At 40.4% G+C, this 288,358-nt stretch overlaps 6 protein-coding genes, 1 long non-coding RNA gene and 1 other non-coding gene across 17 annotated transcripts; 5 read left to right on the top strand and 3 right to left on the bottom strand.

The window, feature by feature from the left end:
• The first annotated feature begins 7,687 nt into the window (after nt 1-7,687).
• RXYLT1 (ribitol xylosyltransferase 1) lies at nt 7,688-18,481 on the top strand. 2 transcript variants are annotated; one of them, XM_059846997.1, is made up of 6 exons: nt 7,688-7,873; nt 8,279-8,458; nt 9,420-9,522; nt 14,339-14,653; nt 16,291-16,461; nt 17,486-18,481. In XM_059846997.1, exons 1-6 carry the CDS (start codon nt 7,732-7,734, stop codon nt 17,901-17,903), a joined length of 1,329 nt encoding a protein of 442 aa, XP_059702980.1. In that variant the 5' UTR covers nt 7,688-7,731; the 3' UTR covers nt 17,904-18,481. The 2 variants fall into 2 exon arrangements, with proteins under 2 accessions (XP_059702980.1, XP_059702981.1); XM_059846998.1 differs by lacking the exons at nt 7,688-7,873; nt 8,279-8,458 and adding an exon at nt 11,511-11,578.
• Nucleotides 18,482-51,450: 32,969 nt separating this feature from the next.
• Nucleotides 51,451-191,176, top strand: SRGAP1 (SLIT-ROBO Rho GTPase activating protein 1). 6 transcript variants are annotated; one of them, XM_059846983.1, is made up of 22 exons: nt 51,453-52,111; nt 119,383-119,578; nt 121,995-122,157; nt 130,176-130,238; nt 140,239-140,421; nt 140,811-140,939; nt 147,848-148,069; nt 148,846-148,947; nt 150,445-150,642; nt 150,762-150,846; nt 154,648-154,675; nt 157,643-157,676; nt 160,775-160,835; nt 161,006-161,083; nt 162,586-162,720; nt 172,615-172,720; nt 175,964-176,188; nt 177,241-177,320; nt 185,020-185,200; nt 185,749-185,883; nt 186,010-186,355; nt 188,085-191,176. In XM_059846983.1, exons 1-22 carry the CDS (start codon nt 52,045-52,047, stop codon nt 188,460-188,462), a joined length of 3,195 nt encoding a protein of 1,064 aa, XP_059702966.1. In that variant the 5' UTR covers nt 51,453-52,044; the 3' UTR covers nt 188,463-191,176. The 6 variants fall into 6 exon arrangements, 4 of the variants coding, with proteins under 4 accessions (XP_059702967.1, XP_059702965.1, XP_059702966.1 ...); XM_059846981.1 differs by lacking the exon at nt 157,643-157,676 and adding an exon at nt 157,036-157,138; XM_059846982.1 differs by lacking the exons at nt 130,176-130,238; nt 157,643-157,676 and adding an exon at nt 157,036-157,138 and having other exon boundaries at nt 51,452-52,111.
• A 19,485-nt stretch (nt 191,177-210,661) lies between these two features.
• On the bottom strand, nt 210,662-220,407 carry KICS2 (KICSTOR subunit 2). 2 transcript variants are annotated; one of them, XM_059846994.1, is made up of 4 exons: nt 220,112-220,407; nt 217,973-218,046; nt 217,758-217,894; nt 210,662-213,413 (listed from the first exon to the last, which is right to left on the bottom strand). In XM_059846994.1, exons 1-4 carry the CDS (start codon nt 220,344-220,346, stop codon nt 212,597-212,599), a joined length of 1,263 nt encoding a protein of 420 aa, XP_059702977.1. In that variant the 5' UTR covers nt 220,347-220,407; the 3' UTR covers nt 210,662-212,596. The 2 variants fall into 2 exon arrangements, with proteins under 2 accessions (XP_059702977.1, XP_059702976.1); XM_059846993.1 differs by having other exon boundaries at nt 217,758-218,046.
• A 127-nt stretch (nt 220,408-220,534) lies between these two features.
• LOC132327632 (uncharacterized) lies at nt 220,535-222,541 on the top strand. Its single transcript, XR_009486567.1, has 2 exons — nt 220,535-220,624; nt 220,789-222,541. It is a non-coding gene; the product is annotated as an uncharacterized LOC132327632 (long non-coding RNA).
• RPL18A (ribosomal protein L18a) lies at nt 221,824-225,422 on the bottom strand. The gene is made up of 5 exons (XM_059846980.1): nt 225,263-225,422; nt 224,698-224,877; nt 224,012-224,141; nt 222,393-222,502; nt 221,824-221,973 (listed from the first exon to the last, which is right to left on the bottom strand). The coding sequence occupies exons 1-5, from the start codon at nt 225,278-225,280 to the stop codon at nt 221,881-221,883; spliced, it is 531 nt and encodes a 176-aa protein (XP_059702963.1). The 5' UTR covers nt 225,281-225,422; the 3' UTR covers nt 221,824-221,880.
• Nucleotides 223,277-223,408, bottom strand: LOC132328267 (small nucleolar RNA SNORA68). The gene has a single exon (XR_009486730.1). It is a non-coding gene; the product is annotated as a small nucleolar RNA SNORA68 (small nucleolar RNA).
• A 1,443-nt stretch (nt 225,423-226,865) lies between the features above and the next one.
• On the top strand, nt 226,866-253,230 carry XPOT (exportin for tRNA). 2 transcript variants are annotated; one of them, XM_059846976.1, is made up of 26 exons: nt 226,872-227,028; nt 229,432-229,540; nt 230,469-230,602; nt 232,395-232,477; nt 233,559-233,615; nt 235,078-235,147; nt 236,310-236,528; nt 237,098-237,282; nt 237,631-237,799; nt 239,051-239,287; nt 239,596-239,634; nt 242,125-242,187; nt 243,130-243,254; nt 244,134-244,278; nt 244,431-244,550; nt 244,733-244,827; nt 245,606-245,675; nt 245,970-246,208; nt 246,691-246,976; nt 248,187-248,376; nt 249,582-249,698; nt 249,783-249,898; nt 250,406-250,453; nt 251,358-251,429; nt 252,014-252,070; nt 252,599-253,230. In XM_059846976.1, the coding sequence occupies exons 3-26, from the start codon at nt 230,543-230,545 to the stop codon at nt 252,623-252,625; spliced, it is 2,889 nt and encodes a 962-aa protein (XP_059702959.1). In that variant the 5' UTR covers nt 226,872-227,028; nt 229,432-229,540; nt 230,469-230,542; the 3' UTR covers nt 252,626-253,230. The 2 variants fall into 2 exon arrangements, with proteins under 2 accessions (XP_059702958.1, XP_059702959.1); XM_059846975.1 differs by lacking the exon at nt 229,432-229,540 and having other exon boundaries at nt 226,866-227,028.
• Nucleotides 253,231-256,932: 3,702 nt separating this feature from the next.
• TBK1 (TANK binding kinase 1) lies at nt 256,933-285,028 on the top strand. 2 transcript variants are annotated; one of them, XM_059846977.1, is made up of 21 exons: nt 256,933-256,998; nt 260,935-261,049; nt 262,738-262,878; nt 263,727-263,856; nt 264,411-264,592; nt 265,400-265,560; nt 267,397-267,507; nt 269,261-269,440; nt 270,768-270,964; nt 272,150-272,208; nt 273,313-273,404; nt 273,847-273,948; nt 275,933-276,011; nt 276,896-277,017; nt 277,134-277,210; nt 277,553-277,592; nt 279,897-279,998; nt 280,087-280,183; nt 281,232-281,338; nt 281,644-281,715; nt 282,525-285,028. In XM_059846977.1, the coding sequence occupies exons 2-21, from the start codon at nt 260,963-260,965 to the stop codon at nt 282,574-282,576; spliced, it is 2,190 nt and encodes a 729-aa protein (XP_059702960.1). In that variant the 5' UTR covers nt 256,933-256,998; nt 260,935-260,962; the 3' UTR covers nt 282,577-285,028. The 2 variants fall into 2 exon arrangements, with proteins under 2 accessions (XP_059702960.1, XP_059702962.1); XM_059846979.1 differs by lacking the exon at nt 256,933-256,998 and adding an exon at nt 257,354-257,491.
• The last annotated feature ends 3,330 nt before the right edge of the window (nt 285,029-288,358 follow it).

Below are 288,358 nucleotides of genomic sequence, written 5' to 3'. Positions count from 1 at the left end.
CCCTAAATGTATCAGATTCATCTGAGTGTCCCTTGAAAGCGTTGTTGGTCCTGTGTCTCCTCTCTAGACCATTTCCCTCTTGAGGCCCCAGACTAGAGGAACTGACATCAGGAACCTGACAGCATGTAATCTCATTCTCCTTAAATATTTCCTCAAGCCAGCAGAGATACTGGATATTCCCACCAAGAATGTCACAGTCTCCAACCAAATAATCTCCCAGAAAATGGCAAATGTCCTTTATGAATTAGTGCAAGCACTGCTAATGTCTGCTATTAGGACACAGCAACCCCCATACACAGCTGAAATCAAATTCTGTAACCAATATTTATAAATCTGTATTCAAATGTGGGTATTTCAATATGTATCAGGTTCATAACATCCACAGGCAAATCCTTGTCTTAACAACATACTTCCCCACACAGTGAGCTGTCAACATGTCCATCTGAAAACATTTTAGAATGGAGCAAATATATACAGGTGGATCAAATACGGACCATCAGAAACACAAAATAAGTATATCAAATATATGTTAAAGTTTGCAGCATTGACACATAAACTCCTTTCAGTGGATTAGAAATCAGTGCACAAACACTCACTCATCCTGTTCTGTCCTGGTGGGTGCTACATGCTGTCTGTGCAAGTCATTGCCTGTAGAAAGTGAAATGGCTCTACTGGAATATCTGAGCTGTCTTCACCTGAGAATGGTATGACCCAAGACTGCCCTTCCTCAGGTCCAATACTCTGGGTTCAATTTTACCTTCTCATGGCAGTTGGTGTTGGATTAGAATTTAACTCTGGAGCATACACAGAGCATTCTCAGAGGACCAAAACTGGACTCCAGCTTTAGAAAAACTGAAATCATTAACGTGTGGATACTTCAATTTAACTCCTTCCTGAAGCTGGTAAAAATGCTCTCACTAAGATGTAGCAAAAAGTCCTCCAACTGCTAGAAATGTGGCAGCTGACTTCATTCAATCAGATCTTCTTGTCAATGAAACTTGAGTGACAAGTCTCACAGCAGCACCCATGAGACACTTGAGGAAAGAGATCCTAGTACCTCAGGCCAGTACAAAAGATGAAGTGTTAGGAAATCACTACCTCCATCGTGCCAGGACATCTAAACAGCTTCAACAGGAGAACAGATTTGTTCTTCTGTTTAAGAGCATCCCCACCTGATGGACAGGCAGAGCTCCCATATTAAAAGAGAAACATTCTGTTCTGATTTAAATAGTTTCACTTAATCATTAGGAAACTGTGAGATTGAATAAACAGATGCCATGTGGAATATAAATGTTGGAGTCACTTTATTTGTTCCCTTGTGGCAGAGTACATCTGAAAGGATGATAAGCAAAGATAACATATCTTGAAATTCCATCCTAATAAGCAATAAATTCCCATGCTGCAAGCAGGCTTTCAAAGTACAATTCACACAATTTCTCAGTTCAGCACACAGCCAGATGCCTTGAAGGCCAAGTAAGCCACTTTAGAAGCAACAGTATATGGCAGGCCATAAATGGCCAGTAATGAGAGAATCACATGAATCTCTGAAAGTAAGAGTAAATTAATTTTAGAACAGTGGAAGTTCTGAAGCTAAAAACCATTTTTAATAGTCTTCTACTGTCGATCCAAAGACTAAAAAAGTTTGCCACATAAATAAAACCTTACAGTGGGATGAAAGAGCTAAACAGGAAAAATCATATGCTCAAAAATAAAAAGGTGGCTTCAAAATATAAAATCATACTACTTGCTACAGCTTTAATGGTTAGCTTCGTTTTTCAGTTCTCTCAACTCATTTCCTACTGGGATATATTCAGAAAGCCTGGGGCTTCCATTATTTCCATGTCTAGTAGGAAAAAAAAATACAAAAATTAGGAGGATAAAATAGCCACAAAGGATTTGATTGAGACTGCATACACAAGAAGGGCACAGCTGCATTTCCTTAGGTAATTCTGGTATAAATAGCTGAGTATAAATGCTCACAATCACAAAAAAAAAGATGTATTTGTGTTTCAAAAAATTATCTTTGCTGAAATTAGCTGCTTCTCAGCTATGAAGCAGTAAGTAACTGATTTTGTGTGTCTTCTTAAGACTTAGTTGGAAGTAACCTGGAATCTCTTAAAGTGCCTTCAGCTTGACAACTAACATGAAACACAAACAGAGCATGGAGGAGTGAAGATATCATGCTTAAGGAAGAAAAGAAGGTTCTTTTTGATTCATCTCAGAGCATTTCATTCTGTTCTATCACAATAGATCAAAAAAAAAAAAAACAAAAAAACCCCAACACCATGATATCCAGCCTATAAACCTTTGAGCCTGAAGATCTTTCACACGTACCTGTTCTGTCTACTGATAAATCCCCAGACAGACGCAGTAAATGAACTGCAGCTCACATGAACTGTTCAGATAGGTCACTCACTGCTGCACTTGTCCAGTGCCTTCCTTATTAACCATGTAACTGCCATTTAAATGAGGCCTATACTCAAATATCACAGAAAATAGTTGGATCAAGGCCAAAAGCAGAGCTATTTCTGCACCAGAGGGAACCAGAAACTACAGCACTAGAATTCCTCCATGAGAGATTATGTTACTTGCCTTCCAGAAATTATTTTTTAAAGCATTTCAATGTCAAGTGATTATTAAATGGCACTGTAAACACCTCAATTAGCACTGCAGATTTTAGATAATCCTTTCTTCCCCATGACACAGAAACTTAGATGAGTCACACCAGAGTGAGAAGTGTTAATATAGTTTTATTTTTAAATATAGCCCAAAATCCTGCTAGTATAAGACCTGCAGTTTATAATACTATATAATACCGTATAATACTGTATTAATACTGCAGTTCCTCCTGTAAGAATAAATTATTTCCCTTTGAATCTGCTAGATGACAGTGACATAAAAATATGTCTGTAGGTTACTCAGAAAGAATGGGATGAGGAGATACTATAATCCCATCTATCCACAATAAAATCATATATATGAAAACATTGAAGATCTATGCAAAAGGCTAATGTAACAATTTTGGGTTTATAAATGTTTAACACATTTATCTGTCTTAGATTTGTACAAGAGATTGTAAAAGATTGTGAAAACAATGGCTTTTAAAAGGCTATATTTAACCTATTGAAATAGCAAATGAACCATAAAGTTTTTATCTGGGTGGGAAGATCCAAAGAAATGGTAAAGGAGCAGACTTTACTGCCTTCCTTCACAATATACCAACTTAGAAAAATAGTGGAGATGTGACAGTTCAGGGAACAAGAGGGAGCATGGTTAATAGTTTGGTATAGTTGGCTAGGCATGGCTTATGTTAGGCATGGCTTATGTTAAACCCATTTTGGTTGTTGGAAAGGTCTAAGCCAGTCCTGACACAGATAAAAAATGTGTAGGAGGTGAAACAGTTTAGGAAACAGCACCTAGGAGTCCTTTCTTTTGTGTCTCAGGAAGAGACACTGTTCTGAGAGACCTTATGCTTTGACAGAATAGAATATAATGGAATAGTTACCAGTAAAGATATCTAAAAATGTCTTCAGATAGATATGTCTTGAATGTGAGAGTGATATAGAACTAAGAATGGCAGTTGGTTTTGTGACTTCATTGAGCAGAAAAATTACTTTATTCTGATGCTCCTGCAGTATTACCTTTTCAGGAAGACTGTCCTCACCTAAACTATGAACTTAGGCCTTACAGAAGGCCACAGGTGGACACTGTCTTATTGATCCATCTGTACCAAAACACAAGAGCTTACTGCCTTTAATTTTTTACCACCATCAGAAGTTCCTTACCTTGCTGCCTCAAGCAAAATCCTGTTGAAGGGACAGTTCAGCCACTGTAATTAGTTTCAGGTAAAAATGAAATCAACCTGAGCCTTGTTCTGCCTGAAGGATGATGTCAGGGTGCACTCCTACAAACCTGAGTCAGTAGAAAAGAGCACTTCTATTAATCAAGCTGTTAGCTTGATTAATAGACTGTTACCTCTCATGACAAGAGCACCTCTGCCAAAGGCTAGGAACTGGCACTGTGATCTGCAGCCTCGCCAGCCTCTTCCCAGCTTTAATTGTCCACTGCAGACTTCGCATTTTCATTCAGCTTTGTATGGTGCAGCCTTAAGAAGAGATTCAGGCTTTTGTAGACAAATTCTAACAGTGGCTGCCTACAACACTGTGCAGGTGGCAGAAGAAACCCCTGCAAACTTCTTAATTAATGAGGACAGGACCAATAGAGCGGTAACTGAAACTCAATACTTTTCTGCAGGGATTCTGGCAACAACTGTCTTCATTCCCTGTTCCAGTTAAATGTCTAACTGATGCTTTCTCTGATTCCTAACTCTGCTTTAAAACCTTGCTCAGATCTGCCTGTTGCACATGTGGATCAATACAGCTTTCTAACACTTCCCAGTGACATCTGCAATTCTAACCCAATAGACAACAAACAGGGACCAAGATAAGACAAGAAGTTCTACAAGAATTTTGTTGGGAAAAACAGAGACTGAAGAGTAGTACATTGTAGGCAGTCATGAGTAGTAAAAACAAGGAAATTTTCCTTTTATCATAATATGTAGAGAAAAAGAATACTTTACATAAGAAAAAACCCTTCCTTTCTCAGTTGCTTACTCAAACTACAGCAGAATGTATTTTGATTTAGGATTTCAGCAGCACTCAGTCTTAATTTTGAAACTCCAGGTTAATTTTCATTTGTTGTAATGAATTCTTGAACAGAATAGACACTTGTTGAAGGTACTTGACACCTCTGTGTTCTTGTTTATTTTTCCTGTCTCTAAACTGTTATTGAACCTGATGATTAATTTTTAAACTGTCTCCTAATTTACGATAAAAAGAACTTGTAAAGCTTAATTTATTGAGTAACTTTCATTCAAAGAAAACTTCAATTATTTTATATCAGCGAGGATTCCCAACAGCCCAATAAGCTCAGTTTTGTACATTTTACAAGGGGTCAGTTGGAGCCCCATGAGACAAGATAATCTGCCAAAAGATCCTACAGCAAGCTGTCAGAGCTAAGAAGGAATCTAAGCCTCCTGATTTATCAGATCTGGGTTTAGGATTTTTCCAAGTCTCATTAGCCATGGCTGTTGGACTTTTCACCCTCTCCTACACTGCAGGGCATGTCTGCTTCTTAATGCCATCTAGACACACAATGATCTTTTGTTTGACACAGGTCCGAGACATCACTGATCCTTTTGATCTCTCTTCCCTTCTTGTGACATAGCACTTGGCTGCTGGTCTTCTACAACAAATCAGAGATTTGTTATAGAGTGCTAGGAAGGAGTACTTGCTAGGCTTTGCAGGCCCCTACGGGCACTGTGCATGAAATTCAGGCATTTCCTAAATTTGGTATCTGCTGCACGTTTTTCCAGGATTTCAGGGAATACCATGGTTAAGGTGCTTTTCTGATTTAAGGTTTCTCTAAGTTTTACACCCATAATGCCTAAACAAAGCTTCTACTCCAAGATCTTAATTCATGTGGGCATTAAGTCCAGCCCCTCACACATACACACACTCCCCCTTAGTACATTATTTACATTATATTCTTGATTCCCAATTGCTTCTATGTGATTTAAGTTTGCATTACAGGAAAACCATTTATTTGAGTCTGTCCTGAACTGGCTGGAAAATACAATCTTTTATAAAATTAGTATCTTTTTTTACATTATGTAGAGCTTTTTACATCATGTTTTGCCCATGAAATGAGCCAATGAAGCTTGCAAAATGTACAATGAGTTGGTAAGGGTAGGAAATATATGATAAAGATGCTATGCTCGAAAGTATCTGCTCTTCCTTCTCACACATTTTCAATTCTGGATTTGGATTTCTTTCCAAATGATCAGGCATTGCCATCTACTACAGTTGTTCTAAGACTGATTGATATTGCCTGTTTACCTCACTTTGATTAGTATACCTTTCTTCTCTGCTATAAATAAGACTACATTATCATCAGTATGGTGAAAGACTGCTCAGCAATAATCACTGTTTCAAATCACATTCACTTTTTCATTTTTTATTGAAATGCTCACAATCAAATGTAGACTTTTAAGACACTATTTTTGAGACAGTCTATAATTCAAACTCTTCTTAGATTAATCCTTCTTGACCTTTTCAAGTCTCTTCTGTCATTTTTATAAGAAATAAAACTGCTTCTGTGTGGGAAGGAGACCTTTCTAACTATCATCCAAAGCACTGATGGTGTGCAATAGGCAGCCTGTGTTTCCAAATTATTAACATTTTTCAATCTTCTTTGCCCTTTGTAATTAATTTCTATTACCATCTTATTTCCCTTTGGTTCTATGTTTATCACACTTTCATTATCATATTCTGTTTTAAAGTTTTCATACAAACATTTTCCTTAAATTTTAGCAACTCGGCACACAGATATAGTTACTGATATAGTGTAGAAAACATACTGCAGTTAAAACTGATAATAGTTTATTTTAATATTGACTATGACAGATATCGTGTTGCTGGTCTCCCAAAATTTATGGCTGCACCACTTCATTGCAGATGCACTAAGCTAGAAAGGCAAGAAAACCTCAGTCTTAATTTTGAAAGCATTTTTGAGGGGCACTTCTTTCCTAAAATTATAAATCACTATAGGCAAAGTGGCCATGAAGCCTAACAGGAATAAGTGTATTAACCTGCAATTTTGCAACAGATTACCTGTAATATTGACAACTGTTATTTGCATTATATGTAAGGTTTTAACATATAGTTTCAATAAATAAAAGCAGCTTAAAAGAAAGAGGGAATAAACCTTTTTACCAGGGCTAGTAGTGACATGACACAGAGCAGTGTTCATTATGAGCGTGGTAAGACAGAGAAGTCGTGAATGTCCTATCCTTGGAAGCGACCCAAGGCTTTGAGCAACCTGCTCTGGTGGGAAGTAGCAGTATTGTTCCTCACAGCAGGGGGGATTGGAACTCAGTGATCTTGAAGGTCCCTTCCCACCCCAACCATTCTGTGATTGCTGCCACTGTGCGTCATCAGGCTACACTCATAGTTCAGCAAGTGTACAAGCAATCGAATCAGAGTAAGGATCTGGCAGTAGGCTAACTCTAAGCCTGTTTCAGAAGGCATTCTAAGATTTCACTTGGAAACAAGCAGTGGTCCATTGAGTTAATTTTAGGTCAGGGTCAGAGCAAGGTTTTATGTTCATAAGGGTAAAAAATTGATCAAGAAAAAACCCACTCAGACCCAGAAGAGGCTGCAGGGTTGTGCAGTGCATTACAATCTCGACTGTTCTAGACTCTTTCTCCTTTGGGTAGGTGAATTGCAATCTCTACTGTTCTAGACTCTTTTTCCTTCGTGTAGGTGAAGGGCACTATGCTTTTGACTACAATTAGCGTCATGGTGTTTGCCTACAGGCTGCTAGAGGCTTTACAGAGCTGTAGCATCTAGAGCCTTAAGAAGAACTCGTGGATAGTCTTTCTATCTCTCTATGGAACGTGAGTAACTGGTCTATCCAAGCTTTGCCCATTATAATAAAATTCCCATAACCTGATTGTGCTGCTCATCTATCCCTTTACAACCTGGTTACCCGCCATCGCACAGCTGTGCCGGCAGCGCCCGTGGGCGCTGCAGCCACGGGCAGGCCATGGCCCCGGCGGCTCCGAGCCTGCCCGGCGCCCCGCGACCCAGCCCAGGCCGGCGGGCGGAGTCTGCTCTCGCCGCCGCCGCCTCCCGGCACCGCCCGCCGGGCCTTCCGCCCGCGCCGGGCGGGATGCGGGGCGCTCGCAGGCGGCTCTGCTCCGCCCTGATCGTCGCGTACGGCCTCTTCTCCCTCTACGCGGCCTACAGCGTGTTCCTGCGCCCGCGCCGCCCGGCCGCCCCTCGCTCGCACCGGGACCGCCGCGGCCCGCGAGGTGAGCGCGGCGGCGGGGCCGCTCCGAGCCGCCCTGCCCGGCCTGTCCGCGGCCGGCGGCGCAGCGGCGGGTCCGGGCCGGGGGTTTGGTGCGGGGCCGGCCCGACAGGCGGGGCCTGGTGGCGGCCTCTGAGGGGGAGCGGGGCCGGCGCCTCATCGCTCCCCGCTGGGCCTGCGCTGGCTGCGGCCCGTTCCGCTGGGCCTCGGCGGGCACCGCGCGGCACGGCTGGGGAGGCGGCGGCGGTGGTGGTTGTGGTGATGGTTGTGGTGACGATGGTGATGTGCACGACCCAGGGCTGTCAGGTGCAGGGTGAAATTACGAATTTGAGAAAATTAATGAATTTTTCTCAAGTTGAGAGTTCGATGTTCTTTTTAATTATTTTTTTAATGTAAATCACCCTTTTAGGTTTCACAGATCATGTTGCCTTGGGAAATGAAGAGTGGAATCCGTGGGATGCAGATGAGAAAAACGAGCTGGCTGCTTCTCAGCAGAGATATGAAGCTAATCTTAAAATGATAAAATATGCGAGGTCCCACCTAGAACAAACCAGTCTTAGAGTACAGATTTGGGGCAAAGCAGCAATTGGTAAGCAGATGTAGTCAATGTCTTGGTTATTTAACCTTCCTGGTATAGCACTTTTCTGTGTTTCCTGATGACTAAAATTTGTTTCTATGATTCAATAATATGTGTATCTGAATATGAGGAGTATTAACGAAATGTTACCTGTTACTCAAATTCATAGCAATATAAGAGTAGTTGAACTCCCTTTTTAGGCTGTTTTCTGCATCTGTCAAGGAAAATGTCTCAAATGGCAAAGAAACGCAGTTACTTTTTTAATCCAGTCTAATTTACAGTATGGCACAAGGAGAAGCCTCTTACTTGCCTAAGCAGATTATTTATTTTTGTCACATTTACCCTTTGTGAAATAAAGCCTCACAACGTGAGAAATAAAGCTTTTCTGTATTGCAGTGTACTGTAGTACTACTGCCACTGATGAACTTGGAAGTTCTTTTGTGGAAGATGCTGAGTTTCCCCTCTACACAAGCTGGGAGCTAAGGTCTTCTCAACCTCTAACTACTGCTGAAGACATATAACTGTTCTTAGTTTGGCTTTCTTGTAAATCCCAGGCTTACAGTTGAACTTTCATGTAGCGTTGTAGAGCACATGGGTATATTGCTTGGTATATTGCCATCATAAAACTTGGTGCATTTCACAAAACCTTAAGGGAGGTATGCTTGTCCTTAAAGTGCCAATTAATATTTGCTCATTTTTAGTGGTCTGTGTGCTGGAAAGAGCTGCTAACAGAAGCAGTAGTGTATGTGTTCATCTGCTGATATATTGTCAGCCAAAGAATCTTTTTAAATGCCAGTGTGGGAAAAATTAATCTTAACTAATTCTAATTCATATTATGCAAGAATCTCTGACATTTTTTTCACAAGTTCTTGTGTTGTGATGCTTTTCATTTTCCAGAAATATTTTTTTTTAGGAGCGTAGAGTAGGCAAGATCTGTACATTCAAATTCTCCATCATGTCTTCATTTATGTAGGTCTTTACCTTTGGCAACATATTTTTGGAGGGCACCTTGAGCCAGCTGATGTGATTGCACAGTGGAGAGAAGGAAGCCAAAATGCAGGAAAAACATACTTCAGGTATTGTTCATGATGTTGATTTCAATTGCGTAAACTTTAACAAATAATGCATTGGAAAGGTAAACTAAATGATGCACTGCTCAGGCATTATTTTGCCCATCTCAAAGTTTTTATTTTAATACAGTTGCAAGTACTTTAATTTTGTGATGTTTTTATAACTATGGAATATGCACACAGCTTCTCATTCAAAATTATAATTTTTACACTAAAACACATACTTGATAAATCTAACTAATTCTAGACCAAACATGTCACTGTTTAAAAATAGAAAACTAGGGAGCAATTTAATCTGGGTTATGATGGTTTGTGTTATTAAAAAATATATGAAAAAACTTACCAATGCTGAGAGAGCAGCCAAGAGACCTCAGTGGCAGGGTCGGGATACAAGAACAGGATAAAGAGCTGGGGCCTGGGGGCTCATAGTTGGTGAGATCAAGCATGCATGTGTGAGGCAGGAAGATGCCTCCTGCTCTATGGTTTCTACTGTAATCAGGGGAAAGGGACTTGGCTCATTCGTTCATAAATAGCAATGTGTCACAACCATAATTTGTGTATAATAAATGCTACCTGTGAGACCTAGCTTCTGGTTAGCTACTTGATTTGCAAACCAACATTTTGTATGGAAAGGAAAATTATGCTTAAAGCACTTATTGCTTTAACAGTGGTGTTTGATCTATGATCATGCATGGTTTAAGACTGTTGTCAAATGTTTTATATTATTTAGGGAATGATATAGAGCTTTTCTCTGAGTCCCTATTTAATACCATTGTAATGTTTTCTGTGAAGATGCAGTGAAATCTGAAGGATTTTTTGTCTCTTTGGCCATTTAGCCAGACTGCAGAAGTAGGTCTTCTGCAACATTTAGTCACTTGCACCAAAACCTGCCTGTTAAAAAAGTTTTCTTTTAAGGTATAAATTGCACAGTTAAGTGAGCTTAGCTTCTGAAACATGTTGCTTCAGAAGGCCATTTTTTCCTTGCACAAGATGTGGTTCTAGCTGAAATATTTGAAGGTAGTGTTTGAAATACACATGGTGATTGTGAATTGAAAGGAGGTTTTAAGTGATCGCAAAACTTTTTAAAATCATTTTGAATTATCAAAGTATCTAACAGTAAACATGGTACAGGCCATAGAGTCTTTCCAGAAGAAACAGATTAATTTATGTACTCTTTAACAGAAAAAGCTATATTCCTTGTCTTCAAGTAAAAGATGAGCCTACAAGTTTAGAGAATCAACTATGAATGATGCTTCTGCATCTTGGTAGTCTCCTTGACAAGAGCAATAGAGTTTTCAATTCAGAAATATAGAGAAAGGATACAGTCTTTTCTCTGAATATTGGACCAGTGCCTACAGTGTAGTTTTAGTGGCAAAAGACTTTGTTGTTTCCAGAGTTAAAATCTTAGAAGCTATAGATATCCATGATACTGTGGCATGATAGGTTATCTTCCTGGTATTGACATAAGAATTTCTTTAAGCTCTTGCTTTCCACATTTATAACATGAAAATAATTTGCTGTACTTAATTAGTCTGTCACTTGACTGATTATGGTTATTTTCTTTCTAGTGTGCCTCTTTCAGATGATTAATAACCTCACATGTTTCCTTAGGGTATGCATCTCTCAAAGAAAGACTTCTATGCCTGCATTTAAATATCTTCTTATGTCTAGATGAGCCAGGGATAATTGAGTCCCTATTGTAGTTTCAACTTGGATGCTAGATCCTATAAAAATACAAAGCTTAAGATTAGTACCAACATAACAAACGTTAACTTTTGAGAGGCTGGCAGAAACTTGTTGTGCAAAGTATAGAAAATATGCAATATAACTGTTGTTTTAACAACTAGGCTTCTGAAGTAGCCACTTTTTACTCTATTTGGAAATACTAGTTCATGTTGTGGAGAAGAATTATGTGATTTTGGCTTCTCACTAGTTATAAGATTTTCTAGAATTGTTTACTGCTTGGCTGAGGTAAATTATCTTTTGATTACTAGATGAGGCTAGAGGGAACTAGCTGAGGTGACATATTTGGAGAATATGTGCTGTTCTGCAGTTCTCTGTGGTAAGTCTAATGATTGTTAAAAAATAGATGTCTGGTGAATGTTTTTAAAGATACCAAATCTAAAGACACAAAAATGCCAAAATACCACTTGAACACAGTTGCATGAGTAAGCCCATTCTGTATATTTATTATGGAGAATACACGTCTCTAATATAGATTTTGATGGGTACATATTTTCATCAAAGAAGTTGCCTAAAAAAATACATAAAGTATCAGCTTCTCCATAAAGTGCAGTGACGTTTATTTAAAAACAGGAGTGGTGAAGGAACTTCATCGCTGTGGATTTTAGTACCATCTTGGCACATTCATACAAAAAGCAAGAGAGCAGGATTTAACACTTTCTTTGCCTTGAAAAAATTCACACCCTTCTCTCCTGTCATCTAGAAAGGTGTTGTAGAGCACAGAGTGCCAAACTTCTTACCTCTTATTTGGCAAAAGCTTTCCTAAATTTCTATTTCCTCCAAGTCACACCCTCTCTATTTTATAAACATTCAGTGCTGCCTTGCCTCAGTCAACTAGGAGAGGTTTCTGTGTATCAGAGGATTCCACCTGGGATAGCTTCTGGCAATTTAGTTTTAATAAAAGCCTGTAGTGAAGCTTTTTGAAAATCCAAAACCACTAGATCCATTGGATCCTCTTTATCTGTGTTCTTATTGACATGCTCATAGATCTTCATCAGATTAGTGAAACGGGATTAACTCATTCACAGCAGTGCTTATCTGTATATGTGATCAGTGATCTTAACTATTGATAAGATTCAGTGATCTTACTGTTTATTATAGACTCTTCCAGAGAGGGAATTAATACTGACTGTTCTCCAGAGTCCTCTCAAGTTGTTTTTGTAGATGGGAGTCACTTCCTGTGATTTGGACTGCCCCTTCCCAAGTTATTTTCTTGATTTTCTCATTTTTATGTAATTACTTTTTTGCATATGGGATATGTTTATGCTGTATGTATTTATTATTATTTCTCTTACTGCAAGTGTTAAATTTAATCGTTCCTGTTACAGAATGGCTGTCTCAACACCTTCAGAATGGGCACTGTAAGACCCAGTCTAAAATAGCATCTTTTTGTATGACTATCTACCACTAGTAAGGAAAAACAAGGACTTTGTAGAAAGCAAATCTCGTATTTAGTCATAAGGACTACTCCCTCAATTTTGCAGCTTCTGTAGTGTCGCCTCCATTTCCCAATCCCCGTTGCATTCTGATTGGAAGTTAATAGCACAACCCTAGCATGGTGTTTTGATTATTAAAGTATGCATTTAGGAGACTTGCACTGTGTTACTTTTTTCCCCCACTGTAATTTTATGCTGTTCAACTACATATATTCCTACACACAGGTCATTGTTTCCTAACCTGTACATCTTGTTATTGCTGTAAAGCTGTTACCCTCAAAGTGCTGTGTTACAGGAAAAACTCTTTCCCCAAGTCTCTTTGCAAGGTGATCACTGGACCATGTACATATTTAGTCTCTATTTGAGTCATTCCAAAGCTCAAGGTATTCTCTCTTAGGTATCTCAGTGATTCTGTTCTCATTTTCTGTTAAACCTTAGATTTAAGTCTTGATCTGACTTAACATTTAATGTTAGAAGTTTTTATTCCAAGTCATAAGTCTTACGAATCTCGTCTCCAAAATACATCACTTCCACCAAGCCAGCAGCATGTCAGCTTAACTCAGGTTTAAAATACACTTGTCTAAGGTCAGTCTGCTTCAGATAACTTCACTGGAGTAATTTTTACAGTTTTTCTTGTGAGAGCTTTTTTCCTCAGTAAGTCTATTTGAACTGAAACTAGCTGTCAGTCTCAGCACTTCATGAGTTAAAACTCATGCTCACTCTAAATTAAGTTTTGCTGGTAGCTGAAAAACTAGTAATGCAGCAGACCTAGAAAATTATCACTTAACTGACTCATATTAAAAAAGAATACTGTTTTCCCCCTTCTACTTTTTCCCAGTCTGTGTAAGTGCATTCAGTCAATATCTGTTAACACACCAGGTAACTGAAGAGCAGGGGCTGGCAAATACTGGTTTGTTTCATTGCAGTTCATAAATGGCTTTTGTCACATACATTTTGCTACATGACTGAAATTCTTCTGTTAAATACATCGTTCAGGATCTAGAAATGCCATTTTATAACTAAAATGTTTGTGCTTACTACCTTGTATCAGAGCCTCAAGTTTGACCTGGGTCATACAGCCAACCTAAGTTTACATTTAGATAGATGTTTCTTGTGTTATCAATTCTACTCAGAAGAAACTTAACCAAAATACTGAGAAAAGTACTATGCAAGACTAGCTAACTGTCACTCTTAATGATACCAGATTGTGTATAGTCTTCAGGTTTTTGGGAGGGCCTCTCTCTTGTTCTAATACAGCATTCATTGGTTATCACTGGAATTAAGAAAATGTTTAACCTGTAGTGAGCATCAAGGTGCACTCTTTTTTGAAAGGTGGCTGATTTACACACATTTTGAGGTTTGAATATTGTATGAGTTCTGATTTATTGACAAAATACCTTATTTAAGTCAATCACCCTTTTCCTAAATAAAAATGAAAGCAGCTTTGCTCCTGTGCTAAGCAGTACATCCTAAGAGCAGAAGTGGTTGTAGTTGCACATTAATTTTGCAGTATATTGTATTTACTTTCCTGAAGAAAAAATCATCTCTGGAGTGCAGTGTAGTAAGACTAGCTAGAGGACTGAGGTCAAAAATTTGTCTTACAAAGTCTTACTTTGTCTGATGTTGTATTTTGGTTTTCTCAGCTTCCTCACTGGCCCGTCTGTAGTTCCCGGCTACTTCTCGGTGGAAGCGGAGCATGTGGTGCTGGTGCTGAACGGGAGGGAGCCGGCGAAGATCGCCTACGCCACGCAGTGGCTGCACTACGCACAGACACTGATGGAGACCCGCAAAATCCAGCACGTGGCAGTGGTGCTGCTCGGGAACGAGCAGTGCAACAACGCCTGGATTCAGCCATACCTGAAACGAAACGGGGGATTTGTAAATCTGCTCTTTGTTACGTATGACTGTGCGTTCGTAAATGAAGAAGATATTTTCCAGTGGCCTTTAGGAGTAGCTACGTAAGTGCTATAGACAGATGTTGATTAATTAATTGTTGTGCATGAGGTATGGAAAATATGACTCTTACTGCTTTTGCCCAAAACAATTTTAATAAGTAAATTGAAGAACATGATCCTATCAGTCATTTTCTAAATCAGGCATTGGAGTCTCTGAAAGTTGCATTTAGCAATAAAAATGATAACAGGAAAAGGGTACTAGCATTTAGGAAACTTTAGGAAAATGAACCTGTGTCTCCTGAGCTTTTCTGTTCATTCTTTCTTCAGTAGATTTGCTCTTGAGATTTATCATAACTGCTGATGTAATACATACCAGTGATCTGGAGATTCAGAAGATACTTATGTAATGCAGGTACTATTTATTCAGAAAAGGAAAGTACTTTTTTTTAACCTTCATTATGGCTCAAAAGGCTTCCCTCATTTGGAGTAGTTATACTCCAGTATCACAGTAGTGTAAGCTGGCTTAACTGCTTGTTTAAAAAAACCCATTTTTGTTATACTTAAGTGTTCAAACTATTTGAACATATTTACTATGTGAAGTAAATAAAGGTTTGGTTCAGCTAGTTGCATTTTTACTTCTTATTAACAGAGTCGATAGTGGTCTATCTACTTACCAGGGTAATAGAAGCTGAAAGGAATACAAGATTATTTTCATACCTTGTGTTGAATTTGAATTCAATATCCTGTATTGATCCAATTTACTCAACAAGCTGGAAAACTGTATAGAGCTTTTTATATACAGTTTGAACTTGTTCACAGTGTCTCTGACATATGCTAAATTTGGATTATTGATGATGTCAAAGAATTGATGGTATTGGAAGTTCCTAAGTGGAAAGAAGTTGAGTTTTGAGATGCAGAGATTAAGGTGACAGTTAAGAGAAAGCAGCAACACTTAGAACAATAAACTAGGGTGCAAAGCTGGGTGGAGGAAGGTAAATTTGGTATCAAAATGGGGTTTCCAGCCCTTGCATACAACGGCTGTAAAAAACAGGTTAAAGGCATGAAAATTTGCTGGATTTTCCAAGTAAAGAGGGAAAATGAAGATGTGGAATGATGCAAAAATATTTGTCATGAAGGAACAAATGCTTATTAGAAACTAAGCGAATTAATATTCATCATTCAGGAGAAGAATGAGGAAAGGACTGCTCCATCAAATAATGTACAACAAGCTATTTAGTAGCCAAAAGATTAGATTATTGAGTTCACTCAGATCAAAGTGAGATTTTCCTTTGAGAGGTTACCAGTGATATTTTCAGTGGAGGAGCATATCTAGAGATTAAGGTAGGTGAGACTTACATTCCATAGTTACCATTAAACTGGCCATTTTAGTCAAAACTTGTGGTTGCATCAGAACAGCTTCTTTGGAAAAGCATGTAAGTCAAGGACATTCTGTAAGATGCACATTTAGTATTTCTGATGTTGAAAGAAGATGTAAGTATTCTGGACTGGTGGGGGTAAAGGGAATAAAGACATACTTTTAGGACAGGATGTGAATTGGTTTTACTTGTGGGTCTGTCTGTAGAGATGCGGATTGGCAACAGTTAGGTGGTTTTAGTTGTAAAATATGATGCACTGAAAATGAAATGCTGCAAAATGTTTTCCTTTGATATGGTTGTCTAACTTACGCATTGTTTTTACAGCTACAGAAATTTTCCAGTTGTGGAACCCAGCTGGTCAATGCTACATGATCCAAGATCATATCTGTGTAATTTCTTAGGAACAATTTATAAGAATTCTTCTAGAGAAACCCTGATCGAAATTCTAAAACAGGATGGGCTTGACAAACTTTGCTGGATTGCAGCCAGAGAACAGTAAGACTTTAATTTACTTCATGAAAATATTCAGAGTTTTTTGCCTGGTTCATTATTACTAGTCTTGAGTATTAAAAACTAATACAAATAAAGGTAATTAGTCGTTAAGTCAGGGAATAGTGAAGAGACTCTTTTGTTTAGGTCATCATAACGTAACTGCTATATATTACATGAGGCATATTTTTAAATGTAGTATAGAAAAGTCTCCTCTGTATATAACTATCAAAGACCATCTGGTTTTTTTCTTACAAATATTTGATTATGAGGAGAAACACTTGTCTTGTATTTTGTGGAGTTTAATGTCTTTAGCAAAAGAAAGAAGACAGCCATATTTTTTGTGTTCCACATGGGAGTGGATTTAATCTGTACAGCTGTCTTTTGACTAACAGGAGTAGGGTTCTGATTGTATTTCTTAACTTTGAAAAGCAGCACCTATAAAATGTTGGATAGCAGGCACAGTGGTGCTTAGGTAGACCTTAGCTGCCCTGATGAAGAGTCTCAGGAGATGGATTGTATCTATGACGTAAACTCTTATCTCCCAGACGTCTTGAGGCACTTCAAGTAGATGAATTCAGGTCAAACCAATTGCTCTGCATCCTGGCTTTTGAAGAGCAAACCTCTTTTGAGGCCAAAAAAGTCATTAAAAAGTCCATTGAGTGTCTCCCTTTTTGTCTGTTTCTGAACTGTGCTGTGAAGTAAATTGACATACGCATCATCCCAGTCATGCATAAGATTTGGAGTGGCATTTCAATTTGTTTCTTACACTTTTAAGTATTAATAATTTCCAGAAAGGGCCACATAATATGATCTATTTTTAACAGTGACATTTTCCATAAATTTTTAGAAGACTTTTAAAAGCAGTTAAGACTAAAAGTAGAAGTTAATTGACTGTGTGTGTAATATAAAATTTTTACACTAATAGCATTTTCCATTTTATAACTAATAGAAATTAAAGCATATCTCTGTTTTTTCATTGCAGTGCCTGTGAGGAAAATATTAATTTTCACTCTTTTTACTTTCCTAGGTGGCAGCCTCAAGAAACAAATGAAAGTTTCAAGAACTACCAAGATGCCTTGCTGCAGAGTGATTTGACATTGTGCCCAGTGGGAATAAATACAGAATGTTACAGAATTTATGAAGCTTGTTCGTATGGATCTCTGCCCGTTATAGAAGATGTAATGACACCGGGTGATTGCGGAAATTCATCAGTCTACCACAGTGCTCCATTGCAATTATTAAAAACCATGGGGGCTCCGTTTATCTTTATTAAAAACTGGAAAGAGCTTCCTGCTATTCTAGAGAAAGAAAAGAAAATGAGCTTACAAGAAAAGATTCAAAGGAGAAAAAAGCTTTTAGAATGGTATCGAAACTTCAAAGCACGGATGAGACAAAAATTCATTAATACTTTGGAAAATTCATTTTTGCCAAGTGATAAAGGATAAATTGTCCCTTTTGAAAATCCAGAATAGATGACAGCTTAATTCCCATTAACCTGAGGCAGCTTTTATTTAAAAGTAACCTCACATGACAGGTGCATTCCTTTTAAAGTCAGTGGAATTGCTCTAAGCTTGGCCAAGAACTACATTTGGCCCTGCATCTTCAATGATTTTCAGAGAGGCTGTTGACATAATAGGATGGTACAAGGATGACAACAGTTTCGTTACTATTTTCACAATAGTAACAAAACATTTTTATGTTGCTGTGTGACCTGGTAAAAAATTTTAAGGATAATATCTTTGAGCATGTGAATTTGGTAAAATCCAACGTAAGAAAATAAGTTGTGTTTGAAGAAAAAATAATGGAGGCTGTATGGTACAGGGTAATTTATTAGGGAAAGTAAAAAAGAAAAGTATTATTACAAAATCGCCAGGTTTAGCATATTCTGGTAAGTGCTTGTTTTGAAAATGTGAACTGTTTACTTGGTTGACATTTCATTTCCAACAAAGTGACCATAAAGCTAAAGACTGTGGAATAAAAATGTGTATTTCAAGGTAAAAATAGAGAACTCTTCTTGAAAATATTTGATAGCAATATATTTCATCTTTAACCTGAGATATCAAAATTACTTTCTTTCATTTGTTTTTAGTCTTGGGCCATACCTTTCTGTGTTCCTGCTCTTTCATTACCTGTAGTTACAGCTGCATGTTCAGAACACTGGGCCTTAGACATGAACGTGCCTGTAGCTTATCTCATTCCTCAAAAACTGCTGAAACTCGTCAATGCCAAAAGATGGCAGGAGTGTAATACTGCATGGTTATGGTACTATGTGTACTATAAACAGTTTCAATGCTTTTTTGTTAAATGTGGCCAAAGGAATCTCTTTTCTTGTGTGTGTGCAGTTCCTTCCAGCATGTTCTGCTGAGCAGTAGCACTGCACACACACCACTGCCCTACCAAAGGGTTGTAGTAGCCACTTCTGTCTGACCACAGCATGACAGCAATTCAAAGGCTGTACAGCTAAGTAGTAGTCATTTGTGTAATGATAGTGTCTAGTTCTGGAGCATATGTCACAAAAGGGCACTTCTGTGGGTAACTGAATTGTGAATTGTCTGTCTAACATGAACTGCTGTTATCATCCACCCATTTCATCTGAAGTGTCCTGCAGTTGCAGTACAATGCAAACATACTCCGTTCAGCTGAGACTGGAAGTACAGCAGTGAGTTGATGAGCACTGCTTACAGGTGGACATTGTTAGACCAAAGCCACAACAAGTGTCCACACTAAGGATCTGAAGCCCATCACCAGTACACAGTACTTGAGGGTTAGAGGAAGCTAGCTTGAGTATCTGCAGTAACCATAGAAACATGGAATGCTTTAGGTTGGAAGATCATGAGCCCCCCTGCCAGGGGCAAGGACATCTCCCACTATCTCCCAGGTTGCTCAGAGCACCATCTAGCCTGGCCTTGGAATAATTCCAGGGATGAGGCATCCACATCGTTTCTGGACAACATGTTCCCATGTCTCACTACTGTAATAATGTAATCTCAGTGCTGTATTTTTCCTCTAGTAGAATCTTTATCTCTAAACAAGCTACAAAACTGCAGAACAATCATTTGGAGCAGCATTTCTCAGCTTGTCAGCAAGAGATACCTTGGCACTCCTGCAGGATTTCAAGAAACTGCAGAAAACAACTCTCAGAAGTCTTTACCAGTCAGCTGAAGTTCTTATAAAAGAGGCTGCAGCTCTTAGAAAACGGTAGTGGTGTGCAGGTTGAAGTCTGAAAAACAGCTGAGTGAGTAACTTCGGTCATCAGCAAAAGAAAGATGCTGCTATTGATGTGCTCAGTTCTAATGTGAGAGTTTTTCCAAACTCACGGCCATTGTGTGTTAAGAGAGGCTGAGACATATACCGAAATTTTAGTAGAATTTCACTTTGCAGCTGCTTGCCTGCTTTGGGAGTTCAAGGGAATTACTTTATCTATTGAACCAATTCTTGATGCTTCAAATTCACCTTTATCCAGCAGGAGTTGGCACCAAGAGTTTTTTTCTTGTATACTATTTCTAGTGCTAATGGAGCAAAACATTTTGAAGTCAAGGGAGGGATTCCTAACACATTAGGCAAGTTGCTAGTTTTTAATTGTTCTCTCGTTCCATTGTCCAACATGTGGAAGAAATTGTCAGCTCTGCTATATTTAGATCCAGAGCTGAGCAAGACCACAAAAAGGACCTTGGTAAAGAAAGGATGAGACTCATGTAGGAAAGACAGTGGGGATTGCAAGAAATCAGAGAGGATGTCTTACAGTGGTAGAGAATGGTTAAAACAAGGGAAGTTGTTAAGCCACTGGCAAAAAAAGATGGCATGCCACATCCGTAGAGGAGTAGCTAGTATCTACTGTCAGTGAGAAGATGATTAATCAATTCAGTTATTTAATACTGAGAGGTGAATGCAATCTCTGGTTTTGTGCTTAGCCCTCAGGTTTTAGACTGGGATCATGAAACATTGCTTTCCAGGCACAGAACAATGCCTCTTGTAAATATGCCTGGTGTTTCTTGGAGAGATGCACAGAATGAGCCTGTCTGGAGTTGGAATGCCAACTGTAGCTCCAAATGTTAGACAGATTGCTAATTATGTGGTGTTTTACATCACAGTTAGATTGGTGTGTGGAGTATATAACTCTACCAGTTTCATTATCAGAAGCATTTCCTGCTGATGAAGACTTTACAAATTAAGCTGAATTGCCTTGTTATAAGAAGAAACAGATCCAGCTTCTCCCAACCTTAGTGTAACTCTCTCTCCTACATTGTTCTGAGCCCATTGAGTGGCTCTGAACATATGGCATAAATGGTTTAGAAAATCAGTTTCTAGAGAGCAATATGATTCCAAAGAAACATAACCAGTCTTCATAACTGCAGTCCTGTAGATAAGGATGTGGCTTGCAAATGACCCATCTGGCATTTGCTTACTATTCTTGGATATTTAAGTTGTGATAGTGTATTTCAGTTGTTAGGTTTACCGTCTTTCCATGGCTGAAACTTACACAAGGAGTGATACAATGGAGAGTTTTCTAGAAGCCTTTCTCACAGAAATTACTAAGTCTGAATTAGGATCACTGTGTGCTGGAGCACCAGTTTCTCTCTTGGCTTACTGCCCTCAGCAAAACACTTGGAAAGCCACAGAAATAAATCCTGTTTCTTCTTGGCAAATGCTGCATGTTAGTAATAGCCACTAAGAACTGGGCAAACTCAGGAGCAGCTTCCATGCTACTGATTCCTAAAATAGTTCCAAGAATTCTTCCTGCTGTGATCAAAAAAATGAAGGATGATTGAACAAGATTATGCTTATTTTGGCCTGTTCATAAAGACTGATGTTGGGAGAGGCAAAAAGTATTTCAAATGCAGTTCCAACTGTGCCGTAAGAAACTGTTGCTTCCAAGAAAACTGCTAGCATAAGGCATGTTGGGACTGCCATTTCCCAATAGCTAAAAAGGGCTTTAATGTTTATGTAGTGCTGTGAATGCTACACAAAGGGTTTGATGAGTAAGATGAAAAGAAGAGCTGACCTGATGAAAATGTGCCTGAAAGGATGATGTGCAGTTTGCATTGTATCCCAGGACTCCATGTTGGTTGGGTTTTTTTGCTTTTTGAGTCCACAAAGTAAAGTTAAATAGTTTGTACTATAAACCCTTGAGGGATCACTCCAAAGTGATCCTATAAAAACCATGCTCTGCAGCAGAGGTGACAGTGGATATAAAATCTCATTCCATCAGTTTATGCAGTTACAAAGAATTACATGGAATTCTTATTCCTCACCAGTCCACAAATCATAATGATAATCCTCTTGATAAAGAAACAGCTGCAAAAGGTCACATTATCAGTCAATAATTAAACTGTTTGCGTGGGTCAAATATCAGGATTTCTTCAGTGTCTCCTGAACAATAAAACCAGTAAATGGTTTTCAGTATATCTTAGCAGTGTAAATTCCTTTTACTACTAATCTGAGTATGGATAACTGCTTTGAGTGTTAAAATGTCTCCACATGACTCTAGTTTTAAAGAATGTGAAAGCTGAAAAGGCACTAGAGGTAAAATCTGAGAACCAAGAGGAATGCTAAAGAGAAGAAGGTTAGTGCCTATATACATTTAGATTTTGTATTTATTTAATTCAAGGATTTAGAGAAAATCCATGTTAGACTGGAACTACATGGCAGTAAGATAGTAAAGCAAAGATTTTCAAAACAGGCTATGTGTACCATTCACCCCCTAGGGTATGGTGGTTCAATTTGGCTAAAAAAAGTGTCTCGATTCAAGGTCCCATAAAGAGGCCTCTGTCTTCAGAGGAAAGTGCTACACATGTTGAGAGTCAAGAACCTGTTCAAATTGCTGTAGATCAGTACCCAAAAGCCAGTGCCTGGTGTTGAGAAGCTGGCCACCCAGCCAGGTGGTGGTACAGTACCATGTCTTACCTCCTGAGTGCCCCGGCAGCACAGGCATTGGAATTCACGTTTTCTTCCCTGAGCACTCTTGGATCCTGAGTGCAACTCCATGAATGCTGCTGTAGTAGAATGAAAGATATTTCTGATCCACAGTCACACAACACAGATGTGTTTTGTCAAGCATGCCATGAAATAGCATGACTCATTCTCTTAGCCAGTCTTACAGCAGCTTAATCACACAAGGATTGCCTGAGGTAAGAATCCTCAAATTGTTTCCTGTATTCAGCAGGCCCATTTGACAGTGCAAAATTTCTGGATTTCACATGACAGCATTCACCATTCCTATAGTCTTAATTTTTTTCATCTTCAGGAATATATCATTTGTAGCTTGGGCTGCATTTTAAAATAAACAGAACTGAAGGTATTACACACAGTTTCATTAAATACATGCTTTCAGAAGATATGACATGCAAAGCGAATGCCTCAAACAGAAATGAGTCATTCACAAAGATCCAGATGAAGACACAGCCCATTGAAAAACAGCAAGTTGTGCAGGTGGCCACAAATGAAGAAAAATAAATCTCTGAATGACTGAAATTAGCCTGATTCTTTCAGATTAAGTTACTCAAACAGCACCAAACTGTTAAACGTTATATTTTGAGTTTGCTATATCAAAGGGGTTTTGTTCGAGGCTCAAAATGTAAGGTTTCTACATAAGTGATTATTTTCATGGGTTTTTTTTTTTGCTCTGCAATGGAGTTCTTTTCTGAAAAATAAAGGTAGTCTGTGGTCATGAGTGGAGATCCGCTCTAAGTAATATATTCATAGCAGATGCTGAAACATCTTCCTCTGTGGCTGCTTATTTAACACATGAAGGTATTTGTGACAGCCCTTGTCAGCAGTGGGGCTACCATGGTGCTGTATCTTACTGCAGGGACTTCTCTGGGTGTGAAATAACCTTGGTTCAGGCCTTCCATCCAGCCTGGACACTGCCACTGCCCAGCTCCCATTTCAGAAACACAACCACAGGGAACTTCTGTGTTGAATCTCATTGCTCCTGCTATTGACAGGGGGCTGGGGAAGGGTGGGATGGGATGGTAATGGGCTCCTGGGGAGAATGAGGCTACCCTCATTCTCACTGAATATGGAAATGGAGAATTAAGGGCAGCTCTGTTTCCTCCAGGGGAAATGGAGTGTACTGATTAATTGCTGTAGGAATTTAAATGGTGCTTCACACTTCCTTCAAATGCTAGCATTGCTTTAAGACAGCCAGTGATGTGTGTTAGGTGGTATGCAGTCTTTAATTGCATATCCCTTTTTGCTGGAGGGTTCAATTTATTAATTTAATAGTGTTATATCAATCTCTGTCTCTTTGCTGATGATTGTGGCATATCATGACTGTTTTACAGTGAAAACGAAATAGTTTTACTAATGCTAAAATTGAAGACAATGTTTCATCTGATGAGTACACAAGCAGAGATTTGTACATTGTGCCATGTGGCACCAATTTTGCTTCCTTCCCCTCTCTAATCAGGCTCTGACTGTTTCTTCTTCTGTGTCTCTTCTTTTGCTGACCCTCTTTTCACTTTGTTATTTTCAGATTAGAGAAAATTACTTTCTGTCTGGTAGGGATATAATTTCCCTGTACCCATGGAGAATTTCACTGGGTACCCAGTCTCAGAGTAGATGTAATTAGGCTTTTGCTGAATTCCTACTGTAGCAAAACTCATGCTATTTCACAGCATGCTGCCAAAATATCTCTCCATAGGATATTTTGTCTTCTGAGTGCATGTTTCTTAAACATTTGGTCTGTTGTTTAAGCTTTTTGACTGTCTGTATTAAGAGTTCAGTAAAAAGGATTATGTTTGTAAGAGAAAAAAGAGGACTAACTTGAAACATCTCTTTGGTTTCCATCTTACAGCAGAGAATACTCCTCATTCCCTGAAGAAACTTCATATGCAACTATAGATACCTGAACACAGCTTATGGCATTTGACACCAAAATCTCAGACACTGGCTCATGACTTCTGGAATCTGAATTTGGCTCCCCACAACATAAATTACCAAGGGCCAAATCCACCAGAGATATTCTTATCCAGGGTAAAGTCTAGGGCAGGGCAGCTCTGCTTAGACTGACTGTCCAAAGGACCAGTGCTTTCAATACTGCTTGACAGCCTGTGGTGCTTGGCCTGCTGGTGAGCTATGCAACACCATGAAGTGGTGCTTAAAACTGTTGCTTTTTTTGTTTCTCAACTGCAAATGCACATTCCTCATATGCAGGTAAACAAGAAGTTCCCCAATCCTTGTGTTGGACAACAATACATTTAGAAACTTGGGGAGTTTGAGTGTGCTTTGCTCCACTATCCCAGCCATTTCTACACTTGGTTAGTATTTTCTGATTGTGATTTTTTATATTGTTTAAAAAAGCCTTTAAAATATTTTCTTCTTAAACAGCTGACAAGTGGATATAATACTTTTCTGTTTAATACTTAAAAGCAAGCACTTAACCACCTTCTGGGTATATAATCAACCAGACATTTCTACCGTGTATAGCAACTACCAACCTCCCCCTGTTTTCCTGTTGACTTTAATGGGAGTATTTCAGTTATTAACTAAACCTCCTCCTTTGAACATTAAATTGTTTTATCAAAGGAGCATAGCTTTAACACCACCACCCTCTAGCATCTTGATTGCTCTGATATTTTGTTAGAGGAGGCTCTTCTCCTTCAGGGTTTTGACTAACTTTGGTTCCTCAGACTGCAAGACCAGTCATGATCATGGCTATCCTTCTCTATCTTCTGCTACAAATAGGGGTTACAGATGATCCTGAAGAGAGAAATTATTTTGTTAAGATCTGACATCTTGGAATGATCACACATCCCTGTAATATACCTAGTCTCAATATGAGAGGTATAAATCTTTCAAAAACTTTGTAACAATTTGTCAGCTGCTTAATGTAGCAAGAGTAACATTCATGTGAAGTGTGTGCTAAATGGCTGACTTAAAACTGTTCAGGAGGCAGAGCAGCACTCACTGCATATTATATGAACTTGCAACTACACTTGACCGAGAAACATATAAGTTGCTAAGAAATAAATATTACTGCACCAAATTAAATATGATGTTTTGAAATCGCCCACAATCAAATAGCAGTCTGAGTTTTGGTGACCCTTTTTATAGTGTTTTGTAGCTTGCATTTTACATGGATGGGTCAAGGGGACAAGACTGGAGGAGCAAAAGGGGAGAAACCTGAGGCTGCAAGAGCTTGGGCAAAACGAGGTCTGGGGACAGCAGTAGCAACCTCTGCTTCAAATATCTTCAAGCATTGCCCAAGGCAGTAGCTTCACTCCCTGCTGTAAGAACCTCTGTGCTGTGTGTGATACTTGTACTGCCCCCACTGAGTGTACTTCCTGGAGAGCATTGTTTCAACAGTCACCTGTGAATGACTCAATAATGTGGTGTAGTTGCACTCTTGCTAGAGACAAAACGCTGCCATAGTTTGAGTAGATTTTACCTGGCTTTATCCCAGACTTGCTTGACCCCCTGTGTTGTGCCGGCTGAAAGCTGGGTATGTAGGCTCTGAAAGGAGCTCTGCAAACTTCTAGAGGCAAAACCATTTCTCAGATAAGCACTCATCAGCTGTCCTTGATACATCTGCATGAGAGTTACTGTGCTGACCATGGCGTGCAGCTAAGCTCCCACACATCCTCTCATCAGGACAAGGGAGCAATGCCAAGGTAGTCTCAGAGCAACAACTGATTTGGAAGAACCCACCCCCAGCTGTTGGTGCTGAACATGGCATCATCTCACAGGAAATACCCTTGTGGCCAGTTTGGGTCAGGCACAGGGTCAGATTTCTTACCCAATCCCATCCTACTCACTGGGGGAAGGGGGCAGTGTGGGAAAGAGAGACAGCAACAACACGGCCAGCACTGCTCAGTAATGGACATAATATTGGTGGTGCCAACTGTTTCAGTCACAAACTCAAACCACATCAGAGGGGCTGCTATGGTGAACATTTAGTCTATCCCAGCCACAGCCAATACATCTTGTGCTGCCTACCTTTCCCAGGCATCCTCCCTTCCTCTAATGGTCAGTGGCTGCTTTTCATGGCAGACTGCTATTAGTGTAATTTCAGGTAGAGAAAGTTAGAGAGCTTTTGTTTCAATGCAGTTGAATTATGTGAGTTTCACCTCTGCCAGCTGTGATTTCCAAGAGATTCTGGGGAAAAGCCATACTGGAATAATTCTAAAAGTGTTTCTCTTCATCAAAGTAGCAAAAGACTAGTCTTACCACGTCATCCCTTGCTGTTCAGTGAAAGCTGAATCCACTGAGGCTGCAGTGAACACAAAGGCATTAGAGAAAGCCAGTGATCCAGAATTGGCATTACTAACTTATCATGGCACCCTCTGTGCAAGAGATTTTGACTCAATTAATAAAGAAGTTCTGCCCCACAAGTCCAGTAGCAGGTCTGTTACAATTTAAACATCCTTGGTAGGCACGAGAAGGTCAAACTATACTTGGAACAACAAAGGAAAAGTGAGACATTTCACAACATAAGATCTTTGTGGTTTACATTAATCAGTCCCAATTATCTGTAGGTACATCAGACAGATGGACAGTTTGTCACATGGGCAGCTCTGTAGATACCACAGGCTTGTATGTCCTTCACAGCAAGTCTCTGAGGGAGAAGTGTGACCTCAGAGAAGATGCCAGCTGTGCTCCTACATCCATTCCCTGTTCATCATCCAAGATTCATGTTCCTGTTGTGCTTATGGCTCGTAATTTTGGTCCATGTTTCAGCTGATAAAAGCGGAATCACAAATGAGGAAAAAGTTCTTAGAGGTTTCTTGTTTAAAATCACATTTAATTTCTTTCATTGAAAGTAGATGAATGGCTCCTTTCTTACCCTCTCCTGCTGAGTTTTCACTGAAAGAACTGCTTTGCTGGAGAAATAAAATAAAAACAAACTGCAGAGAGCAGAGCTGTAACTATTTTTTATTTAAGCAATAAAAAAAGCAATACTCCAATCCTTAATTAAAGCAAGTTGAGACAACTATGTGGTTTGATGATCTGGTAGAACACTTTTTATTTCAAGAAGAGCTACATTTGTCAAGATAGGGAAAATCAGGGAAATAGATCTTGTTTATCTCACAGAAGGACTATTATCTCCTAAAAATAGCAAAGTTCTCCATTTTAGGAAGTGCAGTTAGAGTTGGCTTCCCAGTCCCCTCTTTGTGCCTCTGAGTAAATGCATGTGGGAATTTTTACACAGGAGTACTCTCAGAAGACATGGAGCTGGCATCACTGCTTGGTAGCATCTATTCTCCTTCATCACCCCATCCCAAAAAGTTGGCCATGCCAGATAATGAATTGCAGCACTCTTAAAGGAATATTGCAAAGGGCACTTGGCAATTCTGGACTACTGTTCTGAGTAGTTACAGGACTACCTCTCAACCCCTCCTTTTCTCAGCTCTCTTCAGCTCCTTATCTCCCAGGCCATCCATGTATGATTTGCTTCTACTCAGCAAGGCATCCTCTGTCTCCACACTGGTAATATATTCTCTATCTCAGGTCCATGATCTTTCTTCAACAGCAGCTTGCCATGGGAATGGGAATGGGAAGGGACTTGCAGAAAAGCACCCATGTCCTGCTTTGTCCAGAGGTGTTCCCCTGAGATGTCCTGAGCAGCTGTGACAAGTCAGAGCAGTATTATGCTCAGTGAAGATCATGCATGGGTTGGTAACAACAGAAGCAACATCTTGTGTCCTTAAATGCTGATTTGTCCTAAAAGATATTTGAATTTGTCTCTTTATTAAGCACAATGACCTCCTCAAAGCAGCAGGTGGCTGGAGCCACTGAGTCAGGTTTGTAATTTTCCTCTGATGATCACATTTACCAGTGTTTAGCTCCTGGGAAGCTGGTGAGACACATGCCCATGGGATCAAGAGCACTCTGCCAGACGCTGGGAGCTATGTTCTCTGCCTTCATGCTTTTAACAAACACAAACACATGCCAACCCTGCCAGCTGGGTCAGACAGGATAAGGAAAGGCTTATTGCTGGAACCACTCTAGTTCATGAAGAGGATCTTTGTGAATAGGATGTAAAAATTTGAAAATACATATCAGGAGAGGATTTTCTTTGTACTAATCTTGTCCTTTTGGGAATTCCCATAACTGCTAGGATATTGGACTACAGGTTTTCTGTATGGGATGAGTAGGAAGGATATTTTCAGTGGTTACAAACTGATATCAACTAGTAATATTGAAGTTGATCTGGGTTTCTTTTTAGATTTTCAAATAGAGCATTTCCATGATGAATATTTAGAAAAAAAGGTGTGTAGCCAGGCCACATATGGCACCTCTTCACCAGCGGGAAATAGCACTTTATGATAAGGTGCTATGAAAAGGAAAATTTTTATGTGTCTTTTTCTGGAAAGCCTCTGTGCATATTTTGCTGTAAACCTTGTTTGTCTAATACATATCTACATAATAAATTCAAGCCTTTTATTTCAAAAGGCTTTTGCAGATATAGACTCATCCATACAGTGGAATAAAAAGACTTGACCAGATCAACTGTAGCAGATCTGATGGGTCTGCTCAATAAGGCCTGAGATTAACCTTCATGTCTGAAAACTAACAGTCAAATTAAACTAAACAGGAGTAAGGCTGAGCAGTGGCTGCACTGCTGACCTGATGTGCTCATGAGATGGGACCTGATCAGCCATGGGGAGAGGAGAGCAGAGCATCTGCCTTGCCAGATGCACACAGAGTGCCCAGCACAGACAGTGCAGCTGGACACTGTGTGGGGCTTGACTGAGGACACTGCTGCCAGTCAAGCAGAAGAGATCTTCTGGGCTATGTGTTCTGCTAGAAAGAGCAAAGCAAATCCTGCCATATGAGGTGACCAGATAGCAGGAAGGTGCTCAGGGGCTCCCAGGGCTGGCTGAGGTAGGGCTGAGAGCATTTTGAGCTGACAAAAGAGGCTGTGCTGGTGGCTGTGTGCCATGGCCCTCCTGCACAGCCCGTGCCCTCGGAGGAGTGTGGGAAGCAGGGGAATATCGAGTGCACTCTGAAGCTTCCTCTGTGCCTCTGTATCAGAGAAAGATTAAACCCATTCACAGTAAGTCCCCGTGGGATGTAAATTGTTGGCACAGCACAGCCAGTGCTGGGGCCACTCCTAACCCTTTACTCCCCTGTCCCAGTTTCCACTGCATCCTGGCAAAAAGGTAAAAATTAGCACAAATTTCACCTGAACTCAGGATGTCAAGAACAATAACTGACCCAGATGCCAAGGAATATAAACAAAACAAAGAAATAATTTGCAAGAGGAATTAAAGATTTAAGAACATTAATTCTAGCCCCTTGGTGCTATTCAGACATGTAGGATGATTTGGATGGTAAGACTAAGAGTGTCCCATAGCCTGCTGAAGAAATATAGAGAAGGCAAAAAGGAAAATTATGTAGGTCTCTGTGTCAAACATCAAATCACAGAACCACAGTATTGGAAGTGACCCGCGGGGTCATCAAGTCCAACTCTCAACCCTGCACAGAACATCCCCAAGAGTCACACCATGTGCCTGAGAACATGAGACCATTTCTCTCCAAGTCGCTAACAGCTTGAAAATAAATATCCATGGTTACATCTGCTCTCTGAAGGCAGAAAGAGCCTTGCATGTTGATATTTGCCACAGACCAGTATATCACTTTGGTACACATGACCACCATAACATAAACAGCTATTGGTAACATGCAGGGAGAAAATTCAGGATCACTGTGAGGAATTTCAACGTCAGTAACTCAAACAAAAGACTCATAAAGCCAGAATGAAATATCCTTGAAATTCTTCAGCATTGTAAATGATGATTTGCTAATATTAGCAAAATACTGCATCCAGTATTGTAGTCTTGTCAAAACTTCATCTTGCAAAGGAGAGGAAAAAAGTCTGTGCAATAAAAAAGCAATAGTTGTTTAGGTTACACTGACTGTTTTGCCCACAAACAGCCTGTTTGCTGTGGAGCAGAATCTCAATCAGCTCTGCAGACCTTGGTGACTGCCCCCAGAAAAAACTGTCTGGGTTTGGGGGTGGTTCTAGCACTACAAGTATTTAAATCAAGATTGGGTCTTTTTCTGAAAAACGCATTCTGTTTCATTTTGAGCTATGAGATCTGAAGCAAGCATTCCTGAAATCTCTGCTCTGTTTAATGCAGCAGGTCACCCCAGGAGATCCAGTGACTTCTTAGTAACTCAATAACTATGACAATTAATGTAGGCAAGTGTCATAATTTAATGGTGATGCCATATGCCCAAGCACTTGATGTTCTCAGTGGAAACACTATAAGCTAAACTTCAGAAATGCTGTGTAATTGTAATGCTCAAAATTCTTTATGTACATTTGCCTCTAGAAGAAGGTGCTCAGTTTACATTTTGCTGTATATGCTCCATTTTACTTAGAGAAGAGCAATCTTTTCTAACACCCACATGATGTGACATATCATGGCAAAAAAAAAAAAAAAAAAGAATTGTTTTCATATAAGTAAGACTAATGAAAGGAATAAGGCAGGGAGTCAATACTCTATTGACAAGTAATCCCAGGGACCATGAGCCAGCATATTTACAAAAATAAAGGAGGAGCTGGCACGGTGTCAAGCTGCTCTAGAACCTATACTCATCTGTCACTTGCTTTTCATTGTCTTCTTTTGACAGCTCTTATTTCTTCATTCCTGTTCAAGATAGAATGTCAGGCCCCCAGAGATTTAAGCAAACATTTAGAAACTATGTGCTCTGTTAAGGAAAAACAAACAACTTTTGTCTGATACTGTAGGTTCAGCATTGTGACAATGAGCTAGTTATCATCCTGGTTGGGCACTGAGATGTCTAGATTTTATAGAATTTCATTAAATCAACAATATGTGATCTTTACTGTTACAGATGAATATCAAAAGAAGCTTGAAATGTTAGTAGAGTTGGTGGTTTTGTTCTGCTGGCAAAACAGGTTCCTGTATCTATCAATCAACTAGGTCAGGTAGTCATAAATCCAAATGCTCTTTTATTTGTAACTTTTGAACCATTGTTTTAGAAGATACTATTGTGCTACTCAGTGCAGTCAGAAATACTGCCTTGACTCTTGTACAAACACCACATATATTGCTCATCAATTCTACTTCCTGAGGCACTTTTATTTTAATCCAGTCTCAGAAAAAAAAAAAAAATTTTTCTATGAAACACTCAGTTTGAGCTGATTGAAAGAAGCAGGACCATATTGATAATGGTATAAAGAAAGTGAGCTTTAAGCTTTTGTATTCAGATTCAATTCTTGCTCAGCAGGGTCTCTTAAATGACATTTATGGGAGGAAAAGTCAAGTCACCCTGAAATGGAAGAAAAAATATTATGTCCTTTCTGGGAGAAACTTTTCAGAAGCATTTCTTGTATCTTAGCAACAGTATATGTAACAGTGCACTGATTTTTTAAAATTTATTTTTATTTTTAAATCTTGTTTTCTGCTGGTTTACTAACTGGGCCTAATGGATGAGATCAGACTGTGCATAGGCAGCTGGAGGAAAAGGATGCTTGTGTTAGCATCTCCAGCCCAGCCATGGTGCTCACAGCATCTTACTCTCAGCCACTAAGGAACCACCACCACACCTTGCTGTTGTATCTCTAGAGAGGAAAAGCTGGCTGAAAAGTCTGTTTATCATTACTATTTTTCAGCTGTATGTGATGATTTTAAAAACATGTTTTATTTATATGATATAAACAGAGAAATTCAGTAGATTTCCTTGTTTTACAAATATTCCTCATGCTGTGTATTCTTTGGAGATTAATGCTCTAAACCTGCTGTATATTATGACAGGATATGTGTAATCTACCAGTGACACACTTCAATGCTTAAAAGTCTTTGGCCTCCAGCCTTGGCCATATCAAGGACCAAGCATGTTCTCTCTTAGATCATCCTGTTCACTCCCTCATGGCTCACTGCTTGAGAGCCCAAATCTGCCCCCATTGAAGTGGAAGGCAAAGCTCCAGCTTTAATCACTGCAAAAAAACCCTTAAGCCTTCTGGCCATGGAGATATTTTGTTTCACAAACAAGGTCAAATTAAGCACGGGGGAGAGTCTTATAGCTGTTTGTGAGAAAGACTGGGATGATGGTGAGAGACCCAGATTTGGCAACAGTTTGGAGTTCTGCCAAAGGATCTCCATAATTTACACATTCCAAGTATAGCTGTACTACTAATCCAAGGCTGGGCTGTCTTGTAGCTGTTCCATTGTGCCAGCTCTCTCAGCTTCTGTCATCAAGAGAGCTAAATCTGCATTTATGTTATAGATGTTGATCCACAGCACAACTTTCCACATGGCAGGTGGTTTTCTAGTGAGATGACATTTTGTTCCTAATTAAGGTATGCAGTTCTTTGCTCAGGATAGGTGATCAAAACAAGCCATGCCAAGACGAAAGAAAAAACAATTCACAGCATGAACACTGGGCCAGCTTTCTAAACTATTTCAGACAATTAATTCTGAAGCTGATGTAAAATGTATCCTTCCTTTCTGTTCCTCTTACATCTGCTAGATTATGATTATATTGCCTTCCTCAAGACTGTGGGCAAGGTGAGACCACTGGAGAGCAAGCTGCTCTGGGTGACTCAATAGGCAAGGAATCCTCCCTGTTCTTCCTTTTCTTCCTCAATGAATTTTCATTCTTGTATCATGAATATTAATGTTGAGCTGCTGTATATCATCAGAGAACTTACAAGTCCATCCGTGGAAAGGAGATTTTGAAAGAGGCTAACCTTTCCAAGTTCATGATTCCTCTTGGATGATGGGAACTAGAAGATAGTAGGTGGCAATAGATGCTGGCTAAATCAGCAGAGCTCTGGAAAGCCACTGGAAACAAGCTCTGCATCATTTAGAAGCCAGGAAAGTAGAACTGGTGTAACATTTTGCTTACCAAATCCTGGCTTCCAACTCTGACTTTCAGATGACCACTGCATGGCTGGGTGATGCTTCTTAGCACCACTCCTGCACAGCCCAGTGCAGGTTGCTCATCATAAGCAATAGCTAATTTTCTCTCCAGGAGCTCAAGGTCCACAAAGCAAGCTAGAAGTGGCTATATGCAGACATATGTTCTGGTATATTTTGAAATTGGGCTGCATGTGTGTAAACAAAGCTATTATTCACATGCAAGCAGGAAACGTGACTCTGGTACAGCCTCCCCCCGAGTTTGTCAGGAAGGAAACACAAAACACCAGCACAGGAGCAGGGTATCTTCATGCAGCGTGAATGCAGCCAGCCCCAGCTGTGCCAGGTACAGTGCAGGCCAGTGAATCATCTGACCCATCTTTAGATTTCAGTAGCACAAACATGATACAGCCAGGATGATAGGTCCTGGTCCAGCCCAAAAGGACACAGTGACAGCTTGCTGTCCTCCTGAGGCCAAAGCACTAACGAACTGAAGACAGGATTTCTGTGCCTCTGACTGCTGTTCCTAAATAGAGCATTGAAGAATTTGTCTCTTGTCACCAGGGCTCAGCAAGGACCGCCACTTAAAGAGCTTCAGAAGTTCCAGAGGTGCTCTGGTAAGGGTTGTGTAAATACCACAGACAAAAAGTATCTCCATTGCTCCTTATGTTCAAAGGTTTGTTGCTTCCTCTGAACTGTTTCTCAAATGTGGAGTTTGCATTAAACAACTGGTTAGTGCCATCACTTCTCAGTAAAGACAGAAGGCCATGTGCCCCCTGCCCTGTCCTCTGATAAACAAAGTCTTTGCCACTCTGCCTCAATGCTTGTAATTCCTAGCCAGACAGCTGGAGGACACTTTGGGTACACCTGCGTTGTCACCTTAACTCAGAGCGTCAGCCTGCAGCTAGCCTAAACTCCCTGCTCCATATCATGCTCTGCCTCACTCTGTGCCATAGACCAGAGAGAGGGGACTGCTGTGACCTTCCCTGCAACTAAGGCAGCCCAGCAGAGAGTGACACTGGCCCTGGTTTTCAACAATTCAGTAACACTGGTGTTCAACACCCCTGGGTTGGTGGATGCTCTGGTTCTGCAGATTTGTACCTGGCAGAGCTGGCTGAGCCTCTGCACACCCGACTAGCCAGGCCAGCAGAGCAGCACAGACATGTTGCCCTACTCGTGGCTCCTGCACTGTTGAGGCAGGAATGGCAGCTGCTGCAGTGATGGATTCTACTCAGTGCAATCAGCAGGAAACCTCACTTACCCCTACGAAGTGGAACACGCTTCCTTTCCTCCTGGGGGAGGACGGTCCTTTGTAGTACACAGTGAATGCAGAGGACAAGGTAGGTGTATGGAGGGACAGATGTGGGCCAGAAAGAGTCAGAAGAGGGACTGAACTGACTTTACAGGCCTGGTGACTTGGGCTTACCCCAAACCTGGAGAGGTCAAATAGCAGATGAGTGCCCGTGGAGGTGCAAATGCCATGAAAAAGGGAAAATACACAGAGGGGAGGGAAGAACAGGAGAAAAGTGAAGGGGAACTGTTATTTGTTTGATGCTGCAGCCTCTCCTCAAAGGGATTTTTTTTTTTCTTTAATTCCTCACACTACAGAAGGAAGTTATTAAAACATGAAAAGATGCTGGAATAAAGCATATACATCACTGTATGCTCAGTTTTAAAAATCTACACCAATATCCTAATGAACTTTTAGCTAAGGCACCCCAGTCTCTTCTTCTTACCTAGTACTGTGAGGGCAATTATCTTATTTATGCTCAAAGAATGAGTCATCAACAAAAGGGGAGATTATTGTGTGTGTTTGCCATAATTAATGACACCCACAGAGAATGAGACTTTTGCCCCCTCTGTGAGCTGAAGCTTAACTTTCAGAAGGATCCTTTTGAACACAGTGGTGCTAAACTTATCAGTGACTGAGCACAAAGCATTTTATCTAGCTTTGAAGCCATTTATGAGGTTCTTGCAGAAAGAGAGAATAAAGTTACCTTTCTCTCCTACATGCTCTTTCATTACAAGCTCCCCAAGGATCATGGACAAGCAAGAAACATAATGAATATTCATTTCCAAAAGTTCAGTTAATACTTGTGCATGAAGACTTTCAGCAGGCTTATGAAAAAGAACACTGGAGACTTTGCTGTGTGTCTGTACATAAAGCCAAAAATATCATGAACTCAGAAGCAGTCATGGCTCTCTCTTTCTATAAATTGAATTGCAAGACTTTATTCCTCATCTACTTCATGTTTTTATCATCAGACAACTTTCATCTTGAGAACATTACAGGGTACAGTGGACTGAATATAACATGCAATAAGCTTAAAAAACTTTGCCATAGGACTATGGGTGGAATTGCCTCTCTTTAATTATTTTTTATACCTTGATAATTTCCTTCTTTAAAGCATTTGTGTTGTCTTCTCCATTAAACTTAGTAACCATGCTTAATCACTTTTTTTTTTTTTTTTGTCATCTATTATGCAGAATAGACTTTTTAAAATGTGGATTCTTATTTAAGCTCTTCACCCACCTGGCTGGGTTCAGTCCAAGTGTCTGAGCAGCACAACTTTAATTCTTTGCTTTCTTCTCAAAGTCAACTCTAGTTTCTTCTTTTTGAGTACTAAAAAAAAAGGAAGAAAATTACAGATTCTGGTATTTTTACATTTTTTATTACTTTCAGTAAACAAGAAATTTCAATTTTCATCATCTAAGCCACTTGTCATGGCACTGCAAAATTTCAGACAAGGCAGCATTTTGAGCTGGGTTTCCATGACATGCCTACTACCACCACCACCTCCTTCAATCTTTCCATGAGATGGCTGCTCAGGCAATGGAGCTTCCTGAAGTCCCCAGCTGGAATCCAACCACTTGGCCTCCAGTCCTTTGCTCTTCCAGCTCCCAAACAGGCAGGAGTCCTGCTCCTGGCTGAATTGAGGGAAGAGAGGCCTGTGGATATCTTGTGTCAGTGTGACAGACCCAAGCTACAGGCAGGAATCCAGAAGGATGGCAAGATTTACTTAGGCTTGGTGCTGGGGTAATTTCTTGGGGCACAGTGTGACAGGAAGGTTTAAGGGTAGTGTGTCATTTGCAGAGGTGCAGTAGGGTGGGCATGGAGCACTCTCTCTCCATGGGCCAGAATGCTACAGCCAAGAGTGATGGAAATACCACCCCTGGGCTCTGCCCCTCAACAGGGTGGTGTGAGGGGGAAGGAAGGGAGATGGATCAGAGTTACAGGAGCTACCTCCTGCCTTCTTTTCCTGGCCCAGGAGCTACACAGCTTTACCTCCAGTGAGGCAGTGTGCTGCTGGGAAGAACTGAACCCATGTCCCTGTTCTTATTTTGTTTCACTCACCAGGAATTCATCTTGAAAAACAAGAATTAAAAATTAATCTGATTTTAGATGAATGGAAAGATATTTTCTGGCTGGTATGTAAGAGTAAGACTTTGAAAATATTTGAACAATTATGAAGAGCAAGATGAGCATTTTAGTATTGTGGCAGGACAGAGTGATTGAGAATGAAGCAAGGTCTCAGGTAACTGAGCTGAAGTTAAATGCAACAAGGGCCCTGATCCAGCAAAGACACTTCACACAGGCACAGCAGCTTCTGTGATCTGTTCTGAAAATAAGCTGAAAATGGCTCAGATGTTGTGATACCATTTATTGTCTGGTTTAATATCTCAGTGAATGAGTTACTGACGCCAGAGCTGAAGAGGAGATATGTGCTTTTCTTAGCAAAAAGAACACAGAATATTGACAAGTAGAGAGCTGCTCTCACCAGAGCTTAATTTTCTCTCCTTTGAGAGCCAGCTTTCTGTAAATGGCATTAGCTTCATACTGCCTTGGCAGAATCTACCACAATAAACATCCCCAGTTTGAGTTGTGCAATAGAGGAACTCTGAAATGTTCATTTTCAGAATAGAATACTCACATTATTATTTCAGTTGCCATGTTAAGAAGGTTAATAAGATTTCTGGTGGTGAGAGGAACATCAAGATAAAATGTTTCCTAAACATTAGATATAGACTATTGTATCCTTTCTAAATAGGAACATCAAGCCCTTTCTTCCCAGTTCAAGATAAGTTGTAGCCACACACTCAGTGAGTTCCTGGGTTGACTCAAGATAAGTTAACATAGAAACTCCTAAAAAGAAAAGTGACAGAGGATTTTTTTCACTGTGTCTGTTTTTTTTGAAAGACATAAAGGAAAACAAGCTGGTTGAGATTCTGTTTGCCTGAGGTAACCAGTTTTTTGATGTGTGAGTAAGGTATGGTTTTTTTTTCATCATAGTAAACACAGGGTGAGTAGGACTGTGAGCCTAGACTTGCAAATTTTCATGACAGCTTTGCATACTGAAATGATTCACATAGTGAAATAATGCTGGAAGTCAATAAAAGAAACACAGCTTCTCCTGTCATCCAGATACTCTCCAAGATACAGAATCCTACAGACTCCTGAAGTCAATTATTTTATATCAAATGAGTTCAGCAGTTTCGAACACACATAAAGACCAATTCAAATTCTCCTTCCATGTTGGTATCTGCTTTACATGATTACTTACCCAGGGCATTGTTCTAGCAGAAGGTAAGTAAAATACTTGTTTAACACTAAAGATAAACGAATAATTCCTTTGTTTCTTTAGCAAAGTAATGAAAATGCAGGAAAAGACAGAGTCTAACTCTAAATACCAGTCTGGACACAGGCCTGCCCTAGAAGAGGACTAAACCATTGGCCAGCTTGCTGCATACACACTTGTCTGCTTGATGGTCCTCTCCACTCCTGCTTTTGTACATGAGTGGTTTGGGCCTGTAATCAAACATGTCCAGAAAACAGAAGCTACACACTCAAAAAAAGAAGAGGAAACAGAGGGTTTAATGTCTAAAATTTACACAATGAGCTTGAACTTATGCACTGCAGGGATTAATGTTGGATGTCTGGGCCCCAAAAGAGAGTCCAGGAGCCTCCTACAGCTTCATATTGACTGCCCAGAGTGGGTAATGTATTCCACGTTGGCCTGCTCACACATCAGTTTTATAGCTCTCCAGCCTGATATAATTCATTCTCCACAGGCACAGCACAGCTTCTTACCTGAGTTTGTACAAACTTGGGAGAGGCTTGTCACAAGCCTTGGGACTCTGTTTTGCATCCCAAGTACTTCAAGGCCAGTATATTATCTGACTCAGCAGCACTCAAGTCCTCTCTTGAATCCTGCCAAGGGAAGTAGCAGCTTAATTCCATCAAAAAGAAAACTGGGCCTAAGAAGAAAAGGAAAATTTTAACTGCGTGGATAGATGTCAATATGCTGTGGGGCCTTTGGGGAAGGTGCAGCTGCAGTGGCTTGATGTTCTTGAGGAGTTGTCAAAAGCTGCTGCTCTGCACAGTGAACCTGATTTAACTTGTTCCCTGTGGCTCCCAGAACTGAGTCATCCTCTTCAGTATGTACTGCTTTGATACAAAACCTGTTCATTACATCACCTCCAGATCAACCATGCGAGTAAAATGGATCTGACACACATTTTTAAGTTGCAATGATTGTTTTTGCCAACTTTTCCTAATTAGTGCAGATTCTCTCTGTGACCTATTTCAGGAACTGACCACTTTAGTCAAGCCTGGATGGTAAGAGCCTGTGGTTTTACTTCTACAAAATAACATAGAGCTCATTTGTGACTTCAAGTTTCCCTTTAGCTGCTGCTATTGCAAAAAAGTTAGAGGTACGAGACAGAACACTTATTTTCAAGGTTAAACCTTGAAAGTCCTCAGCACTGAAGACATTTTTAACCAGAGAATCTCTGCTCTACTTCATCTCCACATTCTATCTATAAAGCAGATGTGACTCTCCCACCTCATTCCTCACCAGTCTTGCTGCAGAGTAAGACTTGCTCTCAGTTTCTCTCTTGTGGTCCTGCCTGTTTGTTCTTCAGTGAATCTTATTATCCTGTCTGAGCAGCCACACAAATTTAATGACTGGGGCAGAGACTACTTCCCTGGCTGGCTGTTGCCTAGGGTCTGGTGCTTCTAGTTATGTTCTTGGGCACTGAGAGATGTGGCTGTGAATTGCCCAGGCTATGGCAGGTGTGCTTTCTCCAAGACACCCACATTGGAGAGCTGAGGAGGGATCCCAGGCTCATTCCCATTCCCGTGTCTCCTGGCCCACACAAGGCAGCTCCCACAGAGCACACTGGATTTCCTGGGTAGTCACTTCTCCCCAGGCACTATGAAAGGCAAATGGACAGCTAGGACTGCCTTTGGCATTAGGCACTGCAGTGCTTGGGTTGTAGGGACTAAAATCTTACACTGGACCAATTTGACAAATACAAAAGACAGCCTCTGAAGTGCATGGATAATCTCCTATCTATTCTTCACCGTTTCCTTCAGGGAAAGCAATATAAAGTCCTCCCAGTCTAACAGAATTTCAAACCAAAGCAATAAACTCTCAACAAACAAAAAAATCTTTTGCTAGATGGTTCTATCTTGCTCTGGCCTGACTGGCCAGGTGGGATGCTGGTCCCCCAGCTCAGTGTGACTGCTTGCAAACTGCCCATCAGGCTCTGGATTTAAGGATGGGCTTTTTTATTCTGCTCCACAGGCTGAACTTGCCAGCTTCTGAGTTGTGTCCTATTGCCATGGATTTGGATTTTGAGACTGATTTTCTTTCTCTGTGGGTGCTTTCAAGTTAGCTAAGAAGGTCTGGGGGAAGGGAAAGGAAGAGACAGTAATTGGGTCTTCTGATCAGACTCCCTTCACTGTATGTTTCACAGAATCATAGAATGGCTGAGGTTGTAAGGGACCTCTGGAAGTCATCTGGTCCAACCCCCCTGCTCAAGCAGGACCACCTGTAGCTGGTTGCTTGGGACCATGTTCAAATATCTTATTATCCCTAAGGATGGAGACTCCACAACCTCACTGAGCAACCTGTGCCAGTGCTGAGTTTGATAAAGTATATGTTCATATGTTTAATAAAGAATATGTTCATATTCATATTAGGTGCATTTCTTACATTTTATAAAATTAGGTAAGGACTCCATACACAAAAGAAAAAAAAGCCAGAAAGTGTAATATAAAATTATTATATTCTGATTTTCTGAGTCTGAAGCAATAGTACCTGAGGAAATCTTTGGTCCTATGTAACCATACAGTGAAAAAGCTGTACAGAACTGAGAATGATTTGAGGGACTACTCTTAATGCCATCCTCTCTTAGATGATCTGCTAGGGCTATTTTTTTAGAAGGAGTCATCTCAGTTATTTCTTGAAGCTTTCTTAATGGACAATGAGATGTTAAAACACAAAAAGAGCACAATCTAAATAGGGACTTGGGATCATTTAAAAAATAAATCAATAAAATAAAATTTGGTTTGATAAAATATACAAATAAGGTAGAATTGAATACCTATGTACAAGAATTCAATTCAAAGAACTCTGCAGCAGGTGGTTAGTAATGCTGGAGGCACCCTGACTCACTAGAAATTTATCCATGCCACTTAAAAATATTTGTTTGGTGTAGCTCAATTTCCCCATGCATCTGGGATTTATTGCCTATGAGCAACTAAGCATCTCTTTAAGTCTCTTCAGAGGTTCAGTCCAAACAGCTGTATCAGAGTTTATTTAAGGCCCCACAGAGCTGTGAAATTGTGACACCTTTTCTATAATCCACCTTCTGGCTGGAGTATTCACCCCTATAATAGAAGAGCTATTCCTAATCCACTCCATCAAAGGGGGTTTGAATAGAGAGGTGACTCCTACGCTGCAGGGTGTTCCAGGCAGAGTGCTCCAGGGGATTATTCATTCCTCTCCTACCGAGGCTGAACCTGCAAAGATGGATGATAGTTACAATTCCCTCTCTAGGTGTGTTCTTCGCAGAGGATAGTACACTGAAAGCTGTGCATCAGCTCCATGACTTTGCAAAGTGATTTACTAATGTGGTCCACTCTTAATAGTGCAGTTTACAGTTTACAGAAACCTGGAATATAGTATATATATAGAATCTAGCTTTTCAGGTGTACTTAGCTTACCTAAATCCAGCTGAAGGATGTTGTAAACTACTGATATGTGCCAAGTTGGTCTGCATATTAGTGCCTTTCCTTACACAAGATAAAGTCCAAGCCACAGGTCAGCCAAACAGCCCGAATTTCTTGTCTCTGTGAGCTGAGAGATGTAAGCACATTCTTACAGAGAAAAAAAAAGAAGAGCAATAGGCCCTGACTACGTGAAGGATGCTTCATAAATTCTATAAATCCTGAACTATTCAGGGAAAAGAAAACATATTCTGCATAATTATCCTTGGAGTGCAATCCTGTGTAGTATGCTTAGGAAAAACACCAGAAGCACAGAATGCTTGATTGAGGCAAGCCACATTGATGATTCAAAAAAGGAGCATAATTTTTAATAAGTGCCATTTTTAAAGCACCCAGGCAGATTCAGTTCTTAATTCTGTGGTCATACAGCATCACAGGGACATAATTAAAAACAGTTACTTTTCCAAGCTGAGAGACATGCAGTTGCCAGGCAACACATTATATACTTGAGAACATATAACACTGCACATGATTTATGTAGTGCTGTTGTTGTGTCTCCAGATGCTGATACCATTGTATCTAATGCAGATTCTTACAGGCTCACCACCACCTATCTATAACCATCATGCTGAATCCATTCTTTGGCTTGCCAGCACTACCCATCAGCTGCAAGCCCGTTTTTAAACCTACAGCTTGAATCACTACTGAGGAGTCAGTAATGTGAACAGAAGTTGATTGGAAAGGAGTAGTAATGAACTGCATTAAACGCCTTTCATTACTTTTGTTTTAATATTAAATAATAATATTAAAACATCAATCTAAATATTATTAATATAGATGTTGCAGTTTATGGTGTTTGTGAAAATTGAAAGATTTATAAAGTGCTTCAGTCACAAGACACCATCTCCCAAGAAAAATGACACTAAGAATTAGAATTATGGGAAATCTCCCAAAATAACTGCTCTGTGTTTTCAGGTTCTTGGAAAGAAAAAACACATTTCCATTCTGTATCCTTTCCTTAGCTTGGACTAGACTTTGTCATTTCCATGGACATGGCTTCATCCACTGCCATACTTGAAAACTCATAAAAGAAGGCATCAGCTCCTGTGAAGGTTCATAAGTATCACTAATCCATGGTATGAAAACAAACCTTCATGGAGTCACATATGTTCAGGTGAATGCCATGTTATTTGTGTTGGAGTAGTTTGTTGCAGTAGTTTGATGTTAGAGAATGATGACTTGGAGAATATAAACATAGGAAACCTTCCTTATCCTACTACATCTCACATGTTGTGGTTTCACAGGCCATGCCACCCTACTCCAAATGAAAAACTGTATTTACACGGCAGTCAACAGGAAATAATTGGTTTGAGTCTATATGAAAATCTGGTCCATGTACGTTAATTTTCTCAGATTTTATCCAAGTCTTTGCTTCAAATATTATTATTTTGTGAGAAGGGAGAATCAGATACTACATTCAGGGGAAAAAAATGCTAAAAAAGGTGGTTTGAATATTTTCTGTTTGAGGTTTGGAAGCTTTGGGTTGGTGCCTGCAGAATCCTCCTCTTGGAAGTAGCCCGCTGGAGGGAGCTGTGACATCTCAAATACATCAACAGCCTCGACTGGAAACTGCCCTGGAGGCCCCCAGGAAGGATTTTCTACACATCTTCAGTTTTATGCGCTTTCGAAAACTATGAATCACCTTAAACGGATATTATCTTTGGTCAAAATGAATTTTTGAAGCAGTGGATGTTAACAGAAAGCTTTTGATTTTGTATGTCTGAGATACTGACTCTATAAAAATAACTTCATTTGGAGACAGACAAGTGCCTAGGTGCAGTCTGCAATATTTGCACACCCAATTATTGTGACACTGGGCAGTGTCACAGAACAGAAATAACAAGAGGGAATTATGACTAAGGAATTTTCTTAGTCATGGCAAACATGAAAGGAAAAAATTGCTCTGGAAGTCCTTACTGATTTTCTTCCATGTGGGACGCATCTTCTTGGACACTGGCATAAAAGCTTAAAAGCTTTACCTTGAAGCCACAGTTTTGAGGCTAAGATCATTATATTTTACCTTTGAGCTACTGTGTGTCTCCTGTTGATGAGAGCCAGCAGCCCAGGTGTGCAGAAAGGGTCAGCTGCAACCTGAGGATGTGACAGAAAGCCAGGTTTAACAAAGGACATGGGTACCTTCAAGCACCCAGTGATTCCACACCTCTGCAGCAGGGACTTGGGCGTTGCCTGAGGAATCATTGGCACCTCAAAACTCACTCAGAGATGGAGACTGCAGCAAGGAGCACCTTCCCTGTACAAAGTGACACTAGTATCAAATGCTTAAAAGAACAATTTTCAGGTTAATCCTTGCCTTTTAAAATCCAGTGGCAGAAGAAGGACATCCTGATGTCTTTTAATACAGGGGAACAGCAGCCCTGGAAGCCGGTCTGGATTCAATTCCTTCTGCAGCCTGAAACCATTCCAAGTGACACCACCCAACTTGCCCTGGAGTGCTCTCGGGCCATGCTAGCAGCTGGTATTTTGAGTGAAGTTAAAGTGGTGTTAAGCAAAATGTAGAGATTCTGGGTCTCCTCAGACCCAGCTTGGAGCTGTATCCCTTCCTACTTCTATTTCACAGTCTAAGATTCATTTATGTTGGCACTAGCATTTCCATATAGGATCACAGAATATTTTGAGTTGGAAGGGACCCACAAGGATCACTGAGCCCCAGGTATCACCACCCTTCCTGCATGAGTCTGGTTTGCCTTGTCCAACTGTGAAGGCAAAAGTAGCTAAGAGAAAAAAAACTCAGGAAAGCAGCATCATGCTATCAACAATCAAAAGAGAAGATGCTACAGAGCTAGCCTTCTTTTTCCACTTTTGCCTCTCTCTACATATGCCTTTTGCTCAGGCAAGGGCTCAGCCAGAGGGTAGACCAAGGGGCTTAATCAGAGAAATGACAGCACGCTGCGTAGACCATTAATAGCCAGGCACTTTTTCAGGCGGATAGACTGCAGCTGTTCCCACCCAGCCAGCCATATTAATGAATAAGCAGACTAGCTGGATGCTTCTGGGAAAATGAACAAGGCTGACATTTGAAGTGTCATTGCTGGGCTTCAATATTAATGGCCTTTTGAGATTAGTGAAGGCAATTCGCAACCTTTAAACTACTGGCACAGACAGGAGCAGCCCAGAAAGCTGAGATTCCTGGATGGCCCATGAAGGCCATATAAGGATAGCAAGACTGGCAGTTGTGTTCCCCTAAGTCCTGAGGGTACAATCCAGCAGCCTTATTCATAGAAGCATTCCAGTTAAAGTCAGATAACAGCAGCATGATGAAGTAGGTAGGACTGATTTTTTAAAACGTGATGTTCTTAATTATCTGATGCTGCTTCAAGCAGCTCCTTCTCCTTTTATACATAACGCAGCTTCTAATGTTCTCCACTCAAAACCATTAGTATGAGAAGGTCAGGAGTAATAAAGCAGCAGAAGCATTTCATTTTTAGATGAGAATGGATAGAACAAACACAAACAATGCAAGTAGAAAATTTAAACCCAAAAGCTGTTTATCAGAGTTGCAATTATCTGCTCATCAAAGACTTTAAATACCACTAACACAGCCTCTTATGCTCACTTGGAAAAGTTCTTTCAAAATACACTGATGTTCCCTTACCAGCCTTGGAAAGAAAAGCCAAACCGAAAACAACCTTCCTGCTTCTCTGGACAATGTAGTCTTAAATCTAAGAAGATAAAGACACAGAAAAATGCTACTGTATGTTAGCTGGCAGGTATAAGGTGTGTAAAGCTTACAAATTAAGCATTCAGCTCATTATGTTCAGAAGTGGAACACTAGAGTCTCAAAGGCTACCAAGAGAACAAAAGTAGCCCCACAGAGAACACAAACCCTGCAGTGAGGATGCAATTATTTCTATATTTCTTCTCCTTCCAAAAGGCAAAACTGCCTCAGTCTCTTCTCATTAAGTGAGAAAGTTATTACTTGGAATTCATTCTTTCTCGTAATTACTAGTTGGGAAGTGAATAGCAATACCATATAAAAAAGGATAATATTCTTAACAACAGTAGAAGCCATAAAGTAGCCTCATCACTTTCTGTATGTTAGTTATGTCATTAGTCCTATTAGCATTGCTCAAAACGAACAAGTTAACAAGGAAACATTAAGATACACTTCAGAATTGTAAAACCAAAGAACTAAATATTGACTTATCAATCACTTATCAAGCTTAGGTCTCATTAATTTCTTCAAACAAAATAGCAATGAAACTAATGTGAGAAGGTTTGGGTTTGGTGCAGTACTTCTTGTTTTAGAAGAAACACAAGGCTTGTTCAGGTCCCAGACTCTCTCAGTCCTCTAAGACTGAAATCTTATCTTATTGAACCAGAAGCATCTCTTAACATTTCAAGTCAGTGATTTCACTTGGAAGATTTTTTTTTTCTGCAATGTGAACAATTCTCCACTGGATTCAGATGTATTTCATGCTGAGAGAGTATTGCACACATTTGAACATGGCAAATTGGCTGTATACACACATGCAGGCATACACATTTATAGAAAAAGTTACCTAGTGGCTGTTTTCCTGAATCCTCCTTCAGATGGCTGGCCAACAGGATTACTTTCCAATGTGACTGCAATTAGGAAATGAGCAAATGCAGTCTGCATACCCTTAGCTGTGCATTTTACTCAGCAGCAAATGACTATAAATATTCCTAATTGTTGTTAAGATTCAGCATATCACTTTCAGGTTTTATGAAGAGGATATCATTACTGTCTTACATGACCTCTGGTTATGACACTAAGGAAAATGGGAACAAAATCTATACTAAATTAAGTGTCTAAAACAAGTGAATTTCAGATGCCCACCTCTTTTGCTTGACTTTTGAAGGAGGTAAAATGACAGTTCAATTACAGAATCACAGAATGGGTACAACTGGAAGAGACCACTGGAGAGCTTCTAGTCATACCTCCCTATTCAGACAGGGTCCCTAGAACATGTTACTGAGGACTGTGTTCAGACAGCTTTTGAATATCTCCAGAGAAGGAGACTCCATAACCTCTCTGGACAATCTGTTCCAGGGCACCCTTACAGTAAAAGAAGTTCTTCCTCATGTTCAGGTGGGACTTCCCGAGTGTCAGTTTCTGCCTGCTGCCTCTTGTCCTATTGCTCAGCACCACTAAGAGCCTGGGTCCATCATCTTGGTGCCCTCCCTTCAGATATTTACAGACACTGATGAAGTCCCCCCTCAGTCATCTCTTCTTGAGGCTGAACAGGTCCAACCCTATCAGCCTGTCCTCGTAACAGAGATGCCTTAATCATCTTTGTAGTCCACCACTGGACTTTCTCCCAGAGCTCTGTATGTCTTTTATACTGAGGAGCCCTCATTTGAATCAGATATATGACTTCAGTTGCCTAAATCAGGGTGTGTGAAGCCCACAAAATGGACATTCTGATTATTAGATTCTAAAGAAACTCAGCATAATGGACAAAAAAAAATAACCTGAGGGGATGTATAGTAAAGCCTAGGGCTTGGAAATGGTCATGGACCTGGTACAGCATGAACTTACAGCATTACCAATTCTACATATTCCACCTGTAGACACTCACTTTGGAACAAGAATACCCTTCCTTCCTGTGTCTGGAAGAAATTGTGTACACCTGTCCTTACAATCAATATACCCATGCCAATGGTCAGAGTACAATTCCTGGCAATGAAAGCTGAGTGACAGCTCAGGCTCACAGAGAAACTCAGGTAAGGGAAATATCTCTCCTGAACTACTAAAGTTTGGGCAGCTCACAGTCTTCATTTCATTGTTGCGAAGGTGCAGCTGATCGGCTTTGGATCTGCTTTCAGGTCAGCCAGGGTGAAGTCCGGGCTCTTCTGCAGCCTATGACAAACCCCATAAGCCCAGACTTCATCTCCATGTTTCAGGAATTCATAAGCACGGAGCAGCATTAAGCGCTGCAGTGGTTGGGGGCAGGGGAGAGAAAAAAAAGCCTCACTGATTTTACATCTTAGATAAGCAACTGTATTTGCTAAAATAATCTCATTCCAAAGCAAATAGATTTGATTCTTTAGAAATGTGCATCTTATCAGCGGCAAACATTTGAACAAGCTCTTTGAATGATGCCTCTTACTGATTTTTCAGTAACAATCAAATGTTTCATTGTTTCAATTAAAGCTGGTCTTTCATTTAGAGACTTGCTGTCCAATTGTAAAATGACTGATTGACTGCAATTATAAAGCAAGATGAATTATTTGTCTTATTTTCAGACTAAAAAAAATTAGTGTAGGGTTTTATTGTTTAAGGGGGTCAATGTGTTTCATTATGTACTCACAGAGAATAGCTCAATGATATTCCAGCAATCAGTTATATGTACTGTTTTTATTAGCAGCTGAAGAAACCAAATACTGCACAGCTCATCAGGCTGTGCAAATGAAATGCAATAATGAAGTTCTCAAGCAAGCAGAATCAAACATGCCTGTGTTATTCCCTTTTTGCACTAAGTGTATGAAGTATTGCAGGAACTGCTCTCTGAATAAACACGTTCTATCATACATAATTCAGGTTTTCCAATTCCCCTGTGGAGTAGATTATCTAACTCCATACACTGAGGTACAGTCCACAAACCCTGCAACAGAACTGTACCACAACAGTACTGTACTACACTGCATTATTGATACAACTCTGTCTCTTGCAACAACATACATGCTCTCCATCAGCTTTATCCTAATACTTTTTAAATGTCTATAGCATTCTCCCTGAGAAGACGTGGATATGCTCTGCAAGCAGTAAGTTAGAGCACAAATAACACTGGATAAATATGATTTCTTGAGCATCATTCAAGAGTGCACAGGGATTTATATATAACAAGACTGTTCCACAGCTCTAGCACTTGCTGCTCTCAAAATTCATGGGAACTCTGTGGGGATCTTTGGGAACAGGTCTCAAATGACAGGCATGTCTGTAATAATCTTCTGTGTCCTGCAAGTCACCTCAAATGTGGCATTGCAGAGCCCAGGCAGGGTCTGTTCCTGTGCAATCACCACCCTCACAACGGGATTGCAGGCTGTGTAAATCAGTGCAGAATTGAGTCTGGAGCCTTGAGCTGCCATGAACATCTTAAAAGAAGATTACACCCATGTAATAACGCACAATCCTTTGCCAATCCCTAAAGAAGAGCGGGGCGGGGACGGGGGGAGGGGGGCCCGGTAAGCAGGGGGAGAACAGGGACAGGGGGCCAGAATCAGATTTCTCAGCCAGCTCAATCCTGGTTGTCCTGGAGTCCAACCCTAACTCAGGGATCCAGAATCTGTGCAGCTCTAAGCGTGGCACACAAAAGCCTGCTGGGTCCCTGGCCCATCCTTCCTCAGTAGTCTTGCTATGGACACACAGCCCTGAGCTGAGTGGCTGAACACAGGGAGGTCAGTCTCCAGAGCCCAAAGATGGTTTCTTCATCTTGTCAAGCAGGAACATAATCTGTCTGCAGCTTCTGCTTTGGCTCTGTGGAGCCAGGCTGATCCTCTGGATGCAGGATCTAGTGCAGAGGGAATGGATGGTGTCAGCATGGGCATTCAGCCTGTCTCTGCACCCTTCTCCTCACAGTCTTTCCAGCACAGGCTCAGTGGTAGGAGAAGGCTGCATCCTTCAGGACTCAGGAGAGGACACACAGAACATTTCTACACCTTCAACCACATTTGGACAGGATTTGTATGCCCAAGTCCTAGGTAAGGGAGAAAGGGACTGGCCTGGCTGGAGGTGCTAGCCTGCATAACTTCACACAGGGCAGAAGGGGACTTGTTTGTAAAACAAGTCCCTGTCCTGTTTGTAAAAACACAGTGCTCTGAAAGACCAGAGAAGACTTACAGCTAATCTCCAGCTAGTGACTCCTATCCCCAGGGAACACAGCCCACTGTCTTGTAAATCAGCCAGTCCCCAGCCAAACAGATGGACTCAAACAGCCAGGAAGCAAGATGCTGGCATCAAAGGGTGAGATGAAAATCAAAGTGGTTGGGATTACAGAGATGATTGCTCTTTTGAGGCTGGGCTTCTTATTCAAGGGATGTAATTTGACTATCCAACCTAAATTTTTAAATTGGTTTTAGACAATAACCTCCTGTACTAAGACAGTGTTAGGTGATCTGGATTGGGATCAGAGTGGAAAAAGATTGCACTGGGAGGGCAAGAGGAAGACATATAACAAAATTACAGAGAACAAAACGTGAAGATGGAAAAGGGAACAGGAATCCTGTTACCCTGATCCCCTAACAGGAAGAACATGGTACTTAATGAAAGATGAACTGCAAAGGACAGAAGTAGACTTACTGCTGAAATGCAGAGGTGTGGAAGCAACTGTAACACCAAGGCTTATAAGAATTAAATATAAACACAAGCAAGAATGTCTGCATGAGTAAAGTTAACTGTGCCATTGCTCTCTGAGCACCAGGTCCCCCCAGCACTCAAGCTCAAATCCCTTGAACCTTTCCAATTGCAGATGATCCCACAATTCACTTGTTTGTCCCAAAGAGTCAGGTCCTGGCAGCACCAGAGCTAGCTATCCAGGACAGGATCTTTGGGAACTTCCACCACACAAATTATACAGCCACTATCTTTGGAAATTCATTGTAAATAGTGTGCATCTTTGCTCAATCACTCCCAGACAATACCTGACATCAATGGAGCCCTCTGTCTCCAGAATGTCCCCTGCCTGTTTTTAACCTCCTTAGAGCTGACCTCCCTGCAGCTCAAAGTCTGAAGCTGTGCCCTGGTTTGACCTTTGGCTTTGACCCATGAATGACAGCCACATTCTTTGCTCATCACAAAGCAGCAGTGCCCATCATTCTGCTTTTAAAATGTTGGGGTGGGATTTTTTTGTTTGTTTGTTTGTTTGTTTTCCAGAAAGCTCTTCTCTGGCAAAAGCAAAGTTTCAGAGCAGCCAGGGGAAAAAGAAAAATGGGTTGTACAACCTGAGCCACACCTGAACCCTTGTACATCCCCAACCTTTCAGCCAGGGACCTTGGAGAAGTGTGGCTACCAGCTCTGTGAACCACTGTGCTTGACTGCTGGCAGGCATGGTCTCAGTGCCTGCAGAGCTGGCCGCCAGCTCTCATCCTCCACGATTTGCAAGGACTGAACCAAGTTCCAGCTCTTCAGGCAGAGGAGGCTGTCCCTACCGCAGCTGGAGGCACCCCAGACCAAGGGTATGCCAGGGTCACTTACGCCCTTTTGACAACTTGCCCCATGCTCCAAATGTCAGCTATTCCTGCCCTCCTGCATCATTTTTCCCATTTTCCCAGCTACAGCTTTTCGGGGAGGGCTGCGCACCACTGCTTGCTGGGCTGGAATCCCTCCTTCTAAGGCCGACATTGAACAAGACTGTCAGACATAAGGGCCAGCCCCGATGTGTGCCAGGCACAGCAGCTCAAGGGAGCATTTTGAGCGGCCTCCCGCCCAGCTTTGCTTGTCTCCCGCAGGAGATGCGGGGAATGCCCCACACAGGCGCTCCTGCCCTCGAGAACAAGCTGTCTCCCGCACGGGAGCACCGGGCGGACAAGGGCGGTGGAAGCAAGACCGGCCGTGCTGAGGGTGCAGCTCTTCCCTTGGATGCTGCCAAGCTCTGGCCCCCTGGGTCCGGGCCCCTACGCATACCGGGGCAGCCGTGCCCTGTCTTCGGAGACACTGGGGAGGCACATGGTGTCCCCAAAGGCCACTTGTCCCCTCCAGTCTCCCCTCCCCGGGCAGCTCGGCGCTGACGGCAGCACGGGGCTTTAACTTTGCCCGCCGGATCAAGGGCCTTCTGCAACCGTACCGCCGCCTCACACCCCTGTCCCCCGAGAGCATCCGGCCACCATGTGCTCGATGGGGGAGGCGGGGCGGGGGTCTCCCTCCTCCCACCCCCGCCCGAGCCCGAGCCCCCCAGGCCTGCTGGGCCTCCGGCTGGGGCCGGCCGGGCAAACGGGCGTTGCACCCACGGGTCCGGCCCCGGGCGGCGAGCAGCTGCCAGCGGGGCGACGGGGAGGAGGAGCGGGCCGACAAGGCGAGCAAGGACCGGAGGCGGGCGGGCAGGCAGGAAGGGAGGAGACAGCGGCGGGAGGGCGGGGAGAAGTTTATTCCCGGAGACACCTCTCCAGGGCGCGGCGGGGGAGCCGCCCGGAGCCGGCGACTGCTCGCCCCGCGAGGTTGGGACATGCGCCGCGGCGCTGCTGCCCGGGGTTAGTCACGGCGGGGCGCCGGCCCCGAGTGCTCAGCTAGGCGAGCGCGGCGGTAGCACTGACCAGTGTCTCTCGCGTACGGACCGAGCGCGGCCGCCTGCCTCCCGCCCACCGCTCTCTCCCTGCTTCCCTTCCCCTCTCCCGGGTGCTTGCGGACAGATAACAATGGTGGGGCGCAGCCGCCGGGCCCCCGCCCTCGCCTAGTGGAAGCGAGTGCCCCGCGGCCGCTGCTCCGCCGCCCCGCCCTGCGGCGGCCCCGGGCCGCGGACCGCGTTGCTGCCGGCGGCGGTGCCGGGAGGCGATGGTGCCTGCGCCGGGGTTAGTCTGATCGCCGCTCCCCGCCTCGCCGCCTCCGGTGCCGGCGGCGCTCCCGCGGGGCCAGCGCCCGCCGCCTCCCCGGCTCGCTCGGGCTTGCGGCCGCCTGACACAACTTGGGAGCTCCTCCAGATAAACAAGAATAATTAGTGATAATAATTTAGAACAAGGCGGAGAAGCAGAAGAAGCGAGTGGATAATGTCAACCCCGAGCAGATTCAAAAAGGACAAAGAGATTATAGCGGAGTATGAAAGTCAAGTGAAAGGTAAGCGCGGGGAGGCAGCGGGAAAACCGCCGCGGGGGCCGGGCGTCCTGCCGGTCCCTTTCCCCGGCTGCCGGCCGAGCCGCCACAGCCGGCGGGGCGGCCGGTCCCAGTTGCCCGAAGTTCGGGGCGGGAGGGAGCGGCGAGAGGGCGGCGGAGGCTTTCTCCTCCGCAGCGCTCCGAGCGGCGCCGGTGGGTCCGAGGGGCTGGGCCGGACGGCAGCTGCGGCGGCTCTTCCACAGCCCGGCCGCGGCCGGGCACCTTCCCTTCCTCCACCGGCTTCGGTAACGCCCGGAGGGGGGGAGGGAAGGGGAAAGGGAGGACAAAAAAAAAAGCTTGTCAATTACTGGGGCGAGAGACAATGCTAAGCCATACCCCTTTCTTGAGGCACATGGCTGGTGTCTCCCACCCTCGCCTCAGGGCTGTAGTTTCTGTGCTGGGCTGTAGAAGATGGCTAATAAAGAATTACCCTTGACTATTGAATGAGCCCATTCAGCCATCCCAGGAAGTATTTCAGCCTCGCATCGCCCGGCTGTATCGCATCCAAGTATTGTGCCAAGGACAGCGCCGGCAGATCCTGGCTTGAGCCACCGGCGCTTCCAGACCCTCGAGTTTCCTCGCCTAGCGTTTTCCTTCTGGCAGTGTCTTGGGTGGAACAGAGATTGGGAAAGTAGCAACATGGCAGTGGGGTGTGGGTCTCTTGGTGCGCATCCTTCTGGATTCTGTCGGGGAAAATATTGCATAATATGTAAATTGCAATAAATCCAGGGATCGATGTGAACGTGAAACACGGCATTTAAAAAACTATGCAACATCTGAACTCTGCTTTTTAAAATTATGCTGGTGTGCTCTTCACATAGGTAGGGGTGTTCCCTCCTTGATGCTGCCCACAGTCTGTGATGTGCAGAGATGGAGCATCTCCTCATGCAGGTCCGTGGGCTTCAGGAACAGCCTTCCTGCTCCACGCAGGCATGGGCTGGGGACCTTCTATATGAGGCATCTGGAGCAGGGTGGGAGGGACCACTCCTCAGCTGTTGAAAGATTTATTGACTTTGTGTACTTGCACAATATATTTCCCTCCCACTTGATCCTATGACATCAATTTTTCAAGGCAATGCTTGTCGTTTTGTTGGGGTCTTTCCTCTTAAAAGTAAAGAGATAGTTTTTGAGTTTTTTCCTTCTTAAGCTTAACTTTTTGTGAAAAATACTTGGCACTCTCAAAAGTCATTCTGTTTTCAAGAAAGGATCTATGCTTAAAATCAGGGATCTGCCAAATAGGTGGGCAGTGAGGGGTCTGAGCTGGCAGGTGGGCCATGCTTCAAGTGTCTGTCTGACATGGGCAGGGCCAAGACAGTTCTCACATAGCTGGTAGATTCACTGCCATTGAGCCCTTAAAGGATTGGCGCTTTCTCCTCTCTGTGGACACGGTGCAGATTTATCTTGGTCACTGAGCATAAAAAATGTTTGAGATCTTAAGCTCATTGCACTGTGTGCAGACTGTTCTTTGCCTCCTCCTAACTCGATTGTTAAAGGCTCAGCCTTTATTATCTACAGCTAGTTGCTATATATGCCAGTCTTTTCTTTTGAATAATGAAGAAAAAATGCCATGCCCTTCAGCTACATCTATTGTATCATTTCAAAAGACACTAAAGACGAAGACATGAAGTTCTCTTGATAACCTGGCTGTCCTTTGGTGTCATGGTTCTCCATCATAATTGCAGAGGGAGGTGGCATTTGTAAATATAGCTTAATAGGAATTTTAACTTGCTTTGCTTCTTTGTGGTGGTCTGGGGTGTGTGCAGTCTGGTCCCACCCTACTGTCTTGCTGGAATTGTTGATCAGCAGCTGTTTGAAAAGGTATGCTGGGCTAGATGCTTTTTCTTTAACCAGCATCACTACAGTTGTATTTCAGATGTCAAGAACTGTCTGTGCTAAGATATAATTCTGCTTGACACCAGCTGTGATAGTATAAAAAAGCAGCGATACTGCTGTGTGATACCTTGAAAATCTTTTTGATATTGAGGGTTCAATAAGAAATCAGCCCTAATTAGCCAGCAAGATAGCTTTAAGGGAATGTAAATTCAGGAAAGTCAGATCCCTATATACTGCTTGGAATTTCTTATATTAGGTTAGGAGAAAGGGTGTGGCCAAATTGCTTTTGCTGCCTGTGATTCTGGTGTTTGCAATGGCTAGCTGATTTCTCACTGCTGATGTGTTTAGTGCTGAAGGACGTGGACAGCTGGGCAGCAGACTGGCCCTTTGAGGTCCTGTGGACAGGCGTGTGCACAGGAGTGCAGCAGCACCAATGTCCCGTACCTTGGGGTGAGATTGCAGTGAGCCCGGCTTGCTGAGCATCAGCGTCAGCGCTTCGGAAACCGCGCTGCTGATGGGTGCAGTTGGAAATCCTGCCCTAAGATGTCTGAATATTAATACTGAAGGAAGAGGGGCCTGCAATGTACATGCCCTGTAGGGTATGTATATGGTGCCATATTTGGAAATGAGGATTTGGTAGTGCCATTCTTCACATAGCTTTTCTACTCCTAACTCTCAAATAGGAAGCAGTCACAGATGTTAATTGTCAGGCCTGGTTCCTGGGTGGTGTAAACTGGCATCTTCTCCTTGGATTTTTAGCAGTATTACTAGATTGTCTATTGCTTTAGTAGAGGTCATGCAGGAACAGCAGAAAGTCTGTAAATGTTACCTGTTTGTCAAGCTGAAGTAAACAAGGTACTTCTGACTTGTTGGGTAGAGCATTTTATTGCACCTTTTTTTGCAACATCCTTGTTCTTCAGTCTACCTTCTGTCAAGAACTGTCCCTATTGAGTCAGTAAGGTAAGAGTGTTTACTTCCCTGCACATTGTATAGAAAACAGAAGAATATTTCTTAAGGATGTTTTAATACTGAAGTTAGATCTGTCTAGGTGGATATATATCAGTATATATGTAGCTGGATAGCTCTGCCTGTTGTTTTGGGGGATGTGAAAATATTATGATGGCATGGGTACCTTACTTTGTAGACATGATGGCACCTGGAAAGTAACATAACTAATAAAAAAAATATTCCTGGTCATCCACAGTATAAGTTGTATCTGTGTTCTTCCGAAGAATGTGGTAATTTTATTTGCACTCTCTAGTCATTAGAGGTAGTTTTACCAACCTTGAAGCTAGAGCTAGAAAATGGAAGGAATACTTCTTAGATTAGCAACAGACTGGTGGTATAGTTATGAGCCAAGTATTAACTTTCTGCTGTTTGACCCTATTAAATTTGTAGTCGGCATGCTTTAACTCAAGGCTCAGTTGACTATAGTAGCCTATTTTACATTTTGTATTCTGAGGACCAGCGTTCCTTGGTACTGCTGATAATGTCAAGTAGTGTCTGTTGATAAAGTTACAATTCACACTAATGAAGAAATACTAGAGCATCCTCTGGTGTCTGTGAGTGGGTGTCTTGAGTATGGTAAAAGGTGAGCTGGTAAGATCTTGAATACCTGGCTCCCTTCAGAAATTTATCCTTCAGAAAAATAAGTCTCTCGGAGGAGCAAGAGGACTAGGGATATACTGCTCCAGAACTTTTTGATCATTCATGTTAAACTGGCATGTTTGCCTTCTTAGGACTTGTAACTGGCCTTCTATGGACAGGAGAAATGTGCTTTGACTAGGTAAGCATTGTACTGACTAATTATCAGGCTTGTCTCTTCAGAGAGATCCTTCCTATGGTGTGAACTGTTTAGAATCATTGCAGTTTAAGTCTCAGCCTTCTTACACAACTGCATCTCCAACTGAAATGGGCTGAGGGAAGAGCTGCTTAGATCCCTCCTTTTTTCCACCTAAATTTTTCAGTTGGAATTGACCTAGTGGAAATGCAAGCCCAAAAGCAGTTTGCGGAGGAAGACACTTCCCCAAGATCAATATTTGCATGGCCTTCTTCAGAACAAAATACTCCTATTTTTCATCAGAAAGAACTTGGTAGCAGTCTGTATTACATTGCCTAACTAATTTTTGTGGAAAATGAAAATTCTGAATTATGAACCTGAATATCAGCTTCACATTAAAACAGCAACAGAAGCCTCTCTGCGAAAAGTCTGAGTTCTGAAGTACAAATTGGGCTGTTGTTTTAGTAAACTGATAGCTATTTTGAATAAAGTCTTTGTAATGAAACATTTGGTACCTTGGATGATGCCAGAATTCTTGAGGTTTATTCAAAAAAATCTGATGAATAGATGCCAGTTTTCAAAGTTCAAGTTTATCAAGTGTGGTTTAGCAGAAATTTTTCTGGTCAAAGAAGTTGACCACACACAGGACTTTGTCTGATACAGAAAGGATATTGTTCGCCATGTTATTTTCCAGTTGGGGTTACGTTGTCTAATGAGGTTCCTTATTTTTCCCCCACCATTTTCTCCCAGCTCCCTGATCCTTCCTTTCAGAGTACAAACTCCAGTTGTCCAGGTAAATGTTAATGAGTTTGTCCAGGTAAACGTTATTGAGTTTGTAGTTGACTATGCAGCTGAAAGGGGTATCTGCAAATTAAGACAGTTCAGTCATAAACTGTTTTTTGGTTGGTTTTGGGTTTGGTTGGTTTTAGGTTTTGTCTTGTTCTGGGTTTTTTTTTTGTTTTGTTTTGTTTTTGGTTAACCAACATATTCCGTATTCTTACGCTTCCACAGCTTTCTGGGAATGAAAACTAAGGAACTGGGTTTATTACTATGCTGTGTACCAAAGTATTTGGGTTATGGGGGAACCCTACAAAATGCCTACTTCTCAAAGGTCATGACTCAGGAACGTCAGAGATTTTGGCTTCTTAGTCTTTCTTTATAATTAAAGAAAACCCACCTTTTATTCATGCCTTTTTGAAAATACGATGAAGAGTCAGGAAAGTACACTTTTTTTTTTCCTGGTTTGACCACACACTGTAGCTGCTGTGTTCCAGCAGCACAGTGAAACTACATTATTTTTCTTGAATTTAAAGGTGAATAAAGTCTTGATTACTATAGCACACATTAAAAAGTTAGGTAGCAAATGGATTGTCTGAACAGTGTTTCTTTTTGGCAATATGGCACTCATAATGCATATTTGATGCATATGTTTTGTAGATACACATTTTTGTTAGTCTCTAGCATGAAGTTTTAACTTGCCTCTGTCTCTGAAGCAATTTGGAAACTTTTTATGATCACTTCTTTGGGGCTTTTTTTTTTCCTTTTCCAAGCATATTTTCTGTGCAGTTTTGCTGTTGCAGAGCGATGCTCTAAATCATGCTAAGATCACTTAATTTCCTGCCATTATCTTTTATTGGTCACTTTTTTATGAACTGGAGTTCTAGTTGCTAATAAAATTAAACATAGCTTTGAAGTGGCTGCAGTAAGACAGAATGGGATCCGCAGTAAGAATGGGATATGAATTTCTTTCCATTTTCTGCTTCAGACTTCGCTTGTGGTAGGTTTTGCCTTTTGTTAAAACTGGACTCCTTGTCAGTCAGAGGTGATGGATGGTAGTGCTGGAAGAAAGTGGGTCAGTGCTGTTGAGATTGGATAAGAAATCCGCTCCTGACCATTACACAGCCTGTTAGAAATCACTGACCATGACTTGACAGTGCAGCGTGTCTTATCTCTGCTTTGGACAGGGATGGACACAGGGGAGAGCAAAAATGGAGCCAGGCAGGTATCAATGCAAGTTCCTGTGTTACTTGTTCTTCCCTTTACCTTTTTTCCCCCCACCCCTTCCTACATCTACCTGTCATGCTATCCCATCTAACCTTTCTGGTCTCCCTAGTGGAAATCGCTGCTACCTTAACTTGTATTAATCCCTATTAGAGTCTAATCTACTCTTACTGCTTGGCTTTCACAGGGCAAAGTAGGCTTTGGAGTGTGGGGGTTTGTTTGTGTGTGAATGATTAGGCTAAATGTGCAGCAGGGCTGCCTGTGCTCAGGGTGCTGCCGCCTCTGCTTCCTGCAGGGTTTAGTCTTAGGCAGCATTTCCTCTGTGAGTGCTTCTCCCAGCTTGCCATGTACAGACCCAACCATTCCAGGGACCTGCCCCGTACTCTGCTGTGAGCTGTGTGGGCTGATGTGACCGAGTGCTGGCCATCTCTGGGACAAGGCTGGCTGACCTTGTGCTGTGCTGGTCAGTCTGGGAGCTGCGAGTCATGAATGGCCTCTTGTTCCTGAAGTTATTTCGTCTTTTCTGTCCCCACTTTTTTGTCTCTTGGGCGCTGTGCCACACACCCTGAGGTTCAGGAGATTGTGGGAGCATGTGTGTAGGTACATACATTGGATGTGAAAGAGCAACAGCTGAAAATTGGAGGCAGTGGTTGAAGGTGCAATGACTGGCATCACTGCTTGTGTGCCAGTAACAGGGATGAGGCTGGTGGGCTCTGCAGTAGCAGATACTTGGGATGAAGCACAGAAGGCCATTGCTGAGAGCATGGGTCCATGTCCTGAGTAAGAGACAGAGCTGTCTGCACAGGAAGACTGCTTGCTGTGTATCTTTTACATTACGAAGGCTATATCTGGCACCACAACTAAAGGAGGTGGTTATCACTGCTTTTTCCTTTGTTTCCAAGACTTAAACAACTGCAGGCTGTTTTGGCAGTTTGTGTGGTGGCTTGGTCCTGTGGGAGTGCTCTAACACAAACAATTCACTTTGATCTGTTGTAATGGAGCCATAATCCTGAGGCACTACTTCCACTGGAATCTACTGTTTTCTCCAACTTCTGGAAGTCATCTTCTTGTAGACATTGAAGTGTGTCACACGTGAGTTACAGCCACCTGGTAGGCTAAAGGTGGGTTACCTATGCTCTGCCCACTAAGCCATCTTGTCCAGGCAAAGCACTCATATTCTCAAGCCATTTTCAGTTAATTTCAGTTTTGTAACTGATCAAGGAAGATCTCTTTAAGAACTCCTTCCCTTTCATTTTTTCTCTTTTGTCACTATTTCTCAGGCATATACCTGTATGAATTTCAAGATGCAATATTCAGTCTTGCATCGTACAACCTCCTGGAAACCTGAATTTTACCTGGAGGTGACTGATAAGTCCTGAGATTGAGATGTAATGTCATTATGAAGAATGAAGAGCATTTTGGAAATAACCCCAAGCAAATCTAATGTCCTATTTTCTGTATGTGGGCATGGCCGTGACTTCATGTTATTCTTATGTCTTCTCTGGAAGGTGTAAATGCTTGGTTTAGTTCATGCTTGGCACAATAAACGAATCCCAGCTTTAGATGCATGTTAATGAGGTAGATGTTGCAGGTAGGAAGGGAAAACCCACTAAATGCTCCAAGAAAATGTTGTGGAGAAAATGCATGCCTTATGATTTGACTCTTAAATTTATTTCACAGATATGATTATTAAAGATGGTCTGTGTTATTTACTCCAAACTCTGTCCAGTGCAGGACAGTGCTGTTGATCTGTCTTTAATGAAGTCTCTCCTAAGGTCCATGGGTTCTTTATCTGTGTTGACCTTGATCATAGCTTCTGGGGGGGTTGGTTTTAATTAAGGTCATGAGAAGGAAAAAACACTTTCTTTGTCTATTTTTCTCAAAAAAGATTCAGTAGACCTTGCTGAGAAGTGTGATCATGGATTCACCAGTTAGAATATTCCTGTTAACTTTGTTTTGTTATCTATTATTGACCAATAAAACATGCTTTAGTTTCAGTTGCAGCCTCCTGAGAGTTTCCTTTATAGATGCAGAAGTGCTGACAAGCAGGCAAGGGAGTTGTATTAGCATATTAACCAAAACATTCTCGAAATATACTAGACCTAAATGTTTTTTTTTTATTGTAAAGTAGGAGTTACAAAAAGTATAATTAGAACACTTATGGTGCAGTATTTCTTGTTAGCTATATTGGGAATAAAAAGCAAACGCAGCTGGTTAACCGGATGATGACTTCCAGGAAGTAATGATTGTAACCCTTTACATAATTAGCTGTTGTGGGAAACAAAACTGACTAGAGATTCATGTAAACTATCCAGACTCCTTAACTGACTCAGTGCTTACTCATCCGAATTACTTTGCATGTAAAATCTTCTAGCAGTTTGTTGGTGCTGTCTTTTGTAGGGAGTCTTTGAGATGCTGCGTGTTTCTTCCACGGTGTCACAAACGGAGTGGTGCACACTTTTGGATTTGCTCAGAGTGTAAAACTAAATAAGGAGACAGGCTGATCCCCTTTCACTTTGCAGTGTACGTTCTTTCACATGGGAAAAGAAAGCAGTCTCTGCTGTTTTAGCCAGTTCCAGAGTATCTGCTTCCTGACAATCAGAGGAGTCTGTTCATGTTTACAGAGTACACCAGAAGTCTAATAAGATTCAGTGATAGCTCTTGTATGACTCTGTTCTTTCGACAACGTGTCTTTTTTCAAACCTCGATGTTCTCTGCTTTTCCCCTCTGATTCTTTTTTAAGTGGAGAGAGGATAAACAATCTAAAGCATCAGGTCAGAGGCAAGATAAAATACACGTTCATTCAGTACCAAGATGAGCAGGCATCTCAACTGAAACGTTCTAACTCAACAAGCAAGTTACTATTTTACACAATAATGAAGAAATTGAAATGATTGCAAGTTACTTAATTGAATTTTTAAAATGTAGATTAGGATGATATGTTATTCTGCTTGTGTTACTAAAACCAAGAAAAAAACACCCCAAAAAAGGGGTGCTGGCTTTTGTCATATACTTCAATAGTGATCTTTCTGACTAGTTGCTGTGACTAACTTGCTAGGCATAAAGTAATTTTATTTCTTTGAGAGTATTTCTGCAGGCATTCAAAAGGCATGCAAAAAGAAAACGTTCTTAACCCTTATCATAGGATTCTTACTACACCAAGGTTGCTATAAGTGGTTAGACAGCACAGCAGGCTCTACCTCTTGCAAATCACTGATTTGCCAATGAGTAGAAATGAAAGCGTATAAGCTCTTGTCCATAGGTGCCTTCTGTATTTTGCAAATTGGTGTCTGCATTCTTGGCTTAAATAATACCAATTTCTTGAGGAACCAGCTGTGTAGCAGAAAGCTAGCTTTTTTGTGTGTTGGCATATGGATAACTGGTATGTTTAAGAACTTGACAACTATACTGTGCTTGCTACCTAGCAGACTACTTGAGGTTAAGACCAGTGTAAGACGGTTCTTTGTATTATGTACCTTTTTTAGGGGCTGTCTTTATTTGTACCTTCCTAATTTCCAAGTAACAGTGTGTAAAATTAGTGAGATTCTTAATGTAATGACAGAAAATAGAATCCAAGTGTTAATCTGCTCAGATACTTCAGCATTAAAATCACAACCGTGTGCAGAGTGGGAGAAGATTCCCCTGTGCAGAAGAGATGAGGGAGCTGAGTGCAGGGAGCAAGTCCCCACCTGCTAGGTGCTCCTCTCCTCCTGGGGTGCCGTGGAGGAGCCTGGTGGCAGCAAGCGCTGTCATGCACGACCGGCATCACTTCTTCCCTGGCAGCCTGTGATGAGCAGTCTATTGCATCTGCAGCTGAGCTCATCGGATTATTGTGGACTGTATTGTAATCCTATAATTGCCAGCCACTTCTGATGCCATGGTAATGTAGTTGTGGGGCAAATTCTGTGCTTCATAAACATTATTCCCACTTTACCTGTGGGATGGTGCATAGACTATACCTTGTGAACTTTATCTTGTGGCCTTAATGAGAAAAAAAAGGCCTCACCACTTAAGAGTGATAGATTTTCTTCCTTATATCTAATCTAAAGCTACTTTCTTTCAGTTCAAAGCTATTACCCATTCTTCTGTGACTACATGCCTTTGTAAAAATTCTCTATCCAGCTCTCTTGTTCCCTTTAGGTACTGGAAGGCTGCTCTGAGGTCTCCCCTGAGCCTTCTATTCTTCAGGCTGACCAGCACCAATTCTCTCAGCCTGTCCTCTTAGGAGAGGTATTCCAGATCCCTGATCATATTCAGCGCCTGCTCCAGCAGGTCCCCATGCTTCTTATGTTGGTGCCCCAGAGCGGGATGCAGCCTTCCAGGTGGAGTCTCACCAGAGCAGAGTATAGGGGAAGCATCACCTCCCTTGGCTCACTGGCCATGTTCCTTTTGACGCAGCCCAGGATGTGTTTGGTGTTTTGGGCTGCAAACACACATTGCCAGAACATGTTGAGCTTCTCGTCAACCATCGTGCCCAAGTCCTTCTCAGGGTTGCTCTCAGTCCTTTTTCTGCTCAACCTGTATTTGTCCTTGGGATTATTATCCTGACCTACATGCAAGACCTTACACTTGGCCTTGTTAAACTTCATGAGGTTTGCAGGCGCCCACCTTTCAGGCCAATCTAGGTGACTCTAGATGCCATCACTTTCACCATGTCAACCACACCAGACAGCTTGGTGTCATTCGCAAACTTGCTGAGAGTGCATTCAGTCCCATTTTCTGTGTCATCAGTAAAGATGTCAAAAAGCCCTGTTCCCAATAGCAACCCCTGAGGAGCACCATTCAACACCACTGATTTCCATTTGGATGTCAAGCTGTTGGCTGCAACTCTTTGAGTGAGACTATCCAGCCAATTCCTTATTGACCAAGTGGTCCATCTGTCAAATCCATGTGGCTCCCAGTTAGAGCCAAGGATGTCATGTGGGATAGCATCAAGTGCTTTACACGAGCCAAAGTACATGACATGCTGCTTTTCCCTTATCTCTAGTGCTGCAACCTGCATTATAGAAGACCACCAAGTTTCTCAGGCGCAGTTTGCCCTTATAAAGTCATGTTCACCCACCACAGCATTTTCCACCTGTCTTAGCATAACTTCAAGGAGGATCTACTGCATGATCTGGCTAAGCACTGAGGAGAGACTCACATCTCTGGGAAACCTTTCTGGACAACCATACTGTTGAGCAAGAAGAATCCTCTTTTACATACCAAAAGGGAAAAAATCAATGGAAATAAGAGCCAAAGTGTAATTCCTCCAATATATATTCCCAGAGAAGCCAACTAGTGGGTTGCTGGTGAGAGGGTATGGGTGTTAAGAGGGATTGTTCAATGAGATTGCAAGCAAATGCCTTGATAGTGACTTGCTTGGTGGTTCAGTATAGCTCTGTGTTGTCCCTGGTGGTTCCAGGATGGCCTCTGTAATTGTGGGTGGGCAGGATACTGAAGTCTCTGCTCAGGCCTAAGAGGACAGACTTTCAGGCTGCAGTAGTGATTTTCAGTCTTCCAGGGCGGCTCAAAGAGGCTTAGGGTGAAAAATATCCCATGGGATGAAATTCATAAAAGAGCTCTAGCTTTTGTTGGCCTTTCAGATGCTACACTCAGTTTGGTTGCTGCCTTGCTTCTGAGGTGTCAGTATGTTTGTGTGACTGCACATACTGGCCTACATGTTTATTCTGTAGTATAGTTTGAAATGCAGCATCTCTAATATTTATAGACCAGAAACTGCCTTGCTTGCAGCTGGCAGAGACAAAGTGCCAGCCTCATCCATGCTGATGTCATCTGAGTTGCCACCAGAGTAGACCTAAAAATGTTGCTTTTTCTGCTGAGCCATGTGAGAATATGTATGAAATTGTGGCAACAGGAATCTCATCAGTGCATCCTTCCTAGGGATCAGAGCATTTGCGTGAGGAGTTCAGTTCCATATTTTGCTGCCTGTATCTTATTCAAAATTGAGTCTTGAGTACAGATCTCCCACCTTGCAAATGATTGCTCTGAGAACTAAGGAGCTGAGTATTCTTGGACAAGTCTCTCTGGTTTCTTGTTTGTTGAAGCTCTCAAGCTCTTTCCCAGACTTAATGAATATTTAATTATTTACAGGGTCATTATGAATCCATTGCCTGGTAGTTAGAGCAGGCACCAGAGAGATAGGGTTCTCTATGAATTCCAGCAAGAGTGTGTTCCTGTTCTGCTTTTTTATAGAAATGGAAAAAAAGGAGGATTGTAGTATTGAGATAATTATGTGACCATTCTAAATTAAGAATACTTCCTTTATTAATCTGGAGCGGGAGTGTTCAGATGGTACCTTATTTATTTATCACAATATACAGAAAAAAACACAGTTCTTTCCTTTGTAATGATTTTTAATCTTAGAGCCCTTATAGGATTTGCACCAATTTTTGTTAGCTTGTCTCTAGTTTTGCAGATAATCTGTGAAAGAACTGTTTGCTCAGAGTTATTTTAAAGGTTCACAGATGAATGTCTGTTTGCTTGAACCTTTGCTTTCTGCAGCACTCCCTCCATACAGCAGTCAGTCCTGTGTCCCATGGCAATTCTGGTCCCCAGGTGCCTGAGTTGCAGATTCACAAACAGCCTTTTTTTTTTTTTTTTTTTTTTTTTTTTTTTTTTTTTTTTTTTTGCAGCCACCAGAAGCTTACTCAACAAATATTCCTGATTTATTTTATATCTGTGAAGAGTAGGGTTTGGGGTTTTTGTTTTGTGTGGGGTTTTGTTTTTTGTTTTTGTTTTTTTTTTTTGGGGGGGGGGGTGGTTTGAGGGCAGAAAAATTACTTCAACTGATGTTTAAGGAGGAAAGAAGGGCAGTTGGTCTGCAAATATTACCAAGGCAAACCTGCAGGTGTTAGTCAAATAACAGTGAATGTTTTGGGGTTTAGTGACTAGAGATGAATGATTACTGTGCATTAATATAGCTGAAAGGAGGAAAAATGAAGAACTCTTTATCAGTCATGACAGCTGATGAGATTATTTCCTTTGCAGAGCTGTTTTGTAAGGCAGCAGACAGTCCTTCAAGAAGCCAAGCTACTTGTTACTGATTTGGGGCTTTACTTTGGTGTATTAGTGTGGCTGTTCTTTACTTCTGCTGCTGCAGCTATATGTGGTGAGGTCAGCTTGTTTGAACAGCTGTATGGAAAGTATCATAGCTGAGAATCAGGCAAGAAGATGGAAATATTTGAATTCTTTTTCCACTTAATTTGAAAGCAGATTTAAGACGACCTTCCAGGTATGCTTCTGAACTTGTGCGCTGGCGTGTTTTGTATTGGAAAGGACAATTTGCTCTTACTTCTGTTCTGCACTCCATTCAGTTATCTGATAATTTATGTAACTATTCTTGTGATGAATTTTTTTTTAATTGTAATTGACTGTTGGGTTAACTGAATAGCTAATGCATCATGAATCAGTAGCACTTCCTACTCAATAAGAGTATGCTTATAAGTGTATTGAAGATACTGTAAATAAGAAGATAGCATATATGTAAAGACTTATTAGAAATTTTAGTTCCCTAACTATTTACATGTAGTCTGTTGTTTTTTTACTTGTAATATCTGACTTGGAAAGCACATGCTGTTTATATGATGTGGCTTTGGTTTTGCTTGGCATTATTTGTGTTAAGATATTTGGAAATATATTTAATTTAATTCTGTCCCTGGAATTACTTTTTTTCTCAGTTTGTTAGCTATCAGTAGTGTGGGAGATCATGGGATTAGCTATGATCACTGAAAACTCCATCTTATGTGTAGGTCTGTAGCAAGATGCTCTGGAAAAGAGCTTCTTGGGTTACAACTTAAACCATGTGTAGTGTAGTGGGGATTCAGACCTGTTACTAGGATCATGCAGGCCATTATTCCTATGTGTGTTTATAACCTTGGAATTACCCCTTTGAATCTCATCTGAAGAGTCTGGGATTTTGGGAAGACATACCTCTTGGATAGTTCTTCAGACCTGACCTAGTGAAAAAAACAAAAGCTTTCAGCCTCTCCTACATCAGAGTTAAGACTCTGCTCTAACTTAAGCAAGAGGATTTAATTTAAAGTGAGGAGATATCTTAATTCCAGGTGACTGAACAGACTGACCAGAGTCTGCTGAAGTGTGGTGAAGGTAGCTGTACTTGAATCAAAAATGGAGTACCAAGTTCCTTGTTCACAGCATTAAATGAGTATTGATAAAACAAACTGGTGTTTCTCTTTGGGAATTTATTTTTCCTATAAGGGTGATATTTTTGCCCAGGTCTGGTATTTAGGTGGTTTCCTAAGCAATGAGGTGTGCTTTGCTGAAGCAGTGCTGCATGTGGATGGTGTGGAGCTGGCGCTGGTAGGTGCTGAGGAAACTTCTCAGTTGTGTAAAGACACGTCAGTGCTTTCTAATGTGCCTTGGCTACAGGAAGAGCTTGAGACCCACTGCAGTAAAATTTCAGTCAGTTAATGGAATAGGCTTTGAATGCATTCAGTGCACTGAATAGTTGCTAACACAGGGTTGGAGGGATGAATGAAGTGGTACTGCTTTTACAAGCAAAATAGTTGCTATGCGTCCTGTTAGGACAGCATTGCTTACTTCCCACACATCAATTTGTTGACCTCTTAACCTTCCTAGGGCTACTGATCTCCGTAATGTCAGAAGAATTAGGCTTAATTTTGGCATGGGAATGTGCCAAACAAATCCAACTATGAGTCATCATTTTTGTAGCAGGACATTCAGACCTAGTCCCACAGTCAATGTGTCTGGCTGATACTTGCCTGAGAACTTGCAGGATCTGATCCATGCTTTTGGAATCCTGACTTCTTTAAGTGTAGGAGAGACTGTTCTGAAACAAAGGAAATGTAATGCAGAGTATACTGAAGCAAAGAAATAACTGTCACTTGAATCAGATGCAATTCATAAAATAAAATTAGCATAGGTTGTAGATGGGATTATGCATACATTACAGAATGTTTCAGTAGTACTCAAGACGCCTTGTATCTTGAGTAAATGGTAGCAGTGATGTTTTCAAGTTACTGTTACTTCCTTTTTTGCAAATGGCTAAACTAGAGCATGGCACAATAAAATAAATTCACTTCTAAAATTTATTGGAGGCACTGAATTGTGGAGGTAATGGAGAATGATGTGAATGTCACTTTCATGTCTGCGCCATAAAATGCAAAAGCACAAACATAGTAACCACAAGGCTCTTTTTGATGTTTTAATCTTTTAAACCTTTGAAATGGTGGTGCGCTTGAAAGGGCTTCTAAATCCATTGGTTAGTCTGTGCTGTCTCGTATTGTGTTCAAAATCATAGCAGATAAAGGAAGAGTGATCAGAAAGCTTAATGCAGTCAGAGCATCGCGACCTGTTATGTAAAGCAGCATTTGGCAGGGCCTTCCCAGCTGCTGTAAATGAATGTTAACAGCATTTTGTCATCTGCTTTCACTGTCTTTATTACATAATCTGAATATTTATGACCCTATTAATATGTTTAGCCTTGAAATTGCAATATTGAAGGAATGAATGTTCCATAGAATATTGAACAACAAAAATGATTTTATTTTTTGCCTCATGAACAAAAGTTGTGTTAATATTGAAAAGCTTTGAGTTCATATTTTGGATGAGCTTACTGAATTGCTTTACAGGTATATATTGTTTATTCCCTAAATTATGTATTTCTCTGAACATAGTCATAAGAAAAGTGTCTTGGTGATAGAATTGGATTGTTGACCATGATGGGTCTGTGTGTATATGAAATACAGAGCACTAACAAGAAAGTGATGACTTTTGTTGCCTGTAATGCAAGTCCTTGAATGCATTGTGGTGATACTCTGTAGCCTTGAGCAAGCATAGCCAACCTAGACCAGATCCAGGCTATCAGAATCACTTTTGTCAGAGAGCTGCTCCAGGTGGGATTCTGGGGCAAGCTGTGGGCCTAGTTATCACTACAAGGGTTTTGTGTGGGTGGGTTTTTTTTTTTGTTGGTTGGTTGGGGTTTTTTTAATAACCAAAATCTTACTTTCTGCTGAACTTCCTCACAAACATAAATGCCCTCCCTCTGTTGTGACTAGCTATGCTGTTGTCTTCTGACCTGAAATGCATATCACATAATTAGGGGTGTGTGTACCACATTACATAGCTGGGGACTGGTTGCAGATGCTGTCCCACTACTGAATGCACACTTGCCTGTATCATGATTGTACTTGAAATTACATGTAGGATGGTAATATGCTTGGTCAGAAGATGAATGAGGAGCTGTAAATCATTTCCCTTGGGAGCCTCTTGGGTTATATTATGTCCCCAAACAGAACTGAACATCACCATTTCAATAGTCATCTGCAAATTTCTAACAAGATGGTGTGTTCAGCAAGTGGCTGTCACTGATGGAGTTTACAAGTGACATTGGTATTGTGATTCTTTACCATCCTGCAGGCTAAATAGCTCAGTTAGCTGCAGGCTTATATTTGCAGATTGTCTACAATCATCCAAAGTGGAAAATGAAATTTTGCATCTGAGTGAATTTAAGTTCTTGGCCACTTTTATCTTTAAGTGCAAAATCTATAGCCTGTGTGAAAGCTGCTGTCCTAAATGTCTTCCTACTGATTGCCAGGGCTAGAGTTGGAGAGATGCAGGTGTTTGTGGAGGTAGGTCCCTTTTGTTTCTAAAGGTCTCATGGGTTGAGCAAATCCTGTGGTGTGTTGTGACACTACATCTAACGCTGAGCAACTCTGACTGTGCTTCCACCCTCTCCACAGTCAGACCTCATGAGCTGGTACAGGAGGCAGCTGCACATGACTGTAAGTCTACAAATACTTAAAAATTTAAAGATCAGTTGTTACAGGGTATATAGTATTAGAGTCAGGAAGTAAGTTTAGATTAACACATATTTTTTTAATAGTATTTTATCCCCAAGCAAGGTTGTTATAGTTACTGGAGAACTCCAAATGGACTCTCTTCCCTTGTGGGGATTAGAGATTTAAATATGTATTGTTCTTCTGGGCAATAGTATTGAGCAGTCAAGTAAGGTTCATAATAGAACAAGGAAGCCTTTAATTGGGACAGGAGTTTCAATTGCATTCTTTTTTGCATTGTGTAAGAAAAACTTGCATTAAATCAGATAAATAAAACAATGGAGGGGTGAAGGAAGTTTGGAAGAAGCCCATCTATTTACAAAGTTAAGTGCTGAGTTTACAATAAACCAGTAGTTTTTATTTGGGAAACTCTTAAAATATGATTTGCCTTTTCCCAATCCCTGAGCATCTGAGTCAAGTTATTTTAAGGAGATGTTTTTCAGATTATTAGTGGTTTGGGGATTTCTTTCTTTGTTTTTTTTCATCCAGGAGATATCTTTATTGCAATGTAAATTTAATACCAATGTTTACATGGTTCTAATATGTTGCATTAGGTTGGTACATGCGTTGTAATTGCATTCTTCCCTTACTCAACTTTGTACTTAATTTGTGTGACCTAAATACAGTATTTCCTTTAAGCATAAAGAATGATAATGAATCTTTTCTGGTATGTTTTGGGGTGTACATTGCTTTATATTGTTGAGGTCTTGAAGTCAGTAACCTTTTCTACAGCCTCAGCAAGTTGCCAGTGTGTAATAAATATAAAACTGGCAATTTTAGGGAATAATACGTAGTAGCTTCAAGGGTTCCTTAATTTGTTTCTGAAATTACCTCTGGCAAAAAAACCCCCAAACTAGTCTCCTCTGTCCATCAAACACTGGTAAGAGGAAGCCTGGCAGGTTTGAAGCTGTCTTTCTTTTGCACTGGCTTATTTAGTGTTTACTGGGTTATTATGCAAGATGAGGCAATGGAATAATCTGTTTTAAATGAGTTTTTTAAAGGAAAAGCTCAAGAAGATGGTGGTGGTGAATTTGGTCATCTGTCTTATACCTGTCCTCTGCAGTTTAAATGCCAAATCCAGCAATGACAAAAGACTGCTGTTGTCTGGGAAACAGTTGATTCTACTCCTTGATTGGATAGAAGAGCTCTCAGACACGGCTCAAGGTAGTCCATTCCCCTCATACCTGTCTCTTTGGGTATTTTACAGCCTTCTGCTCAGTCCTATCAGGAGAACACTTTTCAGAGCAAAGTCCATGTCCCTTTAAAGGACCTTACCAAATTGCTAAATTCTGGAGAAAGCAGCTGTTGACTTCACTGGACTTCGGGGGAAAAAAGGGCAGAGCCCTTTATGTTAGATAACTGATGTGATCTTCCTTGCTCAAAATTTTATTTTGTGGAATGCTCTAGAAAAATTTTAGTTTTACTTAATTTTCACCTAGGTTTTAGTTTACTAAAATTTCACCTGCTTTTACTGGGTGAGTGGTAAACTCCACTTTAAGTGCAGAACAGCATCTCAGTTATGGAGGTGCAAAGAATACTTCATAGTAGCAGTATACTTGAAACTTACTGAAATCTCCTGCCCTTACCCTCATCTTGCATCCCCTTTAGTGCATCCCATATGAGTAATTTATATGCCAAATAAAGCTATTGTACTCCCTCCCCTTGGAACAACCTCAACTGGCATTTGGGATTCTTTACCAGGAAGGAGGGACAGGGACATTGTGTTGCATTTATAGAATGTGCTACTAAATGCTCTTCCTGTTGCCTGACTTGATCATGACTGGTTCTTGTTTGTCACAAGGATCAGTACAGTAATTTTATGTAAGGGAGGTATTAGTAATCTGAGAGTGGAAATTTAAAAAGGTCTTTTTTTTCCCCTGAACATCAAATAGTGCATGTTACCTCTTGTTCTTTCAATGGGCATTGCTGAGAAAAGTATGGCTCTACTCTCTTCCTTCCCCCTGTTCCCCATTAAATATTTTTATTCATTGTTAAGATCCGCCTTGAATCTTTTCTTCTTCAGGATGAAAATTGTTCTAGTGTTTTAATCATTTTTGTGTTTTTTTGCTGAACTCACTCAAGTACTCCCATTGAACTGGACAGTCCAGAACTGAACCCAGCAGTGCAGATGGGATCTTAACAGTTTTGAGTAGAGACAAAAAAATCTTCCTCTACCTGCTGGCAATGCCTTCCTAGTGCAACCTAGGAGGCTGCTGGCTTTCTTTGCCACACATTGTGGGCTCATGTTAACTTGCTGTTCATTCAGACTTTTTTTGTCAAGCTGTTTCCAGCCTGTACTGTGTCTGATGCCTGCAGCTGCAGAACTTTGAACTTCCCTTTGGTAAATGTTACGAGGTTCATGTCTGTCAATATCTCCAGCCTACTGAGGTCCTTTTGAATGGAAGTTTATTCAACCATATGCTGCATTAACCTTCTCTTCTCAGTTTTGTATTATTTGTAGGCTTGTTAAGGATGTCCTCTGATCAATCATCTAGGTCATTAATGAAGATGGTGAAAGGGTAATAGCCCCAGTATCAGCCCCTGGGAGTATGCCGCTTATGACTGGCTGCCAGCTGGACTTCATGTTGCTGATTGTAAATCTTTGAGATCGACAGTTCAGTCAACTTTCAGTCCACCCCAGTGTTTGTTTCTCTAGCTCATACTTATATCAGTTTTTCCATAAGGATATTGTAGGGGAACAGTGCTGAAAGCCTTACTAAAATCAAGATAGACAATATTCAGTGTTCTTCTCTCCTCTGCCAGGGGAGTCATCTAATTGTAGAAGGTTATCAGGTTAGTCAATCCTGATTTTCTTTAATAATTGCATACGGACTATTCAAAATCACCGTCTTTTCTTTAAAATGTTTGGAAAGTATTTCCAGAATTACTTTCTCTTTCACCTTCCTTGGGGTCCTGGTGAAATTGGCTGAACTTTAGTTCCTGGATCTTTTTTCTTTTCTTTCTTGTGTAGAAGAGTTGGTTTTGCTTTTCTCTTGTCCTGAGGAACCTTTCCCACTAGTCATGACCTTGCAGAGATATTCCAGAATTGCCTTGTAATGGCATTAACCAGCTCTCAGCATTCATGGATGTGTTCCATCAGTTCTAGTGGACATAAGTATGTCCAATTTGTGTTTGCTAGACTAATTCACTTGTACCAAAGATAAGTCATGCTTGCTCCTGACTTTCCCATAGGTTTCAGGAACCTGAGAATGCCAAAGCCAAATCTTTGCCGCTCAAGTCCAAAGTGAAGGTGCCATTGAACATCTCTGCATTTTCTCTGTCCTTTGTCACCATGTTCTCTGCTCCATTCAGCAGTGGTGCCACATTTTTCCCCTCATCTTTTTGTTGTTGATATACTTCCTGTTGTCCTTCATGTCCCTATTGCCAGGTGCAATATCAGATGGGCTTTGGTTTTCCTAGTTTTCTCCTTGCATTCTTGGATAGTGTCCTTGTATTCTTCTTGGGCTGCCTATCCCTGGCGCTTCCTCTCATATGCCTCCTTCTTATGTTTGAGCTTTATAAAGAGCTCCTTGTTCATCTGTTTAGCCTTCCTGCCACTCTTGCTTGATGTTCTGCTTACCTTGGCAGACCATTCTTGAACTTGGAGGAGGTGATCCTTGAAAACCAACCAGTTGTCCTGCTGATAAGAAGTGCCTGAACAGACCAGAGTCTGGACTTCTGAGGTCCAGGGCTGTTGTCCTGCTATTTGTTTCGTTCCTTCCTCATACCATCCTGAATTCCATCGTCTCATGGTCGTTGCAGCCATGACTGCTCCAGCCTTCACATTCCTGGCCATTTTTTTCTCATGTGTAAGTATGAGCTCGAACAGAGCATCTTCCCATATTGTTTCCTTAATCACCCATGTCAGGAGGCTGTTATCAAGGTGCTCCAGAGACCTCCTGGATTGCTTGTGCTTGCCCTTCCAGCAAGAGTGTTGTTTATAAAACTTCCCATGACTGCTCTTCAAGCAATGTGTGCAGCTTAGGAACTTTTGTTTATTTGGTTGTTTTTCCTTTAGCTCCAGTATAAATCAGTTTCTCACCTTGATCCAAATGGGACAGATCACATGATGAGGTTGTACCAGCAGTGAATGTGTACTTATGATGGATGGATTTCTGGAGCTTATTAACAAAATTTCATACAACTTAGATTACATAATTAAATCAACCAGGAAAATAGGAGTATATAGCTATTAAAGCTATATACTGCACTGATACTATGGGTCTTTGTGAATTAAGTTTTTGGTTAAGCAGTAACTTTATAAACTTTTTAAACCAATCTTGCACTGAGTAATTTTAGAATAAATTCTGTAGAGTGGATTTAGTACAAGAATGTCCTAGGTTCGTGACACATGCTGACTATACTATTTGCGAGAAACAACCAAAAAAAAAAAAAAAGAGGCACATCTTCCATTTTAATTGAACCCTTTAAATTTGTGCCTACAAACCAAATGAAAATTGAAACTAGATGTCTTGTCAGCAAATTGTGAGCTATCAGTCACAGCTATAGATGAAAGTTAGCACGACCTACATCTGTCGTGTTGATACAATGGTGCTGGCATTACAGTTTCATTGTTTAGGTTCAGGGTCAAGCCTGTTGAGACCTCTTTTTATTCAGCTTTGAATGTATCCATTTTCATTAAGTTTTTCAAAGCTGTATGAAAGACTCAGCAGGGCAAGATGTGGCGATGCTGAACCTACGTTAGTCTTGCAGCTATCAAACTGTCTCCTAGTCACAGATGGTCACTGTGATTGTCCACACCAATCTACCGCCAGAGCTGCTATTGAAAGGGCACAAAACTGATGGTACAAAGGAGCGCCTTTTTTCCCGCCAATAAATGAAGCTAGTGTTGCTGTGAGCTGGCATTGTTGGAGGTTTTGTGCAGGAGAAGAATGGTTGTTGACAAACCAGTTTCCATGCTGAAAGATGCTACTCTTATTGCTAACCTTAGAGATCTTTCCTTGGTTGAGTAACTGCTAATAGCAGAGTGGTATTTTGCAAACTATTTTCATTGATTCTTTTCTCGATGTTTGTACTGGGAAGTCTAATACTGACAGCAGTAAATGTGAACTTCCTAAAGTAGACATGTTTCTGTTTCTGGTTTGTAACTCTGTTTGAAGAAAATCTCTTTGACTGTACACTGTTAAAAACATCAGAGGCCTTAATTGCTACATTTCTGTGTTTACTCCTCAAACGTTAGTGTCCTTATATGCTTTGAAGGAGCTTGGACAGTTGTCTCTTTGAGGTAGCTAACTAGGTTAACCCAGTACCAAATATCTTGCTTCTCATGCTATCAAAATGGATAGTTTTGGGGTTGGTAAATAAATCTTTCAATCTTCCATTGGCAGTGTGAATGTGCTTTTTGTTTTGTCTTTAAACAGAACTGCTTTTCCCATTTTTGTGCTACCATTTTCCAAGTACCGTTTCTTCCCTTCAGGGTGAGGTGAAAGCCTCTGTACAATGACCTGCCTGTTTGTTAACAGACTGCAGAAAGTTTTTGTGCGATTAAAACAGTTCTTGCCTGAAAGAACAATAAAAAGCAATAAAGCTGATTCCTATTGTATGGGATCCTTTGTGGCCTCTGATAGATCCTTTTACCAGTGGTGAAGGAATGTTTAAAATTCAAGTGACCACACTGATGAAATGGATGCTTCCTGGAGGGGAAGTATCAAACTTCTGTGGAGACCAGTTGAATGATTCACCCCATAACAAAGTACAAAGTAATAACCAAGTACTGTTTAGAAATCGTACTTTAATTATTATAGTATGGGGATTTTGGGGTGGTTTATTTCACTGAAGCTGTCCTTTGGTTAGCCTCCTGTGCTACAGTGGAGTTTTTTATCCTACTAAGGTCCTTAGTAATTTCTGAGTTGCCTTTTGCCCTTGGAATTTCATAGCTCTCTGAATGTTTGTTTGTTTTGTTTCTTCATCTGGCTGTCAGTCTGTAGCTACATGAAAGGTCTTATACAGGTGTAAGTTACAGAAGAGTACATTTCTACATGTGGGTGGATGGGAAGCTGGTAATGTACTTAAATTTGCAGTCACGAGAATTAAATACTTCTGTGCCAAAGATGGAACTGAAATAAAAGGAATATTTTTCCCATAAAATGAAAATCACTTGCAGAGGGATGGATTTGACTGTCACAGAAAGAAACTTCCAACTTCCTTCTGGCTTGGTAATTCTGTTAACAAGGGAATCTAAAGAATGAGACTTTCTGCCAGGAAAGTGATGAATATTGATGAATTTCAAATTTTGCAAGAACTGAAATGAATTTGACACTAACCTAAAGCTGAGTCACTTTTGTAACCAGTGGTTCTTAACAATTTCAGTCAATGTGTCCTTGCTTCTGTGACCATGCTTTCTTTCTACTGCCTTGCTTGGTCTCAGATCTTGTATTATTTTCCCATTTCTACCATACAGTAAACTACAAGAAAATAAGTTCTTAAACAAAGCCTTGGGCAAAAACAGTCAGCCTCTCCAGTCTGTGGACTGTGGAGTTCTGAGGAATGGGAGCAGGGAGTGGTGGGGGTGATACAGGATTATGTGATCCTGTGGCCTGGCCCCTCCAATGCCAGGTGGAACCAGCCATACCTGCTTCAGCAGCCTCTGTGCCAGCCAGTCCTGGTACCTCCTGCACCTACATGATATGCAGAAGGGCTTTTCTGACTGTGGTTAGTTCTGGGACCCTACCAACTATGGACAAACAACCTGTCAGTGAGCTGGTCAGGTTTAATTTATTACCAGTTTGAGTAATACTGAAATAGAACTGGTTTGGATTTTCCATAGTCCCTGTCAGAACAGAAATAGTACTTCATCCTCCCTTTTCAGCTTCAATTTAACTTCACATCCAGAAAAATCAAGATCTTGTCCTGTCAAATGCACTGGAGTCAAGCAGAGGATCTTAAAGACAGGTCCATGAGTTGTGCCAACATAAGTCCTTGCCATGCTTCATTTCAAGATGTTGTTTTCTGGCTTTGCACACAGAGTCAGATTTCTAAGAATAAAGGTAGCGAGAAAAATTTTGAAGTGCAGTGTGCTCTGCTGAAGTAGTAGTTCCTGGTACATCTGGACCAGTTGAACCTTCTTAGTCTGGTTTCCAGTGCAGCTGTAAGTTAGATGGGGCAGCAAATCCTTTTAAACTGTTAAAAGATCTAAGGGGTCAGGTGTTGTTTGGGGGATGGTGTTTTCTTTTTAGCCTTACATTGCAATTAAAGGAAAATCTATCCTGTTAGTTATCCCACAGGTGTTAAGGTATTAGATAAATTGTACTGACTGTATAGGTTATATTGAGGTTTAAGATAACAGCAGTATCCTGAAAAAAAAAAGGAGAGGATTAAGGTTTGGATGCTTGAGAAAAACTCTTCCTCCTTTGTAAGGAATTGCTACTCTGCACTTCAGGGAAAAGCCAATGTTTACACTGCAAAATTAAACACATTTACATTGTCCCAGTGTCATAGAAATATTGTACCAATTATCTACTTAAATGCTAGAAAACACTCAATTTGTACTTCCTTGCTAGTGGTTTAAAATGTTCTTTTCTTATCTGATGCTATTTTTTTCAGAAAATGCTTGTAAAATCAAGTAAGTGATTCCACACTAGCGGACTCTACTGTAACTATTTTGTAGATTGTAAAATTGCTTCTAGGTGTTCATCAACCCCAGAATAGTACAGGATTTTTTACCTTACCTGATGATATGGCTGAAAGCACCTGCAGGACCTTTAGAGAGGTATCAAGTTTTATGACAGAATTAAAACATCTAGCAAGGGTTCTATTTGTTGGTTATTGCAATTGCCATTTTCTTCAAGACACCAATTTCCAATAACCTGTCCTGCAATATGGCTTTTCTTCAGAATAGGGATTCTACTCCAGATAATTGTAATCACCCAGACCATATTCATACTGCCTACAAGCCTGAGGGATGTTTTAGCATTCCAGCCTAGCCAGGAGCATACAAGATCCTAGACTTCATCAGCTTGGGGCTGTAGCTGCATGAGAGCTTTCAGTGTGAGGACCCTTGGGAACTCTGCAGCCAGAAAACTAGGAAGACAAGCCTGTAGATAGTGGGTTTATATTTGTTGTTTAGGTGTCTCTTCTGGAAAATACTTGCAGAGTTGCTCAGCTCAAATGGGGTTGAAACGCGGTACAGCCAGGGTACTGTGTGTCACTGTACGCCTCAGTCTACAATTTATTTTATCTGCTAGGACCATTTTTCACTGGTCTGTAATGCTTCCCTTCTTTTATGTTCTCCCCTCTTGCATTCTGTGTCTCAAAGGCGGCTGTTGCTACCCTTTTGCCTGAGGAATGCTGGCAGTCTCACCTCTGAGCTCTTCCACTTAAATTCTTAATCAAAGAGTCTGCAGCGTGAGAACAACTGTACTGCCTCTGCATCCCCTCTGCCAGGAGCACTGAATTGATATGTGTGTGTTTCTGTGGTGGATGGACCTTGCCCACTCTGTGTCTCTCTGGCCACAGAGGGGTTAAATGTCTTCGTTTTAAATGCCTTCCTGTGGTTTTGGGCTGCCTGCTATTTGGGGTAACTGGTGTTACCACCAGTTAGACAAACTGCTGCTACTTTCAGAGCTCCTTTCCCTCCACCCCTTAACTTCCTTTCAAAAATATGCAAAAAATGCAAATATTTTGTGTACTGCTGATGTTATCAATGCAAACCTTTCAAGACATTATCTTGAGGAAAATTAGTACCACCTTGTTCATCAGTGTACTTAACAGTAGTCTCACTGGCACAGGAAATGGGGAGAGGAAAACTGCATGTTTTGTAAGTGGTTTATATCAGGAAAAACTGGAATTTGCTCTGACTCTTTAAGCATACAATTCCTGCACAAATTGCTTATTAAGTTAAATGATTGATTACAACTGGAGCTTTGTATAAAACTGAGGAGTTGCAGAGAGTAAAAGACTTAAAATAATAATACCTTGAAAGTAGTGCATTGCACCTTGAAAGAGGTACATTGCAGAAGGGAGCTGGAATTGGGCCCCACGCTTCCTGAAGAGTCAGCCAAAACTGTGCTTTAATTTTGTCGGCCTTGCTGTGTGCTGCTGTCTGTTTAAAAGCAGTTGAAGTTTGGGGTTTTTTTAAGGTGGATTTTAACCTTACAGTTGCTCAGTACATTTAAAAAAATATTTTTTGAAAGTATGTGATATAAAAATCTCAAAATAAAAAAGCACAAGGGAACTTTTAACTGCTTGAGCTGAATATGCTTAAAGTTTATGAAAAGAGGTATTCAGGGACAGGGTGCAGCGTTGTGTCTCGCATCCTCAACGCAGCTGCTTAGCAGCGATAAGGAAGCAATGCTCTATTCATGCTGACCTTGTTTCCAAAGAAGCCTTGTCCTGAGAACTACTGAAAATAAGGAAGAATTTCCTGTGACATGCTGCTCATGTTGGCTTTTTAAAGGGGAGTAGAATGAAATCTCTGAGTGAGACACATACTGTATCTAACCACACAGGATTTCCTGTGCTGGAATGGAAGCTTAGTGGAAGCCACGTTTTTCTCTTCCTCTTAATTCATTCAGAAAAACAGAGGTCAGCGTCATGAATTGATATGGCTACAGTCGCTGTTAAAAGCTAAAATCAGCAATTGCTAATGGATACATTGTGATGCCAAGAGGACAGCAAAGCAGATTTTTTTTCCTTTGTAACAATAAGGCCTGTACATATCCTGATTACACTTTTAAACTCTCATAAAAGAAGAGTTGTGCACTTAAAAATTCCATGTCAGTGAAGGTGAAAAAAATAATGCATGCATTGCCTTAGACTTCAGTGTCTTTTGGTAGTAGACTTTTTGCTCTATTCAGAATTAATTAAGCAATTGATGAATTGGAAAAGACACAGGACAACAGCTGGATTTTGCCTCTGAAAACAGAGAAAATGTTTATTTTTCCTTAAATTAAACTTCATTTTCTACTACTTTAGTTAAATAAAATGCTGTGTTTTTCCTGTCTGTTGCTCATTTGCAGCATTATCTTCCTGGGAGGGTCTCATTGGGTTTGAATGGTAAAGTCAGAGCTTCATGCCACAACCACAGGGAAGGCTGGAGTTATGCAATGGGTTTTGATAGGATAGAGTGCATATATTTTTAATCCTGTTTAAAATATAATCACCCTGTTTGCAGTAGATCTTCAGAGAATGAGCTTACAAGCCTGTGCATAATGGCAAGTCATCCAGATGTGCTCACACTGTCTTGTGGCTCACTTTGCTCCAGAGCCAAGCTGACCAAGCAGCCTCCTGACTGTGCTCTGTTAATGGTAAACCCAAGGCTTTCCTGGTACTTCTTGGCTTGGGTTCAGTGCTTTCAGGTTAGATATTTTTATTCTTCCTTTTAGTCCAAATACTGGTCTTCTGTCATCATGGAGTGTGGGCAAGAGTAACTCAGGGCTGTAGGATAGCACCTAGTACATTTATGCTATATTTTCTGAACCTTTCTGTTTTATTAAAACTTAGCTGTGCTAAGAAAACATTAGTAGCCCATGTTTCAATTCAAGGCTTCTTGACTTCTGTTTTGAAATTCTGTGAACAATGCCGGGTACAGCTTGGCATACTCTATTCTGAATTACAGTTTGGCCTTAGTGTAAAGTTTTGTGACTCTGTACTAAGATAGTGTGATAATTATCCTCTGTACCTGCCTTTAAGGAAGTAAAAGTAGTTTTGAAGTGATAATTTTCTATTAGCAACAATGAGATAATGTCCCAGAGTTGATAAAACCTAAAGGGAGGTATCTGAAATTACACAGTGTGTGTAGGCCAGTGTGTGTCATACTGGCTTAGAGGGAAATTTTGCTATATATTGCTTACCGCATGCACTAAATTTATGCAGAATATTAGTCCTTATTACTCTGGTCACTGGCCTTCCTTTCAGTGAATGAATGAATGAATGAATGAAAGAATGAATGAGTTGTGAAGAGTGTCTTTGCATCTGCAGATTGTGAATGAAACATTGGATTGCATATTACTATGGTGGCCTTCCTGTGTGGCATCAGAGACACTATCCACAATTCTTTTTGATACTTAATTTATATACATGCATTCCTTTGTCTGTGGGATCAAATAGATAGAAAGATAGATGAGATTTGTAGTATGAGTGTGGTATTTTAAACATATGATCATCTTTTACTATGTTTGTGGTAACCCAGAAAACCAGGTAAAAAAATAATCTAGTGTACTTGGGATTCATATGGTAAGCCTGCTGTGTCAGCATTTTCTTGACATTATTTGTGTGCCTGCTGAGGACTGTGTGCCTGAAGGCTGTGAAGGAGAAGGTGGGACATGTGTTGACCTTTCTTGGTATCAGACAGACTGTTACTGAGTGAATATGTTTAATGCTTGCTGTGAAGATACTGAAGGGCAGGTCTGAACTGAATATTATTCCAGCTCACCCTTATTTGTGTTTTTCTCCACTTGTTTGAGGACAAAAGAAATTTTGGTTAAAGCCCAAGACACCAATCTGACAGTTGCTTGTCTTCTTGCTTCTTAAATATTTTATCACTGTTGTCCCTCTGGCAAAGGTACACTAGCACAGTTATGTGCACAGGAAAGAAACACTTATCAATGCTATGGAATAGACACAGTGGAAAGAAGACATTTTAAGTAAGAATTTTAAATTTAATTTTAAACCTTTTCAGTTTGAAAATATAAAATCATTGCTTTTACTTTGTAGTAGCAATGGTTGTTTCATGTTGCTTGTAAACAGAAAGATTCAACAATAAACATGTCAGTCTACTAGCAACTGCATCTCTGCAGCTACTTAGAGATGATTAATGGAAGACAGTAGCATATCGGGATTCATAAGGACGTATTGCCAAAATTAAAACTGGAGAATATTCTTTTGAATAATAGATGAAATGAGGAAAGAGGAATCTCTTTGTATATCTGCTGTGATGTATGTATTGTGCCCATGCAGAATAGCAAAAGTTGTATTACTGAGCAGGGAATCTTTGGCATAGGAGCATGTGATAAGGATTTAATTACTTCTTTGGGCTAATACTTTGTATTGTATTTTCTTTGCATTTTTACTGAGTTGTTATTGCTACTGTCAATGAAAACAATTGCTAATCTGTCTAGAGAGTCAATAGTTTTGATTTGTTAAGTAGACCAGGATCACCATCTTATATCCATTTCCATTTTCACCACTGGATGCCCCCATAAATTCTTCAAGGTCCTACACACACTTTGATAAATAACAAATGGCAGGAGCAGCTGGTCACAGATGTTACCCGATTTGGCTGTCTGGTCAGATTGATGATGTTATGTTGAAGCCATGACATGAAATGAAGTGTTCCTGTGCATCTTCAGGGAGCTGGTGCCTGTGAGGTGCCAAAATCTCTTTGGCAAGCTGGGTCTCAAAGTACAGGTGGACTCACTGGAGAAGAGAAAATTTTAATTGCATTCAGGGAGAACAGCATCTTCTGGTAGATTGCTTATTTAAGAGATAAAAAACTTCCTTCTAGAAATGTTCTGGTTTAGGAGTAGTCATTTTACCAAAGCAATTCTCAGAGTCCACAGCCTGTGCCTTTCGCCTTCTCTTCTGGACCAGGCAGGAGGGCAGGATGCAGGCCACAATGAGTCAGCACCGATTATGCTGTGGTTCCTTTTGTCCCAGGGGACTTGCTTCCCCTTGGCTGCCACCAGAATGCTGAGGCTCTCCCATCACATGCTGAACACACGTCTTACCACACAGGCAGATACATGTGTGAGACACCTGTGTTGGCAGATGGTGATCACAGACAACTTCACTTGTGTGCCCAGCTGCACCTCCTGCCATGGCTGCGGCGTGTCGGGATACAGGAATGCCTACAAGCTATGGAACTTAACACTTGTTTCTCCAGAATGTTTTCTCTACTGGCAGAGTATCTAGAGCACCACTTCTGTAGGCAAAAAGTTGGGGATATCCTGGAAACATGTCAGAAATAGCATGGCCAGTGGGGCTAGGGCAGTGATTATCCCTCTCTACTTGGCACTGGCGATACTGCACCTTGAATCCTGTGTTTAGTTCTGGGCTCTTTGCTACAAGAAGGACATTTTGGTAGTGGAGCAATTCCAGAGAAGGCCACAGAGGTGGTGAAGGGTCTGGAGCACAAGTCTTGTGAAGAGCAGCTGAGGAAGCTGGGGTTATTTAGCCTTGGAGAAAAGGACGTTCAGGGATACTGCTCTCTACAACTCCCTAAAAAGGAGGATGTAGCAAAGTCAGGGTCAGTCTCTTCTCCCAAGTTACAAGCAATAGGACAAGAGGAAACTGCTTCAGGTTGCACCCAGGGAGGTTTAAATTGGTTATCAGGAAAAACTTCTCCACCTTTCTTCACCAAACGTATTTTTCAAGCATTGGAGCAGGCTTCCCATGGAAGTGGTGAAATTTCCATCCTTGGAAGTGTTCCAACAAAAAATGTGTAGATGTGGCACTTGAGGACATGGTTTAGTGTTGAAGATGGCAATGCAATGTGTTAATGGTTGGACTTGATGATCTTGAGGTCTTTTCCAACCTTAATAATGCTATAGAAAAAAAAATGTTGTTACTCAATTGTAACAACAATTTTCTTTCGTTACACATTTTTTGAGCTACATCAATTTTTAAGAAACTTTGAAGAGCAGAAATCACAAAAGCTATTTCAATATCACTTTGAAATTCCATATATTTATGTATTAATTTATATATATGTCATATATTGACCTATAGCTGGCTCTTAATGTCTTCTAGCCTTGAATTGCTTTATCTGTTCTTTAGACTCTTGTGTAGTTTCTCATCTTTAAAATTATTAAGGTACGAATGACAATTTCTGGAAGAAACAGAATTGGGATTAAGAAGAGGGGAGGGACCCCAAACAAGATAGTAGGTAGGTTCTTCAACAGATCAGAAGGGTGAAGAGGACCTACAGAACTTTGAATTTTACCTGAACTTGTGATAGGAAAATACTATTGCATACTATTGTGTTTAACTTGTTAAAGATAGGATGTGAAGTGTGTTCTGTTTTTTGATGAGGACTAAAACCATAATGACATTCTTCAAAATTTCTGGGTTTGCTTTGTGAATCAGATCATGGGACATCAATCCATGTTCTTTGCACTTGAGAAGGAACTTAGAATATTATTTTGTTCATTTTGTGTATTCATTCTGTTACAAGAGTTCATGAAAGTTCTCCAGTATTTCTGGTCTGGTTTGGTGGTGGTTTTTGTTTTTTGTTTTTTTTTTTTTTTTTTTTTTTTTTTGTTTTTTTTTTTTTTTAGTTCACAAGTGCAAAAAGTGTTTAATTATGCATGTAGCAGATCTGGGCATGGTTATTGTTGCCTCCTGCTGAAGAGACACAGTCTCATATTCCCTTACCTGACGAGAATGTCATCATCAGACAAAAGCCTTTTGGGGTGGGAGAGCCTCCTTTTTGCCTTCCTTCTGGCAGCATTTATTTTTCCATGATTCCTCATAATTGTTAGAGAGTCTGAGCTAAAGGGGAAGAAACTTCTTTTTAGTGATGGAAACTATCACTAATCAGTGGGAATTTTTTTACAAGTCCATTAGTGATAAAGAGTGACCCTACCTGTGCATTGTTCTTGCTGAAGGCTAGGTGTGACCATCAAACTGTAGTCAGTCATGGGGGGGCTTTTTCTCCTGATCTCTTGAGACAATGAATCTCTGAACTCGGGCAGTGTGAAGTGAGGCTTTTCAGTACAGGTTTTGGGACAGGCTGACTCAGTTCTCTCAGGTGGAAGAATTTCAGCCTAGGCTGTGTCATACTTGGTGAACAGACTTCCCAACAGTCTTTTAAATACCATCTTGTTTTATCTGCCTCTGTCAAGGAGGAGTTCAAAGTTTGAATCCTCTCTCAAAGTGAGTACCTGCCATGTGTATCTCAATGCAGGGAGCTGTTTCAAGGCCCCAGATACAGTCTGCCAAGTACCTTGGTGGGCTACCATCCTACTGCAGTGGAAGGCAAAAATCTTCACTGAGGAGTCTGTGCGGGTGCCCGGCTGGGTGCCCCCGGCCCGGCCGAAGATGGCCACACGCAGTGCCACTCCCGGATTCCCTCCGGAACCCTGGCAGTGGTTACCGTCTGCGGCGTGGGTGGCGCAGGCGGGATCTCGGCTACGAGGTACCAAAGCAAAGGAAGGAGGAGGGACGCCTGTATAAGTACCAAGGATCTTTTAATCTTCTTCCCCAGTGGGTTTAGGGACAGGCGACAAGACAGGGTCCTGGGGGGGGCGCTGATAAAGGGAGTGGGTGTGATAGGAGGAGACACAAAGCTTACCAATAGCAAGGACCCAGGGAGGAGCGTGGGTTACAGCTAAGCCACTGAGGATCACACAGGGGAGGGGAAAAACCCCAGGGGCAAATCATACATCAAATTAAGGAATGACTGACACAGAGAATTCTCGAGATAAGGGGGGTGGTTACCATGACAGACAGGGGAGGGGGGGCATCTCCAATAGGGAGAAACCATTGTGAGGGAAGTACATGGGGGGAACCGAGGACCGAACCATTATTGAGATACAAAAGGAATAACTGATTCTAAAAACACACAATGCTATGCCATATATGCATTTGTATGGTACTGTGTTGAAACAAGAAACTCTTGCTTCTCCACCCAGTCTTCTCTTAACCTAAAGACTTGGAAAACTAAAAGAATGCAAACATGGATGTTGTCTCTTCCATTGTAGGAAATGTCAAAAATTGTCTGGAAAGAACAGAAGTATTATCAGGTTTTATCAAGCAACAAGCTGACAGTCTTATTTAAACAGAGCACATAAAAACAGATAATCAAACTAACCCTCAGTCTGCAAGTGCTTCTCTACAAATGTTAAAATCTTACAAGCTAATACAGATGGAGTGTCTGATTTTTTTGTTAGGATACCTTAACAATGAATATTCCAGAGTTGAATATTGGTTTATAGTGGTCAGAATAGTAGCAGGTTACACCTTTGGAATAATGGCTTTGTGCTTTATGGATAGTGAAACTGGATAGCATTAATAACTCAGATGTGTTAGCAGGTGCCTCAGTCCATGTGGATGGAAAATGAGTGAATATATGGTCATTATCCTGGAAATATACCAGCAGTTATAGCACAGAATGGTGATAATGATGCAGAATATGGAAGAAGATGAGAATTGCTGTGATGTCAGAAAACAATGTCAAAAAAATTTAGTTACATCTTCATATGCAAGGGAGAAGTCACAAAAGGTATAATGTGGAAATAATGGTCAAGTACAAATGAGTTTGTTGAAGCACCCACAAAAAAATGCTGATTTTTTTACTGGGTCTTCATTCACAATTTATATACTGAGGATTTGGAATAGAGAATGTATTTTAATACCTTTCCATTTAATTATTAAATGAAGGGCCTCCCAAAACCCCCTCACTTTCCCATTATAATATTTCAGAAAGGAAGTAGATAAAAATGAGGAAACAATCCAAGGCGTATTAAAAGGAGCAGCATAAAGGGTAAAATACATAATAGACTTTGGATTAAACCATGGATTAAGCTATTAAACTATGGCTCCAGTTTAATGTGTTCTTTGTAAGTGTACTAGGTTAATAGTATGCTACTTATCAGAAAGAGTTTGCTATGTAAAACCATGGTGCAGAATTTATTAAACATTGTATATAATTTTAGTCTATCTTATAACAAAGGTGACAAAAACATACAGAGCCACTTGGGTGTGAAGGGGATTCCAGATGATCTGGGAACAAATGGCTGGGGAGGGAGATGGAAAATTATGTGTTGCTGAAAGCAAAATAATAATTAGAATAATGGAAAAGATGACTAGGAATGACTGAAGTGGCAGCATTCTGGAACACATTCTTCCTGGAGCATGCATAGGACTGGGAGGGAATTAGACAGTAATTAGCCTTCGTTAGAAGTGTCCAGTGTGAGAGGCAGGGATCTTTAACCTGGAAAGCATCTGCCTGCCTACAAGATTTTCAGCCGCCAGTTAAAAAAATTGTGGGTGCCCAATGAATATGATGTCATTCTGACTTGCTGTGTTTAATTCCTTACTAAGAAGAGAATATTCCATTCACGTATGAAAACAAGTATTTAAGTCTGGGAAGCCTTATACTGTGAAAAGTGTCACCTATTCAAAAGCTTCCTTCTTTTTTGAAGAAAGCATGTTTTCTCAGTCTTTCTGTGCTTTGGTAAGGTCACTTGCTGGACATGTTTCTTAAATTGACTCTTCTTGGTACTTGTTAGCATTTCACCAAATTGCCTGCTTTATAATACAGATGGAAAGGAGCTGCTTCTGCTCCTGTTTAGGACAGATCTTCAGGAAAAAGCTGGGCTTTCCTTTTAACTTTTTTTTTTCCCTTAAACTGGCCTCCATTCAGTAATTTTGCTGCTATTTGCAGTATATTGGTTGCATATTAGAATAGTAAATTTAGCACACATATTACTTATAAAAAGGAATGCATTCATATTTTTGTTCATGAAGAATTTTCTTCCTAAAGTCTGAAATTGTCTTATATTCCTGCACAGATATTTTTCAGGAACAGAGGTAAAGATTTTTACCCTGAGGATTGTTAGGCTGGTCTGATCATGCTTAGGTTTTTGGATGACACTTCTTTCTAAAGGTAATGCACACAGCAGCATGAGTCTGTCTGTGACTGTCGACCTTGTCATATTAAAAATGTTTGAAAGAGCTTTTAATCTGCCCCAGTGCACATCAAATAAGCATAGTTAACTATCACTGCCTTTAAAGAGCTCTTTGTATTCTCTCAGGGACATCTAGATGTCTTCCTGATACAGGCAAATTGTGTGCACGACTGCACTCAGTATTTTTATTTTGAGAAGTATTTCTCTTATTTCCAAATGAGTTTAGTATATTATTCAATTGAACAAAATTCTTTGCTTAGGGGACTGTCTACAGTCCAGGGAAGAGTTCATCTGAGTTTTCTTTAGCTGTAACTGTGAAATGAAGTTATTTATTGAGAAGTAGGGGTATGTGAAAAAGTTATATTCGCTTTGCTCATGAGTGTGTAGTTTATCTTTTCAGTCTCTGTATACAATCATGGTATAATTTAGGTTGGGAGACATGTCTGGAGGCAGCCTAGTCCAGCCTGTTCCGAGCAGCCCCTTAGATGAGGTTGCTCAAGGCTGTTTGCACTTGAGCTTTGCATACATCCAAGAATGGAGATTTCACTAACTCTCTCTAGGCAACCTGTTCCCTTGTTTGACTGCTATCACAGAGAAGGTCTTTTCCTTGCAGCTAATCAGAATTTTCTTTCATGCAGTTTGTGTCTACTGGTTCTCCTGCCATCACTCTGCACCTCTGGGAATACCATGGTCTGCCTTCTGTATGTATGCCTTCCCATTAGGCAGCTGAGAACAGCACTAGTGTCTTCCCATGTGTTTCAGTCCACAGTTAAAAGTGAAAAAACTTTCAAGTTGCCATTTTGTTTTCCTGTGGGAATTGTAACGTGAAAGTCTTTTGCCTCAAAAGTCCTCTGTCAGCTGAATATTCCAATTATACAAAGTTTTTCCTCCCCTTTTTAAGTGTAGGCCAGTTGAAGTCAATTAGACAGTAGTGGAAAGTATAAAGCACTTGAATTACAACTCTCTGAGAATTACAGTTCCATTTTGAATCCAGATATTTTCAGCTCAAAGTGTGAGGATGTTTTTCAGGCTCTTGTCCAACAACATGTCAGAATCTCATGGGTCTAAAGCAGCCTGTTATAGGAAAAACTTGAGCTTTGCCATTCAATATAAAATTTGGTTTTTACTTAAGTTTGCCAGAAAGCTTTTAAGCAGATGTTTAATGCATCTTAATATAGCTGAATGTTTCTGCTGCTGCCAAAGGAATTGTACCGTAGTGTTTTTTGGAAATGACTGCCTTAATCACGGTTTCCCAAGCCTTCTAAAAGTCTATTTGTGTATTCTAAGTTGTGTCAGTTTTTGATGTTCCAACTAATTTTGATTAGGTTTCAGTTGTTGAGTCTTTTTAATAACCAGCTAATTTTTCTTTACTACTACACCAGACAGTATACATGAGTGTGGTTTTCCTGTGCTTCTCAAGTATTAAACTTGAACTTTCTTTGGAATATTCGGAAGATAAAGCAAAACAAAAAGGCAGGAGAAATTGTTTTATTGAACTGCAGTGTTTGGTTCTGTCAAATCAATTCAAACAGGTTTAACTGCTCAAAACTTACCATGCCTAAGTACACACACTGCAGCATTTTTGACAACAGGACCTTACTGCCTTGGTATTACAAAGCAAACATAAAACAAGATGGTTTTATCTTCTAAGGTTTATAAAGAAGCATTTTGTTTGATGGTTGGAGGATTATGAGGTTTAAAACATACAGAATGCTGGTATTTTCAACTGAGAAAGAAGGAAAAAGAAATACAGTTTATTGTAGCCTCTCAAATGGTGAAACTCAACTTGTTCATATTCATGAAATAAAATGAGATTCTTAGGGCCCAGTGTTTGAAGCTGATGAACATGACTCCATGGCTATAATTTACTTTGCATCATGCCTAGATGTGTTTTACCTGGTTTGAGCCTTTTAAAAGGACAAGACACCTTCATCTTCTTGAGCTCATTCCCTTGTCCAGGAGGGCAAATTTTGAAAAAAATCTTTTCATCTTGAAATGTTTCAAAGTGGCTCATTGTGGCAGGAGGAGGCAACCCCTGTCTAGTGCTTGGATTCCCTGCAAGGAATGAAAAGAAAAATTAGAAGAATTTTTGACTTATTTTTTTATGGGCAGCAACATTGATAGAAGTTAATACAGCCAAGGTTAGAAGGACTGTGTGAAAGCAGTGAAAATTTATTTTCAAGTATTTCTCATGACACATACTGAAAGTGCTCATAGCGACTATCACCAGGGAGACCAGTGAAATCCTGAAAAGCCCTAGGGTCAGAAGTGAGCACCAGGAGACATTCCATTTTGATTAACTGGGCTTTGAAGCAAACAATCCCTTTCCCCTCATTTCAGTAGTTTTTTTTTTAAATAGTTGAAGAATACCATGCCTTAGAATAAAGTAATTCTTCATTGCTGAAAAAAGTTACATGGATACAGACAGTAATACATAGGGCAAGCGTGGGGCTGGCATTATAATGATGGCAAACCTCAGAGTAAGCTGTCAGGATACCAAATGGCTGTAAAAATTAGCTGTAATGGATGTAGTTAATGCATATTAGGCATGAGTCCACAGTCTAACAGCTTGCAGCTTCCTCACATCTGTAATGTATAATGTAACGGCCACCTCCTCAAGGCACTTTTAAAATTTTTTTTTCCTTTTTTTTTTTTTTAACTTAATGGAAAATTTAAGGTAATATTGGCAAATTTCTGCTTTGGGTACCATGAGTTGTTAAAAGGAAAGCCTGGAGATATGCCAAAGAATCTATTGTTTGTTATTCTTAGCTTACAAATTGGGAGGAGGTATTTCAAAATACATTCATGAATATTAAGTAAAAAATTATATTAGAAAATCAAGATGTGTAGTTGGTTAATCCTGGGACAATTTTTCCAAGATCCATGCTATATCCAAATGCCTTTTTGGCTTATAAGCACTTAAATAGTGGGGAAGGCGTTCTCAGTGGTTGTTGGGTATTTTACATTTGGTTTTATTTTCTTTTGGTGCTTTCTTGAGAGAGACTGCTTTTGCATCTACTTATATATATCTCTTAGCCGCCTTCTTTTTTTCAAGTTTATATTGCTTTGTTCAGGGCTTCATTCTATTTCATTGCAATAAGTCTTAATGTATATTGCTGGCTTGAGGTTTATCTGTAACCTCGGCCAGTTTTTTACTTGGGTTCTGGGAAATGCTTAACACTGGATGTGATGCCCTGGCCCACTCTCTAGCCAGTCACCGTGCTCCACTCATCTGACACATCTTCTGTTTTGTGGCCTTTTTATTGCTGCTTTTTAAACTGAGAGCATTAAATAGGCCAACTGGCATAAAAAGTGGGGATAGCTGTTTTCTGCTATTGATTAACTTACGCATGACCACACTTTTTAATTTGTGTGGATAAACAAAAACGAAGCAGCCGGTCCAGCAGCTCATTTCTTACGTAACCTTGCCAAATGAGTCTCTTTGGGCTGCAGCCTGGATTGGTCGGTCTGGCGTGTATTGATGAAACCTAGCAGTAGTGGAAAGACGTGGCAGCTGTTAGTGCTGTCACTGGCTTTCCTTGTCTGTGGCCTGATGAGCTCTGTGTAAAACAAATGTCTAGAAAAGCCACTGGGGTTTGTTCTGTGGTGGGGGTATCCTTTACATTCAGGAAGAAATCAGATCTCGCTGTAGTGACTGCTGTATTTAAGTTTCTTTTAAGAGAATCTTCAAGATTGTTTACGCTAATGTTGACGAGAGGTTGCAGACAATGCTGTTTGAATGCTTAATGCTGATGCACTTCTGCTGCTGGAGCCTTTCTGATGCCCCCATAAATGTCCCAACAAGCTGGCAGGATTTGAAGTTTCTGGAGAGCAGTTACCAAGTGGCTCTGCTGGCTGCAGCCTTACTGACCCCTTGGCAGGAACTGAACATGAGGTTCAGGGGAGGACATGGTGCTTTGTACGGGGATCATCTCTCCAGGTGAGGCCAGCCCAAGGCAGGAGCAGCACTGAGGGTGGCAAGAGGATGGCAGAGAGGGTGAAGGTCTGTATATGACAATTAGTGCTGTGTTCCTAGAGGGCTGGGATACATCTGCTTTCTTTGGGATGGTGGTTGTAGGAAGAAAAGATCATAGGAAAGCAGAATGCCTTCTTACAGAATGGGCCAGATCAAATGTCTGAGTCTTGTATCACTTCCCCAGTGTCAGGATGCGGTGTTATGCTAGAGACTCTTTTATAGCCATGGTTGCGGGGTGTGGGAATCCACAAAATCAGATGGTTTTGGGAAACCTGCAAAAGGGAGGCCTCAGAGACAACAGAACTGTGATTAGAGCTAAGCAGTAGCCATGAGGTAGGTCAGCAGAAAAATTATTTAAAAAGTAGAAAAGCAAGGACAGATAGAACAATGGTCTGTGTATTAACACTTGTCTAGGATAACTTCCTAAGCTGTAGAAAAGTTTATCTAGCAAGATATTAGGAAGTTTAAAGCTTAATAATGGAGCTCTGTGCATTGTGTTTTAAGGCTTACAAGCAGGCATTGTATTTGAAATAAGCAGGCATTGTTTTAACTGAATATACGTGTGCTTATAGTGGTTGGACAGAACTACTGTCAATATGCTTCTACTTTGTGTGATTGGTCAAAAAGCTTATAAAGTAAGTTGTAACATTAAGTTCTTGGTCTGCTGCCTGAGATGTGAGCTGATGGCATCTTCCCATTGCCATAACCATGTAATGGGACTGATGCTGAAAAATAAAACAGCTCAAGGCACATTCCACAGCAGTCCTGTCCCGTTTGTGATTTGTATATAAACCCCCGGCCGGCGATAGCAGGGTTAATAGCAAAGAATTTATTTAGTTTTCCACTAGATTTTTTTTATCACTTTATCTCAATTATGGAATTTTGGTATACCAAAAAAATCAGTATAGTTCAGAGCCATTAATGTCTATAAGGAATGTCTTAGTTTTAAATTAGCAAACTATCCCTAATATTTTAAAATTTGCCTGAAAACGTGTAATTAGGTGCCTTTCAAATGCTGCTGGCACCATCATAATTGTGTTGTATGATACCCCTAGCTGATATCCCTAGTTGATCTTGGTTTCAACTTAGAACAAGGCTGCAACTTCTCACTGAAGTTAACTGTGCTCTTAAATCTATACCCCCTTCATTCAAGCCTAATAAACAATTGGAAAATTTTCAAGGAAAGAATTGATTTTTAGTGCTGCTCTTCCATGGTATGTGAAAGAACAAACTGATTTGACCTTAATTTTTTGATATATGTAAAACTGAAAAAAAAAAATAAAAAAAGTCAGAATTTTCCATACCTTCTATGTCATTTGCAGAACTTTGGGATTTGGCTGATAGGAATAGATTGTTTGGTTTGCCCTGGGCATTCATAGTAGAACTGCAAAACACAAGAGTAGGAAATAGTTTTTCATGAGACTTCTGTAAATGCCTTTAAGATGCCTTTTATAATGATACCCCTGCCCAATCTGAACAAATAAATAGTATGACATTTGCTGAGAAATACATCTTGTACCGTTTAATATTTTAGCTTTAAAGCAAAATGCCCATGAAAAGAATGCAGAGTTGCATAAGAATATGTTGTTTGCTCTCAATAATGGGAGGAAATGCTTGTGACTTAATAGACATATTTTATTTTAGCAGTAGTGGTTGTGGAAGTAAGTTCTGTGAGATGAAAGTCTTTTCATCCAACAGAGGAAAATAAATCTTTCATTTCGCCAACTTGCTCGCAGGACATCAATTTACTTGGCAGGGTTATAAGATTCAGGGAATCTCAAGTTGAAAAGAATTGTGTTGGATGGTTAACTCTGCCTTTTAAGTGTTGCATTCTTTTCTGCCTTGTTTCTTAATGAGGAGAACATGGTAATTCTACAATTAAAAAGTACTGGGCTGTCAGTGTCGCTATTGATTAATTTATAAACATTACAAATTACTTTACTGAATTAATTGCATAGGTTATTTATATGGTCCAGTTCTGATGGCAACAGGGATAGTTTTGACTTTGGAAGATTACTTTTGTTTGGATTACAAGCAGTAGCTCAAGCATTCTTCTTCACATTGGTTTACAGTAAAGTCTTCCTAGTTTAGTTCACCCCCACACTTATTTATAGCAGATTCATTCTGGTTGTATGCTCATTTTTCTGGCTTCAAATGGTGCTGTTATGGTTCAGCGACTGCCACAAAATGCACATCCTGAAAAATCTTGATTGCTGGGTGGGCAGCAGCCTGCCTGTGCCTTCCTGGCATCTGCAGTTATGCTCTGTCTGAGCAGGAGATCTTGAATCCTCTCCATCTCCGGAAGGAAGCTTGAAACTCTCCTGCTCTTAGGCGGGACCCCGAGTTTCAGTCCTCCAATGATAGGTTGTGGTTTCCTCACCAAGCCTAATTTATTCCCTAGACAGTATAATTTTGGTATTTTTGGAGCCAAAACACTCTGGATTTAGAACAAAACCTGTACTATGTAAGCTTTGGCTTTGAAAACAGTAAAATGGTTTAAATGCAGTGCATGTTTACTAAAGGTTTAGCCAGCTCTGGATGATCTCAGATCCCACTTTGGAGCTTCCCTCTTTGCTGCATTTCTGGAGTGCTGACACTTGGGAATCTCTGGCAGCTCCTCCACTCTTTGTAGCTATGCCCTGCTTATCCTGTCAGGTAAGCCTTGGTCTGTGTGTGCCAGCTTGTGTAAGGCAGCAATGCACTTAATTGGAGATAGAGGAAATTAATTCCTTGAGTCGAACACCTTGGCCCGTTGCATTTTCATGGTTGCTCTTCCCACATCCCCACTGAATTTCAGCTTTAAGGCATACAATAACTGCTCTATTAGATGATGCAGAGTTAGGGAGTCTCAACTGCTGGCTTAGATGCAATGCCTTGCCTGTTTTTTTGCATAGCAGCCTTCTTATTATTCATGGCTTTATTGTGTATCATTTCTGTTTCACAGCTTTTATTATCCATCTTTTGAATTATGGCTGGTATATTGATGTTTGTTACTCCAGGGGCAGAATACAATCCTATTATGGCATTTCTATTAACTGTGCTGGACTCAAACAATACAATGTGTTTTTCTTTATAACTACTTTGCAAATTTGTGATACTTCTGTCTTTGTAGAAACAAAGAGGGATCTCTGCATCTACTGGAATTTTTTGAGACCTATGTCTACTGATAAACTGCTTCCACAATCTCCAATAAAATGGACATTAATAACCATTGAAAGAAGCCACTCATAACAAGAGCTTAAACACTTGCAGTTAGAACAGAGCGTGACAAAATCACAGTGAAATGTATGATATGTTAATGTTAAGTAGGGAAGAATTTAATGAGGAACTTGGTCACTTCGGGTTAAACTGGTGATGACTCCAAAATGACAAATGACTCATAAGTGAGCTACAATTAAAAAAAAATTGAAGAGGAGAAGGAAAGTGGGTTGGCAAGCTGACTACACAAGAGAAAAAGACGCTAAGGAGATCATACCTTGCAAGAGTTTGTAGCGCACTCACTGAGGTAAGACCTCAGTTTCATCCTGCCGTGGCTAGCAGTTGTAGTTCAATCTGGTCTCTACAGATCTGAATTTCTTTCTCAGCTCAGCTGCACAGTTTGAACAATGTAAAGTAGGGATGGTACTTTCTTTGTGATTCTGCTGATAGTAAACTTTGGGAGAATGTTGTGTGTTACTCTGTATTTGCACATCATTTAGCACAGTGGGGTTTCTGGGAGCTTTTATGCTTAAGGAATAAAATATTTTTATCTATTTCAATTACTAAACCATGCATATCTTCAAAAAAATGAAGACGACAGCTAAGTTTTCTTGTGCCATGGAAATAAACTAAATACACTTATCTTTTGTATTTAAATATACACTTGGTTCTGAAGAATGTTGGCCTTGAATGGAGACATCCCACCAAATCTTTTACACTCAAAACCTGCTTTGAAAAAGAAAGGATTTTTAGTCCTCTAATGTGGAAAGAGTTAGACCATTAAATTATATTAATGAATCTCATTGAAAAAATAACATCAAGATGCTGTCAGTATCGGTGCACTCCCAGAGTATTTACATCAAAAATGTTCTTTGCAGGGGGCACTGTCTAATCAGGTGAGCTGTAGTTTTTTCAATTGACAGAACTAGGCAAAACCTCATTACAGAGGGCAGTAGAAATCTTCCAGGGGATTTGAGTGAAATCAAGCTTCTCTTGTAAGTATCAACATTCTCTAGAGAATGCCTCTTGCTGATTTGCATCAAGAAACCCCAGTTCTTCCTCTCTGTAATAATAGGATATCAAGCTGGTGTGTTGTAAAATACAGTAGAAGTCATGTATCTCCTTTATGAGATCACTATGTCATATTCTCTTCTACCTAGTTCTCCAGAGTCATACTGGGAGCATAGTGCAGGTTGGATTAGCTGCTCTGATGAAAGCAATCAGCTCATCTCCATCATGTTACAGAAATAAAGACAATCCTCGTGCATAATTGCCATTTACAGAATCACAGAATATCCTGAATTGGAAGAGACACGAGATTCCACACAGGGCAACCTAAAAGTTAAACCATATATTATCCAAAGTGCATTGTCCTAATGCTTCTTGACCCTGACAGACTTGTGGCCATGACCGTTTCCTTGGAGAGTTTTTTTACAGTGCTTGACCACTCTCTGAGTGTAGAACTTGTTCCTAATACCCAACCTGAACATCCTGATGTTCTGATGTCCTGATGGTACAGAAGGGAAAGGAACCATGCCTCAGGAGAGAAGGTGAAGAGGAACACATTTCCTTGAAAGTTGCTCATAGCTGCAGGACACTCAGGAAAAATAGTCACTGGGAGGCAGCTACACAGCTTACTCTGTTGGCAACAGGCTGTTTATGCCCAAACTCTCTCCTGGAGCTTTCCAGCCTTGAACAGGAAGGAGTTCGCATTTAATGGCAGAAGTATGTACTTGTGCTCAGAGTCATGTGTGCCCTTTAACTCCAGTGCACAGGGAATGACCAAAAAGGGTTCATGATCTGCAGACACATGGATGACCAAGTTTCCTGTACAGTGGAGACCACCAGTTCCACCCTTTCCCTCTGTTAAGGGCTGTATTGCCTACTACAACAGTAGAATTGGGAACTACTGTCCTGTTACCTAACACAATACTTGGAGCTTCTGTGATGGGCTTCGTGATTCTCCAGTTATAGCTGAACCCTTTGACATAGGGTGTTTCCTGTAGGACATAATCTCCTAGCTGGTAAAAATCATTGAGATATGTAGAAGCTATTTGAGTCTCTTTCTTCTTCCACTTTTAATGTCTGATTGTATTCAGCAGTTGCCCCTGAGGGGCCTGTGGCTGTGCTGCTTCCTCATACATGACGAAATAACTTGGATTTGTTGACAGCGAATGTTCACGTGTTAAGTGTGTTCTGTCTTTAGCAAGTTCCAAAGAGCATTCTGTTGGTTGATAGTAACTAATATGTTCATCTATGATTCTCAGTCTCCTCTCTTGTCACTTTTTGCCCTGGAAAAAGAAAGGTAATGACAACTGTAGTGTTGATGGCCAGAGGCAAGACCTAGTTCTAGGTGTTACTAGACCATACGAAGTTAAACTTGTTTCTCTACCAGGCGCAAAGGTGACGAACCACAAGCGGAGACTTAACTCCTTCAGTAAATGTGGCAGTAGAATTTGCTTTGGTTTCATTGATGCAAAATTGGATCTTAAGTGAATAGTAGTCTCTTCATTGCGCTGGATTTGGGGAGCATGGCCTTCTCCTTTTTGTGGGGGTCAGGCTTTTCTAAGTCATTGACCAACTGAAGAGTGAGCGCATGTTTTACTGGAAGTGCCTGTAGCCCCACTGTGCCAGCATAACTGTTATTTATGTTGGAAATACATGTCTCTTCATGGGGTTGTGGCTGCATAAGAAATTTTTATATTGTATGTGAAAGTTTTTGTTGGGGTAACTGTCAGTGGGATTTGATGGCACTACTGCTATGAGCATCAAAAATAAATTATGGTTTAGAAAGTGGGCATCACTTTCATATTGAAGTTCATGCTTGCTTTTCTGACTTCCTGAATATAGTGGAATTCTACAAAAGCAATTATGCTGACATAGTAAGAAGCTGTCTTAAAATTTGAAGTTCTTAAATATAGAAAGCTACCAATCAGCATTCCAGTTTGCCTTTCTTCAACCCACTTCCCATTTTCCTCCCAAAAGCTTCAGATGATGATTTATTTTCTCTCAGCATAAAAGGAACTTTCATGTTTGTATTCCTTTATGCTTCAGATTTTTATCCTGTTTTCCCAAGTAAAGATGTACCACGAGATCCTGCTGTGTCCGTCTGTTTGGCCGCCTGCCCTCCTTTCTCGAGCACCTTTTCAGCTGGAGGGCAGATCTCAGCCACACAGGTCAGGGGGTCAGCAGTCTGAGAGACAGGATGCCCCTGAGAGCCTTTGCAGTGTGCATAGCTGTCTGTAGAAAGGAGGGTTTATTCCTGTTTCAGCTGAGGGGTGTACTAATTAGCTCATCTTTCATTAGCTATCAGGAGACAGAAGCAAACAGGTTACATCACTTCTGCTTTTATTTTTCCCTTTCCTCTGCCCTTGCCTATACTTTTTGTCGTTTGTTTCCCCTCTCTGAACAATGCCACTCTCTTGGGAGATCCTGTTGTTTGTCATCCTGTTATTTTGACCAATACTCTGTCTTTGCTCCACAGCTGCTTATCTTTTGAACTTTGCTTGCCTAAAAATTATTGAAGATGCTGCAGGGAAACCAGCTGGGAGTCAGAGAAGTCATTGAAGCTGTGAGGTCTGTCAGGAAACAGGAAACCCAGGTTGTATACTGTGGGGGTTCTCTCCTGCAAGGCTGCAACCAGTGGAAAGTCTAATCCTGCCATCCTTTACGCAAGTAACTAATCCTAGTTTATATGCTCATATGCTCACGCTCTCAGAAGCCCACAGAAGCTATCTGTGTTTCCCAAGATTGCTGGACCAAGTCCTTATTTTGAGAGAAAGATAAATTGTTTCTTGCTTTTGAAACTGCTGCCAGCAGAAGCAGACGGCATGCACTGAGAAAAAAGTTGTACTTTGGGGAGCTAATCGCTTGAATGTTCAACACATGGCTAAGTGGTAAACTCTAAGCAGATTATGTTTCACTGAATTGTTTTCCCTGTTTGTTTTTTTTTTTTTTTATGTCAGATATATCACAATGTAATTTATGAAGACATGCCTTCGAGTAGAACCACAAACACTTATAGGGACACTTGCTTCAGACAACATATGGCAAATCCTATGAATTATGCACAGCCAACATACGGAGAATGGAGACAGCCTAAGGAAATGATTAGACCTGTTACCGTAGCAGTGACTGTACATTATTTTCACTTGACTGGGAAAAATGGAGTTTTATTCTAGGTTGGGGCTGAGATTGTTACTGCCAGGTGCAATATATTAACATGCATATTAATATTTAATGGTTTCTAGGAAATGTGGTAGCTTAGTTCTCTTCGGTCTTAAACCATGTTTCTGATGCAGTTGCTACAGTCTTGTTGCAAGAGTAGCAGCATAAAAATATAATCTCAATTTTTTATAGTGTGTTATTGTAAAATATACATTACACACCAGCAAATATTCCATGCCAGATGGGTGGCTTTCATCAAGTTTGCATTTACCAATTCCTGCTTTTCTTGTTCTGAAGAGTAGATGATATGTTTTTACACTCAGGTTAATTGCATTGTTCCACCAACAGAATTTGTTCATCCTCCAGTGGAAATGCTATTAGTAAAATGCTGATAATGTGGAGTTCGGACTCTTCTAGGGTATAAGACCCAAAGGTTTTTAATTTAAATCCTGGCTCTGCTTCTGAGGGTTGTCAGATGTCTTCCATAGCATCTACTTCCTGAAAAAAAAGTACTTAAAACTGTCTTGTTGCACTACAACCTAGCCCACAGCACTTCACTGAAACTTTAGAAGTGCCCATGGATGACTAGGCACCCAGGACATTTGGCCCAGCAGTAGAAGTCAGTACTGGGTGGCCTTGCTGCTTCCAAAATTTCTATTACAATTAAAAAGAAATCTGGAGGTGGCATTTTAAGTTTAGATACATCCGTAATGCAAACTGGAACCGAACACCTTCTGAAGCTTCATCTGTTTGATTCAAGTATTTCAAAACCAAAGAAGCAGAATTCATAGAAAAAAATTACTTCTTTTGCACCTCAGGTTTTCCAGCCAGACCTGCTGTGCTCTGGGAAGGTGACAGAAGTTTAAGCACCAGACTACTTCTCTCAAGCCTATCTGGAAAGCACTTGGGCCATCCATTATCACCTCTTTTCTGATAGCATTAGCCATTTAATTCTTCCCAGATGACTGATACTTATTTAAGTTTTCTTCAGGCTCTTAATTAGGTATCTTTCCATCCTGCTTTCTCCTGGCTGGCCTCCTAGGAAGTGCTGTGTGATGATAATGAGCTAAATCAGAATCCATACTCCATGTTAACAGTCTTACTTTTACCTCTTTCACTTTCAGCACTCTTTGTAGTAGGTTTAGGAACATATGTTGGCTAAAGATAATAAAGCGTCTAGTTGTTTACACTGTAAATCCATAAAACTCATATGATTCCATATCAAATGTTGATAATGCTTTCTGGCTTTGCTTTTCCTGAAGATATGTGTCAGAGCACAATATAATATCTTATGGAGAATTCACTAATGCTTCACAACATGTGTATGCAAAAATTTATGGAAAAATTTTGGAATGTTAGTTCTTCTGTGGAGGAAGATGAGTAAAGGGTAAGAAATGCCTCAGTCAAATGATCTTCATGACCTTGTGTTGAGGCCATATGATGAAAGGTATTTATCTGGTTGGTTCTCTTTATGAAAATTCAGGTCAGCTTCCTTTATGAGGAGTTGGAGTGAACATGACTCTTCTCTATTTGAAACGATCAAGATCTAGAGCAGTGCTGCCTTTCTCTGTCTAGGTTTATGTTAAGGCATTTGTGCCCATAGTGATGTGCAAGACTAATAGACTTGGATTTCGCGTTCAGCTGTAGATGATGTGAGTCTTAAAAGATATTGAATTTATTTAGCATGATGCCTCTAAAATTGACATCCTGGTTTTCCTACAAGTCTGGATGTTTTCAGAGTTTTATTACAAATGTAGAATCTGGGATCCTGGGTTTTGCTTTCTTGTTCATCATATCAGCACCTGTAGAAATGAATATCCACACTACAGGAAGATCAAGCAGTTCCGCCTTTTAGTGTATTGAACAAAATCAACGTACAGTCAAAAGTCAGTTGATTTTGAAAGATCTAAAATCAGAATAGAATATCTTGATAATGTCTTTCAAAAAGCTCTGAATGAATCAGTATTCCCCTGTGTTATATTTAGTGAGATCAAGATTTTCTAAGAGAAAATTGATTTCAGTGTCTTTTCAACCACCTTCACTTTTGCTCTGGTGCTCCTACTGAGCTTTGACTAGCCTTATTTCTGGATTTCTTGACATAGATAGGAGTTTCTAAAATGGAATTGTGCTTTTAATGTTAATGTTTCATATTAAATACCCTGATTGTTGTAAAAAATACACATGCGTTTTAGGATATAAAGATGCAATGGACTTGGAAGTAAGTGAACGGAAAGCTTGTTTGTACAATGGCACAATGACCTACTAGCTAACCCTGCAGCTCTGCTGACTGCTGCAGTGCAAGCTACCAGACAGGCTTGTAATCACAAAAATGGCCTTTTACTTTTGAAGGCAGTATGTTTTTCCTCTATGGGAGGCAATGAGAGTAGCACCCTACATTTCAGAGGCACTTTTTAATTGAGAGTCACAGATGGCTTTATTTCTGTGACTCTGAGGATTTGAACTTCAGCTTAGGGATTTTCCACAATGCTTTCTCCACTGTGAAAAATGCAATCACCTTGTTGAGTTTTTTCAGACAGGTTGAAAAGTTGAACTTCGACAATAAACTGCCAGCAACTAATGCAGATGTTTGGTTTGCACACTGAAGGCAGCATTGCACAGAATTTCCTCTCTTCATCCTACAGATATCTGCGTATTTGAATTGTAGAAATGGGCTTCTTGACACCCAGAGCTAAAGGTTTTGCTTAAGGAGCAGGAGGAAGTTATTAGTATGCAGACTCGCACCAGAGCTTTTAAATGAGATGTTTCGAAAGTACTTCTAGTATGCAGGTAAACATGTCTCCTGTTTTCTCAATAATTAAATTGTTTGCTCCTCCTGGATTTCCTTTGCTATCAAAGCCAGGCATTGTGTCTGTCAGTATGCTATGGAGTCAAGCCTGTAGCTTGCAGGAGGAGCTGGTTTGGGTGTCAGAACCACTCTGACAGCTCCTTATGCTGCTACTCTGTTGTTACTTTAGTGCTGTGCCCTTTATTCCTCTGGTGGGACCTCAGACAAGTCCTTCTCCCCATGCCTGTCTTAGTTTCCCGGGCACTGCACCAGCATGCCAGTAGCTGCCTGTGTTTTAATAAGGGCAGCCTCTGAGAGTCCCAGCAGACAGGCAGGAAGAGATGAGATGTGGTGTATAACCCTTTTCCCCTACTCTGACCATGCCCAGTAGCCTAAGAAAAGCCAAGGAGGAAAAAATGGGAGGGAGGGTAAGGGACTGAAAAGTGAGCTTCCAAGACAGACAACTGTGTCTTTGTAGCACAAAAATGAGAAGACATGAGGGAAAGGAAGTATAACACTGAGGTAGGATCGGCAGTGGCACTTGGCTGTTTGGAATATGATGGATCTGAGCTGGGGGTTCATCACATGCTCCACTTTGATGACCAGCAGCCAGTGTGAGGTCATGACAGTCACCTGGAAACAACAGCAGTGGATCTTTGAGGAATACACTTAGCTCAAAAGATTGGAGGGTGAAATGCTTTTCAGTTTCCTGGCTTTTGATCCCTGTGCCTTTCTCTCCTAGTTCGTTTTCTCTTTTCGTTTACAGCATTGATTCCCCTGGAGTTTTTAATCTTTTTTTGGAGAGTATGTTTTTAACATGCCAATAAAACCCTACAAAACACATAAAGGTAAAGTCGTAGGATGACTCCGTCAGATGGCTTGGAGATTGACTGAGTTGAAGTTGGTGGTGTTTCTTTAAGATTGAAAATGATAGGGGAAATCAAGCCAGGCCAACTGAGCTCTATGGAGAGGCAGTTCTGGGAAGATTATCACCCCATTAGAGCCTCTAATTCTGCAGTAGTTAAGGGCTTGTCATTACTGTGGTTTTCTAGCTATCATCTTACACCTGGAAAGCATTAACACAGGATTCGGTTCCTTGTAGAATCCCTTCAAATGCATTTCTTTGTGGAAGTAAGTTGTCTGTTGCATTTGATGTGACATAATAATTATAATTCCTTTCTCCTGAGACAACTCCTTGTTTTGTTCTTATGAATGCTTTTTTTGCCACAGCATTTCCTTTCTGATATATTTGTTTTATAGTTTTAAGTCTCTTTGAACAAAGGGAATATTTGGTTTTGTTTCTTTTTAATTGCCATAATTACACTTTTTCCTGACTAGTGTGTTTGTAGGCATTTATAACTTCTTTTGTGTTAGCATTCCAACATCTGCACTTGGCATTTCAACATCGGCTAAGTGCCTTTGATCCATATTAAGTGCTGGCTATCATCTGCTGTGGAGCTCTTAAGCAGTTGCCTTAGAACATCAAATATATTGCATTCTATCCCTAACAAAATAAAAAACAAGTTGGAAAGACCAGTAGCAATAAGGGAAGTGTTGTTGTAGTCAAAAAAGTTATTATGGTACAGGAGAGGTTGTCTCTAGTTGGTCTGATTTGGTGCACAACAAGGAGGCATGTTTCTACTTCTTCAGAAAACAGTGCTATGCGTCCCTGTCTAGCATAACTATAGTAGCCAGCTGGTGACCTGGCCAAACTCCTGCTTGACAAATCCATCCATTTCATGCATTGATGCATGGGCTAATGTTGTATCCAACCTTTCACTAGAGGGAGAACCCTGGAGCAAGGCCATGGATCGATGTCCTACCTCCCTGGGACTAGCTGTTTCAGAGAGCCAGCTCATATCATGGGAGTCTTTTCTCCCCCTCCAATAAAAATAACCAGACCTACAAGATATTGTATTTTCTTTCCCTCACACTGAATAACATCCTGACACCTCCATGCCTCAGGCTCAATGCACACATGAAGGAACAATTACATGACAGACAGTTTCCTCCCCAGCTTTCTCCAGTATTCAATTGCTTCATATTCCCCTGTCCTCTCAGCACTGGCTGATCTGTCCCTTGTCACGGTGTCCCAGGACCCTCAGGACTGGCAACCTGCACCAAGACAGTGGACGAGATATTCACTCTGGGAGTTGTAGCTGCTCTGAATTCCCTGTAGAGGATTTATTTCTTGGCATGAGGAATATTGGGTTCCTGAACTAGGTACTCCTTAGTTACTTAGCTTGGGTGCTTGCCTTCCAGAGGCATTGAACCCCGTGGCTTGCTGCTCTATACCATTGCAAATCCAATAGTGAGGTGGGTGTGTTAAATTATGGTCTGATCCACAAAACCAAAAGGAAATTCTTCCACAGGAAATATGGTCAAATGTGTGGTTGTTCCTTCTGCAGGCTTTAGGCAAGAGATCATTTATCAAGGAGGAAGCTGTATCATCCTTCTTGTTAATGCTTTACACATGCATTTTTGCTCAAGTGCTTGACAATATCCACTGTACTTTATGGCTGGCAGTAATAAAAATTGACCATGTGCTGTAGGATTTGGACTGAAAGACAGCAAACCCTTGGAATTAGTGCCATTACTCTTGCCAAGGCATCGGAGTGTCACTTCCAGGGAAATGTATCCTTGCAAGTATTTCACCAGGGTGTCTAATGCACAGCTGACAGATAAGACAGCGCCTGTGCCTGGCACAGTGAGAAACGGCTCAGCACATAATCAGATGACAGTGTATCATGCAGGTCAAACAGGACTTTTCTTACTCTTTTTTTTTCCTTTCATGTGTGACCACATATCTGACTAACTTAGGCAAATTTTCGTTTATACGCCATTGCACCTGAGTGCAGTTGTTCTTTCTGCCTCTCCCTGATTCCTGGTATGGGGGGCTCCTGGTTCCTGTGTGAGGTGCTAGAGAGCTGTGTTCCAGTGTGAAAAATAGATTATACAGAAACTAATGGTTTGGAGTCATCATCACACCCTTTTGGCAAGGGGTGGTTTCTCTGGTTTCCCTCTGTCAGCAATGGAGAAAGTAGCAGCTCTCCGAGGGAGCAGACCAGAGTGCAAGGTACTTGGCTGCTGCTCTGAATCAGTGGCTGAAAGAGAAGCAGGGTGGAAGATGAACTCTCTTAGGCCAGAGTGATAATGTAACCCTACTACAAGGAAACCTGCGTGGATGAAAAACAATCCTCACCTGCAATTCCCTCACCTGATTTTTTTTTTCTGGTTGGATTTAGGCCTTAGTCTGACAGATCATGCAGCATGCAGCCTCATGTATCTTATCTGAGGAGAGGATGAGCAATCAGGGAGAGGAGGGAAGGTGGGCCCATATATTTCCTTAACAGCCCACAGTTAATCAGCTAAGAGAGATCAGCCAAAGCTTCAGTCCTTCTGCATTTCAGGTCCCATGACTATTCTGGTTTGCAAGTAACCTTCTTAGCCCCCATCATACATTGCTTTCCTACTCTCATGGAGTGGCAGCATATAGTTGCAGTGAGAGCTGATATGAGGGATAATCTTTTTTACCTTGTTAATTTTTAGTGAGATCAACACCCTAAGCACGCATAACACATGTTAGCACAGATGCGCTGCTCTCGATCCAGCTTAGGTCAGCTTAAGTTGCACCTCTGCAGTGTGCAAAGGGCAGTCAGATGGAGACTGTTTAACAGCAAGTGCAGAGGTAGGCAGTAAGGTTTCTGCTCTCTCATAACACCACACTTGCTATAATATTAATAGCAATCCTAATTTTGATAGTGCCTGGAGTAAACGGGATGCCTGTTGGGTTTTTGTTCTGCTGGATTTCCTTTTTCCTCAAAGAACTACATAGATCTTGCTTCCAGAACACGAATGTGCATTCATCCTCTCCCTTCATTGCTTTATCTGAATGTCAGAGCTTAGGTTTACCTCCCTTCTGTTGTCTGAGGTCAGCTGGGTTTTAGGCAGTGAGAAGTGGCCCATGATAGAGAAACCATGGCCAAATACAGTCCTGTCAAACTGGAAGGTTCTGCTTTTATTCTCAGCAACCACTCTTAGACAGCTTCATATTGAGCTCTTAATTTAAAAGTGCTTTCAAAAAAAAGTGCTTTAGGTCCTCTAAACAATCAAACTTAATGGAATGCCACTTCCTAAAAAACACCAAGCAACCCACTTCTTTGCTCTTTTTCTCTTCTAAGGAAGTTTTAAAAAATTATGGTACAAAAACATTTTGGGTGAATAAGGTATGGGGCCTTATTGCACTCCGTCATAGAAGAAGGGAAAACATCGTCTCAGATCACACGAGAATCTAGCGAAAACTGAGAATAAAATCTCTATTTCCCAGGTGTTACATTTGTACTGTCTTCATCCTCACCCAGGCAGCTCCTGTCTTTCCTGCAATACTTATGGCATGGGATACCTCATGCCACACAGAACCCACCTTGTTCCTCTGTGTGCAGCATTTGTTAAACAGAGGTTTGAGATTTAGATGGACGTGTTTGATAGAAAGGTCACCACTCTGTGCCGCACAAGAATGAGCATGACTGCGCATCCATTCATTTGATCAATACTGCTGCTGTTGGGAGCTGTAAATGGCTTTCTACACCAGACCTTAACAATGGATGTCTCATATTGAACATGGTGCAATAGTCTGTACTTTTATGCAGAAAAGGTATAGTTTTCTGAGCTGACCTGGCCTTTACTATATATCTTCTGAAGTAGCACACCTGTATTACGATGTTTGTCTACAGTCTTTAATAAGTAATGTCATTAATGTCACAAAATCTTGTTCTGTGTTTCTACAAAAGAGTTTTTCAGTCTTTTAGTTCAAAATCTCATTTATTCGTCAAAGCAGATTCTTCTGTCCTCTCATGTTCATCCAAATGTTTGCTGTGTAAGCTGCCTGCAATGGAGCAAATGATTCTGCTCCTCCAATTTTTTTTTATTCTTTAAACCCCAAAAACATATGGGGAATACAGAGGGAGCATATGCCTGCAAAGTAAAACATCCTAGTAAATAGAGAGGAGCATCCTCAAACCAGTGTGTTGTACATGGCTGTCTGGTGCCTGTATAAAAAGATACTGGAAGTATTTTGTTTTACCCCCAAACAGTTAAGGTTCTTACTATCCCTCTCTCCCTGCATTCAGAGAACATCAGCAGAGGTTCTTGAGCTACAGCAGCATTTATCAGGATGTCCGTATAGGACAGTGGGAATACAGCAAAGGCATCCAAAACCCCATTTTTGAAAGGAGACCTGAAACTGTTACCAAGGTAATTTTGAATTCATTTGCATGGGGGCACCATCCTGAAGTCACCCATGCACAGAGGAATTCATAGGAAGGATGCAGCTGGTGGTGAATCCAGCCCAGATCAGAGGCAGGTGTATTTGGCATTATAGGAGCAGTGACTGGGCAGACAATGTGTTCTCTTGCATAGCTAATGAGTGCAGGCTTCTAGTAAGACCAAGTGTCTTGAGATGTGTCACTGCACTGAGCTGATGAAATGTGCAGTCTGTGGCAACACAAGGAACAAGGACAGCACTTTTTCTTATTGTATCTCAGGGAACAAATACATAGGTCTGAAGGTGCAAACTGGAAGAAGTCTGGCACTTAGGGGAATGCTGACAGTCTTGTCAAGTATTCCTCTGCCAGATGCAGTCTCTGCAAGGCTGCTTATTCTCCTGGATCCACTATTGTTACATCACTGAAAGCTTTTATTTCTTGCCGTAAATTTCCTTTGGCAGCAGTTGTTTAGGTTATTTTCCTTGGAGATTTAAATGATGAAATTTCTGTCTAAATCAAATGGACTAATGACATATTACAAAAAAGAACCAGAATTTCCTTAGCGCAGGAAATTGCAAGGTTTGAAACTTTCATTTACATCTTAACTACTAGCTTTTTATAAATTAAAAGACTGAAACTTTGCAGAGGAGGGAAGCTTTTAATTAAAATCATTAAGTATTTTAGAATTGGAATATGTTTGTTCTCCTTTGTTAAATTAGAGTGCTTAAGGGCGTTCCTGATTTGTTTTGATTTTTTTTATTTTAAATCATCTCTGCCTTCAGAGTGCTTGCATCCTTGTGGGTAAAGATATGCTTTGAAAGTATTTCCTTTTCCTGAAAAACGTGGGTGGATCTGCAGCACTGGCAATGGTACTTCCTGCATGAAGTACTCAGGAGAGGCAGGATCTCCAGCTTGGTGTTCCCAGCAAAACACCTGAGGGATGGAGGCATATAAAGCTGAGTGCCACCTTTGATACAGGATGGCAGTGAGGAGGTGCTTTGAGAGGAAGGATCTTTTTTGAAAGTTCTAAGTGTCCTACCCTGAAATGGAACTCTGGTGCATTTCTATCAAAGCGCTGGTTTTATGTCTAGCCTCCGCCATGGTTCAAGAAACAACTAATTATTCAGCAGAGTTAAAATGTTGCAGATGTGCTTCTCACTCAAAGGACATGAGATAGGTCTTCAGTTACCATCTGGTCACATTGCTTCCATCAGAGACTACACTAATTCTGAGTGGCTTTTCCGCCCGCTCTGAGGAGCTCAAGCAGCTTGTTTGGCTTGAGTATGAACTGCTTGTAGGTCTGCTGGAAAACATTTTTCTAGGAAGGTGGCCTACAACCAGCTTTTTCTATTCAGGCTGTTGGCTTTTCTGATCTGAATCTTTATTTAGAGAGTGCCATATTTCCTGTATGGCTAGAGGACTCTTTCTATGGAAAGTAGGAAAAGCTTGCTTTTTCCTTGGGAGAAGGAGGCTGAGCTCAGCAGCCTGGCTGGGTACCATGTGCAGTGGTCTTCCAGACCAAGGCAGGCTTTTGCCTATTCCTGTCTCTAAAGCAATTTTGTAAATAGAGCTCTAGGGAAGAAAAGTAAGTCTAGTTGTAACACCTTGGTAGATTTCTATATTTGCAAGCAATTTCCACATGATTGACAGTTTTGGGCAGGATTGTTTGCTCTACAAGCAAATTCATTTTGTTTGAAAGTTGGAAGAGGGGGTTCCTGCTGAGGTTAGCTGGATTGAACTGGGTCTTATAGTTCTATTGAGTCTTCTGACAAGCCTTTCTTCATGCCTGAAGTTCTTTATTTTCTCATTTTTTGACCTCATTAGTTAAATCCAATGCTAATTTGCAGTGAAACTGGGTTTTACAGACAGGGGAAGAACCATTATCTGGAACAGTGCATCAAGAAGGCTTAACTTGCAGAATACTTAAATACTGAGTCCTTACTGTCTTAGCCTTCTATTCTAGGTAAATAGTTCTGGCTTTTTTCCTTCAGAGTAGACAGAAGTAAACATTGCTCAAACCCCTTTCACAGCTGCTATCTTACTCTTATTGACTATCTTATTCTTGCTCTTCATAACCTGAAAGTTTGTGTAAACAGCAAGATCATTGTTCTGTAGAGAAGCCACAGATGAGGTCTTGTAGATAATGCCCAGCTTGGACATGAGTAATCTACAGTTTTAGGCTGAGTCAACTGGGACAACTTGAACTTCATGCAAAGGTAGTCTTCTTTTCTTTGTGATTTTTACATGTCAGGGTTATGACAGATTATCACCAAAGTGACAAAGCAGTAGATTAGCACTAAGATGAAAATGTCTATCCAGGCAGAGAGGACAGGACTGATGCTTCAGTAAGTACTGTTGCTGTACTTTGACAGATTAGGTGCAGAAAGGAAGTTGCAGTGAAAATGCACATTTTGCAGAAACTGGAAAAAATAAATGCTTTTCAACTGGTTTATCTGTATTTTTGTGCTCTTTAAGGTTTTTTGATAGATTTTAAATGGAACAGGAATAGAATAATTTGAGACAAAAGGACTGCAGGTAACTTGAGGCGAAGGATTGCAGGTAGCTTGAAACTGAAGGTCAGCTGGGTTTAAGTTATCCACTCTCTGTGGATAAGCTTAAGTAACTCCAGTGGCTTGCCACCGTAGTTTTCTTTTCCAGGAACTGACCTGGTTTCTCCTTATCTCTCTACCTGTCTTTGTTCTATAAATATTTCTGATAAGAACTTCAGTAACTTAGGCAGAAGTAGCAATTTGCTTGCCTAGAACACACCGGCATCTCTCTCTGCTCCCCCTGCCCTTTCCAGGAGATGCTCTCCAGCCCTTTGGTCACAGCAGCCACTTTCAGGCAAAGGGGACAGATTGTTGTCAGCAGTTTGGTCATTGCGGTCCTGGGTTCATCTGGCCTAGTAGGTGTGCACTGCCACACTTTATGACTTTTTGGTCTTTACTTTATCCTTCTGTTTCAATTATTTTCTAGTGCTCCTGACTGACTCAAACTCATCTTTGGTTAAAAAACCAAAGAGTAGCCCTAAAGTAAACATATGGAAATACAGCAATGTTGTAAAACCAGTGTCTGGAGTATTCAGAGTATTCCTGTTTAAGGAAATGTAACCCAGGATAAAACCTTCTTTGGAAAATTGTCAGAAGCCTGTGAGATTGATATTGCTGGCATGTCTGGTTTGTCCTTCCAGCTACCCTTGCTTTTTTCCCCAGCTGGTATCTGTGTTTGTTGCATTTATAATTTCCAGAAAAGTTCCCCATGTATTTTGCTAATGGTTGGATGATGATCCTCTTACAGGATGGAGATTTCTCCATTGTAGATGTCACATCTTTCATTTCTTCGCTAAGTTGTGCACGGCCTTCTGTGAATTACCAGACATTACTTTTTTCCAGAATAAAAAAAAACTATTTTCACAGGTTACCACTTTGCCATCCAGGTGCTATAACTGCTGATGTGCTTCTCAGAGCTGGAACTTTATGCTTACAAAACATCAAGATTCAATTTCAGTTTAGCCAAGGAAAGGGCCTAGGAGCTACGGCTACTGCCCTGCCCATTGCAGTTCTTCTCCTTTACTCACTCCAATGCACCTTTTGCTACCAGAATGTCTATTTCCAAATGGAGGTGGCTAAAAACATAGGCAATAAAAGGGATTTTATAGCCTTTTTTTATAAAGGAATTCTGAACTAAGCATGTGAAGCATTAATCCCTTGGCCATTCAGTGAAGGTGCCTTAAGTGGCACATCTGTTTCCTACAGCTGTTTTTGGTGTCTTTGCTTCCATTCAGCAATCATCAAAGCCCTGCTGGAAATCCTAATCACCCATATATCTGTTGGAGAGAAACATTGGCAGAATACACAAAACAGTGTATTAATGCAAATACTGGGTTCTACAAATAATCAGCTTTAAGTTTTGTTCGTTCTGATAGTTCCTCTCAAAAAAACTGGAGTGATATTTTTCTTTTTTTTTTTTTCTAACTTCTGACAGATTGAAGAGTGTTTCCAGGGGACCTGGAAAAATGCAAATTATTTTAGCCTAGGTTTCATTTACTAGCAGATACCATTCTTCATTTTACTGTTGAGTGAGTAAGCAACAGTTACCTACAGTCTCATGGGATTTTTTTTTTTCTTTTCCCATTAGCAGGAACCTTGGGGGGGGGGGGGTGGAATTTCTTCTCCTGCTACTGTAACAACTGAAGTTAAATTTAATTAAACGTGGTCCACAATCCAATTTATACTTCCCTGTAGCAGAAAGAATCTGCTCTGTGACACTGAAGGATTTGTTTTATCCTAGCTGCTGTTTGTGGAATTTGAGGCTCTGAGTAATTGGGTTCAAAACCATCCTTTGAGGTAGGCATTTTATTTTCTCACTTAAGCATTACACCTTCTACCAAGTCAGAGCACTACATAGGCAAATGTATTTGAAGCATGGCAGAATTTATCTAATCTTGTTAGGTGACATACAGAAATACCTGTCTGTTACTTCTACTTGTATAATAGTTATAATCAACCAGCATGGTGATTATCTGATTATCTATTTTACATTTATTAGTACTCCCACAGACAGAATAAGTAATTCCATCACGATTGGGGTTATTCTTTTGTTTAATTAGTAAAAATATAAATTTTCTGTTCAGAGTTTGTCATACAGAACTTTTTTTTTCCCCCCAAACACAATGTCCTGTTTCTTAAATCCTCTACTGAGTCAAATTCAGTATTATTTGCTATGTGAAAATGAGACAAAGACACTGAAATTTACTTTTGGATAATGTTACAGTCAGGCTCAGAAGACCAGTAATCCCTCACTGGGGCTTTGGTTTTGCAGACTTAGGCCAAGTCTCTACTAAAAAATTATGCAGATCAAGGTCCATCTGGTCTGACAGACATACTTCTGAGCCAGACTTGCACTCTTACAGTTAAATCTGTCCGAGAAGCATGAAGCATGGTGATAGAATTTCATTCAAAGATTGGCTGGGTAGTGAATGCCATCCTTCACTCAGCACTGGGTGGGTGAGTGAGGAGCTCTGGTCCCCCACTGCTGCCTCAGCAGTGCAGGGCTGTCCCTGCTCTGTGCTGCTGGCGAGCACAGTGCTCATGGGCAGGGACAAATGCTCTGCCCAGAAGTGTGCCAGCATCCAAAGCAGGCTCTGCAGCCCTGGCATGTTGCCCAGGACAGTTTCTTTCCCCACTTGGTTGGCTGGGATACACAGGGCCTTTAGTAACTACAGGGATGTACTACTCAGGTGAGTAATTAGCACGGGATAGGTACATAAAGTTTTAAAACTGGTGTTGGAGGCATCTCAGTGGCATAGCTGGTTGTCTCACTGAAGAAGAGGAGAATCATGGATCTAGTACAGAAAAAAAAGTACATATTTATTTTAGAAGAGAAACACAAAGGTGCTCAATGTTTAGGTTGGGGGGTTGAAGTTAAATGTATCAAAGCTAAATGAGCAATAGTGAAAGTATTTTACTGCATGTTAGACTGGTTGGACTGAAAAGTGATGTGGGTAAAATGCTGGCCCATAGCACAGATTACTGTTTCCTTTTTGTGCTTAACTGCGCTGTTACTTCACCTTGGGACTTAAGAGCTGTCACTGAAAGTCATGGCTGGGTCAAATGCATGCTTTTATTTATGACATGCTACAGGGTGTGTGTCATCCTAAAAATGTTTTATTTACCTCCTAAAGATGTGCCATGCATGGAGAGTCATTTTCACAGGATGTAGGGAGGGAATTTTCTCTAGTTATTAATTTCTGAGTCTTACCACAGTGATAGTTACCAGTTTACAGGTGATGTTGTATCTGATTGATGTGCAGATTTCATGCTTTCTTGCTTATCTTGCTGCTCAGGAGCTCCTGCCCTGCACTTCTACCAGCATAACTCTCATCTTAAGAGCTATGGCACCTGCCAGAGGTTCAAATTAATTAATTTTTTTGTCAAGAAAAGGCACCTCTCTCAACATCTCATTTCTAGAAGAAGCCTTCAGATATTTTCACTTGTCAGCTCTTCATCCAAGATATTAAGAAGGAAAGAAGGAAGGGTTTTATTGTGACAAATAAGTAGAACTTAACAAAATGAAATGGTGCTGGTCTGGATGTAATCTGTACTCAAATCTGTATGGTTCTCTGGAGGTAAAGGATATGTGCTAATACTGAGACTGGAGTAATTTCAGGGTCGTGTTGGTGGACAAGTGATGCAGTGTCTGTTGCAGAGTGAATACTGCTGCACGTCTCAGAGGCAGCTCTATCCTCAGCCTTGCAGCAGCTGAGGCAGGAATTCAACCTGATTTCACCTAGTTTACAAGTAAGGAAGCTATTGAAGAGTATTAGGTTTTCAGTACTGCTTGGATTGTGACAAACTGTGGTTTTTTTCCTACTGGACCCCCTGGTTTGTGAGGATTTTTTGTCTCATGGAGTGCTAATGCCAATCAGGCCTCCCGGACATTGTGCAAAGAATGTTTCCAAGAAGACCCATGAATAATTTTTCTGTTCTGGTGGCAGATACGTCATTGGTGAGAAGATAAGAAAGATTTGGGTATACTGATTTCTTTTCTCATGTGCCAAGAGTTTAAGACTGCAAGGAAAGGCTCATGGTATCTTTACAAGCATAAAAAAAAGGATGACCGAAGCCCTTAAGAAGCTTCAGAATAAGTTTTCCCATAGAGCTTGACAGTTTAGGTGCTCTAAATGGGTTTTTAGATTCCTGCTTTATGATCACCTGTCTGCTTGGCAGACTGTTGCATGGACTCTTTTTTCCTCTTTCTCTCACTCTCTCTGTCTTTCTTTGCAGAACTGATTTGCTCATGTAGAGGTGGGGCAGCTGGATTTTGGGAGAGTATCTGCTCCCACTGTGGGAATTAAGGGCTGGTCGCTCTGGTGATAGACCTTCAATCAGACTGTTGATGCAGAGGAGGCATTTTGCCCTTTGCTCTCTACTCTTCTGGTTGGCAGTGTTTTGAGATGAGCTTTTACTGTTGAGCAAAATAAAGTTCCTTCTCCACTGAGGGACAGAAATTTTTGTCCTCAGTCCTAGATCCTGTGACTACAAGGACAGAGTATGCCAGGTTCAAGGTTTGGTAGGACTTAGTGCCAGCACTTAATTATGAGTGCGAAGGAGCAGTCGCCACAAAAGCAGTGGCACTCAGAACGTGGTGCAGGCAGACTGCCTGCCTAAATTCATGGTCGCTTGGCAGCAGCATTGTGGCAAAAGTGTCCTGCCAAGTCATGAGCTGGCACACTGCCCTCCATTTAGACTCGGACGGTAGGCAGCCAAGTGACCAGCAGCTGTGGCTGTGAATAGCAGGAGGGCATTAGTCCAAGAACAACAAGAAGAAAAGGTTCTTCTTCTACATGTAGAGATTTTCTTGGCTCTTCCAGACATGTCTTCTCATTTCAAAAGGATATGGAAGGTGCCCTAATACAGCTGCCCTTTTTGAATCCTGTCCACTGGGATCCCCCAGTTACAGGATTCTGCATAAGCAAATGCTGTTGCCCAGTCTGTGACTGCAGTACACAGAAGTGTGTTGCTTGAATGTATAGAAACGAAATTTGCAGCTTCAAGGAGAGGATTCATTGTTTCTCTGCTCCCTTTGTTTGAGCAGGACAAGTGAAGTGACCCATAAAAATGTGTCTGCATCCTGCAAATGGCTTCTGCACCAGCTTTCCTCCTAATGGCTGCACGAGGATTGGTTTTTATCTTTAAGGATGCCAAAGTGCTTGAATGAATGTAGTTTACAGTTTTTAAAGAAGTTGACAGATGTCAACAGGGGCTTCAGATTGCTGACTCTTTGTACAGCCCTTCAGATAGCAGAAGTGATTCTCTGTCCCCATCCAGTTCTACACTACCGCCCAAAGACGTGATCTGTCACAAGCAACCTCAAGCACATCCCCCAAAATCCCCAAACAAACAAAAAATATGAAATGAATTCTCTGGAAAATAGCACAAAGTCAAACTTTAAGTTTAATGCTGTGCATGGCAGAGGTCACACTTCAAGTGGCAACATGTATAAAGCTGTATGCTCAATGTACTAAGTGAAATTGATGGGGGGTCAGGGTAGAACAAAGTCCACAAAAGCCCTGCCTGTGGAAACTCAAGGGCATCATTGTCTCTGCAGCCACACTTCTTATGTGCTGAACACAGACAAGTGATCTCCCCATGTCTGTCATAGAAGGTTAATGTTGTGGTACAGGCTCATGATCTATTTAAAGGCATTTCTGCATCAGCCTCCAAGATCTTTACCCCAGCATCTCTCATTAGCTGTCAGTCTGGTGGAATTTCCTGGCTTTTGAAGTGGATTTTCCTGCTTGTGGTCAAAGAAAATGGCAACAAGGACTTGGGAGAGAGTGTGAGCCAGACTCCCTGCTGACCACAGAGCTTCCCTTGCCATTTGTCACAGAAATACTCAAATAGCTTTCTAGCCAAGTCTCAGAGAATAAACACTTTACAGCACTATCGTCTTTAGACTATGTATCTCAGAGACAAGTATTGGCATTACTCACCATGGATGTGATACCTCTCACCATCTTTTATCTTCTTGTCCGTTGAGAGGAACAATAATGTTGTTCCCTGGGAAGTGTGGGAGCACTGATGGGACATGGCATTAAGGAGTACTAGATGTGCACAGGGACACCTCCAGGCCCCTCTCAGTGATTCCTGCTGCAATTTCTCTGCTGACAGCATCCTCAGTGGGCTGGAGATAAGCACTTTGCTCAAACAAAACCTAAACTGCAGATGTTGGCCAGCTGCATGCAGCTGGACCAAAGCTCTGCTGATCTTGACAAAGAAGCCAAAACCAAGTCCTTAAAAAGGCAGAGGCTCGAATGAAATGGAAATGATTAGTCCCCACATGCAGCATCCCAGCTTCAGCAGCAGGGATAGATATGAGCAATTCTTCATGCTAAATAGCTAGGGCACAATGAGAGGCAAATAAGGCTCAAGTGTCTTCAAGGAGGAACTGCAAGATGATTAATGCTGCAATAGCTTCTTAATTACAAATGCATGTTGGTCGCCAGATGATATCTAGGCTGAATTTAAGGTCTGAATCTTTTCCTGTGAAATATGATCTGGATATCATTGTCATGACAATGAAGGATATGTGTGTTGATAGCTCACTGGGGTAAAAAAAATGACTAAGTGTAATGGTTTAGAAATACAAAGTCTAAGATACCAGGTATAGGTTTTTGTGCATTTAATGAGACATTTTTGAGACATTTAAAAGTAACTTATTTTTTTTGTGAAGGAGATACTTGGAGAAAAATGGGAGGTGATGCAGCTTTGTCTGGTTACCCAGAAAGCACCTGCAAACATAACTATGTCTTGTGAGAGCCTCTGTATTCTCAGAGTTCTGTTGAGTTACTTGCTTTTGTGATCTTTTGAAGGGTGAGGCCCCAAGGCTGTTGGTATGATTATCTAGTAATACCACTGGATTAATATGTCTGCATAGTTTGTGAACTGTAATCATGACTTAAATATAGCTCCTTGCCAGTCAGGGTGAGGCAGCAGGTGGGAGGCTTGCAGTGCAGCCAGGCAAGGTGACTGGGGAGACATGTTCTGCTCTGTGGCATTTTCCAGAGCTTTCAGCAAACTCCAAAGCCCATGTCAGGGCTGCTCTGCAAGCACAAAACTTGAATGGGAGCTAAGAGTGGCAGGCTGCATCAGCTCTTGGAGTGGCTCAGGCAGGAAGATTCTTGAGGCAGGTGTGTTGGTAGCCCCATGAAGCATTCTTTAGACTTGCTTTGCTCGAGAGTTGGTAAGAGAGTTTGTGGTGGTCTGAAAGATCTCCAAGGTCTGAAAGGCTATGCATAGCCTAGTGCAGCATGGCTGGAGCTCTGCATCACTGCAGGGCAGGGATGGGGGTGGGCATTGCAGCGGGGAGTTCTGTAGCAGGGCAGCAGTGTTGGTCTGTCCATGGGTTAATTTGGTTAATATCATGTGTTTACAAGTTCTGAGCTACTGAGGTCAGGAGGGGGTTTCCTTTGACTTTTTTGGGGATGTTTGATGGAGCTGTTGTGTGTGAAAGTGAAGGTGAAGAACTTAGTTCCATGCTGGTGTGTAGCCAGCATTGTGATTGTGTCACACTGTAGTGTATCTTCACAGGTTCCTTCAGGGGGGCACTGGCCTGTCACTGGTTCCATACGTGTTCTTCAGGGTAGTACAGCAGTGCTGTGTAAGTCACTATTTGTAATACTGTACTGTGTGCAAAGAGGTAACCTTGATGAGTTATTTCTGATTATGATTTGGGTGAAATCAGTAGCTCAGCTTCATCTGCTCTAAATTAACTTTCAAAGCAACTATGATGTTTTCTCTTTTTATTTTTCATGGTGCACAGATTTAACCACTTGTCAAGGAAATAAAGATTTGTTGAAAAGTTAGAGTTACGTTTTCAAAACTGGCATAAACAAACTCTAATTTTATACTTAATGCAGTAATTGTAGTGGAGGGTGTCTGTGAGGCCATAACCAAAATAAATGTTAGCCTAAAAATCTTTAGAAATAAAGCTTTATTCAGTTTATTGCTTTAATTGCTGTCTCAGTAACTGCTTCCTCACTTTGATTGTGTGGGCAGATATTGGACAAAGAGTAGGGTGGATTTAAGTTTTTTTTTCCAGTTGATGTGATCTCAGTCTGTTCAAACTGCAGTATAAATGGATGGGATTCCTTTTGAGCCTGCCCCTGGCCAGAAAACCAGTGAGCTTTGACTCAAAGCTGCCAAGAGAAAAGAAGGAGAAGGTGTTAACTCATCCAGGGTTTAAGCGGGTCTTTTCCTGGCACAAAATAGCCTGGCAATTTGACATCAGCCACTCAGCAGAGCAGAATGGGACAATGTCATTGCCCATTACAACTGGTACCAATTCAGCTTCAAATTTAAATGTGCCAGCAAAATAAGAATAAAGATCCTTCCCTTACTTGCTGCACCTGTCTTTGTATCCATGGAATTTGGACTATACTGATTTTATTTCTTTGAATACAGTGCAGCAATTTTCCATGCCATTCTTGATAGCCCTAGGGAAATCACACATGGTTAAAGAAAATAGCATTGCCTTGGTGCATTTTTCTGTAGCAGTAGGTAATGGGTAGTCTATTACAGTTAATAGTACCTGGACAGTTGTGATTTTGTCACACACAGCCACTCAGGATGCCTGCCTGTTTTTCCAGTACTTGTTCTGGGGGTTTATTGTTGGTTGGTTGATTGGTTGGTTGGTTGGTTGCTTGCTTGCTTGCTTATTTTTTGATCCACTGCTCTCATCAGAAAATGGAAATCACAATATTTTCTGATCTGATTTCTTATTCATTGCCATCTCCTCAGCCTGCCAGTATGGCCTTATATATGTTATTAGTAAAAGAAAAGTTTAAAAATGGAGGAGCAGAATGACATGAAAGACTGGAAGGAGGACTGCTGTTGAAGTCACTTCTGGACTGGCTGTGGTCAGCTAGCATGAGTGGGATTTACATCTCCCCCTTTTCTCCTCCAGCAGGAGGCCACAGGCTTAGCCTTTTGGAATCAACATGTTCTTTCTCTTGGCTGAGATTCAAATAACCAGAAATTAGAGAGCTTCCCTCCATAAAGCTGCAGCCCCCTGAGCCCCTAATTTTACCAGCCTTACTCAGAGCTTGTACATCTCCATCAGCTTTCATAGATCATGCTTCAATCAATTTTGTTTCCTAAAATACAAGTTTGAAGGAAGCCACTATTGTCCACTGGAAATCCAGACAGCGTCAAAAAGCTTAGGCAGTTTCTCATATTTTATCTGTTGTCCCTTGTTCATTGTTTCTTGTATTTCTATTCATATATTCCTGTTTCTAAAATCTTTCTCATTCTTGTTGCTATGGCAAAAGCCTGCCTAAAAAAGAAGAATTATAGCAGCAAGGTACACTGACCTACAAAATAATCAGAACATAGTTGCTCTGTACAAAACGCTGCTTTCAAAGTAACTGCTAGAAAATCTTGAGTGGGAAGGAGAGATGGCTGAAGTATCATGACCATGTACATGGATCTGGATTTAGTGAAAACTCCAGCTTACTGACAAAATTGCTGCTTCTGACCAGTGGATCTGTACAGCTGGTTCCCCATACACAGGTTTTTTCCATGACTGCAATATTAACAGTAGTTGACACCTAAAAAAGTGGTTTTGAGCATCTGTTTCTGTTGTTAACCTTCCAGCTCTCATGTGATTTTCTCCTCTGTGTACATGAATGTCATTGATACAGTGTTGTATTACAGTGGCTCATCCTTGCTGGAGGCATGGTTTCTTTTCCAACAAACTGATTTGAAATGAAGTGAAAACCAAACCATGAATTTTTTGGTTCACCTCCCAGACTATAAAAATGGATGGTCTCATTAATGATTAACCTGGCAGCTGGTAGCTCACAGTAGATCTGGAAGAAAATACTGCAGTGTCTCCCTCCTCCAGCAAATATATTGGTTAACAATTTTCTGTGCTCACACTACCTTATTTCAGTATACACATTTGAATCCAAGCAGAGTGGGTCTCTGCCTTCATACCTGCTCTAAGATCAGTAAGGATGCAGTAGATCCTAGTTGCATCAGATAATATTTGCAATGTTATTACTGCTTAGTGGTTTGCAGTTCCATGTGATGTTAGTATGACTTTTAGAATGCTCTTCTATTTCAAACTATGCTGTGGGCTTTGAAGATTTCCAGGATCTTTTTGCCCACAGTATGATTACGTCATTAAGAATCAAGTAAAATTTCACAACAATTTTGCATTTACATGGACATCATTTCTGGGTGTTTTGCTGTTGATAAATCCTTATTATAGAACTAAACTGTGTAAAAAATATACACATATATTATTGTCAGAAAGTGTTTACTCCTCATTTTACTCCACAGTATTGGAATACACTGTGTCTAGGCAGTTGATAAAAGTGTAATGAACTCTAAAGAACCAGAGGGATCCTTTTAGACTAAATGTTCTCAGAATGTATTTAACTGGTTAGCACTCAGGAAATAAAAGTGCTAAAAAATTACCCACCAAAATGAAAGAAAATCAAAAAGCCCAGAAATCTCTAAAATAAAAACCCTATTACATAGTAATTTTGCATATGGCAAAAAGTGGTAGGATATCTGGAGGCTTTTCCTTATTGCTCTAGAAGAGAATATATGCTCACTATATGTGAGCATATATTCTCTTCTAAACTGAGATTCTTCTAAATTTTTTTTTTTTTAAATACTGAAAATTATTCTACAGTCTCTGGAACCTTGTACAAATTTTCAAATAGTTGTCTCCAAGTATAGGTACATGTTTTCCTCTCTATTTGCTGTAAAACATTGTTGGATGCCTGTATGGTACACCGGTTCCCTCCCTGGCAGAGATAGGGCAGACATGGAAGCTCACCTGTGCACAGTTACAATGGATAATGCCTCCAGGATTTATCACAAGGTTGTTTCCATGGTGTACACGAAGATAGAACACCTGACAGTCAGCAGGCTGATCCTGGCCCAAAGGGTGCTTGTTTATCCAGCTATTCTTCAGGGCTGCACCACCTTCTGCAAGGAGATCACTCCAAGTGGAATGTTGTGCTAGTGCCAGAGCCCAGAAGAGGGATGGGAGAGGAAGGTGGAGACTCACCTGAGCCCCTGTCACAGATGTTTGTGAGACAGCAGGTGGGAGGATGATGGGCATTAAGCATGTGGTGGCAGAAGTGAGAACTGCCACTGCTGTGTCCCACCACGGGACGGGACCTCAAATCCAGCTGCAGCTGGTGTAGCTGTGAGGATGAAGTACACTGGAATGTTTGTAGTTTTGGTTGGTAACACTCAGTTAATTTGCTTTTACTGACCTGAGTGAATATTTGTTTGTCTCATTAGAGATCCGAGCTCAACTCGTTGAGCAACAGAAATGCCTGGAGCAGCAGACTGAAATGAGAGTGCAGCTTCTTCAGGATCTGCAGGATTTCTTCCGCAAGAAGTCGGAAATAGAGATGGAGTATTCTCGAAACCTGGAAAAACTGGCTGAGAGGTTCATGGCAAAAACAAGGAGTACAAAGGATCATCAGCAGTACAAGTAAGAGAAACCTGCTTGCCTATCCACCCCCATGTTGTACCTGTTGCTGGTACAACAATAAGTTCAAAGGCCTATTTAAATTTTTCACCCCTGTTTAGCAGCATAGCAGTTCTCATTGCAGTTGAAGGTAGATTTGTGCCTAAATACTAGTATTGATGTGGCTCTATGCAGTTACTTATGTCAGCTTCTGACAAGTAGTTTCAGTTTCTAAAAGGTAAGTTGTACAAATACTATCCCTAACCTACCATTTGGATTTTAAACCACCCAAAATACAGCCAGTATCTAGAAGAGATGCAGAGCTCCAAAAGCTTGAAAATCTGTGTGCTCATTTCTAGAGGAGTTGATAGAATTTTGAAGCATCTGCATGAAGGTCAGTCAACGTTACAACAGTAACAAAAAAAGACAATTTTGGCCAAGAATGACATTAAGAAATTAAGCTATTTTGATTTGTTGTTGCATGTGAATTTTGCTGTATCTTCACTTCTCTGCTGGGAATAAAGAGGATGTGAACGTTATGCGTTGTTTACAATCCAATGTACCCTTTTAATGGCATAGTTTCATAACGTACAGTATGTTTTCTGAAATGCTTCATGTGCATCACTTGCTGACATAGTCTCATGTGGTTGTTTTCCTGACTTGAGCTGATTAATGAATGCATGTGTCTGACCCTGTTATGCTTAGGGATTTAGTATTTTGTGTTTGTGAAACTAAAAAATAATTTTCCCACTGTTCACTCAGAGCTGTGCTAGAGATACACAGATAAAACTGTTGTTTCAGGACAAAAGTCTTTTCCAAATAGATCTGGCAAAGGAAAGGTTAATCAAATACAGCTTAAACAGTTCAAAGAGCATTAATATATATTTCTTAAAATTCATTTTAGTTACTCAGTGATTCTCAGAAATAACCAACTGTGCATGTGTCACCACTTCACAGAGAGCCCTGGCTTTTATTCTGCTTGTGGCAAAAGCTTTTTTCCTTATGTTTACAAGCATCTTTCCTTGTTCTTAAACATGTTATATCCAGACTGGCAGCTGTGCATGGGAGTTACGACTCCAGTTCTACCTTTGCCTTTGCTCTTGCAGTTCTCTGCTCTGAGAACAGGTTACAGCAAAAGTAGCCTATGTTGTTGGTCCCCTGAGCTGTTCCCACCATTGCACCCAGAACAATCAGGAAGGTCTTTGAAATCAGCTTCGGGACATGCAGAAGCAGTGAGGACCATGTAGTATCAGCATGGCCCTTCAGGAGTGCTCATGTTGTCTGACCTGGCTGATAAAACCCCTGGCTGTGAAGTAACACTGCTAAGATGTCTATCTGGAACAAATGGAGGAAGTTTTCTTAACTCCTGATTCATAGTAAAGCAAAGCACTAATGATAAATTTCTCTGTTAATCATCCCTTGTAGCTTTGATTCTGAGGGTGACAACTAAAAGTAGACAATTAGATGGGAATTAAAGGGCATATTTCTAACAATGAGACTAGCTAATTATTAGAAGAGTTTGCCAAGAGTTGCAGGAGTTTCTCCCTCAATTCGTCACCACTTCTGCCTGTTTTACCCTCATGTGCTTTATCCTTTTAACTAAAGGAGAATCCCTGTAAAAGAGGGGGAAAAAAAAAAAAGGAACAGCAAGTTTTTGGACCAGTTGGTTGAAAGGCAGACTTTATACTAAAATGCCAATGAAATCATAAGACAAATTATGTAAAGTTTTTGTTGTCTGTGAAATAGTTGTGGACTACATGTATTTTTATTTTGCCTTGTGTAAAAGAAATGAGAAGTCATATTTGATTTCACTTATGGCTACATTAAAGCTGGGACTGGGCCTGCATTGCAAACAGTCTGTCATGGGAATTCAGGATTGGATCACTGGAAACAGTCCAGTCCTGCTCTTGTCTTGTTATTGACACATCTAGGACTAGCAGTAGCAATGTATTTATGAATGCTGTGAATTTATGAGCATTGCTCACAGAATATGGATGCTTGAGACATTTTCTTCTGAACCGTCAGTTATACAAATCCAATGCAGTGAGACAGTTACACCTGCAATTTTGCTCAAGAAGGATTTGGGTTGTGCTTCCAGTGCTTGTTTATTTCTAATGTCAAAAATTAATTACTGTTACTCTTCCAGGAATGACCTTTATTGATTTTGAACATTCACAAGTAGTCCATCTCTAAGCTTTGTGGCAAGATATTTTATACTTTCAGGTGGTTTGCAGAGTATCCACACCTCATGGGACTTGAATGTATCTTAAAAGTCATCTGAGGCTTGCCTAACCTGAGTTATCCCACGAATGGATAGACTGTTCAGATGCAGCTATTTTTATGTAACAAGTTATGACTGCAAATGTCAGTGAGACGGTTCAGTTAATAACACAACCTTTTCATTTCTATACATTATACATGTGTGTATCTTCTTCCTCAGGAAAGACCAGAACCTCTTGTCACCAGTGAATTGCTGGTACTTACTCCTGAACCAAGTGAGAAGAGAAAGCAAAGACCATGCAACACTGAGTGAGATCTACCTGAACAATGTGATCATGCGATTCATGCAGATAAGTGAAGACTCCACCAGAATGTTCAAGAAGGTAATGCATCTCCTGCAGCCCTCTATCCAGGCTTATAAGATGCATGAGGGAGGCAAAAGTGTCCTAATAGCTAGCCTGTGAGGAGAAGATTCAGCACACACAGCATAAAATCTGTTTTAGCATACATATAAATTCTTGATGACTGGTCTTTGAAGCAGATACTTAGTGCTGAAATGCCTGGGATCCTGCTGTGTATGCTGGTGACCTTAAGAGCTGAATCTAAAAAAAACCAAAAGGCAGGGGGAAAAGCCTGTCCTTCTCTAAAAAGCACACTTGTCTGCCCATGCAGAAGGAAACAGTTTTCACTTATGACTCCCAAAATAGTAACACTATATTAATTAATTATTTTTAAAAGAATTTCATTGTGAAACAGTTTGAATACAAAACAAGAGTTTACTTTTTAGTCCCTTGACATAAAGTTGGTGGCATACGCTGCAGTTCTCCAAAAAGTATTTTCTTTTCTTCCTAATATTAAATATGAACATACTCTTTTGATAACATAAGTATTTCTGTTAGATCCTTTAAGTGTTGTCTCTGTACATGTTTGTCCTTGTCTGTGACTCTTATGTATTTTCATAACACTTGCATGGTGTGTAAATCCCTCATGTACTGAGCAAGCACTCTAAGCAACCTTAGCTCAAGATCTACATAACATGTTTGCAGCCATTGTTGTTAAAATGTTTCAAAAGAAAAATAGATTATAAATGCATATATATTAGTCACAGCGAGATGCTGGTAGACAAGCAGCATACAAAAGAGTTCAAGAAGAGTAAAGGTTAAAAGATGTAAATTGTGTGATGAAGTGATAGCTGCGGTACCCAAGTTAATGTTTTCAAAACAGGGAACTGGTTTCATATATACCTGACCAGAATTGCAGATAGCACTGGGGTGGGGAGAAGAATCATTTAGGGAGCACATAGATTGTACTTAGAGGAAATTAAAGTAAAAACTTAAATTGAACTTCCTGGTATGCATTAAAACCAGTAACAGGGACAGAGTTGAAGTTTATTGTTTCTCAGTAATGGGTTGTTCATATAATATGTCTGATATGTAAAACTGTAATTTACTGACCACTCAATTTAATGAAATGGAAGATAGTTATAGAAATTGATCCAATAATGAGAAAAGTGATTTGAACGAGCTGCAGTACTGCCTATGTGCAGATATCTCAGAGTTGCAAACCAGTAGAATTTTTTTTTTAATCTGGAATAGTTTTCCCTCTGTTTATGTCTCAGAAGTATCTTCTTCAATAGGTGTGCATTATTAGACAAACCTGTTTGCTTTCAGCGTAATTCAGTTTTTTGGCACTAGAAATTTTTCTTTTTCTTCCCTTCTGTCCAGGGAGACTGTTAAATCGTATCTTGTTAAAGTTTTCAGTGAGCAAGTGTGTGTCCTTTTATATTCACTCATGATTTATTAATGGAAATTGCTGAAGCTTCTCTCTCAAAAGGAAAGGAAAATACGTGGATATTTTCAGTGTGTTAACAGGAGGCATATTGTCCCATCTCCCTGATAAACTTGTCTCTGTCCTCCATGTTGTTCCCATGCAGGTGCAACATTTCAAGTTTTCTTTTTCTAGCATAGCTTCTTGAAGAAGAGCTAGCATCTGCTCTTGCTTTTATATTCCTAACTTGGGAATATAAAAGGGGAAAGAAGAGCAGGGAAATTGAGGTGGTCCTGCCATGCATAACCTGAAGCTGACACTAGTAGAGCCCAGATCCCCAGCAGCCCTTTGCTACCTTTCATCAGGGTTTGCCAGCTGACACTCAGTGTGAGAATGTTACTTCAAACAGCTGTTAGCTGAGGTGGAGCGTGGGCAGAGTGAGCTAAGCAAAGGCTCTGTGCAGGCATCTGAGCCAGTCCCATAACATTAGGGGAAGGGTGACAGGAAGACATGCAGATGGTATGTATGGTATGGTATAAGTGAGATTCATGGACACATGGACTCAGTGTGGCAGTGCTTGTTCACCAGTACCAATTCTGAGCACACATTTTTAAGACATTCTGTCAAGCTCAATACTTGTTGCAGAAGTTTGGTATTTCCACTAAGCCCCAGTGTGGACAGTTCTTGCTATGGTGCTTGCTGCAGGGTACTGGTGATTTATTTGCTGTTAGTTCCCAGGTGCAGAACTGATGATGAAGCTCTTCCAGCCCAAACCCTTCCATGATCCTGTGATAATTTGTGTGAGATGTGAATGAGCAGTCTAACTTAAGGTACTTACAGAACTGCATAATGGATGTTTACTGGGCAACAAAAAGATCAGATGCAAAACACATGTACTCTCCTACAGTTCTCTTTGCAGGAGAGAGGTCACAGGGGCAAAGAGAAGGTGCGCTTAGAGTGAGAAAGGTGACAGTCACCAGTGTCCTCCATCAAAATTGTATTCTCCCTGAAGATAATGGCATTGATTTTGTTGGAGATTTTTTAACATCAAATATCATATTTAAGCAATTTCTGTCAATTTCTGTGATTCTGCAGATTACTTTCAGAAAAAATGTATTTAGAATAAAATAGTGTCAGAGAAAAGTATAATCAGTCTCAATAGGTATCATATCCCTGTGAAAGCATATGGAATTTGTTCACTGTTCAGATTTTGGATTAAAGTAGAGACTAACCATGTCCTGCAGATACTTCTGCTCTGGAATCTGATCATACTGTTCTGTGAAATATATACTGTCTCTCTAAGTAATAAATATAAATAACAAGCAGAAATAAGAAGATTTTTAAAATACACTAACAAGTGTGTGCTTAGTGTCTTACTGCAGTCTACGGTCAAGAGCAGGAAATATCTGTACTCTGTTGGCTCTCACAGTGTTGGACTCAAGAGCATGTAATGTCTACAGTTCTGTGATTCTATAGTTTACAAATAGCAGTTAGTCAAGCTTCTCTGTATTCAATGGTTAGATCTTCCAGTTGTATATCTTACAGCTTATTAATCTAATGGTGTTAGACATCACTACTTTTATCTTGTTTTAGTTCTCCATCAGTCTTGTAGCAGCAAGGTGCTTTACTCCATTTCCAAGTGTGGAGAGTAAGTACACACACCAAGGCCATGATCAGAGCAGATCATCATTGTGCTGCTCTGAAACCTCAGTCTTCCTGCTGCAGAAAGAAAAAGTGTCTCAGGGTGGATTGCCCCATTGCCCACAAGCAAGATAAGGGGAGACAACAGCAAAGTCATAATACTCTGAACTTCTTAACTCTTTCTACTTCCTCTTTTTTACTTCCCCTTTCTCCTTCCAAGAAGATGGGACTTCCAATTCTGCTTCTCAATGATAGACAGTACTGACTTTTTCCATCTTGCTGGTGGGGATATTGGTTCTCAAGTGAAACTTTTCCATGAAGTGAGCCCAACATTTTCTAGAAGAGTGTGGCTTGAATTTGTATCTTAAGATTGACTCAAGCTTGAATTGTAGTAAAGATCCAATAATTTCCTCCTTTCCCTGCCATGCTTTCCACTGGAGTATTGTTTTGTTACCCCTCCTATGTGTGATATAGCACAAGCCATAAGTTTGTAGCAGCCCCTTTCTCTATTTATTCTGTAAAAGGTGTGTGCAATAGCCAATGATGATCTGGTAAAATATAGTGGTGAGGGTGTCCTTGTTCCTTAGGCTTTGTACGTTGTCCTTGTCTCAGTCTCTGTTCTTCATCATTCTGTTTTTCCTTTTGTGTGCATTCATGCATCTGTCTGGATATTTGGATTGTTTTGGGGAAATGATCCCTATTGGCTTTGCCTTACATGGTCTGATGGGACTGGATGTGTTGTATTCAAGTACCTGATTGTATATGGCTTTGCTGTCTAGTCTAGCCTCCTTAACATGTTGATATTAATTAATTTTGTTTTCCCAGGAGCTATTGGTCATTCTTTTTTTTTCCAGGGGTCAGGAACTGGCATCTGTTTAAATCTACTAAATGCAAGACTAAGACAGGATCTAGTACAGAGATTTTGTAGCATTTGTTGGGAGACATTATGTCAGGCCTCATACTTTCAGACAGGCATCTAATCTCTTCTTTTTAGTTGCTGGCATATAAAAGCAGTAAGATTGCTGTCGATGTCTGCCCTTCATGCCGCACATAAAATTGCAAAAATGAAGTAGCGGAGTTCAAACCTTGCATGTTTCTTCAGGCAGATGGGGTAGCTGGCCTCATGGGGACAATTAAAGAATAAAGTAATAAGGAGAAATGTCAAGCAGAAGGGAAAAGTATTATGCAGTGATTCTGGTTACCCCAGCAGTAATAATCAACTGTATAAACACATACTTACAAAATCCTTAAGCAGATTTGTATATTTATAATTTATAAACATGTATTTTCCTTGGACAGAAATCTGCATAAACCAAGATGAACATATCTTCCAATGTTTACAGTAAAAGATGCTGGAGAAACCAAGCACAATAAATATTTTAGTTCCTTAATCTGGCTATTAACAAGGACTATGACTACCTACTGAATCTGTTTGGTGTTATACAGATTGTGGCATATAAATTTTTTGCATCATTTTCTTAAACATTTAAATGTTTAAAAGGATAGCAAAGCTGTTTGTTGCTATAGACTGGCAAGTCTGGGACAAAATTTTACTGAGTTGGCTATGTTAGTGTCACGCAGCTCATGAAACCTCCATAAAAGAAGGGTTTGCACTTCACTTTCCACGGGGACCAGCAGCAGACTTATTTAAAAGCAGTAGGCACAGAATGTTTTCCTTAAATTATGTTAACTGAGTAGAGTTGTGTAGGCTAAATACAGACACTAAAGAGTTCCAGGAAGAACTGGACTGACCCTTAAATTTCAGTTAAAATAAACAAGAGTAAAGCTGGAGTGCCAAATTATGCTTTAGCTGAAATGTATGGAAAAAATTTTAACAGACTTCAATGAAAAGATATTAATGTGGAATAAAATTTTAAGTTTCTCAGACTTTTATCCAGAAGTACAAATCTTGATAACCTCAGTAGGAGCGCTGATGTGTTGAAGGTTGAGCACATACTGAAAGGAGGGTTTAGGTACATTTGCTTGTTGGTTGCATGTGTATGATCTATGCTGCTAGTCTGTGAAAACAATACACTACTGTCTCTTAATGTCTTGCATCAGATTAGTAACATATATAATATTTTTAGCAGGAATTTGCATGTGCTCTAACATTTTTATTATATTCTTTATTCCTTTGGTTAATAGGTACTAGTGCATTTCTTAGGGGCACAGTGAATAACTAAGCTCCTTCAGTGATTGTTTGTCAGGTTTTAATAGCCTGCTTAGAGCTATCAACTCAGCTCTGGAAAAATGTGTGCTGCATCTTACTTTCTGTTGTTTGGGTACCCTGTGGACAGGCTCCTAGAGGAGCACACCATTCACACATGCTGAGCCCTACTGCAGGGAATAGGTAGCATAAGCAAGAAATAGGAAAGCAATTAACCACTGAAACTAAATTAACTTCTTAACTGGTACTCTAACATGCCATATATTACACACTAAAAGCCATATTGCTTGCCACTCAAGTCAGTGTTTATTGATCCTAAGTGGTAAAGAAAAATGTATTGGTTCTTGAAAAATAAATCCCTTTTATACTGCTAAGTTTAACCAAATTTCTTTTTTTTTTTTGGACAATTTCTACAAAATCTTTCATCAGACTTGAAATAGTTTAAAATGTTATCCATCACTGCAGGCATCCTCTGCTAATTGGAGTCCACACATGAAGTGGTGGAGGGGTGACTCCTTTGTGATTGTGTGGCATAGCTTGGTTGTCACTTCCCAATTTTCACTCTTTTTGCTGATCACCTCCCTCCTTCTCTTTTTGCTTTCCATTTTAAATCTTATTGTCCTTCTATAAAAGCATCTTTCTCTGTTGTGATCTCTTCCATTCACTTTCAAATTTACCCTTGATCACTGTGTTGCCCTGGAAAAGATCATGTGTGCATGATAGCCAGTAAGTCCTGAGAGCTGGACTGCTTGTATTTCAGTGCTGGACAGAGCTTGAAAGGAGCAAAGGGAAAAAATGGGTCCTAGTAAATAGTGATCATTCACCAAATCCTCAGCTCATCTGGTGTCTACTTGCATCAAGGTGGGACTGCATTAAGGGGAGGGTCTATCCTTCAATGAGCTGTGTGTGCTTTGCTTACAGTAAAAGGGATAAACTGCTTGAAGCTGCACTTCATCTAGAGTTCCCTCCTACATGGGTATGCTCTCGTCTTAATGTCAAACATCTTATTTGTATGTTTTGCCCTTCTTTCTGCTAAAGTAATTTTATAAACAACTCACATTCAGCACTATAGACGCGTCTATCCAAGAATAAACAGGTGGCCTCTTCTTGGAGCTTTGAGATGTGTAAGCTGTGTTAGAGCTGCAATGCTGACTTTTAAAGGCAGGGTGCCAATGTAAAGCAATTGAAAGCAACTCGGAATTTTTGCTAAAGATTTTACGGCATTTCCCTACAGCAGCTTGCAAACCTGCAGTCCTTTTCAATTCTTCATAAGCACTCTACTGTTACATATAAGAAATTTTGTCCTTCTTATTAGGTGAAAATAATCTATATTTGCAAAGAAATGGAAGTAGTAAGCCTTGTGTTCTAGATACTTTGGAACTAATGCATACCTCATGAAAGTACGTCTTTGAAAAGTATGAGCAATAAAGAAAGTTTCACAGTAATTCTGTGTACCTCAGCTTCAGAGCACTTGTCTTACTGTGCCTGAGCTACTGCAGCTAATGCCCTTGGGAATACAAGAATTTCACTGAAGTGTTTTTTTAAGTTATATTCCTAGCTTCTTGTCAGTATAAAACCATCTTGCATTTAATGATTGGAGTGAATACTGATAAGTGATATGATGGGTGCCCAGAGTTAAAACAGGATAGTAGGAGCAGGAGAAGAAAACACCCCAAATTTTCTGTTTGAGCTACTGTATGTATCTCTTTCATCCTCCTGGAAGACACAATGGGTGGGATGTGTGGTGTGGTTTCTCCTCATACGTGGATGTTGTGCTGCAAATTCTCATTCAGAAACCCATTATTCTTTCAGTTGTTTTAGTGATGGCCAAGTATGCACTAGCAGCTTTGGAGATGAGTTGTCCCTGAGGATTTTCCTTTGGCTTCCATACAAATACATAGTACTTCTCATAGCTAAGGCCATTATCTATCATGCTGTTGAAGTTTTTAGAAGCCAGACTAATTATCAATTTATTCACAGAAAAAAAATCTGACGCTTCCAGCATGGATGTTAGAATGCTGAGCATCACAGCAGAAGCGTAGCCAGGCTGTTTGCCAAGTCCCATAGCTCTGTTCTGTAGCTGTTTTCCAAAGGCCGTGATACAAATGCCTTCAACTCTTGCACAGTTGCCACCATTTTCATCAGATTGAGCTGCTGTGGAAAACTAACAAAGGAATATATTTCAATGAGACTCCAATTAAATGCTCTTGTTTTGACATATCTGCTTTGATAATAACTGCTGCTAAGCATTTCTTTTTTTTCTGGGTTAGAATGAAAGTAAAGTCACAGTCCAGAAAAGCTAAACAAAGCTGGTTCAGCAGCCCACTGTGTGGAATATTATGCAGTTGGGTATCTGTTTCAAAGAGGAGCCACAATTATTTCTTGCATAAATATTTAGATAGTTGTATGTGCTGAGAAACAAAGACTAGATGCAAAATTGGGCAGGATGTCCCTCTAGAATATCACATTCTGCATGGTTTTGTTTTTGTATATATCAGAGCAATTATAAAACAGTACACAGTTTGTCCTGTTAAAAACATTAATCTTGAACTTTCCCCTTTCTGTTGGCACCTAATTTCCTGATGCTTTATGGGAAAAATACCTTAAAATTACTTCTGGGTTTCTTTTTAGGAGTCTTCTGTCCAGATGTTATCTGTCTGCCTCTGCATCCCTGAATCACTCTTTTTAGTGCACTGTAATTCAGAATGGTTTTTGGGAGCAACATTGCATTCACTGTCTAGGATGAGCAATGAGTATAAATATCAAGAAACAAGTGTATGATGCAGTTTTTACATGCCCTTTTCTAATGATTCTTTTTAATTACAGAGTAAAGAGATTTCATTTCAGCTTCATGAAGACTTAATGAAAGTACTTAACGAGCTTTACACAGTAAGTACAGTTACTTACTTAGCTTATCTTATACAAATTCCATATCAAACTACTTCTGTAAGCTTTAAGTGGACTTTCATCCACTAAGTTACCCCCAGTGGAGTTACTTGTTTTTGTGTTTTACACAAGCCTAAACTATATTTTTGAAAAGACTACTCACTTGTTTAAAATACATATGCTAATGCTTTCAGGATTACTCTTTACTTTCGACCCTTTTTTCCCCCCAGACTCTGGTAAGCCAGTTTATTAGAACTTTTGTTGTTTATTAATGAAACATTTCTACTCAGAGCTTACCAGAGCAAACTTCTTTCTTTTCTGCTTTGTTTTTGTCCATGCTGCTTAGTTTGACTTGTGGACTACACTCCATAAAAATCATAGGTGTTTGCAGATCCAGTGCTGTGCTATCTAAATGTTACTTATGTGCCCCTCCCCATCCCTGACTGGGATAAGTAAATAATGAAAGGAAAAACAGAGGGTTTTGTAGACTTCCCATACCATTTAGAGAGATCAAGAAAAAAAACACTGTCAACATTCTGGCAAGCTCCTGCTGATCTGTAGGAATCAGCAGAACTTAGAGAACTTAGGTCTGAATTTCTGTTTTCTTGTTTGAAATCCATTTACACAACTTGGTACTACAAAACAATGTCTCATCTACCTGATAATTATTTCCCCAGCTATTTTCTGAGGTGGTATGTTGTGAAAAGGAAAAGAAGCAAAAATTACCCTTTTTTTGAAACACAGCTGTAGAATTAAGATGAATTGGTGATATGCATCTCTTATAAAAGCCTGTTGATTTCTGCTCATCCAGGAAGTTGTACATTTAAATGCTCTTTTTTTTTTTTTTTTTTTTTTTTTTTGGTCTGGAAGAACTGAAACATATATGCTCCAGTACCCTGTATAACAATCTCTAGGCACCCCTGTTCCCCATCCTCAAGATTTGGAGTACCATAAAAAAACCTTACAGTAGTGATATCAAGAAACATTTGTGAAGTTTAGGAAGCTATCAGTGATCACTTCTCCACAGGCAGAGCCCAAACATTAGTTTTGTGCATCTTAGTGATTTTTCTTTTGACCTAGGGAAAACTCTGCAGCCATCAGTAGATGGGCTGAAGAACATTTAAACTCTACAACAATTTAGGTGGCAAAAAGGAGATCCAAAGAAAATTAGTCTTGTCTTTCTGCCTTGAGTTCTTTTTAATTGTTACAGACACAGATTGCCAAGGCCTTCCTAAACCACCACTTTGTTTGTTTGTTTGTTTGTTTGTTTGGGATTTTCTTTGGGGTGTTTTTAGTCTGAAACCGCCAGGATTTTGTAGGGTGTGATACTGCAAAGCCTTCTTGGCTGAGGCCTGCACTCAGTGAAGTGTTCTGGGATCAGCTTCTGCAAAGCAGCGATAGGCGCAGACAATTCACACAGCTGCAGGGGATCAGCAGCTGCAGGAGCCATGGCACAAGTGGGACTTCAGTGCTGAATAAGCCCTGAAGATACAGCCTTGTTTTAATTAAACAGTTGCATAACTCCAGTGTCTGGCGAGGCTTGGGATTAGTGCCTGTGCTCCCAGGGTAAGGAAACAGTGAAGCATGTGCTGAAATACTTTTCTGAAGTACCACTGAAAATCTGCAGGACTGGACTTGGGTATTTTCATTCTTTTTCCTCACACTAGTGCTATATATGCACACTGATAACCATCAGATTTCATCAGGTATTAACTTCCACATTATGGTTTCCAGTGCATGCTAATTCCTTTCTCAGAATTTAAGATTTATTTTTTAAATGGGAATATTTTTTATGCTATAAAAATTCTGAATTTGTCCACAATTTGAGTCAGGCTACTGCTGCAAGATGGTTTCTTGGGATGGAATTTACTTTCCTGATTTTCAGACATCTGCAATGTAGATACAAATATCTTAACACACTATCTGTGCTCCAGCTAAAGTCCCTGGAAATCTAATATGGACAGATGAGACCCCTTTAATCAGATGCAAGAATCTGTTTCAGATTAAGTGATCTGTACTGTTAACATCATTGTCCAGCTTTTCATTGATTGCAAAGGGCTTGGTCAGCTGTTCATGTCCACATTTAGCTAAATAAAGCCCACACATAATAAAGTGACAATATGGTGCAAAGTTGCATCTGTTTCACTGCTTGAATGTTTAGAATGGTCATCATCATATCTGTGTGTTATATCTACTCATGTACACAAAGATAGAACAGTATCTAGACAGGGACCTCATTTAATTCTTTATGACATTTACTGTGTACAGAATAAGATGATAGTGGCCTTATCAGAACAAGTATCAACAGTTTTAATCTCCAGAAGTGACATTTCTCAGTCACAAAAAGGGAATGTCATCTACTTGTTTACCCCATGATTTATAGAGGGGGGAAAAGTTTTTAAAAAATCAGTCTTTCTATTGTGAGATAAATCATTGTCTCAAAAAAAAAAAAAAAAAAGCGAATTGATATGAAATCTGTGAGTAATATACTAATACTGAAGTCTCTCCCTACTGTTTAGTTCTATTTGTTTGAAAGGAAAAGTGCCTTCATGAAATGTAACTTAGAATGTTGTGTCATATTGGAATTTAAATACCTCTAAAGCCTCTGAGTAAGGGGCAAGTATCAGAGCTTATAGTATGTATGAAGAAGCTTTAATAAGCTGGCTATTTCTTATCATCATGCCTTATTTTACAGCAAAGGTCTGTAAATTAAGGCCTTTAGCTTGTGCTGTCCTCATTAAAACTACACATCGTGTACAGGATTGTTGAAGAAATAAGAACAGAAGCACATGAACAACTTCAGATGTTCTCAGAACAAAGTGGGCTTATTTTGCTGGAATAATCAAAATTTTGTAAGGGAAACCTTACTTTCTAATTTTCTATCTCTTCTATGTAAAGGTTTTTTTAAATGTTACATTACATAGGTTTTCGACATGTTTCACAACTAACAAAAAAGCATTTTAAAACTCTGTATTTTCAATTTTCAGTATTTTATGCATGGATTTTAAAATTAGGACTGAAAACATCACTCTAAAACCAATTTAATAGCTAAGCTTCATTTTGTATCTTTGTGAGTTCACTAAATTATGACTGGCAAGTACTTAAAACTGTGCCTGGTGTCTCCGTGGCTGTGCCAGACACTCAGTATTTTCAGGTCTGCAGCTGCACTCCTCCCTTACTCCTCTCCTTACCACACTTTCAGCCAGTGCAAGCCAGGAATCAGTCCCATGTTTCAGAGAGGAATATAAGCTATAGAAACTACAATGAAGTGTGCCTTTTGATTGAGGGGGATGGGGAAAGGAGAGCTCAGTTAGTTGTTTGGGGTCACAGAAAGGAGTTTTGCCTGGCATTTACAGGAAGAAAAGTTGGTCAGACTGAAAGCTGGAAGATGTTTGGTTTATTCTTTTGTGAACTGATTAATTTAGAAATCTTCTTACACATTGGCTTAAAAAGACAACAGATTATTGACTTTGCAATAAATCATCTTTGCAACATAGAAAACTCCCCAGTCAAACTCTTCTATTTCTCTGGGAAGCTAAAATACCTTGCCTTGTCAGATCAAGTACTGGTATATAGCAATAGTATCTGAATGCTGGGGAATCACAGGGAAAAGAAAGTAGGCAGACACTTTCCTTGTGTTGGAGAGAGGTCTTCACTGGACTTATTTAGGGGTCAGGACAAATTCATAAATGTCTTCTAAAGATGTCAGGAAGGTCCCAGGGTTGCTGAAAATACAAAGGTGTTCCAGTAATAAGGCTGAGGGCACATGGTGTAGAAAAGCGATGCACATCATAAAAGGACATCTTAATGGCTCCCACTTGGCCTTCCAAATTAGTCCTACTGGCATCACACATTTCACAAGCAATGCAAATTTAAAGTGCTCAGAAAAAGTGAGGACAGTCCAAAGCAACTTGGATGTTAAAAAAGACAGGGCTGCTGTGCCACTTGCATTTTCCATTGATTTATCTTACTCTTGAAAATCCTGGCTGATTAATTTTTCAAGGTAGTTGCTGACAGATTTTCTTTGTTTCTTTGCTGAAATAACACAGAATCTGATTCCTCTTCAAAAGGTTAAGTTCAGTTTACTGTGGCACATCAGAGATCTGAGAAGGTGAAATCAGTAATCCTGTATTGATAGTAATATATAAGTGACACTTCCTAAAACCACAGCAGAGTTTGGCTTGGAATGAGTGAACAGGATGCTGACAACAGCTCATACTGAGTCTGCTTAACTGCTAGAGGCCACTGGTGTGGTAAAACTGGCATAAGATTTTGCTTATTTCTTGTGCAGAGCACTAACTAACCCAATTTAATGAAACCTTTGTGACTGCACCTTCTGAGAAGAACTCACAGCTTAGCAGAGACAATTCTAAAACAATTCAAACATGATAAATATGCCAGGGATGAGCTAGGAAATTACTATTTCACAAGAAACACTTTGAAAAGGCTCTTAATGACACAGTTTTATTATAAAAATAAAGTACATGTTAACACAGTCATTTCAATCTATCTTAACTCTGTAGCTTTTTATCTTGCCTTGGTTTGAGTTTTCTAGATAAGAAGTATGCGTGTAGAGAAGGAAAGCTAGTCCCCTGCTATGGAAACATTCTTCACTTATGGCCCATAGAAGTATTGCACTAATTACTGTCTTGTTGATGGATTTGCCTAGATAACAACTGTGAGGTTAAATAAAATAATTATCTAAGGATGTACTCTAGTGTGTCCTTCCTTGTGATAAATACAACTTCTGCCTTAAGCCTATTTGCTGAGCTCTTACGAACGATGCTGAAACTTTGGCACACAAATTAAGATGTTTATGCTACCAAGTGAACAGTCTGTCACCTACAAATGTGAGAGTACATAGTTAGGATAGCATAATCTTTTTCATCTGCTTGTAGTCTGACACAGTCATCTGATAAGTATATATTTTGCATCACTGGATCAGCAGAATAAACCTGCTAAATTAATAGGATATAAACTCAATATTTAATTTTAGAAAGGTACTAATATGCTTTTAACAGTGCTGATTCACTACAGTGGAGAAATGCAGAAAATATCATTATGACAGTTCAGCATCTGCAAAATTACAACCTTGCTCTCTTTTTTCAGTGCATACTTGATGGCTGATCAGTAAACAATTTGGAGACTAACTAAAGTCAGTTCAGTTGTGGATGCTCTCACAGGATGGTCTGTCAGTTCAACAGTTTGGTGGACATTTGAGAAGCATTATTACATGTTTCATAGTTCGAGTAACAGATCTGTGAATCTGTTGCATGTTCACAGATCAGAGGCCTACAAATCTCAGAACTTTCCATATAGTAAGTCTATTTAGGAAAGCCTGTTAATGTGTTTAACAGTATCTAACAATCTTAAAAACTCCAAGGCAGAAAGATGACATAGTGTTAAGGGAAAGAATCATATATGCAACTTAGCCAGCAAATTCTAAGCCAATTTGTTGGGGAAGTATGCACTGAAATACTTGGGAGCCAACTCCCTAGCTTGGTCCCATTTATTTTTCCACAATTTTTACGTGTCTCTCTAATGCTTTCTCAAATTAAGTTCAGCTGCTGCAATATCAGCTCTTAAAAAAGCATTGACACATCATGAAAAAGGCTCAGAAATCATTAAGACTTTTCCCCAAAGGCTTGCAAAATAATGATGTCACTTGTGCATGAGATAAGCATACTATCAATATAACAAACTGGACAGGTGTCACGTGCCTAGGCTGATCACTGCTCTTTATAGAGTCTACATTGATTCCTAAGCCAGTGAGGCTTGGGTAGGACTGATTGTCTAATGTCCAGCCCTGTGAATACAGAGAAAGGACTTATTTTTGAATTTTAGTTATTTAAGAAACCATTTGTACCAAGAAATTGTGCAGAATTTGTTGTGAGAACATGGATTTCAAGTAGACGTCTTGGTTCCCTGTGAAGGCTATGAGTTCCATGTAGTTCTCCCACGAAACTTGCCTATCAATCAGTATAGAGTGAGAACTCTGGATTTGGTAGCATGTGCTGTAAGCAAGCAGTGAGAGGAAAAAACACTCCTTGGTGATGTGAAGCTAGTGGAGTCAGTGTGGAGATATTGGTGAGAACAGAGATACCCTTGTACTCATTCAAGGAGTGCTTCTTTCAACAAGGAAGCAAGCTGAAGTGTCAGCCACTGCAGAAGGACATTTATGCCTAATCTGCTGGTTTAAGAACTTCAATGCTTGCTGCTTTTGGCAAGCAGAACAAATCCTTCTTTCCACCTAGGTGCTTTGAGATGCAGTTAGAAAACTTTGAGATATATTTGATACAGAATCACAGAATATGCTGAGTTGGAATGGACCCTCAGGGATTACAGAATCCATCTCCTGGCCCTGCATAACACCATCCCCAAGAGTGATGTTGTGTGCCCTAGAATCTTATCCAGACACTTCCTGAACTCAGGAAGGGCTTGGTGCCATGACCACTACCCTAGACAGTCTGTTCCAGTGCCCAGCCACCCTCAGGGTGAAGAACTTTTTTCTAATATCCAAATTAAACTTCCCATGACAATTTCAGGCCATTCCCTTGGGACCTGTCACTGGTCACCACAGAGAAGAAATCAATGTCTGCCCCTCACAAGAAAGTTGCAGATGGCAATGAGCTCTCCCCTCAGTCTCCTGTTCTCCGGGCTGAAGAGACCAAGTGACCTCAGGCACTTCTCATACAGCTTCTCCTCAAGGCACTTCACCATCTTTGTTGCCCTCTTATGGGCACTTTCCAATAGCTTTATATCCCTCTTCTATTGTGGCTCCCAAAACTGCACACAATACTTAAGGTGAGGTTGTCCCCTCCCTTGCCTGGCTGGTGATGCTGTTCCTGATGCTTCCCAGGACATGAGAGGCCTTCCTGGCTGCCAGGGCACTGCTGACTCATATCCGACTTCCCCTTGACCAGGACCCCATGGTCCCTTTCTATGGCACTGCCCTCCAGCCTCTCATTTCCCAGTCTGTCCATTCATCCAGCTCTGCCTCATCCCAGGGCCAGAGTCCCAACACCTTTCCTTTGATGAACTTTATGAGGTTGGTGATTGCCCAGTTCTCTTAATTTGTCAAGGTCTCTCTGCAGGGCCCCCCTGCTTTGGAGGGAGTCAGCAGCTTCTCCCAGTTTTGTATCAGCTGTGAACTTGTTTAGTATCCCTTCTAGTCACGTATCCAAGTCATTAATGAAGATGTTGAAGAGCACAGGACCTACGGTAGCCTTGCAGAACCCCACTAGTGACAGGTCACCAGTCTGATGTCACCCCATTCACTATAACTGTGCTCAGCCAATGGGTGAGTTGCTCACCTATCACATGAAGTGTTTATCCAGCTGTGTGCTGGACATTTATCCAGAAGGATACCCTGAGAGACAGTATTGAAAGATCTGATGATTAATCTGAAAGATTACATCAGCTGGCTTCCCTTGGTGGGAACCAGGTGGGCTGCCTTGCCATAAAGAGAAATCATGTTTGATCAGCAGGACATCTCTCATGAAGCTGTGCTGGCTGTGACCAGTGACTGCGTTGTCTTTCAGGTGTTTTTAAATGCATCCCAGAATAATCTCCTTCATAGCTTTACCAGGCACTGAAGTAGGGTTGACAGACCTGCAGTTTCCAGGGAGGGCCCTTCTTGCCCTTTTTGAAAACTGGGGCAACATTTGCTAGCTTCCAGTCAGTCTGGGCTTTGCCAATTCCCAAGACTGCTCAAAAACTGAGAGAGAGGTTTTGTAGTGACATCAGCCAGCTCTTGAAGAATTCTTGAGTTAATTCCATCAGGACCCATAGTTCCCTCTGCAGGCAGAGTGCAAAAGAAAGTAACTTTTCTAGGTGGTAAGGCGCATGAGTTAGTCTTGTCTCACCAATAAAAAGTCTTTAGAAATGACACAGAACAAAAGATAAAAAACAAAAAGAAACACCTCTAGCCTTATGTAAAGAAACATTTAAAAGATTTGAATAGAAAGGCCAAAAGAAAAGGGCACAACCTTGCTTTTAATTTCCTTTCCCCATCATTTTTAATAAGAGCCATATCACTTTCTGTGCTTCTCTTTTATATGAAGAGATATAAACCATTTCTTTAAAAAGTCTGTTTCTTCTCTTTGCAGTAATTCATTTGTTTCCATGTGGCTGTATGAGTTAAGGTCCCTGGGTACTGATCATCAACAACTGTAAGAGTGCCTTTGGAGCAGTGCACGATTCAGGAGACTGAACATGCTATTTGGTTAAACTGGGAACCTTGCACACCTCACCCTTGTGGGCTTGCCTTCTCTTCCTAACCCAGCTTTGTCTGTCTCTTGGAGTTTTTTCTGCCTCATCCATGCAGATGTGAACTGGTGGGGCAGCAGTTGTTCCCAGTGGGTGTGGGCAGTGTTTGGGCAGGGAGCTCTGCACTCTGCTCAGGCCTTGGAGTACAGTGTGCTGTAGAGCAGCAGCAGCAATTACATGGAGTCCTGCTCCAGGCAGTTCGTTTTTTTCACCACAGAGCTATAAGCATATGTTTCTTAAAATAAAAACAGGGCCACTTTTAGTGTTTGTCACTAACTGTTTTACCTTACTACAGGAAGCTGGTGAAGAGTTGTTTGTTTCATTTTTAGTATCAGTTGCATGAGTCTTAAGTAGTGGCATACACAGTTATGGTGTATAACAGACATTGTTATGCAAAATTGCATTTCTCTGGAAGAGTTTGTCTTTCTGATGCACAGGACATGAAATAGGCATCAGTTCAGCCACCCACTGGCATGGCATGCAGCTGGTTTGTGTCAATCCATGCTATGATGTGCTGTAGTGAATTGCAATATCTAGCTGTAATGTTTTGCCACTCCACAGATATTCCTTAGGCTGGCCTGAATACTCAGTTACAAAAAGTCCACTCTCCCAAGGGAATATTTCAAGGCAGCTTCCCAAAACTGTTTCCTCCATGGGTCACACAAGCAGCCAGTTCGATTCCTCCCTGGCTGTGTGTCCTTCAGCTGAATGGTTTGCATGGCCTCCACCCAAAGATAATATCTGCTGGTGAGAGCTCTGGCACCTTTTAGAAGAAGAGAAGAGGCCTCTGGCTGCCTGAGGATGCCTTCCTGCTTTGTTCAGTGCTCTAAACTTAAGACAACAGCACAAAGAAACAAACAACAGAAGACTGGGGAAGGCAGAAAGACACTTCCTTTGGTGGAAGTGGGCAGAGTGAGCCCTACCCAGCAGAGATGGGGTTGTGATTGACTGCTGTTCACTACGCAGGACTCAGGCTGTTTTTCTTGCTTGAAGAAGAAAGGGAGGACTGGGGTGACCCAGTCCCTTTTCCTCTTTGTGGCCTGTGCAAGCATGTATTTGCATGCTGGCAGCCCAAGCTCTCTCATCTGCAGACCTAGCAGGTGTGTAGCAGAAGGATGCCTTTGGGTCTGTGGGGAAAGCATTTTCACAACTTACATATTAGGCAGTTTCTTCTTCAGTTCTCATCTGGTTTTACATCAGTCCCAGTCTTCAGGCTGTGCAGTGGGCAGACACTTCTTTCCAGGCCATGGACAGCCATCCAGCTATCTGGGGATTTGCTCCCAGGCCACAGCTTCCCATTCTCTCTCCTTCTCTCCCCTTTTCTCAGTGTTGAAGGGATCCTTCTGCTTTCAGACATTCAGTGTCCGCAGCCAAGCTGTTACTTAGCCCAGAAGATACTTATGTATCAGATAGATTTGGTACTGACACAGATTTAGTTTTGTTGTTCATTTTTTTAGATTTTCACTTAAAGATAAGAATACTGAAATTTATTAAGAATGGCTGTTGCTCTTTCCTTTAAGAGAAAATGAAAGAACAAAAATCCCTATTTGAAATACTGTTAAATAAACCAGAAAAGAAAAATGCAACCAAAAGTCCTAAATTTCCACTGGCGAAGAAACTTACACAAGATCCATGTTTATAAGCCAACATTTTGCTCAAAGACCCTATGATTTTTCTGTATATACCTTTATATTTTCATTTTCTCCAATTCTTCTTTGACTCTTGCCTTTTGCAGGTCATGAAAACATACCACATGTATCATGCAGAGAGCATCAGTGCTGAAAGCAAACTGAAGGAGGCAGAGAAGCAAGAAGAAAAACAGATTGGGAGGTCAGGAGACCCTGTATTTCATATTCGACTAGAAGAAAGGCACCAGAGACGGAGCTCTGTGAAGAAGATTGAAAAAATGAAGGAAAAAGTAAATAGTCCTTTTATTTAGTTTAATTTGAAATAAATTCAGTGCATTTCTGACATTCTTTGGTATGAAATTATACAGAGAAATCCAGCTGGGAAATAAAATTAAACAAGGTACACATAATGAACTAGCAGTGGGTTATAGATAACGTGACATAATTTCAGTTCAGAGAGGGGGATACTTAATTCCAAATACAATTCTTTCTGTAAAGTTTGTCACATTTGGAACAAAATTTTAAGTTTTCACTTCGTATTCTATCTGTTGTATGTATAACAGGCTGGAAATTAAGATTCTTTCTTGTTACTAGGAATGTGTGCTTGAATTGTTACCATTTCTGCTGCATACCAAAAATGAAGTAATTAAAATACATTAATATGAAATGTCTTTCCTAGCGTCAAGCCAAATATTCTGAAAACAAGCTGAAATCTATTAAGGCCCGTAATGAATACCTGCTCACCCTTGAAGCAACCAATGCTTCTGTTTTCAAGTATTACATTCACGACCTTTCGGATTTGATCGATGTAAGTATCGGCATGTTGGTATTTATGTTTATTCTCTTCAGGAATAGTGCTTTCTTTCAGTTTTAAAGGGAGTATATTAGTCATATGGATTGCCTACAGTGCACTTGCTATTTATAATATTGTATGGTACATTCAGAGGTTTTTCCCTTATTTCCACAAAATAAAGTGCCAGTAAGATGCTGAACCCATTCCTTTAAAGTTCGAACATTGTGTTTGCACCCCATGTGTCAATAGAAAATCTGACATTCCCATTATGTACAGTCTCTGGAATCTAGATATTTTTTACAAGATCAACTTCTTAAGTGGTCATCTAATGGTATTTAATTCAAAAGAAACTATTTTGTTCCATGTTTTCAAAATTCTGTCGTTTCATTCATTTAGTCATTGAATCATACATACAATGGCTTCTCAGTTCTACTCCATGCAGTTTGAAGGACAGACACAATCAGTCCTGTACTCTATACTGTCAGCATACCTGTTACTTATTTTCAGTAAGTTGTTTTTATGAGAACATCCTAGAAGAATGAGGTTATACACTAATGTTGACTTGTGCCAGCATTTAGTCTCCTGTATTACTGACATATTTACATGGTGCAGAGGGAGCATCCCACACCCTTATCACATCCCACCCTCTTTGTAAGCTGACTTCATATATGATAGAGTATATACAGAGACAGCAAACACAAGCTCCAGAACATTCTTTCACTAGCATTGTAGGTCCACCTCTGAAAAAGTGGCCCATTTGAAATTCTAGATATTTGAATATGCTTGCTACTGCAACAGTAACACATGTTACTTCCAATAGTAAACAACATTCATATACAGCTCTGGTTTCTAATATAGAATAAATTAATACAGAATTTGACAAGAAGTCTCATTTCTACTGACTGGAGAAGCAAAGCTTCACAGAGAAGGGGAAAAATGCCTTCTTAAAATTAATGGACTAAAATATCTCTGTATACATGTTTTATTATATGTCAGCTAAAAACTGATATTTTCTTTATAATTTCTAGTGTTTCTATAATTTATAAAATCTTGCCCAACTTTGTTAAAACTTTTCCCTTTAAAATGGTTTTGCTTCATTTCTTTCTTGCTTTCCTGTAAAAGATGGCAATTAATCTTTTTTGTGTTTTCAGTATTTTTTCCTGTCTCTATTTCAACATCTCTTTTATTCCTTTCCTAGTTGCTACTGCATGTTTGCTCCTGATTTCTTCTGGTTTATTGTGTGCCCTGTCCTTGTCTAGTCTGTATCCATCTACTTGCACAACCTGATCCACCCATCTAGGTTGCCCAGGCAATGAAAGCATTTACCAGGACCTATAAGTGGAATATTAGGGCAGAAAACAAAGGACAAGCTGTGTACCTGCTGCGGTATCCCCCAAGTGAGAAGTTGAGCCTACCTCATCTATGATTTTCCTGCAACTGCTTAAAAGATGACAGATTTTTGGTCACTAATTAGGGCATGTCTCATACATGTGAACTTCATAAATTATTCTTGGATTCTGGAAGGAAGGAAAGGTCCTTTTCTTTTTGTTTCCAACACCCACACCCCTTCAGAAGCTGGATAAATGCTCATTTTTTCACCTCTCCTGCCTTCCCTTTCAAAGTTCACATTTCTCAGAGAATGTCTCCAGTATGTGTTTCTACTTGGTCAAAACTTTATCAGATTGGAAGATGCATGTGATTCTTACCCACTTCAGTGATGTCTACAGAGGTTTCTGTAGCAGTGAAAACTGAGGGGAGGAGCCACCAGCCAGGAGCTTTACAAAGAATTGTGAGAGCAGGAGAACTGAAGCTTTCTGTCCATACACACAGAGCAGACACCTACTGGAGTTAGTGTGTATGTAAGGGTATTTACACAACCATGAAGACTAGAGCTTCCTAACTGCTAGTCTTTAATAAAAATATCCATTCTACAATATTTAATAGCACAGAAAAATTGTATCTACTCTGCCTGTCTTTTTTGAGAGCCATGGCCCAATGTACACAATAACATTCTTTTGGCAAAATGGCTTGAGAAATTACTCTTCCCTAAGGAATTTAAATGGAAAGTCTAGCTGCCCTTTGCACCACTGTTTTGTAAGAGCAGGCTGTAAACATGTGCAACCAGAATTTGCTTCAGAGCTAATTTAATCCAATTGTGAGCTTGTTTAAAGGCAGTGTCTTTCAGACATTTGTATTTAATCAGAATATGCTGTGAAAGCACTGGTATTTAGACAGAGTGTTTGCCACTTGACAAAGGAAACTCTTTTTGTAAATGCAAGAATCTTGGCAAGGTTTTGGAGTTATATCATTGGAATGTGAGACATGCTTCCCAGTGGCCATATGTTGCAACAGTCCAGACTAGCTCATTCTGTAAATCTGTTAATGTCATGGTACAATATGGAGTTTTCAGAGCAGTGGTGGCAGTTTCATTCTTTGCCCTCTCTATTTTGTCCTGCTTTGCTAGCCTGACTTCTGTGCTTCCCTGAAGTCTCTCTCATTGCCTGTACAGAAAGGGATTACCTCTGCTCTGTGTCTGAATTCCAGTTAACATGGAAGAATTTAGATCTCCCCATGCTGTTGATGTTGCCCATAAATGAAATTAAATGTCTTCCTATGTCAGTGAAAAATATATCTAATGAAAGCAGGATAAATACATGCAATAAGGTAGTAAACTGCTCCATAAATTTTTTTCTAGCAAAGTTGGGGAGGATAGAGGAACTACTAATTTTTACAAAAAAAAAAAAAAAAAAAAAACCAAAAAAAACCCAAAAAACATAAACCAACCTATTTTTCATTTGAATTCTATGGCATTTCCTTATATGAGGCTTATATGGAAAATCCTAAATTACTGTTTCCCATCTGAACTCAGTCTGAACTGTTCAACTCTGTCATTTCATTAACAGAGCTCAGCGCTTCTGACTAAAAATTATGTGTTGCTCATTTTAAACTCTTGTGATAAAAGCAATATAAAAATATTGCTGGAGTCTTAGCTGGATGATTTAATGCAGTTAGTGAGCTGAGGGATGAGACCAACGTTTGCAAAGAAGCAGAGAGGTAAACAGGATTTGATATGCACAATGTGTTTCTGTCCCCTGCAGATTGTACTAGAGGAATTTGAATTTTCTGTTAAATATTTCTTCTCTGCTGTCTAGAGTGGGATCTAGTTCAAGTGCAGGACAGAATTAGTTATGTTAGAATTAGTTATGTTATTAGTTATTTCTTTATTTGTGCCTATAAAAACCAGTAAAGATTAGCTGAATTAAGTAATCTTTACCTAGTATGTAGAAATTTTTTAAAGATTCTGAGTTTCAGAGGAACAACAAACTACACAGTGCTGCTAATCTGGCTGTTAGTACCAGCATCTGTCCATATGGAACATACTTTTACTCATTTACATTCATTAAATTTGTCTAAGAGGAAGGTAAGGACCTTTTTCCAGACTTACCATGCATTTTTATGATCTGAAGATAAATACTAGGAAATAATGATCAAAACAACTTTACTGTAATTCTGCTGCTGAAATAAATAAAATATCAATGTGTTGGTCTTTCTTAAAAGTTTCTGAATCTCTATTTGCAGTATGCATGCTTTGGACCATTAAGAAGTTAAGAAACATTTAGCTATTGTGAATTTAATTTATTCTGTAAAGGTTCTTTATTAATCATTCATAAAACCAAGTTTAAAACCAGGGTAAAGTGTATGCAGCTCACAATCTTTATTATGTAAGTCCTCATAAATATGGTATGTACCCTTAGATCTCTTTGATTTGAATGTGGATGTCTGTGTAACAAAATACTTAGAAAGTGACTTATTCAGAGATTAAGTCTTTTTTTATTAATTCCTCTCTCCATTGACATTGGAATTTTATTACTATTCTTGAAACAAAATTAAATGAAATAAGAGCAGCTTGGTTTGGTTGAAGCTTTGTGCTAAGCACTCAGTTTGTTTTGTTCAAGCCTAAATATACTCTGGGGTACAATAAAGGCAGTAAATGCTCTTGAGACTGCTTCAGATTTAATTTCAAATAAGAGTAAAATGCAAATTACAAAATTAATTTTTCAGACATATCCCAAATGCATCCCTCATCTTCCTTCATTTTGCCCAGCCAAAAGTCTTTATGAATCCAGAAATGCAAACAAACTCCTATTCTCTGACTTCATTCTGTTATTTCTCATCTTCATGTGTTACTGCAGCAAGTGACATCTCACCTCTCTAGCCCATAGACAGGCAGCAGACCCGCAGCAGCCTGGCTGTACCCTGGTGTGCTGACTAGTGAGCCTCTGACAGTCGTGGGTTTTTTGGCTGACAGTGTGGTTGCTCACTTGAACTGTAGAAGTCTTTCCACAAATCTACAGATTTTTCCTGAAAATCATGTAAATACATCTGTGTGTCTGTGTAGATGACTCTCTTTTCTAAGCCATCTTTTCAGCAGATTGAAACAGAACATTTCTTTTTTGATAACCAGGATACTATATGAGCTGTTACCCTGTGTGTCCAGGTTTTGGGGAAAGTGGGTTATGGTCTGGCAGAAGTATGAGTTGTGATATCTGAATATTTAGTTTTGCTTTTAAAAAATAACTTCCCTCATACAAATTCTATTTTTGCATGAGTAATTTAAGCAAAATTTCAAATTCAAATATTTTTAATTCCATTCAAAGAGCCACTTTGATAAAGCATTAGTGATAAAGCATTAGTTCAGGATGTGCATTTTATTTTTGTTTTCTCTGCTGGCATTGGCATTGCAAGAAAATGTCTTAGCCTGGCAAGATACTCTGCTTCACTTGAAAAATCCTCTTCTTGTCTGATTTGTTGCCTTGTTCAGCTCTCCTCACTTGCCAAAGATGATCACAGTGATAGTGACTGAGCAGATTAAGGGTTAAACAATGAAGTTGTGTCACAGCATAAAGGCTGCAATTTTATATTCCAGCTTGCAAAAAAGCTGCCTCAGAAACCCACACAGCTCTAATTGTAAATCAATAAGCTTTCTAGTAATACTCGGATTAATCCACCAGAGCCAAAATTCAGTCTGTAGTTTTCTAACACATGGGTGGTTGGCAATGCTAAACCTGGCACTGCCCTCTATTTCTAATTCCTTTTCAGTTTAATCTTCTGTGAGGTCTCTCTGAAACTAATGCACATGAAATAAAACAGCTGTCCCAATTCACTTTCTTATCAGCACTTTTAGTCTGTCTTTTTCATCCAAGATAGTGAATTAAATATGAGATCTGATTTGACATAGAACAAGAGAAAAACACCAAGAGAGAGAGTTCCTTTTAGAAACAGTATTTTTGAGGCTGGTGTTCTTTGAAATATGGATGCACTTCATTATAAAGGTTGAGTGGCTGTTTTAGTAAGTGTAACAAAAATTTCCATTTTATGAATGCAAAAGAGAGAAATTAACATGTGTGTGTGATTGAACATGACATCTTTTCTATTTTGTTTGAATGGTTCAGCATCTGGTTTTTTGGAGAGCCACTGTCCCATCTGCAGTCACTGCCTGAGTACTTGCTAGGAGTGAAAACTTAGTCTTTCTAGAAGCTTCCTTGTGAATAAAACAGCTCTCTGTTAGATTTCAGAGAGCAGCTTCATCACTAGTGCTTACCGTACCTAAGTCAAGGTGTGAAGTGTTTCATTCCCTTCTATTCATCAGAAAAGTGTTTCATTCCCTTCTACACGAAGGTTTTGGTATGGTAAATAGGTTAAAAGCTCTTTCCTTCTGTCTCCCTCTCTGTCTATTTCTCTCCTTTTTCAAATAAGAGGAAAGAGAGGGGTCCCAGGAGTCCTGTGGAGTTTGTAGTAGCTGTGAGGGAGGTACTCATATAAACAGTGCATATATGCATATAGGGTACAGTGGACTGAATTCAGATTGCTTCTTTACCCAGCCCCATAGTTACCCTGGGAGTCTGCAGGGGTGGGTGACTTCAGGGTGACTCTAAAGCTGAGTGCTCTGGCTGCTCTGGCCAGGCGCTGGCCTCTGCTTGGGGCACATCTCACCTGTTTGAATAAAGAGCACTGCATTGTATGCCACTGTTTGCAAACTGATGTGCCACTATTGAGGCGACATCCCCCCTTGTCTGGAGGCTCACTGAGCAGAAATTGAGGGTATTTACTGTACAATGTAGGGAAACAGTCAGCTGATAAGCTACTGCTATGACATTTTTTAAAATATATTCAGCTGTTCTCTAAAATATTAATGAAACATGAATAATGCAAATTGAGGATGCTTAAAATTCAAGAACAAACACAATTTAATGTTTTACCAATTAGATTTCAATTACATTCCATTTCATAGAAAAAAAAATACATAAATTATGACTTTCTGCATTTAGTAACATGATGTGCATTTCTGGCTCTATATGAGCATGGGAAATAAGGTGTTTACATTAAATACATTTTCATGATCAGGAAAAAAGATGTTAAACCTTTCCTGTTGTTTGAAAAAGCATTTTAGATGGATTGCTTATGCTCAAAGTATTTGTGGAGGTTTTGGTTGGGCACAGGCATGGTAAGCAGGAATTGCTTCAAGTTCACTTTGCTGATGATAGTTATGTTAGGGTGTGTTTAAATAGGTGATTGAGGGCTTACAGATGCTACTGGTGCTGAAAAGCCCACTTGTGTGTGGAGCCCCAGATTTTATTGATATGCAGTTCCTTCTCTTCCGTATCTGATAAGCAAACTGTCACATATGTGCACTTGATCTCTTTTCTAAAACTGTCCATTAATCTTTGCAACAGATTGAGGATACTAAATACTTACTGTCTTAACCCCAGTCGTGTATTTTAATTTAGAAGATATTTTGTTAAATACTTCAAAGATAGAAAAATTTCAGGACAGAAAATTTTAGTGACAGCTTCAGGATTGTGATATTGGAATGGCATTTCTCCTTCTAAATTTGTTTTCTTTTCCCTTTGTTGTTTTTTTAGTGTTGTGATCTTGGATACCATGCTAGTCTGAACAGAGCCCTAAGAACATACCTTTCCGCAGAATACAATCTTGAAACTTCCAGGCATGAGGGATTAGACATCATTGAAAATGCAGTTGACTGCTTGGAGCCACGCAGTGACAAGCAAAGATTCATGGAAATGTACCCCACTGCTTTTTGTCCACCAATGAAATTTGAGTTCCAGTCTCATATGGGTGATGAGGTCTGTACCCTGACAGATGTCCCCAAGTGACTGTTTCTGTATACCAGGATAGAGAGTTTATCATTTACCAAACCCTTTGGTAAAAGCTACCCAGAAGTCAGTGCATCAGCAATAACATTTTACAAAACTTTGCAGCACTGTCTGCTGCTTCAAAGTTCTCATGTAAAAACTGTTAAGTGTTACTATATTCTGTATCATTTATAATGACATTGCTGTGAATTTGCTGGCCAGCCTGTGCTCAGCCCAGCACCAGTGTAAGCAGTGACTTTGTCTTTACTGCCTGCATCACTCATAACAGAGTTTGTAGGTGCTATTTGAGAGCAGTTACAGAGCCACTCCCAATTATTCATGCTGCAATGCAGCCTTTTCCCCTTCTTCTTCCCCCATTTTATCATCTGGAAATTTCAAGCATAGTGGGTGCCCCAGCTGTGCCCTGTTCTGCTACACCAAAGGCCAGTAGCAAAGCAGAATTCGAAATCACCCATGTACATATTTTTTTCTGAAGGTAACTCCAGGGTTTGCATTTCTGTGTGATACAAAAGCCACAAAAAGCACACATACAAAATCATTGTGCTCTTTATTCATAAGCTGTAGCACATACTTTCACACCTTACAGCACATAAGTATTTTAAATTTAGATGGGCACATTTTATTGTCTGCTTTATTAAGTTTTAATAGCTTTGGTTGGAATTCACCTAGTTATAAAAAGAACAACAAGACTATTGACTGTTTTTTTAATTACTTGCATCTTACAGCTCTTTTTGATTCTTTGTTAGGTTTGCCAGGTCTCTGCCCAGCAACCTGTGCAAGCAGAGCTTATGCTTAGGTATCAACAACTACAGTCACGATTGGCTACACTCAAAATTGAAAATGAGGAGGTAAGACCTATATCTACAAGGGCTAAGCATTGAACATAATTTTCAGGAAGGTGCAGTGTTTTCTACCTTGCCAAAAGCATGTAAATGACCCCAAAGTTGCTCCAATCTGTATAAGTGATTTTAATTTTAAACATCAAATACTGGCACATTTGCTAGGGTGGATCCTCACCTGCTTTACAGAGGTTTGGAAACTTTGTCTTTTACCTGTCCATACATTCACATTACTGAGTTCCATGGTTTGCAGATGCTTCAGTGTAAACTTGTTAGAGCACTTATTTTTAAATTCTTACGACAGAAAGCCGCTGAGAACAGTTATTGTCTTCTGTGACAACCCTTTGTCCAGTCCTCAACTTGCTACTTCTGTAGTACAAAGGAATTTGAACTGCCTTTTGTGGTAGCTGAGTCAAGATCTCTTATGCTCTCAGCTACAGCTATTTATAAACATGACTAATGAATGCCTGTGATGGGAACAGCTCACCTAGCAAAATGTAATTTTTTGTAAAATATGGAAAAAACTATGCTGTTCTCTTTCCCCTGCTCTGGCAGTGGAAATAAAATGCACTTTTATCACAGTTGAGGCAATGTTAAAGTCCTTCAGTTTACCTGAGAATCTGTTCCCAAAAGAAAACATAGAAATAATTTAGTTTCTTCATGTACTTTACTGATAAGTTTTCAGGATGCCAGCTTTTCACATTCTAGTTTGTATGTTGAATGTCTAGAACAAAGTGTTAATGACATGTACCGTAGTCATAAAAAAAGCCCAACCACTTGCATTCAGAAAGTCTCTCAAGGTAACAAAGATGGAAGGGGAAAGATAATTTCTTTCAGTGAAATGAAGTGCAAGAGCATAGCAGGAAAAATCACATTTGACAGGCATGGAAGGGATATTTGACTACACTGGAGTTGTAAGTAGACGTGTCCATGATTTGGTTGACCCTACTAGAGACTCTATTTGAAGCAAAACTGGGAAGCAAATCACATCCTTGTGAATCTTACCATTTACTTTATTGCACTATGGAAACTGCATCCCTTGTCCACAGCATCCATGCCTGGGTTTCCACTATGAGCAGTGGTGCTCCATAGGCCATAGGAGGGCTGGCAGTCTGGTTGTAAATTGTTCTTTCTTAGATATAACACACTGACCACATTTAGGAGAGCTGACCCTCCAGAGTACTGTATCATCTCTTGCCTCCCAGATTGGGGACCTTATTCAAATCATGTCATATTTCAATTCTAATTTCAAAAAAATGCTTGAGTGCACTACAAAGCCAACACAAGGGTACGTCTGTGTTTATGGGTTAGACCATGATAAAGCAGGGAATGAGACAGGATGTGTGTTACATAGATGTCTGTTATAGGACACCTGACTTTACACATTTACACACCAGTTTGTTTGGGGGAGTGTGCCAGAGAGTTACTGTGAGTAATGAGCTTCCCTTCTAAGCTGTTCCTGTATATATTATCTGGCATTTGGCAAATTATGCTTTTTAATACCAGGTTAAAAAAACAACAGAGGCTACCCTGCAGACAATACAAGATATGGTCACCATTGAAGATTATGATGTGTCAGAGTGTTTCCAGCACAGTCGCTCAACAGAGTCTGTGAAGTCAACAGTCTCTGAGACATACCTGAGTAAGCCTAGCATTGCAAAAAGAAGAGCTAACCAGCAGGAAACAGAGCAGTTCTATTTCATGGTATGTTGTTTGCTTCCTCATTCATGTGATGCAGACCAAACACCTGAAGTAATCATTATCCAGAAGTTCCTGGGATTTATGTGTCATGCATAGTAATAGATTCATCTGCATTTCTACAGAAATTCAGAGAATATCTGGAAGGTAGCAATCTCATCACAAAACTTCAAGCAAAACATGACTTGCTGCAGAGGACACTTGGAGAAGGTAAATATCACACAATAAACTGAAAAATTATTCCAAGCTATACAGTGAACCTACTGAAATGCCAAAGATACGCAGGAAAAAAATACAAAACTTAAAGATTAATTGTCTGGTAAACATAGATTTGATTTTTACCAATTACATTTTTGGTGCAGTGGTAAGAGTATACACAGTAAATTGATTTTATTGCCTCAACATACACTTATTCCCACTGCACGGATGTTTAGACAAATGACTCTGTTTGACAATAGAACTACGGAATGAAAAATCTCATGCCTGAAAGGGGAGTGACACAGTCAGTGCAGGTTTATTCAAGAGCTGTGACAATTGTCGTATTTCTACACCCTAAGCATTCTGTTGACTTGAGGTTTTTAATGAATCACACACTGTGCACAGCTCCAGCCTCTTACCAGCCTTCCAACAGACACTTCCTCATGCACCAAAGGAAAAAGGGGAATCTCAGTACAGACCTTGAGGACTAGACACACAGAGTGGAACACACTTGAGAAGAAGTGAGATTACACCACAAAGAATCAAAATCTTCTTCTGGAAGTTAAAGACTATGATTTAAAGTTTAGACTCAAGAAAGGAAACCTGTTTGCTAAAAGTATTACTCTGAAAGATATGTCAACTAACTTTCTTTTTACTGCCAAGTATCTGTAGTTAATCACATCTCTTCTTGCTTTTAATACAAAAGCCCAGATCCCCAAATCACATGGAGGTGCCTGAACAGCTATTAGCAGTTCAGTGGCTATAACCCAAACAAGCCCCTATCCAGGGAGTGACTGAGGTTGGGGATAGGATATAAGCAGCATTTTCTTCCAAAACTGAACTGTAGAAGATGGTAGCTGTTTTTAGACATCTGTGTTATCTTCTTTCTCGTGGAAGTTTTCATTTAATAGATTTTTACTTTGAATGTGTGCGGTGCACAGTTTATTCACACAAAACAGTGTGCAGCTGACTTTAGTCAAAAAAAGAGGATGTTTTTCTTCTGGAAGCTCATTGAAAATGTCTTTGGAAAAATACAGTGGAAGGGAGGGAGATAAAAGGCAACAGAATCTGCTGCATAAACCGTGTTGGAAAAAAGTAAGGAAAGAATTGTTTGAAAGGAAACCTAAAGAAAAACTTCTCAGCAGGGTGACCCAAGTGATAAATTGCCATTAGGCTCTGGGCCATTCTGTCATGCTGAGGCATGCTTGGACTATTCTGTTTGAAGAATTCCCTTCTACACACCATCTGTAACCCCCATGTAGTTCATCTGTGTTGCCCACAGTGGTTTTGCACATACTTCTTGTCCCAACACCATAGCATGGCACATGCAAATAGTACCTCAAACATACGCATTGACATTCAAAGCTGATATTTGGAGCCATCATTTTTACAGGTTAAAAAGTTCTAGTACCCCCTTCAGTTGAGGCATGACCTGCATTAAAATGCCCCTGTCTTAGATGAAGGACCTGGATTCTGAAAGTTTCTTGAATGGGGAGGATTGAAAGGATCAAATTACTGTGGTATTATGAACGTTATTGCTGCAGGTAATACAGAAATGAATTTGTAGGACATTACTGCTCCCCTGCTCCCTCAAACTGCCTTTTCTGGAAACTTTCATATCAGCAAGACTGCAGACAAATAACACAGTGTGCTGTGTTAAATAAAGTGGGGAGAAGGAGAGGATTGTCTCAATTGCAAGTTTTCCTTTGACACCCTTTCTTGCTTTCATTCAAAACTATAGAGTGTAAGGATGTAGGCTGAATAGATCCAGGTTCCCATCTGCTGCCCACACTGTTAACAGCATTTGGCTTCTATTCTGGTTCATCACCTGCCTACTACAGTCTTGCTGTTCATGAGCACAGCAGATACATATTCATGATCTGCACAGGGAAGATAGATGAAGTGCTCTGTGCTGAATCTGCTTCTACCGACTTGGAAAGTAAATAAGAAACGCTCCAATGAAATTGATACTAAACATAGGAAGCACACTGATGATCACATTAGTCCTGATCCAAAGGCTCATCTATTGAAAGAAGAAATCAACAAAGCAAAGGGAAATGCAGGAAAGAAAACAAGTTGTAGAAGAAATTCCCCTAAGGCCCAGACACCTTTTGCCCTAAACTGTTTAATATCAAAGGTGTGTTTAAAACACCCCAGGCACAGTATTTGTAACATCTTCTGTTTTACTAACATTCATTATTGGAATTCTTAGTCTCAGTGAATTTCCCGTAGTAACCTGAGTAGGGAGAAGTCCTTTTTTTACTCTTTTTCTGTCATACGTTTTTTTTCATACTCTTCTTTGATCTCTCTTTTTCACCTAGCTAACATAGATGCCAGCAGCATTCACATGTCTTACTGTCAGAGATTGTTCCCAAAACGTTTTCTTTGTGCTGCTTTGGGGGGATCCACATTCTTCTGGTATTGCAAAATATATTTTCAGACTAGGATCTTCAGTACTGTGCAGTACTTTGCATGTATCTGAACACTGGCACGTAATAGTATGTTTTTCATATCACTGTTATTCATTCTTCCTGGAGTCTGAGAAGCTGGTTTGGTGTCACTTTCAAACTGGGATGTGTACTTAGACCTAGCCCAAGTGAAGCTCAGAGTGATTTTCAGAGATCATATCCATAGATCTGTTCACTGGCATAGATGTTTAATTCTTCACTAATACCTTACTTGAACCTGTTAATAGTGAATTTTGTTTGCAGTGTGTGTCACTTAACCCCTTTAAGGGGCTTCACAGTTTTGTCATGATTTGATACAAAAGTATTTCAGTGATCTGCTCAGTGCCCTGCCTCCTTAGCTGCTGTGTTCTCTCAAGATATTAATAAATGCCTTCTGGATTGCATAAATGGTCCTAATGGGAAGGTCTGAGTAAATGGCTGTTACATTTTTTGCCATGATGAGAAAAGACCATTATAAGTCCACTGGGTTTCCCTTTTCTTCGCTAGTTTTTGGTCAGTGAGAATACTTTGCCACTCTATCTGTGGCTGTTTAGTTTCTTTCTTCACCTGCTGTGAAGAAAGTTATCAGTGGCCTTTGAAAGTTTAAGTAAATTAATTGAACTGATTCTTCATTTACTATTTTACTGACATTTTCAAAGATTTTCAATAAATTAATAGGGCACAATCTCCCTTTGGCAATGCTGGGCTCATTGGAACTTACCATACCATGATCTTTGTCCTGTTTCATTATTTTGCTTTTCATTATGATGAGTCAGTCATGCCTGATTTACTGGTGTGTTGATCTGCCAAGGAGCCTTTCTGGAATATGATATTTGCTTCTTTACAGTTCCCTGCAGTTCTCTGTGGTGTTTCTCAGGGATAGTGTTGTACTTTTTTCCTGTAATACAGAGAGAAAAGAGAGTAAGCTGTCTTTTAATAACTACACGTGTCTAGAGCTCTGCATTTTCAGCATTGAACAGGTTTAGGCACAAGGTGCATGGGGAGATGTAATCTAATCTTGGCACAGCTCTATTCCATACTGATTTAGCCACTGAAACATATGAGCACCAACAATAGACATTGTTTGGAATTTTCCTTGAAATTATTTACTGTAACAAGTGACTCTAAATCTTTGGGTAGGCTTTTTAAGAAAAAGTTGTTCCATAACATGGGTTGTATTTGTATTTTAGGTGGAACTGTGGAGATAGTAGGTAACTCCAGTGCCCTGTTTGTTGTACAGTTGTATATCTTTTGCTTGATAGTATGAAAGTTAGGGTTAAAAATAATTTGCTAAGTATCATTTAGATACAAAAATTTCAACCTAAAACCTACAAATTATTGTTTCGTGTTTTATTGAACTTTCTAGGTCACAGGGCTGAATACATGACAACAAGGTAAGATATTTTTATCTGACTTGGTTTAGAGTTAAAAAATAGGTAAACTCTTAGAATTTACAAATTTTTTAACAACTTCATGAGGCTTGTTGCTGTTGTTACATATATTATGTACAGACCCTGTGTGTTTTAACATTCAGCATTTCTGTTTCAGCATGCTGATGAGTAAATTATCAGACCATTCATCTCCCTCATTTTTGTGAGCTGCTTTGGCCAGTGCCAAGGGTGGGACAAGCTGGGAGATCCTCAAAAATATTTGTGAATCACACATCAAATTTGGAAGTTGCAAGGGCAACTTAAGTGCTTGAAAAGAAATATTTTTCAGTTGTCAGAGATACCTTGCCTCTCATAGTTTGTAATTCACTTGGTCAGGACACACAGTTTAAAAGAAGCTGGTAGGAAAATAATTTGGGCAATGGGCTGTGTCTTTGATAACCTAGCTCTGAACACAAATACCTGCCTCCCCTTGCATCCATGTGTTCTGTACTGAAGCAGCTCTAAACATCCACAGAAGAGAAGGGATTCAGTATTAGATCTCCCAGCTTTGTGCTGCATGTGCTTTTTAAGTTGTGTAATGCCACAGCTTTGAAGCTGCCTCCAGATATAAACCTGGATAAGCTCTGCAGCCCCCCGAGACTAGGAGGGGGCAATGGCAACTGCTTGAATTTGCAGCTGCCATATGTATGTGTCACTGCTACAGGCAGTGTGCCCTGCTAAACCAGAACATCCAGCCCAGCTTGCTTGGTCTCAGTCTTCCCTTCCCATGCAATACATCCTTGCCCAATGCCTTCAAGAACCATATTTCCTGCTCCTGATGTTTCCAGGACATCTCTACAGACTTTACACCGGATTTTCTCCCACCACTCCATGTCCTTTGTTAGCTCTGTAAAGTTGGACTTCCTCAACTTCTTTGCTTACATGACCTCAGTTGAAAAGTGGTTACAAATCAGAGCATTCTTCCTAATTGCTGCCATTAATTCTGACAACTGTACCTTTAACTCTGCCTCCAGGTGCTGCCATTCTGGGAATGCATGGAAATCAACAAGTTTATGTCTAATGAGAAAAACCTCCTTTCTTGACTCCAATGCAGGAGACTCATCAGGCTCACATCATCCTAAGTTCCCTGCTGTGTAAACAGCTGAAAGGAGATGGTGGATTTAGGCAATGATTTTACCTTAGCAAAGTGGGGAAGCAGTGAAGCCATCTTACCTCATATCTTGTTACAGCTGGTCACTTAGAGAAAAATACTCTGAGGAGCAGGGCCTGCCCATCTGTTCCTCAGCACCAGCTCCTGGGCTTTGCCTGGGCCCTGCCTGTTGCCCCAAGGTTCAGTTATGTTTCTGGACTGTGAGATATGCAAACAGAAATGTTCTTTAAGGTCAAAGTTAAATTGTAGGAGGGAAAAAGATCTCTTTAAAGATGAGTTTAAAATAGCAGATAGTACTCGAACAAACTAAAGCCCCACTGCTGAATGCTCTATGCTTTATTTTTTCTCACTGATCCCCCAAAAACACTTGATTTTTTGCTAAGTCAAAAAAAACCTGTAGAAGCTGCTGGTGCATGGGAACTAAGGAAGCTGTTGGCATTTAACTGTTGGCATGACATTCACAAAGTAGTTTGTGATCTAGAGTACAGTATTTATTTTCTGTAATCTCTTTCAGTCGTAGTCACCACATGTAACACACTAGATAAAATTTTGCAGACCAAAGTTTTGTGTGTTCTTCCTTTACTTCTTTAGGTGTTATGCTGGTTTTATTTATTTGTTCAAGTTGATATACTTTTAATTCCATTAGCCAATTAGCAAGGTGGTTTTTTTAATGTGTGAAGTTGTTGATGATTGGATGTGCAGGGCTAAAGCTGTTTAACCTTCTTGGCTCTAGCTGAAAATGCAGACTGTTTGGTTTTGAAGCATCTTAGGAGTGTGTTGAGCACCTTTAATTTGCATTTGAATTTTCTCCAGCATGAAGCAACTTCTCTTCTTTATAAGAGGTGCTTCAAGTGGTCTGTGTTCTGCCATGGCTGGCAGGATGAATTTCAGTGATTGCTGCACATTTTATGCATGACCACAACAAAAGAAGCCATTCTGATTGTGCAGTGTTTGGAATAAACTTATATGGTAAAACTGCAAAACAGGGATTCAAAAAGAATGTCATTATTTATCCACAAGTAATTTTTAATGGGGGAGTTCTCCACTCTTTAATGTGGTACACTTAAATTTGATGGAAAGTCTTTGTTTGATAAGTATTGTGTTTATTGCTCCCTTTACAATGTTCTGTTGTTTTGCCTTGAGCTTACAGACATTTCATTTTGTTGTGTGGCTTAATTCTACCTTGCTCAGTAATCATATTCCCTTCCCTTAGGCCTCCAAATCTTCCCCCTAAGCCCCAGAAACACAGGAAGCCCAGACCCCGATCACAGTATAGTGCTAAGTTGTTTAATGGTGATTTGGAGTCATTCATCAAGGTACTGGCACCAGCCACCCCAGTGGCTGATCTCAACACTTCTTGCTGTAATGGTCACTGCCTCACGAAAGCTGAGGCAGATCATTATGTTCAAGTCTGTCCTGGGGCTCTTCTTTCCCAGTTGATCAATATAATACTTCCTGAAGTCAAAGGGAGAGAGGAGGATTCGTTTCTCACATTAGCCTCCCTACAGCTGTGTTAATCAAGTAGGAATAGTATTGTCAGCCTGCTTTTAGTAGGAAACTTTGCTTCATGTAGTAGGTAGGATGTAGTGGTGCATCCCACAACTTACCACAATTTCCTGCTTGCTATTTTCATAACATCCAGTGTTCAAAGTGGAGAAGCAGCATTTCTCTGGGTTTGATATCCAGATTTTGATTTCCTATGACTTTAGGAATTTATTATATTGTGTGAAATTGTGATCAACGCTATTCTGGATCTTGTATCTTTGCTGTATTTACTATCTTCTTCTTTCTCATACTTTTATTTCTAATAATGCTTCTAGCCGAGGCCGAAGGAACTCTCACACGAGACATCAGGTACAGTTCTGGTGACAAGACAACCAGCTCTGCCTCGCTCTCGGGTTGCATTCCTGCCTGGCTCAAAATGAGTTCTTTCAAAGACCTGGAGGGAGGAGTTTGCATTAAGAAATGAGTGTACAAATATAGCAGGCAAAACTAAACCAGAGCAGAACTCTGGAGGGATTGTAGTCTTAAATGATGGATATTCTCTTACTCATTTTCAAGGACATCACAGTTTGTGCCTCTGGACATTAGCTGACACAGCTACAGGAAAGAAATCTTAAAAAAATTGTAAAAATACATTTATAAATGCAATGAATGAAATTCTTGACTGCAAGCTCTGTGAATTGGGTTTGAATATTACAGGGATTTTTTTTTTCTTGTTCAGTGTAGCTAGGCACACATTTTGCAGAACAAATTCTGTGCTCAGTGGCACTGTATTGATTTAGCTGTCTTTGAATCAAGATTTCAGTCATCCTCAGTACAACTAAAGGGGAAATTATTATTATTTTCATTGTTACTGTTACACAGGAGGTGCCATGAAATGCAAAGACCTTGAGAAATCATCTCATGAGAAATAGATGAGTATCATGAGCAGTTTCTTCCTTAAGGGTGAAAGTAAGCAAGGAAGCAGAAATTCTCACTGTGAAAGCCCCTAGACTAAAGCAAATCAGGAGAAATGGTACCCCATCATTTTGCCTCACAGAGGAACATGGCAGTGTGGCTGACAGGGCTTACTTGCAAGTGGGGAGTCATACATGATTAGTCTTTCCAAAGGAAAGGTCAAAAAAGCTGGTAGCCTTATGTCAGATTTGCCAATGTGGGAGCTCCCTTAGGACAGCATCTCTGCCCAAAGACCCTGTCATTCCTGGTAGGGATGAGTCATTTTGACAGGCACAGCTAGTGAAATACAGTGTCACGCCAGACTGCTTTTTGTTTCAGTTTTACATCACAAGAAATTATAACTAGTCACAAATATCCATTCACTGACTACACACATCTGATTAAATTCACAGTAGCAGTAGGGTCACTGTTCTTGGCACTCACCAACACAGAGTGTTACTTCAAATTATTTTCCTTTGATCAGATCCAAAGGGCAAAGCTGTTAGTTTGCATTATTTCAGGGTATTACTTAAGTACAAAGTTTTGTGTGGTTCTGAACAGATTCTCCAAAAACAGGTAGGAAAGGGATTTGGGTTTGGGGTTTTTTTTTGTAATTTCTTACTGCAAACACTATCTTTTCCTAGGCTTTACATTTCTTTGCATGAACCATGAGCTACTAACAAGAGATGTGGGTGCTTGTTGTGCATTTTTGCTAATACTCTGCTGTTCTGGAGAGCCAGGCTGCTCAGTGTTGGTGAAGATTATGATGTTCCTATGATTATGATGTTTAACAACTGACCTGATCCAAGGGGTTTTTTATTTAGCTGTTACTGAATCATGACACAAGTCAAAGAGGAAATGCTAATCGAGCCATTACTGGTTCTTGGCTAGCCACTCTTTGCTAGGTTTCAAATTAAGAGACAAAGAAGCCACAGTTTAAATAGCATAGTCAGTGATAGCAGTCTTTTGTAAGCCCCACTAAAACAGTGCAGAGTCCATGTAAGATTAGGGGGTTAGGTTACCTCAGGAGGTGCAATTGCTTTCTGTGTGTTATTTTTCAAACTTTTTTAGTTGTTTTTTCTACTTGAGCTTAATTCATAAACTTCCCACTAGACTAGTTTAGCATGAAAACGAAGTACTAATTTGTAAGAGGAAATGTGTATTCTGAGTTACAAGGTACTTTTGAATTAATGATTTTATAATTCAGACTGATTTTATACTAAACTTCCAAATGAATTAGTCAATTCTCTGAGCACTTACATATTGGAAATTCATTTGGAAAGAAAAATTACAGCTTCCAGGACAAGAAATTTTAAGATTATTTATGAAAGAGTAATTTCTGCAGCATAAGCACCAATTTTTCCAAGTAATTGTTAGTTATATCATTTATGTCTTTAATCTGTATTTGATAACTTCTGATCACTTGGGTTCAAGCATCCATTTTTTCAAGTGCCAAAACAAAAGGTTTCCAGTGGTTATTTTGGAAAATAAGCAATTTAAAAGAAAAAGACAAGTAACTCACTAATATAATTAGTGTATAGTCATCTTCTCCACCTCCCATCACAAATGCTTTTTATCCCTTTTTAAAACACTTTTGTGGAGCTGAAAGTGTAGCTACAGACCTACTGCTGTGTCATTGCGGAGATGAGGAGCTGTGATTCCTGAGCTCTGCAGGTGGGGAGATACAGGCTGTGACCTCCCTTTCCCAGTAACCTTGTGCATAGAGACAAAGCAGCTGAAGCACATGCTCAGCTCAGGGTAGCTGCAATTCACCACCTGGGGATTGCCAGCCATTTAGAGCAGCCAGAAACAACAAGCCAGCCCATCATCTGCCCCATGGCAGCACACACAAACCAGCAGAGCCCATAGCAGTGCTCTCAGTCAGGAGGGTGACATCATGGTACCCCATGCAATGTCACTTGGTGGCTCTGCTCCAAGAATGTTTCTCATAGTCCAGCAAATCCAGAAAAGCCTTGTTAATTGTTTGTGATAAACTTCTTACAAAAAAAAAAAAAAGCCAAAACCACCCTACATTGAGGAATTGGGTCCTGTGTAATTAGGTCCATGTAGGATTTTCTTCACCAGAAAAAGAAAGGTCAGTTAAATAGATACAGAGGAATCATCTTCATCATTAATTATGATTCTTAATAATAATCTTTTTTAAAGGCAAATTTACTGCTTTAACTCATTTTGCTTCAAAAATCTAAAATGCATGCATGAGCATAGATGTCACATACAGTGTTAGCCAGATACAGTGACAGAGGTAGAGAACTAAATTTCCTGAAGAAATTACTTTGAGAACCATAATCCTTTTCTTTACCTGTTCCTTTTCCTCCCTCCCTAAATGGGAAGAGAGCTCTGTTAAAAGTGGTTTTTTTTCTTAGGTGTTTTTTTTGCCAGCACTGTATGTCCATCTAGATTGACCAAAAAAGTGTATTTTCACATTGAGGCCATAGCAGGGAGGTTTCCTCTTTCTGATCTGCAGTTCACTCATTCTGCTCTTGTTTTTGCAGGATTCGGGGCAAGTCATTCCTCTTATTGTGGAAAGCTGTATCAGATTTATAAATTTATATGGTAAGATCTGAAAAAAACTGTCATTTCATTATTGCCCTGACTTTTTTGTGTATCTTTTAGCACCACATTTAGCACTCATTTAGCACCACACCTTTGTTTTTAAAATACAGATTTTAAGTATCTTAAAAAATAAAGTAATTTTTCACCACTGTCTCCCTTCTTTTCTGCAGGTCTTCAGCATCAGGGGATTTTTAGAGTGTCTGGTTCCCAGGTGGAAGTCAATGATATTAAAAATTCATTTGAGAGAGGTAATTGGATTTTCATATATTTGAGCACTTTAATATCTGACATTTAAAAATCTTGTAAATTCTAATCATTTTCTGTGTGTGCTGCACCTAAAACTTTCCACCATCACATGCTTAAACATGAAGTGCAATGATGACATGTGCATGTTTTCCCCCCATTATGTCCTAGGAGCTTGAGGGGTTTTCTCATTTTGTTTAGACAAGGCACATGACTCTACAATCAACTGTAAACATTAGTTTTTTGTTAATGGTAAACTGCAAAAATGGTTTTTGTATATTTTATTTTGAAGATCCTCAGAAAAGAAAGGTAATGAGTTTAATTTGATTCAAGAGACTACTTAATGAAATTTGAAAGTCCTGTTGCTTGATCTTCTGGAATACAAGTGCTCAACTTTCTGACCCCTCTGCCAAAGTTGCATCATGATCGAGGCAAATAGGGAATTAAAAAAGGGGCCATTCCATTTTTCATTCCCAAGGGAAAGTTCAGCCCCCAGAGGAGGAATTACATGAAAAATGCCAGGAAGTACAACCAGCTTTTTTAATATCAGCGGCTTTCAACGCCCAGCCTTGGATTGCTCTGCTAGGGAAACCAGGATCCAGCCATCCTCCAACTGTGTTGCAGCAATACTTGTTACAATCCTTTTAAATCTTACATTCTTTTTTTCTTAAGTGTAAAAGCTGGGTTGTTTTAATTTCTAGGGAAATTAAAATTTCTTCAGATCATCTGCAAATGACAGAACCCTTGAAGCAATAAGTCTTGTGACTAAAAGCATAAAAAAGTTCCACAGTATTTTGCTCCCCAATGTTAGTTATATATATCTTGTTAAACCTGATATTTTCTTTGACAAGATACATAAAGCAGCTGTTTTCACTTGCTAAGTGAAGCCACATCCCTCCATTCTGCAGCTTTTAAATCTGCTTATTCTTAACTCCTCCTCCTAGATAGTGTTATCCTTGAAGATCCGTACATTTTAAAGTGTTTCAAAATAAAGATTATTTATATAATTTAAAATTACATAAATAAAACAGTGCAGCCATGGCTGAGGTTTCAGTTAGATTTTCAAGAAAGTGTTTGCATATATTCCTGATATTTTAATTTTTTAGAATGAAGACCCATAGTAAATTCAATGAGTGGTCTGACTCCATTTTTTTAATGTAGGGCTCCAAAGAAAAGTCTGCAAAACTCTATTCAATTAAGAGTGTTTGGCTTTTTTATTTTACTAACTGTAAATCAAAATGTGTCCATAAATACCTAGCTGGAAGTTCAGGACTTAAGAGATCACTAGGTTATGTAATTTTAAGGAAGCTTTATTTAGGCTGCCTTTTTTAGTTTAATCATAGCCTGGGATTTCTAAATCAGTGTTTATTATCTCACTTGAATGCTTGCATTGCCACCTCCCACATACTAAAAACAAAAACCACCCAAAATGTCACTCACTTTTTAAAATGTTCCATGCAAGAATGCTCCTACATGTGTGTTTCATTCACTTTATTTACTTTTTAAGGTGAAAATCCTTTGGCAGATGACCAAAGTAACCATGACATTAACTCAGTTGCTGGAGTACTGAAGCTCTATTTCCGAGGGCTGGAAAATCCTGTCTTTCCTAAGGAAAGATTTAATGATCTTATTTCTTGTATCAGTAAGTATTAATTTCTGGGTTTCCTCAATAGAATTTTACTTTCAGATACACAGTAGTAGCCTGAAAAGACAGCTAACTTCACAAATTTTCTTGAGATAATTTGTTTGCTGTGTGTAGCAGTCTGGCTCAGTTGTTAGTCATACTCACAGCTGCGTTTGTTCCCTTTTTCCATTGGGATTAATGTGCAGTACAATTCTTTGTTTAACAGGGCAGGAAGAATATCTTTTGGTATACAAGGGATAGTTAAATTTAAACACTTTATTATTTCCCTCTGTGCACTGAGGCAGACAGAAGCAAATGAAGTCATGAACATGCAAACAGATTGTGTTACTTTCCAAGGTTTTCATGCCCCACAGCTTGGGGTCAGCACGGGTGAATATGTAACTAACTGCTCAACATTGTGTGAGTCTGGACCTTTATTGTGTTCTGCTGAAAACCACCAGTCTAATCCAGAAAACTCTTGGGTGCAGGGGTGGAGGGGAACAGCTGAGTGTTGTCTGCAGGAGAGCTTGGTCTGCCTTCCCGCACATGAGTTGTAACGGGAAGCCTTGGAGGAGTGTCACAAGATCTGTGCCCTGCTGGTGCTCATGACCAGACATGGAGAGGTGTTAGTAATTTGGAAAGTTGTCAGTGGATGAGTGAATTGCTCTGACATGCACAAAACCTCTTCCAGTTCACTGACCCCTGCAGGTGTTGAGCAGTGAGGCCAAGCCAGCCATCAGTAGACTTGCTGTTCCCTGTGGGCACGGTGGTCAGAGGAGCTAGCTTTGAGGAAGAATTTCCTTTCTACCCTTCCTTTATAACTTGCCCCCTTCAACTGAATGGAGAAAGAGGCAGTTTCACAGGTAATGAGAGCCAGTCCTTTGGGATATTAATTAGGCCAAGCTCTCCAAACTGTTATTTTGGCAGAGATCTCAGCCCAGCAGGCAGGGCCACCAGTTGATGGGTACCCTGAGTCCCAGGCTGGCAATCAGGTGTGGTTTTTGGCTCCCTACTTGGGGGACACAGTGTGTGTGGTTTGCTTCCCACACAGGGAAGATTGCAGTAACTCCTCCTAGAGGTTACAGATGCATGCAGCGCTGTGATCACGTCTGTGTGCAGTATTTTGCATTTCATTGGTTTTGCAGGGTTTTCTGCAGCTGTTGCTATACTTACAGACTTGGTGGCACTGGGGAGTCCTAAAGACCTGAAAACCACAGTTTAGCAGTCTGATCCCTGATGCTGAGCAGGACAGTGTCTTTTTAGGAAGCATAATCCTGGTTCTGCTTCAGTTCAGCTTTAACTGACTGTGGTGCCACAGCCCAGAAAATTTCTGCAAGTCATAGAAATTGAAATGTAAAAAAGGATCATTTTGACTGGGTGATTTTCTGCATGACAGGGATGATAGAACTTTGCCTAATAATCCTGTGCTGGTTTCCATAACTTCTGGATGAATTAAAGTGTATCTGCTGGAAAAATTTGTTGATTTAGTGGCTTTGGTTGATAAAAAATCTACCACATTCTTGGATAAACTGTTCAAATGAATAATCACTTTCATCATTAAACATTTGTACTAGATTTCTTTCTCAAAGTTTTTGCTGTCAGATTCTGCCCATTTGATGTTTTTATGTCTTCATTATTTTGACTAAGCATTAAGAGAAGTATAAATGGTGGTTCATATGTGTGAAGATGTTACTGCCATCTGCTGTGTTGAAGAGATTAAAATACAATTGTAAACTAAATTTTAAAATACCTTGAATGACTGTTTAATGCTCAGGAGATGCAAAGATACTTGCCCAGAGCAGCCTTATAAATGTTTTCCAAGAAGAGGAACCTGCATGATTTCAGAGTTCTCATTCACCATTGAAGGTGCTGAAGAGGGAATGGGGTATTTGGAAAGAGGGGTGGAAGCTCAATGGACTGAGCAGATAAATCTGTGTGGCACCTGCACAGGCAGGAGAGATTCACCTGCCTTCCAGAGCATCAGTGTCTGAGAGGGTTCCTGTTCAGTTACTCTGAAAAAAGTATTTCTTTTGTTGTTAAGAACTTCAAGAAAAATGGCTGTGAATACTAGATCCCTAGTGCTAGATCTTGTATCTTGTAAGATATTTTCCATAGAGAATGTCCAACTCTTGCATGTTCCTAGTAGGCAATTAATTATTTTCTTGCGACAGAGTTGACAACCTTTTATTTAAATAATAGTATCATCCAGCAGAACTGAAATCAGTAACAACAATAGAATCAGTAACAACAATAGCCTGGAACAAAGTCACTGCTTTTCACAACATTTTAAAATGTTTATTGAGAAAGAGGTGTTGCCATCTGATTCTGGTTTAGACTGAGTGTTCTCTGAGGATGTTATAAATCTGGATTGTCATCTCTATGACAGTTTGTCAAAACAAGGTGTAATGACTGAGTAGTTCTGCTAGCTTTGCCTTCTGCTGTTTCTGTTGTACAGGAAAGCAGAGGATTTTAGTCTGATATGTTGTAAGAGCCTGATACCTGTTTTCTTACAGGTTTTGGGAGAAGCATGGGGGGGTTAATTTTGTCATTTGGTTTGGCTTACACAAGGTTATCATTAGGGGCATGCTAAAATGGCATATCAATGCCTTCAGCACAGGGAGGAGAGTTAGTTAAGTGTGGACCAAGGTGGGACAAAGGGGGCTTTCTCTGTGAGCACACCAGGGTGAGTTTGCTTTGTGTTGTCACAGTGGGGGGAGTTTGAATGAAGTATGAGGACAAGAACAGCTCTTGTGCCTTGCACCCAGAGCCAGCCCCAGAACCATATGCTGAGAACAAAGGGCTGTGTGGCTGCATCTTCTGGTTATCTGAGAAGCCTGAGGTGGAGTATTTTTACAGCTGTGTACTGTTCTATGTGCTTTGTTGAATGTTGCACCACTTCCAAGGAATCAGAATGCTTTGTTGGGAAAAACAGAAACAAACGAACAAAAAAACCAACCAAACAAAAAAACCCCAGCATTTCAAAATACACTATGTAGCATCTACATGGTACATACTGTCATAAACCGTGGGTCTAAAACACCATTTCCGTTGCTATATTTTAAGCCTAACACTGGATATCTTGCAAAAAGGAAAATTGTCTAGGCAAGATTTCTCCTTCATTTCAGACTTTGAATCAGTCATAGTTGTATAAGTTTTTTTCTGTGCTTGTGTAGCACAGAATACATATTATGTGTCTTGGTCTTCCTGCTAATGGGAGCAGGGCCAGACTCCCTTTTTCTGTGAGAACTTCGGTTAATGTAACTTCTTTAGATCACAGTCGATACATAAAATCCACAAAACTTTCACATGTTTAATTATGCGTTTTTAAATACTCTTAATTCAGGTTGCATTCATGATCTGAAAAACCGTGAGGAAAGGAATAAACATTCTTTTCAAGTAGTTTTTCAGGATAAATGTCAGTGTGGTTTCTTAATTGTTGGCAGAAATTGTTACAGACGGGTAGAGGGAGAAAGGAAATTTGTAAAGTTAATGTTCACATAAAACTGTAAAAGGGCAGAATGTCACACATTTTATATGGAAATGTAATGTTGCCAGTGAAAAACCCCTTGAAACTGAAGTACTTAGTTATGGATGTCAGGCATAATTGAGGCTACAGCTGCAAAATGAACCTTTCCTCAGAACAGCCACCGAGAAATTCCTTTACATTTATGCATGTATTTCCAAATGAAATAGAGCATTGTGAGTTAATGCTTTCCATTTTGTAAATACAGTAGAAACAATGTGAAATTACTGTGATTTTTATGGCAATTTATATTAATTACACTCATGAGAACAATGTTATTCTGTTTGGGCTTATGATCTAATTTAGATAAAATTTGGGCCAAGTTGTATGCGCTGGGCCAGAGCAAGCATGAAAGGTAGAACAGAACATAAAGAATCCATCTGATAATGGGCCATAATGGTTTCTTCTCATCTTAAGGAGTGGCTACTCTTGGTCCCAGCAGCATTCTGTTATCCAGAGGACAATCCAAGGTTGGAGTGGGAAGGAGGAGAGTCACAGTACACTTCTTTCTGCCCCTTTGTAGGAACAGATTGGGCCAAAAACAAGTATTTGTAACAGGAGCTGCGTGGAGGCAGAAGGTGCAGAAGCTGACCTCAGTAAGACTGGCTAGTGAGCCAGCTGGGGGGACTCATTCACTTCGCTGCTGGGGGACTGCAGTTTCTCTGCTGGTGTGAGCTCTTACACACATGGCTTACTTGAGTCCACATTTACATAGATAGCTGTGCCGTGCTGCAGCAGACACATCTCAGCTATTCCGACTGCTTAACGTCTGCACAGAGCATTACAGTTCTTCATGGTTTCATCTCCCTTGCCTTAAATTTCATAGTCAGAAATGGCAAGATGAATGAAAACTTATGTCCTTTTTTTCTTATGATTTTTATCATTTTAGTCCCTTGCCACCAGCAGTGCCTGTTTACCTGAAGACCTAAATGTTATTTACTTCTTTTTTCAGACTATTGCCCATTACTTAAAGACTAGAAAACTACTCAGAATCATCAACTCTCCATGAAAAAGTTTTACCAAAATAGAAAGTGTTTTCCTCCCTAAGTGACAGTGGAGACTGCTGGATTTGTCCTCTTGTAATGCCTTCTTAAATAGATCTGAAAGAGCTGTAAGTGGCACTGCTCAGTTAATATGTACATATCTTTGAGCTGGATTGGACTCATCGACCAAAATGGAAATAGGCACAAATTGTTAACTTCAGCACTAATACATATTCATGTAGATAACTTGTCAGCTGCAAATTGACCATAAAAATTACATCTGCAAGTGTAACTCAGTCCCATTTGACATTCACAGAGTGTGTAAAATATGCATTAGGCATTCACTCTGTTACTAGTAGGCACCACACCAAGTGGAAATTGCAAGTAACCCCCACAAAGAGATACTACAATGGATTTTATCCTTCAAAGCCATGGTCCTAAAGCAGAGAGACATCATACATTACCATTGTTTGCTTCCTCCTTTGTGCTGTCATTGCTTGTGAAATATGCTTACCTTGCATAGCTCTGGATGTTGGTTGTAGCACAATTCATTAGTTGCTGACACCAGGTTTCTTCTTCCATATGTTTTGATCAACAGTATCTTCGCTTTGCCAAATGTTTGCAGTCCTGTTGTTCATACTGAGATTGGCCCATGGAGACTGGCTGTTTAGAGAGGCTGGTTTAACATTTGAAATCCAGTACTGATGTTTCAGATGTTTTCAGGTGTTTCTGAGCTCTGCCTGCTCCCAGGCTGAACCTTCTCTGTTGGATAACCATGTCTCACCTCCAGTGCAGGAGAGGCTATGTGTACAACCAACTACAGTGCTTCCTTTGCTTCTTTAAATTAAGAAAACAGAGTAGCATGCAGCTGTCCAGTTGGCCCAAAATACTTTGAAACCACCAGTAATTGCTCTCATGCAAAAGACTTGTATTCTGCATCACTGCATTGATATATTTGAGTATATTGCCTTTTACATGCTCCACTACCTCAGTTATTGTTTAATTAAACTTTAATTTACATTTTCTTAATGTTATTTGGGATGGATATACCCCTATTTTCATTTCTAATTTAGATTTTGTTTATTTGTGTTTGGGGGCTTTTGTTAGTAACTGTGTTTTCTCCCCTCTCAGGTTTCCTCTACTCTTCTGTGGTAGATTGTTCACTTCTGATCTCTTTCACTTTAGAGTTACCTTTCAAAAACCTCATCCTGAGTCACCAGGTGGTTAAAACTGTTATTTCTCCTGGAAGAGAAAAAGTAGAGAGTCATTGTTTCTGTGTGTCTCTACAGTCAGTGTAGGTGACAGTGCCTCTCCAGAAGAGGTTCCAGTGTTCTTGGAGAAAGAAAGTTTTCACTTTCAGGTCTTGAGTGTTGAAGCACTTTTCAAGGCTTGAGTGCCTAGGATTTATGTATATCTCATGTGATTAAGAACCAGTCCTTAGTGTGTGGCTGACAGAGAGGCAGCTAGCTGATAAATATATGCAATGACATTAATCTCATCTGGATTCATTCATCCAGATCAAGGACATGGAACATTTGCAGAGTAAGTCCCTGTGAGATCAGTAAATAAAATCTTTTCCAAGAGCAATGCAGGATTGCACCTCAACAGATTTTCTTGTGGAGTTTGTGATATTCCTTTTTGGAGGATTTTATGAACAAGTTGGACAGACATCTCTCAGAGGGGATTAAAGTGAAGTCAGAGGCTCTAAGCTTTCTGTTTTCATTTTTTGTAGTAACTGGTGGAGGCTTCTTAGATCTAAAACACCTTTGATGCCTAGATAATGTTATGGATAGACAGAAAATCAAATTCCTTATATTGTTAGGATACTTTCTTCCATTCTTGTCTGATGAAGATACATTAATAGTTCAGGTCTCAGGTGCCTGGCTCTTCCACAAAGCGCTATAGTTTTGAAACTCCAGAAGCTGGCTCCTTCCCCTCCTCTTGTTTCACCCTACTAGTATCTCCTGTGCTCTGCTTTGACAGAAGCACAGTGTTCCCACAACAAACTGCTTCTCATTTAGCTGACAAGAAACTCCTGCTTGTGGGTTTGACCCCTGTCCCCCTGCCCATGGCAGAGATAGGTCTGGAAGGCAGATGTGTCAGACCAGAGCTCCAAAAGTTTTGCTTTGCTCTGAGAACTGGGAGCTAGAAAACAATAACCATTTCACTATGTGTTACTTACTTGACATTAGTCTTGATTTGTAGTTGATATTCCTGTGTCCTTATAGACATCTCTCTTCCCTGTCTCTCTCCACAGTCAGAAAAAGTACATTAATTCTCAGTGTGTTTGGCCTTGCCAGAGGCTTGTCCTCTTGCTTGTCTTTGGGAGTATGAGTCTTATCATATCATTAGAGTAATGAACCAGTTTTCAAATCCCCTGATTTCTATTTCAGCTTGGCAATTAAATTGCCTTACTAGGACAAATCATGTAATAGCAAGAACTTCTGTTTTCTTAGCTGAGAAATGGGTAATACCTCATCAGGCACTCAGGTAAAAAAAAATCAGAGTAATGAAAATAGTGTCTCCAACAGAAGTACTGTGAGAGGGGAGGCGTGTCCAGCTCTCTCCAGCATCGAGCTTGCCATTATTTCCTTGCAGCAACCAGCTCATAGGTTAGATGGCCCTTCTGCCCTGAGGCTCTCTTCAGCAAAGCCATTGGAGGCAAAGCAGTGTTTTAGCTTTCTTCTGCATGGGAAGCAGCAGAGCTGCAAATTCTTTCTGCCTGCATGTTAAAAGCTTGCTCTGTATTCATTCCATCTTCCCTAAGTACCCAAACACTCATGTGCTGCATACACTCAAGCAATGAGGCAATCCAGTTCCACATTTAAAAACAGCGTGCAAATACATTACATCATTACCTAGCTCCTTTGAACCAAATCAGTGCTGGGAAATAAAAGCCTCTTGAAATAATGTGGAAAGCACATAAATTTACCTCAGTAAATTTATGACAGTAGTTTGGATTTTCAATAAAGGGACTTTCATGGAATCTGGGTCCAGTGTTACCAGGAAAGTGCTGGAAACACATCTCATTCAAGTGTGTATGGCTTGTAACTGCTTCAGTATGGAGTTCAGGTCACTTCTAGTACTTAGTACTGATCATGCTCCTGGTAGGACAGCTGGGATAGTTCAACACGAGACTACACAGGCAGAATCTCTGTACCTACTCCACCATCTCTGTGCTGCCTACTGGGACTGGTTCCTGACTCATGCATCTGTCAAACTTGTCTAGGAATTGCTTAGAAGAATTGTAGTCAGCAGGAACCACAAGCACACTGGAGAGTGTGATAACTACTGAGTGGTAGTTGCCTGCCAATGTGCCCCATCCTGGTTGAGCTCACTAGTTTAGACAGAGCTATTGCTGCCTTAAAGGCAACACACTGCTAGAAGGAGCTGCTGAACCCACCTTGGGTCCCAGCCCGGTGCATTTCTCAGGTCTGATTTGAATTTAGCAATGACTGAACCTGGAGCAGGGCCAGTCTCCAGAATTGTCTGGAGGAGGCAGGACTGTAGCACAAAGTATTAGATAGGAAAGGCTGTAGTGCAGAAGGCAAGTACTGGTGTTGCATCAAAACTCCCCTCCAGCTTCCCACATGCAGCACACAGTGCTGCTGAAGCAGGAGTGTTGAAAGATGCATTGGAATGGGAAAGGACAACTGTAGTTGCTCTCTGGATCTTCACTATGCAAGCAGCTCCCAGACTTGGCATGTCCCTGCCATGGACACCAGTTCTTAACCAGTAATCAGAAATACTTCTTGACTCATGCAGTCCATGTTTACAAGAAACATAAAAATGAATTTCAGGTCCCATGCTCCACTTGAGACAGCTTGAACTGATTTCCAGCTAGTGTTTGGGTTCAGAGTGACTCATTAGGTTATAAATTATATGGCTTGTCAGCAGTCCTTTTCCTACCAGCTCTGCAGCAGCTCACCAGGGACACTGTCCAGCCTTCAGGGTCTCTGCTGGGGAATACGGTTTTACTTCCTGCCAGAGTTTTGCTACTCTGCCTCTGCAGTAGATACCATAATCCAAATAGACTTCTTCCTTGCAAGCAGTGGTAGGCTCTTGTGCTTCTACTGAACTCTGATGGAGGCCAGTTTGATCCCGTCCCAGAATCTTTTGTTCCAGCACATGAGTGGTGCTGAGCCAGTAGAATCTCCTGTGAATGCTGATGTGGGAGCAGATCTCACACCCTTTTGCTGCACTGGCATTTCCTAGTGAGCTTATAACACTTCTAGGTGGCAAACAAAGTCTTGATGCCAACATGCTCTTCTAATGCTTAGTTTTTAATACCAAAATAACAATTACAAGATACCAGTTTTCTTCTAAGAAATGTAAGTCAATACACGTTTTGCATCTACAAATAAATACTGAAATAACCATTCCAAAGAGCACATAAGTAATACACACCAGTAATTCTGTTTACGCTTACCGCATTTTTACATAAGTAATTATTTTAATTGTGTGCTCCTAAATACCACATTTTGTGGTACAATCTGCTTTTCAGGTCTTAGATTCAGCTCCTGTTTCTGATTTCCAAATTTCTGAATATCCACTTTAGTGCCACTGGATAGGATTTCCCATCTTAGTCTGCTAAGATTTCCCTTAAGTGTTGTTAATTGCAGCATACTTTCTTGGCTCACCTAAAAACCGTTACTGAAATTTGAGGTTGTTCCCACAGTGTCATTTACTGTGGACTCAGAAAACACGCTGAGTTAAAAACTGAGATATTGCTTTTTCTGAAAAACAGTTCAAGCTTTTATCCCATCATTGCCCGACTTGCAGCCACATAGTCTTTCTGACCAACATAGAAGATAGTGCATCCTTGTTACAAGACATTAGGAACTGATGCTTTTATCAGATGATTTTTCCCACTTCTGAAGAATTTCTGTGGACTGCTATAAAATCATTTGAGAAAAATGCAATCTTTGTGTTTCTTGGCTCCATACCAAAAAAAGAAAATAAGGCCTTTCTCCTATTTTGCCACTAAGGGAGTTATAGCTGGACATTTGATTAAGAAAACTTGCTAGAGAAGCTTGGTGATTGGATTATATATCTGATGGGGAAATTCAAATAAAGAGAATGCATCTGTATTTGAAAGGAATGGCCAACATCTTTCCTTGGTTCCTTCAGGTTATTTTATGTACTATTTTGTGGTTTTGTGAAGTGTCAAGCTCAGCAGGTGTCCAGCATTTGACTTAGACAGATTTGTATCTTCTTTAAAAACTGTTACTTTTAAGTTGTGTGGTTTTAATGAGACGGAAAAGAACTTCTAGATCTCATTTTTCTAATAGGCCAGAATTAGAGGGATGTGATGATAAAAAGTCAAAGTAAATTGAGTAAATTGACTGAATGCTCTTTTTGACCATCATATACAAGGGAACATAAAATATTTTCTTCTGTTTGCAGGAATAGACAATCTCTATGAGAGGGCTCTTCACATCCGCAAACTCCTCCTTACTTTGCCCAGGTCGGTCCTTATAGTGATGAGATACCTCTTTGCCTTCCTCAATCAGTAAGTACTGACCCCAGGTACTGCAGCTTTCTCTGCCTTCCTTTGCTGCTGTTGAAGGTCTTTGGGTTTACTCATAGTCTATGCAAAATTCACAGTTAAGCTCAATTTAACACAAAATATGATCTTCTAATTGGCAGTGGAAATTGAATGAAAACACTGGATTCCATTCAAATTAAAATTCCATTTGTCCAGAATTGAACAAGACAGATAAAAGTGTTGTCTGAAATGGGGAGTGCAGGCTACAGCATTAAAGTTGGCAACAAAATAAGCTGATAAGAAAAATAACAAATACAAACTGTAGCTACATCAAAACTAGTTTATGCAATTTAAAAATGCATTTCTGTTCCTTATCTCAAGCTGATTTCTCCTGATGGGAAAAAAACCCAGTATATTCAAGCAACACAGGCTCTACAAGCTACCTGTTTGATGCTAGGCACTGCCAGGGTGAGACTTTGTCTTGCTGCTTCTGTTTTCTGATAACAGGAGTATGAGTATAGAGAGCACACATCCCCTGTGTATGCTTTGATGTAGAGTAGCTTGTTTCTCACATTGCAAAACACAGGCTGGAAGGAGGGTTGTGTGAGAGGGAAAGTGGTGTTCATGTCTTCATCATCTCAGAAAAAACTTCTTCCTGTAAGAGAAAATAAAAGCCATGGGCAATTGAACTGTGTTTCTTCCTCCAGTCCTTCATGGCCCTCTCTGGTTTTGCTGACCCCAATGGTTTCACAGAAACTTTTGCTTATGTGCACTTTGCCCTGATTCTAACGTTTCTCTTTCTACTGTCAATTTGTCTGTTTCCTGTTCTATCTGTTTTCATATCACCTTTTTCCTCTTTTTTCCTAAATTTGCCCTTTGCTGATTCATTCTGTCTTTGTGACCTTCCCCATTTCATTCAGCCTGTCTGTTCCTATAGAAACAGGGTCTTTTGCAGCCAGGTTATTTGTTCATGCCTGTAGTCACAGCTGTTCCTGTTTCCTTTCTTCTAGCATTTTCTGAACCAGTTTCAAGCAGTGTGTAAGAGAGAGACAGAGATCTAAAGTTTTATGAAAATGACCATTCATTTGAAGCTGAATCCATCCCCAAAAAATGACACCATGTAAATGTCTAAAAAGCTTGCATCACAGCTTCTCCTCTGCAGAGACATACAGATCAACCAGAGCTGTCTAGGGTTGTACTTGTTATGTGATCATGTCAGCTACATCTGTGCTTCCACAGGAATGCAGTTTGGAAAGCAGATTAAATACCTTACTGCCTCCAAATTGCTCCTCGTGCATCCACAGGAAAAATATTCCCATTATTTGACTTCCTGCAAATCCCATTCTGCTTTTTGCATATGCAGTTTTTTGCATATGCCTGCTTGACCACATGAAGTCATGAGGTCTCATGGCAGACCTAACCTGCTGTAGCCTCCCACACAAAGCTCCAAAGTTAGATCAAGTTGCTCAAGGCTTTGGCCAGTCAAGAACCTCAAGCAGCAGCAGCTCCACAACCTTTCCAGGCAGTCAGTCCCAGTACTAGGTCACTCTTACAGTAAAGAAATTTTTTCCTGCTTTCATTGGAATATCCCTTGCTGTGTCTACTGCCTCTCATATCTTTATACCTGTGTCTGTCTTGCTTTTGTTAATAATCTTATATATAGTAGGAGATTGCAGCTGAATTCTCCAGTAACCTTTTTATCCAAAAGCTGAACAAACCCAATTCTCTCTTCTTTAGATTATAATTCATATGCTTCAGCTCCCCAGCCATCTCTGCAGTAGTCCTTTTCTGGGCTTGTACCAGTTTGTCAGTCTCTGAAAACTAGCCACAGAACCTCATGTGCAGCTTCAAAAGCACCAGTTGAAAAGGAGTAATTCATTCCCTTAACCTGCTGGCTTTTCTCTTCCACAAATGCTGTGGAATGACTTCCATGCCATGGGCAGGACTTTGCATTCATCCTTATTGAACTTAGTTGAATTCCCATTTCTCCCTTCCTCCATCTTGTCAAGGTCCTTGTAAATGGTAGCCCTTTGTCTGACATTTGGCACATTTTCTGTTCCCTTCCCAGTGTGGCATCACCTGTAAGCTGGCTGAGTGTGCACTCCATCCCCTTGTTCAGGTCTTTCATGGAGATGCTGAACAGTACCAGCCTTGCTATTGAGCCCTGAGGAGCCATGCTTATTAACAGCCATCAGCAGAACTTCACATTTCACAATGATAGAATCATTTTTTACAGTTTTGCATGTATAAAGTCTGAACCACCTGATAAATTAGAAGAACAAGATGTCTCCAATTAACACACAGGACAGGATAGTAAATCATGGCATAAGAAAGGGGCAAACATGATTAATTTTAAAAGCTAGTTATGAGGGTAGTCATGTAGAAGGTTTGCCTCATGCATATGTATTGATTAAACATGGAAAACGCTCTCTAAAATTCCCTTTCTAGAGGGAACATGGTGTTGCGTTTGAACACAACCAGACATCAGAATTCCTATGCTGCTTCAGAGTGCAGGACAACACAGTATAGTGCATCCCAGCACTTCAGATTCTACTTGACTGGCCCCACATAGAACCATTCAAAAGCCAGAATTGGCATTCAGTAAAAATGCCAATGCCTTTAAACAAGGGAATAAATAGCAACTTCTCATTCAAATTAAGAGATTAGGAACCTTGCATTTCTGGAAGAAAGGAGAGCTTGCAAAAGTTGATTAATAACAATGAAGGCTCTTCATTTGGACACTTCCATAATGAAACTGTTGTGGGAGTTCGTGGGCAGGAGGCAAGGTGCTTAGGAATTTTAGTCTGTATGGTAAAAACAGAAACCAAAAGTCACAAGAGCCCTTGCAAGATCCAGAAATCTAGTTGCCTGCAGAAGACAATTCAGTGTGCCTAAGTTGTGTAGCCAGCTGTTGAAAGAGATGTGCCAAGGTCTAATGGAAATGTGTACCCACTTTGCATTCAGTTCACTTGGAGCATTGTTGAGATAGAAGCAGCAGTTGATGTTAGCCCGTTAAGTCAGTGTACACTCAACGTGGTAGCCTGGGAGCACCTATATATACATAAATATATATGTGCTGTAAACTCACTTTATAGTGTATATAACCTAGTGAAGAAATCTTGGGTTTTCGTTCCGTTACTCTATGTGGGATTGTCAACGACAACAGGAAATCTCTAAGTTGTGATTTTAAAAAGTTCTCTACAGTTTTCAGAATAAAATTAGTTACAGTGGAAAAGTCAATTTTTCTCGATTTTTCTGTTATAACAGCCTTTCACAGTACAGTGATGAAAACATGATGGATCCATACAACTTGGCCATTTGTTTTGGGCCAACCCTGATGCCTGTTCCAGACATACAAGACCAGGTGTCTTGTCAGGCACATGTGAATGAGATAATCAAAACTATCATCATCCATCATGAGGCTATTTTTCCAGATGTGAAAGAACTTGATGGACCAGTGTATGAAAAATGCATGGCTGGAGATGACTATTGGTAAGTCAGAATATTATCCTTCTGTCTCCTAAACAAAATCATTAGGCTGGGTGGAACTATGAAGATAAATGAGAGGAGCATTTAGATTGACATAGTAAAGTGTTAAGTATGAAAAAGTGAAGCAAAGGCAATTGTAATGATGTTTCCTACAACATTTTGTGGAGGAAGTTGCTTTGTGTTCAGCCAGAGATAGAATTCCGGGTGTACAGAGCACACAGGCAGGTAGGAAATTGGTTATTTGGCAGTGAGCCACCTTAGAAAATTTCAGCTTATGATGCCTGCTCCTTTTCTTGTGCTTTAACGGGGCAGGTAGCTAAATACCACACAGCCACTCACTCACTCTCCCCACAGTGTGATGAGGGAGAGAATTGGGGAAAAAAATGTAAAATTCATGTGTTGAAATGAAGAAGTTTAATAGGACAGAAAAGAAAGGGCAAATAACAGTAATCAGAATATGCAAAACAAGTGCTGCACAATGTGGTTATTCATCATCACTGATGGGTGCCCAGCCAGTGCCCGAGCAGCAGCCCCTGACCAGCTTTGTCCCAAGTTTATATGCTGAGCATGACAGCACATGGTCTGGAATGCCCCTTTGGTTGGTTGGGGTCCTGGCTGTGTCTCCTTCCAGCTTCTTGTGCCCCCAAGTCTACTTGCAGGTGTGGTGGGGTGTTTAGTGTAAACATTGCTCAGGAGCAACTAAAACATCAGTGTGTTATCAACATTATTCTCATCCTAAATACAAAGCATAGCACTGTACCAGCTACATGGAGGAAAATTAACTCTATCCCAGCCAAAACCAGGACACCCCCTTGGCAGCAAACACACACACTTTTTATTTATAAAGGAATCAAAGCCCTCAATTCTGAGGGCTTCTTAATGTTGGAATTTTGTTTCAAGGAAATGCATGTAGGCTTCTTTATTAATTATGTATTCATAGCACACTAGGATAATTATGTTGCACATAACTTTGTAACATTATGAGAATAATTTTAAATAATTTCATGGAGGTGGCATATTTTTGATGTATATGGTTCCTTTCTGCTTGTGTCCAGTGACAGCCCATACAGTGAGCATGGTACCTTGGAGGAGGGGGACCAGGATGCCAGTACAGAGCCCCACACCAGTGAAGACGGTGAGTCTGTTACTTTACTGTGCCTTTGATGGGAGTTGTAAGTTCTACAGGTGTTCCAGGCAGGAGGCCTTCTTCCTTTCCTAATTGTGTCTTATTTGAAAGAAGGAGATTTCAGTCCTGGTGTTCTGTACCAAATCTTCAATCTCTGTTTGTGTGCTTTTGCACTCTTGATTCATCTGTGTTTGACCAGCTGTTTCCTTGTTCTCTCCTGATTTGCCCAGTCACAGGAAGGGCAAGAAAGAAACTATTTCAGTCAGCACATATTATTTTCTGACATAGTTTTACATTTTTAGTGACTCTTTTGTCTACAAAAACTAAGCTTGTCAAAAGTGTACCCTTAAATATTGCAGCTAGAGGATATTTGCCATTGAAGCTCTATTTTTATATGAATTTAAAAGCTGCTCTCTCTAAAGTATTTATAACAACTTAAAAACATGTGTGTACCCCCCACAGTGAAACTTTTGAACAGTAATAATTTTCTGTAAATATCAGTCGTATATACTTCTGGGTATGAGAGGTATCAATGAAAAAATTGATGCAACTCTATTATATTAATTCTTTTTATCCAGGTCATAAGTGTGTATTCAACTGTGACAGTTTGACCATCCTTCAGATGTCCCTCACAATAACTTCTGCCAAGTTTCAAGCAAATTTAACAGATAGAAAAGGATTCTCAAAATTATTATATAACTACTATTTCTGTGAGAATTAGTAGCTCATTAAGAGGTGAAGGATTCAGAATAACAGTCCACGTAGAGAAGAGAAGCAGTGTGAGCTCTTTGCCTATCTGGCCAGCAGGCAACCCAGACAGAGCAACCAGCAATGTGCAGCAGTAGAAACAAAAGCTTCCCCTTGTCCCTTGCAGAGGATGTGTGGAGGAAGGAAGAGGAAAAGACAGAGCAGAGGAGAGGGGAGGAAAAGAGCTACAGCTGAAAAGGATTTTTTTTTTTTTAATAATGTCATAAAGGATACTGTTTAGGAGCTGGGACAATTGCTGTAGGGAAGGGAAGCCGGAAGGTGTATGTATAGGAAACTGCCTACACTGGTCCCATTGCACACAGAGCAGAGTAAACAATAGTTCCACTCTGGCTGTACCCGTCTGCTTTGTCACGTACGCAGGCTGTCAGTGACAGATTGTCTGTCTCTTCCCCTCTGCCAAGGTGAGGAGGGGCAGGCAGAGTCTGTCAGTGCAGCTGTTTGAAGAGGAGGGACATTTGGGTGGGCAGACATTACAGAAGGAGGGGAAACTGAGAGCAGGAAAGAAATCTTGGTCTTCTGCCCGGGTGTATAGCCATGCCTGTGCAGCAGGGAGTACCAACAGCTCTACAAGACAGGCTGTGCATGGGTTCCTCTTGACCAGCTCTCTACAACTAAACCCACCATCCTTCTACGATACATCTCTTCTGATCAGTGTGAACAAACTCATAGTTGCGCCTTATTTTTCCAAGACAGTATCGATATACTTTAGAAGAACTCCTTCCATTGGAGGTATGAAGCAAGAGTGGCAGCTGAGGAAGTCTGCCTGTCTCTCATTTAGAGCACAAGTTAAGTGTAGATGACACACCAGTTCAATATATTTGGGCCAACTTCAGGGTCCCATGACCAAACTGACAGACAAAGGCACGAGTGGACATGGAGAAGAAGTGCAGCTTTTCAGCAGCCATCAAAGCAGTTACTTCAAAGCCGTGGTAGGAAAGATGAAAACATCAGCAGGATACAGAGGAGCAGGACTGTGGCATCTCATGATGCATCAGTTGTGCCTCGGATGTGCATCATCATGGGCTGCACCCCACCACTGTGTTGTTATACCAGTTTTACTCCTGTCGTAGTATTACTTGTGTTGTGACTGTGTCACTGGGGAAGACAAACCCTGAAGAGAATACCTGTCAACAGGACAAAGTTCTGTTAAAAGATTTAACTGCTCAAGACATGGGTTTTTGTTCACTAGATCACCCAGTAGTTTAATTCTAGTTGCCTCATCACACCTTTCTAATTAATTCAGTGCCAAAAGGAAGCGGACATCTGTGTTTACAGAGAAATAATTGTTAGCACAAAAATATTTGTAAGCTAGATAAATACTGCTGCAAAGCTGAAGATTAACAAGCCTGGATTGCACACAAAAACAGTTCGTTTTGGATTCCAACCTGCAAGCTCTAACTCATTTTTTCCCATTAATATGGTTTTCTCTTGTAATAGCACATTTTTCTAATGTAGGTTACAGACTTTAGATTAAATGCACTTGCTCTGCCTTTGCACATACATTCATGTGTTTGTGCTCTGGACAATTCCTTTTAAAAAGTATTATTTACACCAGTTTGCTTACTGAACTTTGTGAGAGTCACTGATAAACATGACAAAAACTCTTCTGCTAAAGGGTCTGGAGTATTTTGGGGGTTTAATGTGATTGATTCATTGATTATAAGCTGCATGCATCACTGCCAGCTGAATGTGGAGAGAAAGGGAGGTGCCGCATCGTTGCTGTATTGATCGGGCACGTGGTACTTACATGGCTCCCTCTGTTAGAACATGGAAGAAGCAGATTTTGTAAATGCTAAGGGGTTTTTTTTCATGTTGAAATCTGATTAGTTTTTTGCTAACATGTTGTATACATACATAAGACCAAGCTGCCTACCCCACAGGAATTACAGGGTCATTGAAACATAATCCAGAGGTTGCGATCAAAACCAAAAGGATTTATTTTACTTACTGTTGCTGTAAAGTTAAACTGCAAGTGTCTCTCTCTGCGCCTACTGGAACTAAAACCCATCTGTAGGGGCTCTTTCAGTAGTGCTAGAAATGTTCATTACAATTTAGAAAACGACAAGACTTTAAAAATCAAAAATTAAATTATGTCCACAGAGGTAAAATGCAGTAGATTAGGGTAAAAAATACTGGCACAAATAAATGAGCGTATAAATATTTCATAACTGCTTTATTTTAAGCATATAAATTGTTGTGGGTTTTTTCCCCCTAAGATTACAGGTGTTCATGTATTTCAGTTGATCACTGGAAAGGGAAGCAGGAAAGAAAAGGAGCTACATTTTTCTGTGGTGTTTTCAGGCTTTTTTAGGTTTACAGAAAGTATCCTGATAAGGGAAACATATAAGTTTTTCCTTTCTCCTCAATCTGGAAATTAAATTTAATTTGTGAAGTTCAGAACTTTAGTACTCAAGCTGAGACACAAAAAAAATCTACCTGTAATTTTGCTGCAGACAAACCTTTACCTGAAAATTTCTCTGCAGTAAAGATTCAAAGGGTGTTGTTCATGTTTTACTGAAACAGCTGTTAGCATGCTTCCTTTACCTTCAAATTGATGGAGATTTTTTATTCTTGTTGGAGTCATATGGTAAAGAGTGACTAGATTGTTTGCAAAGGAAGTAAACATTTCCTGAGGAAGTTAGACAGATGGAGTTCTCCTAGGAAAACATACATAAAATTAATGCCATACTCTCCATAGATATCTCAGAAACTTGGGATAAGACTTTAGATGGTATTTCTGCTGAAAACAAAACTTACAGGGACATGTCAGACTGTACATTGTTGTTCCCAACACATAGTCATTTTCTTGCTCTTCAGCAGCGTGTGCTGTGATCGGCACTTTGTCAAATTCTGGTTTGTCAACACCTTGCAACAGTTCTTTGCTTTTGCTTTTCCCAGTCAGAGAACTGCTGTCCTGAGGACAGGACTTTAAAATTACAAAACCACTCTATTCTCTGATGGGATGCAGAAGATCAAGAAATTGGGAGATAGCATCTTCCTGGGGAGCTTGAGGACATGCTTTATTCCCAACAGACAGGGTACACCTGGGAAAACTGAGGAAGTCTAGAGCACAGCAGCAGCAACTCCCCTAGAAAAAGTGCAGGGGATGGTGTTCCTTCCTTTCCTTAGCTCCTTGTGCCCTGAGGCATGGAGGGCAGCTGAGGGCCAATTCAGTGCCATCACCTCTGTAGGGAGGTTAGGTTTACATCTGGCACTCCAATCTCAAAACTAAAACTAACACATTTATTCTGCCCTTTCTGCTCTCCCAAGCAGCAGAAGTTGTTCCCACAGTTCTTCAGTTTGTCCTGATTTTTCCTTTCCATATCATTTCCTGATTCACTAGAGATGATAGCTGGTGAGATCCTGTATGTCACCAAACACTTCTTGGTATTTTAGCTGATTGCCTGCAGGTACGGACAGAGCAGTGCAATTACACTTCCCTCCGAGCTGTCAATTTTACTGTTAGACATTCAGTTCCACACAGAATTTGAGTTACAGATCCCAAATTTAGCTTTCATTGCCTTAGCTTTTTTGGAAATACTCAGCTGTCATTCAGTAACCTTGATATTAAATGGCTTAACTTTCCAAAATGCATTTATGTTTAGGAGTAACTATCATGGTACTTTGGTTTTCACTATTAAAGCTTGACCTGTTACAAGGTGAATTACTGTTTAAGTGCAGTCTCAATACTGTTTGCTATAGGAAAGTTATCTCTGTGTATAAAGAAATGAAAACACCCCTTTCACAGTAGGAAAACCTGTCTGAACTCATTTTTTGTACTCTTCATGAAATCTGTGTGAAATTTTCTGGGCACTCCTCCCTGAGGAGGTGGGATTTGTTACCCAGGCAATCTGATGTGCATGTCTCAAAAGTCACATCCATTATGGGTACATTAGCAATTCATACAGCTGGTTCCAGTGGGACAGGGTCATTCAGACCTCTGAGAAAGAATGTGAGTCTTGCAGGTGGTAGAAGGATACAATAAAGAGGATGAGCATAATTCCATGGAGCAAGACAGAACTGTTTCTAGTTTAGTCCACTGATTTGTAAATAAAAAGACCTGTATACTCAATTGGGGGATACTGTATGGTCTGTTGACGTTAGCAGAGAAACAGGAAATTCCATAGCCAGTCAGTGTAGGGGTTTGTCCATCAATCCAGTACTCATAAGCATTACCAGTTAACTGTGGAGAATGTCTAAGGAAAATATGTGGAGGAAATTTGGGATGTGATGACTTACTGTAAAACTTTTTTGTTTGGTTGACTTTTTTTTTTTTTTTTTTACATTTGAAAGTATTGCCTGTTAGTGAGTGACTGGCTCTCCGGAGCCTGAGAGGTTTTATTTCTGAATTCTTGACCAACTCTACCATAACCTGAGAACAGAGGGTTTGTACAAATGTCTGCTCCTTTTCAATCCTACCTGGTTCCAGTATTTCCTTCTTAAAATAAATTCCACGAGCAATACACATGATAGGAGAACTGTGTCCTTTTGTCAGTGTTACACTGTTGCCATTTCATATTACCATTTCATATTGCTGTCATAAAGATGACGCCAGATAAACAGGCATGTTTGGTTTTACCTCTTTTCATTTTCTGTGCCTTACAGTTGCTTTGTGGGATCTGCATTTCTGTTAGAGAGAGACTGTAGGAATGATGACAGGGTGACATATCATAATATCACACCACCATTAGAGGTTTCCCAGTTTTCCAGAATGTTTCTTTCTGTGTCAACATTATAGTTTCTTTGCTTAAAAACATAAGCCAAGAAACCCTTTGGCCCCACCCACCAGGGTGAGACATTCGTAGGGGCCGTGATGTTTGTTATAAATTCTCATCAGGCCGAACCAAGACATTGGACACATATCAAGGAACTCCTAGGTTTTATTGTACAGTCACCATAACATTGGCCACCAGCCCAATATTTAGACTCAAAAGGTACTGGCTAACACACCCTTAAATTTCTTACAACAGAATTCCACAAGAGTGGAGGTGAATGAGCCCTTTATTTTGTACAGTACACTGCAGTAAGTTCTCAGTTCCCACAGCACTCAGCCAAAGGTGCTGACTCACAAGTCACAGTACATTTGATATTCAAAGGTGCTGGCTCACAAGCTCTTCCTTCCCACAACAAACTTCAAAGCAGAATATGGGGTAGAATATGATAGTTGTGCTTTGCCCATGCAAGGCAAGGGAAGAAAACAGAAAATAAAACCAGTGATTAGATCCCGCATTGTTGCTGCCGTGTCAGCAGTTCAGGGCAGGGGCTGTGTGAGACAAAGAAAGCAAAAGAGAGAAAGAGGAAAAAGACAAAGGACAAAAAAGATAATATGGTCCTCTACAGCCATCCAGCAGGATGTATTTTCAGGAACGTATACTGTTATTGCTAGGTTCTTAATTGTATTTATATAATTGAAATAATTTCTGCCACCATACATTACTTTTGTGTTTGTAACAGTGAATTCCCCATGTCACTGCATTCCATCTGTGTAAAGTTTCTGAGTTAGTAACTTCTATACACACTGCAGTTTGTCACTGACAGGAGCACTTAAAGTGACTGCAGAAGCAGCAAACCACAAGACAGTCTTCTGCAGGCTGGGCAAGTTATTAAAAAATGAGCTGCAAACTGTAACCTCAATAAAGGTGCTGTCATTATGTTTTCACACTGCAGAACAAAGTTAATTTTAAAAAGACATTCCTGTGCAAAATGTTGTCATAAAGGGACAGTGGCTTTCATTACCAGCCTGGTTCTTTAGGGAATTACAACCTCAGCAATTTTAATTTGCACCAGACAGAAAGTTGCTATGCTAGTCATTAGCCCAGATGCTAATTTCCATCTAAATATTGCTCTAATTATGTAAAGAAATTAGTCATTTCAGGGACTCTAGAGTTACTGGAATCATCAGAGTGTGTGATTTTTAGACCTGTATTTTGCAGTTTTTTCTTTATGTTTTGAGACTTTGATGACAAAATTAAATCTGTTAGAGCTCAGGTGCTTTTGGTTTTATGCAGACAAAATGAAACCTTGTTAAAATCACTGGTTTTTCCTTGGTGCCTGGGCACAGCTCTGGCCATAGCTGCAGGGCCCCTTTGCTGACATCAGTAGGTCTCCATCCCAGGTTTTCTGATGGAACCCATTTCCAGCCAAAGGCTTGTAACTAAGGCTGAATTTACCAGCATTCTGACAGAGGATTAGCCAGGACTGCTGTAGACAGTGTTTGGCTTCAGAAAACACCAGCCTCCCCTGCAGAAACCAGGGCAGCTCAGGATTTTGGAGCAGGCAGAGCTGCTTTAAACAACTTGAGGCCACACAGGGACTGTCCCTATGGTCGGGAGCCGTCTTGTCTCACTCCAAAAGGGCATTAAGGAAGTGAATTAAAGCACGAGGCTTTGGTGCTGTGTAAAACACTAGGTTTCAGTAGGTCTGCACGCTCATCACGTAAAAGACACAAATTCCATGGCCCGGTTCTGCAGGGTATCCCAACTCATGCACAGGCTAATCTTGTCTTCCTTGCTTTGCCGCTGCACATGGTAAAAGCACTCCTATTTACTTTTCCCTTATCATGCTGGTTCCTTGGACCTTTGATTATTCATCTGAGTTTGTTCTTTTTATTTTCAGAAGTCTTTATTGCCTGCCCTCCATCCCACTCTCCAACCACGCAGGAGCCCTTCCAGCAGGAGGCAGAGGCCTCTCTCCCAAAGGCAGTTGTAACATTTGAGTATGCTGTTGTTTTCTGCAGCTCCTGAAGCAGCCCAGATGTTTCACACCTGGGACACAGATCGATTCTATTTCTTTGTAAGGAGCACATTGTAACCACTGCCTGAAGTCTGCCTCCCTTCAGCCGACCTCTGTCAGAATTAGCACTGAGAAAATGAAAAAACTGGGGTGGATGAAACCAAAAAGAGCGATATGTAATCTGATATTTGTTGTTCTTCCCACCCAGAGTGCGAGCCCATAGAAGCTATTGCCAAGTTTGACTATGTTGGAAGATCTGCACGAGAACTCTCTTTCAAGAAAGGAGCTTCCCTTCTGCTCTATCACCGAGCATCTGAGGACTGGTGGGAAGGAAGGCACAATGGAATTGATGGCCTTGTGCCTCACCAGTACATAGTGGTGCAGGATATGTAAGCAGTGTCTGGTGTGACTGGGTTCTTGGGGGGGTGTAAAGTCTACAGTGCTTAGCAGTATTTGCCAAATGGGTCAGTGGTTTGAAGGGTCAGATAGATTAAACATTTGCTTTCTGTGCAGGACACCTGTCTTTACTGCCCTGAATTGAAAGCTCCATCAGAAACTACTACTAGGCTAAGCTACTTCTATGGATATGTTCCCAGTACATTAAGAGACAGATGCTGCTGCACCTATTTTAATTTGACTATCTGTGTAGCAGTTGCTGACTTTTGACTTGCAAGAGCTGGGGAAATGCAACCCTGAACTCTTGTTTAGTGGTATTAGGCATGTGCTTTGCCAAGGATGACAAAGTACTTTACAGAAAGGTTACATACACTCAAAGTGTAAAGAGCTCAGTAAACAGAGGGATGATAAACAATTTTGGGAGAAGTGCAAGGGCTGCAGTGCATTTATAACATGCCTGCTTTTCTTAAGGGGATTAAAATCTGAGAGTGCCAAGGTGCTCTCACTCACTGACTTCTCATCTCACCTGTGTCCTGTTCAGGGATGATACTTTCTCAGACACACTGAGCCAAAAAGCAGACAGCGAGGCCAGCAGCGGACCCATAACTGAGGACAAGTCATCGTCAAAGGATATGAACTCTCCTACTGACCGTCACTCAGATGTGTATTTAGGAAGGTAAGCCTCAGCGTAACGTGTTTTCAGTAGTCCTGCTCACAGCTCAGCTAACACAGTAATTCCTCCTCCACGTGCTTATGCTGGGTCACTGCAGTTTGTTCTTCCACCACTTCTCCACTGGTGCAGGCAAAGAAAGAGATCGGAACCTCCACCTCCCCTGAGACGCCCAGGCAGGAGCAGTGATGGCCACTGCCCGGTACACCCACCTCACCCTCTGTCCAACTCGGCCATGGAGCTGGGCTCCCCCAACCTGGCAACTCACTGCAGTCCCAGAGCCCTCCTTCAGAACCGCAACCTCAACGCCGACAGCCCTGAACGGCGGCGCCGGCCGGGCCACGGCAGCCTCACCAACATCAGCAGGCATGACTCGCTGAAGAAGATCGATAGCCCTCCCATTAGAAGGTCTACATCTTCTGGTCAGTACACAGGTTTCAATGACCATAAACCACTGGACCCGGAGTCAATAGCTCAGGTTTGTGTCTTTTTTATTTATGGCACTGTCTGATTTTCTGAGCAGCAAATCCCACTGAATAGCACAGCACAGAGCACATGCTCTGGTGGGAAGGTGTGTGCAGGGGAATATCCTACTTGGCTTCCCAAACAGAGTGTGTGTGAAAGAAGCTGCATTAAGCAATCCTGAAGAGAAGCAGCACAGAGGGGAGTAAACATTGCAGAAGCAATAAAAAGAAATTATTTCCCATTACACTGTAATGAAATTGCCTCTGCCATACAGAACACTAGGACAGTATTACACCAGCTACATAGGTCGCTGTGCTCTGTTGAAGGCTGGCCTATTCTGACTTGCATGTAATTAGTGTTCAATTATGTCTCAGTATTGTGGTAAGCAGAATAGTGCTCTGACTAGCTAATAGTGACCATTGTCATTCAAAGCAGAGATTTACTGTCCAGGGTCTTGTGGATTTTATAGTTTTCATGCAGTTCATACTGTGTGTTGATTTGATGCGTGTAGTAGAACCTGATGTGCAAGATATCACAGCTGCATAAATTGTGGGCCATCTTTCTGTGTGAGCAGTCACCAGTCTCTTTCCTGGCAGTGAAGAGGTGAAGAGAATGGAGTAGGAAGTACCCTGATCATCAGATTGGTCTGTTGTACTGAGCTGGTTACAGCTCTTGAGTAAATAGAAGCCTCTGTCTTCCGAGCTCCCATTTTGTCTAGGAGGGATAATATGATTACTAGGAGCACCCTGAGGGTGCTCTATGATTGCAAACACATTTTACAATAACACTGGCACTCATGTTTTAAAATTTAATGTACTGATAATGCTTGCTTTCAAAGTCTGCTTCCAGTGAGGAATAGAAGGGACTGGCATGCTTAGGTCAGAACCCGTGTATTAGGGTTAGAAAGTGCAAGTGTTTTTACTGTTTCATTTTATTCTAAGCTATTAATTTACTTTCCTGGAACAGCACTGTTTGGCTTAAGATACCTCTTTTTTGTGCCTAGACTAGAACCCAAACTTTGATTGAACTATGTGAAAGTCAGTGTGAGCAGGCAGGGAACAGAAGAGATTTTAAGCTTAGTTGTATCTCAGTACCACTGAGTAGCAGTAAACTAGTATCTTGGTGCATTCTTTCAGCCTTCAGGCCTGAAATTATGATGAAGAAAATAGTTTTTCATAGGTATGCATACTGACCAATACCTTACAGATTTTTTCTGTTTAAGATTTAACTCGGTGAAACAAGAGGAGAGAAGAGCTGATAGGCACACAAACATTATTTCCTTAGAAAACTAGGTTTTGTAATCCATGTGAGGGAATACAGATCCTGAACACCTGAGGCTTTAGATGAGCAGAGCAGTTAGCTAAGAGTGAGCAAATGGACTAAAACCTTTACAGTTTTCAGTAACCAAGAGATGACAGAAATCTTCACCACTAAAACATTGCTCAGCAAACATCAGTTGTCCTGACAATCACTTCACAAATGGCTTGCAGATTTTGGTGTAACACCTTTTTTTGATTCTCTCTTGTGAAGAGAGTTAAATGTTTGTAATGTCCAGCCAAAGCTGCCATGTTGTCAGCCGTAATGTCTTTCAAATAAATCTGGTGGAAATTGATTTTAGCAGTATCATAACTGTTAAGAGGATGGTTGGTGAATTAATTAATGCGTTTCCTTACCCCTCCCCTTGCTCCTCTGGCATTCAGTAGCAACACAAATGACATGCTGCTCTCTGTGCTCTGGCCCAGGACATCGAGGAGACAATGAACACAGCACTGAACGAGCTCCGTGAGCTGGAGCGGCAGAGCTCGGCCAAACACGCCCCTGATGTCGTGCTGGACACCTTGGAGCAAATGAAGAACAGCCCCACCCCTGCCACCTCGACAGAGTCACTCAGCCCTCTCCACAGCGTTGTTTTGAGGAGCTCTGAGCCTCAGATCCGCCGTAGCACTAGTTCTTCCAGTGACACCATGAGTACTTTCAAGCCCATGGTGGCCCCTAGAATGGGAGTGCAGCTGAAACCTCCTGCTCTTAGGCCAAAACCTATTGTTCTTCCAAAAACAAATCCTAGCATAGGGCCTTCTCCTCCTTCCCAGGGTCCAGCCGACAAATCTTGCACAATGTAGGCAGCTCAGCCACCCACAGCGCCCAGCTGGGGTGTGCTAGGGAAAGAGATGGATTAACAATAGAAGTCAGGGCTCCGTAACATCATTTGTTCATGTTTGTAACTGGAGAGGCTTTGTTTTTCAGTGTTTTTGAATGTATTGTCTGAAAGTAGCTACATTAACATGGGCATTTGTATTTTGTATGGTTTTGATTAAACGAAAAACTGGACAATTGTGCATAGTTTTAAAAAACAAACATAGACTTACTTGAAAACTTGATGCTGCACCATTTGTAATAAAACCAACACAGATCACAAACAGCTTGCCACGTTGTACCATACTTCACAGTCTTACTGTAGCTATATAATAACAGATCCTGCACAAAACTAAGGGGTGGGAGGGGGTTCAGGGGACATGGAGCCTCTCATTTCTGGGTCACCAAACCAAATCTCAGGCAGGTTAGTAAGAACTGAAATTTAGCATGTGAGGATTACGTGTCTGTGTGGAATGTCTAAATCATCTCAGGCCACATTTCTTATTTAAGACACAAGAAAAAAACATCCCCAAACCCTCACAAACTCATAATTGGCACCAAGTTTTAGCTTTCTTGTTGGCAGTCTCACTAGAGGCAAGCGCTGGATGGAGCTGGAGATCACACTGCTCTCACTGATACAAAGCAGCATTCCAGGACACAGCTAAAGCACATCTCCAGGATAGTATCTAGAAACTCCTTTTGCTGCCCTCTGTAGTAGTGTATACCTTCTCCCATGAAGTTAGACCTTCATTCCCTGATACCACGTTTTTTACAGAAGCTGAATTTCTTTGAAGTTCACAGAAGCCGGGCTCTGGGGAGTGCCTGAACCTGTTGGTCCATCAGGGAGCATGAGGGGCTATTAAAGGGATCAACTACACAGTGATTCAGAAAAACATCCCATTGACTTGATTGCTCAGTGCCCAATTAAGGACGTGATTTGGGCTGCAATAGTCTGAGTTTCCAGCTGACCCAGCTGTGCTGACTGCCTTGCACAGCAAATGCTCAGTTGTGCTGACAGCAGCAAGACAGGCACTCTGAAGGGGGACTACCCCCTGCCAGTGGTGCAGGGGTCACTCACAGGACAGGCAGCTGAGGTTCTGCTGCCTAGATTCAAGCTGACTAAAGTTTTCCATAACCCTTTTCCCCTCCACTTCCCTTTTTTTTTGACAGAAATCAGTACCTTTCTTATGTCAGTGCAAGTGGCGACTGTCAACTTTGCTTAGTGCTCTGTTGTTAAACTTTGTTAGGCATGAGCTAAACCTACAGCTGTTTTGCACATTCCAACAGTAAGCCATAATACTATTTCTGTGAACATGTTTTCAAGCATCCAATCCATAAAAGAAGTTTCAATTAATAAAATGGGGGGGAAAAATCTCTTGTGGTCCACCTACGGAAGTATGACTGGCTGTAATTAAGATCTGTTTTTCCACATATTCTGTGAGATCTCACTTTGGGAAAGCTTGAAATTGTACAACTCAGTATACATAAACATTTGAGTTTGGGAGGAGAAGAGTAGGGACAAAATTTGAAAGACATAATTGCTGAGGTGACAGGAGTAATTTCCTGTTGTTATTTAGGGGCAATTTATTCCTGCTCTGGTTTATACCTTCTAGACAGGTGATGCAATGTGAAGCTCTAGGTGTGAGAAGTACCCCATAAACTGCCTCTGAGCCCCAAACTGTTGCTGGTATTTGCAAACAATTTTCAATCCAGTCAGAGACTTCACACGCATCTAGGTTAGAGGCAAAGTCTTAATCCACCCCAGTGGGCTGTGCAGCATGGGTCAGCAAACCTCCATCCTTGTCAGCTGTACTGCCTGGCCCTAGAGCCAGGTCCAGAGCCTAAGCCAGGCCAGCCCCAGCTGCAGACCAGTGCTGGTCTGCTCACTTGTTTGGGACCAGAGGTATTTTCAAGTAGTTCCCCAGTTTACTAGACTCAGTGGAACAAAACTGGAATTTCAGCTTTCATTTACATACAGTTTTTGTCTAGCATTTTTAAATTAACCCACCTGGCACAATTGAGATGGATACCTGTATCTTTAAATTGCATAGGGAATTTTGTATGTTTAAATAACTGTACTGGACTCCATAATGCTTTTATTAGAAATTGTTTAGCAAAAGAAAATATTAGAAACAGTGCATTTAGTGAATGCATCCACTTAGTGCATTCACACAGTTAATGTGTAGTTTGATGGTTATTATAGATACTTTAAAGCATAGTAAGTGGATATGTAACAGGAAAGACTGCTACATCTACAGGCGTACTAAAGGGTAACTCCTGCACACCTAATCCAATCAGTATTGTCCTTTACTGTCAAGTTTGATGAATTGCAGTACTGGTAGCTTCCTGCTTGTTGACTGTTACCTACTTGTGTCAATGTACATCTGTAGTATGTACATGTGAAAGTGCCTTTAAATTTTAGAGGAGCTTTAGCTTTGCTCTTGTACTGTTGCATTTCCATTGCATCCTTTCCTGTTTCGTGTATGGCTGCATTCCCATTGCATTCCTTCCACTCTTGAAGATCAAATAAAAACATGGAAAAACCCACAGTTCTGGAAGAGAAATGTACTGTTAATCTGTTGTGACAATGCACTTTTATGTATAGTACTGTACATTTTTGGCATGTACCATTACAAGCTTCAGTATACATTCAAGTTTGTTCCTCATAGTGTATCTTTATAATAAAGAAGATAGTTCTGTCTGTGTGTGTAGTTTTGCTGGGCAAACCACTGTATCTTCCAACATGGATTGATGATCTACTTCCCAAATGAGGGAGCATCCAGCACACCAGCATCGCCCACCTACCCACACCCCACGCTGCATCAAGAGCTGTCACCCTCTCGGCCTGAAGAAGCCCTTGTTCCTGGAAAGTTCCCTGCCTAACTTTAAAGTCCCTGTTTACCTGAAGACCCCTCAGAAAGAGCCACCAGCTTCACGTAGTTCTACCTGAGAGCCCATCAAGAGTAGTCAGTCGTGCTCACCCTGGCTGAGCAAACCCCTCACTGCCCCCTTGGCCAAACACCCTGCCACCCCCCCTCCTGCTCCCCACAGGGAAAATGGGGTGAGGAAAACACCCCAGCTTACATTCTTTAAAAATAGAGTGAAAAGAATTCAAAAAGGGACATTTCTTAAAATGGGGATATTTCTTGGAACAAAAGGAGAGAGATGCTGTCAGGCTGGGAGAGGGGGAGTGACACAGTTAAAGGTCATCTTCAGTGACCTTGTTGACCTTCAGTGACCTTATGAAATGGTGGCAATACACACCCTCCCAGCTGGCTCCAGGAACCAGGGCTCTGATTGTCAGGCTGATAGCTGCAGAGAGATGTTCTGCCATACATGGATCAGATGATATCAAGGACAATTCCTGGGCTCAGACTACAGCTGCCCAAAGAGGCTGGCCATGCTTTCCCACCTTGGATGTTCAGAGGCAGAAGAGCTATTTGGAAATGCATTCTCCATCCTTGCTAAAAACACTCTGGTTGTTGTTGAGGACCACTGTGTGCCTGAAGAAGACAAATGCCCCATTCCTGGAAGTGTCCAGGCCAGGCTGAATGGAGCTTTAAGCAATCTGCTCTTCAGGTGGAAGGTGTGCCAGCCTATGGCAGGGGGTAGGACCTGGATGATCTTTGAGGTGCCTTCCAGCCCAAACCATGCTACGATTCTGTGTCAGGCAGTGTGGGGGGGTGTGGGGGAAGGGGCACAGCAGCCACCCCAGCTCAGAGCAGGGCTGTCACTCCTCTTGCTGAGAGAGCTGTGACTGCTCATCGGTCAGCCCGTGGCAGCAGCCTTTGCACCGCAGTGTCCAGCGACCTACTTCAGGCATTTCTTCTTGTCCCCTGCTGCACAAAGGCTGACTCAGACACACAGGAGGGGACAGCAAAGGTCATTCCTCATTCAAGGTCCTACACAGCCCAGAGGATGCATAACCCAGTTTCCACAGTCAGATCATTCACTGGTGAGGGGAGGGGTTTATGTGGTGGCTTTTAGTCTGTTTTAAAATGAGTAACACAAGAAGAAGAGTTTTCTCCTGTTTTATAATATGAAGTTTCAGCATTGCACAGTGCTGACTTCCTAACTTCCTTCCAGTTTTTGTAGTGGAAAGAAGCCCAGCTCTCACAGAGACGGCCAAAGCTTTTGGCAGGCGGTGGAGGAACTGCTGACTCTACTGATGCTCGAAAAGCAAAAGGGTGATGAGATGTTTTGCTGAGAAAACTGTATTGGCTAAACAGAAAAAGAGTAGCAGTGGCAGCAGAGTGTTTAGCTCTCAGGCCACTGCTGCAAATCATTGTTTCAAGCCACATGCAGCTCCAGGATGTGGCACTGCCCCAGCCTGCATGAACACCTCCTCAGACAGCATAAGGAAACCATGGAGGATCCACCCAGGTTTTAAGTTCTCCTTGGCAGAGATGCACAGTTTGTTTCTTATTCTGTGGCTCACATGGACTTACCCTGAGCAGAAGGATTCCTATTTGCTCTGTTCAGTCACTGCTACCCCGTGGAACAAGCCTTGGTGTCAGTCTGGATGGAACTGATACATGGGGAGCAACTGAAACGGGAACAGACTGGAGATGGTACTAGGTGAAGGTACCATTCTTGTTCATAGGAATACTGCTTTTTCCATGAACTTGCCTCTTGAGGGAAAAAACTTCCACTCTAACATATGAAATCCTAAACAGATCAGCAGTTTAGCACCCTAAAACCCAGTTAGCTGAACCAGATCAAATATTGTTTAAAAAACAAACTAACCAACTGCTCTTTCAGACATGCCACTGTAACTGCAGCTACTCCCTGTCTCTGCATTCTGCACAAGGGCGTTTGCAGACCACACAGCTGGCAGCACCAGTCTCTGCCAGCACTGCAGCTCCACTAGAGCCAGCCAGAGCAAGTTCTTCCAGCCAGGGAGCCCTTATGGCTCGAGGTGTCCCTCACTCTGCGCCGCAGTGCTGCAGCTCACCTGCGATGCAGCAGCCTTGGCTCAGCCCCAGGTCCTGGCAGCCAGCCCCACTGGACACCCAGCTCCCCTGGCCCCTGCAGGGCTGCAGCCCTGGCACAGGGTTTTGCTTCCTCTCACCCAGCCATCCCACTGACCAGCAGGGCTAAAACCAGTGGAAAGGATCACAGAAAATGGCAGGCCTCGGAGCAGCCTGCCTGGTGCACCTTCCCCACCCACGGGAGAGCAGAACTTGTGCAGTGGCACTGAGCTGGAATCCAGGGAGAGAAGAGCTCTGTGCTCCCTTACCTTCTTGCACAGCAGGGACACTGAGAGCTAGCAGGCCCAAGGGCTGGAAAGAGACATGCACAATTTGATGCTGGCTGAGGGATTAGAGTAAAACAGTATGATCTGAGTCTGGCTGAAGTGGACAGGTCAGCAGGTTTTCTCTTACCTTTCTCAATACACACATGCAAATGAAAAATGCAGGAATATACTTTTTGCTGTCACTCTGCAGTCAGCTGAGCCCCTGCCCCACGGCTCCATGTCTGTCTCTTCTCCCGAGTAACAAGAGATAAGCCAAGAGGAAATGGCCTCAAGATGAATCACAGGAGGTTTAGATTGGATGTTAGAAAAATTTCTGCGCTGAAAATGCTGTGAAGCACAGGAAAAGGCTGCCCAGGGAAGTGGGGAAGTGGCTGAGTCACCATGCCTGGAGGTATTTAAAAGCCACATACAGATGTGGCCCTTGGAGCCATGGTTTGGTGTGGGAACTCAGCACATCACTCCTGATGTCCAGAGATACCAAGAGAACCCTTGGGGGGCTCGGGAGTCTTGGAATGTCGCCAGAAGCACTTGGTGGCTTGATTTTGATCCATCTAGGGAGATGCCACCTGTGTATGAGGAGATGAAACCTGTGAGAATCACTCGGGTGTGAATGGTGAAGGGAAGACATGATTATAGGGTGAAGCACAGAATTTGGGGTTTTGGTACAGGGGGGTTGTAGAGACAAGATGGAGGAAACAGGGTGTGTCACCAGGCTCTTCTTTCTTCTTGTCATCCATCTTCTGTGGTGATGTTGGCACTTGTGGATTGGTCTGTGGTGGAGGTGCACTTGGTAATAAGGGTGATAGGCATTGGGAATGAAAGGTAAATATGATGTACATGGTTTTTACTATAAAAGACGGGACCGCCTCGTGGGTGGTCAGAGTGCCTTCGGCTGCCTTGCTGGTCAGATCCAGGTGGGGCAGAGAAGGAACTTTGTAGACAAGAAACAATAAACAATTCTGAAGACCAAAAAAGCCAGAGTCCAGACTTGTCCTTTGAGGCCCAGCGTGCAAAGAACCATCCTGAGCGTGTGTGGGGGCAGAGACGGACAGCCGGACCCCACGGTTTGGGGTGCACGTGGCACTGCTGGGCTGGCAATCAGACTCCATGGTCTGAAAGGTCTTTTCCAACCTAAACAGTTCTGTGAGTCTGTGGTCCCCAGTTGTGTCACTGCCATCTCCCAGCAGGGTCAGGCCACACTGGTCACTGCAGACACACGAGAGCAGCTTAATGATTCCAGGTTGGAGGCTGGAATATGGAATATGAACATGAAGTACAGGGCAAAAAAAAAAATAATTCAGCTGTGAAATATAGACAAGTTGTGCTGTACAAAGGAGGTCAAACACTTGTGGGATCAAAATCAATAATAGCTGCACTGACTGCAGCACAGTGGATAAACCAAAACCAACCCCTGCCTGTTCTCATCTCTGTGAAGCACTTTGATTCCTCCCTTAATATCTGCCCTGTGCCTTTTCAGTAGTGCACACTGACATCTATAAACCCTGACCAAACAACATAAAATAGTGATTTACATTTATTTGAATGAATTACGCTCCAGGAGGGACAAATCACTGAGCCCAGCACTCCTCTGGAGGTGAATGAGACACTCACTGAAATGGTCAGGCTTCTGGCAGTGAGCTTTTGATTGCAAAGAAATGGCATTAATATGGATGTTGGTACCAGAGTCGTGAATAGAGAATTACATATGTTAAAGGTGGAAAATGCCTAACATCCTTCATTACTTCAACCCAGAACTGCTGAGTACCTTAAAACAACTCACTGCAACACATATTTTAATTGGGTTTTTACCTGCCTACAATGTTTTCTGAGACAGACATTGCAGTAGCACCCCAGCACCCCCAGCAAACTGCATCAGGGTGAATACAACAGGGTTATCCATCAAAACTCACAGGTTTAAGCTGAACTTCACCTGGACAGCTTTCTCAGCTATTTAATTTTTTTTCCCTGAAAGCTACTACAAAAATATGTTAAAAAATAATTTCAGACCTAGTGTGAAGATAATTTTTTAATTTGTCATACACATCACAAGGCTTACTTTATGATTAAATCAAAGTTATTCTGAACAAATCAGTTTATATGCAATGTTACAATCAGAGATATAAATGTGGCTAATCTGGGGCTGCTAAATCATATAGCAAGTCTGAACTCTCCTCTGTACCTGTCCCAAAATTACAAACTAAAACCAAATAAATATGCATGTATGCATATATCATTTCTTGAAAGCATTGGACCAGGAACATTGCCAAATTCCTGCTGCAGGTTTTTTTCTGGTTAAGAAAACATGGTAGTATGGTCTGTTTTGGTGGGGGAAAGCCCTGCATTCCTGGGCAGCACGTGGGGAGCACCAGGCACCCTGACTGGAGGGACCCCCATCCTCCCACCCCCACAGGACCAGCCTTCTCCTGCCCCCCAGGCTGGCAGCACAGCAGGTTCTGCCCAGCTTTCTCCAATCAGACCCTGGGCAATGCTGTCACTACACCTCAGAGCTTCAAAATTCTCCCAGTATTAAAAATTAACTTTGTCAAACCCTGGGCATTCAGAACTAATATAATTTCTTACGTACTGTAGGCATAAATGCTATTTGTATCCATGTACATCCATGAGTTGTGCACATGAAAATGTGCATGTTCAGTGAAGCAGCAGCTGATTTACAAGCTTTGATGTAAAAACTTGAGTTTCTTCTGTACCTGCATGGTAATATTGGGTCTCTGGTTTGGCCTCTACAGAAATAAGTTGATATTCTGTTTCCATGCCATCAGTTTGTGTGTTGTCCATTTCACTGTATAACTTTCTTCCTGCCTTATAGGCATACCAGCAGGCTCCAGCACCTCAATGCCATTTCTGTGTTCACTGCAGTTCCATCTCCAGTACCAGGTGCATTTATCATTACCTCGACCCAAACTCAATTTTTTTAGAGATCTATTAATAACACTAGTCACAGAATAATTCAGTTATGCTTAATGTGCTTTTCATTCTTAGTTAATACAATCAATGGGAAGGCAGTGCCTGAAGATAATTTAACTTTTCTTGGTGAAAAAAACAAACAGTTTTGCTCGGTCCTTACAAATTGAGCAGCCTCTGCCCCAGATATCAGCTGAGGAAGGAGCCCCATTTGAATATGCCCATGCAGGGTGGCAGCACTACCCTGGTCCCTGCACTGTGACCTCCAGGACTCACCACAACATCAGTGGGACGTTTTCCCCTCTGCCAACCTGAATGAGACTCAGTGTGAGAGCATTCAATGCTGTCCAACTCCTCTAACACAGCCTGAATCCCATGTGTCATGGTCAAAGCAAAGCTCAAATGCAGCAGGAGACAGTCCACACCTTGCTCCCCTGGAGGAGGACGGGAGGGTCCTCCACAGGTGACACATATGTCACCTGTGCCACCCCTACAAGGCTACTGAGTGTCACACATCATTCCTGAGGCTCTTTGCCCTCTTTGCTAAAGCCAACAAACATCTCCAGTGCCTGCAGTGCCTCAGTTTCCCCACTGCATCCACTTTTCAAAGCATAACTTCTGTCGAGACAGTGCTGAAGTGGGAGCTGTGCTCTTCTCTCCAGGGCTTTTGTAATTCCCTCCTATCTCTGGGAAATGCTGCCCAGCACCTCTGGTGTCCCACTCCAGCAGGGCAGAGTTTGACAGGGGAAGGACTTGAGAGCAGGATGATCTAAAACTGGGCAGAAGATGATTCTGTGTTAGAGTGCCAAAAATATGGGACAAAGGATTGAGCCAAAGAGGCAATGAGCTGGGTCCAACTTACTCTCACATTTCTCTCACATCTCCCAAGTGCTGGGAGGTACTTCACTGCAGGGTATCCTTGCTGCTGGCTCAGGGTGTGCAGGGAGAGGAAGCAGCAGGGCCTGGGGGAAGTTGTTTCAACACTTAGAAGACTGGGGAGGAAAAAAAAGGCCACTGTAATTCAGGTGAAAAGTGACCCTTGAATTCCTGTCCAGCTTCCTATCTACCACAAGTGATTTTGTGTCCTCTGCCACAGTGTTGAAGGCAGGAGTGGCAGCCCATGCTGAGCTGGCCACTGAGGCTGTGCAAGGAGCCTGGAGCATGCAGGAGGTGAGACACCAGACAGGCAGTGAAAGGCACCACCAGATTTTGTGCCCACACACAACTCTGGTACATTCTGTCTCCAGAATGATTGTTTGTAAAACTGCCCTGCTTAACCCAAAGCAGAGTCCTTTGGAAACTTCATTTCCTTCCTGTATTGCTGCATGCACTACTCAGAGTAGTGCATGAAATATAGAGTATGAAATATAGAACAATTTGTTTTAAGGTCAAACTTGTACCTCAGGGTAACTGAATATTAAAAATTCATGGTTCAGTTCATACCAGTTTCTCATAATTTGTGTGGGTTTTCCATGGGGTTTACCTTTAAGGGGAGCTGAATGCACATTTCATGGTGGGAGCACTGGCATTTGGCCTCAAGCAAAATCCCAGTCCCAGCAAGTTAACCTACACAGGAACATAAGACTTACTCTGTTGGCTTGTACTACAAAATATACTGTCTGAATTTTTTACAGGAAAAATTCTCCAAAAGGCCTAAACTAAACTGTCCAACAGCCTCTGTTTAAATCTGACTATTTTACAAGTGACATGCTCTCTTCCAGATTCAAACACCAAACCAGAGAGTCCTGCTGTCTTTTAAGAGACTCAGGAGTTAAATTCAACTGCATCCCTCATTCCATATATAGGATGTTAACTCTACATTGCATCTCTGTGAAGTTTTGTATGCCTAAGTTATAAATTACAAAAGCTTGGACTGTAAAGATATCATACAGCAAATAAGTTTAAGCAAACAAAAAGTCAACCACAAACTGAGAAAAGCATTATTTCTTGCACAGCCTCGTTAATACAAGGCATGAACCAAAGCAAAGCAGCACAGAGAGAGAAAACAAAGCTGGCTTTAATAGGATTTCCCCTTTCACAGCAAATTCTGCAAGCTTAAATATATTTTCCATAATAAAAATGGACAAAAGAACCTCTGTAACTTGTTCCTAAAGAAATATTTTATTGAAATGCTTTGCTGCATTTTTCATGCTTATAGGATAAATGCATTTCATTGTAAAATCTTATATAAAACAACTCTGCTTTAACATAAGAAAAATGCTTTTTTGTTTGTTTGTTTTGCTCTTTCTAGAATGAAACATTGCTGTGAAGTATGTCTTCAGGAAACATCCTGAGCTACACAAAGTGGCATTTCCTGATGGCACGATGACTTACTGGAAAATTACAGGTCAGTCCTGGCAAACAGCTTTGGGATGTCTCAGCTCCCTCAGCAGAGAAAGCCCCAGGGGCACACAGAGAAAACCCAAAGTACAAGTCAGGGCGCTGGAGACCAAATATTGCTATTAAAATAGTCATGCTTAAGAATGCAAAGGAAAAGCTGTCAGACTAAGAAGTTCTATTTGAGAGAGACAGATGAAAAATTTAGCAGCCTTGTGTTTTATTTAAAGAGTTCAGCTCGGCAATCTGAGGACACTGCTCTTCCTCCCTCCAACAGCTCGCGCTGCCCATGGCTTGGCAGGACCCCAAGGGGGAGTTCAGGCATATTTATAAGGCATATAACTTGAGGTTTTCCTAACACTCTTATAAGTGGCAAGTCTTCCCCCATACTCACGATTCTCAGCTCTTACCTACCTAAAGATCCTTCCTGTGTGTTTTCTTCAGTTGTGAGCACCACAGGAAGGGATGGAAACTCGCTGCCTTTTAAACTCCATCTGTTAATCACTCATGGTTTGCAAATGTCCTGCAGCCACTGACCTCTCAGAAACATTATCAGTCTGAGACTTCTTCCTTTTAAATGTATCTGATAACATCAAGCGTCCCTTGGTGAGATCTTAGAGTGTTTTATAGAGAAATAATTATCCCCATATTTTTTTTTTTTAGAAGCCACTTGATCATACTGCTACAACATAATTTTTCATTTCTCCCATGTATTGTGCAGCCAACTACTTCTGGGTCTCTGCAAGGATGAAATCAACATCTCTTGTTTCTGTTTCCAGTCTCCATTGCACACACATATGAACACACACATGCAAGCAGGTTTCACACCCCTACCCCAGATCGGAAGGACAGGTGTTTCCCACTCCCAAGGCTCTTGCAGATTTCCCTAATATCTTTCCTTAGTTGACAGACCCACCAAACAGAGATAACATTCCTCAAGTGTTTTATGAATATACATGTATTTTCATATTTAGGAAGACTAAAGGGGACAATATCCACTGCTGAAATGATCTTCGATGCAGTGCATGCGTTTTCCACCATCAAAATCTATTCATGAGCATCCTTCACATGGCTACCAACTTCTCCTCCCTCCCGGACTCTGCACTTTGACAAGCAGTGATCTGCAGTCCATTCATGGCAGAGCATTGAGAGCCTGGCATCTCTGGCTCGACTGTTCACAGACGAAAAATGGTAGGCAACATTGGGCCCACCAATTTTTTTTGGTAGTTCCTTGCAGCATGCTGCAACACCTCATTAATACTCCTTGCCATGTAAGGAAGCAGTTGATGTACATATCAGAGGAGTTTCACTCCTGTTTAAAAATGTCTCTACTAACTTACTGACTGCAATAGTTTGTTGAACATCTTGGAAAAATCTCTAGGACAAACATTCCCTCATCAGAACTTCCTATTAAAATAATTTGCAGCAATATTCCTTCTAACAAGAGAACAAATTTCTGAACCAGTGCTGTCCCTGTAAATAAACTGTTTCCCCAAAGACAAGGAGTTTAACAGTATCTTGTGGCATTAGTTTAACATCACTGAAAAGTTTCCTCCGAGCTCATAAACCCTGAATTTACTCATCAGTGGACTAGCACATCCTCTAATCTTGTGAGCAGTCTCTGCTGTAAGAAGTTACTCGTGTGACTTCCAACAGCATCTTTCATCTCATCGAGCTTCAAAGTTTTTCAGCAGCTGAACACACCTAAATCCACCTCTCTCAAAATACAGTGACAGAAACTGTCTTTTACCTGGGAGGAAGAGGGGTGGGAGTACTCAACAAGTCCTGGCATAAATCTTCTTGTCTATGCCAGAGTAATGCAAGAGACGTTGATTATTTCAAAAGCCAGTTTTCTTTTATCATCAGAAAGACTGATAAGGCAGGAAAAAAAATCACCTTGGTATGAGATTTCTTGAGGTCACTTGCCAAAAATCATATGCAGTATTATACCTGCAGAACAATAGCACAGTTTACAAATCTTTAAGCACTGGCGTCACCCGATCTGGGACACAGCTGCACTGACATCACAGTTTATGCCTGACTAGATATCCAAATAAAGACCCTATGAAGTCTTTCATACCTCATTTATTTGTAATTGCCCCATGACCACAGACTTGCATTAACCCAAACAAAAGTAAACTGAACAGATCCCAGCAGAGAGCAGGGGCTATCTGAAGTGGCTTTGAAAGGCTTCCAGGGCTGATGCAACATCAGAAGAATAAGATGGGCACTGCACAAGCCCCCACTTTGTGATTATTTTTAAGTGTCAAAGGGACAACCCAACGACATGCTGGATTTAAGTCCAGCACTTGAAAGATTCAAGTGAACAAAAGTTTGGAATATTCTGTATGAAAAGCAAACAAATGGTACTACAATGAGATGATACAACAGAGCACATTTGCCAAATCTTTAATGAGATGGAACATTTTCCCAATATTTTACACAGCTTCTGGTAAAACTAAAGGCTCTGAGAAGCCTAAGAAGTCAATTAAGGAGGGCTGCACCAGGTTTGAGCACAGGTCCATGTAGCTCTGTACCTAATCACTAGCAGGGACTCTTAGATATATCCAGGGTATTTTGGAAAACCAGAACCAGCATGCAGTGGTAGTTCAGTAACCTGTACCTTAGAGTTTACCTCACCCAGATGCCTCTCTTTTTTTTTTTTTTTCCTTAAATTAGTACATGGAAACCACACAGCTCAGTGAATTCCTGAAAACTTAGTTCTTTGGGTTAAGGAGTTTAACATCATTTACTGGAGTAATTATAAAGCTCCAAACAAGAGGAAAAGAAAAAACCACCCTGTCTTCTGTAGATGTCAACAGTGGTGCTGTAAGAGCTGGACTTTGCTTAGAGGAACTAGAACAAGGATGCCAGGACATGTGCCAGTGGTGCTCCTCATGTCAGTAGAATGCTGAAGCACTCAGTAATCAGAGCTTTTTAAAGAAAAAAGGGCTTAAAACATAGCTGTGATTACTTTCCTAAATCCAAAGTGACACAGCCTCCAGCATAGCCTAGATTCCTCCCCAGCACTACACAGGTCCAAATCCCAAGATGCTTCTCAGCCAATATTGTTCCTATGCTCCCTGGCAGTTAATGCAGTTCTGCTGGCATACCCAAACTTACCTGCAAAAAAGCACAGGACAGAAGGAAATTGGAGACACTTAGGAAATGGTGCTATTAGGCTGTACCCCAAATTCAGATTTTCCCTTTCCTGGACTTTCTGGTGCCTGCAAATCAGTGTTTATGATAGCAACATGAAAGCCCTGATGTGAAACACCACTACTGCCATTTATGAGGCTTCATTTTGAAGGGTATGGTTTAGCACAGAAACTAACATGTGGTGAAGGGTTTAGGGATTTTTAAATGTAGCTGATGAACAGAATAATATGTTCTTTTAAAATAGCCATCACCATGCATCAAGTTGAATGGATTTTTATCCTTACAAAACCAAATTGCTGGATGTACTCTGCAGTCTAGGAGGTTGTTTTCTTGCACAACTGCAGAAACATAGCTGACAAGTATGCTCTTGGTTCCTACAGGAGTAAAATAGGCATTACACTCGATCTCCTAAAGAAAGAACCATTGAAAGCAATATCACTTACATACAGGGCCCTGGTCCTGTGGATCACCTATAAGAAAAAGGCCCTGACAAGGAGGAATTCATGCCTCGCTCATGCATAAGGGAGAAAGACAGTGCATTGTTCTTAAAGCCCAAGGAATAAGAGAAAGCAAAGGCAATTTTTAAAAAACTACAAAAAAGATGCATTTCCAAGGCAGAACGTACTTTTTTTTCTGTATTAAGTGGGAGCATTTGAAGCAAATCAGCTTAAAATTACTTTTTTCAAATGGGCACCTAATGTCCCATTGAGTTGTGTCATTGGCAGATACAGAGGTGAAGAGCACACACAAAGTGTTTGGGAACAGCCCCAGTGCCAGAATTATGTTTTTTTTAACACACTTCATATAATAACAGTGCACATAATTAGGTTTGACTTAGCAATTTATGGCTGATCAGTGCTCTTAACTTTATGAATGTGAAAGAAAAAATTAGCATGAGGACATGGAAAATCAGGTAATGACGCTGGAAGGGCATGTTCACTGACTGCAGCAGGTGCAAGTGTTTCTGTACATATGAGGCAAATGGTTCAGAGCCTCCCAGAACAGCATCCATCACCCTCCTGAAGGAACGTGATGAAAATTCTGCTCCATCACCATGACAACTCGTGCCACACCATTGCTATAGTAACTGGCTGAACATTATTAGTTTTTAACCATGCACTCAATGGCCAGCGTGCAAATGAGGAGGAGCCACTCAGCTCTGCCCTGCTGCTGCTCCCACCCCAACCTGTCTTTTTGCAGTGTAATCCAACCTCTTTCCATGCTCCCCCAGCCCCACACTGTCAGCCAAGCTCCCCACCACTGCCAGCTCTCCAAACCCAAGTCTGTCTCATCATCAAAGCACTAATTGCACATATTTTACTGTTGGATTTGTGGTTCCCCCACCCCCCCAAGTGATTTATCAGGCTAAGATTAAATGCAAGTAGAAAATTTCATCTTCCCAGTGATTCATTGGAAATCTGTTCTATTAGTCCAGCACACCACAGGGTGGCTTCTTTGCATGCTGCATTTGCATCCTACACACGCAGCACCAGTATCAGTTCAAAGGCACCGTCCTGTCCCCTGAAGAGCCAGGATTTCACCATTGTCATGGAGCAGGAATGCATTCACTGCACCACCAAACCCCATGCAATCACCATTTTAATTCTCCAGCTCAGGCTGCAGTGCTGCCCCCCAGCAGCGTAGCTGTCATGTGCAGTGATGTAAAACAGCAGCAGGGAAACACACACTAATGCTGCTCAGATCACATCAAAGCCCAGAAGGCTGTGGCTAGATAGTGCCTTACATCCAGCTACCTTCCCACACCAAAGAAGGGAAAATAAATACAATTGTTACTGGGGTTTGACCCAGGCTGGGGGCAGAGGGTGAAACACAAGCTTGGCTGTCATCTCAAAAGGTTGCAACAGGTTGGGAGGAGTTTGATGCTGTCTGGGGACACCATCCCCACCTGACTCCTGGGCACAGCAAGCCCACAGCCCCGGGTGCTGCAGGTTCATCAACCATGCTGAAAGTGCCATGAAATTGGCTTGCTCTCCTCTTGGAGGACAGATGGGAGAAGAGAAGGTCTGGCTGGCTTCTCCTTTGACTCTTTGTGTTCCTTCCACTATCCTTCCTGCAGGTTCTCTTTGAGGCTGGTGCAGGCTGTAGCATTGGCAAAACTCCCCCACCTCCATGCCAAGGGCAGCAGTGGGGTGGCACAGGCACTTGCCTGCAGTCCTCGTGCCCAAACACAAACCCAGCAGCGTCCTGTGGGGCTTGTGAAAGGTGTCTCTGCCCATGGAAGAGGGTTGGAACTAGATGATCTTTAATGTCCCTCCCAACCCAAAATCCCAAACCATTCTGTGACTCTACCACAACCCAAAGCAGCACAAGGACATCAGCCCCAGGGCCTGAGCCACTGAGCCCCTGCAGTGCCCTGTCCCTACCCCTCAGCCCCCAGTGGTCTGGCTGGTACTGTACAGCCATTTATCAGAGGTGCATGGTGACACCAAACATGTACATAGGATTGCACCACACTCCAGACACACACACACACACACACAGAGTTATGCTAGATATATTTATACTTACATGCCACAGTAGCTCTTCCCACAGAAGACTATCAAAATCCTGTTATTACTTTGCATTAGGCTTAAACCCTAGCCTGATGTTCCCTATGAGGCCTTTAACAGGTCATACTGTGCAGTCTTGGTAAACAGTATTTTTTCATTTTCTCACCGTTTAAGAAGAAAAAAAAAAAAGGAAAGAAAAAACCCCACTCCATCTTTTCTAAACTGGAATGCAAGTTTAAGTGAATGGGTAGTTTTCAAGAGAAAAAAAAAATCATACAAGCTCTTTTACAGATTTTTTTAGCAATCAATAAAAAAGTTTCTTGCAGAGAAGATGAAACAACATCATTTTAGTGTTCCTAGACACATTAAGGTATGAAACTAGATACCTGCTATTGCTGTTTACAGCTAAAGCAGAACTACAAATCACCCTATGGGGAAAAAAGCCAGCAAGACTCAAACAAATCTGACTAAAGCAGTAAAATCTATCTCATGTTTGTAAATGTGTAGGAAAGTATACATTATTTCATTCTGGAAAGAGATTCCTAATTACTTTTTTCTTTTTGTAATAATACCACCCTCTAGTGGCACTTTTTCTGCCTTACTGAAGCAAAAATGTGGTTTAACACATCTCAATCACATGCATTAAGAAATGGTACAAAAATTGCAAATAGGAATCTGTTGACCTGCACTGAATTTCAAGCCAACATTCTGCAGTCTCTGAATCTCTGCAGCTTTGGAAAAAGCTGTATCTGGCTCAATTCAAATATAACTTATAAAAATAAGTGCTCAAGAAAGTGCTACCATGAAAAGCATAAAATAAATTCTGCACATTTGCAGAATAACATTCCAGACAGATGAACTCCTCAGTGTTTGGTGAGTAAATTACACTCTGAAGTACGAGCCTTATAGTTTCAATATATTATTATCTTAGTCCCCTGAAGATATTTTCCTTGACAGCTTTAAAGCTAGATGTAGCAAGAGCTTGTGACTGCTCCATCTCTCCACTCGCACTTCCTTGTTGAATACACTAAAAATTCATCAATAAGGTGGTGGTGGTGGTGGGGTTTTTTAACTGTTCTCTGACAATTTCAGACATAAACAACTAGAATGAGCCATTCCTAACTTACAAGCCATATTTTAACAAATCAGTCCTAAGCAAAGGAGAGCCTGAGGCATCCACAGCATATTTAGATATTGAGGGTCTTACATTTTCTGAGATGAAGATTTGGGATATCATTTCAGTCTACAGGGATAGCAAGAAAAATCAGATAGTGCCACAGACCCCACTAGGCTGGAGCAAGATTTATACCCATTTATTTTTATACTTGATAGAGTGAGTAACGCACAACTTCAGAAATTTGCCTCCTGCTTTTGTCGCTGCAAGGTACAGTCAGGTCAGCCAGCTTGAGCCAACTCCTGTGCTGGGAAAATTCAGCATACAAACTTCTGAAGTCCTCCAAGCAAAGCCAGCCTGAGCACACAGTGTAAGTTTATTGTGGAGATGGCTGATGGGCTACATCCAATTCTATTGAATTTGCAGGCAAAACTGTAGATAAATTGTGTAGGAGGGTGAGGTGGAGACTTGATTCATTGCACTCATTCCCTGTTTCTGGAACAATAAATTAGGATCAGGTTTTTCCCAAAAAGCTATTATCCTATGACACCTGAAAGGAACTTGTTCTTGTTCTTTCCAGACAGGGATGCATGACGAGAAAGGAAAGGCAGCTTTTATTTGGCTTACACATCTTGCTCTCAGCAGAGCTCCAGACACTTTACTCAGAGATGAGCTTTACAACTAGAATGGGACTTAATCTGCCAACTTTTCAAAATAGTTTGGGCAGGTTTGCATCCTGGGATTAAAAGCAGAAAGCCAAACCTGTTAGTACTCCCAGCCACCATGGATCCTACTGAAAGCAGGGTGGCCCTTTGGACACTGTTCACAGTGATGACTGTGAACCAGCTCTGGATTGCACCCACCCAGAAGGCAGATGAGCTTCTCCTCTTCAGACAATTCCGAACCTCTCCTCCCCCATCTGCCAAGAGAATTATCCAGGGCCAGGGAGAGGAAGCTTGTAGCCCACCTGAGAAAGCAGAGGAAATACCTGGAGGCTCTGCTGAACATCTGCATAACCACACAGAAGAGGGAGAGGCTGAGTTGGATTCCCCTGGTCAAAGCCAGCGTTGCTCTTGGGTATGGCATTCTACTAAATAAATGTTTAAGAGACCATTGGACTATTCCATACTGTGGGAGGCAATTCCCTCTGCCTGGGTTCCCTGAAAGAACTAATTCCAAGACAAAATCAAAGGTTGGGAATTCACTTTAATAGGGACACCCCCAGCCTAACCTCAGCATCTCTCACTGGCCCTCATTTTGCCAAGGATCCTTTGTCCTTCCCACAGGAACCTGACAATTCTTGGTTCAAGGCTGTGCATCCCAGCACAGGACCGTGGTGACATTGGCTCCTCATGGCTCTGATCTGAGGAATTCAACTTGCACACACTAAAGAGTCTCTCAATACCTTTACAGCAAATGATGCATACATCAGAGCCAAAAACTTAGTGCTGCCAAATAATTTATCTTGTCAGCAGTGAGCTGCACAAATGAAGCACAGCATTTCACTGCTCTGAACCTTCAGATGTTAGCTTGTAGCATTGGAGCAGTGTATTCCAGCTAATAACAGGATACCACAAAGCTTGTATTAATCATCTGCCCAAAACCTGCTGCTTTGCCACGGCTGCTGATACCTTAAGATGGAACACCCCCCTAATAGAAAGAGTATAGTTATTTTAAAATAGTCATATAAAACAAGCAGCTGCAACTACAGATGGGGTCTAGCACAGCTTTTTCAGCATATAAAATTTATATAGATCCCTGTGAAATTAGGCCAGCAATGCAGAGGCCAACAGAAATCTTCTGCTCACAGTCCATCTGCAATGCAGCCCTTCTGCGTCTCTTTTCTCCCTGCCTGTCTTTCCCAAAGCTGCCCTCTACCCAAGCCCATCTTGTAGTGACTTGTCTCCCCTTCTCCTGCATTTTGCTCTTCTTGCCACTGCCCTGTGCAGCTGGGACGCAGCCAGGTCCCAGCTGCAAGGTGGAGAACTCTGTTACTCTACCACAAGCCCAGTGGCTGCAACACCAGGTTGAAAGTTAAGAGAGAGCTGTACCGAAACTCCCCGAGAAAAGCTCCATAGCAATGATCAGAATAAGTCAGGCCATGTGTTGAGTGCATGCATGCACCAGAGAGGGAAAGAAGCAGTTGCTGGAAAAAATGATTGAGTGCTAAAAGCAATTTCAGTACAAAAACCTTTTACCTCTATCCTCCAAAGGAGACTTCATGTTTAAATCAGTCCTTTGCTAACATGAAACCAGAGTCCAGTTCCATCTTGCATTTGACCAGTATATTGCTTTTGTCAGATCTGCAAAGCTGTGCTTTGTCAGCATTCTCATTTCCAGAGCCTCTTCTGCTTTTCCCAATAAGCAGCTCCCACCTTTGCACAGTTGCAGCCCAAAGGCCATCCCTGCTGGGCCACCCAATAGCTGTTCCCGTGGGCACAACACTGACCTACTGCTCTTGAGGCTCAGGCAGAGGCCAAGCAAATAACAGTGCTTGGCCTCTGCTGCATCCACCCAGGCATGGCTGGCTTACATCTCTGGGAGTCTGAAAACAGGACTTCTGGAGCAAACAGGGCAGAAACACCAAAGTTTTCAGCCAACTAAGTCAGCTTAGTGTCAGCACTTCTGGAAGCAACCACAGAGCTCACCAGAAGCCCAGGACCAGCCCCACTGTGTGATGTTGTGCTTTCTGCAAGATGAGTGGCTGTAGGCAGTGGACCAAAAATCAGGACTGGAGGAATGAAACATAGCACAGTGCTGATTTTCTCAAGAAAAGCTTGGTTAAGAGAAGACTGGGACCCAGTGCAGTCAAAGGCAGCAGCAGGCTGAAGCACATACACAAAAAGCCTCAGAAAAATGATGTCAAAGAACCACCACTAGAATGATCACAAATGTCTCAAAAGGCTCATATATGAAGAAGAGTGGACTAAAGCAGCGATTAACTGTGTGAGTGCCATAAAATTACTTTCTGCTAGAGTGCAAATATTTTTTCTAGAAGTGGATTAGATGAACACTAGGTGTTAGCATTCAAACAGATACCAGGGGCTTCCTTTACTCTTAGATCATTAAAGCCTGAATATTATATGCGTAATGCATATGTTGCAGTCCTTCACAGCACAATATAAAAATCTATTAGTTTCCATTCCCTGCAATGTCTTTATGCAAAGGGAGGAGAAATAAAAGAATGTCTTATTCAGGAAAATCTGAATACCACATGCAAAAGAAAACAGCTTATAAGACATAAATATAAAATATATCAGACTTCTTAGAATACATTCGCTGTCAAAATCACACTGCAGGCAAAGGACACTAAATTAAATATTCCTCCAGTATCCCCATGGACTCAAGCAAGTGATGAGGTACATGAAATTTGCTACAAGATAAGCTTTAACACTGCTATTCTAAGCAATCTGAATGGCACTGGGAATATCAAATCTCAGTACCTGTTTAAAAATGTTTAAATATGTCAGTAAGCAATGGCTTTCAGTATGCTATCATAAATATCTTTACATCTTACATCTACAGCAGTCATTTATACATGACTTTCAAAGTAGATTAGCACATTTAATCTTAGCTAAATCGGTGTAGAGGAAAAGCTGGCAGATGGGCTATCACCCAGTTCAGCAAAAGTCTTATTTATTTTCCAGTTCTTTTAGTAAAGACACCGATCAATCTTTCCAGTATTGGAGTTAGTAATGAATGCATTTTTTTCCAGTTACTGAGTTTCTGGTCACCTTTACTTACTCCACAGATATGTTCCCCACCCCTTGCTTAATTATGCAGGTTTTTGTTTCTGGCCTAGCCAGTTTTACATCAAAGACAGAGAATCACAGAATGGTTGGGGCTCACAGGGATCTTAAAGACCATCTGCATTCAAGCCCTTGCCATGGCTGGAGACACATTCCACTAGACCAGGTTGCTCCAAGGCCCATCCAACCTGGCCAGGGATGGGGCAACCACAGCTTCTCTGGACAGCCTATTCCAATGTCTCACCATGCTCATAGCAAAAAATTTCTTCCACATATCTAATCTTCCAGTTTGAACCTAATGCAGTCTCCCCATCACCTCATTAGTAATTTAAAACAAACTCCATAAAGCATCAAATAAGAAACTGTGCCATGAGCATTCACAGATCTGACAAATCTATAAATATGCATTTATTCCACACGCTCACGCTCCCCACACTTTGTTTTTGGTCACAGCACACCTCAACTCTGCAACACTGTTCATATTGATATTTGTCACCTCTTCAGCTTCACCCGTCTTTGGCCAAGCCACTTCCTATGGCCTGAGTTTTCTGCTCCTCATGTTATATTAATTTAAGGCTGAGATCTTGCAAGGAGAGCCACAGGGACAGGACTCAGAGACAGCCCCACATGTCTCTCTTGCAGCCTTTGCCTGCAAATCTCTCCCATTCCCTCCCTCGACACACAAGAGTAATAGCTATGGTTCCCTTTGGTTCTTCATCCACTGAAATATTCAGAAATTCTTACCCACAAGTCACAAGGCTCCTGTGATTGCTTCCCCAAGATCCTCTGAAGAAAAAAACTGCAGCAAACCACCTCCTCCTGCACAAAAACATCACCCAGCATACCTTCCCTTCTGAGACACCATTTGCCAAGAACAATGACAGGAGTGTGATGTGAGCTACCAAGCCTGCTGAACAGTCATCCCCTTTTCCTCTCCCCATAAAAACCTATGGGAATAGCTTCTAGACATTTCAGCAACTGGTAAAAGCTGCTAGTCTGCTTCAAAGGGCAGCAGATTTCCCTTCCACCTCTTCCAACTCAGAACCAAAGGTGTCTGTACCACACAGTTTCTTTCTCCAGTTTTCTCTCCCCTTTCCCACAGATACTATGACAGGGAAGTACTGTACAGGCAAACAGATTTTGTACAACACTTTATTTACACTGCTGAAGACTGGGAATCAGTTCTGGTGACAGTTTCTTTTGTGTTACTCAGGCTGAGGAAGTCAAAACTACAAGTTATTACAAGGTCACTGTCCCACAGAGGGAAGGTTCCACAGAGGGAAGCACACAAACTCTTTGAGTATTGTAATTTGCAACTTTGTCCTGTTAAAATGTAATTCAAGCTGCAAAGGGTAACACTTACAAAAAACAGGTGCCCTCCAACTGCTGGTATTTTTGCAACCCTGTTATTTCCTAGTGGCAAAGAGTAGAGCTTTTTCAAGTGGTGCTGCAGACAGACCAAGACTTCAGGTAAAAGGCAGTACCATAGATATTCAAAACAGACTACACACAGTTAGAGCAAAGCATGGAAGGTTCCACTGGGCACAGAGTGGAAAGTCAGAGCTTGTATTTCAAGAACAGAACGTGCTTATGTGATTATAAAATGTTAGCATTTGCAGAGAGGCAAGACAAGTTAGCACAACCTTCTGTGGGAGAGAAAAGGAATCATTAAAAGACACATTTGAAAAAGTATCTTCTATAGTTCAATCTTAACAGAAACCAACATTTTGACTTAAACTCCCTTTTAAAACCATCCTGGTGATGCTATTATACATTACACAGTGTCAACTAATGATCCAACTTTACTACACTTATTTATACATCAGTTCTCCTGAACCCCTGTCAAAGTGCGTGCACAACTGCATAGCTAACAGTCAGAAGAATCCTGCAATGTAAGGCTAGAGGCACAGCCAAACTGACCCCTTTATTGTATTTGGAAACCCTCATTTCCAAATTAAAGCACTTTCAGGGTAACTAGAAAACATACTTAATCCAACCCTGCAGCCTAGAAGTGGTGAAAGAATGAGGTAAACATACTGCATAGGCTATATATTTAAATCCAAATCCCCAAAGTGTTTTGGCTTAATTATGCAATTATTTAAAACTGAACAGAGAGAAAAAATAGTTATAAAATCTGAAAACAAATCTAGGTTGATACTAACAGCATATTAGACAATAAATCATTTAGAAAGGGCATTTTTTACCACCTTTTTTTTTCCTTTTTTAAGTTAGCCAGACAAAAAGCACAAACTGAAAAGAGCCTTGGTGCTTTTCCCATGGAGCTGCTCCTTCTAGAACACCTGCTCAAGTGCAGCTTGTCTGCTTCAGATAGCCTGAGCCAAGACTCAGACCCACACTGTCACAGCACTCCAGAGAACACCAGCCTTCCAGGCCATGCTGCAGCTTTTCTTGCCCCAGCCCAAGTCCTGGAGCAGTGACCAAGCTTTATGGCACAGGGCCTTCAGAACAGATTACCAGTGCTTAACAGAGTGTCAGAGACCTCAGTTATCATTTTAAACAATTTGGAAACGAAATTATAATTAACAATAGTGACTTTTCTGATTATTGTCCTTTTATTTAAAATGTGTCTTTGCAGGTTCACTTTTTTTTAAATATTCCCTTGCATCAGTGTTTAGTTCCCAGAAATCATTTCTGTCAGGCAATGCAGCTTTCTGAAAAGACAATACCTTCCATCCTCACCACATTTTCAATAAACTCTGTAGAAGACAGTCAGTGATCAGACTACGATAAAGTGCATATTTTCCTTTCTGATACAGGCAACAAAACTGTGGACTAAAAAAATAAATCATACTGGAAATTGAAAACCACACCAAAAAAACCCCACAGTGGCCCTTTACCACCCCACAATTAAGTTGCCCCACTGAGTACTGCCCAAAAATACTTTTCTTCAAGTGTCTGTTAGCTAAAAAAAAAAAAACCAACAAACTTATAACATTTAAAAAATGGTTCCTTTTCAATTAGACTCTGAGAATCACAAATTTATGTAACTCTGAAAGCTACAGCTCCCTCAAGGCTAGCATAGCGCCTTGACAACTTTTAAGCAGTTTGCACTTCACCCTTTGGATCCAGGTTTCAAGCTTGCAAAAGCTTTGGAGTTCTTAAGGGAATGTGAAATTTCATTGAGAAAGGAAATAAAATGATAGTCCCTTTCTGACTTCTTGGACTCAAAAATAACTACAATGGTAAAGTGAGGTTCGGGGCGAGTCAGAAAGTAGGTGCTTTGGACTTTGTCATCGTAGAAGTGAACAACCTTCTCCAAACTGTTGAGGTCAGAGGTTCTATCAGTCATAATCATGATGACATTGGGCCAGTGCATAACAGGCCTGTCACTGGGCAGAGACACCACTGCAGGATACTGATCCACTCCTTTGGGGGCTTCCCTGTATGAATGGGGATGATGATAACCATGTCCCTGAAAACTCTCTGATCCACGATTGTCAAAAATTAAGGAAACATTGACAGCATCATACTTCCGGATGAAGCTGGAAATTTTCCCAAAGTAATCAGGATTTGTTTTGGCAGTCAAAGTTTTCATTTCAGATGCTGTTGTCTGTCGACTAAGGGCCTCATGAAAGTAAAAGCTAAACTTGGCAAGGAGAATGTTTTTGAGCTTCATCAGCCAGAGGAAGAGGTGTGGAGGTTGCACAGCCTTCTGAGACTGCCCTCCAAACAGGTGCTTCTTGGTCTCCCGCTGTTTCTCAAAAATTTGGCCCCAAGTTTGTAGCTTTGTGTGAGCACTGTGCAAGTTGACCAGGGATGGAAGAAACTTCCACTCTGAGATCTGAGCCTGAGCCTTTAAGAGGTGTGCAAGCACGTCTACCTCCAGCTGGAAACTGCTTTCAAGAGGACTGAGGATTGGATGATGAAATCTAGAAAACATAACATTAGTCAAGACATGAGAACTGCTGTACACAATGGTGAAATAATCAGATAGTATCTGCCAGTTAACAGACAAAAGATCAAACATCAAAGCAGAGCAAAGTGTAAAACTAAAAATAATACTCTTAATTTAAAGAACAGTTCTTTTTGCATCATTAGGGTAAATATTTCCACAAACAAACAGCGTTTCACATCTGACAAAAAGAACACGTCAGACATTTCTCTATCAAAGTAAAGGAATTATATTTCATCAGTTCAACAATCACAGTTTATCTTAATCTAAGAACTACTATAACACCATTTCTTTTTAAATTCAGATGATCTTGTTCCAATTTAAAATCTCTTCTGACAGTAATATATGTATTGATGGTTCTGGAGCAGCAGTAAGACATTAAGTTAAATCAAAGGAATTATGTTATAGACCTGTTGTTCACATAGGAGAGCTATGAGGAAGCCAAGCTGAGTAAGGTTCTGCTTTTTGGAACCATAACTAACTCCTTCTCTTTTCACTTTTGCCCCTGACATTTAAAAAAAAACACATATGCAGTATTTTCTACCTCTCTTCCCACTCAAATTATTTGCAATTTATATCATCGCAATAACATACTAAATTGAGACAGTGAAAAACTGCAATGTAAAGTATGTAACTTTAGAAAGAAGTGGCCTTTTTAGTAAATGTGTTCCCCCATTGGCATTTGGGATTCAAAGAGATCTCTAATAAAGAACAATGAACAGTTCAAAGACAAGACTTGATGAGGTTTCCATTTAAGTAAAAACAGATTTATATTCTCACTTCAGAAAAATATCTTGGGTCTTGTTATTGGTTTAAAACGATAAAGTAAATACAGAATTTTTCCAACTGTTAAAACTAAAGCAATGTCATTATTCCTGTCAGCTTCTAAGACACAACAAATACAACCTGTTTTGGAAATAGTTGGTTCAAGATCAAAACACTTCATTTTGTTGTAGACCAGAAGAGAATGAAAATGTCAGACTTTTCATCCCTTCTCCACTACCTTTCCTTTGGCTTGTGAGAAATGTCTGACTATTTTATCACTGATCTGTAAGCATCTCTTTTTTTTTTTTTTTTTTGGAAGGCAAAATTTGGATCTTGCAAGGATTTGTTATTAAGATGCAAGTCCAAATTTATTTGAAGAAAATGAAATTAAGAACATCAAAAACCAGCCGATGCACCACGTTGGGCAAACCAGCCTGGCTGGGTGATCAGGCCCCTTCTGCACACAGCACATGTCAGCAAACCCCAGGCCAACCTGCTAGAGCAGAGATCCAGTGTTTACTGGCCACCTTGGTGGGCTGTGAAGTCCAGAGCATATTTACATTTCTTTGAACAAACAAGAGCTTCAACGAGAGTTAATCAAAAATAATTTCTAACAGTCAACATTAAATCTCTCCAATGGTTTTGGAATTCACCAGAAAAACAGTTTTGTTGTTCTGTATTTTAAGAGGGTACAAAAAGCATTATGCACCATTATTTGCTGCAGTCCCATCAAATGACACACAGCACATTGATTTAAATACATTTGCAGTCAAATCAAGAAAGTTTTCTTCCATTTTAAAATCAATTTAAAAATCCTTATTAAGGCAGCACTGCCAAAGTCTCCAGGATTAACATTCTGATGTACAGCTTCCCACTTTCACTTTGCTTCACAGCTTTCCTGATGTTGCACTGTCTAGCAGGATTTGCTAAACTGTTTTAATCAAAAATACACACCTCAGCTACAGCTGAGAAGCTTGATATGGTTACAGAGAAAACTGATGAGTTATGCACTAAGTATAACTGCTGTAATTGAGTTTTATAACATAGCTCATCCAACTGAGCTCAGTATCATGTAAAACAAACAAGTTTTGCAATATTTCATAAGCCAGAGTGTCAAAAACTTAAGTACACATTGAAAATTTTTTTTCCTCCTAATCATTCCTGAAAGCAGAGGGATGCTAGTTTTGTTTTGCAGACTGTGAAGAAGCCACATTTTCTTTTTATTTCCTTCCAGAGATCACACATTCATGTACGCATTACACAATGCTGACTAGATAAAAAATATTAAACATTCAAAAATTATTACATCCAAATAGGTGTTATAGTTACTTATTCATTTGATACTGAGCTTTTAAAGGATTTTGCTTCTGATGCTGCATTAATGATTTAAGATCCCATTCAAACCAACAGCTAAAAACTTAGGGAGAAGTTACTTCTCCAGATGTATTCTAGAGAAAAATGGAAAGGAAAATGTCAAGTACTGGCCATGCACAAGTCAGCAATAAGTAGTAATAAAATTGTAACAAAATAGCTTTAAACTGTTCAAGAATTAATGACATTTCAGATACAAACAATATGTCTTGTTAACTGTCAATTCTGCTGTTCCTTCACTAGCTACCAGTTATTTCCTCTACGTTACCTGCCCAGCTACTTTCACAAATAAAGGAGAGAAACCAAGGCCAGAACCTATCTAAAAACAAATGTCCTGTCTGGCCTTAGCACAACTGGCTGAAATAATGGCACACATCCTCAACTACAAGTGGGGAATATATTGACAGAGGGAAGAGGCTGGGTAAGGATGAGTTTATTTGATCTTTCACCTGTAAAGCAGAAACGCCTAGCAGCCAGGACACATCAACATAACACATCCCAAAAACTGATTTGAGATACAAAGAAACTAAAAGGAAGGACTAAAGGAATATATCACTATACCCCCTTTTTTCAAAAATATTCTGCATGCCACTGGGGAGGAGCACACTGCAGCTACTGGATTAGCTCTGACAGCATCTTAGATTGTCTCCATCTTAAAGACTTTGTCAACCCAAAGCAAAATCATCAGTAATTCTTCCAGGGAGACATTACTTTTTTTTTTTAAGATGTTATGATATATATATACTTATATAATACATATTATATAAACATAGATAATGCCTTAGAAGTACAAATGCACCCTTGAAATTTATTTAAATAGCACAGTAAAACGTGTTGTATGCAGGTATAGTCTCCAATCTCTTTATCAAAGTAAGAATTTTGCTTCTCAGATTTTTAACAGTGCTGTTGATTCAGCACATGCTCAGAACAGATGGCAGTTGTTCGTGTACAAGAGAAATCAACTTTCCAAAAAACAAACAAACAAAAATGCCAACAACAAAACCACCTCAAACCCTAAACTTACTTCTCTTTACTCCTTAAAGTTTATCACACCAAGGAAAACATATCTAAGTTTCAGGTTTTTATTGGACTAACAGCCCTGATATTTTAAGTGATCACAAGCCAAGAATTGAAAAACATGACTACTAAGATCACATAGACTAGTTTTGATTTTCAAATTGCAAAATTACATAGCAATTTGCCAAAGGTACCCCTAAAAAATAAGGGAATCAGCTGCAATGCTTCAATTTGGAATATCAGAAAGCAACACCGAATTATTTTCATTTTTCCTAGGTGAACACTGTAAAAATCATAACTGAAAAAAGTAAGACCTATAAATATTCTCCCCAAAAGTCTTCTGAGACACTATTTCACTAACAACAATTTAAAGAAATTCAACCATATCTGACAGTTAATTTCCTACAATGGCTACCTTTTTTGGTTTAAAATGAAGAGGCAGAATTTGAGTGCTGAGAAGCATTCAAAAATTCTCTTTTAAACTGCCATCACTTTCAAGGCACATAAGTTAGACATGAAATACCCAACCTACCCTCATTCAGAAACATCCCATGATTTTTGTAACAGGAGCTATTAAATCTTAACTTCAAGAAACCATAGTGGCAAGGACCAAAGTCTCAGAGGTGCTCCTCCTACTGGCTCCAAGACCTCTGGAGAAAAGTGGTAACAGAGCACCATAAAGCCCTGCCAGCTAAGCCAGATAGCTGTGGTGTAGCTTTTAGGTCTAAGCAGACATATATTCTTAAAAAGTAAGATTGTCACAAAAGTATCTGCTTTATTTATGTGACCTTTACTGAAGTCCATACGAAATTAAGGCTTGTTTCCTCTCCCCTACCAAAGAAAAAAAGTTCAAGAAGCCTTGCATCTTATAAAAGGAAAATCACTCTTCCTCTCTCCTGAAAATGAACATGCTGAGCATTAATTAAGGCATAGGGAGGAAGGCTCCTAGTACACCATGAGCAGAATCCCTTTGTTATTTTTCTTCTTTGGAAGAAACTTCATCCATGTGATGCTGCTAGCCAACACAGACTTCATACATGAATTTGTGAAGGGACTGTGCTCTTCAGCAGTCAAAGGACAGCAAAGTCTTTAGGTTTGCTTTGAACTTCAACATCAGGTATGACAGATCACATGTCTGAGTAAGTACTGCCAGCAAAGAAGCACTGACCTTGAACTGTATTTCTTTAAGATGGATTCCAAAATGTTTACCAGTTCCTCAGAGTTAATGAACTTTTGGGTGCTGAGCGTGTACATTTTTTCATAGAAGTCAGCAATTTCCATCCGAGCCTGAACAAAAAAACAGAGCTGTTCAGACAGGTGAGAAAGCAGCTCTTCCAAATGAGGAGCTGTTCCTCCTAGTGCATTGTGACCCGTCGCCACCACCTTCTTCAGCTCATTATGCAGAGATGTGTAGATGGTTCGGATGGAGTCCTTTCGGCTGAAGAATGACTGACCACCTGTTCAGATAAATATGGAGGTATTACCAAAATCCAGGGACAGCAAAGATAGACAGCAACACTGGAAAATTCTTGTAATTATATATCTAGTTGTTTGTAAGTATTGTTTAATTACAGTACTTCTTTTAACAAAGAAACAAAATTCAGTATTTTAATCTGCACGTAACTGAATTACAGAGCATATGCTCAGAAGCACTTTATGTAATTTCATGCAAGCTACACTTGTCCCACTTCATGTCTCAGCAGTCAATGGCAGCTGCAAAACAGTAACTCCTTCACAGCTGCCTCAGTTATGACATGACTTTTAAGAAACCCAGGGCTGAGTTAAATTTGCTACTATGACACATAACCTGGAAATACTGTTATCTGTGGAAGTCAGAAGAATTAAGTCATAGTGACTAGAGTGATCAAATTTTAATAGCCTCCACTCCTATTAATAACTTTAGATGTTTTCCAGAGAATTCCCTTAACAATTCCTCTTCAATCATGAAGCACTCAAATTCATGAAGCAACCTTTAAATGGGAACCACATGACATCTGTCTGTACAAATCAAATGTTTCTAGTTCCTATACAATCTAAAGATAAACCAGAATTCAAAAGGAAAATAATCACACTTTATCCCAGTGAGAGCACAGTGCAGGTTAATCTATAACTAAAACTTGGAGGGCAGGAGGGAGAACAAGAAGTCATCTGTGCTCCTTTCTACCTGCTCAACACTATGAGGAATTAAAAAAAAAAAAGAAGAGAGGAGTAAAGGGTCAAAGTAAAAGATATTTAACCTGGACATTACAAAAAGACTGCACAAACGTACTAGCCTTATTTCATAGTTTCTATTTACAGAAGACCTAATGTGCCATTCTGGCAGTCAACAGCTGCAGCAGAGCAAAGACCACAGAGACTGAGTCTGAATCTTTTAAAGATTCCAAATTTAGGTGCTTCTTTCAAACCGCTTATAAATTTTGTAATGCTGGATAGCTCTTTCCACATTCCTTTTACACATATAATGTTCAAGGGTGACTACTGACATTTGAGATAGAAAGGTAGAGAATTGGCTATCACAGTGAAACAGTTCCCATTGTAAAACAGGAGTAGCCCCCCAGCCAGGGGCAGGAGGAAAAATCGTCTATTGCAGTTGCTCATGAAGCAAATAAATAAACAAAACTTTGCCCCTTCTGTTGTCTCCTTTATCCTTTCTGCTAGCAGGAAGGATATCCTTTATCATTTCTTTAAAGTCAGCCTTATAGACAGAGTTTTGGCTGTAAAGACCTTATAACAGTTCCAAGTCATCACTTAAATAACAAAGCTGAATTTTCTCGATGGTTTCATGCGCTATACATCAGACTCATATCCTTTGATCCATTTTCCATACCCATCTGCACTTCAAAAAGAAAATAAGCAGCTTTGCCCAGAGGGTAGCATCACGAAAGCTCATCCTGTGCCAGTTTGGAATTTTTCTATTCATGTACTGAAAAAACACGAAGCAGCTGCCATCATGGCCAAAGCTTCCTGAGATCCTGCAGTATCTGCATGGGTAACAACTTCTAGGATGCTATCTCCAACCCCGAGTACTTGCACCTCTAAAACAAGGTGAAAAAGCTTTAACGCTTTGGTCACCCCAGTAAGGTCATCTTTGCCTATATCTCAGCCAGAGCATCTCAACACAGAAACACCTCTGTCTAATTCTTGGGAAGGGCGGGTAGGTACCCTGCCGGCCAGCGAAGAGATGCATCGACTGGCACAACAGCAAGCGTGCCACCTGCACAGCACCCGTCCTCTCGTCCATTCCTTAATGGCAGCACTAATGGTTTCTCAGCGGGCGATTTCCCAGCGGGCGCACGGACACGTTCACTAAGCCAGCCCTTGTCTTTCAGACGCACACGCACGGACCCGCCGGGGCAGGGGCCCCGGGGACCGCGGGTCCCAGCCCCGTGCAAACGCCGGCTGCCAGGTGAGCTCCCGGCCGCCCGCTCCACGCCCGCGGGGCCCAGAGCGGGGCAGACCCCCAGGCTGAGGCGGACCCGGGCCGGGCTGCGAGAGCCGGTCCCTCCCTCCCCGGAGCGGTACCTAGCTTCTGTCCCAGGAAGGTCATGCTGTGATAGGCCTTCTCGGCCGCCGCCAGGTGCGCCAGCCCGGCCAGCAGCGCCAGCCAGCTGGACCCCGCGCTCTTGTTGGCCTCCCGCTCCTTCTCCACATTGTCCTTAGCCTTGTCGTAGGAGAAGATGCCCAGGTGGGAGAAGAAGGTCTCCAGCACGGCCTGCTCCACCGGCACCGGCGCTCCCAGAGGGATCGACTCCCCCATCCCGCCCGGCGCCTCCGCAGCGGCCGCCACTTCCGGGTCCGGCGCCCGCCCGCCCGCACGACGGAACATGTGACCGGCGGAGGCGGAGCGGCCGGCTCGGGGCCACGTGACGGGCTGGGGCTCGCGCGGCCGGCGGGCGGGGCAGCGGCAGCGCGCGGGAGCGCCGGGCCCCGGGCTGCGCGTGCCCGCGCGCGGGCCCCTGCTGGCCGCGCGGCCCCGGCCTGCCGCCCTGCGCTGCGTGCTGTACGCGTAACGTGAGACCCACTTTCCTGCTAAACGTACGTTCAGCTAAAAACCTGCTAAACCTCAAGGTCCTTCTGAGGCCCTTACTCCCACCTCTTTCACTCCCACAGGACCCTCCAGCTACTTTGGCTTTACAGTTTCTCCCTCCTTTGCGATTGGGGAGATTGTGGATTGCCCACATTAATCCCATGTTCTTCAGTTCATGTTTCAGACAGCCGAGCTGCGTAAACTAATTCTCTGTGCAGGAGATGAGGAGCACAAAGCTGAGCCACGGGCCCAGGCCACGGAAGGGGAGCTCTCTGTGGCCACACTGACTGGTTCCAGTTCCACAGAACAACTACCCACCCTTGCACTGACAGACAGCACCTCTCCAGATGGAGTGGCAGCTCTCCAGTTAACCCAGAAAGGACACATTCCCGATTTCCTCTCTGCACAGCATTTCCCTGCACTCTTAACAGCACCTGCAGCTGGTTTCAAGCTGACATCTGGACAAGACACAGCTCTTTGACGCTGGTATGACCCACATACTAATTTAAGTAGATGACTGCCTCCTATTCAGGAAACACCATCACTGAAAATGGGCACCAGATGCAAACACCACCTTCAGGTATGAAGCAGCCTTTTAAATAAACCTCAGCTACAGTGTCTGCAAGCTTCTTACTGTGAACAAAGTAGCCTAAGGATTTGGATATAGAAATTGTCATAATTTTCATTCATTGGTCTAATATAAAAGGATAAATCTGCCAAGCGCTTCATCACTTTTCTTTTCTAGGCACAGGCAACTCCATACACATCCCTGAGCTTATTCAGAGTGGTGTGTAACATCCCTGAAAAGGTTCTGGTTAGAACTAGAATTTTGGCTTTAAGTGCTTAAAATTTGAAGCAGCTTAACTGAAGTTATGAGGTCTTCATTCTTACAGCAAAGTCTGAGTTCTGCATGCACCAGAAACTGCCTTCTTCCTGAACTCAACTGTTCACTTAGTGTGCAAAGGGACAAAATGGATGCAGGATTTTACAGCTGCTTGACGACAGATGTCTCTGACCTGGAAAGTTGGTTATTAAAATTTAATTTATTGATGTGATATTTCAGTAATCTAAGTCAGCACCTGAAACACTCACCTGTTTAAGGAAATCACAGCTGTGAATAGTAGGCTGACAACAGTTTACGGAAAATAAGAGTAGGAATGGGGACTCCTAGATAACCAGGACACAGTCTCCAAAAGACAACTGGGAGTGAAAGCTTCCAAATAGACCTTTATTGCAACACAGAGTTGACAACATGTTTTTGAATTTAATAGAAAGTATTTGGTCTCTTGGTGGTGAAGCGTGGTTTGTGCTGGCGACGCAGAACTCTGTGTGGCAGCGGGAACTTGATTTTAGAATCCTGCAAGAAAAATGTTTCTATATTAATTGAGGTATCAGATGAACAACAGAAAATAGTTTGGAAAAAGCAGCCAAGCTGTATTCAGTGACTACCTTATGCTTAGAGAAGTAATAATCTACAAATTAAGATATACTTCACAGGACTTAAATTCATTAATTTTGCATTCTTTTTTCAAAGTAATGTCAGTCAGAGGCATGTTTTCTGTACCACAACATGTATTTGCTTTATTCTGACTTTCTTCCAAGTACTTGTAGCAGCAGAAGTCTTGATCATAATATACCATAATCATGAACATATGCACCCAAGTTTGGTTCCTGCCCTATTTCTGGCTGCAAAGCAAACCTTTACCACACAAGAGAGATCCTCTCTTCCAATCCAACATTGGACCAGGACCCACCAGCCAGTGTTGGCTCACTTACATGGAACTGCTTGACTGCTGGTCTGCGGCACTTGCTGGCAGCAATTTCCTCAACCTTCATGATCTGGATAGAGTGAGCACGGGCACGATGACGGGCTCCCATATCACGGTCTAGAACAACAGAACTCATTAAAAAGGAATTTTATGACATTTTCAGTTCAAGAATCTTACAGCCCTTTGTTCAAGAAATTCATAGTGGTATCTACAACTTGTAAAATTTCTGATCAGCTGTAATTAACATCATTGTTTCTATTACGTAAAGTGATGGCACAAGTATCACAAAACCAACAAGCAGCAGCAAATTCTTCCTTTAAGTTCTAAGTAAGCTCCACAACAGGAAGAGCCATCTTACCCTTCTTCTCTAATTTCAAGAAAGTACACATGGACACAAGTAATATATCTAGGAGTACTTACTCTCTTGCAAGAGAAAGAAATCCTGTGATTCAGAATCAACACTGAAATATTACTGGAAAGACACACGAACTTCAAAATACTTTCCCTTCCAAAAAGAAGGTCCAAGTAAAAGTAGGACCTGAGAATATCTTTACTTTTATTGAAATTGACCAGCAATAGAACGATGAATTGATGTTCATCCCACATAATCAGGCTTTCTGAATAGGAAGAAGCCTCTGTACTTAGGCTACCTGAAAATTCCTCTATTCAGCAGTGCAAATCGCTGGCCTCAAATCACACCCATAGCTACCTCCACAAGGTAAGCCTTTTGAAATACTACTGTGTTTCCCATGAAGATCTAACACACCTATTAAAACCTTACCTGTCACAACTATTCTTGAACATAAAAGTACTAGTCATTGTATCATGAAAAGTTTTCTGGGTCTCTTAAGCAATCCTTCAGTATGTTTATTAACAGAGATTATTGTATGTTAATGTAGAACCTTAAATTTCACTTTCAACAGCACTTCAGCTTTTGAAAGGCGACAAGATACATTTAATATTTGCACACATGACAAGAATATCGTTATTAGGAACAATATTCTTTGGGTTTTTATGTGCAATCTGTAGTGCTTATAACACTTTGGAGTCAAGTACCAACAGCATCAGCTATACAAATAGTCCATCCCTCAAGTACTACACAAAACAGTCTGAAATCAGGACAACCATTACTTCTCCATGAAATGAGATCTTGGAGTAACAATAGGGGTTTTTTCCCCTGTGGGTTTTTTTTCCTACTTGCTCAATAAAGGACAAATTCTAGTATATTCCCCATGATCTCTGAAATATTCTTTTCACAAGACTTGGGAAGATATATTCAATTTTCTTAAAACAGCACAGTGCAGCAAATACAGCACCTGAAAAGTCATTAAATTCTCAGTTTGTAAAGCAACACTCATTACCAGAATTGTAGAAAGACACATCAAAAAGAAGTGGGAGTACTTTCCAGTCAGAGAAACTGTATAAAGAGATGTAACAAGTCACCTATTGCATGTATAATAGATAAATATCTATGGAATAGCTGGCAATCCCCTCCTTTAATTTTCCTGTGTTTCAGTTATTTTACCATGGAATAAGTCACCACATTTTATGCCCAGTTTGAGATTTAATCTTCCGCTTGTATACTGCTCCTACTACTTTACACCTCAAACAGCTGCATATACTTACAGCACTGAGTGACAGCACCCGCAGTGGTCAAATCTCTGTACTCCCTGTACATGTTGTGGGTTCCACTACGAGAATCATAGCGCAACCAAATACCAAAATTTTTTACCCGCAGAGGGGACTTCTCATACACCTGGAATTACACAAGAACATGGAAGTGGTTAGAGATGATGTACTATCACCATTTTACAATTTAAAGAATAAATATTTCACAGCTCTAACAAAACCCCTGTTTTAAGTCTTACTGTCAAAAAACAACTCTTTGCTCTCTTTCCCCTTGCCAAGATAGCTGGATATATCTGTGCAATTCAGAGTAGAAAGCTTTAGTGATTCAAAGAAAAATACAAGCTCTGAAGAGTGTTCTTGAAGTTTTAAAGTAGAGGAGTGTAAATACAGAAACATCTACTTTCCCAGGGTTATGAATGTCCAAATGCCTCTTAAAAGGTATAGTGCACATTGAACCTAACACATAGCTCATAATTTTGAAGCAGTAAGTAAATTTGTGTTTTATTTACGAGACACATACCACTACTTTTAAAAACCAAGCTTGTCACTCCTTTTCAAAGAAACTGAAAGACAATGCATTTCAACCTCTCACTCCAGAACTGTGATTCCTGTAAAATCCCTTGACATACACCTGCTAGAATTCCGTAAGAACTTCCCACGCTTTTAGATTTTTAATCCTTCACCTGTCCACAGTACACAATCTCTCCAGAAGACTTCTTCATCTTCTTCAGCTGAGAGACGAAGTACCAGAATCGGGACTTGGCGACGACATGGTTCGGAGCGAAGATCCGCATGCGGTACAGAGGAGGGGTCGTGCATTTCGGCGTGGGCAAGCAGCGCCCGACCACCTTGTACTCCCGCAGCTGGAGGGACACGAAAAACAGGTGGACCGTAGAGTGAGTGAGCCGCGGAGCCACCGCCGCGCCCGCCCCGAACCCTTTGGGGCGGCTCCTCAAATGAACAACGCGACGAAAAGAACTCAATCCATTAGGGGAGGGAGCCCCTTGCGCCGTGCGGTCGACGTGCCCGCAGATCTCCCCGCGGTACAGCATGCCGACCTGGGTCCGCGCCTGGCGGGAGCGGCGCCGCCGCCATGTTGGCCGCTCGCCGCCCCACGGGCCAGGCGGCGCCGTTCGGGCACGCACGGGCCACTCTCGAGCTACAACCCACCACCGCCGCCCTCCCGACGGCCACGCCGGCCGCACTCGCAGTTCCGGCTGCGCCCGCCGCGTCCCGGTCCGTACTCACGGTGCCCGACGCCTTCATGGCGCTCCACCGCCGTCGCTCTCAAGGAAGGAAAGGGACGGGCAACGTGCGCCGCCGCCTGACGTCATCACCCAGCCCCGCCCCGGCGGCCCGCGCGGCGATTGGCTGCGAGCAGAGCGCGATTGGAGCACGCAGCTGTCAGTCTCCGCGCGCGGCGCTGGCTTCCGGGCTGGCGGCACCGCGTGGCCCGGCCCGACTCGCGCCCTCCCCCATCGTTCAGTGCAGGCAGCGCGGCCCCGGCCCAACCCCCTGCTCCCGTCACCAGGGCCGCGGGCCGGCACGGTCCCGGTAGAAGATAGACCTGGCTGTGCGTGACTCTTCTCCAGCCCGCCCTGCTGGCGTTAGCGTGAAGGACGTGGCAGGGAAGCTCCAGGCGGAGGCACCGAAATCCCCTCGGGGCGGTAGCCGGGAGCGTAGGGGTATCGGGGGAACCTTTCTCACTCGTCCTTCCCCGGGATAGCGAGGTCACTGGCTACCGTGAGGTTGCCCCCGAAGATCGCCCCCACGCACTCAGTTCCACGGGATGCGTCTTGCGGCTGGTCCCGCCGGGCGTTCGTTCCTCTGTGCACTGTGAGCGGGCAGTGGCTCTGCTGGCAGAACAAGTTTCTCTCGAGCTCTGGGCGCCTCACGCCTTTTGAGGGCCACCCTGCCGTAGCCACGGGACAGGAGGGGGTTTTGCCTCGGAAGATACTGTAACAGCAGCGCGGACGGGTTTGTAACGCAGTTGCTCGCGTTTGGGTCGTTTTCAGTCTGGCCGAGCGGCCAAGCGGGCGTGTGGCGACGTAAAGCCCCGAACACGGCGCTGCCGCGCAGGAGCCCAGTGCCATGTGTGCAGACACAGCTGTGTGAGAAACGACGCTCACTTTTAAAATTAAAAAGGTTTATTAAACCTTAGCAGAATACAAGAGACTGAATAAGGGAAAATTGCCGCATCTTCCCAAACTGCCACGTGCTCGGCTACAAAATGGATACTCTGTGTTTTTTATATCCTTGGCCCCCTCCAAAGTCTTGACAGTCAACTCTTTCTCTGCCGTCCATTGGTGAAGATCACTTTCTTACACCTTGATTGGAGATCAGGTGTTGCCATGCCGCGCCTCCTAGTAACAAGCCTGCCCTCCCCTAATACGCTGACTAGCGACACTAAAGGAAAGGGGAAAGGGCAGAGGACTGTGGGGAGAACGTACCGAAATAACATAACTATACATCTATAAAACTTCTCTTAACATACACATAATGCTTATCTCTTAATTATGAGAGACAACCATCGCATTGGCTATCAACAGCAGCTGGATTCCTCCTCACGGACAAGCGCACGCCAGCCCGGGCCCTGCCCTGTACGCGTCCCCAAGCAGGTCGCTCCGGCCGCTACTAAGGAACTCGCACTGGCAGCCCGGCCCCGCCCCGACACAGCACGATTTCCAGACACTGGAGGCAGTTCGGGGGCGGGCCGGGACAGCCCTAGTTTATTCCGCCGGTGCGGTCGGTTTTACAGCGGCTCCAGCGGTACTGAGGCGGGGGGTGGGACTACGGCTCCCAGGCTGCCCCGCGGCTGGGGCACATCCCGGCGTGCTTCGCGGCCGGCCGGCTTGGCGGAGAGGGGCGGTCCTGCTTAGTCTTCTTCTCCTCCTCCTCCTCCCGCTGCCAGCCGTGGTGGCGCGGCCCGGCCCGGCCCGCTCCCTGTGCTCGTGGCGGCTGCGGAGCTGTGGGGGTGGGCGGGAGCCGGCGGCAATGGAGCACTGACCGGGAAGGTACCGGCGGAGGGGTGCGGGCAGGACGCGACACGCGGAGCGGGTGACTCAGCCCGGGGGGGAAGGGGCAGTGTGGGCTGAGCTGGCGGCGCCTGCGGGCTCCCTCGAGTCCCCCGGCCGGTTTCCTCAGCCCGGGGCCGCCTCCCCAGCAGCCGAGAGGCTCCGGGAAAGGGGGGAAGGCCCCGCCGCGTCCGCCTGGCCCAGCTGCTGGGCAACAGCGGGGGCTGCAGCCGACCGGGCCCCGCCGGTCCCGCCCTGCGGGTGCCACGAAAAATAGCTGTGTGTTTTTTTCTGCTAATACACGCTGTAGTCTGTAGTGCGGTTCTGCTCGCGGGAACTGCCGCCTCGGTGGCTGTCCATCCGCTATGGTTCTGGTGGGGAAAGGAAGGAAGAAATCGTAGGAGGGCAGCGTGCGGGGAGGGAGCGACCTCCCCGCACTTCTGTGTTCCGCTGGTCGCGGCGTGGTCGCGGCGGCGGTTCCAGTGCGGGTGGTGGGGCCCGGTCACTCCCAGCGGCCCGGGACGGCGCCGGGCAGGTTTAAGGACAGGCCGATGGCTGTGCCGCGGGGCTGAACGCGGGGGGCTGTGCATTCCCGAGTGCCTGGGCCGGCTGCGCTGCGGAGCCCTGCTGGCTCTTCCCAGCCACAGGAGAGCGGGCTCTGACCGAGTCTGGGGAGCGGGCAAGGAGGCCTTGCTCCTTACCGGAATTCCTGCCGGTAAAATTGTGCCTGAAATTAAGACCTCATGTCACTTCCAGAAGGAAAAACTTTTCTAGTTCAGTTGAAAAGTTGTCGAAGTAGCAGTAGTTACACAGTTGTTGGCTTTAACCACCTGTTCGGTCAGTGTAAAGGGTCTAGAGCCCAAAGAGGCTGTAAATATGCCCAAGGTTTGCAGTAAGCAAAACCGCAAAAAAGATTGTAAAAATGAATTTTAATGCCTTTGTTTTATTAGAGAGAAAACTTGAGGAAATTCAAATGAGGCACACCACTGGCTCCCCCTGTGTTACCGCATCTTGTAAATACTTAAAATGACTGCTGAACATGCAGCTTTTTGTAATTGCTGATTGTTCCCGTGGTTAGCATCTGTAGTTAAAATGTTTTGAATGCTTTCATTGTTGGGATATATCTGGATCCAAGTTACACACTTTGGCCTTGTCTGTATTGTTCATTGGGTAGTCTTGCCCAATTGAAGTGGGTTGAATTTTTTTTTCTGCCTCCTTTACACTATGAGAACAGTCTTTACTGTCAAATGTGCTTTTAAGTATTTAGTAGGGGAAAAGGAGTAAATTATTTTGATGCAACATAACTGTATGACTTTGCTGGTAGGGAACTGCAGCCTTCTAATTACTGTAAGATGAGTTTGCCATCTGACATGGTGTACTGGTTAACAAAGAATAATCTCCAAGTAAGTAAGACAATACTTTCTGCACAGCTGCATATTAACTATTAACGTCATCTTTTGCTTTTTATAAATAAAACTTGCTTTAATGACATATTTGATGTTATAGCCAAGTGCATTTTGTGAATTACTAGTACTATTAAAATCACTATTCCATTTTGCTTTTGAAGTGTAACTGGCTGGTTAAGTAGATACGTGGCAGAAAAGCTACCTGCTTAAGTGAAACCATGAGGCAAGAAAATCCATTTTATTAATTTTCTGAAGAGGCTCATTCAAATGTTTTAGCTCATTAATTGTCTTTTAGAGTTGGCTTGTCAAGATGAAACGGAGAAAAGGCTATATGATAGAAGTTGAAATTTTAAATACGCTCATGAGGCATTTAGAAAATTAGTAGGACAGATTGGCATTGCTGTTAGCAATAACAAGGGAAGGGAATACATGTTTGAGTCACGTTATTTTTATTAGCAAAATTTGTCACCCAGGTATAAATCATCTGCCCAAAAGATAAAAATGTACTGATACCAGCAGGTAAATATGCAAAAAAAAAAAATTGCCGCTGTATATTAAATAGTTGTATAACTCTGGACCGTACCCTAATCAAAGGATGAATTGAAAATAATTTCATTTTTCCCTACAGCATTTTACCCTTTTTTAGTCTCGCTCTTCTGGATGTTGATTATGGGGAAAACAGATTGGGGGCTGGGGCCGCAGAGGGAGAAGACTCAGCACAGCAGTTTAATCCCTAAAGATTCTGGCCCTGAGGGAGATCACTGTGACTAAGGCAGTCTGTGAGGCTTCGTTTGCCAGGAGTCATCACTTTGTTCCAGACTTTCTGGTTTCTGTGCTGCCAAAACCTGCAAATTTTTTTGTATGAACTCAATTTTATTTATTAAATTGCTTTTCATTATGCATAGTGTATTCTGTCTTGACTTTGGCATAGTATATTTTGTCTTGACTTTTCTATAAAAGTCTATTATCACGTTAAATTTTGGGCTCTCCTTTTCAGTTCTGCTTGCTGTTTCTTGTCACTGTGCCACCTTTCTTCCCGTGGGGGAGGGTGAACAGTAGAGCGTGCACGAGACACAATACTAAGAAATTAGAAGTTCTACCTATGGGTATGTAGGCAGCTTCAAACCACAGCTCCTTTGTATTTCATCTCTTCCTCTTGTCTCTTCCTTTCCCCTGCCTCCTACATACTTACATAACAAGGCCTGATTTTAGGCCTAATTGACTTTGTTATCATAGGGGGGAGGTGGGGCAGAGAACTGAAGGATAGATGGATTTTTGTCCCCTCTTATTATTTAACAGCATCCTAGTATTTGACAGAGAAGTTTTAATTTTTTAAAATTCTCTTATTCTCTGTGTTTTACTAGAGCATTACAGAACAGCCTATAGTGCCAAGGCATCTTAGAACATTTATCTAGCTCACTTGTTAATTTGATATTGAATTTTCTAAGTAAAAATCATTGCTAGTGAATCAGCACCCATTGGTAGGAACAGAAAACTTCTGTTAGCAACTTAGTGTGGTGTATTTTGTGGTTAATTTCTAAGACACTTGTATGTGCTTGCTTTAGAAAAAAGAGGTGTATGAAGCATCTTATCTATATTGGAGTTGAGTAGAGATTCTTTTTTGTTTTTTTTTGTAGTTAGGTTTGTGGTGGGGAAAAAAACCAGCGACCTTTCATTTAAGGAGTAGATTTCTGCTTATGTCGTATCTTGCTGAAACTTCTGCATGCTTGAAATTTGAATTTAAGCCTTTTAGCTGAATACTATACATAATGCCATCCTTCTGTTAACCAAGTTCTGTTTTCAAGAGAACTGAAATATATGGAGACTTTAAAGTTTCCTTATTCAGTACTAAATACAGTACTGTGAAAAGTTGATTAAAGGACTTTAGAATTACGGTATTTGTACTGTAGCATTCATGTTTAGTTAGAGTGGATTTTTTGAGGTTTGTGGGCCACCTTGTGTCATTGTTGCTGTCCTGGTTTTAGTTTTTCTTGTTCTGCTGAGCAAATAAATTTTCTCTTTCTCTATTTGCAGATGATTGTATTTTGCCCTCTAGAAGCAGCGGGCAAAGCAGTTAGGAACAGGAAACAACGAATATAGCAGTAGACATGGATGAACAAGCCCTTTTAGGGCTCAACCCAAATGCTGATGCAGACTTCAGACAACGAGTATGTAATTAATTTCCTCTTCTCTCTAATAAATGGAGATGGTATTGCAGTGCAAAAAATCTAATGTTTTCATGGGCTAGGTGGGGGTTTGTTGAGTTTGTTTTGTGAGCCAAATGTGTAGGATTTGTGGTGGCAAGTACAAAGTCACATTGCAAGCATGTAAGCTGAGAGGTATGTATTATCAATTCTGTTACATTTCAGTTTAATTGCAGTTAACATGCAGAGAATTTATTTTTCTGGACTCTGACTGTTTAAGTTTTTTCAGTTCTTTGTACTTGTTGCTCGACTCCTTACATAGATTGTCATAGAATGAAAATCAGCCACAGAAAGCAATTTGTTGAAATTAGCCTGTTGATTCTTAGATGTTTTTAACTATAATCTTAATAGGTTTAGTGTCTTTTAATGAAATGTGTGGGTTTAATTGTAGTGAAGCTTGTGTTATTGTAAAGTAGGTTAAGAAAGTAATCATGATATGTGGATAACATTTGCTGCATAAGAGATGATCCTATGAAAAGACATTATTATTTATAAAGCTATTTATTGAGTAATTATCTCTGCTAACTGATTACCATGTTGATTTAACTGTCTACAAGATAACTTCTAGTAAAATCTTCCAGGAGTGAGGATGTTAATACTGTGGTTTTGTGTTCGTAAAACTAATCCTGGAATGTTTGTAACAGTTACAGATTTGGTTTGATTTGCTAAGTAGCCTGTTAAATATATTGGTTCTGGCTATTTGTCCTTTTTAAAAGGATGGATATAGCTAATCTTTAGTGATCTGTCAATAAAATATCTTTAAAATAGGAAGCTTTTAGATTTGACCTTTTAACTATGCAGTCTGCCAAGTTTTGAAATATTTCATAGCAGAACGGGACCTTACCTTTTCACAGTCATGTAAGATGTAACATAAAGGAAGTATCAAACCATTTCTAGTAAAATAATACATTAAGTATAAGAAAATCACTAGTACTAACTACAGGAGGTGAATTCTTATTTTAGGACTTAGTTCTGAATAATTACTTTTGGAGATGACTTTATGAACTAATGCTAAAAGCAGCCCCTAAAAATATGCAACAGCCAAACCTCCCCCTTGAAATACATGCATTCACAGAATTGAAATAATGTTGTTAATCTAATTTCTGCTTCAAAACTTGCTTTAGTGTTCTGTATTACAGGGCACACCAAGCCTTAAAGCAATTAAGTCACATTAACTGTTGTCAGAAGCTGTTTAGGAGTCCTGATAAGTAATGTGATTATTTAAAATTTGGTAGAGGTTTTCTCGATTTCTGTAGAAGATTCCTATACTGACAGTTGTCCAGGTGGTTAGTTTAAATGTTTTTTGAGCTTGGGGTGTTAAATACAAGCAAAGTGGTGCAACAAAATGTTGAATTGTTTTCAGTGAAAAATCTAAATTACCACTTCTTTAGAATGTGTGGAAGGAATTGTAACTTGGCTGTGAACTTCCTCCTAAATGGAGAGGCCCTGAGCAAGCTGCTGTAGTCTAACTGTGTCTCTGGATGTTCCATCTAACTCAACACTTCTGATTCTATGACTTCCATATTCAAGTAAGAAAAATCTTTGTGTTGAATATGAAGTGGAAATGTGTACCTGTGATACTAGCATTTGGAAAAAAGCCTGCTCGGTGTTAATGTGATTAGGAAGCCACTGGAATGTACCCAAATAGTGTTGGTGTTTTGAAGAAGAGCAGTTTAAATACAAGGGAAAGTGTGAATGAGATGTATTGCTACGAGCTTTGTTCTTTTTAAAGTGAAACTTACCTTGATTTTTGCAGGCGCTAGCCTACTTTGAGCAGCTGAAGATATCTCAGGATGCTTGGCAAGTCTGTGCAGAAGCATTAGCTCAGAGTATATACAGGTAATGTAACTAATAATTTCTTATTGTCATTAGTAATATGTGTGGGTCTGATTTAACTGTGCAGCATAATAGGCAAACTAAATTGCTGAAAGTTAATATGGTCTTTGTACTATTTTTAGTATCATAGTTGGTCTGTGGTCTCTGTATAATGCTTTTCAAGGAAGAGCAATGTATAAATTAAACTCCATGTTAATTTAGGAGCCTAAAGACTCCTGGGTTTTGAAATTCTGGGGAAAAGAAGTGCTGAGAAATGCCCCCTGTGAGACTATAGGCTTTATATGCAGTCATCTCATAAGTAGTTCCTTGCCCCAGTTTTATGGTGTAGGCCATCCCATTTTTTAAGATGCAAAGCGTGTGTAATCACCACTATTTTTGCACGTAGTTGTGTATTTACATCAATAATACTAGTTTGTCATTGTTTTATGGAATAATTCAATTTGGAAGGAAATTTGAACAGTGCATATCTCCTGAATAATAGCAGTAGTTTATAGTGAATGCTTTTTTGTAAATGATTTATCAGAACTACTGACTCCATCAGAATGTGCAGTAATTAAAACCACATAAGATTAGAAATTATAATCTTTGAAATACACATTGTGGTTGTTGCAAGTTTTAGATAATAAGATGAAAAAGCAGTGTGGATAACAGAGCATGTGGAATGTCTATGCTTAATCTACACTTCAGTTTGTGTTTACCTTTGATTTTTAAGATGCAGAGTACAACTTGCACTTAGTGTAGTAGTGGGCCTCATACATACTATTGAAGCCTGACAGATTTTTGTAAGGACAGGATACTGTAGGTATTGTAGTTTTGTTTGTTCAATACTGAAATCAACCCATAACAAACAGGTGCCTATAGGAAAAAAAGGACTAGTATCAAACATAAATATTAGTTTTACAGTTGCTCATTTCTACCAGATTGACTACTTCACTATTTGTAATTTTTACTTTGAAGTAACAGCAGGAGCAGGTTTGGTTTTTTCTGGTGCCAAAGGGGCAATCTAATTGTAATATTTGAGGAATTTTTTTCTTCACAGAAATGTTAACCATAATGCTTCCAGTAACAGAATTTTCTTTTCTAGTGATGATCACATAAAGTTCTTCTGCTTTCAAGTTCTGGAACATCAAGTTAAGTTCAAGTGAGTAATTTTAATTGACACCATCCATATGCATCCATTTGATTTTCCCTTTTTATTCTGCTTGCAGATAAAATAGTATCTGTTCCCTAGTTGTGGCTGATGAGGTGTCTGTAGTCTGGTGCAGAGAGCTGTCTTGTATTTCTTTACCCTTTCCTTGGAGAGGTTTTGAGCAGCATGCTCTGCTCTCAGCTAGTCTAACACATCTATTGCCCAACACAGACCCAGTTAGCAAGGACTGCTTGAAACTTCACTATTCCTGTCTGGAGATTCAGGCCTTACTCTGTACTCTCACTGATTTTTGCAGCTGTGCTCTGTACTGAGCCTGGACTTCAGACAGAGCCCTATTCATTCAATAACCATGGCAGAGATGTTGAGAAAGTAGTCTTTTCACTGAGTGGTGGTTTCATAGAACCATAATTCTAGGGAAAAATACTTTTTAATACTATTAATGTCATTGCACAGAACTATATTTTTTCCCACTTTGGGCTCCCTTGGTCTGGAATTGAGCGTCATGGACTCTTAATATCATTGTGACTGCTTGTAATACACTGAACAGGTCAGGAATTTAGATAGGAATAAGATGCATTCTGTGATTGATTTTTACAGTTTGGTATGAATGCAAATGTTAAACACTTTTTTTTTAACCCAATTTTACCTCACTGTCTACTTTTCTCTGCTTGTTTCATTCCTGTCACCTGCTTCCTGCAGTATGCTTTCTCTTGTTTCCTGGTGCTTATTTTCTTTAAACATTTTCGGTGGGGTGTTTTTTTCTTCTCTTTAATGAATAGTTGGCTGTGACAGGAACACTAGAGTCCCATTCAGCAGTCATTTCTATTAAGGGCTCTACAAGCCTATAGCTAACTCTCTTTGCAGTAGAGTATTCTCAGCTTCACTAGTCCTAGCAGAGGTATGGCTAGTATTTGAGCTGGGCTGGATATAATGTCACAGTTTGCCAGGACTATATGTACCACATAAAGCAGAATTACTTCCTTAGGTTTTTTGACATAAGGCAGATCGTAAATGTAGTGTAGGTCAGATCAGTGAAAGACCTCTTATACTTAATAGTGATAGTCTTCAATGTGTAGTGAACAAGTTCAGGCATATACAGATGTTCCTTCCTTCTCCCCTTGGCCTATGGTGAAATGTTTATTTTTGTCAGGATCATAAGTCCTGTCCCTGATAGAGCAGACTTTTCCAAAATTTCAAGCTTCTACTCTAGTATAGGAGGTAGTAACGCCTCAAAATGTGATCCATTACTATGAGTAAAATGTTTTTTATTATCTTTGCCTTTGAGTCAGAATTTTATCGTGCAAATAGCTTTGTAGATTGCTGTCCTAGAAACTTTTCATTTACGTTAATGTGGAGCATTACATACCATATAAAAGAGTTTTTGCTTTGCTGAGTGTTGGTGCTTGCCATGGAGCACAGTTTTGTTTTGACCTCAATATTTTTTTTGTTTCAGATACTCTGAACTTACTGAAGTCCAGCAGCAGCTAATTAGGGAAACACTCATAACATGGCTGCAAGCACAGGTATGCATGTTCTTCACTGCAGTCTTACATGTTAGGCTTTTAGACTAACATAGGACATTGAGTATGGACAGAATGTTTAAACAGTTTAGCAACTAAACTGTTGTTTGAGTATAAGGATGGCTTCCTGAAGATATTTGGTATCTGATTGTTAAAGGTTTGTGGGAAATTTTTTAAATCAAGTGTAGTAAAGAAGTCCATGCCTGAACTTAGTATTAATTATATAACTCTTGCATCAGATAATGACTGTGGTTTAATCAATTGTGTATGAAATAAGGTGTATTAAAAGTTCCCCTTTAGAGAGGCATAATACAGATTCCTGATGTTCCTGAGTGTCTGGAGGAGAAGCAGGCCTGCTAATTATTTTTCTAAGACCCTACTGAGTGAGCTACTGTCTGCTTAGAGTGCTGGCAGATGTTTATCACTCCTCTGATAAACCATGTTAGTACCATGGCAGAGTATGAACTATTCTTTCTTGTGGATTAGTTACTGTAGCCAAACTTGTAGTATCAGCCCCACCCAGGAGTTTGCAGTCAGCAGAAGTATCCACTGGTTTGCCCATACCTGCCATTGTAGAGCTGTCGTTCCACTTCTGCACTGAAGATAAACATGGTTGCTCTGTAGAAAACTTAATAGTAGGAAATGGAAAGTAATACAACTTTAAAAAGAACAGATGATTATGAAATGGATTAAATGGCTCTTCTCTTTGTGGCAAACTGTTCTTTTTAGGAGTTTAAAATGAAAAGGAGACGAGATTGGTAGTGGCAGATTTTTCTCCCCCACCCTCTTAGATTTAGGAACTTCCCTTACTATTTGTAGCACTAACATCTAACACAGGTTGTAACTTTGACCAAACTGGCAAATGAGCTTTTTGTCTTTGAGTAGTTGTGGTGGTTTTTGCATGGGAGGCATTTTTGGAAGACAGTTAATGTCTTGCTCCTGAATGAAAGGCTTAGGACTGTATCACCCATAGAAAACATTTTCCCTATTGTAGGAAACTTTAGCCATTTTTTTTGTCAAATTCCTTGGAAATGTAAGGGTTTATTTGTTGGTCTCAGCCAGGAAGAGAGTTAGTACATGAACTACTACAGAGAGAGCAACAAATCTATAAGATTCTTCTCTAATTTATTGAGAATATATAGATGAAATGTCTTGTTTCTACCAGATGCTGAACCCCCAGCCTGAGAAGACTTTTATTCGCAACAAAGCAGCACAAGTCTTTGCATTGCTTTTTGTTACTGAATATCTCACAAAATGGCCCAAGTTTTTTTTTGACATTCTGTCAGTAGTTGACCTTAATCCACGAGGTGTGGATATGTACCTCAGAATCCTGATGGCTGTCGATGCTGAGCTGGTGGACAGGGACGTTGTTCATACATCAGAGGCAAGTTAATATTTTGCATTAACACTTGTTTTAAAATTTTAAGTTCTCTTACTTTAATTAGAGCAGAAGGTTTATAGATAGGCATTTTTTCTGTGGCAGCTCTGCCTTAGATATATTAGGTGGTTTAAATTCAAAATATTATGTTTAGCTTTGTTGTTTAATGCTTTTTATGATTTCATGCTTTTCAGCTAAATTTTTTTTTGCTTGAAAGCGTGCAAACAAAAATTAATCAACTGAGTTTGCAGTATAATGCTAGACTGACTCATTTTAAAATGTTAATGTTTTCTAGTGCATGTTTTAAGGGGTCCTAACCCCTTAAAGTCCTTTTAATGATTTAGAAAACTGCTCTTCTTTTTCTGCCTTTTTTTTCGGTGTTCGGGTGCTGTGGATAACAAAAGGGGAAACTTGGGATATTTTGGTTTTATTTGTTGGAAAGGAAAAAACATTCTCTTTAGGTTTCTGATTTGCTATGATGCATGATGTCTGGCATCTGGATACAAAAATGCTGCTAATTTGACAAGATGCTAATCTGTGATAGGACTGATTTTATCCTTTTTCTGTATTGATAGGAGGCTCGTAGGAACACCTTATTAAAAGATACTATGAGGGAACAGTGCATTCCAAGTTTGGTGGAGTCGTGGTACCAAATCTTACAAAATTATCAATATAATAACTCAGAGTTGACATGCCAGTGCCTTGAAGTAGTTGGAGCTTATGTATCCTGGATAGATTTGAGCCTGATAGCCAATGAAAGGTAAGAAGGTTTTGATGGAAAGGGTTTGCAAAGATCACCTTGGCAGTGTGCTGACTGTATAGGATGACATGTATAAAAGTCCTCCAAAGATGACTTTTAATTCTATCTTTGGAGTTTTGGGAATTTTAGGAGAGTGATTGTTTTTGCAAGCCAAGCTGATAAAATGGCCAAACTAAACACTACTCAGTTTGCTGTGTTCTCTTTAAAATGCATAAAATGTTGAGTTTTGTCAGTACAATAGAAAGAGGGTTGTAAAAAGACATTATTGTAAATATGCACACAAATGATATAAAGCTTCTATACAATGTTACTTTATATATATAAAGCTGAACTATTTTTTCTCTGAAGGTTTATAAATATGCTGCTAGGTCACATGTCTGTGGAAGTTCTCCGGGAAGAAGCCTGTGATTGTTTGTTTGAAATTGTAAATAAGGGAATGGACCCAATTGATAAAACAAAACTGGTTGAGTCTTTATGTCAAGTATTGCAGTCTGCTGGCCTCTTCAGTATTGATCAGGTTTGTGTATTGATTTTTAACAAGAGGAATGAGTCATAGGTTTCTGACAGTTCTTAAATAAGTTGATGCACAGAAAATTATAAAACAGTCCATAAGTTAGAGGGAAGTACTTGTGCTTCTGCATCAAAACTGAGTACTTCTTACAGTTTTCTCATACTTAAATTTAAGAGCTTGTTATGAATGTTCATTATTAATTTGAACACACAGGGTTTCATTCTAGAAGCAAGGTATTAAGTAACTCCCCTCTTCCTCTCCTAAAGCATGTTGTGCTTACTGTTAATTCAGCTCCTGTGTTTCCTTGTCTTGAATCTTCCCTCCTGAATGATTCTGTAATAGGTATTGTAGGTAATATAGCTGATCTAATGTCTCACCCTAAAAAATTCTGTGCATGATTCAGTAGGGCAAAGAGCTTTCTTAAGGACACGTATGCTGTTTTGCACGTGTGCACCATCAAACACGAGGCTTGAAATGCTTATCTATAAGCTGAAAAAGTATACCTGCTAACTAAACACACATTTTCTGGCAGTTGCCTTGTTTAAGGAACAGCTGTTCACTACTTGCCATGGAGAAAGAACAACCAGTCCTTAGGAAGCTGTAGCTCTTAGATTGCAAGGCTTTTACCTCTTACTTTTGAAGCCTTTTTCAAATTTGTATTCCTACTAATATAAATCTTACCTCAGTCTTTCTTAAGTAGACTTATTTTTCTTTCACTTTTGTATAGTTATGACAGAATCCAAAAGGTCTTCTTGAGGTGGCTGCTTTAGGGGTATTTCTTGATTCTGATCAATGTATTCTGCAAAGCATGCCAGAAATATTTAATATTAACTCACTCTAACAGGCAGTACTGAAAGATACTTGTTATCAGTATTTCTGAAGTGAGCTGCTGGTAATTCTTTGAACTTTTTCCATAGAAAGATTTTTCCTCTTATACACCCTAGAATTTATGGTAGGCACGTGCTGCTGCTTTTATTTTGAACCTTATTGCTGTAAAGATAGAAACAAACAAACCTGAAGAGATGAAGCAAGCTACTGTTGTGTAATGGAGGACAGACAAATCTGGCATTGCTTTAACTTTTTTCTCTCTCCATTCCCAGGGGGAAAAGAACCAATTGTAGGCAATTGGTAGTTTCCAGCTAGGAGACAAGTGTTGGTTTAATTCTATATACTAGACATGAGTAATACAGTCTGTAGTCTTGTATTATTTAAACATAAGCTGTGTTAGTATTTTTAATCAGGTGTCTTTTCTTGCAGGAAGATGATGTCGATTTTCTGGCCAGATTTTCTAAGCTGGTCAATGGGATGGGGCAAGCATTAATAGCTAGTTGGACTAAACTGATAAAAAATGGTGATATGAAGAGTGCTCAAGACACTCTGCAAGCTATTGAAGCAAAAGTGGCCCTGATGTTGCAACTTCTAATTCATGAAGATGATGACATCTCTTCTAACATCATTGGCTTTTGTTACGACTACCTTCACATCCTGAAACAAGTAAATACATCTGGCTTCAATGTAACACCAATTCTGACATGATTTAATTTGATTTTTTTTGTGAATATCTCATACTTTGTGCAAACTGACTTGCAAAATAGGTTTTTTTACTAATTAGCATTCAATTTCTCTAATGCCTGTGGTCATGCTATTTCTGTAGTGTTGTTTAGAGATCTGAAGGAGTTGAGTTAAATCTTGTGTTAAGGGGAAAGGCAGATCATATGGCTGTTAAAAAAGCAAGTCTTTCTCTTAGACAGTAATGAAGGAATAAGAATAGAAAAAAATAACACTTGAATTTTATTTTCCAGCTTTCTGCACTTTCAGACCAACAAAAAGCTAATGTAGAGGTAGGTATTTTTTACTACAGATTCTATACTTCAAGGACACATTAGCTCAGAATATTTCATTTTGCTGAAACAAATAATATTTCATTTTTATGCCTCAGTGTGTATGTGACAGTAATTAAAAGTAAGGACAGTGTGTTCCATCTTTTGCTAAGTAACTACAGTTGTTTCTTTAAATAGTAAGCCTATATTGAATTGTGTATGAAGATGAAAGCTATTTTAGTGCTGGTCTTCTCAAACAACCCTTGAGCATATGCTTGGCAAGCTCCTCTGCAGGGGATACTGTTCAAAGAATATTCTTAAATCTACCTAGGATTGGATTGACATAAATATAACTCATAAATATAACTCTTGATAATATAAGTTAAAGTTAAGAAAGAAGCAACAATTGAGAGATAACAATTGTAATTATGAGCAGTTATATGTTAAACATTACATCAACTATACATAAGGCTCAAGTAGATAATCTTAAATTTATATATAAAATATGAAGTTCATGTCCAGTTTTGGAAGGAGTAAACTTATATGGATTTTTCAGTCCTGTCGGCACCAATGTAGATGTACTGATTTGGATGTTGAACTGGTTAGATTGGTGCAGTTATTTCGTAAGTTCATACAGCTAACAGGTTTGATTCCTTTTCCTTTACAAAGAAAACTGAATTCTGTACCTGTTCTAACATGACAAGTTGAATTTGGATAACTGTGGTGTAGAGTATCTTGATTTCCTCTTGTCTAATGTCTGTTTAATTTGGATTAGGTAACACAAAAAGAGAAGTTTGATAATAACACTGAATCTTTTTATTTTTGTGACTGTCTTTTGTTGTTACCGCTAGATCAAATAATGTTACTACTGCAGTATACTTAAGACACTAAAAGCTACAATATGTTACTGCTGTGAAATATGTTGGTTTAAGTTGCTTTCATACTGGAGATTTTAATGTTGCAAAAATTTCTTAATTTTACTGAGCTCTTCTTGAGGATTTGTGTTAAACAGAGAAACAATCGTAACAAATTTTTTTCTTTGATCCACCTCATAATCAGAAAGTAATGGGAAATAGTCTAAATCTTATTGTTGTTTGCCTTAAGCTTTACATTTTGTGCTTAGCAGCATTCCTTTAAGGTTTTGCATTTTAAAGTATACACTTTCAACTTGTTCATTATTTGAACAGGAAAAAAAAAGGGGGCTTGTTTCTTGTGCCTCTGAAGTTCCAAAGTTTTTTCTCATCAGCAGGATCACATTTTTAGTTCTTAGAATGACAGGTCTTTCTAAACATTTTTGGCTGCAAGTGTATTGCATTAATGTTTAGCAGTTATTTTAATTCTTAAATATCACTTCTTACAGAGAAGCAGACACTTCTCACAGGTCATGGTGACACTTGGTGTCAAAGTATCTATTTCTGCAAGTCAACCAAGAATTTCACCTCAATAACTTATGTTTAATCCATTGGTCCATTTTGGTGTTGATGAATTTCACGTTTTGCAGTTAAAATGAAAAACAGTAATCATGGTTTATTTGTCAAAAGTTTTTTTGTTTCATTTTGTTTCATTTAGGCTTAAGTAGAGCTAAGGTCAAGCCTTTATAGCTGCTTTAGGATGTACCAACAGTCCCTACCAAGGTTATATTGCACTTCATTGCTCTAATTGGTCTGACAGCGTGCTGCTGCAAGTTATGGACAAAGTGTAGAGAGACCTTCCCATTGAGAGACAAGGTGCAGAAGGGGCTCTCTTGCTTTCTAAACTCCTCTAGAGAGAAGTCTCGGTGCAGCTGGATCCAGTCTATCTCCCAGACTTAGTCAGTGGTTTATGTATAAAGGATTGTGTAGGTGAAGCTTTTTGCAACTTTGTTCTGTAGGATTAAGGATGGCAAACCAAATCTATAAATGATTGATTTTATTGATGATGATAATGATTAGGCTAAAAGACTCAAATCAGAAGTATTTACCCATGCAATGGATAGTGGTTACAGGTACTACAGTATAGTATACTGTTTCTTGAAGCAGTGTTGAATCAGCAGTATTAAAGATGGCAAAACAATATTGAATACAGATGGATGTTAACACATACCAATTACTGTGAACTATTAGAGAAGTTGATGTTATAGCTAAGCTGACTTATCCCTTTAAAATAGTATCTTGGACAACCTGTTTAGTTTCCTCTGCCAAGTTCAGTCATCTTGATTGTTTTCCATGTGAACTGAATAGCACAAATTACAAGCAGGAAGTAAAGCTAGATAATACTATCAGAGACTAAAAGCTCCAAAAGGTCTATGCTGTCTGTCTGGAATAGCATCTGTGTATTGTTTGGATATAATCCATCTGTTTTGATTTGGACTGTTAACTTCTGCTAAACCTCTGAAAATAATAGTTTAAAAGGGACTAAAAATATTTGTAAACACATAATACTAGCTACAATGTTTTCTGTACTGTAGTATTTTTCATTATTGTTTCTTATAACTTGTCTGCTTCTATGCTTATTGTTCTGTTTTTATCCTAGGCAATTATGTTAGCTGTTATGAAGAAGTTGACATATGATGAAGAATATAATTTTGAAAATGAGGTATTGTGTTGTAGGAATAAACAGACACATGCAACTTAATTATACGCAATAAAACTTGCTCACACTAAAAAATATGTATTTTTCTTAGACTGAAGATTTAAAGGTAGGAAGCAAGGGTCCACAGGCTGAGGTTTTTTCCAATATGGAAAGCTTCTGGGCATGTCTGCATAGGACAAAACAACATAGTAAAGGTGTATCCAAGCCAACTGAGTTTACAGTGTTTGTGGCTGTATTTGTACAGAGATATTCCAAGGCAAATACAGCTGTACTGATGACTAAACATAGCTGTTGAGGTTCAGTGCAAATTGGCATGTTTCTGTCTTGCAAAAATACATGAGAAATACTGTGTAATGAAACTCTCAAAAGAAGTGCTGCTTGAGCTATTGGAGACAGTCAGACATCTGCAAAAATGAGCTGTGGGGTAAGATCTTTGATTTCGTTTTCCTTCCGTGCTTAACATCTCTATCAGCCAACAGTATGTGAGACAGACTTCGTCCCAGGCTGTTGAGAGAGCAATAGTCTTAAAAGGGTTAAATTAAACTGTATCTAGTCCATCATAAAAGTTGTCAGTCCAATTTTAAAACTAAGCTAGTTGCTAAGAAAGAATGTCTTTGAGGAGTGAGTCAATTTTTAAGAATTGGGTCAATGAGGCTTTGCCAAGAGCATTTTCTTTCTTGTACTTTTGGCTGGTTTTCATTTTGGAAAGCCTTTTTAGTATGTTTCTGGACTGAATGCAGTGGATCTCAACATACTATATCCAGCCATAAAAGGAGCCTGCTGTTATGTTACAAGAGCACTGGATGAGGATTATTGAATTCTCTGAGTGTGCTGTACTGGTTTTGTATGTACATGTTTTTGCTTTAGGTGTATTTGTCTAAAATAGTTGTGGATGAATTTAAACATGAAAATAAGGACTTCACTGATGTGAATTTTTTTTGGTAGGGTGAAGATGAAGCAATGTTTGTGGAGTACAGAAAACAGTTGAAACTGTTGCTGGACAGACTTGCTCAGGTTTCACCAGAATTACTGTTGGCATCCGTCCGCAGAGTTTTTAACACTACACTTCAGTAAGCTGGGGTTTATAACTTGATTTGTATGATGCCTTTTTGGGGTTTGGTTTTTATTTTCCTTTTGTAAACTATCAGTCTGTAGTGAAATGTGTGATGCAGCAAGGTGAAGTCAGTTGACAGAATGAGCTCATTACAACTTAACGATAAATATGGCTTTGTATCATCTGTTGCTCAGCTCCTTAGAAAGAAAAAGCTTTCTTTTTGTAACCTTAAATGGCAGCTTTTCTTTCCTAGAGATGTTTCTTGATATTTGTCACTTGCCTATACATCACCAGCTGTTTGGAGAGGTGTTCACTTTGCCACATCTCATAAGAGTGTCCTTGAGGTGTAAATATTATGTATTATTTTTATCAGTAAAACAAGGTTGGATGGGGCGGGGAGGGGGGGCGGGAATCTAAGTATTTTTGTTAAAAAAAAAAAAAAAAGTCGATCTAATCCTAGAAACTGCACACAAGTAAAGAAACATTACTAGTTCCCTGGCTAGGAGGAGAGTTTTGTGTATACAAATAGAAATCCAGTATTGTTTGTGGCTACCTTGTACCTTAACTGAGTCTCTTATGTGAAGCTGAATGACTTTTCCTTGTGTGTAGGTGTGTTTGCATCTAAATAAGCACAATAGAAGTCTGTAGCTTTCAAGTGGAAACCGGCAAAAGAAAGTTGCTGGTGATCTGATGAGAAGGTGGTATTTTTGAGGATAAAGTCTCTCAGATGCATCTTGAATAACTGCCTGAGCCTTCCAGTGTTTAACTTAGTTTAAATCTGTTCTTTTTATGCTGTGCATCTGAAGAAGGCTCAAAAGAAAATATTAACATGGTATAATTGTGAATATTTCATAAAGTACTAAAGACTATCATCATCTTCATATTCTTTCTCTAGGAACTGGCAGACTACACGATTTATGGAAGTAGAAGTGGCAATAAGGCTGCTGTATATGTTGGCTGAGGCTCTTCCTGTATCTCATGGTGCTCATTTCTCTGGTGATGTTACTAAAGCTACAGCTTTACAAGACATGATGAGAACGGTAAGCATGTCTTGAGAGCTTTTAAAAAGTGCCACTAAAGCCTAGAATGTTTCAGTTCAAATGGCTCAGCGTAATTACCAGCATGTCACTTATGCTGTAGTTAGGTTTTCTAAACAGCTAAAATACTAACTTGCTAATGCTTTTATTTGTAGCTGGTGACTTCTGGTGTTAGTGCCTATCAACACACATCAGTGACCCTGGAATTTTTTGAAACAGTGGTTAGATATGAAAAATTCTTTGCTGTTGAACCTCAGCACATTCCAACTGTACTAGTAAGTTTCATCTCATTTACATTTTTAACTAGGTGAAACTAGTTAAGTTCTTTAGACTTCAGAAATTTTCCTATTCTCTGAAGGTTCCTAAGGAAGCTGGGTTTCTTAAATTGTTGAATGATTAGATATTCCCCCCTGCTTTGTTTAGACACTCTAAGACTGAGATGCTTTATTGATTGCAGATGGCATTTTTAGATCACCGTGGTCTTCGTCATACAAGTCCCAAAGTACGGAGTCGAACAGCTTACCTCTTTTCCAGATTTGTCAAGTCTCTTAAGTGAGTAAATAAATGTATCCAAATGGCACTGAATTTACTAGATGCAAAACTTCTGTATGTCCCAGTTGTCACTGGAACAGCCTACGTTTCAGATGGACTGCAATGAAGTAAAATACCAAAGCAGTGCTCTAGCAGCATTGTTCTACTGTGTAATACTAAGGTAGTAGTGGAAATATTTGTCACAGCACAAAGAAGTGGAATACATATGCCTGGTATATTTTGATCAGATGTTAAAGCCAATCAACAATATAAATGTCTTTTCTACTTTTTCTCAGTAAGCAGAGCTGAGTGTGAGTGGATCTAGAGACTTTCAAGAGTAACTATTCCCTGTCCCTATCCAAAATTTGAATTCTTTTGGAATTTATGCTGATGAAGCTTACTCAGTATATGAGTCCTTTAAACAGTCCTGTCCTTTTGGTTTTATTTCACAGGCATGCATTTCATTTAGAGGCAGAAGAAGCTCAGAGATGGCTCAGATTTCAGTATGCTTTTATTTTTCCAACTGTTCAAAATACTTCACTTAAATGATGCAGATTTTTTAAAAATGAGGGAAAGAAAGAAATGGTTATTTCCCACTATGCCATGTATTTATTTGGCCTACCACTGGCATCATACCCATAAGCTAGATTTTTCTGCAGCAGTGCTTTGATATTTAAAGGGGATTCCTATATGGAGAAGGCAGTTTTGCATTTAACTTCACAGTTTACATAAAGTATCTTGAAACCTGTAAAAATGTATGTGCTTCTAAGTAGTGTTATGTACTTGTGTTTTACTTCAGTAAGCAAATGAATCCCTTCATTGAAGATGTTCTGAATAGAATACAAGACTTGATGGAACTTTCTCCTCCTGTGAGTATTTGCAGTAGGTTTTTTTAATGAGTGAGGCTTGCACTTACCGGTGTGCCTGAGTACTTGCTGAATTGTAAGCTTAGCATGCAGACATTTAAGCACAAATAATTATCCTGCTTTTTTGAGTGAGATCACTTGCACACTTTACTTTTGTACCTAATTGTAATAATCTTGCTTATGTGGGTTTCTGGGAGTATAGGGTAGAGATGGATGTATATATAGAAGGCTATAAACTGAGAAGACAGCCTTGATGGCGGACACTTGGTGAATTATGCCTGTTATCTTCCATTGTAGGAAAATGGCTACCAGGCGCTGTTAAGCAGTGATGATCAACTTTTCATTTATGAAACAGCTGGAGTGTTAATAGTTAATAGTGAATACTCTGCAGAAAGAAAACAGGTTCTGATGAGGAATTTGTTGACTCCACTGATGGAGAAGTTCAAAGTATTGTTAGAAAAACTGATGATGGCACAAGATGAGGACAGACAGATGGCACTGGCTGACTGCCTCAATCATGCTGTTGGGTTTGCTAGGTAGGTACAGCACAATAACACTGTATGTTTCTGGTTTGAGTAAAAGGGAAATACAAAGGCTTTACTGGGAGGAGGGACTGAGATTTCTATTTATTGACCTAGAAAGTCATCAGTGGTTGTGGAATTTGGGATAGCTGAGAAAATAAGTTAAGTCCCCTTAGAAGAATCTGCTTTGGATATATATACAGAGAATATTGAGCAAGTGCATAATGAATCAGCATCTATTTCTTTGCTCAAAGAATTGCACGGAGCTAATCTAATCATATGTCGTTGGTAAATTGTTAGAATTTAATTCTCAGAAACTGCCAAAGTGATGCTACTTCATATGAAATTGTTCATTACTTCCACTGTCTGGCTCCCAGTTCATGAAATGGAGTATTGTAGTTTAGTGCCTGGGTTGGAAAGCATTTGTTCTCAGTGTTACTGCTTCTTCATTGTACTGGAATGTGAGCTTATGTAAAACTTGATGTGTGCTTTTACAGCCGGACCAGCAAGGCTTTCAGCAATAAGCAAACTGTAAAGCAGTGTGGATGCTCAGAGGTTTATCTGGACTGCTTACAAACGTTTCTGCCAGCTCTCAGTTGTCCATTACAAAAAGAAGTTCTGAGAAGTGGTGTCCGCACTTTCCTTCACCGCATGATTATTTGCCTAGAGGAAGAAGTTCTTCCGTTCATTCCCTCTGCCTCTGAACACATGCTTAAAGATTGTGAAGCAAAAGATCTCCAAGAATTCATTCCTCTTATAAACCAAATAACAGCTAAGTTTAAGGTATAATAGTGCATAAGCTTCTCAGGGTTAAAGTCTTGCTGAGAGATCTTCATTTCTAGTTCCAGAAAACCAGTTGTGTCAGAACCCTCCCTAAAATTTTGTAAGTGTATTTTGAAGGCTGCTATTGGGAAACATTGTTTTTGATCGCAGTCATATGTTGCTGCACTCACAGTGATTAAATGACTGATTTTTTTCTTTGATTAGTCTTAAATGTTTATATTGTGTTAAATTTTTTGGATTTGATATTTTAAAATATTACTTGCATCACAAATTTTTCTTATTGACACAATTAACTTCATGCTCTCCACCGAAGTTTTAAGCTAATGTTGCAAATTAGCTTACAAATACACAAGCTTTGAAGTGAATTATCATCTTTTATAATGAGATTTCCAGAAGATAGAGATACAGAAATATCAGATATGTGTATAAGGAGGAATATAGACTTATATCTGGGATAACAGATAATTAAAAATAGCCTGTGAAAGATAGGAAGGTAAAAGAAAAAAGTCACAGGAGCAAGGTGGGACAAATACCATGTGAGGTGTAATGTTTTAAGTCTGTATGATACAGTACTATTCTTATTGTGACATGGTAAAATAAAGATCCTAGCTTCTACAGTCTCACCTTGAAAGGCATAGCAAAGAGAAGATAAAAGGTTAATCTTGCCTAAGCATTAACAAATTAACATAGGAGTTGTTTCTTTGTGTAATTCTGATGTGACTGAATGGCAGACACCTTCAGTTTTTCAATTCATAATTAATTTAGTGCCCTTACATATATTTTATGCTAAAAGTGTTGTGACAAGTTTATTCTGTAATGTCAGTAGGAAAAATTTAGTAATCCTTAAAGAAAAGTTCTATAGAAGCTGGCCTGTTGGCAGTTTTAACGTCTTAGAGATGGTATTTCAGGATATTTGAAATTGTCTGTCTGAACAGAAGAATGAAAAATCCTGAAAAACCTTTTCCTACACCAAATGAGGCTAGACAGGACTAGTTATTTTTGTGCAAAAGGCTTAAAACTGGTGGTGTGTAAGTCAAGGTGCAGTAATGTTCATGGTGACCCTGCTGCAACTTGCTGTGTTGTAAGTAATTATATGAAATTACTAACATTAAAAGTGGATCCAAGCTGAGAATTCTAACAAGATTTTAGTTTTAACGTCTTAATGTTCAATTTCTCTTTTTGAGCTGACACCCTCTTCTGATCCTCACAGACACAGGTTTCGCCTTTTCTGCAACAGATGTTTATGCCACTACTTCATGCTATTTTTGAGGTGTTGCTCCTTCCAGCAGAAGAAAATGACCAGTCTGCTGCTCTAGAAAAACAAATGCTACGGAGGAGTTACTTTGCTTTTCTGCAGACAGTAACTGGCAGTGGAATGAGTGAAGTCATAGCTAATCAAGGTAAGGAATCAAGTTTCTCAAAGGATAGTACTATGGTTATTCTCACCTACATTTTATTTAAGAAAATTATTAGCCCAGTTCCTGGCAAGTACTATTACCTATCTTACAATAGAATGGATTAATGGAAATACTGTATTCAGCTTGCCTGATTCAAATTACCTGTTGTACAGGAATTTGGGGTTGTGAAATCAAGCTATAATAGGCATATTCTTCCTATTGATCTTTTCAGCTTAATGTGATCACTCTGCCTGTTAAGAACAGTGTATCCTGTCTTCCTGTATCATTGTACTCTGGTGAATTGGAGATCCTACACTACATACCAATATATAGCAGTGTTCAGACTGCTGGGCAAGACCTCTCACAGATGCCCCTATTCATTCTGTATATTTTTGGAAGGACACATCAGTAAATCCTCTAAACTTCTATTACTGTTGCCTGATCTTGTTGTCTATGGTGGAAGGCATCATGTGGTGTAGTATATATGTAGTTACGAGGTTTTCCTCACCTTTACTGGCCAGGTGCAAATTAATTATTTTTCATGGTGGGAATTAGAAGTCAGACATCTAGTTGCTTGATACGTTAAGTGATTCTTTCTATTTAAATTCCATCAAAGTGGATAGGGACTTCAGAAAGTTTAAAGTGTCTCATCTGGTAAGTGAAGCTCAGAATTCCTTTCCCCTGTCCTAAAATGGGGGTAATACTGCTGAGACAGGAAGTAGTGAGAGCTTTCTTGAAAGAGGCACTTGGTAGTTGTGATGGGCCAAGAAATTTTTAAAGAGGTCAAACAAATAAGCATAGATGCAGCACAGAAATTTTAAATGCATGAAAAATATCTCATATGCTGCAAGATAAGCTAACTACTACAGTGCTGCTGAGTTTTAATTAACACTTCTAAGTTGGGTAGAGAGAACAAAATTTGTATTTGTAAACAGGTCAAAGTACTGCCCTCACCTTTGTGTGTGTTAAAGACCAGAAGAGCAATTTAAATCTCCAAACTTAAAAAAAAAAAAAAAAAATTAACCTAAATAAGAGTTGTCTTGCATCGTAGGGGAAACTTCCCAAAAATATTTGAGATTTGTGCAAAAAAGAGCTATTTTGAAGTTGAAGCATATCTTCCAGGTCAGTATTTATATAAAATAGTGTATGAGTACCAAAACATTTTAGGCTGCAGTTGGAAGTGACAAGTTCATTTTAATGTGTTTAAGGTGCAGAGAATGTGGAACGTGTGTTGTTCACTGTCATTCAAGGAGCGGTGGATTACCCAGATCCTATTGCACAGAAGACTTGTTTTATTATTCTTTCTAAACTGGTGGAGCTCTGGGGTAAGAATGTCTTTCCAGAATTCCTTTCCATCTGCTACTACCCATGAAGAAGTAATCAAAATAGAATTTTTTTTTTCTTTTTAGGCGGTAAAGATGGACCAGTAGGTTTTGCAGACTTTGTCTACAAGCACATTGTTCCTGCATGTTTCTTAGCACCTTTGAAGCAAACGTTTGACTTAGCAGATGCCCAGACAGTACTGGTGTGTATTATGGATTTTTTTTTTGCATTCATTCCTATGAGGCAGACTGAAGCTAACAAACCTACAATTGCCATGGGGTACTAAAGATTGTCATCTCAGAAATAAAGTCCCTTAGGTTTTGCTGGATTTTTTTACATTGAGGTATCTGTATGATTAATTATTGAATGTTCTAGTAGTGTATCCTGTAGTATACCTAGGCTCAAAATCAATTGGAGATCTAAGTATTTAACATTGATCTGCATTACCTATTAACTAATGTTCAGTGAAAGCAAATACACAGAGTGGGCTGTTCTCTAGTTCATTTTGGATTCAGCTGTGCAGAAGATTTTCTGATTTTCTGATGAGTGGAGCAAAACCTGGAAGGTCAAGACTTAGCATTGTGTGAGGGGAAAATGAAGGGATAATGGCATGAACTAGCCCTTGTTTTGGGTCTCATTAGGTTCTTCAGCTTTGAATAGTGAATCAGTAGACCAATGCACCAGTCTAATGCTCTGTATTTCGTTTCAGGCTTTATCAGAATGTGCAGTGACGTTAAAAACAATTCATCTCAAAAGGGTAAGCTTCATCATACTTCACAGGGAATAATAATAGGTTTCCTTCTAGTAGTTTTATCAATTTCCAAAAGTTAGATACTTACTAGGATGAATTCCTACTTTACTGTTATATAAAATAACAGGATGATCATAATGCTGTGCATGGATACAGGATCCAGTTGTTGTACCTCTTGATAAAATAATGCAAAATACTGACTCTTGATTAAAGAGAAAAGTCTGCTCACTTTGCTGTTCTAGTTCCAGGGTAATTTATGTGAATTAGTTAAGCTGATTCACTTTCCCTTGGTAGATCTGTTGGATTATGTTTGTATTCTGCCAGTTTGTGCAGTAATCTCTCCTGTACTGAAACTTATCTGATAAATATAGGTAAAGAAAACAAGAACTCAAGTGTTAATCAAAATGTTTGTTTCACTCAAAGGTTTGGATATTGCATTTTATTATTGCTTAGTTCACTGCAGATTACATAGTCAATGTTACAAGAGAAGTACTGTGTTCATCTTCTCTTGGCTACTGCATTTCGTAATGGGAGTAGCATGGTAAAGCAGTAGGCAGATGCTAATACCCCATTATTTTATTTCTTCCAAATGTCAGATAGTGAAATTAGAGTTGCTTCCATAATTAACTATCTCTTACAGCTGACATGTAACAAACTGTTTGGCTTTATTGTATTTCTTCAGTGCAATTTTTAGTGCATCTTTCTTCTGTGTAACAAAAGATACCAAATTGCAGTAGAACCTTTAATGCCAAGATTGAGAAATCTTTTTATGTGCTAACAGCTGAGAATAACTTAAGCATTTGAAAAGCATTCATTTTCTGTGAAATGGTGTAGACCACCATACAGTATAGGGCTATGATTTTTCCATCTGTAAAAAAAAAGCATGAAAATGTGTACTGCTTTTCTTTAGGGTCCTGAGTGCATTCAGTATCTTCAGCAAGAGTATTTGCCTTCTTTGCAAGTTGCTCCTGAGATAATCCAGGTAGGAGTTCCTAAAAGAGGATTTGGAAAACTCTTTTTAACAATCATAAGTGTTAAATGGGGAGAAATGGATATTTGGATATTTGAAAAGTTAACCTCCTTTCATCTCACATTAAAATTTACTCAGTTATTGCATATGAGAATAGGATTAATTTATCACAAGGAATAAAGATACTGCAAGGGTATCTTGCAAAAAAAAAAAAAAACCAAAAAAAAAAAACCAAAAAAAAAACCAAAAAAAAACAAGCCTAGTGCATGTAACTGTCTAAACAATCTTCCTACTTTAATTCAAATTTTAACTTGAAGATATCCTTGTAGATAGTCCCATTTCTGTCTCCTCAGCTAAAAGTGAACGAGATGTCCTGTATTTAAAAAAAACCAAACAAACAAGCCACTAAACAAATAGAGTGCATTTGGACTATCATATCCTTTTACAAATTTTTATCCATAACATGCTTTTCTTCAGTTGTACATTAGGGAAAATACAAATTAATACCAATGGCTTTACATATGAGTGTGCTTTGTTGCTTCACTTAGTTACTTCTCATTTATTGCTTTTAGTTATCTCTTTGTTTTTTCTTACAGGAATTCTGTCAAGCACTTCAGCAGCCTGATGCTAAAGTTTTTAAAAACTACTTAAAGGTATAAAGATTTTTTTCTTTCAATAGCTTTTATTTCCATTTGAACTTTACCATACCATTCAGTCATAGTAGTGACTTGAAGTAAAACCAAAATACTGAATTATTTAGTAGTTTTCAGTAGATTCCTTTTGGGAATCTCAAAGGAGCAAAGCAGTTAATTGGAAAGACAGAACAAACTAAAACAAACCTGCATCTTTAAAATTGTCACTCATTCTTAGCACCTTGCCATCTCAGTAGTTTGATATTCTTGTGGCTTTTGTTTAATAGCAGAAAAAGCAATAATGTGATGCTATAATTGTAGAGAGTGCCAGAACAGATCATTTTGAGGGTGTGAGCATAAACAAATAACACCCCTTAAACAAAGAGCATAAGCAAAGCACCCCTTAACAAAGTCACATCCTGCAACTTAATGGGTTAACCAGTATGTTAAACACAAAAATTAGCTCTGTCAAACAAATCCTCTTATACCTCAAACATTCCATGTCTTACATTTCCTTTGTCTTAATTTTTTAAAAATAATTTTTTGCAGGTTTTTTTCCAGCGAGCCAAGCCCTAAGGAAAGTACTGGAATCTCATGTACCTGTTTCCATAATGCAGAACTCTGGTTGTTAATTTATAAAAATGCTAACTCTTGTGCCATTCAAACTGGTCTTGTTTTTAAGAAATGTTGCTTTGTGCTCACATCAGTATGTACTTTAACCTTCTGCAAAAAAGAAATGCAAATTCCCCACCTGTGTCTCAGACATGAAGGTATGTGACAACATGAAAAATTATCTGTATACACAAACTTTTATTATGTATAGGATGAGTAAGCTTACACTGTAACACATACAGCAAGGAAATGACACTTATTTTTTAAATTAAATGAATTAAATGTAAAAATACCTTCAGACCATAGCAATGGTTATTAAAATGTGTACATTTTTGATACGGAGTAAAATGTTTTAATAAGACATAAAATTCATTTGTTCATGTATGGTGACATGAAAATAAAACAATCAAAGTCCTTCTTGTAGATAGTCATTTTATTGAAGTTGTCTTAATGATAAAATATATATATACCTCCTATAAAGCAGATTGGTGTAATAAATGATTTCACTTAAAAGTAGTATCTGGTTCTATCTTTTTTTTATAAAACCAATAAAATTTGATGCAGTGAAATGTCTAAGTCTCTCTGAATCATTTTAGCTGAATCTTTAAAAGCTACAGCATTCTTGAATCTTTTGGCTGTTATATCTGAGTGGAACCTGGCAATTCTTCTGGTGCTTAGGTAATAGATTATATCGCTCCCTTGCATGTGGAAGATGCTGGCAGAAAGAAAGAAAGAATTCCATTCACTGCAATATTTCAGTAGCATCAATGGTCTATACAGAGACTTTTAGTAGAATGCTTCTACTTTTATTTTTTTAATTCACTAACATGACAGGTTTTTATAACTATCTCATAGGGGCAGGGGAAGGTTTGAGTCTTGCCATGCATGGGATTTATAACACTTTCCTCATGAACTAATGTCCATAGTAAAAAGCTGACTTACCTCTAGTGTAATCAGATGAGCATTTTTCCCAGACTCGGTGGTGCTGTGTTCTTCATTCACTTTAATTGAAAAATAAATGGGAATGTGGGTCATAAGCAGCATCCAGAATCAGAGTGTGGTGATGTTTTGAGCATTTTCATTTTTCACTGAGGGAAGAAAGTACTGTTACTACCTTCAATAGGACAGTATGACTTTTGTAAGATTTTTGTTCCTGATTTATGTGTTTAATCAAAAGCTTCTTGTTATTTGATTTGTTGTATCACAGAATGAGTGTTTGTCGTGCTTTTCATATTTCCTAGTTTCACAGTACTGTTTCCCTCCCTTTGCTGCCATACCAATGCTCCATTTCATCTTCTCCCATAGCACTAGAAGCCTTCTCTCTCTGGCTTGGTGCTTTCCAGATGTTGCTGTTCTCCTGCACCTCCCCAGCACGAAGGCTGCGCCCCTGACACTGCAGCTATGGCTGAGGATTTGCTGTCAGTCTTGTGTGTCTGTCTTGGCCTCCTCCCCCACAGTTATGGAAGCTTTACCACACTGAGGGGAGAGCTTTCAGTAGGCAGATTATGAAGTGGACAATAAAGCTTTTTGGGTTTGAGTCGCTGTTAGTTTTTATATGTGAAGTAGGGTTTTGTCTTCTCAAGTAAGGGCGGCGCTGCTAAGAGGATGATTTAGCTGTTACCAAATTAGACCCTCATGAGGAAAGTCTTTAAACTGGCCTCTGCCAAAAGAGACTCTCTTCCTTCTTCAACCCCACCATCCTTCACCCCTCCTGTAGGCCCTTTGTGCCAAGTCTGGAGCTCATCTGTGCCCATAATCAGCCATCCAGGAAGCTGAAGCAGCAGAAACACTTCCCCCTCACAGTGTGTTGCTTACTTTGGTGGTGGCAGGTGAGAACACATAGAAAGCAGAGTGAGCCAAGTGTGTAGGCTAGAGCTGTGTGTAGCACCAATTATGTGGGTGTTCCTCTATTATAAACTTGTACCCTGCCTTCCCATCCATCACTGAACGAGTATCCTGTAGGATGAGTAGTCTGGATCTTCAGAGAATGTAAGCTGGTTCAGCTTGAAGAATTAAAAAAGGATTGTTTACTCTTGTATGCTTTGACCGTTCAATCAGCATGCTGTCCTATTGGGGCTTCAGCAATGTGAGCTGTAAAGCAGCACCTGTGGGGTGGTTTCTGTATCTTTAGTCTAACATGTCATTACTGATCCTGGCTACAAGCAGGTTTTTGGTTTTTGTTGTTTTGTGTTTTTGTTTTGTTTTTTTTTTTTTTTTGTAATTTCCTTCAGTGATGTAGATGGCACAGCTGCTGTATCACAGTTGGGTTTGTGGTGGGTATAAAGTGCTTAGTAACATTCTTTGTAAAGAATCAAGGTTTAGAAAGGCAATTGCTGGGTTTCTTCACCTTTGAAGAAGTGGATTCCTGCTGTGCATGGTTTTTTTTAACAGCTGGACCAGGAAGTTCACAACTTGCCCCCAAAGAGAAATCTAGTGATGCATCTCATAATCAAGAGTGTGAACTAGATTCTTCAGGCAGTGTTTAGATACTTTGAACATAATATGAAAACTACTCAAGAACATGGTGACTCTCAGGGATAGTCTTGTGCAGAGCCTGAAGTTGCAACTCAAGGACCCTTGGTAGATCCCTTCCAACTCAGCACATTCTATGACTCTGTGATATTTCTTGTGGGGTAGAAGGGGAAGAACATAAGAGATAAATGAGAGCACTCCATGGAGAGATTGGGTTGACAATTACAGTTTATCCTTTTCCAGACAAACATTAATGATCTCTTTTCAAGGCTGCACCAAACACAACCATCCGCAGCTTTCCTGTATGACTTAACGTTGTGGTCAAAATGCCCCTGTGTCTAGACTGAAGGTGTTTAAAATCATCATCACGGTGGTAACTCCTCTAGTGTCTGAGGCAAATTTCCTCTTGTAAAGAGTATTTAAATGAAAAACACAACTGCAAGTCTATTTATAAGATGAGACACCTTTTCCAGAGGGATGGTACCTTTTTTATTTACAAGCTGGTGCAATGGCTCAAGACTGATAAGCTTTCAGGCCTGTACAGCTACAGACTGCTGAATTTGTGAACATGAATGAGATTCCAAATACGAGAGAGGTGAGGAATACCAAAAGTTTTACTTGTATGTTGAAAACAAATGGAAGCAAGGAAAGTAAAAAAAAAATTGTAGCATGAAACTGCAATGGCAGTTTCTTTTTTTGTGTCTGTTTTCTCCTATTCTTAAATTGGGCATAATGTTTTGAAAGATGCAAGGACAGAACGCAAATATAGTAGGGAACTATCCCCTCAACAATATAGCATTAGAAAGCAAAGTTCAGATGCCAACAAACAGGAAACATACATTGATGCATTTATGGCCTTAATATAAATGCTAAAGTTATCAGTTTCACTATGGAGAACTTCGGAAAAACTTTAGTGTCCCGTAACAAGGGAAGCAGAGAAAGTCTGAACTTCTGATAAAACTTATGAAAGGTAAGATAGTAACAGCAAAGAAAGCCTGGGAGCGAGAGGCTGCTGTCAGTTCCTCAAGATAACAGGCTTCCAAGATTTGGGAAGATGGCAACTCCAAACAGGAAATACAGAGCATCAAAAGAGGGATCGTCTTGGAAGGAAAAAAAAAAAATCTTTTCAGTATTTCCGTACTATAATTATGATCAGATTACATTATGCATAAATTATAAAGCTATCAATATTTCATTATACTGATCATTTACTGGAAAAGCGACATTACCGGATAGACAAAAAACACATAGCAAGGGATAAATCAGCCGATTCAGTTGTTACTGGTTTAAAACGTATCAGTAACAACTAAGCGGGAGCGGGAATGTGAGAACTGCCACGATTTCCAGAGGTTTTAACGAGGTGAAACAGAGTGAAATTACAGGGGGGAGGGAAGACGTTTCTCCGGGGAGGTGACATTTCTGCCATGGGGAGGTGGGGATCCCACACCTCCGCCTCAGCGGTTGGGCGGGGGCGGGGGCAGCTCTGTCTGGGGAGCCGAGAAAGCGAAACCTCCGCCGGACCGATTACGCAGCAAAAAAATCACCACGGAACCCTCCCCGGAAACCCTCCGAGCCCGTTGGGAACATCGCCCCAGCGAAATCACCCGGAGTGACCACTTTTATCCAACACCCCACTCTCACTTTCCCATGTTTCCCAGATATTTTCCTGTCTCGCGGTCCACCGTCTCGGGGCCGGGCGGAGCAGCCTCGGCCCCAACGCGCGGGGACCCCGCACAGGCCCCGCCGGGCTGAGAGGGAGCGGCGGCCGCGCCGCCCGGGCGGTGCCTGGCCCGCTCCGCCTCCCCGCGCCGCGGCAGGAAGCCGGAAGCGGCCGGGGCGCTGGGCAGGCCGGCGGGAGGTGGCTGGTGCGTGGGGCTGCGGCGCTGGGCAGGGCGGGCTCGGGGGTGGCCGCGGAGTGCCGGGCCGAACCGCGGTGGGCTGCGCCGGCCGCGTGCCCTCGCCGCCATCGCGCTGGTGCCGAGGGGAGGCGGCAGCCGCCGGGCGCGGTGGTTTCGGTTCCCGGGGCTGCGGCGGGGCCTTCGCGGGAGCTGCCGGGTCGCGGGCGGCGGTGGCGGCGCGCCTCGAGGGAGCGGCGGGCCCGGCCGTGCAGCGGCCGGAAGGGACGAGGCGCGGCCGGCCCGTGGCTTCTGCGGCGTGCCCGGGGCCCGGCCCTTGCCCCGGTCTCGGTGACTTCTGTCCCCGCGAATGTGACTCAGGAAGCGGCGTCGCCTTCGTGGCCGTAGGAGTTGTTAAAGTTTCTCGTCCCGCTGTGGGGATGAGCCCCGGTGCTGTGCCTGCCCGTTCCCCGCCGAGAGAAGGACGTGGCCCTCCTTTGGTTTCCAGGAGCTGCAGTTCCAGGCAGGCCGAGTCCTCTACCTGCATTACGGATTGGACAATCCTAGAGTAGGGGTGATGAGCGGCACTGCAGCCAGGCTTGCCATTTGTTTTGTGTACCTTTGGAAGAATGTTAGGGTTCAAGCAGTACTTTATGTGGCCAAGGGCAGGGTATTTCCGTGATTGAGATGCCAGCTCTTGGACTGGAAACCCCCTAAGGAGGTTATAGCTGAAGAAAGCAGCGGTAGGAAGCAGGAGCTTTAGGGAGAGAAGCTTATTTTCTAAGCTTTGAGAGAGGACATACAGGGAAGTATAAAATGTTAATAGTAACAGACTGTGAATAACATTTCTTTGGAGCCTCAGCACCTTGTCTGTTGGCTTTGGTGGCATATAGGATCTTGCCTGTACACAGAAAGAGCCATCACTTCATCATCTGTCCCTGCTTGCCTGGTGAAGTTGTATTTTGCAGCTGTCAATAGGGGAGCCATACCTGCTTTGTGTGCTTATCCCGTGTGCCTGAGGTAGCAGAAAATTCCTTCTTCTTAGTTAGGAGCAGGCAGTATTCCTGCTCCAAAGCATTGGGAGTTTAAAAAAAATAGCATTAGCAATGCAGTCTTTTTTTATTACGATCCCCTCTGCTGATAGATGAAAAGAGTAGTAGCATGACCAGAAGCAGAAGAATCTTCAATAAAAAACACCTAAACAGCCCCCAAGTCCCTGAAATGCTAATGAGTTATGGGGGATAATAAATCAAACTGCTAGCTGGAGAGATTTCTTTCGATGTATGTGAGGAGCTTTTGACTCATCTAATACCAGACTTAGTGTCCATAAGTGAGATGTGTAGAAATAGCAAGTTCAGCATTAAGTCTAGTGACAGAATGAATCATACAGTTAGACCCTTTTAAATTTTTTTTCTTTATTATTATTTTCATAGGAAACCCTTAGTAACTTGATGTAGAAATACAGTGGAAGAAATTAAGAGAAAACTTGAGATGTTGAGTATTTAGCAAAGATCAGTTATGACTTTGTCAGAGAACACAAAGTATTAAAAGAGGCTTAACATGTTAATTGATCTAATTATTATAATTTGAAGGTTAAAGCTGAATGAGACTTTATACCTTAAAAGTGAAGACTGCCAAAAACAGTATACTCTTTTAACAAAAAAGGGTAATGGTGCAACACTGACTTTGTTTTGCCATGTAATATGTACCCTGGGATTAATATTGCTATATTTATATCTGTATTTTGTTTTAAGAGTGAAAAATCCCCAGACCTTGAGAATACATTAAATGACTTTCTGGTCTGGGGTTATTCTTAATATTCACTAAGTGATCATCTGTTGCAGTCATGTTCTTTTGTTTTTTCATCCATTGACCTTTGTGCATATTTAATTATAGATTAAGACTGTAAAGAAAAAGAGCTGATCTTGTACATAAGCTACCTCATCTTCATTATTTTGGGAAATACAATAATTCAGTCTATTAATGGGCTCCTAATTTTTGTTTTTATTTGAATAGATTTAGATGAAGAATTTCTATGCACTGTCTGTCAGGATTCATTCTGTTTCTGTGTCTTGCTATGAGTCTATGAGTGTTGTTTCGAAGTAAATCACAAAGTACATGCTTACTGCTAATGTGCCAGCTGGCCTGTTCGAAACAGGAGTTTAATTATGAGAGGAATGTTTTAACTTGAAGATTTTACAGATGGTTTGCAGAGCAGGCTGTGCATTATTTCTTTGCATCCTCTCTTTGGTACCTTCTGTGTCTGCATTGTAGATAGCTCAGTGGCATCTACAGTAATTGCCTGATGGGAGAGGTCATTTTATCCTACTATTGCAAATTGTCTTGTCAGAGTTAACCAATTGTCAGGTTTGGGAATGTGGTGTTAGGGTTTTTTTGTTGTTGTTGTTGTCTAGATTTGACATAAAACCTTTTGTCCCTTCCAGAGTCATTAAGAACTTTGTCAAATTTTGCAGATGGCATTGCTGCATGACTCAATTAGCTGCAGAGTAATGTCAGGTCTTTGCTTTGTGTCTTTGCATTCTGTACAGTACATGTCATTGCTTGGATGTTTTGGGACAGCTTTGCAAGAAGCTTCACATCTCCCATGAGCGAACAGCTGAAGGAAAGTGCAGTGTGCAGTCACTGCAGGCAGGGAGGCGCGCTCAGAGCCGTGAGAACGTGTGCGGTCTGCAGCGCGGCACGGCGGGATCAGGAGCGGGGCGGGCCGTGCGCTCCGGCTGCTCGGGCAGGCTGGGACAGTGGCGGCTGCCCTGCGGCTCCCTCCGCTCTCCTGGGTGCGCGCTGTGCGGCTCCTGTGCACCAGGGTGCCCTCAGAAAGAGCTGCTTCTGGGAACAGACACAGGAAATTCTTCAGCAGTTTCAGGAAAAGCTTCTTTCTTTGAGAATCAGTCAGCAGTTTCCTGTCAAGTATCACGTGCAAGTAACATGTAGCGTCCCCTGACAAGCTGAGCAAAGACTTTCACTGTAGGAGCTTCTCTGGTCCAGTTCCCATTTTGCTCTTGAGATTCTTTAGGTTTGGGATACTCCATCTTTTATTTTAGAGCCTTTTCTTAGGTTTAATGGCAAAAGCAGTGTGGTAATTAAACAAAAAAGTTAAGGGTATTCACCTGCAGCTCCTGTGTTTTGGCAAACAGGAAAATCTGGCAGTTCTAATGTTCTGTTTTATGTTAATAATTTCAATTTAATCAAACTTTTTTTCATCTTTCTTTTCAATCTGTGAAGACCAAGTATTTGACAGTTCATATTTCAGGAAGGGTGGGGAAATTCTGTAGATGTGACATACCCAATATGAAATTTTAAAAATGAGAGAAACATCCCTTAATTTCTTTCACTAGTAATTGCTGGTTCTAGCTAGTGGATGAAAATGCTGCTGTCGAGTGTAGCTTTTTTCAAGTTCATGTAAAAGTAGGTTTTTTTCTGTGTTGTTAGTCCAGCTCCTTTATGGTTCTACTGAAATGCAACTTCCAGAGCCAAAGTGATGGAAAATATCTGTATACATATCTAACATAGTCTCTAATGTTTGTTCTTTGGCATATGTACAGAATAATGGAATTCAGTTACAGGTCTTGCTTACCTTTAGAAGACCTTGTGCACGTGTTTTTGCCTCTTTTCTATATATTTTGTTACTTGATCATTTCAACACCAGGTACAACAGTAAAGAGATTATAAGATTTTCACCTTTCCAGCTGATCTTTCAAACAAAGTTTGGGGAATACAGACCTTAAATGCAGAGAGGTGTTGTGTCAATGGCATTAGTTTTGATTGTTTGGTTTATTTTTGTCTCCATGTTTCACCTCTTGTTCCTCTACTTGGTTGTTCTTCATTCTCCATGTCTTTGGAGTTTTAGTTGGGGTTTGGACATTTATATTTCCTTCTAATTTAAATAAGTCCCTTTCATGTATTTTACTAAATTATAATTCAGTGTATTGAACCTTCTGTTTTAAGGTGAAAACTGTCTGATCAAAGAGCAAAGATGCAGAGCACTTCAAATTACCTCTGGCTGTTGTCTGACATTCTGGGACAGGGAGCGACTGCAAATGTTTTCCGGGGACGACAGAAGGTGTGTGAGGTATTTTCACATGCAAGTAGCATCATGAAATCAACAAACAAAGTTCAAGTCTTAGGCCTAAAGCAAATGTATCTGTGTAATTATTCATGCTCAGTTTTTAATTTTTAGCATTTGTCCATTGAATTAGAGTTCTGTAGTTAGATTTCTAAGGATTTGTTCTTAATGTTGCATTATTTTTCCTTGTAAAATATGTAATTCTTCATTCCTTTTTCTTCATTTTTACAGAAAAAATAAACCTTATTCAAGAATTTGAATAGAAACAAATGACCTACCAGTTTCTATTATATGATCCTATTATATATATCTTTGTTAAACTATCTTTTCCTTTTTTTTTATCTGTTCTTTTAAAACCTGTTTTGGTGATTTTTATTGTTTTTTATATGAAATATTGTTTTTGTAGTGGATGAGGCTGATGTTAGTTGTTATCTGTAAGTCAGTGCTTTTTATATGTCTTCTTGGTGACATGCCTTGAGTAATCAGTGCAAAATATTATTTTTTTTGTTGTGAAAATGATACACTGAAGTGTATGTTGCAACCTGAGTGAGGAGCTAAGAGGACATTACTTGTGTGGGTCATTTGCTCCTATGAATTTCACAATACATCTCACAAAGCAAAGATATAAACACAAAGTATAGTTGTGAAAGTTGCCTTACAGTAATGATAGTCTGTGTGAAATCAGTACAAAGTGATTTGTAAGATACAGTGTTTCTTTGTTCCACATTTAAGTGTGAAACAGCGTTAAGCAATAGTTTAGCAGTTAATTTTGCTTTTCTGGGTAAGTGAATTTCAGGACAGAATGATTCCCCCATAAACCATGGTTGCACCTGTCATCACCCTCTCTAGTCTGAGCCTGTGACCTGCAGCTCCTTGTCAATGGGAAAAGCTTTTACCTGGGCACCAGTAGTGCATGGGAGTGTGCTGCAAAGCACACCTTGTCTGACCACAGGAAGGCTGTGTCCTTAGAAATGATCTGTTACACCAAGTTGTAGTGCAAGCATCTTCCTAGAGTGGGCACAGGAAGATGCTTTGCCCTGAGAGGGGCAGGAGTTGCACTTCCAGCTGGTGCTGCTGTTGCCTGAAGTCCCTCTGGAGAACTTAAATCTGATTAAGTGCATGATTGTTCTCCTGACACGTATTATGTGGGTTTGAACTGCTTCAGGATTTTACATGAGTGCCATGTAGTGCTCAAAACTGCCTTTGAAAAAAACAAAATACTGGTTTATCAGTATAAACAGAACAGTAAAGAAAGAGAGAGCAACATTCAGCTACCAGAAATTGTCTTTTAACTTAAGCAAGCAAAGTATGTGCCTGCCTCTCATTGATTAGTGCAAGTAACTCTTGCGGAAAAAATACTTTTCAGCTAAGTTTAGGAGTAATTTTTAAATGTGTAGCCTTTGTTATACTAACAGTTCTCTTTTTTTAAGAACTCTTAGGTTTTGTGACCTAATGAGTTTCCATTCAGCGAGTCTGTTTGCTTCTAGTCTATATTAAACTAAAGCAATTTTATTTTTTTAGCAGAATCTTTATTTCCACCTTAACACAAAGTAGTATTTTGCAATATTTCTAGTCTGCTTATACTCACATGTACAAAGAAAATCTGAAAATGCTTGGATAATGTCTATGTGTACATTTACAATTTTTTGCTTCTGTTTGATTAGTAGTTTGTTTGTTTTCAACAGAAAACTGGAGATTTATACGCTGTCAAAGTGTTTAACAGTATAAGTTTCCTTCGTCCTGTGGATGTTCAGATGCGAGAGTTTGAAGTATTGAAGAAACTAAATCATAAGAACATTGTCAAATTATTTGCCATTGAGGAAGAGGTAATGAATTGTGTTTGTGATCTGAGATGTATGGAAGTAACTGCAGTAACTGTATTTTTGTTTTATCCACAACCATAAAGTATACAGTTACATTTTTAAAGAAAGGTAGCATATATGATGATACAAATACTCCCACCCAACCACCGCCATATTTTGATTTTCTTTCTTCTTTGTTGTTGTTGTTGTTGTTGCTGTAAGAAAGAATATGCTTGCTTTTAAGTAGGTGAAATATCTTCAGTGAGTAGGCTCAGGTAGTAAATCTTATCTCAAAAAGCCACCTGTCCTAAGTTTTATCTTGAATTAGGATTTTTAAGGTATCTACATGTATTAATATTTAATAGTTGAATAATGGAACTGTTTATCATGGAAGATGTTTCAGTAATCCTGACAATTTTATGCTTTCCTTTTCAACCAACTAAAATGATGGCATAGAATACTATTATACAGTAGTATGATACTATAAATTGGAGCAGCTAAACTGAAACTGAGACCAATGAGTTGAAATGACCCAGATGATGAGATGAGTAAAGACTAAAGAAGGACAGTTGATGTTCTCAGCACTTATGGTGTGTAGTTTCTCGTTTGTCCACCTGTCAATGCTGCTGTCAACCTGCTAGTGCCTAGAACTTGAGGTTTTCTTAGTTATTTTCCCCTCTTCAAGTTGGAATACATGAAACAATATAAAAATCCACCTGCACTTCTCTTGAAGATCACCAGAATGGAAATTATGATATAACTATAGGTTTTACTTTTCTATTTTGAAAGTAAGGTCTTGTGATTATAGATAATTTCTGACATTGGTGTCACAATAGTCAGATTCTTAATCTCTTTTTGTGTTTTTTTTTCAGACAACTACTAGACACAAAGTACTAGTTATGGAATTTTGTCCATGTGGGAGTTTGTACACAGTTTTAGAGGAGCCGTCTAATGCCTTTGGTTTGCCAGAGTCTGAGTTCTTAATTGTTTTGAGAGATGTGGGTATGTAGACTTAGCTCTTTGGTCTAATTTGTTGACTGAAACAATCTCATACTTGTTTTATTTATCTTGAAAAAGCAAGAGACAAATTTAAATGACTGTCAGCTATTTGAAGAAATTAATATGGTCAGATGGAATCACATATTTATATTTATGTTGGTATAGGTATCTGCATTAAGAAGTTATTTCTGTGTAAAGTATTGATGTATTTTTTTTCTTTATTTCAAGATTACTTTTCACATATTGAACAGACTTCTAGTGATAATTTCAGAAGAGTTAATTAGAAAAATATTATGGTTTACCTGTGTTTGTTTACCTGCTATAAAATTTATTTTTTGGGAGAGATGCTGAGAGCAAGAAATGCTGTAATTTAGCTGTTTGGGAAGGAAAAAAAGCAATCTGTGGTCATGGTCTTTCTATTAATTATGTGTCCCTTCTCATTCCCATTTCCCAATGAGAACATAAGCATGTCTTCCTAGCATCAGTTACAATTCCGTGTTTGCACAGAGTGTGTCACAATGTGTACATGAATTCTGTATTTGTTTTTTCAATTGAAGTGGCTGGGATGAATCATCTCCGTGAGAATGGAATAGTGCACCGTGACATCAAGCCAGGCAATATAATGCGTGTTATAGGTGAAGATGGGCAGTCTGTTTACAAACTTACAGATTTTGGTGCAGCAAGAGAACTTGAAGATGATGAACAATTTGTTTCTCTCTATGGCACAGAAGAGTATTTAGTAAGACCATACGATTTAATTTTCTCTTGAAGAAATGTTTGAAGCCTGAGGCTGTTCATGATTAGAGTTGAATAGGTCAAGGTCAGGTTGGTGGGAATTAGTATTTAAACCTTTGTATTACAATTGTTTTTATAACTTTCCACTGGACTTTTTCACCTTGGGTCATGCCATCTTCTGCTGGTGTAAATACATCAGCCTTGAAATAATTTCCAGGTCCAGCTTTAACTGTTGCCTTGTGTGAAAGGAGGAACAATGATATTTTAGTTATGAGTATATTTGCCTTTATATCTGTAGATGTGTTTTAGTTTGTGTTTGAGCTACTTGGATGATGTTAGGTGTAGTTAAGATTCACATGAAAACTTGGCTAACCAAAGAGAGGCAGATAGAGAAGTATCAAGACAAGCATCTTAGTAGGATTTTTCTTCCTGACGTGTTTCCCCACATGTGAATCCCAGCTGATACTCTCTTCTGCTATGGATCTTTTTTCCATTTGGTTTCTGTTGATTAAAAATCATCAGGAGGAATACTGAGTTTCTTCTCTTTTTTAGTGGTCTTTTGCACTAGTAGTCACTCTCCAGCTGAATTTCAAAATATATTTTGCAAACTTTTTAATAAAAGCAACAGTCATACCTAGGAATATAGTGATGTTTATCAGAATAGCTTAAGCAACTTCTATGATACAAGCAAGCTTTTCTTTTTTAAAGAACTGAAAGTTTAGATTGACAAATTACCTTGCTGTGAAAGGATAGATTGGGTTTTTTCTTACAAAGCTTCATAAAGCAATTGTAACTTTTTTTTTCTCTTTAGCATCCTGATATGTATGAGCGAGCAGTTTTGAGAAAAGAGCATCAGAAAAAGTATGGAGCAACAGTTGATCTGTGGAGCATAGGGGTGACCTTTTACCATGCTGCAACGGGGAGTTTGCCTTTCCGACCTTTTGAAGGACCTCGTAGAAACAAGGAAGTGATGTAGGTAATTTAGAAGGAGAGTTTTTTCTGTTGGTAAATTAAATCAGCCCTTGAAATGCTTTTTACCAAGGAATCCTGCACACATACAGAAAAACTTTAAAACAGTGAAAATATTAAAGGAGAAACACTCTCTGGTTGTGGTATAGCCCCAGCAGACAGCTCAACATTACACAGCTCTTCACTCACTTCTCTGTAGTGGGATGTGGGAGAGAATTGTAAGAGTGAAAGTGCAAAAACTCATAGAGTTAAAGACAGTTTAATAAGTTAAAAAAACTCCACAACAAACAGCAGCCCTTGCCTCTTAAACCCAAAGGGAAACAAAACCAAGGAACACAAGTAATGCAGAAAAATCCCCAGTTGCTCACGAGCAGCCAACTGATGTGCAGTCAGTCCCTGACAAAATGTCACCCTGGCAAATTCTTTCCCACCTCTTCCTTAGCTTCTGTTGCTGAGCAGTATGGTGTGGAATATCCCTTGGGTCAGCTGTCCTCCTGTATCCACTTCAAACTTACTGCCTGCCCCCAGCCTACTTGCTGGTAGGGCACTAGAAAAGTAGAAGAGGCCATGATGCTGTGTAAGTGCTGCTCAGCAATGGCGAAACATGCCTATGTTATTGACACTGTTTTGGTCACTGCTATGACAGAACTTAACTCTATCCTAGCCAAAATCAGTGGAAACATTCTGCTTCAACAAGGATTTTACTGTGTGGCACCTTAAGATCTGAATGAAGCATTTAAATTGAGAAAGACCTGAATTGAGCTCCCCCAAAATACTGGTGTTTTTCCACGCATCTTTCTTTCAGCACGGCACTAGGCTGGTCTGTTGCAGTGCCATTTATGTAACTTGGATACTCAGGTGAAATTATGGTATTCTGAAATGGGGTTTCCGTGCTGCAAATTTTTGTTGTCCTTTAAATGATGGTCTTACCCAGCAGTCTTGAAATGAGTGCACTACCAATGAGACTGACATTTGAGTAGTATGGTTGTGGACTGCAGCTGCAGATAACAGGGATGGCTCCTGGATGAAAAACAGAAGATATGCCTATAATATGACCATTCCTGTTTCATCTTAGTCTGGTTCTATTTTGTTTTTCTTTGTGTTTCATTATAAGAATAAAGCAAAGTGGTACTTGGAACCTCAAACACATCAATACCATCTCTGTTCTGATGCTCCGTGTAAAACTGACTCCAGTTTTCTTAGTTGAAGAAATTTTCCATCTTGTGATTTTTTCACATAAGAATTCTTGTTGTAGCTGCTTGAGAGATGTTTTGTATGAATCTTGTCCTCCAGAAAAAGAAAGCACAACTGAAATACTCTGTTGCAAAAAGTCCGTTGATCCTCATTCGTTTCATGAAAAATTTGAGAAATACTTGCCTGTGCAATACAAAGTTAAACAATGCCAAATTTTGTCCAGATTTCTGGCTGTTCCTTCTCTATGCCCAAACCACTTTGTGGTGGCTAAATGTTCTCTGTTGCTGTGGAACATGCTTAAAGTTAGCATGTTAATGTGTAAATTGAACTACATTGACTTTGGTTAATTAACTCGTGTGAAAACCTTTGTTTACCTTCAGTATGCTGGAAATATCTCCAGAAGTTTTCCCCAATGCTGAGGTAGACAAAGTTGCTTATCCAGCATAGCTTTTTGTTCTTTACTATTTTAGCACTGCTCTGTCAGCTTGTAAGTGAAGCTTCCTAATTTTTGCACCATCTACAAATTTAGGCCAGCCTGTCATTTAAATTTGCGTTTTTTCTGCCCCTTTGAGGATTAATTACTTGATCTATGCATGTATAAGAGGTAGTAGTTGAAGTTTCCATCATTTTTGTAATGTATTGCAGGTATAAAATAATCACTGGAAAGCCTTCTGGTGCTATTTCTGGAGTACAGAAAGCAGAAAATGGACCTATTGAATGGAGTTGGGAGATGCCTGTTTCTTGTAGCCTTTCAAAGTAAGTTTCAACTTACAGATGTTCACAGAATGTTTCAATGCCACTTGATTGGGCTTTTCCAGTTATTTTCTGGGATTGTGTCTTTGGAGTAGAGATCTGATGCCGTTTTTTCTTTGAACTCTTCAGTACATCACTACAGTCTAATATTTGGTTATCAAGTGGTTTTTTTCTTCCTATCCAAATAGTTTTATGATTGCTTATTTACAAATGAGCACATCTGATGTGGTTTGAGAAGAAATACTGTTACTGCATTTTTTCCACCCTCAGGAATGAAGAATCAATAACTTTGATGGCCCTCATTTCTTGCAAGAGTGTGACTTCAGACATGACAAAGATTAGGCAGTAGGAAGGAAATGATAAGCAAAGACAATTCAGAGGCTTACTTTTTGCTAGGAAAAAGGTCACATCAGTGCATTTTAGCACATACTTGTATCTTTTCAATTTTATCATCATATTTTTGCTTCATGTGTCCGTAATATTCAGTAGGAAGAGCCATGGAAGATCTAATTTTGGTGTGACTTTGAAAACACCTCCCATAACCCATTTACCCATTTTTCTTCCTGAGACTTCTTCTGTACTTTAAAGTTACTAATCCTTTAATGATAAAGGAGGAAATAGATTGTTCTATGAAGAGACTGTAGAAACAAACTTTTTTGAAAGCCAAATATGTACATCCTTAAGGGGTGTAGAGTCAAAGTCTGGTTTATATGAACTCATTAGTTTAGAATGTGCAGAATTTGCAATTTGTATGTGTTTTTCGTGATACTGCTCATTTGTTCCTCTGCTTATTCTGTCCAATTGAACTGCTTGAAATTATAAAGGAAGCAGATTTTTTCTCATTAAACATCTGCTCACAGTAATCCTTTTAAGTAGTATTCAAACAGTATTCAGTGTTATAAGTTTAGTACTAAAAGTGAGTTTGAGCACAGCATCCACTGACCACTAATGCAGTCAGCAGTGTGCTTGCAAGCCGCTGCAGCTTGCTCCAGAATGTTACCAGTTCTACTGCTGGATTCAGGCTTGATGTGTACATAATGTTAAAATTTTGGAGAAGTTGTTCGTGGTAACACACAGGTGGGATCCATAAAGTTCTTTACCATTCAGGTGTTCAAGATAGAAATGCAAGAAATTTAAGCTGACCTTTCTCCTAGAATAGTAACAACTGTAAGGCAATGGGTAGCACAGGTTTTTTTGCAGCATTGAAGCTGCATGTGCAGAGTACTTATTTAGCCCCATCTCAATCAGGATGAAGTCTTAGTGTTGACAGTTTAAATAATGAGTCTTTGCTAATCCAGCTGATTTTGATTGAAAGCAACATAGTGTGCTCATACAAGCATCACCACCAGCAAATCCTAAATGACCATAGCTTCCTTCAAAATGATACACTGTGGTGTGTGGGGTGAGCTGGGTAAAATGCTACTGGGATGGTAGAAAGTGGCCTCAGCTCTGCAATGTAGACTTAATAAATTTTATGTGATTTTTGCAGTGTGACTGAAATTTCTCAAATACAAAAAAAAATCTTGATAGATAAGCCTGAAAAGAAAATACTTTAAGTATATGTATTAATGAATAACAATAGACATTGCCCTTGAACATTTTGTTGCTCAGTGTAGGAAAAAAGGCACTAACGTATTCTTTAAGGAATAATAGATGTGTATACACAAGACAAGTCAAATGAATTATTGTGATTGGTTGCAAGATAAAACATTCCAAGTAGAACTAAGTTGTCTAATCTCTTCCTGGTGTCCTCTAGGGGTCTGCAAGTACTACTCACACCTGTCCTTGCGAATATTCTTGAAGCAGACCAGGAAAAATGCTGGGGATTTGACCAGTTTTTTGCAGAGACGAGTGACATACTGCACCGAATAATAATCCACATCTTTTCATTACAGCAGATGACCTTGCACAAAGTTTATATTCACAACTATAATACGTAAGTGCTCTCTGTCTCTTAGTTGCTTTACTTTACTGTTGTTCAGACTAACAGCACTGTGACCTCAAATCACCAGTTACAAATTCAGTAGCCTGTGACCTCATGTCACCAGTGTTGCAAATTCAGCAACCTCTCCTTGGCGGTTTATCTGAGGAAGTAAAAGGGCGCAATTCTCCTGCATAGTCATGGTGCATATAGAAACATGTTGACCAAAAGTAAAAATAATGTCCTCAACCATACAAAATGCATACATTGTCTCTGGTGTAAAACTCTCACAGGTGTTCTGAAGTGGTAATTGGTACAGTTTAGGATCCTGATTTGTATGGGGTTCACTTTATGAAGTGCTGACGTTAAAAGCTGTAAGACGTACAAACAAATACCTTTTCCCTGCTGGGTTACAGATAATACAGAGCACGTATTAATTTCTAATACACGGATACGTACTGTTACTTCATCAAATGTGTAAATACAGTTCTGCCCACTTCAATTTTTCTCTTTATCCCATCACTTTTATTTTGAGAGAGCCCAAATACTGTTTTTGCAAAGAAATCTTGCTTATAATTTTTATTATTATTTACATGTGTGATTATTTGTAAACTAGCTGTAGTATTGAGAAGTAATAGTGTACTAGTGCTGCACAGGAGGCAAACTGGTCCTTCCCATTAGTGTACTGAAGGTTTTTCTTCTTTGTGGGAGGTTTTGCTAGTTTGGTTTTTGGTTGCTGTTCTGGTAGTAGGCTTTTGTGGTGGGGTTTTTTGGGGGGGAGAGGTATGGTGATATTATGAGTTCTTATCCTTGTATCTATTGATTGCTGTAAATAAAATTCCAAAGTGTCTTTGCTCTTCCTTATCACTGCTGTTTTAGGAAATAATCTGGCTATCTGTTAGCTTACTGGCTGAATTTAATTTTTTGACATGTAAAACACCAGACTTTGCTTTTGGAGAGGCCATCCATCTCCTTTCAAGAAAAGGATATGCCTTAGAAAACTTAAGTAGGCTTCCTTCCCCTCGTTTAGTGTTGCCTGTTTTTACTGACCTTCAGACCAGAGCAATTTTGTTTAGACAGATGTGCTTTGGCAGATCATCAGAGCTAGAAAGGAAGTTTGATATTTTGCAAGGAAGTAGCTTTTAATTTTGTAACACAGCAACCTGGGGTCTTAGGCACCATGCTACTGGTTTTTCTACTTAAAAGTCAGGTGCTTTATGCGTAAACCCAGTTCTTAATTAATCAGAAATAAAAGCAATTTTTATTTAAATAATACAAAATCTGAATTGCTGAACTATTATAGTGAGTCTAACTGCTACCGATTATATTATTTGTATTACAGAGCTGCTATATTTCATGAGTTGGTCTACAAACAGACAAAAATACCATCTCAGAATCAAGAACTGATATATGAAGGTCGGCGCTTAGTACTAGAGCCTGTCAAATCAGCACAGAACTTCCCCAGAACAACAGAGGAGAATCCTATCTTTGTAGTAAGCAGGGAGGCTGTGAACATTGTTGGATTAATCTATGAAGAAGGTATATGAAAGTAATTTCCCTTTTTTCACAGCTATCTTTTGTAAATAGTTTGGGTTACTTAATATAATTGTTTTATGTCTGTTATGTCTTAAAAATAGTGTTGGAAGTTTTCTTTTGTTGATATCTGAAGTTCTAAGTATGCAGTCCAATGTTTTTCAAAGCTGCTGAGTATCCAGAACATTTTTATAGAAACAGTAGGTGCTTGTCATGTTCCAAGTCCTCTGAACCTGGACATTTGTGTGCTAAGATGTAGTGATGCTTGTGGAGTTATGAACCTTTTTGAAGCATAACACTTTAAACAAGTAGAAAGAAACATTTTAGGAAGTAACTCAAAGCTGGTTCTTTTGTTCCATTATTCACTAAGTGGAAAGTCAAGTTTTACTACTTTTTTTTTTATTTGTTGTGAATGTGGTTAGCCTTTCAGTTAACAGAGGAGGTCTTTACAATGTACATTTGCTCAGAAGAAAAGGTAATACCATAACAGGGGGAAAAGAAAGAAATTAAGGTTTTGAATTTCCATTTATCATTGTGAGGCTTTTAGAGGGTCCTATGCCAGAGCCCTTTTTTAATAAATGGTGAGCAGGAGGACATGGCTGCAGTTGAGAGGTCAGTGTTGCTTTTGTCAGTATGTCCTAAATACTGACTGCTCTGGCCAGCTGGCACTCCCGCAGAGGTGCTGAAGAGTAGGAGAGCTCTTTGTGGAAGGATCAACAGGGCTTTAATAGTGTGTCACAGAGCTTTCTGAAGGAGCCAGTGAGTGTGAGAACAAAGGAGATTCAGGTGGTAGGGGCTGCCTGAGGTTGGTGAAGTGCTACCCTTAAGAGCCTCAATGAAAATAAGCAGCCATGTGATGAGAAGGGAGCGGTCTCCTATGTGGACAAACATGGTGCTGAAGAACATAGACAAGCAGTTGGCTTTCTCAATGGAGATTGCAAGTGGAGACCTGCATGAATTCTGTGCTGTGCAGCATGTTCAGAAGTGAGTCTGGAAAAGGAAGGACAATTTACTAAAGATACCAAGTTATTTAAATCAGTTAAGACAAAGCCTGGTTTAAAGGAGTGCATGAGAACAATGTGATATTAAAAGGCATAAAAGCAGTGTACAGGGTGGGAAGGGAATACAATCTGAACTTTTGAAGTCTCTTCTCAAAAATAATAAAATACATACACTTGTTTTATGTTTCAGTTTTACTTCCTAAAGTACATCAACGTTACGATTTGGATGGGGATGCCAGTATGGCTAAAGTGAGTAATTACCATTTTAAATAATACATCTGTCTTGGATAATGATACTGAAATAAAAGCTACTTAATTTTCAAATTAATAATGTTAATAAAACTATTTTAGAATGCTAATGAGGATACTGACTGATAGAAGTATATTTATTAACAAAGGATCTAAAAGTATATTAAAGCTGTACTTTTCTATGCAAAATATGGTTTGGGGTTTTTTTTTTAAACCAAACCCAAAGTCCAGTCTTCTAAATTCAAAGTGCTCTGTTACTGTATAATTCAGTGCTGGTGGGGAAAGGAGCCTGACACTATGTAGTCCTGAAATGAGTTAGAGGCTTCATAACTTTTAATGTTGCAAAATTTAACATTAGAAAAAAAGCTCTTGCTCAACAGAGAGGAGGCTGTAGGACTCTGCAGAAGGGTGGAATTCCTGTTGCCTCTTAGAGACTTTCAGAATCTGTGGGAGACATGTAAAGGATGTTGCATTGTTTTGGTTGTTTTTCTAAAACTACTGAATGTATGCACAGCCTTGTTTGACATTGTGACGACCACTTATACATGTGAAATACTGACTGCTGAGGAGCCTTTTATTCAGACATGGTAATCTTGAAAATTAATGGACAGAAAAGCAGCAATTGATACTAATTATTTAAAGTATTGTGAATTATAATATCTGAAACTTTGTTCTCAATTCTTAATAATATAGCAATCTTGTAGGTGGAATTGGGTAAATTAAGAGAGTCTCTAGCCTTAGAATTTAAAAAAGGGTCAATTTTTGCAAGTTACTTTTAATGTATGTGCTTGATTCCTGAAATATTGAAGAAATGTACTTGTAACTTTGACAGAAATAGTAAGTTGCATCATTTTTGTTTGTGAGATTTGTTTTCATCCCTAACAGGTGCTTCAGCATAACTGGAAAACCCATGTTTAGCTCTGCCTTCATAATGGCTGTTTGGTTGTTGCCTGGTTAAAGCTTAGGCCTAGTTGCACATTTTAAACTGCCATCCTCATGTTGCTTACTTTTATTAATCTGTGTTGCTTTGTTGTGATGTATTGTCTTGAAGTAATTGTTAAGAAAATGCCAGATCAGTACTTATGCTGGGTTTTTTTCCTCCAGGCAGTGACAGGTATTGTATGCTATGCCTGTAGAGTTGCCAGTTCTTTGCTACTTTACCAGGAGCTGATGCGAAAAGGAGTTCGATGGCTAATGTAAGCAATTGACTGCATTTCATTGTGCTTTTTTTTTAAATTGAGATATGCCTTGATTATTAATACATAATTCTGTAATCTCTTGATATCTTGGGAAGTTTTGTTTATCCTTGAGTAAGGATAGGCTGAATTTCTCCCTTTTTCCTGTCATTAGGGAAAAAAAATTTTTTTTTTTTAGTAATTAAAGTGTTTGCAAATTTACTTTCTTTTTACTTTACTTTGTGTATAATTTAAGTCTAACTTTTGGTAACGTGCAGATGGAACAGCTTGCACAAGGTATTTTTAAATGAGGATTATGTTAATGCATCTCTAACTGAAAACAATTTCTCCTGGCAATTATTGCTGCAGGAAGATTACTGTAGTACTGATTGCTGGTAGGATGGCACTTGAATACTTTTATTCATTACTTTATACATTATCGACTAATGCTTCACTTTTTTAGTGAAATAATCAAGGATGATTACAACGAAATCGTTCATAAAAAGGCAGAGATTGTCATCAGGCTGGATTTCTGCAGCAGAAACATTGAGAAAGCTGAGAAAATGTGAGTAGAAGCACTACACCATACACATTGATTCTTCATTATCATTTTTAATGACAACAGTATTATAAGTTATGATTATTTGCAGTGTTTTTGCATATAAAAATTAAATTTGAGTCAGCATGGATTTTCTGATGGCACTGACTTAAGCAGATTTAGTCATATATGTTACTTGAGTTAGAGTATTAATTTTGCTGCTTAAAACTTAATAAGAACAGGGAATTACTAATTACTGGTAACTGTGTGTGTTCTTTTTCTCCTTCTCTGACTCAGCTCATTTGCTCTTTTTGACTCTAGAAGCTATAGTAAAGCTTGGATAAAGAACCAAGTAGCTTTGCTTTCATTAGTGCTTTTGCTGCTGCGTTTGGTTGCATATGACTTCAAATACTGCCCCTTAGACAGTTTTAAGACTGTAGCATTTTCCGTGTGCAAGGAATTTCCTTGTTGAAATACAACACAGAGCAGCTGCAAAAAAAAACCCCAAATAACCAAGCCCAGCCCCCCTTGGTCCCTTCCCAGGAAGGTGTTTTTCTTAGGCAATGTGATAGGAACTTTAAATAGCACCTCTTCTTAGCATTCCTCTATGGGTGGTAGTTTTCCTGTTCAACCTACTGCCAGTCTTTCCCAAGTGCTCTCTTAGTCCTGGGATTTTCTGAATTTCTCACCAGGCTGCTCTGAAAATGCAGATACCCACAAGGTGATTACACACACATGTAGAACCACTGGGTTTGCAGAGTAGACTTAAGAATTAGACTTAAACCTGTTGGAGCTGCTATACCTGTGCAGATTGAACACCTTGTAGTAGTAATTGTGGATGCTGAAGGGTTTGACAGATTTGCTCTGTGTGTCCCAAACCTACCTTAAAACCCATGTGTGTCTGTATTGGCTTCAAAAACACCAAAAAAACCGCAACAGTGAAATAGTGAAGTTGGTAACTTGTGAGATAACACCTGTGCAGCCTAGATACAAATCATCAGGGCAAGAACCCAAACTCCTCTTCAAGCCCATTTGCACTAGTTGGTAGGACTAGATCTTGTTCATTCTATGTTTGGTTCAGATAGTTTCTGCCTGCATTCAGAAGAAACCACTGTCACTTCTGTTTTGTGACTGTGTTGTGCTCAAGAGTACCTCAGCAGTAGTTTGAAAAAAAATTACATTCGTTTGCTAACTGGAGTAGTTCTCATGTGAACAGAAATTTTCTGTGTTTGCACATGGTCTTTTGGCCTCTTACAAAGGGGCGGGATTTTCAGTTTGTTTGACTTTGCTAACTCCATAAAAGTCTTCTAAAGGACATGTCCTCTTGTTTGTCCTTCCTTTTTAAGGCTGTGCTTCAAAGCATGACAATGCAAAGTCTTTATTTGAAAAGGTAAATAAAGCATTGAACTTGAGTGAAGCATGTGTTTTTTGAAAGCAGTTGAGGTGTTTGTGATTGTTTTTTAAACTAAAATGTACATGAGACTCAAGAGAAAAAATATTGTCCTGAATAATTTATTGGCACTTGAGCTATGGTCATATGGAAAGTATCAGTATGAACACATGGTCCTACTATCCCAGCCTTTAAGCTTTTAACCCAGTAAGTTTTCTCAGAAAAGCATTTTGTTACATTGAAGTATTAGTGTGTTAATGACTACTTTAAGTACCTTTAGTTTGATAAGATTTAAAAAATTACTTGATGAAAGGAAATAGTCTTCCACTGCCTGTCGAGTACAAGTAATAAAACTAGAATAAAGAATTCAGGAATGGAAATTTCAACTTTATTTTAACAGTTCCAGTGTAGGAAAAAATCAAGGAATGTTTTTTTAAATCTAAAATCTTTCCATTGTTAGTGGCCTCTTAACTTTGTCAGTTTCATGGTTGTTGCTTGACAGAGACTGTATTTCGTATACAGGAAGAGGCAGTTATTGTTATGATCTGGATTCAAGAAATACTTTGAGTATATTCACTGCTTGTTTATTTTTTTTTTCAACTGCCTTCTTTTGCTGGACAGATACGAAAATTTGATGCAGATCAACTTGGAAGCATCAGAAGTGGATGAAATTTCAGAGATACACACAAAACTATTGCGTGTAAGTGTCTGACAAAGTTACCCTGTCATTCTGAAAATGGTGTTTTGACAGAAAAAGCCAAATGCATGATAACACAGGCTTCTGTGAATAGCAACTCTGAAATTTCAATGTAGCTTCTAGATCGATTGTTAAGATGTCCATACTAATGTGAATATCTTTCTGAAAACAGAGCAGATCCTTTTATATTAACTCAGTGTAGGGAAGATGGGTTCCTGAAAATAAATTCCTATTTTCTAAAACACTCAAGAATTATAACCCTGAAATATATTTTGCTTTGCTATTTTTTCTTTTCCATTTTTTCCTTTCCTTAAGGAATTATTGACTACTTTGTTGGCTTTCTAAAATGTTACATTCACAAACACACTCCAAAGTGATCTGCTTTGAAATATGCGTCATGTTTCCAGACATGAAAGGAAAAATTGAAAATAACTTAATACACTGGGAGGAGATAAAAAGTTCTCCATTCTAAAAGGAAAAGATTATTAGTGCATTTTTATTTTAAAGGTTGTATGAACTGCAGAGAAAGGAAGGTATGAACCATGTGTATAGTTATTATATGAATTCATAATAAACCAGAAGAATAAGGGTAAAGTAAATAGAAGTAAATAAGGGATTTATGAATGGGTGGAAGTTATTGTTGAAAGAAAGTAAATTTTAACTAACAGAAATGCCAGCATCAAATATGATTCTTTCTTTAGTGATACCTTGCTTAATCTGCTTCAGCTAAGCCTAGGCAGATAATTGGACATATTTCTTTAATGGAGATCAGTGAAACAAACAGGTTTGTAGTATTAATGTGCTCAAGTAATAATCGAGTAATGTGCTCAAGTAATAATTTTTCATTTTATCTGGTGATAAGATTGAACCTTCTTGCTCTTATGTAGCTCTCCAGCTCTCAGGGCAGCATAGAAACTAGTCTGCAAGATATCAAAACCAAACTTTCTTCTGGTGGTTTACTGGCTGACACCTGGGCAAATCAGGAAGGCATGCATCCAAAAGACAGAAAGTGAGTAACTACTTACTGTTCTAATGTATTGAATTCTGCATTGTAGTTCACAAAGTTCATTAATAGGTACTTGAGTTTGTATAAAACATCTAATTTTCTTTCTTTTGTCACTCTAGTCCAGAAAGGTTGCAGGCTCTGCTGTCTTCCATCACAGACATCTACTATCAGTTCAAAAAAGACAAAGCAGAACGAAGTAAGTAATTTATTTGATTCACTTTTAACATAGAATGTAATGCAAAGGACGGGTCAGTCTTAGTTTGACTAGGGTATTAATGGTATGTGTGGACAGTTAGCCACAGTGCATATGTCTGTAGGTCCTTAGTGTGATACCATGCTAAAGCTCTTATGAATGAAACATCACTATCAGTGGCATAAATTTGAGTTGCAAGACTAGAGAGGAGGAAAAAAGTGTATGACCACTTTGACCTCTAAAAAGAAGGAAACTGTGTAGGAAATGGGTAAACTTAGTAGAGTTTTGCATAAATACAACTAGCAGAGTTAGATTGGTAATGTTTGTCATCTGCTCTGATCCTAGGGCTTCCTTATAATGAAGAACAAATACACAAGTTTGACAAGTAAGTTTTGAAGTTGCCTTCAGGAACTACCATGATTGCCTTCAGGTCCTCCAGATGCTCTTGCCAATAACCCATTCTAATAATTTTATTGTAAATTGTAACCTCTTTAGGATTGCTTTGCAAAAAATTTCTTTAAAAAATTTTAAATACATAGGGGTACTAGTGTATGATAATGAAGTGCTTTCTGGCTGTAAAGTGTTTTCACTGATAGGCCTTCTAAAAGGAAAATACCTGATTGTTATTTGGGTATAACTGTTTTGTAGGAAGTTCACTTCTTCCTTCTTTTTTTCAGGTAGGGAAAAGCCCTGAGTAAGATCAAAATCACTTTGTAGCTAAGGTGGAGATAATTTTCTACAGATGAGTAAAATATGGACTAGCTGAATGAAATTCTAGAATGATTTAATCTTACAGGAAATACAGCACACAGAATTAATTTTAATGCCATTCTCCATGCTTGCTTAAGATTGTCACTCATGCAAGGTGTTCACATTAAGCATCTGTGTGTAACTTGGGTCTCTAAACTCCCAAAGTCTCCACTGATTTTATACTGCTGTACTTGTCTCAGGATTTATTCAGTTCCTCGTATGCAGATGGCTAATGCCATTTAAGTTGCCTTAAAATGTCTGAGACATGCTCTGAGACTGGGAGGTAGGACACAAGTCAAATGGGAAACCTGTCAGATGGACAGGTAGTCAGAAGCAGAGCAGGATATCTTTGCTGGAGAAGAGAAGGTTGCATGGAGTCCTCCTAGTGGCCATCCAGTAGCTGAAGGGGGGCCTACAGGGAAGCCAGTGAGCCACTCTTCATCAGGATCTGCAGTGATAGGACAAGGAAAAATGGCTTCAGGCTGAAAGAGGGGAAATTTAGGTTGGGTTCATTGAAGTTCTGTGCTGTGAAGGCGATGAAACACTGGAACAGGTTGCCTAGAGAAGTTGCAGCTGCCCTATACCTGGCAGTGCTCTGTGACAGGGGTGTTTCAACTAGATGATTTTTATGGTCCCTTCCAACCCAAACCATTATAAGATTCTATCTCAAATGATGCTAGATGCTTATGTTTAAGTAAATAAATTATTCTCCCAGTGGCTGGTCAGTTGCATGGTTCCCTAGACTTTGCTAAATGCTGCATGAATTTAGACACCACTTACATAATTTTCTAAAAAGTCTTGCTCTTCCTACCATGCATGTGGCTTCACTGACAATTACATATAGAAAGCTGTCATGCGGTGGCACAACCTTGCCACTTTATTTTCCTGTAGTGAAAGCTAAACTGGATAACTGCCAAGCAGAGGAGAGGGTTTTCTACTACATGTCCTTGTCTAAGTGTATGATAAACTTCAAAAAAGTATGCTTCATTTTCATAAAATGAATACTGGTATACTGAATACTGGCTTGAATACTGGTATATTTTCTACCACAGATATCTCCCTGGGACTGTGCAGGTTTGAGGTTCTAAGTCCATCTTTTTTATACTTGGCTCACCCCACAGGGAAGAGGCAGTGGCTTTTGTTAAGGACTGTGCTATTATCAGCAGAAGCTGGCCTTTTTAATACTTATCTCTAGGGAGATAAGGGAGCAGCACTCAATTGGAATTTTATTTTTCTGGTCGAATGATAGGTATGCATTCCTGATGACAGTCCAGCTACACTCTAGCTACAATTTAAGTATCAATACGTGTTATGCAAGACTTAACAAAATACCTGAAGTAGGTGTTGGTCTGTAGTGTTCCAGTATCCCTTACCCTTACTGGTGCAATGCATAGTATGGTGAGGCAATTACCCTGGGACTACTGTCTGCCACACTAACAAGAATTGGGTTTTGTTTTCCTTTCTTTTCCTTTTCTGCTTTTTTCTTTTTCCTCTTGTCATAAAATTAGGCTGACACAAAACTCCTGTTCTTTTTCTTGCATGTATGTTACTCAATGCAAAGGATTATTCATATATGCTAGAAGTTCCAAGTATCTGCAGTAGGCAGATGTGAAATAATTAGGACTTTTGTCCTTTCAATTTAGAATTCTGAAATATACCAGCTGACTCAAGGAAGACGTTTGACCATTTATTCATATACAGATATGAATACAAATACAAACTAAGTGCTTCAAATAATTTTCTTCTTCCCTGCTAGGATATATTTTTGAAACATAAATTGTCAGTTCCTCTAGAATGTTGAGTTCTTACACATTACAACAGCCTGAATAAAGGTGGCTGCACAGATTTTAAGTCCACAAACCTTTCTCCAAATTTCAGAAAGTTAGAGGAATGGGGTTTTGAAAGCAGTATGACTGGTTGGGTTATTTTTCTGTTGCAGGCAGAAGCTGTATTTGCATGCTACAAAAGCCATAGCTCTTTTCAAAGATGAATGTGTCAGCAAGTATGAAACATTTTTGGACAAAGCTGAAGACTGGACAAGGCAAGCTATTGATTTCTTTAATATTTGGTAATGTGCATTGCACCACTTTTATATAAGCAGCTCTTAAAGAAAACTCTTTTTCTTTTAGGAAAATGCTTCACACAAGGAAGCAATTACTGGCTCTCACCAACCAGTGTTTTGGTATTGAAGAAGAGGTGTCCAAATACCAGGATTATATAAATGAGGTAGAATGCTTCAAAATTATGGGAAGCATTTGCATAGTTAAGACTTCCACAAATTTTCATGTCAATAGTGTTGCTAGGAGTGAGTCTTACATTAATGCAGTTGTATTTAAATACAGGCCTTTGTGGGTGCTGTGGTCTGCAGTAGCTTTATTGCCATGTCAGTGTGGGCTGCAGGATGGTGTTATTTTTTTTAGTAACTGAATAATGTGATTTTGTGAATTGTAACATGATTTTGGAATTAGGTGGGGCTAATTTGGTTTGGGGTGGTGTTGTTTTTTTTTTTTTAATTTGCATGGGGGTTTTTTGGTGAAGTTTTTGGGTTTGGATGATTTGGGAGTTTCTTGGTATTGTTAGCAATTCCCCCTCAAAAAAAAAATCATTGCAAATGGATGTGAGTTCATTGAGAAGTGTTCTGTGCAACTGTTACCATAATATTTTCAGAGGACCTAGAACATTATCCTAATTCTCTTATGAAGTATAAAAATGCTGCTTCCATACTCTTGATTATGGGATACATACTTAAGGATGTTAAACTAATGATTTGGATGGTGACTGCAGGGTGCAGACTTATCAGAATTACCTCAGAACTGAGAGAATAAGAGCATTTTCATGTAGTGAAATTATTATTTTTTAGAAAGGAAATATAAATGAACAAAAAGCCCTGGCTAATTGTAAAATCAGTTTAGGAATGGTGGACAGCAGCATATTACTTGTTATTTGTATTTTAGTTCCACTAAAATACAAATCCATTGATTAGGATCCTGCTGCCCTAGGATGTCTACAGACATAACAAATAGATAATTTTCCTTTCCAGAGTTAATATGAAAGTATTAGATAAGAAGATGGAACAAACCAGGGAATTATTTGTCATGTCAATACAAAACTTGCTGTGATGATCTCATCTTGGAGCATATCAGCCACCTTAGTACTGTAATGAATTTATGAGATATCACAGCAACAGAGAATTTTAAAAAGGATTTTAAGGTGGGCATCAAGATATACATGACAACTTCTATTGTAACTTAAATTTCCTTTTTATCTATTACAGTTACAAGATGCCCTGCCACAGAAAATGTTTGCAGCTTCCAGTGGGATGAAACACACGATGAATACAGTCTATCCAAGCTCAAACACATTAGTAGAAATGACTCTTGGGTGAGAATTTGTAATGGGATAGATGTAATACTGTATGCTTGCTATACAGGGAAATTGAAAAGAAAATTAAATCACTTAGTGATTGTTGTATAAAGATCAAGAATTCTAGATTGCTATAGCAGTGGCACAGATTAGGAAGTGAGTGGGGGATAGCACTATTATTTGTCTCTTTGTAAATAAACAACTTACCTGTCCCTTATTTTGTATATAATGGCAAGTTGCTGAAAACTGTGGTAGTGAGTGATCAGAGCAGGTACCTATCCCAGTAAAAACTTTAATCTTTCTTTTGCTTCTTGTTACTATAGGATGAAGAAACTAAAGGAGGAAATGGAAGGTGTTGTTAAAGAGCTGGCTGAAAACAATCACATTTTGGAAAGGCAAGCAGTTGTTTTCCTTTTTGGGGCTGAAACTAGGGGCAGCCTTAATTTGGTACATTTAGATCCAGAATTTAAACTAGGGGAACAATTCTTTAATGTCTTTAATTGTAAATATATTTTGAGCTGTTCAAATGAGGTATAACAAAAAAATAATTACTTAAAACCTTGGAACATGGCTGTGTCAGAATGATCTTACAGCAATTTTTGTGGCATTTTTGTTTCATGTTACTTTGGTTTAGCTATAAATATTTAAATATAATAAAATAATATAGAAATAAAATATAAATATAGTAATATAGTTCTGAATTTAAACACAATAATGTTGCAGCAATGCAATGATGTCTTGTAATTCCTCCCATTTAGATGTTATTTTTGACAGCCATGGAATTACACCAATCTGAATTAATGATTTTGCAGTTTTCAGATTGCTTAAATAAAGTGAAGAGGCAAACATGTTTCTTACAATCCTGAGAGGGTATTGTCATTATCACATACAGACTGATTTTGATTTTTTTTTCCTATGAAGATGAGAAAGTATATAAAAATAAGTATCTCCTGAAAGTTCCAGGGTAAATTGCTGGTAGAGTGGACTTCAGCTTCAAGCTGAATTAGTTTTGTTTTTTTCCCCACTCGAAGTCCCATACTTGCAGCAAAACTTCTTGTCTTCCATCTTCTTTGCAGATACAAAAAGTTGGGTACAAATGCCTCTGTTGGCATGTAGCAAGGGAAAGGAAAACCTCATAAACAAATTCGAGATTGATTCTATAGTCTAGTCAACCACCTAAAAATATACTGGTTTTCTGCTTTAGATTTGGTGCCTTGACTATGGATGGTGGCCTGCGGAACGTGGACTGTATCTAGCTTCCAAAGGACCCGAAGAGGACTTGTAAATTTTTTCAAAGGGAAAAAAGTACTGTTGGGACAGTTGAAAGCAGATAATAAACCTGTATCCAGGATTTTTTTTTTTTTTCTTTCAGCAACTGTAATATGAAGAAAATGTAAATATGTATAATATGTAAATACAAAAGAAATATATCTTTTCTTGGTCGCTTTTAGGATAGAATAATTTCTGGCAGGGAATTGAGCCCCTTGGAGGATCTCTGAGGAGTCCTAAAGGGAAAAGTATTGTTGATGAAATTGACATTTTTCTGCTTTGAATTTTGCCCTTTTTTTCAGAATGCAATTTAGTCTTCATTGAGAGGACTTGCAGTACTCCAAAACATCATTGTATAAAGGGTATTTTGGATATCCTTCAACAACCACTATTATGTAGGAGTCTAGCTGAATGGCTTTGATCATCACAGAACATGATGAATGTTTTAAATGAGATGTTTTTAAATGAGTGTGAATAGGGACTAAGAGTGCAGATAGGACAGAACAGAAATGCATTTCTCTTTCCTTCACATTCAAATTGTTAGTTTTACTTGAGGAAGCAAATTCACAATATTTTTTTAAGTTCTCTAAATATTTGGTGCCATGTTGTCTGTAATCATTTGACTGCTTAGTATATGGAAGTTTTGCACTCCAGCTTGTCAGAATGAATGTAAAAATTCATTTTTTGGAGTACAGCATTTTCAGACTTTCCCTGAAATCTTGTTACTCACCACAACAGTGGGTACCTAGAGCAACTTCTTCTTAATCTTATTTGCAGGTATAATTTTTTAAAAAGGTTAAAAATTTGGTATGAGAAGAGTTTGTGGTCAGTCAGTAGGCTGAATAGTATCACACCTCAGTAGTAACTGAATAGGGGAAAATAAGGTACCAGTCTAGATTTGAATAGGGACCACTCCCACTGCTGCCTTACAGCTTAGGTACCAAACTTTGATGGAAAATTTAGTAAGACTATATTTATTTTCCAGCATCAATACTTACTACTTTCAGTGCTACATGATTGGGATGCAGAGATGCAAAGTGAAACATTCTGCTCCAAAATGCATAGGAGAAAGAGAACAGGAAATAAAAAAATTTTGGAAACATCCATTTGTTTGGATACTCCAGATGTACATACTTGTTTCAGATGAGCATGCAACTATTACAGAACTCATTCCTTCTTTGTGGAAACCTGGCCATGGATGTTCAATGGTGTCCAGTAACACTTTTCATTGCTGCATTACACCTGTGAGAGCTGGACCAACTATATTTAGAATTTTCCATAATTACTGGTGGAACATTTAGGTGTAAACTAAACAACATTGACCAGTGATAGCATCTGGTTTTGTGATGCTTATTCCCTGTTTATCTGTCCAGGTCAGAACATAAAACATTTTCATTTCCTTTTTAGAAAATATTTGGAGAGAAACTTAATAAATTTATAAATGAGTGTGTCATTTAAAAGAAAAGGAAATACACTTGCCTTGATGTCCAAGACTTGCATTCCAATGCTCTTGGTGAGAATCAAAAAAGGGGATTCAAACATTTTTACACTCATGTGAGCAGCTTCTGTCTTTGTCACCCAAAAAAAAAATCTAGCTATGCAAAAGGAGTGCAAAAGTTTATCACACATCTTTCTTTGGCATTCTTAACAGTTTTAAAATACTGGAATTATGTCTAACTGGAATGTTTTAATGCCTGCTTGTACATTTGTTCATTCACATCCACTGTCTCACTGAGTATCAATAAAACACATGAATTAATGTTAAAAAAATTTGGCTCTCTAGATGTGCATAAACTGTATTTTGTTTCCAACGTTATAACACTTTGTTGTTTCAAAGTTCTTAATATTGAAAGAAATCAAATGCTAGGTGGAATATATAATTTTCAACTTCCTTATACTGAAGCAGTCTGAAAAAGAAAGTTAATTGTAGTAAAAGTATAGTCTGTATGTTGAAATATGTGCAGCATTTTTTTGTATGTTTGAAAATTTTTTGTTATATTTTATGTTCATTTTAAACATTGCTGGCTTTAGTCTTGCTGAATACATCAGTAATCTTAATTGTGTTAAAATTTCTTTTTCTAAAGCAATTTTAACAAAGGTGTAGCTAAGGAACTTGAAGTAATCAGTTCATAATCTTCTGATTACATTATTATGAAGCAAATAATTTTTCAAGTCAAAGCATAGTGTTGTACCATCAACTTTTTGCTCAAACTAAGTGTCCTGATGCTATGAATCTTGCTATTCATTTGCCAAAATAAGTAATAGAAAGTAATATATGGTTCTTCTTCCTGAAGCTGGTTTACTGGTTTGGGGGGTTTAGCTGAATATATTAATTATCTGTTACTTGAACAAACCTGTCTTCATATGAATTGTGAAAGTGCATGAGTGAACAGCTTAATGGCATAAATACATCATCAGCCACTTATTGTGCAGTGTGTACTTCTGCCTTTTCATAATTTAATTTTCTGTTAATTTCAGGATTTCCTTACCAGATTTATTTTCTTGTAAGCACAGTAGAGAGCCTGAAACATGCAGTTGCAAATTGCAGCTCAGTTTGCATTATCCAGCTGTTCAGAAAATGTGCGCTGCACAACAGAATCACTAGCATAGGCAATATGGTAGACCCACTAATTCTTCTAATTTTTTTTAACTTCTTGGTTGGTATGTGTTCTGAACTACGTTAATTCTTTTAATGGTGGTAAAATTCCTAGTCTCTACTCACTGGTAGAACTCAAATCAGTTCTAATGTAGTCAATCACTGTAGAATTGTAGAACAGTTCTGGATAGTCCTGAGCAGAGCTGGGAAAAATGGGAATTGCTGGCTGAAAGAAGGGAGTACTGGAAGAAGGGGGAAGTAAAAGGCTTTGGTAATCTACAGGCTGTTCCAGAAGATCAGCATTCACTGTGACTGTGGTGGAAGTGTTATATATTACTAATATAAACTGTTATTAAAACAAAAAAAAAATCCAGCCTACAACTTTGGAAAAACCTTTCTAATGGTAAAGAGAGGCAAGTGCCAGAACAGATTGTACTGGGAACAGCAATACCGTTTGAAGAGGATTTATAGGAACAGGTTAACTGGTGGGAGCTCTTGTGACTGATTCTGCCATTGGCAAGGCTTCCCGACCTTCTATTTTTCTGTGCCCTAAACAGCTTTATTTTTTCATCAGTCACCAAAAAATGTGGTAGGGGTAGTATCCCTCGGTGGAATTTGCTGTCTTGTCACTGATGCTAGCTCAGGCAGCAGTAGCTGTAGGTACACATCTTTTGGAGAACTTTGCTGCCTGTGGGCAAGTAAGGCCGGCAGCGGCAGGCTGGGCTGCTGGCGTGCTGCAAACGGGCACGACGCAGTTCTTCAACGTTGTACTCCTGGAGCTCACACAAGTGTTGAAGGCAAGCTCTGACTACCCCCGCCGCCACAGCCTCCCCATCCAGGTGTGGGTTATGGCAGCTCTACCCAGCCCTGGGAAGTATTTCCCCCAGAAGCTGCTTTAGGGAACTGAGGCAGATCATTTTAATGGGAACTTATTGAAGCGCATCACCAGCTCTTGTCAGCTCCCCCAGTGCCCGGGGCTGCCGCAGCATCCCGGAGCGCGTTTGTGCCGACGGATGCGGAGTTTGTGCCTGCCGGGCGCGGGGCGGCGGACCGGCGGCAGGACTCGGAAGGTCGCGGGGAGGACGCGGAGCGGTGCAGCGCCTCCTTCGCCCCCGCCGCCTCCGCGCTCCCCTCGCCCGCGGGTGCCGTGTGCGTGAGGCGGGCAGAGGCGGCGGCGGGCCCGCTCCGCATGGCGGCGGCCGCGCGGGACCGGCGGGAGAAGCCTCGGCGGGGCCGGGCGGGGCCCCCGCAGCCGCCGCTCCCGCCGCCGGACGCGCCCGCCGCCCGCCCGGGCCCCGCGCTCGGCGGCCGCCGCCGCCCGGCGCCGCCGCGGCCCCGCCACGTCCGCACCATCTTCGAGGCGCCGCCGCCGCCGGAGCCCCCGCACCGCTTCGGGCCGGCTGCGGCGGGAGCGTGGTGCGACCTGTGCTGCCGCTTCGTCCTCTCGCAGGGCCTGCGCTGCGCCGGTGAGCGGCTCCGGCGGGGAGCGGGCCGGGAGCGGCGGGGCCGGGGGGACGCGAGACCCTCACAGAAGCGAGGGGCGCGGGGCCAGGTGAGGAGAGTCCCGATCCGCGCCTGGAAACGCGCTCCTCGCCCAGCCCCGACGGGAGCCAGGGTTTCGCCATGTGAAGCGTTGGGGCGCGACGGCTGCCGAGCGGGAGCTGAATTGCCGGGACACCGGCCTGGCATGGGGGTGGATGCAGGGGGATCCAGGTAAAAGTGCTCCGTCCCCACCCGACAGGAGGGCAACGCGTGTCACAGGGTGTGCGGAGTGCTGCCCCGAGGGACGCGTGTGCTTCCAGCCCTGCCAAAAGCCATGGGCTCTGCTCCCTGGCCGTCAGGGTCGAGCCCAAGGCAAAGCTGCGTTAGTGTGTCGCATGTCACACGTATGCAGCATGTACGTACACGTCCTTTCACTCTCTGGGCTCTGATTCTTGTAGGCAAAGGTGTGTCTTCCTTTCCTGCATAGAAAGCAACTTTCCTCCTCTGCACCCCTTTCGTTACCAATGCCACACTCTAAAATACAGCTATTTCTTTCATCTTCTAGCTCCTGTCCTTTACGTAGGACAACATACATAATCTAGTGCTGGTGAAAAGTCCTCTTTTGCCATCCCTGGGTTGAAAAGGCGTTGGCCACGTTGTTGGGCTCCATCGTAACCTCGAGGGTGATTTCAGCATGGAACTCCTTGGGCAAGTTCACTTGGCTGGCTGTTCCTCGCCCACAGCTGCAGTGCTGCTGCACTTTCTAGGACAGTTTAGTGCTATCCCTAGTGGTGTGACATGTTCAGGTGTGTGGTTTGCTCTTGATTTACATCACTGAGCCTTTGTTTAACAGCTGATATTTGAAACACAAGGTGGGAAGGAGAGGTCAATCTTCTCCTTTTTTTTTTTTTTCTGTTTTAAGATGCAATAATCTCATACTGTCCTCTGCTGATGAATAGAATTTATGTTGTGAGACTGTTATGTTCTCACAGTTGCACTCACTTTCAGTAGCCCTATTTTTACAGTTATTCTTGGAATGGAAATACTTTGGCTGTGAAAATAAAATACCTTTTATTTATCATTTCCATTAATGCACTGTGTGTTCTGACAGGATGTGTAGTGCACTGATGTGAGAATAGACCTTAGAAATAATAATTTTTTAATGATCAAATGCTCCATGACAAGAACTTCAAGTGTCACATTGAATTATGTATCTTCCAGCAACATTTTCTCAGAACGATTACAGCTTACAATGTTTTTCCTTCTCCTCTGTGACAAGCTCAATATTTTTATGAGGCATAGTACTTCAAGCTGCTCTTTTAAATTGCTGTTTAAATAGCAGAGGAAACATTCAACTTTTATGATCTAGAATGAATATAATATTTAGAAGGTGAAAAGTGCTATGGAGATGAAAGGAGACACCAGCTGAAGAGCACAAGGGCTGCTGTGAGAACCTCCGTTCTTGCCCACTTGGCAGGCACAGCCAGTGAGCCAGACTGGTGAGCAGATCTGGCTGATAAAGTGGCTGAGGGCAAGAAAAATAGGGGCTGGGTCAGGACAGCTCAGAAGACCTGAAGGAGTGTGTGACTGGCTGCCCTCCTGGCTCAGAGTCACTAAATCCGCTCTGGCCAGATTCAGTCTACACTCAGAGTCACAGGCTCTTCTGTGAGCAAGTGAATATGGGTGAGGAA

Source organism: Haemorhous mexicanus, chromosome 5 (assembly GCF_027477595.1).
Source record: "Haemorhous mexicanus isolate bHaeMex1 chromosome 5, bHaeMex1.pri, whole genome shotgun sequence".
NCBI classification, from domain to species: Eukaryota; Metazoa; Chordata; class Aves; order Passeriformes; family Fringillidae; genus Haemorhous; species Haemorhous mexicanus.
Note: the sequence above shows the minus strand (reverse complement) of the source record. Positions and strands in the feature narration are given on the sequence as shown.

Excerpts from the sequence above, each read along its gene's own strand:
- RXYLT1 (XM_059846997.1), top strand. The coding sequence starts at position 7,732 with ATGCGGGGCGCTCGCAGGCGGCTCTGCTCCGCCCTGATCGTCGCGTAC. Across the intron at positions 8,459-9,419 it reads TTGGGGCAAAGCAGCAATTG|GTCTTTACCTTTGGCAACAT; the intron begins GTAAGCAGATGT and ends TCATTTATGTAG. Across the intron at positions 14,654-16,290 it reads TGGCCTTTAGGAGTAGCTAC|CTACAGAAATTTTCCAGTTG; the intron begins GTAAGTGCTATA and ends TTGTTTTTACAG.
- SRGAP1 (XM_059846981.1), top strand. The coding sequence starts at position 52,045 with ATGTCAACCCCGAGCAGATTCAAAAAGGACAAAGAGATTATAGCGGAG. Across the intron at positions 150,643-150,761 it reads CAGAGCAGTTCTATTTCATG|AAATTCAGAGAATATCTGGA; the intron begins GTATGTTGTTTG and ends GCATTTCTACAG. Across the intron at positions 154,676-157,035 it reads GCTGAATACATGACAACAAG|GCCTCCAAATCTTCCCCCTA; the intron begins GTAAGATATTTT and ends CCCTTCCCTTAG.
- KICS2 (XM_059846993.1), bottom strand. The coding sequence starts at position 220,346 with ATGGGGGAGTCGATCCCTCTGGGAGCGCCGGTGCCGGTGGAGCAGGCC. Across the intron at positions 218,047-220,111 it reads CTTCCTGGGACAGAAGCTAG|GTGGTCAGTCATTCTTCAGC; the intron begins GTACCGCTCCGG and ends TTATCTGAACAG. Across the intron at positions 213,414-217,757 it reads TTAAAGAAATACAGTTCAAG|ATTTCATCATCCAATCCTCA; the intron begins GTCAGTGCTTCT and ends TATGTTTTCTAG.
- RPL18A (XM_059846980.1), bottom strand. Across the intron at positions 224,142-224,697 it reads AGATTGTGTACTGTGGACAG|GTGTATGAGAAGTCCCCTCT; the intron begins GTGAAGGATTAA and ends GTGTAATTCCAG. Across the intron at positions 222,503-224,011 it reads GGGTGCTGTCACTCAGTGCT|ACCGTGATATGGGAGCCCGT; the intron begins GTAAGTATATGC and ends CTGTTGTTCTAG.
- XPOT (XM_059846975.1), top strand. The coding sequence starts at position 230,543 with ATGGATGAACAAGCCCTTTTAGGGCTCAACCCAAATGCTGATGCAGAC. Across the intron at positions 233,616-235,077 it reads GAACATCAAGTTAAGTTCAA|ATACTCTGAACTTACTGAAG; the intron begins GTGAGTAATTTT and ends TTTTTGTTTCAG. Across the intron at positions 235,148-236,309 it reads TAACATGGCTGCAAGCACAG|ATGCTGAACCCCCAGCCTGA; the intron begins GTATGCATGTTC and ends TGTTTCTACCAG.
- TBK1 (XM_059846977.1), top strand. The coding sequence starts at position 260,963 with ATGCAGAGCACTTCAAATTACCTCTGGCTGTTGTCTGACATTCTGGGA. Across the intron at positions 262,879-263,726 it reads TATTTGCCATTGAGGAAGAG|ACAACTACTAGACACAAAGT; the intron begins GTAATGAATTGT and ends TTTTTTTTTCAG. Across the intron at positions 267,508-269,260 it reads GTTTCTTGTAGCCTTTCAAA|GGGTCTGCAAGTACTACTCA; the intron begins GTAAGTTTCAAC and ends GGTGTCCTCTAG.